Source organism: Schistocerca nitens, chromosome 5 (assembly GCF_023898315.1).
Source record: "Schistocerca nitens isolate TAMUIC-IGC-003100 chromosome 5, iqSchNite1.1, whole genome shotgun sequence".
Classification (NCBI taxonomy): Eukaryota; Metazoa; Arthropoda; class Insecta; order Orthoptera; family Acrididae; genus Schistocerca; species Schistocerca nitens.
In genome coordinates, this window is record NC_064618.1 from 278963157 (window position 1) to 279251514 (window position 288358).

A 288358-nucleotide genomic window follows, 5' to 3' on the forward strand; every position below is an offset into this window, starting at 1 on the left:
TTTCTTTGGCTTAGGACTTTCAGGGCTCCATCACAATTATTTCACAGTATCATATCCCCCACCTCACATTTGTATTCTCTGCATCTACATTTACATCAGTTCTCTTCAAACCACTGTGAGTGCATGGTGGATGCTATTTTCTAATGAGCCAATTTATACAGCTTCTTCCTGTTCCATCTGAGTGTGGAGCATGGAAAGAATGTTTGCTTCAATGCATCTGAGCAAGATTTAATTAATCTAATTTTGACTTCTTCATCCCTATGCAAGCAATATGTATGAATTTGTAGTATATTCTAGATTTATCACTTAACAGTACTTCTTGAAACAATGTAAAAAGGCTCATGGAACAGGTCGCATCTGTCTTCAAACATCTGCCAGTTCCGTTTTTTCAGTGTTTCTGTGTTGCTCTACCATAGGCCAAACAAACGTGAGACCATTTGTGCTGCCTTCATAGTCCTATCTGGTACAGGTCCCACACTCAGAAGCATAGGTGTAGGATGAATTATACAATTGTTTTGAGAGCAATTTCCATAGTAGACTGATTGCATTTTCTTAGTATCCTACCAATGAAACTGAAGTCTGTAGCCGACTTTCTATCTATGACTGAGCCTATGTGATTGTTCCATTACAGAGTCCTACAAATTGTTACACCAAGGTATTTGTATTATTTGACCAATTCCGATTGTGATTCATTGATGCTGTAATACAAATTTTATATTTTACCTGTTCATGAAGCGGTGGCAGAACACACACACACAAAAGAAGGTTGTAGTTGGGCAAGCTTTTGGAGCCAGTGGCTATTTATTCAGGCAAAAGGGTTGAAGGGGAAGGAAGAGGAGTGAACAAAAAGGACTGGAAAGGTCTAAAAAAAGGGTAAATTTTGGGCAAGTCACCCAGAACCGAGAGTCAGGGGTCTCCTCTGACCCATGGTTGTGGGTGACGTCCCCAAAATCTATCCCTTTTCCTAGACCTCTCCAATCCTTTTCCTTCAACCCTCTTCCTTCCCCTTCAACCCTTCTGCCTGAAAAAGGAGCCACTGGCTCCGAAAGCTTGCATTATTACAACCTTCATTTATGTGTGTGTTCTGCTGCCACTTGGTGAGTAGATTTTTTATCTATCCAATAAAATCATTTTGTCAAAAATTGATTGTTTCCTTTGTTAAATTTTATATTTTGGAGCTTAATGCAGCAAGTTGTCCATATCTGCACCATGTTGAAATGGCTTTGACACATGGCCATTTTTAGACTGTTATTCATAATAGATAACTGCTTCATTGATGAAAAGTCAGAAGTTACTACACTCCTGGAAATGGAAAAAAGAACACATTGACACCGGTGTGTCAGACCCACCATACTTGCTCCGGACACTGCGAGAGGGCTGTACAAGCAATGATCACACGCACGGCACAGCGGACACACCAGGAACCGCGGTGTTGGCCGTCGAATGGCGCTAGCTGCGCAGCATTTGTGCACCGCCGCTGTCAGTGTCAGCCAGTTTGCCGTGGCATACGGAGCTCCATCGCAGTCTTTAACACTGGTAGCATGCCGCGACAGCGTAGATGTGAACCGTATGTGCAGTTGACGGACTTTGAGCGAGGGCGTATAGTGGGCATGCGGGAGGCCGGGTGGACGTACCGCCGAATTGCTCAACACGTGGGGCGTGAGGTCTCCACAGTACATCGATGTTGTCGCCAGTGGTCGGCGGAAGGTGCACGTGCCCGTCGACCTGGGACCGGACCGCAGCGACGCACGGATGCACGCCAAGACCGTAGGATCCTACGCAGTGCCGTAGGGGACCGCACCGCCACTTCCCAGCAAATTAGGGACACTGTTGCTCCTGGGGTATCGGCGAGGACCATTCGCAACCGTCTCCATGAATCTGGGCTACGGTCCCGCACACCGTTAGGCCGTCTTCCGCTCACGCCCCAACATCGTGCAGCCCGCCTCCAGTGGTGTCGCGACAGGCATGAATGGAGGGACGAATGGAGACGTGTCGTCTTCAGCGATGAGAGTCGCTTCTGCCTTGGTGCCAATGATGGTCGTATGCGTGTTTGGCGCCGTGCAGGTGAGCGCCACAATCAGGACTGCATACGACCGAGGCACACAGGGCCAACACTCGGCATCATGGTGTGGGGAGCGATCTCCTACACTGGCCGTACACCACTGGTGATCATCGAGGGGACACTGAATAGTGCACGGTACATCCAAACCATCATCGAACCCATCGTTCTACCATTCCTAGACCGGCAAGGGAACTTGCTGTTCCAACAGGACAATGCACGTCCGCATGTATCCCGTGCCACCCAACGTGCTCTAGAAGGAGTAAGTCAACTACCCTGGCCAGCAAGATCTCCAGATCTGTCCCCCATTGAGCATGTTTGGGACTGGATGAAGCGTCGTCTCACGCGGTCTGCACGTCCAGCACGAACGCTGGTCCAACTGAGGTGCCAGGTGGAAATGGCATGGCAAGCCGTTCCACAGGACTACATCCAGCATCTCTACGATCATCTCCATGGGAGAATAGCAGCCTGCATTGCTGCGAAAGGTGGATATACACTGTACTAGTGCCGACATTGTGCATGCTCTGTTGCCTGTGTCTATGTGCCTGTGGTTCTGTCAGTGTGATCATGTGATGTATCTGACCCCAGGAATGTATCAATAAAGTTTCCCCTTCCTGGGACAATGAATTCACGGTGTTCTTATTTCAATTTCCAGGAGTGTATTAATATTTCCTGCAAAGTCATTAACATACAACTTGACCAGCAAGGGTGCAACACACATCCCTGGGGACTCTGGAAGTTACTTCTACACCTGTCTATGACTCTCCATCCAAGATAATATGTTGCATCCTTCATACCAAGAAGACAATCCAGTCACAAGTTTTGTTTGATACCCATATAGAAACATACTTCTGATAAAGGTATTGGTGTGGTAATGAGAAAGAAGCTTTTGAGAAGTTAAGAAATAATGCATATTTCTGACTACCTTGATCCACGTCTTTCAGGATGGCCTGCAAAAAAAAGCATGAGTTGGGTATCACATGATTGATGTTGGTGTGGGGGATGCTATTTTGTTGCAGATGTCTCATTATGTTTGGTTCAGAATACATTCTAAGATTCTATTACAAATGGATGTAAATGATATTCAGGTATAGTTTTGTGGGTCACTTATGCTGCTTTCCTTGCAGGCATGTGAGACCGGTGCTTTCTTCCAACTACCGGACACAATATTATTAGAAGCATCTCTGGTATATCATGGTTAAAAAAGTGGCTAACACAGCTATAAGGGCTCAATAGGATCTGCTAGGAATCTATTGGGCCCTTGAACTTTGTTGAGATGTTTCTTAACATCACTGCCAATAATATCTTTATGAGTCATTTCTGCAGTGAGGTGAGAATGAAACTGTGTCAATCCTAATAGATTTTCCTTTGTGAAGGAAGATTTGAAAACAGAGTTCAGTATTTCGCCTTTTCCATTGATACCCTTAATCTGAGTTCCCTTGTCATCAATGAGTGTCTGGCCACTATTTGTATTTTCACTAACAGCCATTACATATGACCAGAATTCCTTTGGATTTTTTGAGAGCTCTTTCAATAATATTGTGCTGTGGTGGTCACTGAAGGGTTCATGTATTGTCCTCTTGACAGCCAAATGCATTTTATTTATCATATCTCTAGCTATAGCCTTATGGTTTGTTTTATAACTATTATGCAGTAGTCTCTGCATAGTGAGATGTTTATTTACTGTGAATTTTTACCAAGGAGGGTCCCTCCCATCATGAACTGTTCTTCCAGGTACATATCTATCCAGTGCATGGTCAATTATTCATTTAAACTTGAACTACAGTTATTCTACATGCTCCTGTCCAAGTTTCAAGTTCTTCAATGAGATATGACTCAACAGCCTCTATTTTTAGGTTTTGGAACATATAAACATTTCTACTTATTTTAGTTGGCATTTGTACTTTGATAATTGTTGTTGCTGCAACTGCCTCATTGTCACCGATACCAATTTTAATGCCTTGTCATGTTCACCACTTACAAAGGTGTAAATTTTCCAATTGATTGTTAAATGACTGAAGTCTCCTCTGACAATAACAGTATGATTGAGGAACATAAGCACCAGTGAACTGTATATCTGGTGAGCCTCCACACCTGATAGTGAGTCTTGACGAAACAACCTACAGGTGGGATGGAGCTTCAATTTCTATTTCAATAGATGTGAGTTTCTTGACTACTTTGAGAAAAAGATCTCTTATGCTTCCGACTGATCTGTCCTTTTACTATACACAAAATTACCAGTGGTGTAAATAATCTATGGCAACTGCTGACATACCTATGCAAACCCTGTTTTCGTGGTTGAATGTCAACCCTTGAGACATCTTTCGCAGTACACAATAATCTCTGATCGTCTGATGCCTGCCTCACTGGGCTAGGACGCCCTTCCCACGGCAACTATCGATGCACTTTAGTAACTGATATTACAGAAATGTTGGTGTGGTTCCACCATAGTACAGTTATTTTCCATGGCGCTGACATCAGAAGAGAGCAAAATTAACTGTATTTCTACAGCATCACATAACCGTAACATACGACATATCTCCACCTAGTACAATCTTTGACAGCACCACTAACGTCCACAGTGGAACAGGACGTCATGTCCATGGCAACCCTTGATTATCCATGTAAATGCTGAGGCAATGACAATCTTTGGTGCAGATTTTGTAGTTCTGAGTTTAGAGCGCAGCATACTCTAAGCCTTATTTCATACCAATGAACCATTTTAATAGATAATTTACATTCATTGACAAATAATGATCAGTAATTGACATTATGGTGTATTCTAACTGTAACTGTTCCTTCGTAGTTATGTATTAAGTTATCTAATCATCAACATGTTTTCTGATTGGCTACTTATGATGTCATACTCAGAACGGTGGGTGTGACCAGCCCCATTCCCTCCATGCACAGTCAGCAGTTACACAAGCATTGAGGGTCAATGGAACTCATGTAGCAGTGTCCATCCACTGCTCTGGCTATAATTTATTACCGTTTATCTTATTTTTATATTTTTATATGCTTATTATAATGTCTATACTACTTTGGCAATATATCTTTACAGAGTCTGAAGATGACTCTTTCATAGATCCGAAACCGGTCACTCGCTCCAATAACAAAATATTTTAACAAGATTGTGATCAAGACTGTTTTAAATTTTAATTTTAACCCAGGTAGCTGACTGTGTGTGGAGTGCACACAGGGGTTTTTATATTAGGCAACTTTCCATCCAGTCCAGTAACGATTGCTATTGGAAACCCATAAGTAGCAGTGTAAGAGAACAAGAAATGCCTCCCACATATGAAAGTATTAAAATCCTAGAGGTTAACTGCCAAAGCGTTCACACCAGAGTTTAAAGTGCTCCTGAAAAGCAGTGAAGCTCACATAATATTAGGCACAGAAATTTGGTTGAAACTTGACTTTGGTAAGAGTTAGATTTTTGTGGAAAATGTAAGTGCATATCAAAAGGGTAGACTAACAGGAAATGGAGGAGGTGTATTTGTCACAGTGGACAAGAAACTCAAATCCACCAAGATAGAAATTGAAGCCATTGTTAGTGCAGCTCTGTTTCCTGAGTGTTACCTGCAGCACCAGTGCAATGTGTGCTCCAAAGTGACTCACCATACAAGATTGCCAAGATGAGGTGGATATGTCACCAGAACAGCTCAACTATGTTCACATTTGTATTACCAGTTAGATAAGCTATCTTGCTCAGGTCACTACCTATGTTGTCCAACCTGACTCTATACAATCAGTTCCCTTCCACACTCACTATCACTATTTGATCATTTTTCATGAAATCATTACACAAAGGTCCTAAATGCTCTGTCATCTGATTCAGCTGAGCACTTGGCTTGAAAATGCTAGTGACCTGATACTCTTCCTTTAACTTCTCCTTCAATTGTGGTCCTACATCTCTGCTATGACTGCTAGCAGCAATACTCACTTCTTCCTAACATTTGTATTATTCCTAGCCTGTCAATTCACGGTTAGTGTCTGCTGCACATTTTCTACTCCTACACTATCTCAAGACTCCTCTCCCCTCAACTCTGGAAGCTCTAACCTGTTACAGATATGACACAATAATGTTATCAGACTGCAGTCTCCTCCTCTAGCCTTCTTACCAGCTGGCAGTTCCCAACCACCACCTCACCTGTCACACTTAATCAAGGACCTTTTCAGGGACCTAGGCATTCTTACCATTGTATGACAATGCATATATTCCCTAATGGTACTTTTGGTTAATAATAACTAGAATAACTGCACAACTCTCAACCAAAATCATAAAAATGTCCATACAACATTTTAATGTCTATAAATGGGTAAAAATGGAGTTTTATATTCTGGTGCAAAATGTCTTAAGAGATTACTGGCAGATGTCAGGCATATATACAAAATTAGGATAAAAGAATATCTCATTTGTAAGTCCCCCAACTTATAACAATATTTGGACTCAGAGATACAAAATTCTGCATAACTTCACTAGTCGCTGTCCTCATCCATCCAGCCCCTTCCTTGTTCCCATTCCAGCACTACATAGCTGTCATTCCACCACCTCCCCCAGTCTTTATTTCTCTCCTTTTCTGCTACTTCCCCTCCCCCCTTCCCACCTCTCCACTCCTCTGTCTAACCTGCAGCACTTCATTGTCTGCCACCCCCAACATACTATCCCTCCCCCTCTCTCCCCACCATAGCTCCTCCTTACCCCCACCCAGCTGCCACTCCCATCATGCAGTGGTGCTGCCACTCACAGTGTGGTTTGTTTCAGTTGCCTGAGACTGTAGTTGCAAGTGCGTGCGCATGTGCGCGCTCTCTCTCTCTCTCTCTCTCTCTCTCTCTCTCTCTCTCTCTCTCTCTCTCTCTCTCTCTCTCTCTCTCTTTCTCGTGTGTGTGTGTGTGTGTAATCAAATGCTTTGTTTGAAATGTAAGATAACAACAGCTGCTGAATAGTATAAGAGAGATAATGGCTCTTCTCAAAGTAGCTGCTTTTATTCCATTATAAAGTAATACCTATTATTATCAGCTTGAATAGATTATCACTGGTCATAATTTGTCATACATATACTTTAATTTACTTGTAGAAGCAGAAACAGTGGCTGCTTGTCCCTGTTAATGTACAACTTGACTATTTCCACATCTTTAAATATTCTTCTGGGGTTTATGGAACACGATACACAAATGAATGAATGTGATAGGAGATATTGGAAATCAAGTAATACTGCTGAATTTAATGCAGATGTTGCAGTGGTTGCTGTTAAAGAAGCTTCTTATGCATGTTTTGCTACTATAACTGTTTTTATTCATGTTCTTTGAGTATCAGAATGCACTGTTCAATAATGAACATGAATGTGAGATACCCTCAGTTTGAGGCAAATAAATTTCCAGGTAGATTTTAAAATTCTCATTCCCAAACATAAAATGGACAACAGGTTTATTCCTTGACATTAAAAGGTAAGGGAAGATGGTACAGTATGTAGAATACGACATATTTCAATTTGATGGTTGAATTAAAACACAGGACTCAAAAATAAGTTACACAATTTATATACAAAACTAGAAAATTGCATAATTTAGTTTGTACCTTCATTCAGACACACACTATCTAGAAAGTCATGTACTTTAATCCATATCCATTCAGACACACACTGTGTTCTGTGTATATCACAAAGATGAAATAAAATATCATGGATCCATAAACAAAGACCAATTGACTATCTTAAATTTCATATTTTGGGTAACATTATGCTGTATTTCACTCTTTCAGAAAATGCATAATTATTACTGAAATGGCAGCTCATGGGCAGGATAAAACTGTCTTTTTATATTCTTTGGAACTCAGTGCAGATTTCTTAGCAAATCTGAATATATAATTTTTGACTAGGTGGGCCTCGTTTGCTCTGAAGATGAATGCAAGTTTGAAAGCCTAACTATAATTTCAGTCATATTGTTTTTACATTGTACATAGTTAATCCATTGGTGGCAGGCTAAGGGAACAATAGTGGGTGTTCATGTGTGAGTTCTATGTGTTTGTTTGCTCTGACAAAAGGTTATGACTGAAACCTAAGCATTTTAGTTTTGTTTGTGGGTTCCACATTAAACAATAGCCTTCAAAAGAAATAAAATCACATAAACAACTTGTTAAATAGTTATGCTGAAAATTATACTGACAGTTAACTTAAAGTACAGTGGTATAAAATGTCCACTTACACTAGCTGTAAATTAAAGTACTAAAATTGGCAAGAAAGTTAGCAATTTGAAATAGGATACAGATTACAAAATATTTACATGACTCCACTTATGACTGCAGAAAGTTATTTTCATTCTGTAGGAAGAGAAGTACATTTTCTGTGGATATTGTTACTTTCAATGTTGCTATCAGAAGTTTTCAGTCTTTGGTCTGAATAATCAGATAACTGGTAGGAAGTAGGAAAGAACATCCGGGTTTAACATCCTGTCATCAGTGAGATCATTAAAGATGGAACAAAACTTCAAATTGGGATAAGAATGGGGAGGGAAATAAACATGTTCTTTTCTAAGGGATGACACAGGATGTGCCTTCAGCAATTCAGGAAAACTACTGAAATATCTAAATCTGATTGGTCAGATAGGTATTTGGATCACTGTCTTCCCAAATGCAAGTCCATTGGGTTAACAAGTCTTGAACTCATTTGGTAACTGGTGAAAGGGATTTCTGACCAGCCAAGGAAGGGAAAAGGATTTCTAATAAGACAAGGAGGCAGAGCCTAAAAGAAAACCTTGTGTTTGTGGGCAATGCTCTCACTGAATGAACTATCACACAACCCATGATCTGATTTCACAGCCTGAGTTCTAGTAATACCTCTGTCCCACTTTACAAACTTCGCCAAAGCTGAACTGAAGAGCATCAAGTGAGGTGGCATTGTGTTTAGTACACTGGTCTCACATTTGGGAGGATGATGTATCAAATCCCCATCTAGCCATCCATATTTACATTTTCCGTGATTTCCCTAAATAGCTAAATGCAAATGGCAGGATGGCTCCTTTGAAAAAGGCTACAGGGTACATTCTGAGTTGTGCTTGGATAACTTTGTCAGTAAAAGTCCAGCCTATGAAAGGCAAGGGTCTCAGTTCAAAATCACGACTATTGTGCATTTTTAAACTGTTAGGGAGTTTAAAAACAGCACACACTCCACTCCAAAGTGTAAGATTTATACAATTTAAGAATATTATTATTGAACTGATCACTTTGGATAAATAAATACTACATCAATATAAGCTGCATTGCCTTGATTGATAATCACATAGGATTACTAATATGTAATAGTTAAGGCTGATGAGCTGTAATTCAGATCAGTGAACATTTTCATTGTGGTATTATTTATCTTATCAGTCCATTAATTGTAATGTTAATTGATTTTGGTAGACAACTATGAAATGCTACCATTCACTATTTTCTAATGCCTTATATCTAATTAATGCTATAATCAAACTTCAAATCATATCTTCTGCTTATTTTCCCTTACATTGTCACTATTGCCAGGGCTCTCTGGCATTGGAATAGCACCCCAGCACTATGGTACAGAACTCTCCCGTTACATCCAGTGCTGGGGTGATATTCCAATGCTGGAGAGCCCTGGCAATAGTGACAATGTAAGGGAAAATAAGCAGAAGATATGATTTGAAGTTTGTGTTGGGGAAGGTACTCAACTTGGGTAGTTTGTGCAGCAGTGTTATAATCAATACACATAAATGATCTACAAGGCAACCAAAAATGAATGACAGCTGGAAGTAACCAGATATCCAACACTTTGCTCTTTCTCATAAATTTCACTACACAAACATGCTATGGGGGGGCACCCATGAAAGTGAAGCAACTACTATCATACAATGAAATTATGCACTGCATACCTCCACACATTACTGGTCAATCCAAGATTGTATATTTACCAATAAAAATATTGTGCTACGCAGTACTACATATTCTAAATCACTGAAAAATTATGGGGGAGAGCAAGTTGAATTTTTGCACCTACTAACTTAGGCTTATCTAAAAAGGACCATTTGAAATCTCAGATGAAACATGAAAAGAACATTTTCTGAAAGATTGGCTATGGTTAAAGACAGACAAAGTCACTCTCTAATAAACGAAAAGACAGATGTTCAACCATCTTGAGATGATCTGTTTACTGCACTTCTTTTCTGTGCGACTATATCCAGAAAATATGCAGGGTTCATGGCAGAAAAGTCATTCAACCTACTATTCAACCACCAATGAAGCTGAATATTATTTACACCTGTTAAAAGATACTATTCTTAGTCTCTGGGATGTACTTCACAACAAGATCATTGGCTCTAACAGCATTCCTCAATGACAAACATAATTTATGGTATCAAATTTAAATTTCTTGGGCTTTTGCTCAACACGACCGCAACATAATTAAGCAGTTTTTTGTCTAAAATATTACCATTGCCTCAGTTAAACGACCAGTAAAACTTCTAAGGTAGGAGGAAGGGCAGCATTGATCATAAATTTTTAGCTTGGTTTTTGTGGAACAATTTCAGCTACTGTGTATCTATCTTCAGTGCATTCTTATTCCAGTTGCAATGACTCATCATAAATAAATTTACACATGGTAACACACTGGTGTTACAGATAAACACTGTTTGTTCTATGGAAGTGTCAAACTATGCAACCATGATGTAAAGATAGCTCTCATAAAATCAATTGTTATGTGCTCTGTGCCTTCTATAACAGTCACTTTGTATTACATTACCATGTTGTAGATCGATGTTGTAGAGTGTCTGTATTTGTTGTCCATTTTCACTATTTTTGAGTTTGTTGGTGATCATAACTTTGAGAAAAAAGCAGAAAACACATTGAAACTCAAACTCCTGATTACCTTCTGGGACTCTGTAAATTTTATTCATGGTTTTTCTCTTTGCTCAGTGTTAATGAATGCACTTCTTAAGGGAACCTGTAACCCTTGTAGCATAAGAAATTAAAAGAGAATCATGAAGATAAAAATAATTACAATAATTAAAATAATTTGTTTGCTGTTCAGTAAAACATTGCAGTGCCACTGCAGATATTGTTCTCAGGGACAAAATGAGTTAGATTCTATCTGCATGGAACTGAAAATTGTCCTGACTGCTGTCAAGTGATTGGAAGCTACTACATATCAATTTGTTGGGAGTACTTCCAAGAGATGTGTACCACTGGTACAAAAGGTATTTCACCCATGGATACTGTCTCCTCTACAGGAAATAAAAGATCTATCACAACTTGTCCACTTGACTGACCAGCGCACTGTATAGGAGACACAGGGACCACAGAGAACTCAGGATATTTCATGCACTCCTTGAACAAGTGAGACACACTTCATTTGTTGGGAAGCCTGATAAATTTCATGTCATGACGAATTGAATGCAAAAGGTAAGGGTCTGATAATCATCAGCATGCATGATGAATAATAATACCCCTTCACAAAATGGAATTGAGGATCATCCTACAAACTCATTGTGTATGCGTGGAAGCCCCATTCAACTTGACTGAGGGAAAAGGGTAAAACCAACTGCAGGCAGCGGTAGAAACTGGATCAAGTAACACCTGTTCTGACTTGAGAGCAAAATTTGCTCTAGTTATTTCAGAAGTTCTGTGACAAACTAGGCTGCTATTTCTTAAGATTTGAGCAAGAGGGTTGATAATTGCAGTATCCCTTTAAATGGTTCAGGGCTGCTGTTCAGATCTGAGGCTGTCACACAGATCATGCTATTAGCATCACTCCCAAAAACCACTGAAGCATGTATGATATTAAGTACAGAAAGCTGGTTAAATTCAAAATTGACAGCAGTGAGAGTTTTTGGGTAAGTCTGAGTGTATAGTGAAAGTCTGCACTAATCTGAAAAGGAAGAGGTGTTCTTTTTTCCACAGACAAGAAATGTAAATATATTGAAACAGACATTGGGGCTGCATGGGAGATCACATGGACAAAATACAGTATCAAGTGTGGGCTTTCTGTTGAGCACCAGACTCAGTCCCAGATATAAACAAAAACTTTAGAAAAAACCTCTGCTCACAAGTGTATATGTTCCTCAATTATACTGTCATTTTTAGAGGAGACTATCATCCAAAAGTCAAGGGTGATAATTACAAATTTGTAAATAGTGCATTTGACAGGAAATCCTACTGATCAATACAAAATACATAGCACAGATCACTCAGAAGAATATATTTAATATAACAGTAATAAACAGATCTAACCTCTTTGAGAATGTCCACATTGAAACTGGTATCAGTGGCAAATGAGGCAGTTGTAGCAACTATGATTACTAAAGTAGACATAGCAGTGAAAATAGGTAGAAAGAATTAAATTTGAAGAAAGACATTACTCCATTGAGCTGTATTCTACACTACTTTATTCCATATAACTAGTTTCAGGCATGGTCCATTTTCAAGCGGAAGCACAGTGCGCTGGAATAATGCCATTCTTCAGAATTATTGAGGCTATTATGCTCACCCAGAAGAAAATGAGTAGACTGAAAGTTCAGTAACCTAGCTGAAGAGGCAGTAGTCTCATATTTCAATGGGGAACTCAATATTTTTAACTCTAGACAGGTGCATGTACACAAACTGTGACTGCAGGTAAGAAGAACAGTTAACCTAGGACCAGGTAGAAATGTGCCTAATAGAACAGTTCATGTTGGGATATAATATTATACATGCTAGCAGTGGCTTGGAGAACAGAGCCCATCATTCATCTCTTGGCACTTTTGGGCCATGGTCAGCAAGTTGCTGAAGGTGGATGGAAGCCGGACTGCTGGAATTGCTGCAATCTCATCCAAAATGTTCTGCTGCAGTTCTTGAAGAGTATGAGGGTTTTTGTGATACACCTTAGACTTGAGGGCTTCATACACAAAGTACTCACACACTGACAGATCAGGAGAACTGGGTGGCTAATTAGGGCAGCAACCAGACTCATCTCAGCAACTGCATCAGGTATGAAACGTGTGTAAATGTGCTTCAAGGTTTGGCCAGCTGTATGGGCAGTTATATGTGGTTATATGCATATGAGGTTATATGTGGCTGCATGCATATATTCACAATCAATTGTATCCACTTGTCCAGGCCACTTTTATTTTCCCCTATCTTGTATTAATGTGTCCCTCTACGAAACTATGTAAATGTATAAAGAATAACATACAGGTATATCAACAAAACCATATTACTACTGTACTGTTACATTGATTTCTGTTTTGTTTTTCTTTGTGAAATACTGTCTTAAAAGACAGTCCCACAGAGCATGACTGTACATCTTTTTTAGAGAAAACGACATTACAGACGAAGGACAGTTAGAAACCACATTAAGTGGAAACTGCAGCAGTCTAATTCATTCAGATAATTGTGCAACCCTAGATCATGTAGCGAAAATAAATGAATACAGAAGGTTCTGTGAAAGTAGAATACCATTATGTATCAGTGACAGTTTCCTCCTCCTTCATATAAATGTACAATCTCTTAGGTGTAAAATCAATGAATTACAATACTGGCTCAATAAAATCAACTGCAGTGTTCTATGCATCAATGAACAAGGGATGAAAGACACTGAAATAGACTTGTGTGTTCCTCTTGGATATTCGTTAGTTACAAGCTACTGCAGAAAAAGTATTGCACATGGTGGGGTCTCAATATATGTCAAAAGTAACCTTGAATTGCGTTACTCAGTTATAGACCTTAGTAGAATATGCCTTGAAGCTACAATAGAAGTGGCAGGTGTGGTAATGCACGAACAGAAAACTGTAATTGTCTCAATCTATCGAATACCAGGCTCTGATGAGATAGTATTTATAGAAAAAATTAATACTTTAATATTGTTGTTGTCAAAAGATAAACAGCATAGAATTGTTATTGTAGGTGATATTAACATAGATATAAGGGCAAAGAGAAAAAATGTAATTCATATGATTAACACTCTGAAGTCATTAAACTATTACTGTCTCAATGAAAAACCCACTAGACTGAACGCATGCTGTGATAACATAATTAGCAATGTACAAAGATACTCCATACAATATGATGTAATAGAATTAGGAATATCAGATCATGCAAGGCTATGGCTTCAAATAGAAAAGTCAGCCTTCAGTTCTACAGAGAGAAAAGTGACATATAGAATTCTAGGTGAATCCAACGTAAACAAAATGATAAACCAGTTAAAAGAAATGGATTGGACTCATGTAATGGATAACAAGAAAAAGGTTAATAAATGTTTTTCCATTTTCCTGACAGATCAAGCATATAGTAGAAATGACATGCCCCTTGGTAACCAAAAGGCACCAGAGTAATATTACTCATAAGCAACAAAATACTAACAAGTGGTACACCCCACAACATAAACTCAGAATACTACTGATAATTATTAAGACAAATCTCATAACAGTGATGTTAGAACTTCAAGTTTAACACATATTTCGGAACGACACAACAACACATATAAGTCACACAGTAAGTTGACAAGCAAGACATGTGTACACGTTAGCATTCGAATGAGCACTGAGTCCCAGTCTAGTGGCCGCTGCTCGCTGGCCGCTTAGGTGCCGCAGCTGCTGCATGGCTGGCAGACAGCGCCACACGTAGAGGACGCACGTAATTGCGCAGCGGCACTTTGAATGATCGGCGAGTCACAACACTTTTCACCCCTTTGAAATTGTTGCACTGGTCTTGATGGAGGTGTTCTGGAGATGTCTAACGTCCATAGGCGTTGGTTGACTCACTGTAAAGTCTCAAGGAGGAGGCTTCCCGTACGGACGGAAGTGTCCCCGATGATAACGGGTCGAGATGACAGGAGACATAGGGGTCGAATCTGCTGGGGCCCCATGCACCAATCGGCCCATTGCGACAAGTCGAGTTGATATGACAGGAGACACGGGCGATGTGTCGGCGTCCGTTGGAGGAGGAGGCGAGTAGATTTGCTCTGACAGAGGATGGTCCTCCAGTTCCTGCATGGGCACGTCTACTGGTGGCGTCCGTTCTGGTGCTGGCATCGCAATGACAGTGAGAGGGCTGCGTTGTGAGTATTGAGAGATGCCAAGATCCCGAGCGTCAGGTAGAGCCAAAGGTGGTGTGGCGGCATTCGGAACAGGCGTTGCTGGCACCCGAGGCCGAAGCTGGTCCGAATGACGCACTGCAACACCCGTGTCCATCTGGATTTCATACAGGTGTCTGCCACGGTGTCATAAAATGCGGCCCAGGCTCCATTTTGGCCGCCTGCCATATCCCCGTACACAGACAAGGTCGTCGGCGGTGAACCGGCCAAGTGAAGGCACCCGCGGCCGTGAGGTGGGAGGCCGCAGAAGATGAAGTAGCGTGCAGGGCTGTCGGCCATGTAAGAGCTCAGCCGGGCTGTGGTTGCCCATGGGGGTGAAATGGTAAGACGCCAGAAACTGGAGAAGCGCATCATCAGCAGCAGAAGAAGTCAGAAATTTCCGCATCTGAGCCTTAAATGCGGGCGAGAGCACTGGTGGTTGCCGCGGTGGTAGGTGACGTGCAACGGACAATGAAAGGAAAGTTAGAGTAGGCGTCAATTACGAGGAGCCAATAAGTACCTAAAAAGGGTCCCGCAAAGTCAGCATGAATGCGCTCCCAGGGCTTCTTAGGAGAAGGACACAGTGACAAAGATGACTTCGGGGCAGCGGCCTGTGACGCACAAGGGCCGCAGGCAGCGACCATGTGTGCTATTTCAGAGTCGATGCCAGGCCAGTACACATGACGGCGCACCAGAGATTTTGTGCGAGACACACCCCAGTGCCAATGGTGAAGGAGGTGCAAGACCTAAGCACGCAAAGACGCAGGTACCACAACACGCGGCGAAGCATTGTCAGTGGAGAGGAGGATAACACCATCCCTAGCCGTGAGGCGGTAGCGCAAAGTGTAGTAGTTCTGCAACGGATCAGAAGTCTTAGCGGATGGGCGATCTGGCCAACCCTTCTGAATACAGCGTAAAACCCGGGAGAGGGTAGGGTCAGAACCCGTAGTAGCCGTCAGCTTGTCCCCAGTGATGGGGAACCCGTCCACAACCCGCTGCTCGGCAACATCCAGGTGGAAACACAAAAGTTCGTCCCTATTGAATGCCTGATCAGGACCCATGGGAAGGCGAGACAGAGCATCAGCATTCGCATGTTGAGCCATTAGCCGGAAATGAATCTCATAATTGAAACGGGACAAGTAAAGAGCCCAACGCTGGAGGCGGTGTGCAGCCTTGTTGGGAAGTGACGTCGATGGATGAAACAAGGAAACAAGTGGTTTGTGATCCGTAACAAGATGAAATTTTGAGCCATAGAGAAAAACACCAAACTTATGACGAGCATAAATGATGGCCAAAGCTTCTTTCTCAGTTTGAGAATACTTTTGTTGGGCATCCGTGAGCGTTTTGGAGGCATAAGCAATGGGTTGTTCCGAACCATCAGAAAAACGGTGCACAAGGACTGCACCAACCTCGTATTGAGAGGCGTCTGTGGCAAGAACAAGATGTTGGCCAGGTCGATAAGTAGCCAGGCACGGGCTTGTTTCAGCATAGTCTTCAATTTCTGGAAAGCCGCATCGCATGACGCGGACCAGTGAAAAGGCACGTTTTTATGCAACAGGCGATGCAATGGCTGAGCCACCGAAGCTGCAGACGGTAAAAACTTGTGATAGTATGCTATTTTCCCCAAGAAGGCCTGCAGTTCCTTAACAGATGTAGGGCGAGGAAGGGCATTGATCGCAGCAACAGTTTGTTGAAGCGGACGAATACCATCCCGAGAGAGTTGAAACCTCAAGTACGTGATAGATGCTTGAAAAAATTGTGATTTCTGAAGATTACACTTAAGACCGGCAGTCTGTAAGACATGAAAAAGTGTGCGGAGATTTTGAAGATGTTCTTCAGTGGTGGAGCCAGTGACAACAATGTCGTCCATGTAATTGATACACCCAGGGACAGGGAGCAATAATTGTTCCAAGAATCGCTGAAAGAGAGCAGGGGCGCTAGCAACCCCGAATGGCAAGCGTTGGTATTGATAGAGACCGAAAGGCGTGTTACGGACCAGAAACTGCCGGGAAGCAGCGTCGAGAGGAAGTTGATGATAAGCTTCTGACAGATCAATTTTAGAAAAATACTGGCCTCCAGCAAGTTTAGTGAACAGTTCTTCAGGACGGGGCATAGGGTAAGTGTCTATGAGGCATTGAGCATTTACAGTGGCTTTGAAATCGCCACAGAGACGAATATCACCATTTGGCTTAGCAAATACAACGACAGGAGAGGACCACTCACTGGAAGTGACAGGAACCAAGACCCCTGAAGCAGTGAGACGATCCAACTCCCGTTTTACCCGATCACGAAGGGCCACAGGAATGGGCCGAGCCCGAAAAAACTTAGGCCGAGCAGTGGGTTTGAGCGTGATATGAGCTTCAATGCCGTTTGCACGGTCTCACCCAGGAGAAAAAAAGGACGAAAATGTCGACAAGGAATCCAGTTGAGCATAAGGAATAGCATCAGAGACAATATTGACAGAGTCATCTATGGAGAACCCAAAAACGCGAAAGGCATCGAAACCAAAAAGATTTTCTGCGTTGCTCTGGTCGACCACAAATATGGGAACAGTGCGAACGACGGATTTGTAAGATACCTCAGCATTAAACTGTCCCAAGAGAGAAATCTTGGGTTTATTGTACGTCCGTAATTGCCGAGTGACAGGGGACAGGAGTGGAGAACCCAGCTGAAGATACGTCTGAGAATTAATTATAGTGGCAGCAGAACCGGTATCCACTTGCATGCTAACATCTCGACCAAGGATTTGGACAGTGAGGAATAACTTCCCTGAAAGGGAAGAAGTGCAATTGACAGACAACACAGAATCAGAATCAGCGTATGTTCATGAACATCATGTATGCGGTCGGATTTGCAAATGGAAGACACATGACCTTTCTTTTTGCAGTTGTGACACACAGCCCAACGTTGGGGACAATCCTCGCGTGAATGTTTCGTAAAACACCGCGGACATGAAGGAAGTTGCCGGGGATTTTGCTGCAGTTTCTTAGCGCGTTGTTTACGGCTAGGCCGAGGCTGCGCGTGGGAGCGCACTGCGGCCACGTCGGCCGGCGGGCACGCGCCGCGCGCGTCGTCAACAGCGCACAGAGGTTGTATTTCCCCGACATCACCCCACGCTTCTATTTGTGCCCCAAGCGGCGCGAGAAATTTCAAAAGACTGCGCAATGGAAAGAACTTCATCTAGAGTCGGATTCGCCAACTGAAGGGCACGTTGCCGAACTTCTTTGTCGGGCGCCGACCGGATAATAGCATCCCGTACCATGGAATCGGCATAGGATTCTTTGTGAACGTCAGTAACAAATTGACACTTTCGACTGAGGCCGTGAAGTTCAGCAGCCCAAGCGCGATAGGATTGATGCGGTTGTTTTTGATAACGATAAAAGGCAACACGAGAGGCTACCACATGCGTTTGCTTTTGAAAATAGAAGTGAGCACATTTCAGCAAAGGATAAAGACGCAGGATCCTTCAAAGGGGCCAATTGCGACAACAACCGATACATTTGAGGTGAAATCCAGGAAAGGAACAGAGACTTACATGGTTGTTCGTCCGTGACATGAAATGCCAAGAAGTGCTGTCAAAGACGCTTTTCATAATCAGACCAGTCTACCGCCGTCTCGTCGTAAGGAGGAAAAGGAGGTATAGCCAACGACGAGAAACACCCCGCATATGATGCCGCGACGAAATCGCGAATCGCCGCTGTGAGAAGCTTTTGCTGTTCAAGGAGATTTTGCAATAGTTGCTCGACAGTAGCCATGGAACCCTGTGAGTCAACGGTGAAAAGGAAAAATCCACTACCTCGTCGCCAATTGTTATAACGTCAAGTTTAACACATATATTTTGGAACGACACAACAACACATATAAGTCACAGAGTAAGTTGACAAGCAAGACATGTGTACACGTTAGCATTCGAATGAGCACTGAGTCCCAGTCTAGCGGCCGCTGCTCGGCTGGCCGCTTAGGTGGCGCAGCTGCTGCATGGCTGGCAGACAGCGCCGCACGTAGAGGACGCGCGTAATTGCGCGGCGGCACTTTGAATGGGGAGCAAGGAAGATGCCTCCACGTGTGCATTTTACTTACATGCTACATAGAAGAAAGTAAAATGCCGGCGCTCCCCGGAAACGTTGCCCAATGGGACAACAGCCAAACCTTCCACCACCGGAAACCAATGCAATCAAAAGCCAAAAACAAAAACAGGTCCTCTTCAGGGCCAACCCTGACGATCGTCAGCCTGAACGTCGAGGGAATCACCAAGAATAAGGAGGATGTAATATCGCAACTATGCCGATCAGAAAAGTGGGACGTACTGTGCCTGCAGGAAACGCATAGAGGTGAAACAGCAAACAGACCCAATATCAAAGGAATGCGCTTGGCAGTAGAAGTACCTCACAGAAGGTATGGGAGCGCAATATTTACTAGACCCGAGATGCTGCTCTCTTCACGAGTAAGACAACCACCAACAACATTGAAGTGTTAGCGATAGAGAGTGGATCATTTACAATATGCTCCGTATATAAACCCCCTGGCCAGAACTTACACACTTCAACGCCAGAAAGCTTCAACAGCCAAAGGACACACTTCGTTGTGGGCGACTTTAACAGCCACAGCACCACCAGGGGCTACGACGAGACAGACGCCAATGGTCAGCTGCTAGAACAATGGGCTGAGGCAAATAACCTCTCACTTCTCCACGACCCCAAGCTCCCCTGCTCCTTCAACAGCAAAATTTGGAAGCGAGGTTACAATCCCGATATTTGCTTCATCAGCCGGAACATCTATGACACCTGCTGCAAAAGAGTATATGATGCAATCCCAAAGACACAACATCGACCTATTGGAATCCAAGTCTACTCAACAATCAAAACAACCAAAATACCTTTCCGTAGGAGATTCAACTTGAAAAAGGCTAGGTGGTCAGAATATTCCCAAGCGCTGGATGAGGAACTAGCCAGTCTGACCCCAACACCAAATAATTACCTTACCTTTGTTGAGACTTTGCGAAAGGTCTCTAGACAATATATTCCTAGGGGTTGCAGACAACACTATATCCCAGGGTTCTCAAATGCCTCAAAGGACATTCTGGAGAAGTATCAAGTATTGTTCGCGGAAGACCCATTCAGCGACGAAACCATCACCTGTGGCACACCTTTAGTGTCAGCCCTCAGCGAGGCACGCGAGAAGAAGCGGATAGCAACCCTAGAAAGAATGGATATGTCCCACAGTAGCAAAATAGCCTGGAACATGATTAAGAAACTGGATGGTGACCCAAGACTAAGCAAGGCCCCGGCCAAAGTAACTCCAAACCAGGTGGCCAACCAACTCCTTCTAAACGGCAAGTTCAACTCCAAACGTCAGAAAACTAAAATCACACGCCTACTGCCAACGGAAAACACCAACTTCCAGAAACCAAGTAGCATGAGAGAGTTGAACAATGGCATAAATACCATGAAGAATGGGAAAGCCGCTGGGTTTGATGATATTTGCGTGGAACAGATTAAAAACTTCGGCCTTGGTGCCAAGGACTGGATACTTGGACTTTTTAACGTGTGCCGTGAAACCTTTCAAATCCCGAAACTGTGGAGGAAGTCAAAAGTGGTGGCTCTCCTTAAACCCGGGAAGGACCCAGAGTCTCCAAAGAGCTATCGACCCATAACCCTTCTCTGCCATCTGTTTAAGCTCTATGAAAGATTGATCCTCAACAGAAAAGAGAAGATCGTTGACTCGAAGCTAATTCCACACCAAGCAGGTTTTAGACCTGGAAAGTCCTGTACCAGTCAAATTCTAGCATTGACGGAACATATCGAGGATGGGTTTGAGAATAAACTAATCACCGGGCTGGCACTAGTCGACCTAAGTTCCGCCTATGATACAGTACATCACCGGACACAATTGCATAAAATCTACGAGACCCTGAAAGACTACCTCCTAGTCAAGATAATCGAATCCCTGCTCCAAAATAGACAGTTCTTCGTAATGCTTGAGGGGAAAAAGAGTCGATGGCGGAATCAGAAAAATGGGCTCGCCCAAGGGAGCGTGTTGGCGCCAATCCTATTCAACATATATACAAATGACCAACCAACTCCAGATAAAACCAAAACTTTTGTATATGCAGACGACCTGGCAATAACAGTTCAAGGCAACAGGTTTGAAGCCATCGAGGAGAAACTAGAAACCGCCCTTTCTATAATGTCAACCTACTACAAAAAGAATTCTCTAAAACCCAACCCCTCTAAAACTCATGTGAGTGCATTCCATCTGAACTCGAGGCAGGCAAAGTACAGGCTCAATGTTACCTGGGATGGGACATTACTAGAACACACAGATACTCCCACCTACCTTGGCGTCGTGCTGGACAGAACATTGACATACAAATATCATTGCGAAAAAACACGCAAAAAAGTAGAAGCACGAAATTCCCTAATAAGAAAGCTGTCCAACAGTAAATGGGGTGCCAAACCTACCGTGGTCAGAACTTCAGCCCAAGCTTTGTGCTTCTCAACTGCCGAATATGCCGGCCCAGTATGGTGCAGATCCGCCCACGCAAAAAAGGTAGATATTAGCTTGAATGAAACATTCAGGATAGCATGAAACCTACCCCCATAGAAAATCTTTACATGGCCGCAGGTTTCACAAACCCTGACTCACGTAGGAAAGCCCATGAACATACCGAGAAGCTAAAACAAACCTTTGATGTTCGTCACCCAATATTTGGCCTAGAGTGTGGCCCCAGCAGACTCAAATCCAGACGCCGTTTCCTAAGTTGCGCCTTAGATGAGCCCCCCATCTACTATCCACTAAGGGAGGACCCACCAAGTGGCGTTTCTGGTGATTGGAAAACCTGGAGAATGCTTAATCGCATCAGAACTGGGGTGGCTCCTGTGAAATCTAATCTGATCAAATGGGGTTTGTTGGACGAAAATGATGACAAATGCGACTGCAGCACTCGACAGGACATGGAACATCTCCTACAATGCCCAGCCTGCCCGCACAGATGCACCCTCGACGATCTATGGCTGGCTAAACAAGAAGCATTGGACATTGCACAATATTGGGCAAACAAATTGTAGTTTCCGGACACGAAAAAGTAAAGTAAAGTAAGGCACTTTGAATGATCGGCGAGTCACAACAAGTGATAGGGACAAGGAAAATTACACTAAAATGAGAAACCTTTACAGATTAGAAATAAAAAATGCTAAGTGCTGTGCAAATGATGAATATATTTTAAATTCTAAAAATAAATGTAAAGCTGCCAGGACTGCCATTAAAAGGGCAATTAATTACTGTTAAGCCAAATTTTGGTAATGATGCAATGTGTACTGGACCACATGAGTCAAAACAGGCAGTCAGTGCAAGCTGGACAACACAACGTGACACACTCCTCTGATCATCTTGGCGCCCCATGTGGGTCAAGTGAATGTGACTCCCCAAAAACACGTATGCGAAGTTTTGCTCATTTGTTTGTTTCACAGTGTATATCAGCCATCTGAGAAAGACATGCTGCTCCATGTGTCATGCCAGAAAATGACCATTCAGAGACATGACTTTAGTTTCATGTGGTTCACATGGTCACGCAGCATGCTTATCACTGGGGTGTGTATCCTCCAGGATCAGTGATTGAGCTGTACCATAAGTGCAACAGACCAGTATGGACATTAAAAATAAAAGTTTGTTTGTAAAATCTTGCAAGATATGGCAGGATAAATGTATGTCACTAACAGAACAACTCTCATCAATTCCCATCATGTTCCTATCACCAAGCCTCTTACTTTGACATAGTGCACGGCTGCATTAAGAAAGCCAGATCACTGCACATCTAGGGCCATAAGCAGTGATAACACAAGTCCACACTTCACTGATGACCCCAACATGATCTGATGCTTCTTGGCCCTGCAACCCAGTCATGTGGTTCAGCCAAGTGGAGGCGGTCTTCATGAGTAACAACACAACCAATGACCTTGCAAAATTTGGGCACAATGTGAGCCAGCTCAACCAAACCTACATGGCCAAAGTGGGGGCCTTAACCACCATCCTGGTGATGCAGTCCTCTTACAAATGACTGAAGGAAAAACTGATTCATCAGATCTCATTGTCTGAAGAACAACGAGTGCAACAATTGCTGTACCAAGAGGAATGCAGCGACTGGAGACCTTCTCAGTTCCTGCACGACTTGTGGGCCTCATGCAGTCTGACATGGTACTGGACTTGCTGTTACACATCATCTGGATGCACAGCCTCCCTGCTCAGATGCAGGTGGTAATAGCAGTGCAGACAGAGGTGCAGCTGGATATTGTTGCATACCTGGCTGACAAGGTGCACAACATGCTGGCAGTGATGCCTGGCACTACAGCTACGGCAGCTTCGAACACCATTCCGCCACCTCTGCGGTGGCACCCGCCCTCTGCAGATTCCACCACGGATGCCAACCTGCACCAGCTAGTTCACAACTTGGCCGCACAAGTAGCAGCTCTCACGATGCAGGTCAACTGGTAGGTGCATTCATATGCAGAGGGCAGTGCTGACCGATCCAACCACCAGAAAACTGGCTCATGGAACTGGCAGTGCAGCTCCAGCCATTCTAACAGTACTCCACTGACAGCAGACCAGCCACTGAGTGGCTTCTGCTAGTACCATGCATGCTTTGGCAATGAAGTGACAAAGTGTCATCCTTCCTGCGCGCACGCAAACACCAGCTGCAACCAGGCCTAAATGCAACTCCTTTTCACTGCGGTGAACAATTCAGCCATTAAAATGTACAGCACACACAACCGCAATTTAGATCTCAGACTACACTGCACATTCTCATGGACATTTATTGTGACTAACGTTTATGAGTCAATCATGAGGGTGGACTATCTTGGTCACTGCAGACTGTTAGCAGACATCGCAAATGCCAAGCTCATTGACGTGACAACAATTTTAAAGGTAGCAAGACAGTGCTGGAAGGCCGCATTCTAAGCATAAAACCTGTCAACTGCCATGGACCTTATGATGACACTCTGGAAAAATTTCCTGAACTCACTCACCTGGCTGCTGCACGGAAGGACATCAAGCATTCAATGGTGCACCACATAATAACTACACCTAACTCACCCACACTGTGCCACCCAACTTGCCTGGCAGGCTCATGGTAGCAAAGGCCAAGTTTGAGGTCATGCTGAGGTAAGGCATTGTTTGGCCATCAAGCAGCCCACAGTCATCTGCACTGCATTTAGTTCCATAAAAAAGGCAATCTGTAGTGCCAGTGTGGGCACTATCATGCCCTTAATTCATGAACAGTGCCAGATAGATATCCAGTACTGCAGCTTCAAGATTTTAGCCATGCTCTGGCAGGCTGTGTCATATTTAGTAAGATTGATTGTGCAAAGGCATACAGACAAATTTCAGTGGTACCTAAAGACTTTCAGAAAATGGCTATTGTCATGCCCTTTGGGATTGCAGAAAGTCTGTTTATGACGGTCGGTCTTCAGAATGCTGCCCAGACCTGACAGCGGTTCCTGGATGGCATTTTGCGAGGCTTGCCTTGTTGTTTTGCATATCTTTACAACACCCTGGAGTTCTTGAAATCACTATCTAATGATCATTTTTCAGCGCCTGAGTGAAGCCAGAGCCATTATCAACCCAGTGAAGTGTGCATTTGGTGTGGCAGAAATCGAGTTTGTTGTCCATTAAATCACTCCCACCAGATAGACACCACTGCTGGAGAAAGTATAAGCAATTCTGAACATGCCGTGTCCCCAGACACACAAAGAATTACACCATTACCTCAGAATGTTGAACTTTATCTTCTGCCATCTCCCCAATACCGCTGCCATGCAAGAACCTATGACTAAGGATTTACACAGTCCCAGCTCGAAAGAGAAAAATCCTGAGAAACTTGACGTATGCACTGGAGCAGAGGTTCGCAGAGTCAACATGAAACTTTGTACAAGTGATGCTGCTCACGCACCAGCTACACGACATGGACTTAGCCATAGTGGTGGACACCAGCCAGACCATCATCAGGGCCGCATTACAACAGCACTTTGGTGGCAGCTGGCTCCCATTTGGTTTTTTCTTGAAGAAGCTATTGAAATCACAACATGCTTGACTGGGAGTTGCTTATGGTATACACTGTGGTGAAATATTTTTGCCTGTTAGTAGAAGCCCAACAATTTTTCATTTTCATTGACCATAAACCGATAACTCATGCATTTTGAAACAATCACTTCAAATGTTCACTGCACCAGCTCTAGCAAATTAGAATATGTGTCACAATTTATGACAGATATCTGCCTTATTTCCAGAGTCAATATAACGCCCGATTACTTGTCCTCAGTGTGTACCATTGTGTCGCCCCTTTGATCTTTGAGGAGAGTGACGAAGTACAGCACAGTTTCCATCATGACACCTGCAGTGGCCTACAACTGGTGTTTGTGCCTGTCCCCAGCTCTACATGGAGGAACTGGTGCAACATTTCCACTGGCACACACCAACTGTTCCTTCCAGAGAAACCCTTGGACTGAGTCCACAGACTGTCACACCCTGACACCAACACCACTGTAACACTTGTGGCTGTGTGTTTCATCTGGCCAGGATTTCAGAAGGACTGCTGTGAATGGCCACCCACTTGCACTATACATCAGTGTGCCCAAGTCAGGAGGCACATCCATGCAACCTGACATGACAGACCAATTTGTTCAAATACATGTGGGCATTATCAGCCTCCTGCCTCTCTCTCAAGACAAGTCATATCTACTAACTATGTTGGACCGCTTCACTCACTGGCCAGAGGCAATGCCCATCATGGACACCAACGCCAAGACCACTGCACCTTCCTCGAAACCTGGGTGGCATGCTTTGGATGCCCCAGTCATGTGGCAACAGACCACAGTTGCCAGTTTGACTGTGCATTATTCACACACATTGCCACACTCTGTGGCATCCAAATACACAGAACCAAAAGCTGCCATCCGGCATCAACTGGCATGCTCGAATGGCTCCTAGGACTTGGAAAACCACCCTCAAGTGCCATGACACTGCCTAGATGGAGGCACTCCCACTAGTGCCACTGGGCCTGCAAGTAATACCAAAGGAGGAGATCAACACGTTATCTGCCGACCTTGTTTATGGTCAAACCCCACCACAGCTGCCAGCTGACTATGTCTTGCATGCCAGCCACCATGTCCACTTCAAATGCCCTTGCTCCTTTGTAAAAATGTTGGGCGTAAAGACTGGATTGGTATCCATGCCAGTTTTTGTACTCATATCCCCATCGAACTCTGAACATCACCCTTGTACTGCTGGGCTTCTCTGTCACAGCCACCATACATCATTAGAATCGGTGCCGCCCCATCTGCTGTCTTCTTAGAGACTCTGTCTCCAGCTGACCCCTCCTGCAGCCAATATGTCTGGTTGAGCTCTGGACATCGCCTCCTGTGTCAATCGCTGCTTGTCTGTCATAGCTCCTGGACTCACTTCCACGTCCCTGTGGCCTCTGCCATGTTGGGCATAAAGGCTGGATTAGCGTCAATACCAGTTTTTGTATTCGTGTCCGCATCAAACTCTGGACATCAGCCTCTGTGCTGCTAGGCTTGTCTGTCACAGCTCTGGGACCTGCATTTGAGTCACAGTGACACCATGCTCACACAAGTTCATATTTAGCGTGCAGTCTCCGTACCTCTGCTACCTTGAGTGTTGAGGCCAGGTAGAGTGCCGTGCTGTGCTTCTGTGACTGAGTCCGTCAGTGAACATGTGGGACAGTGCAACTCATGAATCTTGGATTTGTCATTCTGGATGTCATTCTGAACAATACAAATAGTGAACTTCATTCTACTGTAGTGTATTAATTTTAGTACTAGTGAACACTCTGTATCATTATTAAGCTATCAGTGCATCAGCCTTCAAAATGTCTTTTCACGTGACTCAAAGCTGCAGGGCTATGTCGTACATTGCTATGGACAATTCATAGATAGTGATAACTGCCACTGCTGTCAGTAGTTGACCACATGAGGGCACACCAACTGCATGCTTGCCAGCCCTGTCTGCTGACTTCATGGGCAGCTGTCCTTCCACCGCTGCCTGATCCGCCACCACTGCGCTTGCACTCATATCACCATTCAGTGCACGAATTCAAACACAGCTGTGCCACAGAGTGATTGCTGTCCTTTCTCACAGCTATAGAGCTCTGCTCTCCAAGGTGGGGTCTGTGTGAATGGTGGAACTGCAGTCACAGGCGACACAATCAAATAGTGCCTGTCATTTGCTGGCCCACACATGCAGGTTTACCATTACACCAAATTTTGGCAATGGTGCAATGCACACTGCCCCACATGAGACAAAGCATGCAGTCAGTGTGAGCTGGACAAAACAATGCAACACACACCTCCGATCTTCTCACCGCAGACCATGTGGGTCGAGTGAAAGCAACTCCCCACATACGCGTACATGAAGTTTTGTTCATTTGTTCACTTTGTGGTGGCTATCATCTACCTATGAAAGAATAATGCTCTGCAGGTCACACCGGAAACCAACCATTCACAGACATGACTTTTGTTTTGCATGGTTCACATGGTCGTGCAATGTGTGGAATCACCAGGATCAGTAATTGAGCTGTACCACCAGTGAACCATGCCAGTATGGACATTAACAATAAGAGTTTGTTTGTAACATCTAGGTGTATGTCACTGACAAAACACCTCTCATCAGTTCCTGTCATGTTCCCATCACCAAGCCCCTTCTGTGGACATAGCGCATAAACGTTGCAGCAAAGCCAGTTTACTGCACATCTAGGACTGTAAGTGGCGATAACACACATCTGTGCTAAAATGGTATTATGTTATGTTATGTTATGTTATGTTAACTGGGGATCTAGAAACGATGGAGAGGCTCCGTCCCCGCTGCAGCAGCAGTGGTCCACAACCCCACGATGACTATCGCAGTCCACTTTACCCGTCCGCCGCCCCACGCCGAACCCAGAGTTATTGTGCGGTTCGGCCCCCGGTGGACCCCCCTGGGAACGTTGCGTGGTCGAGTAATGGTGGTGTACGCATACGTGGAGAACTTGTTTGCACAGCAATCACCGACATAGTGTAGCTGAGGCGGAATAAAGGAATCCAGCCTGCATTTGCCGAGGCAGATGGAAAACCACCTAAAAACCATCCCACAGACTGGCTGATCACTGGACCTCAACACAAATCCACCAGGTACATTTGTGCCGGGGACCAGCACTCCTTTCCACCCAGAAAGCAGTGCGTTAGACCCCACAGCCAACCGGGCGGGCCAAAATGGTATTACATTATAATCAGAACTTTAATAATGATATTGCATTCTTGCCATGACATACTGGGAAAAATTTCATTTAAAATATCTCAGGCTTTTTCTTGTAGTAAATTCAAGAGGGCATTGCTTCAGGAAGGAATCCTGCATGGTATATAATCTCTCTGAGTGAACTTCTAAAGAAACAGTAACTCCTCGACAACAGGTGTGAAACAAAGCATAGGAGTATGAATAGATATGTACAATATGAAAGAAGTGTGTGAAGTCTTCAGTGACTACCACAGGAGAGACTTATCGAAAGACCTCTCACAAAAGATAAGAAAATTTGGATCATCGTATTAATATCCAGACACTTGTATATGACACAAGAAATAAAATGAAGGCAGCAAAGCAAAAGCAGAAGTGCTGAACTTTATTTTAAAATGCTCCTTTACAAAGTTTAATTCTCACATCAATGCAAATGCAAAGGTGAAGATAAGGATATTAGTGTGAATGGGATTGAGAATCCACTGAAATCGCTAAAATTGAAAAAGATCCAGGCCCCAATGGAATTTCTATCAGATTCTGTACAGAATTTGTGGCCAAGATATCTCTTGCTTTAAGTATAATATACTGTGGATCACTTAAACAAAAAACTGTTCCCAATAGTTGGAAGAAGCCACAGGTTATACCCATTTACAATAAGGGTAGCAGAAGTTTTTAACATTGCAATTCACTCAACGGAATCATTATTGTTATTATTTTGCAGTATGTTCCTTTTTCCTTTTTGATGGCAACTCTGTGCTATTATCTTTTATTCTGTTTTTAATATGTGGCTGCTAAGTGTTATAGTTTCTCGTGATTACTGAGAAGTAAATAAAAGTTATTTGAAGTTCATTAAATAAATCATTATTATTGCAAGTAAACTGATAATTCGTGAGCCAGAGGAATCTCACGAGTCTCTAAATTTATCAGGTTATGGGCTCAGAGCTGTGATGATTTACAGGACACACAATTTGATTGTATAATACCAGGAATGTGATCTCACTATAGATCATGGTTGATAAGGCAATGTAAAATCTTGCTATTGATGGAAGCAAACTGAGTAATTGGAAATTCTGAATTGAGCTACTGTTAAATGAGACTGATCTGCTGGAAATTATTCATATGAAATATTCTGCATTGGTCATATATGAAGAGAAAAATACCGTATTTACTCGAATCTAAGCCGTTCTCGAATCTAAGCCGCACTCGAATCTAAGCTGCACCTGAAAAATGAGGCTCGAAATAAAGGAAAAAAAAATTCCCGAATCTAAGCCGCACCTGAAATTTGAGACTCGAAATTCAAGGAGAGAGAAGAGTTTTACGCAGCACCTCCAAATCGAAACAAAGTTGATCCATTGTAATATGAGACACAATTTAGGTTGAATGAATGATGATACACTTACAGTAGTTCGATTTATACGGGTACCCTTCCTTTTTCACGTGCTTCGTCTGGTTTGAATCGATTGCTTATTTTGCTTTGATCTGATACGTGCCGTTTTGTTTGTTATAGGTGTTTACGTCACTCTAAGCTGAAAATGCATTACTGTAATGTGTCATGCATTGTTTGTCGCATTCTGATAGTGCGTGTTTACGGCTTGTCGCCGCTCGCGGCATGGCTTGCTTTTGTGTGCGCTACCGCCGCTTACAATTAAAAAAAAAAGAGAGGAATCGTCTCATTAGCGAAACAATGGCAAGAGACTGCTATTTGTTGTTATTTACACTGCTGCTTTCTTTGATAATGATCATCAAGAACCAAATAATAGACTGCGTATGATAGAACATGTTCTGAACGAGAGTTAGGCGAAAATTTTTCTCAGTTTGAAAATCTTTGCGGCCGCTTCTTTAGTACATCAAATTCTGCACAGAAATTAGAGTCATCTTAGATTTAAAAATCTAGTCAGTTGCCGTGCTTCATTTCTGACTGTATCACTATTAGGCATAAGAATAATACGAATATAAACATGACACGATACGTATATTCTTCCGCGTTTGCTGTTGTCTCACTCTAGTTTCGTAGTTTATTAGGCAGACAGGATTTAAATGAGATAGCAGCAAACACGAAAGAATACTTGGAAAAATGTTTATATTCGTATTATTCTTATGGTGAAGAGAATACTGTATGTGATTCACATTTCATCAGGTTCCTATTAGCAACCATCTCTTCTCACAGGTACGAAAAAATTCATAACGTAGAGTTGGCCATATTGACGAACATCCCAAACAGTCTTGCCAGTCGGATTTTCATAGTACATTGAAATTCTGCTACATTCGAAGATGAACAATACGGAATTTGTATTTACTTCGTTGGATAATGTCTGAAAATGCAGTGGTCGAAACTCGGGGCGGAGAAAAAAAAAGCTCATTTTCTACTTTTTTTTAAATTTATTTACTGACGCAAAGGTTTTGGTGCCAGTATTTATCTTTGTGCCTACAAAGCATGCCTGTGTAGCACTACATATATTCGACAGCAGAAGTTAGTTGTGGCGGCACCTACCAACATTTTTCAGAACTTCCGCTTGCTTTGCACTTGATTTTAAGCCGCAGGCGGTTTTTTGGATTACAAAAACCGTAAAAAAAGTGCGGCTTAGATTCGAGTAAATACGGTACCATAGAAGCACGTGTAAAGAAACACACACAATTATGTAACAGCAATCATAAGTCACAAATTACACAGAGAATTGCAGATAATTATCTGGAGTATTTCAAAGACATAATACCTCATTTGATCTGTGGTTGTCACTGTGCAATGTTTCCGAGCAAAGAGGAATGGCAAGTCAGTTGTTAATTTGAAAAACTAATAACGAAATTTGATTAAAAAAAAACCTTGCTTACTGATCATTTTCTGTGGTTCGACAAATTAATTCAAGAGTTATGATCATCTGGAGCAATACTAGAAGAAACCATCTATTGTTGACAATGGTGCTAGATTTTGGTAATCTAACTCTATATTTCATGAAGAACCATCTTTTGAATGAAGATATGGAGAGAAAAGTAGTCAAGAAAGGCCAAATTAAATCATCAATGTATTTTTATCACTGTCAGGTCAGAAATTGAGGTTTTGTAACAGTATTAAATCAGATGTCAGACCTACTAATTGTTTTATTTTTTGGGTTAGGTTAGGTTAGTGTTGTTTAACGTCCCGTCGACAGCGAGGTCATTAGAGACGGAGTGCAAGCTCGGGTTAGGGAAGGATGGGGAAGGAAATCGGCCGTGCCCTTTCAAAGGAACCATCCCGGCATTTACCTGAAACGATTTAGGGAAATCACGGAAAACCTAAATCATGATGGCTGGAGACGGGATTGAACCATCGTCCTCCCGAATGCGAGTCCAGTGTGCTAACCACTGCGCCACCTCGCTCGTTTTATATATATATATATATATATATATATATATATATATATTATATATATATATATATATATATATATATATATATATATATATATATAAGAGTTGAAAGAACGAAAATATCAGATTGTTGAAAATCAAAGAAAAATGATGAACAGAAACCGAAACAAAACTCTGTAGTGGCCACCTCTGATGATTAAGATGGAAAAGAGAATAATTACTGCTTCACTACAGCTAGTTATAAAAATTTGTCCACATTAACTGAAAGAAGGTTGTATACATGGAGGAATCCTGGAGATACTAAAAGGTTTCAGATAGGTTATATAATGGTAAGACAGAGATTTAGGAACCAGGTTTTAAATTGTAAGACATTTCCAGGGGCAGATGTGGACTCTGACCACAATCTATTGGTTATGAACTGCAGATTTAAACTGAAGAAACTGCAAAAAAAATGGGAATTTAAGGAGATGGGACCTGGATAAACTGACTAAACCATAGGTTGTACAGAGTTTCAGGGAGAGCATAAGCCAACAATTGACAGGAATTGGGGAAAGAAGTACAGTAGAAGAAGAATGGGTAGCTCTGAGGGATGAAGTAGTGAAGGCAGCAGAGGATCAAGTAGGTAAAAAGACGAGGGCTAGTAGAAATCCTTGGGTAACAGAAGGAATATTGAGTTTAATTGATGAAAGGAGAAAATATAAAAATGCAGTAAATGAAGCAGGCAAAAAGGAATACAAACGTCTCAAAAATGAGATTGACAGGAAGTGCAAAATGGGTAAGCAGGGATGGCTAGAGGACAAATGTAAGGATGTAGAGGCTTATCTCACTAGGGATAAGATAGATATTGCCTACAGGAAAATTAAAGAGACCTTTGGAGAAAAGAGAACCACTTGTATGAATATCAAGAGCCCAGATGGAAACCCTGTTCTAAGCAAAGAAGGGAAAGCAGAGGTGGAAGGAGTATATAGAGAGTCTATGCAAGAGCAATGCACTTCAGGACAATATTATGGAAATGGAAGAGGATGTAGATGAAGATGAAATGGGAGATACGATACTGCGTGAAGAGTTTGACAGAGCACTGAAAGACCTGAGTCGAAACAAGGCCCCGGGAGTAGACAACATTCCATTAGAACTACTGATGGCCTTGGGAGAGCCAGTCCTGACAAAACTCTACCATCTGGTGAGCAAGATGTATGAGACATTCGAAATACCCTCAGACTTCAAGAAGAATGTAATAATTCCAGTCCCAAAGAAAGCAGGTGTTGACAGATGTGAAAATTACCGAACTATCAGTTTAATAAGTCACAGCTGCTAAATACTGACACGATTTCTTTTCAGACGAATGGAAAAACTGGTAGAAGCCGACCTCGAGGAAGATCACTTTGGATTCCGTAGAAATATTGGAACACGTGAGGCAATACTGACCTTATGACTTATTTTGGAAGAAAGATTAAGGAAAGACAAACCTACATTTCTAGCATTTGTCGACTTAGAGAAAGCTTTTGACAATGTTGACTGGAATACTCTCTTTCAAATTCTAAAGGTGGCAGGGGTAAAATACAGGAAGCGAAAGGCTATTTACAATTTGTACAGAAACCTAATGGCAGTTATAAGAGTCGAGGGACATGAAAGGGAAGCAGTGGTTGGGATGGGAGTGAGACAGGGTTGTAGCCTACGCCCGATGTTATTCAATCTGTATATTGAGCAAGTAGTATAGGAAAAAAAAGAAAAGTTCGGACTAGGTATTAAAATCCATGGAGAAGAAATAAAAACTTTGAGGTTTGCTGATGACATTGTAATTCTATCAGAGACAGCAAAGGAGTTGGAAGAGAAGTTGAACGGAATGGACAGTGTCTTGAAAGGAGGATATAAGATGAACATCAACAAAACCAAAATAAGGATAATGGAATGTAGTCGAATTAAGTTGGGCAATACTGAGGGAATTAGATTAGGAAATGAGACACTTAAAGTAGTAAAGGAGTTTTGCTATTTGGGAAGCAAAATAACTGATCATGGTCGAAGTAGAGAAGATATAAAATGTAGACTGGCAATGGCAAGGAAAGCATTTCTGAAGAAGAGAAATTTGTTAAAATCGAGTATAGATTTAAGTGTCAGGAAGTCGTTTATGAAAGTATTTGTATGGAGTGTAGCGATGTACGGAAGTGAAACATGGACGATAAATAATTTGGACAAGAAGAGAATAGAAGCTTTCGAAATGTGGTGCTACAGAAAAATGCTGAAGATTAGATGGGTAGATCACATAACTAATGATGAAGTATTGAATAGAATTGGGGAGAAGAGGAGTTTGTGGCACAACTTGACAAAAAGAAGGGATTGGTTAGTAGGACATGTTCTGAGGTATCAAGGGATCACAAATTTAGCATTGGAGGGCAGTGTGGAGGGTAAAAATCGTAGAGGGAGACCAAGAGATGAATACACCAAGCAGATTCAGAAGGATGTAGGTTGCAGTAAGTACTGGGAGTTGAAGAAGCTTGCACAGGATAGAGTAGCATGGAGAGCTGCATCAAACCAGTCTCATGACTGAAGACCACAACAACAACAACTGAAATTAAATGGCATTTAGATTCTCGAGTTACAGATCATTTAATAAATACACTCCTGGAAATGGAAAAAAGAACACATTGACACCGGTGTGTCAGACCCACCATACTTGCTCCGGACACTGCGAGAGGGCTGTACAAGCAATGATCACACGCATGGCACAGCGGACACACCAGGAACTGCGGTGTTGGCCGTCGAATGGCGCTAGCTGCGCAGCATTTGTGCACCGCCGCCGTCAGTGTCAGCCAGTTTGCCGTGGCATACGGAGCTCCATCGCAGTCTTTAACACTGGTAGCATGCCGCGACAGCGTGGACGTGAACCGTATGTGCAGTTGACGGACTTTGAGCGAGGGCGTATAGTGGGCATGCGAGAGGCCGGGTGGACGTACCGCCGAATTGCTCAACACGTGGGGCGTGAGGTCTCCACAGTACATGGATGTTGTCGCCAGTGGTCGGCGGAAGGTGCACGTGCCCGTCGACCTGGGACCGGACCGCAGCGACGCACGGATGCACGCCAAGACCGTAGGATCCTACGCAGTGCCGTAGGGGACCGCACCGCCACTTCCCAGCAAATTAGGGACACTGTTGCTCCTGGGGTATCGGCGAGGACCATTCATACCGTCTCCATGAAGCTGCGCTACGGTCCCGCACACCGTTAGGCCGTCTTCCGCTCACGCCCCAACATCGTGCAGCCCGCCTCCAGTGGTGTCGCGCCAGGCGTGAATGGAGGGACGAATGGAGACATGTCGTCTTCAGCGATGAGAGTCGCTTCTGCCTTGGTGCCAATGATGGTCGTATGCGTGTTTGGCGCCGTGCAGGTGAGTGCCACAATCAGGACTGCATACGACCGAGGCACACAGGGCCAACACCCGGCATCATGGTGTGGGGAGCGATCTCCTACACTGGCCGTACACCACTGGTGATCGTCGAGGGGACACTGAATAGTGCACGGTACATCCAAACCGTCATCGAACCCATCGTTCTACCATTCCTAGACCGGCAAGGGAACTTGCTGTTCCAACAGGACAATGCACGTCCGCATGTATCCCGTGCCACCCAACGTGCTCTAGAAGGTGTAAGTCAACTACCCTGGCCAGCAAGATCTCCGGATCTGTCCCCCATTGAGCATGTTTGGGACTGGATGAAGCGTCGTCTCACGCGGTCTGCACGTCCAGCACGAACGCTGGTCCAACTGAGGTGCCAGGTGGAAATGGCATGGCAAGCCATTCCACAGGACTACATCCAGCATCTCTACGATCGTCTCCATAGGAGAATAGCAGCCTGCATTGCTGCGAAAGGTGGATATAGACTGTACTAGTGCCGACATTGTGCATGCTCTGTTGCCTGTGTCTATGTGCCTGTGGTTCTGTCAGTGTGATCATGTGATGTATCTGACCCCAGGAATGTGTCAATAAAGTTTCCCCTTCCTGGGACAATGAATTCACGGTGTTCTTATTTCAATTTCCAGGAGTGTAGTAACATAAAATTGAAAAATGTGAAAATGTTGCCAGGGCCAATTAAAATCAATGTTGCAAGGTCTGGAACATTTCTATATGCTAAGTGTGTTAGTGAAATTGTAGGTATAAGTTGCGTAAATGGCAAGGGAACTCCAATTTTGATTACAAATATTTTGTCAGTTTCACCTCAGCTATAACCTGCTACCGGTACCAGTGTATAAACTAGAATCACCAGGTCTGCAAGTAGTTTTTGAGACCTGTAAAGGTATTATTCAAAGAAACAATGTGAGTCTTTCCATTGCACAAAGGAATGAGAAAAGACATGTACACACTAAATTTTATTTAGTGTCATGTAGCTTCACCAACAGAGATGACTGAACTATCGCACAAAAGATTGGCTCATCTGAATTAGGATTGCAAGTTAACAGAATGAACTTCAGATCTAACAAGTCAGGTTAGGATTTTGGTAATACATGTATTGCAGGGAAACAGACATCGCATCCCCACAAAACAAGAAGACAAAACAACCAGACAATTAGAACTTATTTATAGTGATCTAATTGGACCAATTACTCCAAACTAATATGATAATAAAAGATATGTTTTAACATCTATTGACGATTTTGCTCATTTTCCTTGTGTATATTCTCTAGATGCAAAGCCACAAGTGCCAAAATTTTTCAAAAATTTTGAAGCAATGTCTACAGCTCATTTTAATTAGAAAAATACATCTTCTTCATTGTGATAACGGGCAATAGAATATATGTAATGAGCTGAAGATTTTCTGTGAAGACTTGGACTTTCAGTTTGAATTCACAGTGTGATATGCCTGCAGTAGAATGGAGTTTCTGAATGCCTAAATATGACTAATTTGGATAAAGCATGTTGCATACTTATCAAATCAAAACTTGACAAGAGTTTCTGTACAGAAGCAATGATGGCTGCTGTTTATATTAAAAATAGAAGTCCAACTATAGTGCTGGAGGGAAAAGTACCAGCAGATCTGTGATATGGGAGAAAACCCAACTTGGAGAAGAAGAAGCTTTTTGCTTGTATTGCCTTTTTAAAAATTTCAAAGGAATTTGTAGTTCAAAAATTTGATTCTCATTCACTTAGATGTATTTTTATAGGTTATTGTCCACATGGATACCAATGTTGGTGGTCAGAGTTGAAGAAGGTAATTTCAAGAAAGGATGAAGCGGGATCGTGTTGTATCTCCGCTTACAGTCGCTCATGTGCAGTGAACCGGCATTTATCGCCACGCCCACGCACTATGCTCATGGGAGAGGCTTTGTGGCAATAAACGACTAAAGCGGTTTCTGGACAGGACACATTTATTTTTCCTACCGTTACAAAATGACAAATAATATACTTCACTAATGTCCGTCTATACAGGCGCGTTGCACTGGCGGCACGGCTCGGTCACCGATCCCGGAGGGTATACACTCCGGTGACGAGCCGTGGCGCGACCGCGTGGACCGAGCGAGACAAAAGGCCACGTCACTGAATGTTCTGCTCTTGGCGCGACCGGAGGCGCCGTAACGTCCGCGAAGAAGCGAAAGACAATTTAACGGCGACTGCGTTTACGACCGCGCGTACACATTTACGGCGGAGTCACGTTGACTCGACGCATGTGGTCCGCGGCAGAAGAACTGGGAGACATGTGTCGCGTCGCGTCGACTAGCTCGCACTGGTCCCTGCTTTGTTCCCGTGCGGTCCGGTGTGCCACGCACCGTTGCCGAAATTCTGCGTAACGGTACAGCTGCCCCTACTTGTGTCGGCAGTGCCGTAGTGCAGCCCTTCGTGCGTTGGACGGTGCTGCCGCCACTAGGACACAATTTTTGCTGAAACAAAATTCACTTTCGATGGGGCAACTAGTGAACAGTAGCTTTCGGGAGAATGGCAAAAAAAGAACAGAAGAATACAAAACAGTTAAAAATGGAACAAAAGAATACAAGACAGATGAAAACAAGAAAGAAGAAAATAAGATGGGAGATTTGAGAGGACTAGTCAAGACTCCTGAAAAGGTACAAACACTTCGATGAAGTAACAAGGAATGAAGGATGCCTGCATGATTTGATGATTATGCAGTACTGGCCTCGCATGCTGAATCATTTGTTGATGGTGTTCCTGAATGCTATGAAGACATATAAGGGAGACATGATGAACATTAATCAAGGAAAGCGATCAATGAAGAAATAAAATCATTGAGATACGGGAGTTGACTGAGTGCTACCCAGAGAAGATACCAATTGATAGCAAATGGGTCTTAAAAATTAGGTATATGAAATCAAGATGGAGATTTTAAAAGATATAAGACATGGCTTGTAGTCAAGGTCTGTGGTCAGAGGAAGAGTTATGATTATGATGGAACATATGTTCCTCTTGCACATTTGGCTGTATTGAGAACCCTAGTGTCCATCATCATTGAAGAGAACCTATTTACATGACAAATGGATGTCAAAAAACCTTTCTGCATAGGAGGCTATAAGAAGATATCTTAATGTGTCACAGGTCAAAAGAATCAAATCTTCAAATTAAAACAGGCCTTGTTTAGACTGAAACAGGCTCCTTGTACATGGAAGGCAACATTTGACACTTTTGTCAAAAGTATTGAAATTAAACAGGCAAACATTGACAGGTGTTTATATGTCATTAATTTTGGAGACAGTAGAGAGTATCTTTTAATATACATAGATGATATTATAATTGCTGCAAGTAATTGTGATGAGATTAAAAGAGCCTTGGAAAAAATATTTTTAATGTGAGATATGGAGAAACGTAAATCATTTCTTGGTACTGATTTAAAAAAGTCAGATTACAGAATGATTAGAAGACAACCTACATACTTCTGAAAAGAATTGGAACATTTTGACATGAATAAGTGTAGCCCAGTTAAGACAGCAACAGCGAACAAAACCACAACAGAAACCAGATCACAGGTGAATAATGATCAAGGTTACATATGTGAATCTAAACCATTCTGTTGGTTGATAGTTTGTTTGATGTATGCCATGCTTACAAGACCAGACCTGAGCATAGCAGTAAAGTAATCAAAGGACAGCCATTGGAAGGGGCTTAAAAGAGTACTAAGATACATTTAAGGAACACTGAATCTTGGTTTGCACTTTGGAAGAGCAGGAGGTGAGTTGGTTGTATGTTAAGCAGATGAAGATTTTGGCAATGCAGAAGATAAGAAGTCTACGCCAGGATTCCTTTTGCAATTACATGGAAATACTGTTTCTTGGACAGTAAAACATCAAAGCTGTGTGTCCTTTTCTTCAACAGAAGCTGAATATGTAGCGTTCACCATGGTAGTAGCTGCACTTATGTGGCTAATTCAACTGGTGACTGATGTGGGCCTCAAGGTCAACTATCCTGTATGAATTCTTGAAGACAACCAATCTTGTATTCATTTGCTTGAGAAATGGGATCATCGAAGGATGAAACACAAAATATTGAATATAATTTTGTCAAGAGACTATGTGACCAAAGGAATTATTGATGTAAGTTATATAAATGTGAAGGAACAACTGGCTGACTTGTTGACGAAGACATTACCCAATGAACAATTTGAGATGTTGCAAGGGCATTTAAATGTTGTCAGCATGGATTCAGAGTTGTTCGAATTGAGGAGGAATGTTGAGGGTTTCAATTCACATGTCTCAACATATTTCTTTTTACTTTTTTTTCAGTATGTTGCTCTTTCCTTTTTGATGGCCAGTCTGCACTAATATCTTTTATTTTTTTGTTGATATGTAGTTGCTACGTGTGACATTTTCTTGTGATTATTGAGAAGTAAATACAAGTTATCTGCAGTTCATCAAATAAATCATTATTATTACAAGTAAACTGATTATTTGGCGCCTTAGGAATTCCCACAGTTCTCTAAATTTATCAAGCAGTGATCCACAATCCATCAGTTGTAGACCCTTATAACTTATTCTGATCTCGTGTGAAATGAGGTACAGAATGTTGATAGCACCTGGCAGCAACCAGCCACAATTTAAATGTCCTGTTGTATAGCATCAACATACTGTATAACTAAGAGCACCGGTTCTCTAATAATGTCATTATTTGAGAAAACAGCAATAACAAAGTATCTCAAACTGAATGAAAAAAAAATAAAAAAAAAAACAGTCATGACTATCCCAACTTCCAGTTTTTTTTTTTTTTTTTTTTTACATGATATTCTAACAGCTATATACTAAGGCAGATGAGTAGAAAGATCATTCTGAGAGTTAGTTCTATCTTTCTTATGTTTGAAGATTTGTTACAGAGCACATTCTGTTGTGTCTGTTTTATTTATTTGCCTGGGGTATTCCTTATGGACTCTGTGTGGTCAGGAGAACTTTAGCAATGTGCCTGATGGGATTACAGGTGTAGCAAAGAGACCGCTGCACCATATGAGGCTCCAAGGAATAGCAACAATGAGAACATAATGTACTACAATAATGCCAGTCTACATGGAATCCGACACATGCCAATGACTAATCTCTAGTCTGATGTACATTCAACATCTAATATAAAGTCCAATTTTAACTCTTAGTTGCCGGAATACTGATTTAGTAGACATTGGGTGAATCAAGATTTAAGATTTCGTCTAGTTTGCTGTTTGATGACTACAATAAGGCAGATGTGTAGGTTATTTGGAACACACACATTGTCTGAATTCTCACATGGCCTATGATGCAGTTACACCATGTAGATAAAATTATAACATGAATTCCATGCAAATTTTTGAATACGGATAAACAAATAGACATAAATTAAAGGTCTTGGAATTGTAACACTGACATGTGCATCCTAACAGTATTTTTTACTAATAATAAAAAACAGTTCCAGATGAATTGTGATTCACACAACCAAAATACAAGACACAAAAATAATTTTCATGTGGATTTTACCTCTTTTTATCCCATGTTCTGACTTGGGTTCTATATTCTTGGGCAAAGGTCATCAATAAGCTCTCATATGACAAAGCAAGAGCATGAGAATTCCTACAAATTAAAACAAAAATTAAAAGCATATCTTATTAGCCACTATGTCTACAGATTATGTTATTATTTAGATTTAAAAAAAGGAAGCTTCCTATAAGCTATGTAACAAGAAGCAATTATGACTGTAAACATGCCCTTTTTGTTATTATACAAAGGTATTCAATGTACTGTGATATAGATCTGTGTGACCATGTAGATTTTCAGTCTACTAATTGAATGTAACAAACAGCTATTTAATCTATATCAGAGTAGACCCTGTTCTAGTGATTTAATCATGTTAAACACAAGTGGTATTCTCTTTTGCTAAGAAACTTAAATTATTTGACTGTTAACATCTAAAGAATCCAAATGAAATAAAAAAAATCCATATGACATCAAATGACGCTTAAATTACAAAATATGGAAGAGCTGAACACTTAAATTTCTAAGGGTGAATTCAAGTAAGAAGTTTAACTGTAATACTGCTCATCTTCAGTAGCTAGTAGTGAAATTATGCAACCTTCCATTTGAAATGCAAACATCACATAGTAACAATGGCACATACATGTGTAAAGCAGCATACAACAGCTGTTTTATATGAGTAATATAGGAGGGCATAGATTTTGGGATAGCTTGTTAATGTATTGTGCATACAGAACCTCCAGAAGAAATCATCAAATCATCCAAATCCTGGAACTTTAATCAGTCTCCTTCATACACATCCAAGAAATCTTTATATTTAAATAATTATTCAAATAAGATTAATTTTCTTGTTCACACTATAGACAAAATGGAGCTTTGTTTCTACTTCCTGTTTACCAATTAAAATTATATTCCCAGATTCCTTCACCCCACCCCCCACCTCCCCAATATATGGGTTTGAAAATTTACAAAATTGAAGAAACCAGAACTACAATCCTTTGACATCTCGAAACGTGGCCCAAATGTGTTGATATACAGTGTCTTGCTGGCTCTCATGTACTCCAGCATTGTTAAAATTCATGTGTACATTGGACACGTTTAGCATACAGAGCCATAGTTGTAGACTGAATACCTTTTCTGAGTTAAGCCTGCTGAGTTGGATTCCTTGAATGCATTAACTGCTGTGGTCTTGTGATGCTTATCTTTATGTTTAGATACTGGCAATTGTGTTAAACACCATTTTGTTAAGAAAATATCATGCTGCTGTGATTATACAGAGAAACAAGTCTTGCAAATTCCCACTCCTTTTGGTACAGTCCCCGACAATCAGTCTTTCTTTCTCATCCCGTCCAGTAAATCTCCCCTAACCCAGGGTGACTTATCTGAACTGTTCCCCATTCCCTAAACCTCTCCTGTCCTTTTCCTTCACCCATCTTCCTTCCCCTTCAACTATTCTGCCAGAAGAAGGAGTCACTGGCTCCAAAAACTTGTAAACGTTAAATCCTTTTGTGACTGTGTGTTCCCCTGCTGCCACTTGGTGAGTAGATTTTTTATCTATCCATTTACATTATATCATCAAGAATTGATTATTTTCATTGTTACACTTTGAAAATGAGCTGTTCTATTGCAATGATGGTGATGACTCTTCAACAGAGCATCAGAACAACAGAAATGGGCTGCGCGCATCACCCCTCCAACACATCCATTTGTTTCTACATGACAAGAAAATACTTCAGAATCTAAAGTTTCTGCTCTGTCTCTAATGACTTCATCATTGACTGGACACTAAACACTAATCTTCCTCCCTTAAGTGTCTGAAAGTGACAGTGAAATATTTGGGAAAATAATACACTTTGACAACATGTTTGACAAACGAAAAGATATTTTCAACAATTTGGGCATGTTTTTAATGATTCAGCTACACAACAGGAGTGTGGATCTACCAAGATTCAAGAATGCCTTCATTTTTACAAATACTCGTGACATAAGATCTGATGAAATATGTCACAGTGAAAGCTAATGTATTTTGTTATATACCAAGAACCAGGAACAGTTCATTCTCAGTTGTCAACATAGAAAGAAATGCTATTTGAGGAACTATATTTCTTTATTGCTATTTGTCTGCTTTTAACTTACATTAAAAAGATGAAAATTAGTGATGACCAGTCCAGAGATATAGCCTTTAACACTTTAGTTTTCAGTGAAATTACATCCAAACACTGTTTTCTCAGAATGCTTCACTTTAGTGACAAATTTTATACAGGGTGTTACAAAAAGGTATGGCCAAACTTTCAGGAAACATTCCTCACACACAAAGAAAGAAAATATGTTATGTGGACATGTGTCCGGAAACGTTTACTTTCCATGTTAGAGCTCATTTTATTACTTCTCTTCAAATCACATTAATCATGGAATGGAAACACACAGCAACAGAATATACCAGCGTGACTTCAAACACTTTGTTACAGGAAATGTACAAAATGTCCTCTGTTAGTGAGGATACATGCATCCACCCTCCGTCGCATAGAATCCCTGATGCGCTGATGCAGCCCTGGAGAATGGCGTATTGTATCACAGCTGTTCACAATACGAGCACGAAGAGTCTCTACATTTGGTACCGGGGTTGCGTAGACAAGAGCTTTCAAATGCCCCCATAAATGAAAGACAAGAGGGTTGAGGTCAGGAGAGCGTGGAGGCCATGGAATTGGTCCGCCTCTACCAATGCATCAGTCACTGAATCTGTTGTTGAGAAGCATATGAACACTTCGACTGAAATGTGCAGGAGCTCCATCATGCATGAACCACATGTTGTGTCGTACTTGTAAAGGCACATGCTCTAGCAGCACAGGTAGAGTATCCCGTATGAAATCATGATAATGTGCTCCATTGAGCGTAGGTGGAAGAACATGGGGCCCAATCAAGACATCACCAACAATGCCTGCCCAAACATTCACAGAAAATCTGTGTTGATGACGTGATTGCACAATTGTGTGTGGATTCTTGTCAGCCCACACATGTTGATTGTGAAAATTTATAATTTGATCACGTTGGAATGAAGCCTCATCCGTAAAGAGAACATTTGCACTGAAATGAGGATTGACACATTGTTGGATGAACTATTCGCAGAAGTGTACCCGTGGAGGCCAATCAGCTGCTGATAGTGCCTGCACACGCTGTACATGGTACGGAAACAACTGGTTCTCCCGTAGCACTCTCCATACAGTGACGTGGTCAACATTACCTTGTACAGCAGCAACTTCTCTGACGCTGACATTAGGGTTATCGTCAACTGCACGTAGAATTGCCTCATCCATTGCAGGTGTCCTCGTCGTTCTAGGTCTTCTCCAGTTGCGAGTAATAGGCTGGAATGTTCTGTGCTCCCTAAGACGCCAATCAATTGCTTCGAACGTCTTCCTGTTGGGACACCTTCATTCTGGAAATCTGTCTCGATACAAACGTACCGTGCCACGGCTATTGCCCCATGTTAATCCATACATCAAATGGGCATCTGCCAACTCCGCATTTGTAAACACTGCACTGACTGCAAAACCACGTTCGTGATGAACACTAACCTGTTGATGCTACATACTGATGTGCTTGATGCTAGTACTGTAGAGCAATGAGTCGCATGTCAACACAAGCACCAAAGTCAACATTACCTTCCTTCAATGGGGCCAACTGGTGGTGAATCAAGGAAGTACAGTACATACTGACGAAACTAAAATGAGCTCTAACATGGAAATTAAGTGTTTCCAGACACATGTCCACATAACATCTTTTCTTTATTTGTGTGTGAGGAATGTTTCCTGAAAGTTTGGCCGTACCTTTTTGTAACACCCTGTAGTACCGAAGGAGAGGTGTTACTCAAAATCAGAAATATTCTTGACTAAGTTCATATAACATTCCATATCCCATTTCATGAATATCAAAAGCTTAGTACTGACAAATGCCTATTGTAGTTGAAAGATACAATTATCTTTCATCAGTGTATTCAGTCCTAATACAGTGGGTTTGGAATATAAATATTTGTGCTGCATGACAGTCAAAATTAATATGCTCTGGGTTCCATTGTAGAGGCACAACAATAGGGAAAAGGCAACAAACTGGCGACAACTGTGCAGTCATCTCTGTGATGGGGACACACTTTTTATACTAATGATTCATATTTTGACCCAGACCTGTTCCTCTCCCTTTATAACCATGGGAACACCACACTGATACTTCTAGTAGGGGTACGGGCAACAGACCACAACTGTAGGACTAGCAGAGGAATATAATCTGATGATGAGAATGAACTGTGATTTACTGGGAGGCATTTTTCAAACATTTCTGGGGGAAAACACTAAAAAAAAAGGTGCACCAGTGCATAGACATGCAGTCTGCTTGAAACAGAATGTGTGCCAAGAAAGCAGATATGAATACAGAACATGCAGTGTAACACTGTGAGCTGCACAATATTTCTATGCATATGATGTACAAAATTAGGGCCACTAATAACTGCACAGCAAAAATTAAATTACACTGTTACTTCTCTAAAACTAAATGAAAATTTAAAAAAAAATATTTAAAATCTACATAGTCAAGAAAACAATTTTAGCAACTCTGAGTTTGTGTAGTAATTCATCTGAGAGAAGCTTCAAAGCCAGAAACTGTAGATATCCAAATAATTCACATATTGAAACTTCATGGCAGATTAAAACTGTTTGCCAGACCAAGACTCAAACTCGGGACCTTTGCCTTTCACAGTCAAGTGCTCTACCATCTGAGCTACCCAAGCACGACTCATGCCCCATCATCACAGCTTTAATTATGTCAGTACCTTGTCTCCTACCTTACAAACTTTACAGAAGCTCTTTTGCGAACCTTGCAGGTGTGCTAGTTATGCAAGGTTCGCAGGAGAGCTTCTGTAAAGTTTGGAAGGTAGAAGACGAGGTACTGGCAGAAGTAAAGCTGTAAGGATGGGATGTGAGTTGTGCTTGGGTAGCTCAGGTGGTAGAGCACTTGCCTGCGAAAGGTAAAGGTCCTGAATTCAAGTCTCGATCTGGCAAACCGTTTTAATATGCCAGGAAGTTTCATATCAGCGCACACTCCATTGCAGAGTGAGAGTCTCATTCTGGAAAGTCGCATATTCATTGTATTACATATCTACAGCTTCACACACACTTTGCAAAACACTGAAGTGCACAGCACAGAGTACTTATAATAATACAGTGATTCAAACAAACCTGTAACCATTTGTACAATCCTTCTTTGTATATGTTCAGTATCCACTATTAGTTCTATTCGACAAAAGTTCTCACACACACTTGGAAAATACTCTGGGATAGGTTACACAAGTTATTTGCAAGCCATCTCCTTTGTTGACTGACTGAATTTCCCTAGTTTTCTATCAATGAACTGAAGTCTACCATCTGCTTTACTTATGACTCAACCTTATGTGATCACTCCATTTCATATCCCTGGAAGTGTTATGCTCAGATGTGTGTTCAAATTGACCAATTCCATTTGAGACTGACACTGTAGTCAGAGGATACTATGTTGTTTTCATTTTGTGAAGTGCACTAGCCTTCTTTGAAAGCTACTTAGAACAGATAGTTCAGGTGATGAGTTATGACAGCAATATGTTAGATCTAGTGGCAATAAATAGACCTGACCTGTTTCAAGACATTTTCATAGAAACTGGTACCAGCATCATTAAATGCTTGTAGTAACAATGTTTACAAAAACACAAAGGGGACACTGAAACCAGTTGAAAGAGTTACATCTTCAGTAAACTAGATAAAGAGACAGTAGTGTCATGCCTCAAGGAGGAACATTTTTCTTTGAGCAGGAGCATATAAAGCACCTGTATGTCAGGTTTAAAAGTATTCTTGGCCAAGCATGGACAGATGTGTAACTAACAGAACAGTTTGCAGGCCACCGCCACTCAGGGGCTATTGGGAATATTTTATTATTATTATTATTATTAATGCTTGATTATTATTCACTCAAATTTTTTTCCATTTCAACTCTCACTGCCAGTACTCAACCTGAAGCACCACTTCAGCAACAGGCAGATGCTGACAGGCAGAATTTTTCTGCATCACATATAACTACCCAATGGGATGTGTGGGACAGAAATCACATGCCAGTCAGAGACATGGCCAGAAGCAGCTGTTGAGAAGCACCTCTCTATCTCTACTCTCAGCTCTAAGGTTTCTCATTCCTTGACCTTTTCTACTGGCTTTTTGATTCTTGTCCATCCCCAACAGAAGTCACTATGACTCTTCTGAGTGACTGGTAGCTGGTACGCTGACCCTAGTGTGTGCCAATAATAATAATAATAATAATTGGTTTATTTGTCCATAATAACTTATCTGTCATGGACATAGTCAGTTTACATACACAAGAACATTAAAAAACGTTTAAAAGTAAAGATAAATTATACACAATAACATTAGAAATTTTTGATGGAGTACAAACATTTATCAATAAACAGTTGCTTTAATTTTGTCTTAAATATGTTTCCTTTTAACAATTTTATATTATTTGGCAATCTGTTATAAAAATGTCTTCCAGCAGAAAATGAACTATGGTCTGTTGCTCTTTTATTATTAAATTTTATGTGGTAATCCTCTCTTTTTCTTGTATTATAATTATGGATTTCACTATTGATTTTCCTATACTCCATATTTTCTTTTACAAGCACTCTAGTATGAGAACATACAATGAATACACTGTTAGTATGCTATACTTAATGAAATATTCTCTACAGGACTGACACTTACTAATATTAGCTATTATTCTAATTGCTCTTTTCTGTGCTCTAAAAGCCCTATCCATCTATACCGTTGGTGCTCCACCCCAATCTCAATACCATATTGCAGGGAGGAGTGTATAATTCCAAAATAGATTTGTCTTATAACAGATTGCACTATTATGCTAGAAGGCATTTTAGCAGGTAGGTGTTACAGCAGATTTTTTTTACATGTGTAGCTGATGTGCTCCTTCCATGTAAGATGTTTGTCTACTATAGTACCCAGGAATTTATGTTTATCAATTGTTTCATCTGATAGCTCCGGTTCTGTATCCACTTGTCTAATTTATAACTTAGCAGAATCTCCATCAGAATTATCTTGTCCATATTTAGTGCCAATTTGTTTTTAGTGATATTGATGAGGCTAATGTTCTCTGCATTATTTTGCACTGCTAACTGTTTCGTAGAGCCCCAACTTATGAAGGGTGCATCATTAGCATAATTTACTAGGTTTGAATGTTGTGGAATTATTATATCATTGTTGTACACAATAAACAAAAAAAGGGCTGATAGTGCTTCCCTGAGCGATTCCACAGTTAATAATTCTATAAAATGGTTTTACTGTTTGTGTATGTCTCACAGTTGTATAACACAACTTAACAAGTTGTCACCTGTCAGCATGGTGGGATCTTAACAGATCTACTGTTAGTCCCCTGACTCCATAAGTTTCTAATTTATGTAGAAGAACAGAATGATTTACAGAGTCCAAAACCCTGGATAGGTCTAAAAAGGTGCCAATAAGTTTGTTTCCATCATCCAGTTTATTCAATACCACTTGCAAAAATGTAGCTACAGCTGTTATTGTAGACTGACCCTTCCTAAAACCATGCTGACAGTTTTTTAATAGATTGTACTTACAGAAAAAATGATTCAAGTTGATCAAGAAGTAGCCTTTCCAATAGCTCACTAAGTATTAATGTCAATGAAATAGGCCTATAATTTTGTATATCTGTAGTTATTCTCTTTTTATGCTCCAGTCTTATTTCAATGACTTAACAGGTTACAAAATGACACCTATCTGACAGAGCTGTTTATTAAATGTTGCAGTGGCTTTATTAATTCATTACTACATTCTTTCAGAAATTTCACTGAGATGTCATCCCAGCCACTGGATGTATTTGCTTTTAACTTTAAATGGCTTTCAGGATTTCCAATTCTGCAAAAAACCTCAGGAAGAATGAATTACTGCCATTACTGGGATTTAGCACCTGTGGCGGGTCAATCACATCCTCCGTATTCATCTTACTAAACTGGTCTTTGAATCTCTCACTTCCTTTTGGTCACTCAGAAATTTTTCATTGTCACTTATTATGTTATTCTACACCGCATTGTCACTCCCTCCTCTTTCCTTACTGTACTCTACACTGTTTTGGTAACATTACTAGATTGCCTCATCTGTTCAGCATACATCTGTGCTTTTAATGTCTTAAGTGCTTCCCTGTATGTTTTTCTATAGGCTTTGTATTTAGATTGGAAATACTGCAGTTTGGTGTCTCTAAAAAGAATATATAACTCCTTCATATCTTCCTTTAATTTTATGATTCTAACCCGTGATTTCAGAATACATACTGACTATACCTCTTAAACCCATTTTTCCTCTTATGAACATGTCTTGGTGCCCACAAATACTGACCCACACACATGACATCAGTTACAGTCTGGTGTCAGAAGTTGGGCTCTCCCAACTTTCAGTCCATAAGGGAGTCCACATGGCAAAATGTTGTGATTTGAATACAAATGTGGCTTAAGAGTGAAGCAGGCCAGAGCACTGTCCAACTGGTGGCAGTTCTTTGTCAGCTGCCAGTGTGGAGATCCATACCTACCTGTCTGGCACAGTCCACTGTTGGCACCTGCTGATAAGTGAGAAAGCCTGGCACCTGCCAGACACCTGTAGCTAGCATGCATGAGGCCAATGAGTTTGCACGCCACTGTTAGTATGCAGCCTTTGCTGAAGTGCAACCATCTCATTCTGGACATGTCACTCAGCACATGGGTGTGAGTTTTGCTGTCACCATACTGAGGATCCTGGATTCACTGCTGGGCTGCTTTTGCCCCACTGCTGTCACTGCTGTGCCATCATCACAACCATGAGGGCTTGGATTCTTTGCCATCACTGTCAAGTCATGCCACTGTCTCTACCTTTTGCATCCAGTGTAAGTGTCACCACAGCAATGCATTGCAGCCTACAATATGCCAGTGGAGGATATTGAGAACACCATGGCCACCAAAGAAGAGAGCTATCTTCCTTCTCAACTGCGGTATTCCAGAACAGTGCAGATCTTTGTTTTGTTTTGAAACACTTTATTTAGTCATAAGTCTGGTGTCTATTTTTATTGAAAAAATGCCTACCATGTGCTTGCAGTTGGAGGGTGGAGTAGAAGCTTATAGTGTGGATCCTTGCAGAGCCTTAAAGGATCAGATAATGGCACTTTCCCTTATGAATTTTCAGCTCCAGGAACAGTTGGAAGAAGCATAAGCATTGGTTTCTGATGTGGCTGTGGGTCATGAGAATGGATCTCTTGGTACGCCACAGCATAGTGTAGTGAGCAATTTTCCTGCAGTCATTTTTTCCCTCTTTTTTGGGAAAACCTTTAAGAAAGTGTCAACCTTTTTCCAGAACGTGTATTATGTTGATCATATTTGTTTGTGGCTTGTGGAGTAGCAGAATTGAATGACTCTTGAAGAAAACTGCAATTCTGACTATACTGAAGTACCTAAAACTACCTTGTAATGATTATAAGGAGTAGTACAAACACTTGAGCATGCTTATTAGAAATAATAGTGAGCTACATTGCTCTGTAAATTGTTTTTATTTTATATCATTCTTGATGAGCCCATTTCGGCATACTGCCACCTTCAAGAGATCTGTAAATACATAAGTAGACGATGGTCTTAATATAATGGCCTGTAACTACAATAAAAAAAGCTGTGATACATCATTGGGTGTTTTTACCTTGCTGTCATGTCCTGTCTTTTTTAAAACCATTACTTTCTACTAAGTGTACACTGGAGATGTATATCTGATTTTAGTTGGTTTCCACGTATGGCACTTTCCTGATAGTTTGGATGACAGAGGACCAGCGATATTACGAGGGCCGTTCAGAAAGTAACCTCCGGTTGATTTAAAAAAATACACCAAGTTAAATAAAAATATTTTAATATATACATCTTACAACTACATCTTTGCACTATTTTTCTACATAGTCTCCATAGCAATTGAGGCACTTATCGTATCTCTTCACAAGCTTTGAAATTCCTTCTGCATAAAAATCACCCGCTTGTGCCTGGAGCCAGCCTGTGACCGCATCTTTGAGCTCTTCGTCGTCATCAAACCGCTGTGACCCGAGCCATTTCTTCAAATGCATGAAGAGGTGATAATCACTTGGCGCCAGGTCTGGGCTGTAAGGTGGATGGTTGATAACATCCCACTTGAAGGACTCAAGAAGGGCCGTTGCTCTGCGAGCAGAGTGAGGACGGGCGTTATCGTGCAAAAAAACGATACCGGAAGTCAGCATACCACGGCGTTTGTTCTGTATAGCCCGTCGTAACTTTTTTATTGTTTCACAGTACACGTCTTGATTAATAGTTGTACCACGTTCCATGAATTCAACCAACAACACCCCTTTGGCATCCCAAAACACCGTTGCCATCAGTTTTCTGGCAGAAAAATCTTGCGAGGCTTTTCTTGGTTTGGTAGGCGAATTTGAATGTGCCCACATCTTTGATTGTTCTTTTGTCTCAGGGTTCACGTACTTAATCCAGGTTTCGTCACCGGTCACGATTCTGTTTAACAATGGTTCTCCTTCGTCCTCATAACGTGACAGAAAGTCTAATGCAGAGGCCATTCTTTGAGTTTTGTGGTGGTCGGTAAGAATTCTGGGCACCCATCGTGCACAGAACTTACGGTAACCCATCTTGCTGTCACTATCTTGTACAAGAGGGTCTTAGAAATCTGTGGAAAACCAGTAGACAACTCCGACATTGAGAAACATCGATTTTCATGAACTTTTGCATCAACTGTCTGAACGAGTTCGTCAGTCACCAATGATGGTCTACCACTCCTCTCTTCATCATGAACGTTTTCTCGTCCACTTTTAAATAAACGTACCCATTCACGGACAACTCCTTCACTCATAACTCTTGGTCCGTACACGGCACAAAGCTCATGATGAATAGCTGCTGCAGAATATCCTTTGGCTGTAAAAAACCTTATGACAGCACGCACTTCACATTTGGCGGGCTTTTCTATTGCAGCACACATTTCAAACTGCCACAAAAACTAAACTAGCGCAGGTACGACGTTCACTCAACCACGGCTTGATGCCAACTGACCTGTTGAGTGCGTGAACGCACAGATGGCGTCGCTACTCCCCCCACAACCCGCACTGTGACCAATCGGAGGTTACTTTCTGAACCGCCCTCGTACATGTTTACATAGTTATCATTAAAATAAGTGATGTGTGAAATTCAGTTTTTTTAAAATTATTTTTACAAGGTTGGTTGTAATTATATTTTTGCCTGAAGTATGTTTTAATTTTACTTGAGATTTTTATTTTACATTTTTAATTTTTTTGTAATAATTTTATTATTGTCTATGATCTATGTTGATGTTACATGTTTCTTTTATGCTGTTCATGTTGTTATCACTGCTACTATGGATACGTGTTACTTAGTATACATGGAAACCAACTAAAATCAGATATACATCTCCAGTGTACACTTAGGAGAAAGTAATGGTTCTAAGAAAGACAGGACATGACAGTAATGATGTTACATGTAAGGTAAAAACACCTGACACTGTATTATAGCTTTTCTGATAATAGTTAAAGACCTTCATATTAAGATCATCAATTGCGTGTGTATTTACAGAGCACCTGACAATGGCAATATGCCAAAATGGGCTCACTGTGAATTATATAAAATAAAAACAATTTACAGAGCAGTGCAGCTGACTATTATTCACAATAATCATGTCATTAAAAGACATATTTTGTACTGTGGGCCCCAAAGAACATAAGACATGAGCATGCATAGTAATACCATAAATTAAATATTAATATTAATGTAATTAGAGCACATGGAACACAATTCTGATGAAACATAATAAAAATGTGATGAAGCATAGCTGATATTCGAAAATATGTGCAACAAATGCAAACAAATCTTAAATCTAGCATTAATAAAATTTGTACACAGAAACCTGATTGTAAGTATTGTTCAGCTAAGCGTAAAGATGCAGGATTCCTTTTAGTATCAAAACCAAACCTGTTTTTAAAAGGTTATTAAGAATTATAAATCAAACATTACTGTGAAAAGGTTTTTATGTTATCTGGTGATGTTAATTGTAATATTTTGGCATGTTAATTATTCTGGGAAGATTGTAACAAATATGGCCAGAATTCTGTAACTTGTTTTAGAAACCAAACATCTTTCAATACTTAAAATTTCAAATATTATTCTGAAGCAATGAATGCCTTCATACACTCCTGGAAATTGAAATAAGAACACCGTGAATTCATTGTCCCAGGAAGGGGAAACTTTATTGATACATTCCTGGGGTCAGATACATCACATGATCACACTGACAGAACCACAGGCACATAGACACAGGCAACAGAGCATGCACAATGTCGGCACTAGTACAGTCTATATCCACCTTTCGCAGCAATGCAGGCTGCTATTCTCCCATGGAGACGATCGTAGAGATGCTGGATGTAGTCCTGTGGAACGGCTTGCCATGCCATTTCCACCTGGCGCCTCAGTTGGACCAGCGTTCGTGCTGGACGTGCAGACCGCGTGAGACGACGCTTCATCCAGTCCCAAACATGCTCAATGGGGGACAGATCCGGAGATCTTGCTGGCCAGGGTAGTTGACTTACACCCTCTAGAGCACGTTGGGTGGCACGGGATACATGCGGACGTGCATTGTCCTGTTGGAACAGCAAGTTCCCTTGCCGGTCTAGGAATGGTAGAACGATGGGTTCGATGACGGTTTGGATGTACCGTGCACTATTCAGTGTCCCCTCGACGATCACCAGTGGTGTACGGCCAGTGTAGGAGATCGCTCCCCACACCATGATGCCGGGTGTTGGCCCTGTGTGCCTCGGTCATATGCAGTCCTGATTGTGGCGCTCACCTGCACGGCGCCAAACACGCATACGACCATCATTGGCACCAAGGCAGAAGCGACTCTCATCGCTGAAGACGACACGTCTCCATTCGTCCCTCCATTCACGCCTGTCGCGACACCACTGGAGGCGGGCTGCACGATGTTGGGGCGTGAGCGGAAGACGGCCTAACGGTGTGCGGGACCGTAGCCCAGCTTCATGGAGACGGTTGCGAATGGTCCTCGCCGATACCCCAGGAGCAACAGTGTCCCTAATTTGCTGGGAAGTGGCGGTGCGGTCCCCTACGCCACTGCGTAGGATCCTACGGTCTTGGCGTGCATCCGTGCGTCGCTGCGGTCCGGTCCCAGGTCGACGGGCACGTGCAACTTCCGCCGACCACTGGCGATAACATCGATGTACTGTGGAGACCTCACGCCCCACGTGTTGAGCAATTCGGCGGTAAATCCACCCGGCCTCCCGCATGCCCACTATACGCCCTCGCTCAAAGTCCGTCAACTGCACATACGGTTCACGTCCACGTTGTCGCGGCATGCTACGAGTGTTAAAGACTGCGATGGAGCTCCGTATGCCACGGCAAACTGGCTGACACTGACGGTGCACAAATGCTGCGCAGCTAGCGCCATTCGACGGCCAACACCGCGGTTCCTGGTGTGTCCGCTGTGCCGTGTGTGTGATCATTGCTTGTACAGCCCTCTCGCAGTGTCCAGAGCAAGTATGGTGGGTCTGACACACCGGTGTGAATGTGTTCTTTTTTCCATTTCCAGGAGTGTATTTTGATTTTTTAAAACATATGTAAGGACCAGCGGCAACACCTGTGATATGGCCATTATTGTCTCAGTTTTTGTTGGGTCAATGTTATGTCATGTTTGTGATTAGAATAAACACATTATTCAGTACACTTCCATTTCAGCCACACGATTTTGATTTGATCAACCAGATGTGTCGGTGCTGACATTACAAGTAGCCCAAACATTCATTACAGTTGGAGAATATGCAAAGAGATACAAAGTAGTGACAGTACAGCAAAACAAACATTGAGAGTGGTATGTGTAAGTTAGTTCAAAGCCAAGTAGAAAATGCTGAGAAATCTTATGAGAGGCAGAAAGAGGATTTAAGAAAAATTTATGAGAATATTGTGACATTTTAATGAGGAACCAAAAAGAGTGGAGAGTTAACAGTGTAAACTTCAGCTAACAGCACATGAACCATCCTCACTAAATCTTATGGAATACCAATGTGTAGAAGAGACACTGTAGAAAAGGAATTACGAAAGATGGAAAGTTGGGGGCTTATAGAGAGAAGTTGCAGTCAATGTAATAACACACTTGCAGGTGCAAACAAGATGGAGGGATAAGACTTGTATTAGATTCCAGACACTTAAATTAGATATGAGAGGGAGAAACTGGCTACCCTAAAAATATCGATGAACTATTGTACAAATTTAAAGATATAACCTATTTGACTAATCTTGTTCTCAATCAAGTTTTCACCAGGTATTAGTGGAACCCAAGTTTAGAAAGCACCATGCTTTTCCATACAGTGGCTGATCTTATATGTACTATGTTAAATGTTTGTTTCAGAGTAGGAATTACTTGCTAGTTTGATAACATATATACAAGATATTTTAGTTACTGGTAATAGTTGGGAAGAGAACCTAGAACTATTAAGAGAAGCAGGCAAAAATTTAAGAGGAGGCGTGTCATTAAAGTTGGAAAAGTGCAAATTCACAGTCAAAAACTTGAAATTTATTGGTCACAGCATTATAGTTGCAGGATGCATGTATTCCTGCTCATTATAACCTTGTGAGTTGGGCATATGCTGACCACCCCGTTCTGACATTCCTTTGGAGTTAACCTGTGCTCACCTGCACATGTCAATCCCTGTTTTCTGCTAGTAGTAACACACCTTCTTTTCTTACTTGGATACATTTCCCAACTGCCACTAGTTTCACTGGGTAAGTGTGAACTATGTAACATCTAAATACTGCATGTTTCCCAGCTACTGATACTTATAGTGATATGCACAATCACATTCTATCTGTTACTACATGCACTGCTGCACTTATGGTAGTAAAATGGTAAGTTCTGACGTCTCAGTTCCTCTACTAGTTGTAATTCTGATAGCAACTTTCCTTGCATCTTCCTCAACCCATTCAGAAATTGCTCAGGTGATAGCAAGACAGGATTTAATTGACTCTGTAGCACCTGATGAACTGCCTCCTGCAAATTTGTTAGCTTGATCCTTGTGTCCCAGAAGTTAACCCTGCATCTAATACCTGCATACATGCTTGCACTGCCTCTAAATCCCAGTTCAGGGCACTAGCTGAGGTCCTGGCATAGTCCATGACTTCCTTAGTCAGTTGGCAGAGCATGCATGCGTTGTTCAGCACACCGCTCTCCAAGTTTGTTATTTATGTGAAATGCAACTCTACAGTCACCTTATTCACTTTGGCTAAACCTCCTGCAGCTCCTGCCTTTTCATTAAATTTGCTCACATCATTTGCACCTGCTGTCCCAAAGATTGTCTTCAATCTTCTACCCCAACATCTATCCATCCCCTTTTAACTCTCGAGTGCCCACGTGGAACTGCTTCAATCACCTCTTGCACATGCTCCTTTAACCATGCACATAACCCAAGCATGTTTCTGTATTCCTTTAAGACCTCTCTCTGCTTCCCACAACTAATTGCCAATTCTTGCACCCCTGAAAATACTTCTTCCAGCCTACTGATTTCATTTTGTAACTCCCATACATTAAATATTATGCTTCAAGACCATTTATGGTTAGAAAATATCACACCTGACTGTCTGGGAAACAGTATTCCACTGTCCAGATGATGCACTTGTAGTCCCTGTAGCCCCATTACTCTAACTCCAGTGAAGAGGTGCAGTAATGCCAAGGCTAATATTCTTCTTCTCCTAAACCTGGCAACCTGAGGACAGGGATCCATATCACCTCCCCTCCCTCAAGATGCATGCTGTCTCAAAACATCAGTCAGCTTATTGTTCTATTGATTATACTAGCACAATTATACAAATAAATGTATAGGTCTACCCCTACTAGTATCAACATTATATCTTACATTACACATACAAATAAACTACACAAAATTTATATACACAACAACTCTCTTGACCAAAATGTATAACGAGTTTGATGTATACGGACTTCCCTCTCCTGTTGCTCATAATTTTGCTTTTTCCTCTTAATAACCTTCCTTGCCTTTTCTAGCACTTCTTGTGAAATCACCTCTGGCACACCTTAGAATGGTTGCACACATCTGGTATGGGCCCTGGTACTGAGTTAAAAACTGCCCTCATTGGCCCACCTTATACTGTGGTAACATACCCATATGCCTCACTACCTCTTTCTGTTCCCCCAAAGACTTCATATTTGCTCTCTGTACCCTGTTCCACACTTCCTTTCTTTTCTTGTAAAATCGCTGACTGCTTCTTCCTTTATGCCACTCTTCTCATCAGTCACGTCAAAAGGTGACATCTTTTTGCCATACACTACCTCAAATGCTGAGAACGCGAAGCTAGTATGTACTTTAGAGTTATATGCATTTTTGACAAAAGCTAGGTATGTGTCTCAGGTTGAATGATTTGAATCCATGTAGTAACTAAGCATTTTCCCAACTGTTCTATGAACTTTCTCTGTCTTTCCATTAGCCTACAGATGTAGCACGCTAGTAATCAACTACTTCACTCTCAGCAACTAACACAATTCCTTCATCAGGTCTCACATGAAGTCCGTCACCTGTCCATTATCATCATCTGTGGCACTCTGAATTTCAGTATCCCCTATTAACTAATGCCTGACTGACTGTGATTGCCTGTTGACCGGGCATTGGCATCATCTCGACATAACAAGAAAAATGATCTGTTGTCGTCAGCACAAAATGATACCCCACTGGTGTTCAGCTGAATGGTCTTACCATGTCAACCCCAAAGAAACTTAAAGGTTCTGTTGCTTCTGGCAATCTTTGTAAAAATACCTGCTTCTGACTAAAATTGGCCCTCTGTGCACAATCCTCACAATTCTTGACATAGTGATCCACTTCACCTTCCCTTCCTTTCCACCAATACCTTTCTGCCACCCTTCTATTTGCAGTCCTGCATCCACCATGGCTTCAGAAAATATCATGCATCCCAAGTAATGCTTCCAGTTTTAGCTTGGCCAGCACCACCACTCTTGCTCCTAATTTTGTCACTCTGCACAATACCCTGCCATACATTCCAAATTTCTGCCGTTTCTTATACTGCATACATTACTCAACAGTGTTATGTGCTGCTCACCTTTGTACAAGATCATGAGCCAATGCTTGTATTACAGCTGTAGCTGTCTTTCTGCTTAGCCTGTCTGCATTTCTGTGTCTACTTCCCAGCTTGTGGATTACTTCATAGTTAAATTCACAGAGTTTCAATGCCCATTTCATTAATCTACTAGATAGGTCCTTCATACCTAGTAACAACTTTAAATTTGCATGGTCTGTTATCACCTTAAACTTTCTCCCATACCAATAACATCAAAAGTATGTTACTCTGAATACCAGATTAAGCATCTCTCTCTCTCTCTCTCTCTCTCTCTCTCTCTCTCTCTCGTAGAGTAATTTCTTTCTGTGGCACTCAATTGTCCTGATGCAAAGGCAACAGAATTTTCTTGTCCATCAACCTCCCAGCTGAAAAGGGCATAGTTTTATGCTTCACATGACAATATAAATTCTGTCTGGAAGTCTGGAAACACCAAACTGGACTGGATGTCAACATATTCTTTAATTTGCCAAATGCTCCCTGACATACCGACAACCACACAAACTTAACCCTTTTCTTCATCAATTGTGTAAGCAATCTTGTAACGTGCAAATAGCTTCATGAACCTCCTACAATAATTTGCGAGACTGAGGAAAGATTGTAACTCCCTAGTAGTTTGTGATACTGGAAAATCTTGCACTGCTTGCAGCAACCTTGGATCAGTCATTACACCACCCTTACTTATGATGTGGCCCAAATAGTTAAATTCCTCCAGCACAAAGTGACATTTTTCAGTGTTGAGTGTGAGACGTGCTACCTGTAGTCTGCTGAATACTTCTTTTAGATGTTATCTATTGAATGGATGATTATCTCATCAAGACATACTAAGCACTGATGTGATTTCAATTCTCTCATTACTCCATTCAGCAACTGTTGAAAATGTCGTTGGCACATTTTTGAACCCAATAGGCATCCTCCTATATTGGTAATGACACCCATTTGCTGAAAAAGCTGTTTTTGGTTTATCTTCAGGAGCCGCTTCTCACTTATGGTATCTGCTCTTTCCGTCCAATGTCGAGAAACACTTGCTTTTGCCTAGATTATCTATGGTCTCCATGATATTCAGAATAGGGTATGCATCTGTTGTAGTCTTGTTATTCAAATAGAAATAATTGAAACAAAACTGATACTTCTGCAAACTGTCCATAGACTTCTTAGGTACAATTACAATTCCTGCCTGCCAGGCACTATTACTTTTTCTATTATTCTGTCTGATAATTATTGATCTATTAATTCTTCTAGAACTGGTTGCAATGACCTTGGCATTCTATATGATTTTTGGTATACCAGTGCTTCATTTCCTGTTGGAATCCTGTGTTGTGTTACTGGCATGACAAGCAACAGCCCTCTCAGAAAAAACAGATCCTGGAATTCTAGCAACAGGTCCTCCAACTGTGCTCTTTCTGCTCCTTTCAGATGCTTCAACTTGTCATGAAATGCTGTCCTAGCAGCATCCTGTGCTCCCTTATAACTCACACCTCCTGTGTGGCAATCTTTCTCATCTGGAATCTTTAGTGTAAGTAATAAAGTTCCCTTCAACAACTTTCCATCTTTGGAACCAAAATTATCCACACTGACGGGTACCAGTTTTCCTCCATTCCTTGCCTGTATGTGTACAATACTAAGTTTCACCAAACAACATGCTGTGTCTAGTACTTCAAAACCTCCCCCCCCCCCCTCCCAACCCCCACCCCCCTGTTCTCCCAATGGTTCTATTACACATACCACACATACTGTTAAGCTTGGTTCCACATTCACCCTTAGTGATTTTCCGATGCCTTTCGACACAAGGTCATGTAAATCAAGCCTTATTGCTATTGCTCACAGTTTAACTGGACTGTCCTGTATACTAGACACTCCTTGCAGCAGATTAACATTGGCAACAGTTTCCCTCACTTGGAATGTATTCCCACTCACTTCCACTATACATCATTGAAGGTCAGTTATGGCATGACGTTGATGCAGAAAATCTAACCCTATAATCACACCATACTCCTAGCTTGCATGACACACCACTTCCACACATTGCCTTAACTTGACTGTCCCAACTGAAATATTCACCACTACTTACCACAATGGTTGTATATTATTATCCTGTACCTCACATAAATCATATTGTGGTAGGTTCCAGTGGCTCATACCTACTAATCCTCTCAAGGGTACTGATACATATGCTCCTGTGTCCAGCAATACTCTACTCTCTCTTCCATCCACAACATCCATTATGGCACATTCTGCCTCTGCACTCATTCTAACTGAACTTATTCCTACCGGGCACTCCTGTCAGTGGCCCTGCAGCTCCCTTCTTAGTTTAACAGGCCCTTCCTATTCCCTGGACAACCTCTACCATTATCCCTGTGACCTTGCCGTACACCAAAACCTCCTCTACTGCCATTTCTACCAAATAGTTGGTGACTCCTGTCACCCCAGTTGGGCTGTGGGTTCCATAATTGGCAACACTGTCTTTGTACATGTTCCATTTGACCACAGTTAAGACACTTGAATTTCGATGTAAATGTGCAGTTCGACTCTGATACCCCTGATGACCTGTTGATGCTACTTTCAGTCCCTGTTACTTTCAGTCACTTACACTAGAGATTTAAAACTTTTAACTAAAATACAGGGTAGTGCCACAGCAATAGAAAAATATTTACTAACATGTATCTAATTCGGTATCATTTATGTTTCACAAACATATGTTCCTTCCATGAAATACGTATCATAACTCAGTCATTTTTGATTAAATAAAGCAGTACTCACATTATCACAAGTTTTCATTGACGAACGAGTCTTTGGCACTGTAATAGTTGTGCAATCAGTCCATGATTATGAAGAAAGAGCAGCTGTTCTTAAAACTTGAAGATGGTATGGTAGTATCACAAGCAGAATTAGAACAGTTGAGAGCTGCAGTTGGCAGCAGTACCGTTAGGAATGCAGTAGATCACTATGGGAGTGCTTACACACACAAAGAGTGGAATGTCACCAGCAACAGATCTTAATGAGTACCCTGCGACCGTAGCGGTCACGCGATCCCAGACTGAAGTGCCTAGAACCGCTCGGCCTCGGCCTCGGCCACGCAGGCCAGCTAGAAGATAGCAGTTCTTACAGTCTTATACAGGTAACCATCAATTACTGATGATAAGGATAAGACTTAGAAGAAATAGCAAGAGATGTAACTGCATGAAGGGATTTCAATTCTGATTTGACCTCAGACAGTTCTGATTGAGGTCACCTAGAGTTACAGATGTCCAACTTTGGTTTGATCCCTACAATAACATTCCCAATGAAAACAGACAAACAAACTGCAACAGTGATTCCTCATTTATTTCTAAATTGAACTGTCATTCATAATATAATTGCAAACTCTATAAGAAATGGTTTATCTGACCATAATGATCAAATGGCAGCAGCAGAATTTCCCATCAACCAGGTTTATCTACGAAAAGAAATATAAAAATTCACATAATTGTACATGTTACCTCAGTTACACTATTCATGGAGAATTTACAGGATGAAAAATAGGAATAAGTTTACCAAGGATATAAAGAAATTTAATTCTTTTCTAAAAATCTGCTTACAGTGTATAGCCATAATGGAATTTCCTGGATGGAATAATAGACAAAACAAAGTACAGACAGCCACTTGCCTATAGAGGATTGGTGAGTGGCGTACAGAAACACATACTAGAATACAGTTAACGTTAGCTTTTGAGCTCTTGCTCTTTTTCTAGCAAGAGTATACACACAAACATACACACACACACACACACACACACACACACACTCACACACACACACACACACACACACACAACACATTCATTTACATGCTCAGTGCAATGAGACTGATTATGGATATCAGTCATCAAAAGTAGTTGTCTGGGTAGATGGAGATGGGGAGGGTGTGGAGAAGGACGCATGAGGCAAGGAGGAGTAGCAGGGTAGTGTGAGGGTGTGTGAATATGTGTATTCGTACTAGAAAAAGAGCAAGAGCTCTAAAGCTAGTGATAACTGTTTTCTATTATGTGTTTCTGTGCACCCTGGACCAGTCCTCTATAGGTAAGTGATCGCCTTTCCCTTATTTTATATAATACGCTTACACCACTATACCTAATTTTGCTTTGCAATGTGTTGTCTCGAATCAAAGCGTCTAGTGCTAGGAAGAGAGAGAGAGCCTGTTTTAATCAGAAGAATAGCTCTAATCAAGACTTAAAGATGCACTACATGTAGTGTTGGAAAATTCTTCATTCTGTCACCAAAATGGCAATAATCACGTATTTTGCTGGGAAATTTAAAATTTCTGAGAAGAAAGATAGACAATCTGGAGCATTATAAGGTACAAAATGAATAAACCCAAAAAGTCACATGATGCTCAACTCCCTGACTACAGTGACAGTGATACAGATGAAACAAACTTCAACTCACTGGCCATCAAATTCAATTAAGTCTCCCTAATATTACCTGAAAACAAACTGTAAGCAGGCTGTTTCAGTTTTTATGTTGGTAATGCCACGTAGCGCTCTGTATGAAAATCACTGAATGTGCTGTGTGCAGTCTGTGGCTGGTTTGCATTGTTGGAATATTTGCTATTGTAGTGTTGGGCAGTTGGACGTGAACAGCGCGCAGCATTGTGCAGGTGGAGGTGAGCCGCCAGCAGTGGTGGATGTGGGGAGAGAGATGGCAGAATTTTGAGAGCGGATGATCTGGACGTGTGTCCATCAGTAGGTTCTTATGTTGGTAACGCCACGTAGCGCTCTATATGAAAATCACTGACTGTGCTGTGTGAAGTCTGTGGCTATCAGTAGTTAGTGCCTTCAGTAGTTAGAATCCTTTATTTAGCTGGCAATATTGGCACTTCCTGTATTGCAGTAGTTCGAGTAACGAAGATTTTTGTGAGGTAAGTGACTCATGAAAGGTATATGTTGTTGTTAGTCAGAGCTATTCTTTTGTAGGGATTATTGAAAATCAGATTGCGTTGTGCTAAAAATATTGTGTGTCAGTTTAGTGTTGATCAGAATAAGTAAAGAGAGAAATGTCTGAGTACGTTGAGTTCTGCTCAGCTGTTTGAAAATCAAATAACGTAAGGGGTTTACCAGCACAGTAATTCATTAATTTTTCTAAGGGGATGTTGCATATGTCGACCCTTAGCCGAGGATACCTCACTGGAATCTTCTGATTTTTTTCTTGTAGTTTCAGTAATTAGTGTAGTTATTGTTTATTGCTAGCGCATAATTGTAGAGAGAATTTTCTTTGTAGGTGTAGTTTTTCATTGTTGTAGTGTAAAACAGTTGTGGCATGCATCTATATTTGCACCAAGTATTTCGCCGCCACGCTTCCAATTAATTGGATATTTTTTTCAATGCTATTTTAATGTGTTTTCTCTTTTTGCTTTTCAAATTGTGCTTTTATGTGTTATCGTGTGAAATATTGTGATAATTATGGCATGTGAAAAACATAATACTAGGCTCCAAAGTAAACTGAGAAAGGACAATGAAGACGAGAGTAGTGTGTTAGTGCCACAGTGTAATGAATTAACTAATGTTCAACATAGTAATTTGGTAATTATTCATAGGGAAATGAACCAGGCGGCAAATAATGGTGTAGACAGTGAAACAGCTAGTGAACAGGGTAGTACTGTCGATCGATCGGTGAGCAACAGCTCACCCCAGGAACTCGAAATGACAGGACAGAATTTTGTAAATACCATTGATTCAGGTTTTACATCCTCACCTTTTTCTCAATTAAGTCAAGACACATTTTCTGATTTTCAAAATGCGAATGTTGCCAGTGCAAATGCACTGCTGAAAAGCATAAAGGAACAGATTCCAGACACTAATACATTATTATTGCAATTAATGCAATAAATGAAACAAAATCAGAGACAAACGCAGGAACAGTTAGGCACAATGGAACAAAATCAAAAACAGTCACAGCAACAAATGGAACAAAATCAGAAACAAATTAAAGGAACACTTCAACAAACATGTGAAGATTTAACTACTGAGTTACATAATATCGAATCGAAATGTCTAAAAGTCTGTAATGATGTAAAAACACAAATTTGTGAGCATTTTCAACCTATTTTTTCACAGCATGAAAATGCATTACAGAATCACAAAGCAGCCATAAAAGAACTACAAACTATTGTTCATGAAAATCACGAGACCTTGCGGGCTAAAATTGCCTCAGTTGCATCTACGAATTCGGTTACGCAACTTGCAAAAACTCATGAAAACTTAAAGGACACAGTAGATACTCTGAAAATTGGTTCAGAAAGGCACATGGAGGAAATTAGTTCATTATCAGAGAAAGTAGTCGAACCTTCAGATCAGCTAAACAATTTATCCATGAAGGTAGATGATAATCTGAATGACACAAAACCAATAGCCTTTAATGACACAGAAGAGTACGAACAAATTAGGAAATTCAAACAAAACCAGAATCAAATTAATACGCAACACAAAAGAGAAATCCAGGAAGTGCAAGATCAGTTGGCACAAGTAATACAAGAATTACATAATTCAGAGGAGACTCGCACTCCAACACAGGAAGAGGGACTTAGAAATACGGAAAAGCCACAAAATAATAACACAGGGCATTTTGGAAATTATGAAAGAAATTGGCAAGGTGCACCAAATTTTGAGATGGAACCGCCGACACGACAACAATGACCGATATGCGACTCGCCGACACGATGACTTTGACTATAAGCTGTTCATTACTACACGTAAATTCAAAACATTTAAGAACTCTGGCAACGACATTGATCCGCAAGTGTGGCTTCATCAGTTCTCTCATTGTTTTCCTCCCAACTGGTCATTGGAGCACAGATTAGAATTTATGTGTGGCTACTTACAAGGGAACCTCCCCATTGCACCCCCCTCAGATTTAGTTATAAGTTGGCACAGTGGATAGGCCTTGAAAAACTGAACACAGATCAGTCAAGAAAACAGGAAGAAGTTGTGTGGAACTATGAAAAAATAAGCAAAATATACAAACTGAGTAGTCCATGTGTAATATAGGCAACATCAAGGATAGTATATGATCAGAAGCGCCGTGGGCTTGTGGTTAGCATGAGCAGCTGCGGAACGAGAGGTCCTTGGTTCAAGTCTTCCCTCGAGTGAAAAGTTTATTTCCTTTATTTTTGCAAAGTTATGATCTGTCCGTTCGTTCATTGATGTCTCTGTTCACTGTAAGAAGTTTAGTGTCTGTGTTTTGCGACTGCACCGCAAAACCGTGCGATTAGTAGACGAAAGGACATGCCTCTCCAATGGGAACCAAAAACATTTGATCGCAAAGTCTTAGGTCAACCGATTCCTCCACAGGAAAACACGGCTGATATATTCTATACGACACTGGTGATGGCATGTGCATCACATGACAGGAATATGTTGTCAACCCACCTAACTTGTACACTTCTTGAATGGGTAAAAAGATTCTTCTACCTTGCCCAATTTTGGTTTTCTTGTGGATGTGATAATCACTCCCAAAAAAGTGATGAAAACATAAGGGTTTGTCACATAAACTGCAACAAATGAATGCAACAGTTTCACAGTCGCACAGTTTTCCCTGTGCTCTGTCAAAACATATTGTCAAAACATATGTTTTTAACGTTTTCAGATTTTTCCTTGTGTAGACCGTCAAATCCTGCATATGTCCAAGCAAATCTGAACATGTCCTGGAATTTTGGAGAGCGAAGTTGATTGTATAAAAAATTAAAGTTTTCACTCAAGGGAAGACTTGAACCAAGGACCTCTCATTTTGCAGCTGCTCATGATAACCACGGGACCATGGCACTCCGAAGCTCACGTTGTCCTAGATGTTGCCTATGTTGCACATGAACTACTCAGATTGTATATTTTGCTTATTTTTTTCATAGTTCCACACAACTTCTTCCTGTTTTCTCGATTGATCTGTGTTCAGTTTTTCAAGGCGTATCCACTGTGCCAACTTATAACTAAATCTGAGGGGGGTGCGATGGGGAGGTTCCCTTGTCAGAGAATGAACCAGCTGTAAGAATGCAATCGGTCATTAACGATTGTCACAGTCAAGGAGAATTTTATCATGCCTTCCTCTCAGCATATTGGTGACAAGCTACTCAAGATCACGTAAAACATAGCATCATGATGATGAAACACTTTGAACAATCTGAATTTTCCAGTCTTGTCAAATATTTTGAAGACATGTTTCACAAGAATCAGTACCTGTCAAATCCATACAACCCCTCAGAACTCATCCACATTTGCTTACTCAAATTGCCTGAACATTTAAGACATATTATTTTGGCAGGACGTTGCAAAGATGACATTGAAGCTTTTCAGGGACTGTTACAAGAATTGGAAATTGACACTGACAATCACGGGACACAAAAACAGGAACACAACAATTACAGGTCACATCCGTCACAATTCCGCAATGAAAGAAAATATAACTGGACATGGCAAGGCTATTCTTACAATGCAAATCGTGGCCAAAACAGACACCACCCGTATGACAACCGTTGGCAGAATAATATTTACAGAGAAAGATCGCATTTCCGTAGTAATGAATATGACAGAGATAACCATAGACAATATGAGAACCAAAACAATTATTATCAAGGGAGACAGAATAACTTCAGATGCAACAGTCCACCACACAGTTATGATTCAGGGAGAAATTCTCCACCATGTGACCGACAAGAAAGAAACTATGGAATCTACCGACATGACGACAGACGACATAATCGTAACGACAGACCTGAATTTCATCAGAACTGGCGGGATTCAAACAGGGTTGGGCCCTCTTAACAAGGTGAACTGGGAGAAGTTAGACCTCCAAATCCCAATAATGAGGTGCGCCAACAAAGTGACAGTAGGCAATGACTCACACCGCTGGCAGCCACAAAATGTACTTTTGAAGCTGAAGACATAGCTGCCATGGCTAGTAATTACGTAAAAATGGGAAACATTAGGGACATCTTACTCCAGCAACACAATGTAAAACAGAAAAACATTGCATAACCCGTAATTCACATTACAGTAAATGACGTAAAATTTAGGGCAGTACTTGACTCTGGCAGTCCCATTTCAGTAATTAGTGAAACAGCCTTCAGCAAATGCAACCAATTGAACAATTGCTCCACACTTCCGTTACGTAAGATTAAATTACAAGCTGCAATCTTTGGAAAAATTGTAGATTTATGTCAACAAACCAACTTAGAATTCTTTTAACAAAGCCACAGTTTCTCTATGAACTTTCTTATCGTTCCATTACTGTCGATGGAAATTATATTGGGAGTAGACTTTTTGAATGAATCCCAAGCAATCTTAAACTTTCACGATGCTGAAATAAGTTTAGAGAAAGAAGGTAAGTCAATAGCTTTGAAATTTGAAGATTGGCTCTCAAACCATGACAAGGAAATTAATTGGCTTTACCTTATGCTAGAAAACAGTTCGGAATTTTCGATGGAACTTGACACTAACAATCACTCTGCAAATGTTGACAGGGATGATATTGATGGCGTATTTGATACTAATTAGTTACTTCATAATAAAATTCAAACAATTGAGAATTGTAATGACACTGATAGGCAGGACCTTATTGGGATTTTACAAGCACATTCCACAGTTTTTACTCACAAAACAGGAACAATCAAGGGATTTCAATACCAATTTCGTGTTTGTGAGCATACTAAATTTTGTGTTAGACCATACGTAATTCCGGCACATTATAGGGACCTTGTTAGAACAGAAATACAATCTGTGCTTGACGAGGGAATTATTGAGCCTGCAGTAAGCTCATAAAACAATCCATTACATGTTGTTGAGAAGAAAAAAGGATTGATCAGGCTTGTCTTAGATTCGAGACAAATCAGTACTATCATCATTCCTGAAATAGACAGGCCGCAAATGTTGGAAGAACTTCTTCAAAATTTTAATGGTGTAAAAGGTTTGTCTTCTATTGATCTCAGATCCAGCTTTTATCAGATCGAACTTCATCCAGAATGTAGAAAATACACAGCTTTTCTTTGTTTCGGCATTAGTTAACAATTTCGGAAACTTCCTTTGGTTTGAACATTTCTTCAGCAGCATTCATTCATGGGTTAAATTCCATATTACCTGAGTTCTTAAAACATCACATCACCTTATATGTGGATGATATTCTGATAGCAGAAGCCTCATGGGAACAACATAATCACATCCTCAACAGTGTGTTACTTGAAACTTCCTGGCAGATTAAAACTGTGTGCCCGACTGAGACTCGAACTCGGGACCTTTGCCTTTCGCGGGCAAGTGCTCTACAAGTGTGTTACATATTTCTGCAGAATCTCGAGTTACAGTTAACTTGGAAAAGTCTGAATTCGGTAGGACAAAGGTGAAGTTTTTGGGACACATTATTTCTTCTGAAGGCATTCAGCTGGATCCTGAAAAGTTAGAAGCAATCAGAACTATTCCAGTTCCATCCACAAAAAAAACAAGTCCACAGTTTTCTAGGTCTCGTAAATTTTTACCGTCATTTTCTGAATATGCAAATTCTAGTTACACCAAAACTTTGTTCTCTCACTGGAAAAAATACTATTTGGAACTGGGATGAACAGGCACAGTTGGAATTCAATTCTTTGAAAGAAGTGCTACTTAACGCGCCAATACTAGCTCATCCAGATCTGTCACAAGATTTCTGCCTTAGCATGGATTCTTCTAAATTCGGTCTTGGTGCCCATTTATTTCAAGAAGCCATAGAAAATGACACTACTGTTCAGAAAACCATTGCTTTTGCTAGCCAAGTGCTAACAAGATCTGAAAAAAATTATTCCATTACTGAATTAGAAGCTTTAGCTATCGTTTGGGCATTTAACAAGTTCTGTTTCTTTCTTTCTGGTGCCAGCCGGAGTGGCCGAGTGGTTCTAGGCGCTACACTCTGGAGCCGCACGACCGCTACGGTCACAGGTTCGAATCCTACCTCGAGCATGGATGTGTGTGATGTCCTTAGGTTAGTTAGGTTTAAGTAGTTCTAAGTTCTGGGGGACTGATGACCTCAGAAGTTAAGTCCCATAGGGCTCAGAGCCATTTTTCTTTCTGGTAAGCACGTAAAAGTATACAGTGATCATCGTGCATTACAATTTCTTATGTCTTCAAAATTAAATCATGACAGGTTAAAACGTTGGGCATTGTTTCTGCAAGAATTCCACTTCACAATAGTCTACATTCCCGGCAAGGAGAACATTGTTGTGGATGCACTGTCACGTGCACTGGCTAGGCTTGAGAAAAGCAACACAGAAGGCGGCAACCTCAAAAATATTTCAGTATTCTTTACATTCAGAAAGTCGCCTTTGAAAACTTCATCACCAAATCTTTAAAGGACATTGCTCATGAACAAGATAAAGATCCGATTTGGAAAGACATCAAAAGTAAATGGCATGAAAACACACACACAGATTTGGCATTATTATCTGGTTAGAAACAACATACTCTTCAAATGCTGCACTGTTGATGACAAGCTTTGGGTACTTTGCATTCCTGACAATTTTGTTAATAAGCCCATTTGGTACATTCATTTCAGCTACGCACATTTTGGTCCATGAAAATGTTATCATATTCTTCAGATGGCTTGTTATTTTAACAATATGGAAAAGAGAATTCGAAGAGTCCTGTCTATTTGTAAACTTTGTCAAAAGGCTAAACCATCTACTATCTCACATCGTGCTCCATTGTTTCCTATCATTCCTTCTAAATTAAAAGAATTTGCTGCTGTTGGTCTCTTGGGACCCCTTGTCAGAACATCGAATGGATTTTCGTATGTTTTAGTTGCTATTGAATTTACTTCTAAATTTGTTTCTTTCACACCATTACGTAAAGCCACTGGATGGTCTGTATCCAAAGCCTTTGTTAAAAATTTCTTATGTGATGTTGGACATGTTAGTAAAGTAATTTCAGATAACAGACCACAATTCAGATCTGCTGTTTGGTCATGCATGCTTCAGAATCATAAAATCAAACCTGTTTTTACTTCATTGTGCTCACCACATTGTAACCCGTCTGAACGGATTATGAAAGAAATCAATAAGCTTTGCAGACTTTATTGTCACAGAAAGCATCAGCATTGGGACAGATATTTACACTTATTTCAAAATGTGCTGAATTAAATGCCTCATGACTCCACTGCTTTACCACCTATTCTTGTACTGAAGAATGAAGAACCACCGAACAGAATCAGAGAGCTTGTACCTTTTCCGAATACACATAAACTTCGACACAAAGACATAATTGATTTGGCTATTAAAAATATAAATTCTGCTGCAGACAAAAGGAGAAAACTACATGGTAAAGCAAATGCAAAGAAACTATATATTGGTCAGAAAGTTCTCGTTAAAGCTCATTCGTTGTCACATAAGAAGAAACACTTGAGTCACAAATTCTTTCTGGTTTACAATGGAACTTACAGAATCCGACGTATACCACATGATAATTGGGTTGAAGTTGAAACTCTGCTTAGTAGGAAGAGTAAAGGTTTACACCACATTTCACATGTAAAACTGTTTATTGAAAGATAATCTGCTTTTCAACTTAGTCTTTGACATTTTTCACTTCATGTTACTAGTACGCTTTGTCACACTTAGAAACTGTTAACATTTAACAATGTTTGAAGTTAACTATCCACTCAAGAACCAAGAGAACTTATTTTAACAGTAATTATGAATGCATTGTTCTAGTGAACAGACGACACAATGTTGTTGTTTGTACCTTCTTGTTTGTTAGTTGCACGATTACATAATGACTATAAGGCTTACATACTTAGAACATATACTGCTAATGAGACTTTAATGCAACATTTTGGTTTACTTGAAAAGACATTCTTTATTTGAAGTACTTTCTGTGGGATTAAAGATGACTTAGTATTTGGTTTCTTTGACAGCTACACGATTATATCACAACGCTACTAATGTGTGACATAATTTACATTGTTGCTTTCACGGTGTATCTGTTTTATATCTGCACAGTTTTTCTGTATTATTCTGGAAAGTAAAACATGTTTTAGTAGTAACTTTTGGGGTATAGCTACAATGAGACAGCCCTTTTCGTAGCACAACAATACATTACAGTATAGTACTTTCTTGATCATGGTAATGTACGTAATAACTACGATATCTATACGCAAAGCATTTCACTTTTGTTTATGATGAGGGAAGTACATTGACTTCTGCAGAGCTTAGCTTACGGAGGAAGATAACTAGCGCAAACTGCTGTCGTAAATATTTCGGTAAGAAAGCGAAGTGACCTTATGTATTGTGAGCGCCCAGCTGCACCAGTCGCCTGGAGAAAAAGCCATTAGGTGGAGAAAAAAGTGGCCATTAACCTCGCTATTGACATTCCTTTGTAGAAAGAACCGCAAATACGACACGCTCATTACTTGGAAACATATGATTACACTTTGGAGCTCGTGTTTTGTGCTACTTAATGAAATGCTTATGAATTGATGGGAAATATTCTTACATCTGCACACCTGATTATGACAAGTGTCTTTCTACGAGAGTTGAGAGAATTTCTACTGACTTATGAAATGCCACATGGCTATTGAATGATGTTTTTATGCTTTGCTTTGTACATAGTTGCTTATTTCATTTGATATCTGGTTTCCAGCTGTGTTGCAGCATTGGTTTTATAAAATAAAATTAAATGCATTTGCTAATGTGAACACTTTCTTTCAACAGATCTGTTAAATAACAATTTTATGATCCACATTCTTCAAAAAAGGAGCACTTGGAAAGGAAAGAACAATAAGAAGGGACTAATAACGGTAACTGCATACATAATTTTCTTTTCAAGTACTTGGTAATTTTTTTTGTAGAATAAGTTGTTGTGGTGCACCACTTTAATGACATAGACATTAAGATTTGAATAGACATTTCCCTTATCTGCATTGTTGTCTTTAGTGTACTATTTTTTCTGCTTGTGGGTTTGTCATGTTTAGATATAAGTTATTGCATTTGCTACTGCTGTTTGCCAGGCATAGTGCTACTGAAATTCATTTTGTATTACTCTGTTAAGCCAGTTTTACTACTGATTTATTTTTCTTGTTTGCTGCACATTGCCTCATATTAGTTGTAATGTTGCATTTGCTTAGCTAATTTAGATATACTTCTGCTTGCTTTGCCAATTTGCATTTTTTTTTTTTTTTCATTGCTGTTTGTGTTATTTTTTTTTGCTGCTGCATTGCGTCGTCCTTTAGTATATATATCTGAGCTCAGTAGATTTAAGGTAACTTAAGAGGGGGTAGGCTATATAAGAGAATGAGTTATGATGAATAGGAAAAGAATGCATTGAGAAGTTATATGAAAAAGATTTGGGCCTAAATGAGTATTGTACAATGAGAAATAATTATTTTGAAAGAAGATAGGAACAAAACGTTAGGCTTTAGGGACAACAGGTTTGGACAGGATTTTTTTGTGGGAACAGATGTTGAAATAAGAGGAAAGATCTATGAAGTGAAGTTTTGGGTTGGACTGCAGTACCAAATGTTACACTGAAAACAAACCCTGTCTTTTCCTTTTGTGTTATTCCACTATGTGTTTGTGTACTCTTGTGTATTTGTGTTTTTTCCTGTCTTTATGTCTTTAGCTAATAACATTTATGTTGTAGAATTGTTCTAATACTAAGCTACATTCACTATGATGAGGAGTACTGTTATCCTCAAATATAATTTGCATTAATAATATGTTATTTACTTTGTAAAGATGTTTAGACACTATTTTCGAAAGCTATTCTGATCTTTTATGTATTTACTTATGTCATAATTCCTGTAACACTATGTATATGTTTATTTCTATTCTTTTGTAAAGCCCGTATTACTACAAATGTTATCTGTACTATTATGTATTTTGTACCTTTGTAATTGTATTGTTACGTTGTAAATTTATAATTGTATAGATACCAGTTCTTCAAATTAAGTTTCATTTCACTGCACATGTTTCTGTTGGTCATAGTATATGCACAATATGTGAGAAGTTGGGACTGTTAGTTTTTGCACATGTGTTAATAATTCAGCAAGGGACTGGTTAACAGCATTGCTGGTTCTAAGGACAATTCCAAAAACTTTGTGAGTGCACAAGTGGTGGTTTATGGACTTGCTATATTGTCCGCAAGACTCTTTGATGGTGATTGTGCACCTGCACAGTCACAACAGATGGCTGCTGGCCATCTCTACAAGGACTGCAGTGGGTCTGCACCTTTGATGGCCCACCAATACCATACTCTCTACCAGGACTGCAGTGGGTCTGCTCTGTGATGACCTACCTACCAATATTCTTCAAAACTTAAACTGACTCTGTTGTGGCCCATTACCTGTCTGCATGTCAAGAGTCAGCACTGTCTTTCCGTTGGAAGGACACCACTACTTCTTCAAGACTGCAGGGAAATCCATTACTATTGTGATGAATGATCAGGACTGTCTTTATGAGAACAATTAATGCTTTTGACCAACATTGCATCAATAAGTATGTGCATTTGATACCTTTGTTATTGTAATTATGAAAAATTTTATCAAATCATTATTGGCCACTGCCCAAAACAATTTGTAAAATATTTTGTGGGGAGCATGGGGGCTATGTAAGTAGGCTGCTTAGGTTTCTATGTTGGTAACGCCATGTAGTGCTCTGTATGGAAATCACTGACTGTGCTGTGTGCAGTCTGTGGCTGGTTTGCATTGTTGGAATATTTGCTATTGTAGTGTTGGGTAGTTGGATGTGAACAGCGCGTAGGGTTGCACAGGTGGTGGTAAGCCACGAGCAGTGGTGGATGTGGGAAGAGAGATGGCAGAATTCTGAGAGCAGATGATCTGGACGTGTGTCCATCAGTAGGTTTTTATGTTGGCAATGTCATGTAGTGCTCTATATGAAAATCACTGACTGTGCTGTGTGAAGTCTGTGGCTGGTTTGCATTGTTGGAATATTTGCTATTTTAGTGTTGGGCAGTTGGATGTGAACAGTGTGTAGCATTGCGCAGTTGGAGGTGAACCGCCAGCAGTGGTGGATGTGGGGAGAGAGATGGCAGAATTTTGAGAGCGGACGATCTGGACATGTGTCCATCAGAAAGAGTAAATTTGTAATACTGGATATCATGAACTGACATATATATGATCACCTTTGAACATTATTAAGGTAAATACATGGTTTGTTCTCTATCAAAATCTTTCATTTGCTAACTATTAGTTAGTGCCTTCAGTAGTTAGAATCCTTTATTTAGCTGGCAGTATTGGCGCTCACTGTATTGCAGTAGTTCGAGTAATGAAGATTTTTGTGAGGTAAGTGATTCATGAAAGGTATACATTATTGTTAGTCAGGGCCATTCTTTTGTAGGGATTATTGAAAGTCAGCTTGCGTTGGGCTAAAAATATTATGTGTCAGTTTAGTGTTGATCGGAATAAGTAAAGAGAGAAATGTCTGAGTACGTTGAGTTCTGCTCAGCTGTTTGAAAATCAAATAACGTAAGAGGTTTTACAGCACTGTCATTTTAAAATTTTTGTAAGTGGATGATAAAACAAGATCCAAACATGTGTGATTATGAGTTTGACTGGATTTGTGCTAATCATGATTTGTTCTTAAAATACTTTACTAGAGCAGCCTGCAATGGTCACTTCTGCCAATTATTTATAACATGACTCATTCCACACCTCTGTGCACACCCTTGCAAGATAGGGTTTAATGAACATGATGCATGATGCATGATGAACTGAATGCTACGACTTAAAAGATCAATTTGCCTTGTAAGTTTAGTGGCTATTCACAGAAAAATCAAAATAATAAAATGAATGTAAAACTTTCAATAATGTCCATGCACTGCCTTTTAAATAGTGTAATTACTTTACCAATGTACCTAAATATGCTGTTGAAAAGACAGTATATGGATGGCATTATTAAATTTTCTATTAAAAAAATCAGCATTAAAATTTCCACAGAGTACCAATGATTTCCCAATGGTGTTGGGTTGTCCTACAGCTGAGGTCTGAAAAGATAGTTATGTATACTCTGAGATCTGTAAAACTGAAAGGTCACAGTATTTTTCAGATATCATACTGATTCAACTGGTGAGACTGTGGACACTCTTTCACTACTTAACTAGCAAACACATGTCAATACCTCATACTGTAAATTTTCTTTCACATAAATACTGCTTTCATCCTGGCTTTAATCTACTCAGCAAAACAACTTAGAACATTGATATCCAATACTTTCAATGGTATTTCATGTTTAACTAATGTGTACACAAACATAAAACTAAAATATCCTTCCATTCAGAACTAAGAGGTATGACTGTGAGGCCTGAGGCTGGATAAATAAATAAAAGAATTGCATTTACTCTCTGCACTTCGTTAAAAACTGCAAGGTGTGGTGAACTTCCATTAACATCCATTTAAAGTTTTGTTCCAGCTCGCATTTTTTGGAAGGGGGTTGGGGGAGGGGTGGAGAGACATTGTCTTCCAACATAAAAAATCAATTATTGATATAAAGAAACTGCTTGTTTTTATATGTAATTCTATAGAGAAACATTTGTAATTTAGAGGAATGACTTTGCTTATTATTTAACTTCATACATATTATATATGAAATGGAAAAAATACCAATGTGTACCATGTTGTATCAGCAGTATGAATATGTCAAAGAGCCTTCTACCCCCATGACACCCCTTGAACACTGCTTCATTGTGTCTAAAATTTTGCATATAAGTGCCATATATCTGTTTCTGTATTACTCATTTAATGTATGAGCAGTTACAAATTTTTCATATCAAGTTTTACAATATTTATTGTTCTGTATGTTTAAGCAGCATGTACCGGGTGATCAAAAAGTCAGTATAAATTAGAAAACTGAATAAATCATGGAATAATGTAGATAGAGAGGTACAAATTGACACACATGCTTTGAATGAAATGGGGTTTTATTAGAACCAAAAAAATACAAAAGTTCAAAAAATGTCCGACAGATGGCGCTTCATCTGATCAGAGTAGCAATAATTAGCATAACAAAGTAAGACAAAGCAAAGATGATGTTCTTTACAGGAAATGCTCAATATGTCCACCATCATTCCTCAACAATAGCTGTAGTCAAGGAATAATGTTGTGAACAGCAGTGTAAAGCTTGTCCGGAGTTATGGTGAGGCATTGGCGTCGGATGTTGTCTTTCAGCATCCCTAGAAATGTCGGTCGATCACGATACACTTGCGACTTCAGGTAACCCCAAAGCCAATAATTGCACGGACTGAGGTCTGGGGACCTGGGAGGCCAAGCATGACGAAAGTGGCGGCTGAGCACACGATCATCACCAAACGACACGTGCAAGAGATCTTTTACGCGTCTAGCAATATGGAGTGGAGCGCCATCCTGCATAAACATCGTACGTTCCAGAAGGTGTTTATCAGCCAGACTGGGGATGATGTGATTCTGTAACGTATCGGCATACCTCTCACCCATCACGGTAGCAGTTACTGACGTTTTGCTTTCCAGCGCCACCTGTCGGACATTTTGTGAGCTTTGTTTTTTTTTTTTTTTTTTTTTTTTTTTTTTTTTTTTTTTTTTTTTTTTTTTTTTTTGTTCTAATAAAACCCCATGTCATTCGAAGCATGTGTGTCAATTTTTACGTCTCTATCTACATTATTCCTTGGTTTATTAAGTTTTCAAATTTATACTGACTTTTTGATCACCCGGTATATTATAGTGTGGGTCTTCACACTCATATAGGCCTAGAACTGACAAATATATTACCCATTGGCACTCTCACTAGTACCTGCTACTCTTGTTATTTACTACTAAAAAGCTAACTGCCCATGACTGGTACTAAAATATGTAATATATTATATTAAATCAGTGTTATAATGATACAGATATTGTTGTGGATTGGATATCAACAAGCTGTCTCTTACATTTACATCTCAGGATCATCTACTGAAGTTACAAGTGTGTAATACATTCTAAGTACTTGTTTTTTCAGTAGTTAAAAAGTTCAAATTTGTTTGAATTATGATGTAAAATTTACAGATTCATGCAATATGTACTGTCTGAAGCTACTGGTCAATTTATTATCTAATAAATATAAATCCAATATTCGTTTACCCAGGTACACAATATATGCAAATGCTGCACCTAAAAAGCAACCAAGGTACTGTGCTGGAAAATAATGTAGACAATCCTTCCATGGCTTTTTACCAATGACACAAAATGCTAGTGTCACTGCTGGATTCAGATGTGAACCTGAAAAATAATAAAAAAAAAAGTGTTATTCTTACTACACATTAATTGGACATTAACATATATCGGAATGAAATGAAATGAAATTTAATGAAATGATGTGTCTACTATAACCTTAAAACATAATTTTGAAGCTTTTAAAATTAATTAGAATTTGTTTGTGATTGATATTTGAAAATTATGGCAAATAAGTTTGTCATATAAGTTGTAAAACCCTGTACTGAAATTAAGAGTGTAGTTAATGAACAACACCAATTAACACCAAAAAATGACTTTATTAAATGAATACAACAAAACCACTTATGGAATTAAACTTAATCATGGATTGAATATCAAAGTTTCTTGAATAATGCAATATTTCATTAGGAAGGACTCCTCAAATTGTGAATTTTTCAGTAGTCACAAATATTTAGTTCAGGTACTGACAAGATGGAGAACTGGATCTCAGACCTACAAATTACTAGATAATGACACCTAATTGCTACATCAGACTGGATGACACCCATGGCAAAGGGACTGTCAGAAATTGATACAGAGCTCTGTGGGAAATGATTAACAACTAACTAGTGTTTTTATGTGAAATTCAGGGCTCAACAATGTCACCTGTGATTTAAGTTCTTTAGCAAATTATTTTGGAAAAGAAGATAGTGTAATAGTAGGGGTTAACTCTAATAGTTTTGACTGTAACCTTATTTATGCAGCTTAGGTGGACATCATTCACACTGCTGTAAATGCTACACACATTAGTGTTATATTAGTGGATAGAAAAAAAAAAAATACTCACCAAAAGATGGCAAGAGAAAACACACATAAAAGTTATGGAAATGTACAAGCTTTCAGAGCCAGAGGCTCCTACTTCTGGTGGAAGGGTTGAAAGTAAAGGAAGAGGGATGCAGGAAAAGGAGGTGAGGCTTAGGAAATGGGACGAGTTGTAGAAAAGTCACCCAGAACCCTGGGACAGGGCAGACTTACTGAATGATATGAGAAGGAAAAACACTAGTGTGAATACTGTGCCATTCTTTTAGTGGCATGATAAACTCTTGATGAAGTTTTCTATGGAATGTGTTAACACACAGGTTGAAAAAAAAGGAGAGGGGGGAGGAGGGGAGGGGGGTTGGTCAGACATAGATTTGAGATTTGATTGATACCTTCCCCATCATTTGGCTACATCTTGCACAGCATGATTTTAGTTAGAGGCTACTTGCATGCCTGATTGTCAGAGGCAATCTGACCCAAGTTAGATAGTTAGTTTCATATTCTGTGGATCATTTGTACAATCAATTGAAATGATGTGGGACAAGTCATTTTACATTTACATTACACATTCATAAGAAAATATGGCTAGATGGCGATCTACAAACTAAATTTATGTTTGTTTTAGCACTGTTGTGAGTTAATAATTCCCACCCATGACAATTTACACATTACAAAATTAGAAATTCTTCTATGGAATAGAAAGTATTGTCAAGGAGAAACTTCATCATTTTTTTAAGATTTAACTTTGTTGTCTGACAGACATTTTATATCACTGGACACATGATCAAAAATTGTGGTGGCAGCATTGTGCACCTTTTTGTGCTAAAGACAATGGAGTAATGAATGTCATTTTTTCTTTTGATGTTGTAATTATGTACAGTATTGTTCTTTTTGAAATGTAGTAGATTATTTACTACGAACTTCACCTGGGAATAAATATGCTGTGAAGCAGTAGTCACAATGCCTAACTCTTTAAACAGATACATACAAGATGATCATGGATGAGCACCACATATTATTCTTACAGCTCTTTTTTTGAGCAGTGAAGTAGTATCCTTTGTAGCATAGTGATTTCCTACCTCCCCTACACAGTTTTCAGAGTAAATTAATTGAAAAACAGAACTGCAGAATAATTATAGTAACAGTTGAAACATCTAGCAGAAAAACAAAATACTGCATCTATGAAAAAAACTACAAATTTTCAAGGAAATGCATTTAGTGTCTTCCATCTAAATATCAAAATCATCATACATAAGAAGGATGAATTTCGCATGTCTGTTCAGGAAAATGAGAAGATAGATGGAATTTTTGCAGAATTGTTGTGCATATCTGAACATCAGATGGAAATCACTGAAATTTAAGAGATTCACCTTGACTGTTATAAGCTAATATTGTATTACTATAGAGCCAATAAGAAGAAATGGGCTGTGGTTAAAAGTTAATGAATATTTTACTGAACAACTGTTGGAATGATCTTTACACCCAGGTATTTGTGTGAGATGAGTAATTAGCTAACTGAAATTGAAGTTATAATATATGACTTTTCTACAATTTTTCTCGAAATGCACAATTTTACATTCTGTTCACTTGATTGCTAATCTTTGTGTCATTTTGAAATATTATCATCGTAGATATTTGTGCAGTATTTTTCCAGACATTTCACTATAGATAACTGAATTATCTACAAAAATTCTGAAGTTACTGTTAATACTGCATATAACAACAGTATGAACAGAAAGGTTAATGAACTTTCAAGTGAAATAAAATCCTACAGCATTTGAAGGTTCACCTATTGTAACAGTCCTATTTATTTTAATATCCAACCACACAATCTAGTTCCCTGGAAATGCTGAATAAAAAGACTACTGAGAGAACAACAGCCATCCAGCTTGGGGCATTTTCTATGTATTAATGGAGTTAAAAAAATGTTGAAGAATGAATAATCTAACTAACTGGGCACTGCTGCCACTGACACAGCTGTGGACTGAGGAGGCAGCCACTGGTAGTGAGCAGCTGACAGTGTGACAATAATGCATCAGAATTCTAATAATAGCAGTGGCACAAGGTGCTGATAGATTAATTATATTCTGAGTTCTGTACTGTACTGCAAACTAATCAGAACCTAGCCAGTTTTCATTCATGTTGTCTTCAATGTACTTACATGACTTTATGACAGCTCAGACACAGATGACACTAGACATGTATAGAATTGGAAGAAAATATGTCACTGTGTTATATTTATAATTTGTGACTTGCGATTGGTACATTGCTTTTATTGGAGTGGCTTTATTATTGTGTATGATGTGTAGAAGTTTAGGGCTGAGTAGTCCTCATTCATTTGCTATTTAGAATCTTTACGAGGATAAGACAGTTTACTTACTCTTACAAGAGGCTAGATGCTCTGTGAAAGTTGCAAATTTTGTGATCATTATAGTTCCAACTTTTCTCCACACTGAGCATGAAGTCAGATAACTGCAAGGATGTCCAGCACTTGTTAACTGACATAGTTAGCAACTACTAAGGGATGTATTTTAGACCCCTTTGTGTGGAATCTCCTTGGACTGATGACTCTAGATAGATGTGTCCAAGTTTGCATGGGCTGTCAATGAACTATAGAGCTACTCGCTGAGAATAAGTTATAGCCTATGGATAGGAGATACGCCAAAATCCCAGTTCCCATTTAGAAAGTTATTTTTAATGTGTGATACTGTGTATATGCTCATATCTGTAAGGAATAACTGATTAATATGAATGTTTGAAAATACCTGAAGTCAAATCACTTCATAAGAAAAAAGGGTGGGATAACAGTAATCTGGAAAGCATAGGTTGCTACTCACCACACAGAAGAGATGTTGAGTCACAGACATATAACAGTTCTTTCTCATTGTGTCTATCTGTGACTCAATGCATCCTCCATGTGGTGAGAAGCAATCTATCCTTTTCATTTTGTTACATTGTATTGTATTGTATTGTACGTTAACCGGGGACCTAGAAACGACAGAGAGGCTCCGTCCCCAGTGCAGCCGCAGTGGTCCACAACCCCACAACGACTACCGCAGTCTACTTCACACCTCCGCCACCCCACACCGAACCCAGGGTTATTGTGTGGTTCAGCCCCCGGTGGACACCCCAGGAAACATCTCACACCAGACGAGTGTAACCTCTATGTTTGCATGGTAGAGTAATAGTGGTGTACGCATACGTGGAGAACTTGTTTGTGCAGCAATCGCCGACATAGTGTAACTGAGGCGGAATAAGGAGAACCAGCCCGCATTCGCCGAGGCAGATGGAAAACCGCCTAAAACCATCCACAGACTGGCCAGTTCACCGGACCTCGACACAAATCGGCCAGGCGGATTTGTGCCAGGGACCAGGCGCTCCTTACCGCCTGGAAAGCCATGCGTTAGACCGCACGGCCAACCGTGTGGGCTTTTTGTTACATTACTATACTACACTTTATCTATAATATAATAAAAACAGAATACTGCATACAAAAAAAGATAAGTTTATTTTGAATCTAATAATATACTTATCATTTAGAATAAAGGAGATGACTCATCTAAAGGCAGAAGCAATGATTCGTCAACAGATACACACACACAAAAGGTACAGAGCTTTGCTTTCGGAATGGAATTCCTTTCCCAACTGTAGGAGAAACATGCATGCACAGGCGCGCGCGCGCGCGCGCGCACACACACACACACACACACACACACACTCATAAGCACATGCCTGTCTCCCTAAATTCTACTCATTCGATTGCTAGCTCTTTCTTGGCCCACGATGACTGTACTGGGTTGAGGTGGGAGGTGCAGTGTGGGGTGGGGTGAGGTGAGGTGAGGGATGGAGAGAGGTGGGAGGCAGTGCCTAGTGGTTGTGGGAGAGTGGGGAGCTGTCAGTGGCATAGTTACGGGTGCAGGTAGAAGGGACACATGGAAGATGGCTGAGAACTTGATTACGAAGACTGGGGTGTGAGATGGCAGACCACAACTACCTGACACATACTGGGTGAGGGTTCTGGGAAAGGGGTGGTGTACACACACACACACACAAAAAAAGACGAGTTACCTTAGGTTTAGGCCAGGGAGGTTACCAGAGTGAAGACTGAGCTGTAATCTTGCATGTTGTGCTCTGCTGCATGTTGTGCCACTAGGTGGCCCACAGTGTTTTGGTAACAGTTTGCCAGTGGCCGTTCATTCTGGTTGACAGCTGGTTGGTTGCCATACCAATGTAAAATGCTGTGTAGTGGTTGCAGCAGAGATGGTATATAACATGACCGCTTTAACAGGTGCCTCAGCCTCTGATGAGGTAGTATAAGACTGTGATGGGACTGCAGTAGGAGGTGCTGGATGGGTAGATAGGGCTGGTCCTGCAACTGGGTCGTCCACAAGGGTATGATACCTGGGGCAGGGGATTGATGGTGAGAGTGGCATAGGGATGGACTAGGATGATGTGGAGGTTGGGCGGGTGGTGGAACACCACTTTGGGAGGGGATGGAAGTATCATGGGTAGGATGTCCCTCATTTCAGAGCATGATGATAGATAATCAAAGCCCTGATGAAGAACATGGTTCAGTCATTCCACTCCCGGGTGGAATTGGGCCACAAGAGGGATGCTTCTTTGTGGTTGGGTCTCTCAAACTATTGCCAAAACAAGGTAGACCACCCAGTGGCACGACATGCAGCAGAGCACAACATGCGAGGTTTTAATGGCTCCTTCATAACCCATGCCATCTGGATCTTCCCCACCATCACCAGCTTTTCTGAGCTGTGCGGATGAGAGCTATCCTTATAGCACATCCTTTGCTCCTGTAACCTCCCTGGCCTAAACCTAAGGTAACACTGGCCTTCCACCCCCCACCAATCCCCAGTCTGTGAAATCCAGTGCTCAGTCATCTGCCACGTGCTTCCTCTACCTGCACTTCTAGTTAGCCCACAGACGGCTCCCCACTCTGCCCTGAGCCCCTTCCCCCCCAAATCCCTCCCTGCCTCCTGCTTCTCTCCATCCCTCACCCCACCCCACACTGCAACCCCACCTCACCCCAGTACACTCACCATGGCCCAGGAAAGAGCTGGAGAGATGGCAGTCAAATGAGCACAAAGTAGAGAGACAGGCATGTGCACGTGAGTGAGTGAGTGAGTGTGCGTGCGTGCGTGCGTGCGTGCGTGCGTGTGTGTGTGTGTGTGTGTGTGTGTGTGCATGTCGCGACACAGTGCTTCTGCCTTTAGGTGAGTAATCTCCTTTGTCCCTAAATAATTCATTATTCTCCATCAGAACCTTCCATACATTATAATAATATACTTAGCTTCTCTCAGTATGAGTTTAGGTTTCAGAATTTCTACAGTCAAGTTGTACATGGCAAAAAGGTGTACAACTGTTTTGGAAATAAAGGGAAACATTTGTCCAGTATTGTTTTGTCTTGCAAATGCATTTGATATGATGTCCCACACCTTTTTTACAAGGAAAATCCACCTCTCCAGATATGATAGAATGCTCTGTGCCCAATGCAATCTCACTTAAACAACAGGAAACAATTAGTGAATACAAATACTCAAAAGTCAGACTTTCTTCAAGGTACAATGGGCATGCTTACGAAACCTATTCTTGGATCTTTTCTATTCATCATTTATATAAATGACTTATTCAGAATTATTTCACATGACACAGTGTTATACAAGGATGACACAACAATCATTGTAACTGGTATCAACGTTGAAAATGTGCAATATAATGTAGAGTGATGATGGAGAGGTGTACCACTTGGTTTCAGGCAAATGTACTACAGAAAAGTGAGATGTGCCCTCGGAATCTTTTGTGGTGGCATGACTGGATAAAATCATCTTGTCTTCAAGCCACATCAATTCTAATAAAATTCTCAAGTTTTCAATGGCTAGCTCTGCTGTCATCACCAGGAGTAAAACTATTGACTGCCTGGAGTGAGATTAAAAATGAAGATATTACATTCCATCTAAATGTTGCCAGTTACAATAATAGAATAGCAAAACTATAATGATTTTACATAGGTCAAACATTTGTGTGACATATATGGTCCAGTCACATTAATGTACAGCATCAACTTGCCATAACCATTCACAGATGGTAGATGGCAGCACTAATAATTGAGTATATATTAAGCATGTTGACAAAGGTGAAAAACATACATTGCTGTACTGCAGAAACGGAGTGATTTATCTAACATCCAAGAGGTTTTCAGAATAAGGGTGGAAGTATTTCCTAAATGGCTAAGGTTGTAAACTGTTTGTGTGCTGTCATGCTTAAAGCATGCCATGCATGGCAAAATGGTGCTGTCCAAAACTGGTACTGAGGCAACTGTGGTGCACCATGAGCCACAGATGACAGGAGTGAAAGATGGTTGCGAAGACGTGCATGGGCAAATAGACATGCAGCAATTGAGCAACTGACTGCCCAGATGAGCCAAGGGCTACCAACAGTGACCCCTCTATGACTGTTCAGTGAACACTGCTGCTTTTGGGCCTCCTCAGCAGCTGCCTAATTCATGCACTCATGCTGATTGTTGTTCATTGGTGATGAAGACTGGAATTTTCATGACAATACTGCAACTGGATGTTCACTGAGTGATGACACATGCATGGCCTTTTCAGATGAATTACATTTTACACTCCATTGGACTGAAAGAAATTACCCTAAAACAATAGTCAGGAGGTTCCAGGGAGAGAACACTATGGTCTGGGGATTGTTTCATGGCATTCCCTGAGTGATCTTGTCATTCCAGAAGGCATAATGGATCAATACGAGTATGCATCTATCCTTGGGGACCATGTCCACCCCTGTATACAGTATCTATCACAGGACAATGCAACATGTCGAACAGCTCACAGTGTACGTGTGTGGTTCAAAGACCACCAGGATGAGTTTACTGTACTCTCCTGACCACCAAACTCCCCAGATTTAAACCCAGTCATGAAGTTGTGGGACCACCTCAGTCAAGTTGTTCATGCTGTGGATCCTCTGCTGAGAAATCAGTGCAGCTGGCCATGGCACTGGATTTGGATGGCTCCACATCCCTGTTGGTGCCTTCCAGAACCTCACTGACTCTCTTCCTGCACATCTTGCGGTGGCCTGCACTGCGAAAGATGGTTATTCAAATTTTTGACGGAGGTCACAGTAACATGACTGGACAGTGTAGTACCATGTATCATCTGCCTGCTGTACAAGCTGAGAAGCTGCATCAGTAACAAATTCTTATTAAAAATCTTGAATGCTTGGCATTCTGTAGCTTGTAAATATTTGTTAAAGGGCAACCCACTGTCAGTGGCATCTGACACAGAGGACAACAAACTGTCGTATGCATATTGATATCTGCCCTATAACAATGTTGGGATTGGGGTTGGGTTGTTGGGGGAGGAGACCAGACAGCGAGGTCATCGATCTCATCGGTTTAGGGAAGGATGGAGAAGGAAGTCGGCCGTGCCCTTTCAAAGGAACCATCCTGGCATTTGCCTGGAGCAATTTAGGGAATTCCTGGAAAACCTAAATCATCAGGATGGCTGGATGCGGGATTGAACTGTCATCCTCCCAAATGTGAGTCCAGTGTGTATAACAATGTATTCATGAGAGCATAAACAAAAGTTTACTTGCATATTACGTATATCTCAATGACATGCATGTTAACTATAAATTCTTTGTGATGTTCAAATTGATGTTCAGCTAGAAAGCATACAAAAATAATGATGATTAAAATCTAATTATATGAATGTTTATGTTAATATGATGTAATATGAAATCTGGCATACATCACAGTAGACAGGTTGTCATGTATGTTACTGCTGTAAAATATTAAATGGTGACATTTCTTGCTCACACTGGACACATCTGTCTTACAATCTAAGTGTGGAATTGAGAGGTCAGCCAAAGAGTCTATATTACATGTCTGTTGTTATTCCTGTTATATATGTCTGTGACATGTATTCATGTATGTATAAATACTGTGTTTGGACAGTTATAATGTAAGGGTAGAATACGCACAGTATAAAAGTGAAAAATATCTATAAATAGACAAAAATTGTTGTTGGCTGTCACAAACAATATACTGCACAAGATGACCACAATGCAAAATCTGTGTCTACCACAAAATGAGGTTGTCAATTTGGACCTGGATCTAATATATCACAACAAATTAGTCAACTTTAAATGCAGGAGATGGAGATAACTCTGAATTGAACTTATTCAGTTAAAATGCTGGGAAAGTTCTGTATATACAACTTATTCTGTAACTCTGTCCCATATGGTGAGAGGTGGGAGCAAATAATGCACCCAGGAACACTGTCAAATGTGATCATTTTGATAGCCCAAGTGTTATTGTGTGGGGAGGCATAATGTTGTATGGGTGTAATGACCTCCAAATCATTGAACAAGATACACTCACCAGCCAACATTATTGTGACACTGTATTCCTTCCTCTTTCCAGTGGTGCATTCAGCCCTGACTTCATTTTTATGGATGACAATGCATGACTACATCGAACTAGGCAGGTGGAGTCCTCGGAACAAGAAGATATTCAGTGAATGGACTTGCCTGCCTGTTCCCCTCAATTAAACCCCATCAAGCACATGTGGGATGCATTGCGGAGATGTATTGAGGCGTGTCCACGTGCACCAATGACTGACAAGCAGTTGTCAATCATGCTGGTGGAGGAATGAAATGCCCTACCCGAAGAACTTACTAACCTGGTGCCCAGCATGGGAACACATTGCAGAGTATGCACTGCTGTCCTTGGTGATCACATACCCTATCACAAACCACTATCATAAATCATGGTGACTTCAGTGTAATTATTGTCTTTGAATAAAAGTGTCAGTTCCACTCATCTCATTGCACATTTCTTTAAGTTGCCTTCTGTGCCCTACTGTAGCAGTTCTTTCTATGTATGATCCAAGTTTGATTGACCTATCAGACAATGGAAAATCCAGGATGGAATGTAAGAATCTAATGAAAAGGATAGTTGCTACTCACCATATGATGGAGATGCCAAGTCGCATAAAGGCATAACAAAATGACTGTTGGAAAATTAGCCTTTGTCAAAACCAGATAACATACACGCATGCTCACATACGCACACACGCAAATGCAACTTACACACATATGACCCCAGTCTTTGGCAGCTGAAGACAGACTGTGAGCAGCAGCGCATTATAGTGCGGCAACCGGGTGGTGGTAAGGAGGAGGCTGGGGTGGGGAGATGGAGGGATATCAGGGTAGGGGTGGGGGATGGTTAAATGCTGCTGGCAGTTTGAAGGGACAAGCTGTGGAGTAGGGCGGCTATGTGACTTCTGAAATTTCAGAAGTCAAATCAAATACCTTTATGGGGAGGAGATGGTTCAGGATATCCACGTACTGGATAAATTATGTGAGAAAAGAGCCAGGTTGCTGTGTTCACTAAATTTTTTACTGAAATGTAGAGACAATAACCTGATTCCAACTTTCGCCAGAGTTGTTCATTTTATTAATAGTGTGGCCGCCAACAATATAAAACGCAAGGCAAGTCTGGCTTTAGTAAGGGAACGAATCCGTTTTACGTGTCGTGAGTTATACGCTGTTGCCAGGAATTTATATTATTTACATCTGAAGATTGTAGCAAGATGTTCTTCCCTTAGCTGGGACTGTATTGATGGTGTATCCTGAGCCAAGACAGACTGGGCTCACAGGAACAATACGAACAGGCAAAGTGCGAAGTTTAGCCAACTCGTAACACGAAAGCCGCAAGAAGCTATCTCTGGACGATCTGTGGTGAACCTCACGGAGAAATCTTTTGACGATGTCAGTGCTTGCGAAAGGTTTAAACTTTGCTCCTACACCTGCTTCACTGCCTTTAACGGATTTCATCAGTTCCATTGAGGAAGCCATTAGACGTCTCCCTGTGGATTCTGCAGACGAAATTCGACATGAATCTTGCCGAACGTTGTTGAAATGTGCGCCACAACGGAGTAACATCTCGCCAGCTGAAAGAGCTGCTCTCCACAGCCTCAGAGAAGATACTAGCACAGTTATACTGCCTGCGGATAAGGGTAACGCCACAGTTCTTCTGACAAGAGGAGCCTACAACGAGAAGATATATTGTCAGCTAAATGATTCTATGTACCGCAGAATTGAAAAGGACCCAACAAGCCGAATATCAACGAAAACTACTACCCTTTTGAACGACTGTTCTCTACCTGAACAAGTTATCAAGAGATTGAGACCACACATTGCAGTACCACCAAGACTCTACGGTCTTCCTAAGATACACAAGGATGGCGCCCCACTACAATTAATAGTGAGTAATATTGGTGCTGCGACCTACTCTACAGCAAAATATCTGGCCTCACTACTAAAGCCGAATGTGGGTAAGTGTTGCTACCATATACATAATTCCGAAGTTTTTGTCAGTCGCTTTAAGGGTTGTTAAGCTTAGCAGCTCGGATTTATTAGTCAGCTTTGATGTGGTCTCACTTTTTACCAAAGTGCCTTTAATGGAATCGTTACATCTTACTGGTAAATTATTCAGTGCAGAAATGATGGCCTTGTTTGAACATATACTCTCCTCAACATACATTTTATTCAATGACGAATACTTCGAACAAACAGACGGCATTGCCATGGGGAGCCCTTTGTCCCCTGTGGTAGCTAATCTCTTTATGGAGGACTTTGAGGAGAAAGCACTTGAGTCTGCTGTTTTAAAGCCTATGGTCTACTGGTGGTACGTAGATGATACTTTTGTTGTATGGCCTCATGGCAGACAGGAACTGGAAAAATTCCTTCATCACTTAAACTCATTACATGAGAACATCAAATTCACGATGGAGATTGAAAAAGATGGCACTTTACCATTCCTAGACGTGCTAGTACGCCATAAAAATGATGGGTCATTAGGACATTCTGTGTACAGGAAACTGACTCTCACAGATTTGTATCTCCAGGCGTCAAGCTGCCATCACCCAGCACAAACAGCCGCTGTTCTCAGTACCTTAATACATCGAGTGCATGTAATATCGGATGATGAGAACCTCCATGCAGAATTAGAACACTTGGAGAAGGTTTTTAAAGAGAATGGCTACACTTCACGCCAAATAAGGAAGGCCATGCGCAACTGTCATAACAAGAAGCAACGCACTGAGGACACTGATGGCGACTTTAAATCAACTGCGTTCCTTCCATACGCTGGGAATGTGTTGTCGAAACTAGGCCGATTACTGAAGAAAAATAAAATTAAGGTTATCTTCCGTCCACCAGCAAAGAACCGGGTCCTGGTTGGATCCATTAAAGATGATTTACAACTGAAGAAAGCAGGTGTCTACAAAATTCCCTGTGAATGTGGCTCTGCATATATTGGCCAGATGACAAGAACTGTCCATGAACGATGTACAGAACATGAAAGATACACCTGTCTGCGACAACCGTCAAAATCAGCAGTATCAGAGCACTGTATTTCATTGGGACATTCAATGGAATACAATGGAACAAAAATTTTAGCTCCGGTTTCCGGATTTTGGGATTCCGTAATCAAGGAATCAGTGGAAATATGTCTTGCCGATAATCTTATAAATCGTGACAACGGCTTTAGCTGGATAAAAATTGGAATCCTGTTATTAAAATTATACAATCACAGCGGAATCAACAGCGTCATTCGACACTCAATGACTAGATGATCTTTTATTTCCACCACTGAGGGCAGCACGTACAACTCAGCTATGCCACGCATGTCAACACCTGACGCATGCGCTGTAGGATGCCAGTACATTTCGCATGCGAGAGATTCGGCATAAATTCCGTGACTGAAACTGGGCTCTTCAGTAGTTGTGTACTCACCTGATGATGGCTGGACGTCTCTGGGCCGAAATATCGTGGCAAAATGTCGACGGGATAGTAGGGCAGCTATGTTCAGTCAGGAGGTTAGACAAAGGTCAGGGGAGAGAGAGGTAGGGAGAAGCACACAAAGAGAGAAGTAAAAAGACGGCATACATTGGTGAAATAGAGGGCTGTGTAGTGGTGGAATGAGAATAGGGAAAGGGCTGGGTGGGCGAGGACAATGACTATGAATGTTGAGGCCAGGAGGGTTACAGGAACATAGGATACATTGCAGGGAGAGTTCCAACCTGCGCAGTTCAGAAAAGCTGGTGTTGGTGTGAAGGATGCAGATGGAACAGGCTGTGAAGCACTCACTGAAATGAAGGACATCGTGTTGGGCGACGTGCTCAGCAACAGAGTGGTCCAGATGTTTCTTGGCCAGTGTTTGTCGGTGGTGATTCATGGAAACAGACAATTGTTGGTTCTCATGTCCACATAGAATGCAGCACAGTGGTTGCAGTTTATCTTGTATCCCTCTCCCTCCCCTTCTCAGCATCCTCCTTACCCCCACCCAGTTGTCTCTCTTATAATGTGCTGCCTGCTCGCAGTCTGGCTTCAGCTGCCAGAGACTATGGTCATGTGTGTGTGTGTGTGTGTGTGTGTGTGTGTGTGTTTATTATTGACAAAGGCCTTCCTGGCCAAACACTAACTTTCTGATTGTTGTGCCTTTCTGTGATTCATCATCTCTGCTGTATGGTGAGCAGCAACTAACCTTTTCATTATATTGTTTCAGTGACCTATGTTACTTGAGTGTGACACATCATGTGAACGTTACTTTTGTCCTTAAAGTTTGCACACCAGTATATTTTCGCAAATATTGTTGTAGTTATTGCTGTTTACCAAATTTTGTATTGGGTGAAACATCTTGCATGTAAAATGCACAAAGGTGAATAAATCAAAATGTTAGTCAATGAAAAATCTTCAGCATACAATTAAATGTTGCATATATTAACATAAATTACTTTTCAATAAAAAAAGGATTAATCTTCACTGATGACTAAATGTACTCTGGTGTCCAGGGCAACTATGTAAGTTATTGATGAAAGTATGTATGTACACACACATACATAGTCTCTTTCTCTCTGTCTGTCTCTAGCCAAAGCAAAGACTTCTTGTCCATTACTGTATTCCACAACCAGTGTAAACAGAAAACTAATTTTGACTACAATAAGTTGTTAAAAGTATCATTTTATGTGCCTAATTGATTGAGTAGCCTTAGTCTGACATAACACTGAGGCCAAGGATATTTTACTGATCCTGACAAGACCAGTATCACTGTCAGTGTCAGAGGCTGAGTACCATTACTGAGACTGTAAAGATATAAAGATAGCAAAGAATGGCACAATCCTTACTTAGTCATTACTGAAAGTATTAATTATTTTTAATGTTTCATAATTACTATCAAAAAACATCCTAACATGACAGAATAATTTGAGTTTGCTTTACGAGATGAACATAATATTATTCAACAACATGATAATGATAGAGATTCCTTCTCACCACAAAGAGGAGGCATTAAGTCACAGTCAGGCACAATGAAAAAGACTGCTTAACATGTAAGCTTTGAGACAAAAACATCCTTCTTCTGAAATAGAAAACACACACCAATTCACACAAGCGCAACTCACACAGACATGGCTACTGTCGCCAGGTACTGGGGCCCGACTGTGGATTGTGACTGCATCTGATGTGAGCAGCAATCTGCTGGGGAGGGTGGTGGAGATAAGGAGGAGGCATGGCATGGGGTGGGGAGAAGGTGAGATAGCAGGGAAAGGTAGGGGATGATACTGTTCTGCCTATGGGAGCATGCAGGGACATGATGGGAGAGGGGAGAGGAGAGAAGTAGAGAAGGGAAAATGACTAGTAGGGCATTGGTTGGATAGAAGGCATGTATAATGCTGGAGTGGAACCAGGAAAGGGGATAGGGACCAGCCTAGGTTGAGGCCATGGTGTTACAGGAACAAAAGATATGTTGTAGGGAGAGCTCCCACCTGTGCAGTTCAGAAAAGCTGTTGTTGATAAGAAGAATCTAGATTGCACAAGCTGTGAAACAGTCATTGAAATGAAGCACATGATGTTAGGCACCATGTTCAGCAACATATCAGCTGTCTTTTGGCCACAGTTTGGCAGTGACCATTCATACAGACTGTCATCTTATTAGTTGTCATGCCCATGTAGGAAATGGCAGAAAGTGGCACATTGGTTGCAGCTTACTTTGTAGATCACATGACCACTTTCACAAGTAGCCCCACCGTTGACAGATGACAAGATTGCAGTAGGTGGTAGTGGGAGGATATATGTGACACATCTTGTATTTAAATCTATTGCAGGAATATGAAACATGAGGCACAAGTATGGGAGTAGGGATGGAAAAGGATATTTTAGAGGTACAGTGGGTGACAGAATACCACTGTAGGAGGGGCAGGCAGGATAGTGTGGAGGGTATTCCTCATTTCAGGGCATCATGAGAGATAGTTAAAACCCAGGTTTCTCCAGCCCTGTGCGGTACTGAGTCACAACAGATGTGTTGCTTTGTGGCCAGACAGTGGGTATGAGGTAGGTGGTAAGTGACTGGATAGACAAAGCAAGTGAGATATGTTTTTGTTCTGCACAAGGTTGGGATGATAATATCGGTCTACAAAGGCCTCAGTGAGACCTTGGCATATTTGAAACAAACTACTCTTCACTACATATGTGACAACCACAGGTGTGTACATTGTATGGAAGGTTCTTCTTGGTATGGAACAGGTGACAGCTGTCGATGTTGATGTATTGTAGGTGGTTGGTAGGTTTGATATGGATGGAGGTACTAACGTAGCCATTCTTGAAGTAGAGGTCAACATCAAGGAAGTGGTTTGTTGTGGAGCAGTGCAAGGTATCAGGCTTCCACAGAAATGAGTTGTTTGTGTTTGTTAGCATGACATCATCATTATACAGCTCCAGGTCTTTTGAGTACAGTAGGAGTGACAGCAGAATATCCACCCAGGATAACTGACTGAACTAGTGCAAGGCAAACTGAAAGAACACATAAGATATTAGGGAATTATGGAATACTGTTGAGTGGTATTATGGGATGCAGGATGTAGCTGGGAAAGTGTCTGTGGTTAAATACATCAGTGGAATCATGAAACATGATACACTGACAGCTCTCGTGGCCTGAGAGGCAAAGTTTAGGGTTTAAGTGACAGCTCTCAGGTTCTCATAAGTAATATAACACAAATGTAATTTCTATCATACACTACTTCTTGTATTGTGGGTAAGGAGGAAGCACACAGAGAGGGGGTGGGGTGAGGGGGGATCGTGTGAGGGACAGCAGGGTAGAGAGTAGGGGTGGTAGGAGCTGTAGTGTTGCTTGTGGAAATGTGCAGGGGACACGACACGGCTGCTAGGTGCAGCATCAGGGGGTTGTGCTGGATGGGGGGGGGGGGGGGATTTGGGAAGAGAGATAGAGAAGAAGAAAGGACTTGGTAGGATATCACTGCTGGGATAGATGGTGTATGTCTCAGTAGTGGTAGCATGGAAGGGGATAATCAGGTGGAGGACACAGACTAGTGAAGGTTGGGGCCAGGGACATTGCAGGAATGCAGGGTATGTTGTAGAAAGAGTTCCCACCTGTGTGGTTGAGAAAATCTGGTGTCAGAGGGAAGAATCCAGATGACACAGACTGTGAAGAAGTCACTGAAGTGAAGCACGTTGTGTTGGCCAGCATGTTCAGTGACTGTTCAGCCAATCTGATTCTTGGTGAAAGTTTGGTGGTAGGCAATTACGTGGGCAAATAGCTTGTTAGTTGTCATGCCCACATAAAATGTGACAGTGGTTGAATGTAAGTTTGTAGATCACATGGCTGCTCTCATGGGTGCCCCTGTCTTTCATGGGGTAGAGGATGTTACAGTGCACACAGTGAGAGAAGAGCTCTGACAGTTGACGCCACCTCGGCGCACCTGCTTCGCGCATCTGCAACAGCCCATCAGATTGTGAGCTTTTGTTTACATTAACATGGCAACATCCTAGTATTGCCGTAGTGCTGGGTGACCACTGCTGGCTCACTGCCTGTTCATGTTGAATAATGGCAACTGTGCTGCCAGCTGTCAGATCTCTTCTCTCGACATATGAAGTATAGTGACACCTAAAAGGCATGGGAGATCTGTTTCTGGAGAAGGTTATGAGGATAATATCAGTATGCAAAGGCCTCAGAATGATGCTTGGCATCACGGCTAAGCTGAGAGACTCATCATTTGTGGTCACTTTAAATGTTGATCTTCTGTCAGGCAGTACTGGTCAGGCGTACCTATTGTTGTTGATGATCAGCTTCACATTTTTTCACAACAAAATGTTCTATGAGGATTGGAGAACATAGTGCTTAAATCAAACATCCTGCAGTGACTTAGCTTTAAAATCAATAGTTGATGATTTATCTGACCGCAATTGTCAAATGTTAACAATAAAATATACGGACCAGTTAGCAACAGATCATGGAAGAAAATTATTGAACCACAGTCATGAACCACAGGGTCAGTCACAGTGTTTTTAGAGACAAATGCCAGGGAGAAAACTGGGAAGAATTTAATAAAGCTGACAGTGTAGATGGAAAATTGAACTGCTTCTTAAACATACAATATTACTGTAGCCCTTTGGCCTGATGTGGCTGTATGTTGCTGAAGTGCAAGAGAAAACCTGTCATGTGGCATTGTCAGAGCTGCTAGAGATGGTGGACATGTGTGTGTGAGGTGTGCTTGCCTGTGTGAATGAATGTGTGTGTGTATTTCCTTTTCTGAAGAAGGTTTTGGATGAAAGCTAATGTGTAAGTATCTCTTCACTGTGCCTGTCTGCAACTCAATGTGTCATGTAATCTTTATGGTGAGCTGCAATCTGTCTTTTCTGACACTATGTCTATGACACTGTTCCTTACTTGTGATATCATATGTTCAGTAATGGCTGCTCGTTTGATTTGAATGTGTGAACCTACATGCTGTTATCATCCTTCATCAGGACTCCATGAATGTGTAGCTTCCTTGAATCAACTGCATGAGCAATAGTACATACCTGACATCACATGCTCAACTTGATGTGAAAAGACAAATAAGCCACCACAGGCCTATAACACATCTTTGTCTAAATGTGAAAACTGTACTCAGTGGCATATTTGTTACAACTTTTAGTAATTCAGTATGAAATTCAGATCATTTTTCAACAACCCAAATACAGTTACAGTATCAGTGATTTCATGCTGAGTATGTACTATTCCGACCGAAGTATGACAATTTGAATCCATTCCTTTACAACTCTCTATCAATGCTCCATAAAAGTATATTATTTCTGCATCTTTAGAGGCACTCATTTTTCATTTTCCTAATATTTATATAATGCTATAAAAAATACTATATCTAATGCACTTCATAGTCATTTATAGAATGTGGAATGAGACAGACTTTTACTCCATGCATCTTTCAGATGATTTAAGCTAATCATCAGATAAAATAACAAATACTGTGTTCTACATAATGAATGATCATTTAGTATTCTAAACACAGACAGCAATACAGACAGTATACACAAAGATTGATAAAATTAGAAGATGGAGATGTGGCTCTATGACCTAGTTTGATTGCTCATGTTTCTAGAACACCAGCGTTCATCCATAGAGTGTCATACCCTGGTCAAAATTCCGCAAGAGCGAGATTGTTCTTGGTTCCAAGATGACAGAGCAAGAAGAAGGGTGCAAAGCCTACACAGGCAGCAGGTGCTCACCAGATGGTCCTGAGATGAGCACAGCCAGCATGAGGCCAAAGCCGTAGCCCATGTTGGCAGTTATGAAATTGCCCACATCCCAGCGCAGGACCTTCTGTGCTACACAGCAACTGCCGACGAACTGTGAACACAATGACAGGTACATAGTAGCAGTTTCCTAAACAATGATGAAAAGTCTGAAGATGAACACTCACTCAGTTCCATGGATAACAAGTAACTTTTACAAGCGTTTGTATCATGGCATTACACACAAATGTAATATTAGTATCGAAATTCTAAATGATTGTAGCTTGGCAGCAACAAACAAAAGAGTAAGCATTGATCCATTCATATGTAGTGTGCCCAAAATGATGCTTTCACACAAGCTTCACATTATGTGCAATTTAAAAAGATCCATGAATTTAGTCCAAACAGAGATCCCAAATGGTTGAAATAATAGTTGACTGGAGGAACTTCTAGCAAGTGTATAGAACACATAAGTGTCTCATAAGTGAGGGTATTTAATGGACAAGTGGGTCTCCATTTAGTCCTAAACCCCATAAAAATTATGTTTCAGACACTGCTACTAGACATTCTACAAGCTATACAAATCGTTAAATTGTTATTTTTATACACATGATGATAAATGGATATAGGATTTTTTCCCCTTTATTTCCAGACTATGATCACAAAAATATTGTCCTGAGACTATCGATTTCAGTTGTAATGACCATCCTCAGATGTTAGTGGCTATAGAGAAAAACCAGTGCAGATCAGGACAGTGATATTAATGCTAATAGAGAAGAAACAAATGAAGATGAGGACAGCACTGTCTATCACAGAAATTCAAAAAATTAACTGAAATACAAAGTCTGTAAACAAAAAGGATGTGCTTGAATACAGAGATGTGGAATAATTTACAAGCAAAATTCTTAACTGGCCCAAAACCACAGCATCATAAAGAATGTACAAAGCTAAGTAGGCAGCATCTATTGTGTTTAGTCACTGAGACCGTATCATACTTAATTTTATACTGTAGGTTCGGCTCACCATATTTGTCAGGTTTTTCGTCGATTCATAGGTGGTCTGCATATATTTATGACAATGTTATTTTGGCCTCAGTTTTCATATTTATTAAAAATGTGGTAGGTATGTTAGTTAACCTTTTGCATTTTTGCAATGCACACTATGTCCAAATCTTCAGTTTTTCTCTTTTCTCTGATACATTCAAGGATGGTCATTACTGAATGAAGTCACTGGTTTGAAGGCAATATTTTGTGATTGTAGACTGAAAATAAAGAAAGAAAGTCCATCCTACTAGTACCTTTTGAAGTTCTAATTTAACACTGTACTGGATTCTTGTTAGTGTCATTTAGCATTCAGTTTTGAAATGGAACAATTCATCTCCAGTCATAATTGCTTTTCTGAACAAAAGTTTAGTTTTGGTGTCTGTGAAAAAAGAAAAATTTAACAGAAGATAACAGTGGAATACTCATTCTAAGAGGACCTATGATGTGGTGTTCAGTTAGCATACAGAATCCATTTTCTTAGATACCTAGATTTACTAAATTCTTTAATGCACAGGTAAAATACAAAGTAATCCATATATTGTCCCTAATTGCCAGATTGATAGCTTGCAAAGCATCACTATAAAATTTATTCATTTGTTGTGTTACGTAGGCCTAACTGTGAAGGCGGTTTGATGATTATTGTGAAGGTGGTTCAATGATCTCTCTGCCAGGGACTTAAATGTGATTTGCAAAGTATCCTTGTAGATGTAGATCCAAATGATTAACTAAAAATACTAACAGTATTTATTGCAGAAAGATTTCCAAAGTCAGGGATTCATAAATAAAAATTGAGGGCAATTTAAAATCAATATAGTGATTAAAATGGCTATAGCAGTTCAATACATAGCAATACATTGGTAATAATTACAGAGGATTTGAAAGAAAGTTCTAAATTTTGATTATTGAGCAAGTGACTTCTAATCAAATTGTATGCCCCTGGAGTATTGTCTCAGCTGTGTGACTACATCATGATTTTCTGTCATAAAGATCAGAGTTTCTAGTAACCGACAGAAAATGATCAAGAAAAACAGAAGGGACATCTGGTGTTCTCCAAGGAAGTGTTACATTCTCTCTGCTACTCCTAATCTATATAAATGATTTAGGAGACAATCTGAGCAGCCTTCTTACACTGTTTACAGATGATGCTGTCATTTACCATCTAATAACGCTATCAGAAGATCAAAAACATTGATTATGCAGTAAACACTAAAATTCAACAGCTGTCAGTTCAACTACATACTTAGGGATTACTACTACAAAGAATGTAAACTGGTACAATCACATACATGATGTTATGGGTTAGGCAAACCAATGACTGCAATGACTTAGCAGATGCAATAGTTCCACTAAAGAGGCTGCCTACACTACACTCGTCTGTCCTCTACTATAGTATTGCTGTGCAAAATCCTTACGAGATAGGATTGATGGAGGACACTAAACAAGTTCAAAGGAGGGCAGCTTGTTAGGTACTAATGCAAAACAGGGGAGATAGTGTCATGGATATAATATGCAAGTTGGCGTGGCAATTAAAAAAAAAAAAATAATAAAAATAAAAAAGGCATTTTATATTGCAGCGAGATCTTTTCACTGAACTTCAGTCATCAACTTTCTCCTCCAATTGTGAAAATATTTTGTTGATGCCCACCACTGTAATAAAATAAGAGTTCTCAAAGAAAGATTTAACTTTACATTTTTCCCACACACTTTTTGAAAGTGGAACGGTAGATAAATTGTGTGAAAATTGTTAGATGAACCCTCCGCCAGGTATTCAAGACTGGTCAGACAGACATATTTGTAGATGAAGCACAGTGTATCAGAAGCCAACAAGTATGCAGCTACGCATATTTGAAAAATTCAGTGCCACAAGCAAAACTGACTTGTACCATACAAAAGGCATTCTTCATGTCAGAATTTGACAGTTATCATTCTGCCACCACACTGCAGAGTTTCATCAGCAAGACAATCAATTAAATGGTCAAAACATGCGCAGGTGGCATTGGCTGTTTGAACAAATGGACATTTGCGCAAAGGAAAAAGTTCTGGCTGGCCATGTGGATTAGAAAAACACATTGTAAGAGTGTGTCTTTTGTTTGAATGTAGTCCACGAAAAGGAAAGTACAAACACATTTTTAATTAACATCTTCCAAGCAATTGGATAATACTGGAAAAAATTAGGTGTTCTGCTTTTGGGCATCTATATCTCTGCACATGACATCCATAGTTTTCATTTTATGGTGTTATGTAAAAAAACTTGTGAATGTGTCTCCTTTGCTGAAAATAATTCCAGACCTCAAAATCTACATTTATGATGTACCTGCATCAGTCACTCCATATATACTTCAGAATATATGGCGTAAATTGGATTTTTGTTTAGACATTGTCTGTTTGATGAGGGGGAGTCATATAGAACACACATAAAGTACTCTATATAAAAAAGTTTAACTTCCTTTTACATTCTCTGTAACTCTTGTCACTGTGCCATTACATACTAAACAGTTAAGCCATTTGTAATCACTACATTCACTTCGAATTGTCCTCTATAATATAACGTTTGAAAACAGAATACATAATTGCCACAAAGCTGGGATATGACCGTAGTTCGTTCAACAATTGCTTTCTACAATATTACAATCATCTAGTCACAAGTTATTGAGTCACATTGGCTAATTGTGGAACGCCATTGTCATCATGTGCCATGAAACTTTATAACTTTTGATATGTACCTGTATAACTGACATGCTCTATATAATCTGTGACCTTTGTAATGAACAGTTTCGCCTTTAAGAAATCAAAATTCATTTGCACACTGCAAAATCAAAATATATTTGTAAGCTGCAGTGCAGATATAGTGTATATGCTGCTTGGCAATCCTCCCCCCCCCCCTTCCCCCATGCTCCACCACCCTATCCATGAAATAAATCTTTGTCAGGAGGGGAGGGCACTTCCTCAATGGGCAGGGTAAAACATATCACATTGTAGCAGTTTAAATTTTCTGGTAAAGATTGATTCTCCACATCTGTTGCTAGGCTTGCAACTTCTCTTGAACAGAAACTGGAACATGGAGTGCCCCAAGGATCAGTCTCAGGACCTCTCCTATTCCTCATATATGTAAAGGATATGAGCTGTAATAGTCAAATGTTGCACTTTGCAGATGACACTACCCTGACTGCCAAAGGACATACAGCCACAGAAGCTCTTGGTGCATCAAATTTGATGTTTGAAGAAATAAAAGAATGGTTCATCATAAATAAAATGAAGATCAATGAAGAAAAAACCCAACATTTGATATGCAGTCCAACCAATATTGAAGAGCAAGAAAAAATGGAGACTGTCAGACTACTGGGCTTCAAGATTGACAGCAAACTTTCCATGAATTATCACACTGCATATGTATGCACCAAACTTTCTCGTGTGATATACCTCATGAGGAAGCTGAAGAGGGTAATAACTGACCAGTTTCTCACACTAGCCTACCATGCACTCTTCCACAGCTACATTAGCTATGGACTGTTGTTGTGGGGACACTCCTCAGGCTGCAAAGATGTGTTGCTATTACCAAAAAAAAGCCATCAGGATCATATCCTCAGGCAAGATGGCGCCGGGTAAAAGTGTACAAATTGCCGATCCCGCAGTTCCCACGAATTTCGACCGTAATAAGTGCAAAATATGTTCGAAAAGAGTTATACGAGGTATTCTGTGTATTAACTGTAATTACTGGTATCACGAAAAATGCGTCAAAGTTAACCTGAAATACTTTAACAGTGAAGAACAGTGGACTTGCCGTCAGTGCATCATACAAGCAGCTGAATCCAAAGTAAAAAATACTCTAAAAACGCAGGATCACATAATTACGTCGTTGAAACAAGACATAATGGACCTCAACCTGAAGCTTGAAAGCCTACTGGTGAAGTATCATGAACTATTAGTGAAGTGTAATGAACTTGAAGTGGCAGTAACCAATAAAACCACGAACAATGAACTCTTTATCCGCACACCGAACGTAAATATCGGTAACAAAAACTGGCGTTTGACGGGACAACGTACTACGAGAAATAGTCAAGGCGTAAATCGTGCTCAGAATGCAATGCTCAGAAATCGTGTGTTGTCTAGCGCCACGTGTGATCGTAGCCCGGTAAAATCTGAATGTAAACAAACTGCAACTGAAAACAAAGCTAATGTGGGGGTACGCCTACGTGAAATGGATCAAGAAAGTGATTTTAAAAGTGTAACTACTGATAACCGCCGGGTCCAAGATGCTAGCAAGGTCAATTTGCAGTCTAACTTTGCTCAATATCTTACGCAAAGATCAACCCAAAGTGAACTATCCCCCACAAAGTGTATGAATAATCCGGCGACGAACATAATCTCTCAAGCACCAATATATGTGCAGGACAAAAACGACAGAAATTCCAGAACGTTACATAGCAAGAAAATCTCGGAAAAAATGAAAGTACTAATATTAAGTGACAGTCATGGAAGAGACTGTGCTCAAATACTGCAAGACAAACTAGGGCCCTCATACCAGGTAAAAAGCATAGTAAAACCTGGCGCCCCACTAAAAGAAGTGATAAAAAACGCAGAATATTTGACAAGAAGCTTCGGTACACGTGATACTTTGATTGTAATAGGGGGTTCTAACGACATAGACAAACCTCTCGATCTAATGTTGAAGCATGTGGTAGAACCATTGGATCCAATAATCGCTCTAAGTCACAAAATGAATATCATTATCCATCCTATACCCAGGAGATATGATGTTCAAAATTTAAATAGTAAAATTAATACTGCAAACCTCCACCTGATTCAGGCTCTGAATTTAGCTAAACACGCGTACAAAAAAAGACTTGCTGTGAACTTTGAAATAGAGAGACTAGCCAGAAACCATTTCACAACACATGGCCTACACCTAAACAAATGTGGCAAGGAGATTATCTGCAGTAGACTGGCCTTCTTGACAACTATGAGTGACAATAAGAAACCAAAAGTCAGAAACCATAAACAGACGCTAATAAGCAATTGGATAAAGACAAACAGGATGAGAAATAAAAAGAGTAATAGTGGCCATACTGTGCAAACTACACTAGACAAATGGGTCAAGAAGTCACAGAGACGAAACACAAACCCCCTGACCCCTCAAAAAGGTCAGGAACCTGAAAGGATCAAAAATGGGATGGTGAACATTATCGAGACATCCCTCCAAAACGTCAATGTGATGCCTCAACAGTGTGAAGTGCATGTGGATACTTTTCAGGCCCACCTGGAAGATGAGATGGCACCCAAGGACGACCAACAGAACCAGCACAACTGCTCAGAAGTCTGCATACCTGGAATACAGCACAATTTAAACTAAAGGTCAGTGACACAGTAAATATGACTTCGAGCCCCCTGAGTAAACCACACTCAGACCTGAAAATCTATTATCACAATGTCCAATCCTTGAGCAACAAAACTGATGACTTAAGCATTTTGCTGACCAGTGAACTCAGTGATATCTCAGTAGTATGCCTAGCAGAGCATTGGCTCTGCACTGATGTGGTTAAGCTAATCTCACTACCCAACTTCAAATTGTGTGAACACTACTCCAGATCAAACGATGGACATGGTGGGGTTGCCGTCTTCATCAAACAACACATTGAATATAGCCCACTTCCTACCCTAAAGGAAATAGGAACAGATAAGATCTTTGAATGTGCAGCCATAAAGCTTACAGATCTAAATCTAATTGTAGCTACAATCTACCGTCCCCCCTCCAGTAGTATTAATGATTTTCTGTTAAAAATGGACTTGTTTTTATCCAAAATAAGTCAGTGGAAACAGGAGGTGATTATATGTGGTGACTTTAATATAGACTTTCTCACCCACAACAGAAACAGGGAAACATTGATTAACATTGCAAAAACTTATAATCTGCATGGCCTTGTAAATGAGCCCACTAGAATAACACCTACATCCAAGACAGCTCTAGATCAAATTTTTGCAAATAGAAATAAACTTAACCCAACTCTAGAAGTATACAATGCAGGATTCAGTGACCACCAAGCTGTCATTCTAAAGGTCGATGTTAGCAAAGATACCTCAAACCCAGCCCCACCTAAAACTTTACGAAGGTTTTTCACCCAAGAGAACTTTAACAAGCTAAATGCCCTCCTTAGTAAAGAAAAGTGGACAGAGATGTACACAGTCAAAGATGTCAACACGAAATTCAACATATTTCTTGACAAAATGATCCACCACTTTGAAGAGGCCTTTCCGCAAAAACCAGTAAGAATAAATAATAATAGAAACAAGAGTTGGATTACACCAGCTATAAAAATCTCTTGCAAACATAAAAGAATACTCCACATGTTATGTAAACAAAGTAGTGAGTCCCCCCAACTAACAGAATACTATAAAAACTACACATGTATCCTAAGAAGAGTGATAAGACAAGCAAAAAGGATGCAGAATGATGAGTACATTGACAAATCGAGCAATAAAGTAATAGCAATGTGGAATATCATAAAAAGGGAAAGAGGGGAAATGAAAGCTTCACATACGAACATAGAAATCAAACTCCACAATGAATATATACCTAATCCCGAAGTAGTGGTGAACTCATTCAACAATTTCTTTACAAGCATAGCTGAAAAACTGGTCCAAAATAATCCTAACACAAATTACCAACCAGCAAACAAAAAATATCACACATGTGCAGAGTCAATTTTCATTACCAAAGTCACTGAAAATGATGTTGCAAAAGCCCTCAGAGAGTTAAAAAATTCATATTCAGCTGGAATTGATGGTATCCCAGCAGTTGTAATCAAAAATTGTGAACACACAATTGCTGAACCATTAACTCACCTCTGTGACTGTTCTTTCCAGGCAGGTATCTTCCCTGAAGCTCTGAAACTTTCTAAAGTAATTCCTGTCTTCAAAAAAGGTGATAATAAAGATATGAATAACTACAGGCCTATCTCAATCTCATCCTGCTTTTCTAAAGTTTTTGAAAAAATAATGTCCAAAAAAATGATGGACTTCATTGAAAAAAAAGGTTTACTAAGTTTAGCTCAACATGGGTTCAGAAGCAACAAATCTACAGAAACTGCAGTATATGATTGCATAAATACGCTTTTAGAACTGTTAGATAGAAAACAACCCACAACAGGCATATTTCTGGATCTGTCAAAGGCTTTTGACACTGTTGACCACAAAATATTACTGGAAAAATTAGAACACTACGGTATCAGAGGAATTGCAAACAACTGGATTGCTACATTCCTAACCAATCGGACGCAGAGAGTCAGCATGAAATATACTAATAGACAAAGCAACTCAATAACCGAAATACTATCAAGTAATAAAACTGTAAAGCAAGGTGTTCCACAGGGCTCAGTATTGGGACCCCTACTTTTCCTCCTGTATATTAATGACTTGAGCCTGAATGTTGATGCACACAAAACAATAATTTTTGCTGATGACACAACTGTACTCCTCAAAGGGGAGAATACAGAGGCGGTGCAAAAAGCTGTGAACGTGGCTACTGATCAACTCAGCAATTGGGCAAAAATCAACAGATTAACCATCAACACCAAAAAGACAGCTTCCATGAATTTCCACACAACACAAAATGCAAATTACTCTCAGCCATCTGTCACTATAAATAACCAGTCAATAGATACCAACACTGTTTTCAAATTCCTAGGTCTGTGGGTTCAAGATAACTTGAAATGGAATACACATACAGGAAAGGTAAATGCCAGGATCTGTACTGGCTGTTATGCATTGAGTGTGCTGAAAACATGCACTAGCCTGAAAACATTAACCAGTGCATACTACGCTTATATACAAGCCCACCTAAAATATGGTGTAATATTCTGGGGAAATGCTCCAACTGCTCTGAGCACATTCAGAATCCAGAAGAGAGCATTAAGGATTATTAATGGGAGCAAACCCAGAGACTCCTGCAAACCCATCTTCAGAAAGTTAGAAATCCTAACACTGCCTTGCCTCTACATTCTTGAGACTCTAAAATTCTTCAGAAAACATATAGTGCCAACTGACCCCAGAGTCGTAAAAAATAATCAAATACATGAACACAACACCAGGAAAAACGCAAACCTGCATGTTATACGTACAAATACTCAACTGTGTCAAAAGGGAGTTTTCCACATGGGCCTTCAACTGTTCGACAATCTTCCCACTAATATTAAGTCCATTGAAGATAACATAGAATTTAGCAAAGCCGTGAAGTCATATTTGTTGTGTCACTGTTTTTACTCTGTAAATGAATACTTAGACAAGTAATCTTGCTGTTTGTGCTAAATTGAAAACATTGAGCAATATAATACATTAGAATACTATAGGCTTACATTAATACATGTTAACAATGTTAAATGACATTTTCCGACATCTGCAACACACTGTGTACCAACAGATCACATGGAATAAATAAATAAATAAATAGCAAAAGACTGGACCACTGTAAGCCTGTTTTCACCAGGCTAGGCATAATGACTGTTTTTAGCCAGTATGCGTTTTCCTGCCTCATTTATATAAAAGAAAATCAAAGGAATTTTAGCATAAGACAAGAAATACATAATCATGACACTCGCTGTAAGAGGAACATTGAAGTGCCAAGGTGTCGCGTATCAAGTACACAAGACAGCTTTCCAACAGTCGCCCTAAAATTGTACAATCAACTGCCTCCAGAAGTGAAATCCCTGCCACCTAAATTATTTCGGAAAAAATTCTTCAGGACTTGAAACAAAATCCACTATATTCCTTGGAAGAGTTTTTCAACAGTGGTTCTAGTGAATGGACAAAATAATAAATATTGTTATGTTTTATATATAATTTTGCCTAAATTTAATCTTCTTTTTATGTTCTCAGTTAACTGCACATTTATTTTTGTTTTTTACTTAAAGTACATATTTTGCCAAAACGAAACTTTATGTGTGTGTGATCTACATGGTTTAGTAAAAATTTTGCTTTATGGTATTTTCATTTGCTGCTATGAAGTCTTGCTTTCCTGTTTAGTTATATTTCATTTTCTCTATGTTCTATGTGTTTTTGTGCACTGCATAAATATTTTCTTTATTTGTAATATAAATTTTGTATATGGTGTAGTATAAATGTTAGTTGATAAACATTGTATTTGTGACGCAGTCTGTCCAGCCATGGCTGGTAAACGACGAAGATATAGTAATAAAGTAATGGTTTATAGGGTAGCAACAGGAAAATTTGTTTGCTTCATTAAGCAGTTATAGGGGGTACTAAAATTTGTGAAGTTTTTGTCTGTGGAGATTTCAATATATATCTCATCTCTCATAGATCTGATTGAGTGCGCGTAGCGTTACTGATGTCCATATACAATTTAACCCCCTGAGTGACATTCTCAAAAAAAAAAAAAAAAAAAAAAAAAAGAGATGTATGCACATCGTTCTTGTGCAACGCAGCGCTAGCTCTTTATTCGCACGAAGTAATGGCCGCTATCGACAGGGGATCTCAAGTTGATTCCGTATTTCTAGATTTCCGGAAAGCTTTTGACACCCCTCCTCACAAACGACTTCTAATCAAGCTGCGAACCTATAGGGTACTATCGTCTCAGTTGTGCGACTGGATTCGTGATTTCCTGTCAGGAAGGTCACAGTTCGTAGTAATAGACGGCAAATCATCGTGTAAAACTGAAGTGATATCAGATGTTCCACAGGGAAACGTCCTGGAACCTCTGCTGTTCCTGATCCATATAAATGATCTGGGTGACAATCTGAGCAGTTCTCTTAGGTTGTTCGCAGATGATGCTGTAATTTACCGTCTAGTAAGGTCATCCGAAGACCAGTATCAGTTGCAAAGCGATTTAGAAAAGATTGCTGTATGGTGTGGCAGGTGGCAGTTGACGCTAAATAACGAAAAATGTGAGGTGATCCACATGAGTTCCAAAAGAAATCCGTTGGAATTCGATTACTCGATAAATAGTACAATTCTCAAGGATGTCAATTCAACTAAGTACCTGGGTGTTAAAATTACGAACAACTTCAGTTGGAAAGACCACATAGATAATATTGTGGGGAAAGCGAGCCAAAGGTTGTGTTTCATTGGCAGGACACTTAGAAGATGCAATTAAGTCCACTAAAGAGACAGCTTACACTACACTCGTTTGTCCTCTGTTAGAATATTGCTGCGTGGTGTGGGATCCTTACCAGGTGGGATTGACGGAGGACATCGAAAGGGTGCAAAAAAGGGCAGCTCGTTTTGTATTATCACGTAATAGGGGAGAGAGTGTGGCAGATATGATACGCGAGTTGGGATGGAAGTCATTAAAGCAAAGACGTTTTTCGTCGCGGCGAGATCTATTTACGAAATTTCAGTCACCAACTTTCTCTTCCGAATGCGAAAATATTTTGTTGAGCCCAAGCTACATAGGTAGGAATGATCATCAAAATAATATAAGAGAAATCAGAGCTCGAACAGAAAGCTTTAGGTGTTCATTTTTCCCGCGCGCTGTTCGGGAGTGGAATGGTAGAGAGATAGTATGATGGTGGTTCGATGAACCCTCTGCCAAGCACTTAAATGTGAATTGCAGAGTAATCATGTAGATGTAGATGTAGTGCAATAGCAATTAATAATTTATTTCTAAACCCATCTGGCTTCAATGAAATAAATGTGAGCTCCACAATAAATGGTCTATCTAACCATGATAGCCAAATGACAACAATAGAGAATCCCCATCAATCACATTTAACTAATAACACAAAAGGGAAATTTTCACATAATTTTAAATACTGACTTGGTTACACTATTTGGCTTTAATTTACATGACGAAAAATGGAAAGTAGTTTGCCAAGGACACAAAGTAGCTGAGAAATTTAATGCTTTCCTAAAAATATTCTCATAACATTTGCTTCCCCATTTTATTTTACAATAGGACAGGGACATTTACAGTGAAGGCCAAGAAAAAGGATGGCCAGCATCTGGGATCATAATATCTTGTGTTGGGAAGATTGCTTTCTTTAATGCAAAGGACTAGCTCTAACCACAAATTAAAAATGTGCTATAAGCATATCTCAAAATTCTTCAGTGTGCCATCTAAAAGGGAAAAAATACATACTATGCACAAAAAATCCAAAATTCTATGAACAAGGCATGGACAATGTGGAGCATTATTAGTCATGGAATGAATAAACCCAGGAAGGTATGTGATACTCAACTCCCAGATGATAGTAAAAATCATTGGGTACTAAATGTAATAAAGTTTCCTTAACAGCAGCTGAAAACATGAAGATAAAAATTTCCAATCTAAAGAAGATCCAACAAACCTACTCATGTTTGCACACTCTCACCTTTTAGAGAGATCAGAAAAATCATTAGTTCACAAAGTAGTAGTAACTTTTCTGGTTCTGATGGTATCTCAGTCAATGTTTCTTTTGCTGTCTTGGTAGTGGAAGTTCCTCAACCAGTATTCTGCCTTTGGTAGCTTCACTGACACTTGATGATGATGATGATCTTCCTGTTGTGAAAGTTTGTTATGAACTTAAATCAAATAATGTACCAAACTGCACTAATTAATTTTCAGACTCTTCAATTGCATTTATAATCAGTGTTCCCTGTCTGATGATCTGCTTTAACACAATTAACAGTCTAAACACTCATGTCAAACTGCATTTGTAGCAAACATGTCGTGAAATTCTCTACAGCTACATCTACATTCATACTCTGCAAGCCATTGCATGGTTTGTACCACCATTAGTAATTTCCTTTCTTGTTCCACTCACAAACAGAGCGAGGGAAAAACCACTATCTCTATCCCTCCATATGAGCCCCAATTTCTCTAGTGACACACTTATGTCCACAACTTATTATAGGTTGTGGGAATTCACAATATATACCACTTGAAACAGGGGAAGCTGGAACCTTCCATCTGTCCATACTGCACCCCTATTAATAATTAATTTTTTTATTCTTACTTTTCGTTCAGCAATATACAACATACTTGTGTACTGTGCACCTGAACCTGAATTAAAACTTCTATCAGGCTTTGCCTCACTTAAATTCATTATTCGGGCTTAGATTTCCAATATGCTGATTTCATTAGTATAATTACTTTTAATGAAAGCCATGTTCATTACAAGTTACTGACAAAGGAAAACTTTACAACTGTATGAGTTAGGGGACTTGGACTTAGTTAATACGCCGAGTTGAGAAAGTGACGTCACTTATATAAAGAGTGGCTTTCCGATCTTAGAGTAACATATTTCAGTTTCAGTGAATTTAAGAAATAACCATAATCAAATTTCGAATTCTAGTGTACCTAAAACTACCTTCACCATTTGTACCATTATGCCTCTCACATTCCAGATTTTACCAAAAGACTTTTGTTATCCTGTTTTTTTTTTTTTTTTTTTTTTTTTTTTTTTTTTTTTTCCGGAGTCAGTTGGGTTATTCCCAACACAGTTGTATCAAATGGTGTCATCTTTTGTATTTTCCTAAACTACTAAATATTTTTTAAACCAAATTACTGTGGTGACATATAGTTAATTCAAATTAGTAATGTCTTACCTAACCGTTTTTCAAACCATTACGTAGTTTCCAAAATCACAAAATGCTCTTACGGCAGTCTTTATAAAGTACTCCCACCCAACCTAATCCATCTGCAGCAGTTACTATACTAATATTACTTTACTTTATTACCAAGTAACTCATTATACCAAGGGTGGGCAATTGTTGTAGCTCGAGAGCTACACCTTTTAAAATGTCTAGATTCCTTAGTTAACTTTATATTTCAGAAAAGGTCGGTTCTTCGTTAGACACATGAAAATCATCATTGATTTTAGGTTTTTTCGGAGGTTCGTGACTTCACTAGGTCGCACACGTGAAGGAAATCTCGGTTCAAGGCGGACTTTTCGGATTGCCCTGGCGGTCACACAAAAACCCTTAGTGGACCGCATGTGAGCAATGGGCCGCTATTTGCCACCTCTTGCACTATTCTTATCATCTCCACGTTACTGTCTTGAGTAGAGTCTGCGACTGGTAAGTAAATGAGCAACGACTACCGGTATGTGAAAGTCTGGGCTCAGATATCGTTACGGTAACATATGCGTAAAAGTCTGCTGCCAGCATTCACACACACAATACCCACACTTAAAAATCTTAGAATCATGTAATTTCGTCATCTTGCATCTGTGACTTATGAATGCGCCATGGTGACTGCCGTGAGTTATATGTTGTCGGAAAAGCACACAGCTTACAAAGCGCGCCCGTAATTGCTTTAATATAAGCCAAACATGGATATAACGACAGCCAATCCAATCGAAATGTTCTGTTTATACATTCTACGTTATTGCTGAAATTATAATTTCGTCACGGTTGTGATCGATTCAGTAAAATCTTTTACTTTTGGGAATATGCGTTCTCGTTTTTTCAAGGTAATTGGCGACACGGGAAACACTGACTCGTACTCGGCTATTCTTTTCATCCAAGTCTTTGAAGCCAGTAGCTAGGTCTGTGTTTTCCCCATCTGTACAATTACTGGGATTTGTAACTGAGATATTTGAGTTTGGCTCAACCTTTTCTTGGGATATGTCATAGCAGGTAGTATTTTTTCGAGCCCCTCACTTTCTATTTTCGGTTTTCATTCGTTGGAGGTAGAGAAAACCTACGAATGCCGGTTATTTTTTCATTCTATTCGCAATGTTTTTACACATCACAATACACAAACATCTAAGTGTATCATATACATGCACCACTGCCCCTTACAACTCGTTGTTGGCTATGGAAAAATTGAGAAATAACTTCATTCGCTGCTGACAACATTCTTGTGCTGTACTGTTCAGCTGAGTTTCGTGACATCGCGTTATAGAGACATTCTTGCTTAAATGCGGTGCTTATCTGCAATAGAGATTATGAAATTAATTAAATGAAGGCTACTGTACAACAATTATTCAATGAACACCAAGCACTGTTAGACAGCTTACAAGGAACCCCTTGAGTGTGAGGTCGCGAAAGGCCACTGATCTTTAAAACATTCGACGCCTCAGATATTCTCTACCCAACATTCGACACCTCACATATTGTCTACCATGGAACGTCAATGTTGGCTGTCAAAGGCACCAGGTGGTGGGGCTGAAGGTATCAAACGGTGGGCACAGCATGAGGCTGCAGAGCGTAGATTAACTGTTTAGTTCAAGAATAACTCACAACAGCGCTACAGTGCTAGTAATGTTGATACAAAGTACAGTAATGGCAACGAAAAATAAAGCAAACATTGCATTAACCTACAACAACAGTTGCCACAGTTGACATTTCATGAGAAAGGAACACAAGGTATTTAGCAGAGTGGGAAAGAAATGGCAGGTGATACATTAATGTTTCCGCAAGATAGGTCAGTGGAGTGTGTGGTGTCGTATACGCTCAACTTTGCAGGCAATGTACACGAGGAGTACAATGACGACGACACATGCTTAACAAGTGAAAGTGGTACTGAAACAGGTGTCGAGGTGTGTAGTTCATCATCCTTATCGGACAGGGAGCCATAAATCCTGTCTTCAATGAGACGTAGCAAAGGGCAATCGTTGTCCAAGGCGTGGATATTAAAGTAAAATACGGTAATAATAAGATTATCTGCAGCATAGTAAAAAAAGTTATGAACATATTTCGAATAAGTCCGCTGTTATATGACCATGCAGTACATAAGAAAAGCTACAAATATTCGAGGGAGGACAACGTGCACTTGTTACAAAAACTGGTGTTCATGCGTTTCAAGGATGCTCAATATAGTTTACAGGACGCGCGTGATTGTGACCTGCTATGTTATGGACATGAAATTGCTTGCTACACAGATTACAGTAATTTCAAGGGAAGCAGTTAGTGGTTGCATAACTTCAAACAGTTCTACAGCATTGGAAGACGTAAGATAACGAAATTTCAAACAAAGAGTCAATTTGACGATGCAGAGCAAAATGCGGAAGCAGTCCAAAAATCTGTAAATGAGACAGACAGACTTATCCCATTGTTTTGCAAGGAATTTGTTTTCAATTTCGACCAGTTGTGGTTTGAAGAGGAAATGTTTATGAAAGGAAGTCAGGAAATTAGAGGTACCGGTACATAGAGAGATGTATCTACATCAACTAACATCAGTGTCTTAACATATTTGTACACAATTATGCCACCTGTTAATCTGGGTCATGAATTGTCTGGAAAGTTATTTATCATGCTGCAAGAAGTTGGCGATGCTCTGTCCTCTAAGATTCATTCTCGTGTACGTGATGTTGCAAGGGTAGTAGAGAATACATACGTCACAGCAACCAAGAGTTGAAAATGGGCGTAAGAGAACTACAACTAAGGCATGAACACTGCTTTTGGCCAATAGCTGGTCAAAATAATTTACTTTTGCTTGATTCCTTATCTATGTACTCATATAAAAATCGTACTCCTTTAGAGCAAACTATACCCCCTGAAAAGTGTTATATTATAATTCATACTGCCTAGAATCATTGGACAATTTCTGCTTCTGGATGTTTGTTTTTTCCATGCCTACAAAACATCACACCGTCTACAGCTACGCCTTAAACAATAGGCAGTTCCAAGATAAGCTCTGTGACAAACTGTTTCGCTTTTGTTTGCATGCCATCACTTTCTATCAGTTTTCATCACCCTGTTACACTAACATGATGCTACACGCATTATTTAAGAGCGGATACCTAGATGAATGTCCTGCACAGTTTGTAACACTTGTAGTGTAATGAGGCTCCTACCGCAATTTGGATATCAAATTGATATGCAAATTAATTAAATTGATCAATTAATTACCCCCTCTCACCCCCCCCCCCAGATGATGTCATGTGTTTTTCTCAACCAGCACGTGGGTTTCACCCTTACCCCTCCCCCTTCTCCACCTACCCTATTTGCGGGAATAACGAATTTGGCGAGAATTCCGAATTTTGGTGGGAATTTCTTTATTCCAGAGCTGTACCAACAAACCCACCCCAACCCCCATCTAGAAATCGGAGGGAAATTAAAAATGGCGGTGCCCTTTGTGGAACTCTAACGTTGTCCTTCGGGACAGATAGCTCAAGTGTACCCCACAATACATGGAAACTGTCCAAATGCAGGAGACGAAGGTTGGTTAGTGTACTTTATTTATTTGGGTTGGGAAGCTGAAGTAGAGATAGGTCCTAATTACATACTTAATCACAAAGATCGGTCCTAATCACACAACTATAAGCACAGCGCTAAAATCACAATAAAGCTCAAAAATTGACGATGCCATACAACTGGTGTTACCCTAGTGGGAAAAAATTTCACAATACACCTCAAAACTAGTGGCAGACATAGCGCCTAGAACCGCACGACCACTCCAGCCGGCACTGTAATAAGCACTGCACTTGATACCGCAATCTTACCAGTTGTTCCGTAATTTCAGCGCCAGAAAACACACAGCAGAATGCTTTCCAGTTCCTGTATCACCGCCAAATCACCCCTTCACTACTTTCCAAGTACCGTATACTAGATATAAGAGATTGCGACTGCAGATAGACGACTATGCAGTATGTCCATTTGATCATATTCATCAAAGTATATCAGTTGTTCCATAATTTCAACGCCATCCAATGACAGTAGAATACTTCCCAATTTGTGCATCATCATTAAATTACCCTTCCACTACTTCGCAAGTACTATATACTAGATTGTGAATGCAGATAGATGACTGTGCATTACGTCCATTCTGCTATATACACCAAAGTATACCAGACAGCATCCTATATCGATGCAATTAGATTATCTACATATTTCCAGTGCATTGCTCATAGTGCAGAATTTATGATTACGACTGGCCATCTTTCCCTGTGTGGATGGGCATCATGGAGTATTCTCGCATTCATAGGATAAAGTCGGGGATTGACAGATCCCTCCCACATTGTCCTTGACATCCTCCTTGCAACACCAATCTTCCCTGTGGTGTCACCGCCAGACACCACACTTGCTAGGTGGTAGCCTTTAAATCGGCCGCTGTCCGGTAGTATACGTCGGACCCGCGTGTCGCCACTATCAGTGATTGCAGACCGAGCGCCGCCACACGGCAGGTCTAGAGAGGCGTCCTAGCACTCGCCAAGTTGTAAAGCCGACTTTGCTAGCGATGGTTCACTGACAAATTACGCTCTCAATTGCCGAGACGATAGTTAGCATAGCCTTCAGCTACGTCATTTGCTACGACCTAGCAGGGCGCCATTACCAGTCACTATTGATTGTAAAACATGTACCGTCAAGAGCGATGTTCACCAATTATGGATTAAAGTTAAGTATTCCAGAAGCTACGTACCTTTTTTGCTAGTCTCAAGACCTTGTCCTGTTCCAGACCTCACGCCAGCCTGCGTGAGCTTAAACGGGTGGCTTTTGGCTTCCTGTCATAGTGGATTGGCTGTCTTGCCAGTCCACAACAGTTGGCGACGAGCCCAAATCGCGTTCGTAACTATACTGCCCTGATTTACTTGTGTAATGGCTTCGCCACAATCTCCAGATGTACTGTCCGAATTTTATCGCTTACAGAATCAGCAGACGCAGGCCTTACTGGATGCCCTTGGACAGCTCGTCCAGGTTAAACGTGCAATGGAAAACGATGCGGCAGCCGCCGCTCCACCGCTACCGCAGCCACAACACGCTGTTGCACCAACTTTTCGTCCTTTTGATGCGGCACTGGAAAGCTGGACGGAGTGGTCACGCCAATTTGGATTCCATCTCGCCGCCTACAGAATTCAAGGTAATGAGCGGCAGCCTTTTCTCCTTTCCGCCGTAGGCGTCCAGACGTACCGTGTGATAGTGAAATTATTTCCCCAACGCGACGTAGCAACTCTGTCCTACGACGAAATTTTGTCTGCATTAGATGCACATTTCAAAGAATCAGTCAATGTAGTTGCAAAAAGGTATACCTTCTTTCGGACAAAACGTACGGCAGGTCAGACTAATAGGGAGTGGGTTGCAACCTTGCAAGGCCTTACTAGGGATTGTGCTTTTGAGTGTCAATGTGGACTCCCTTATTCAGATACTATGGTACGTGATGTAATTGCACAGAACGTTTCTGATGTTTGTATACGGGAACAGATTTTGAAACTAGTCAATCCCTCCCTTCAACAAGTGATGGACATATTGGATCGGCAGGACACACTTGACTTTGCTCAGGAATCATTTGAAACTTCACCAGCCGTGTGTCACGTTAACCGGCCCGCCGGGCGTGAACAGCCCTCGCGCCCGTCCGCACAGCTGACGCCTGGCTCTCAGCCACGTGTGCCGTGCAAGCAAGCAAATGCAGTGCTAAAATCATGCCCGCGGTGTGCTACTAGACATTCGCATGAGACTTGTCCATCACGCCAAGCTATTTGCTTTTTCTGTAATAAAAAAGGCCATGTTCAAAGTGTTTGCCAGAAAAAGCTCAGATCGAACACTCACAACCATTCCAGGCCCTTTGCTTCGCGCCGAAGTCGAACCAAGATACTCAGGCTCGTGAAACTTCGCCTATGGAAATTCATGTCATTCATTCCACTCCGCCCAGTGCCACTCTCTCTAACAGTGACTGTGTTCGTCCCACAAATAGTGTGCGTCGACATCGACAGAAATCCCGTCAAGTCGCAAGTGATTTTGTACCAGTGTCAGTTAACGTTGCACGAGACAGTCGCTCTTGTCGTCAACAGGACAATAAACTTTTTGTAGACTTGGACATTAATGGCAACGTGATACCATTCCAGCTCAATACCAGAGCTGCAGTTTCACTGCTCAATCACGACACGTACAAACAGCTGGGCACACCTCCGTTGCGTGCCGCAAATGTTAAGTAGTTATTCTGGACAGGCAATCCCTGTGTTAGGACAGTGCAGCCTTCTTGCAACATACAAGGGACAAACAAAACTAGTGTCACTGAACATCCTTCGTTCTTCTTCTGCAGTGAACTTGTTTGGTTTAGATTTATTTCAGTTGTTTAACTTGTCTATAGTAAATCAGGTCCTATCAGTGAACCAGACTGTGTCTTTAGACAGTGTTTCTCGTCTATGTGAAGAGTTTGCAGACATTTTTGCACCGGGCCTTGGTTGCGCAAAGAACTATAAAGCACATTTGGAACTGAAAGTCAACGCGCAACCGAAATCTTTCAGAGCGCACAATGTTCCCCACGCATTGCGTGATGAGGTCGCAAGAACATTAAACGATTTGGAATCACAAGGTGTGATTGAACGTGTGCAGGCTTCTCTCTGGGCATCACCGTTAGTAATTTTGCCAAAACCTTCTGGAAAATTGAGACTTTGTGTGGACTTCAAGGCAACAGTGAATCCACAACTAGTGATTGCAACTTTTCCTTTACCCCGCCCAGAAGATCTTTTTGACAAACTGTGCCCAGGTAAATATTTTTCGAAGTTGGACCTAGCAGATGCGTACTTACAAATACCGGTGGATGATGAATCCCAGCGCGTTTTGGTGGTTAACAGGCATCTTGGTTTGTATCGATTCAAAAGACTGCCGTTCAGGTGTGCTTACGCCCCTGCATTGTTTCAGCAATATCTGCAAACTGTTTGTGCGTCAGTCCCTACTGCAGCAAACTATCTGGACGATATTGTGATCGCCGGAAAGACGGAAGAAGAACATTTAGCCAATCTCCGAACTTTATTTCAGGTCTTGCGACAAAATGGTCTTCGCTTGCGGAAGGACAAATGTGTGTTTTTTGCTCGTGACTTACCCTACCTGGGACATGTACTCAATGCCCAAGGCATACATCCCAGTCCCGAGCACCTCCGTGCCATACAAGACTTGCCTTCGCCGCAGAATTTGAAGCAGCTACAGAGTGTGCTGGGAAAAATCAATTATTATCATCGCTATGTGCGCCACCACGCCTCTTCCATTTCAGCTCCGCTTCATCGCTTACGCCGTAAAGGTGTTCCGTTCGTCTGGACGACGGAATGCGAACGCGCCTTTCGCCAGTTGAAATCGGCGTTGCTTTCCAATACTAGCCTTACGCCATTCGATCCCCAGAAACCCCTTTTGTTTATGGTAGATGCATCGGATTTCGGGATCGGTGCTGTGCTTGCGCACAAAGATGGATCGCACGATCGCCCTATTGCCTTTGCGTCCAAATTGCTCTCGTCTGCGCAAAGAAATTATTCACAGATCGAGAAAGAAGCATTGGCTCTCGTATTTGGTGTTACAAAGTTTCATGATTTCTTATATGGTCGTCACTTTACCATCATCACAGACCACAAACCTTTGAAGTCGCTTTTTCATCCGAACAAGCCTGTACCTCCATGTACAGCGCAGAAATTCATTCGCTGGTCTATTTTCCTCTCGCAGTACCGCTACGATATCTCGTATCGGTCCACTGCTAAGCACGGATACGCCGATGCGTTGTCCCGTTTGCCTGTTGCTGAGGATAGAGCATTCGATTCTTCCGAACTTGCTTGCACGTTCGTTGATGCGGAAACCGATGACGTGGTCGAATCGTTTCCGATTGATTTTCGTCGTGTAGCTACAGCCACAGCTGCTGACCCTGTCCTTGCTACCGTTCTGCGTTTTGTTGCCACGCAATGGCCCTTGCCAAAGTCACGGATCGAGGATCCGTTGGTTCGCCGATTTTTTGCTCACAAGGAGAGACTTTTTGTTCGACGTGGTGTTTTGCTGTTGCGTTCTGATAATGATCAGTCCAGGGTCGTGGTCCCACGTTCGTTACAGTCCGCTGTCTTACGGCTTCTCCACCAAGGACATTGGGGTATAGTGAGAACGAAACAACTTGCTCGTCAGCACTGTACTTGGTTCGGAATCGATGCTGCGATTACGAATATGTGCTCTTCTTGCATGGCGTGTGCCGAACAACAATCCGCACCACCGCGGAAATTCTTTGCATGGCCAACAGCCACTTCCCCTTGGCAACGCTTACACATCGATTTTGCTGGTCCATTCTGGAATGCTCGATGGTTGGTTCTGGTCGATTCATTCAGTAATTTTCCTTTTGTTCTCCGGATGTCTTCCATGACGTCCTCTGCCACCATCCAAGCGTTATCTGCTATCTTTTGCATTGAAGGTCTTCCACAAACTATTGTTTCCGACAATGGCCCACAATTCATGTCCGCAGAATTTCAGTCATTCTGCAAGGCCAATGGTATTCAACATCTGACAACCGCGCCGTTTCCGCCACACTCAAACGGTGCTGCTGAACGATTGGTCCGGACTTTCAAATCACAGATGTTGAAGTTAAAAGAGTCGCATTCTCGGGAGGACGCGTTATTGCTCTTTTTGTCCTCGTATCGCTCTCAGCCTCGAGATGGTCGCTCGCCGGTTGAGTTGCTTCACGGTCGCTCTCATCGCACCTTGATGTCTTTGCTACATCTGCCGCGTCAGGTTCCTGTGCAGCGGCAGACGCCTGCTTTTGTTCCAGGCGACGTTGTCTCCTATCGTGACTATCGAGGTTCACGGCGTTGGCTCGAAGGGCGCATTGTTCGCTGCCTCGGCCGCGCTATGTATTTGGTTTTGGGGGCCTCTGGTGAGATGCGTCGGCATCTCAATCAGCTGCGCCTCTGTCGTCGCATGGGTTCTGCCGCTCCCCGTGTGCTTTCAGCGACGGTGCCGTCCGGTCAGCGCCCTGGGGACCCATCTACTGGCTCGCCTCAGCCCCAGGTGTTACCGAAGCTGCCTTCCATTTTACCCCATGGCGACGCGCCGCCGCCGCCGCCGCCTGTTCTCCCGCCGGTGACGCCCGAAGTGGACACGTCGCTGCAACCGCCGGGCGCCTCCCTGGCTCACGCGCCGCCGATCGCTTCCCATGACCCATTGTCCTCCGCCACGGACTTCTTGCCCGCTCCGGACCACATGGCGTCTTCGCCCGTCAGGTGCCCCGACCCGATGGAGGACGACCCTTCGGCCCCTCCTGTCTCTCTACGGGCGCATACACCGCATGTTGGCGTGCATCCTGGAGTAGGTTTTCAGGCGTTTCCTAGCTCCCCTCGGACCGAATGGCAGGGTGCTGGTGGCACAGACTCGCCTGTTGTTAGGCTCCCCACCTCGTTGCATACGTCAACATGGGGTCCTCCCCACGGCGGGCGGAAGACTTATAACACAACCATACGCCGATTTGCGGGGGAGGAATGTGGTGTCACCGCCAGACACCACACTTGCTAGGTGGTAGCCTTTAAATCGGCCGCGGTCCGGTAGTATACGTCGGACCCGCGTGTCGCCACTATCAGTGATTGCAGACCGAGCGCCGCCACACGGCAGGTCTAGAGAGGCGTCCTAGCACTCGCCCAGTTGTAAAGCCGACTTTGCTAGCGATGGTTCACTGACATATTACGCTCTCAATTGCCGAGACGATAGTTAGCATAGCCTTCAGCTACGTCATTTGCTACGACCTAGCAAGGCGCCATTACCAGTCACTATTGATTGTAAAACATGTACCGTCAAGAGCGATGTTCACCAATTATGGATTAAAGTTAAGTATTCCAGAAGCTACGTACCTTTTTTGCTAGTCTCAAGACCTTGTCCTGTTCCAGACCTCACGCCAGCCTGTGTGAGCTTAAACGCGTGCCTTTCGGCTTCCTGTCATAGTGGATTGGTTGTCTTGCCAGTCCACAACATTACCCACGCCACCCTTCCAAATGCACAAAATCTCTCCAGATGCATGCTTGTCGAGGAGGGTAGCACCTCTTATCGGTGTACAGTAGACATGAGAGTGTTGCGGTGATATGACAGAAGATTACAAAGAAACATGTGGTTTATACACGATGGAGCTCCATATGGATGGAGTTTGAAACATTTCATGTAAATCAACCATGGTATCAATTCTGAAGCATTATTTCACTGTCTAGACTCAGCACCAGGAAAGTACTGGCATATTTGAGAAATGATCGCAGAGCATAAACACGCACTCTTATTGTTACATGGTTCTGTGCCTAAAATGCAGTGGCGTAGCGTGGTTGTAAAGGTTCGGGAGACTCTGCAGTTATTATGGGGAGACAAAATAGTACAATAAACAATAATTTAAACAAATGAAACAAAATACTTCAAATAAAACAACAACTACTACTATTACTCCTACTACTACCACTACCACTACCACTACCACCGCCACTAATAATAATAACGATGACAAATTTGTAGAACTCAAGCAGCAAGAGAAGAAGCACTTATATTTTCTTGTACACAAGTGCAATTCTTTCCAGGAATAAGTCTACAACTCGGTCTACACAGATCTGATCACTGGATAGCTCTCCAAGTAGTGTCTTTTCTATTGCTAACGTGCTCAAACACGACAGCCGGATGTTGGACATTGAATTCCTTAAATAATTCTTCACTCGTTTAAGAGTACATATGCTTCGTTCACTGCTTGCTGTAGTTGCGGGTAGGGTCAAAACCAAACGCAGGAACTTCGTTATTTCGTCATAAACGGAGTCTAAATCATTGTTGACAATGTACTTTAAGAGGATTCTTGGAGATAAGTGTTTTTTCTCATCAGCGTATGTGTTACATGGTTCATTTTCAAGTTGTTCTTGTTTGAAAAAAGGGTAATGTTCTAATAATTGAAGCAGTTTCAACTTTGGGAATTCTTTTTGATAGTTCGGGAAACACTTTTCGTTCACAAGTTCAACAAACTGAATTTGGGGAAAGTCTTGAAACCTTCTTTCCATCTGAATAATTTGCAAATACAGTATCTCGTAAGTTAGTGCCCTGAGAGATGTCTTTTGACTGTCACAGAATGATAAGTTGCCATTCAAACACAAGCTGCATTTAATGCATTCATCAACGAATGTTTCCGTTCTTAATTGTCGTAAGTTTCTCAAAACAGTTCTTATTTCGTCGTGACAAGCAGTTACACTGACAGAGTTTGACTGAAGAACATTAAAGAGATGATCAACGTAAACAAAGCACCCTCGGCAGAAGCAAAGCAAGTAGACAAACGTAGGATCATCCATCCGTTGTTTCATTCCCACAGCACAGCTCAAAGATTCTGGGTCCAACTGAGAGTCCGTATAATCAAATATATAATTAAAAACACTATATAGCCCTGAGAGATGACTAGATGTTGTTGAAACTGCCCTGGAACGAATGTTCCAGCGAGTGTTGCCCGCATGTGGCAGTTTAAATCATTTCTCAGTTAGCAATACAGTTCGTTTTGATGATTTGCTGAAAAACGAATGGAATGCAGTAAGATCACTTACAAACACGTGTACTTGTATGATTTTTAAGGCATGTAACAGTACCAAATTCAGTTGGTGTACGTAACAATGAATAAGCGGCGCATAGGGACAGAACTGCTTCACCAATTGTTGTAGTCATTTTTCTCTGCCCGGCAGTACTGAAACGCCATCATATGTTTGACTAACTACTTTTCCTTTCACATTCCATTCTTTCAATACTGCATGAATAATGTTTGACAAACGTTCAGCAGCTTTATCTTCAGAAACGTAAAATCCAACGAATCTTTCCTCAATTTTGTCTGCAATACAGTAACTGAATATTATACTCATTTGACTCTTGAAATACACGTCTAATGTTTCATCAGCCTGAATCGAAATGAAATTGTAGTTCTGAATTTCAGATTTTATTTTCTCATTAACTGCCAGAGCTATCATTTCTATTACATCATTCTGTATATCTGGAGAATTCCCTTTAAAGGTTGAAGATGATGACATCTGGTCTCGGATTAACTGCTCTCCTTGAGCTAGTAAATCCAATTCCTTTGTTGTTGGAGGATTCGTCTTCTCGATGGCAGCGAAAGGCTAGTTCTTGTTTACAAAGAAATACAATTGCCTGAATAAGTCGAGCCAATACTCTCCTGCTGGATGCAACTTGTTTTTTATATTTTATTGTTGTCAGACGAGCGGCTTCAGAAATGGCGTGTTCAATTCTACTTTTGCCCAATAACTGAAATGATTCTTTGTTCTGCAGGTGACGTTATCATCTGATGCTTTTGTGCTTTCCTTTCAAAGTTCTTTATTGTACAAATGCCCTCATTGCATCATTCCTTTTCACCACCAAACAGAAGAGATATATAACAATATTATCTGTTATTAACTGCATTCGCAGCCAGCCAAGCATACTTTTCGTACCAGGCTGTCTGAAAAGTGCGTTTTTGTTTGGCTTCACTTAAAACTACACTGAGTATACGAGTAGGTCGTTTGTCCTTCAATTCGCACTTTTTTTCGTACGATAATGAAGAAAAGGTGTTCAGTTGCTGGCTCACTCATGTTGGCGACACAACGAAAATATGCACTAAAATCACACAAGAATGACTATGAACACAAACCGCGCGACTGTTCACCTCCGTGTTAAAAGCCAGCATAGAAGCGGCAGAGACTAGTCTCGATACCTGCTAGCAAGTGCAGCGCACCGGCCTTCGTGGAAGAGGGAAAGTGGAGGGGAACCGAGAATGCCACTAAGCGCAGGCGCACACAGCCAGGTAAGGGAAGAGAGGCAGAGACTGGGAGCAGTCGAGTCTCAAGCAGACAAATACACCAATACTCAGGGTGCGGCGGCGCAGGCTACAAAACTGAAGTCTTCGCACATTTAGTGCTCTTTGAAGAAAATTGTTTATATTTTTGTTATTGCATCTTTTTTAAGCACGAATACAGGGGAGACTAAGTCTCAAAGTCTCCCCTCACGCTACGCCACTGCTAAAATGTTATATTGTTAAAGCCAAATGGTTTCCGAAGTATTAGTCATGTAGAATGCAGCGCTCTTATTACTCTAAAGAAGGATCTATTAGTCCAACATCAGAAATACAACCACCCTGCAAGTTTCCTGCCCCAATCACTATGGTGAAAAACTTTAAAATGATAAAAATACTTCCTTCTACACTGTTTTGGTGTCATAGGAAGGAATCGTCAGTGAATATCAGCCGCTCGAGCTGTTTATAAACCAACTAGAACGAAGTCAGGAGACTGCTGTTCTCCCTCTTAGGAAATTCATGGAGTTTATAGATCTTTTTAGGTGAGACACGTACTTCTCCTCAATCACACTTCCTCTGTCAGTCATGCTTATCACTAATAGTAGTAGTAGTAGTGGTATTGGTTTTGATGGATGTCCCACTAGGAAATAGAGCGAGGAAAAACCGAAATGAGTATTTTCGGTAGCTGATACATTGAGGTACCATCCACGCTCTGTTGCACGAAAATGCACAAGAAGCAGCAACTTCTTAGGAGGGAGTAAGCACCACGACCAGTAGCCAATGGAGATGTAACAGTCTTACTGCTGTTTGCAGTAGCATCACTACAGCTCTGGTAGCATTCATGTTGCACAAAGAAGTCCTAGACTGATGTTAAGTAGTTTTGCTCTCGTGTAGGGTAACATAGTAATTTCGTCCTAACACCACATCTCTCAGGTACACCCCGATTACTCTATTAAAGGTGATATATGTGACATCGGCCCACTTTCCTACAGAACACTCTTGGGAATGGTTTAAATCTGATAAACGCATTGATTCTTCTCCTTAATACTTAAGGAATAGCATTGTTTGTAAGAAGCAACCGTAATTCGGTAATATCTATATTCGACTGCAAGTGAGAGAACACAGTTATTGACTGGGATACATATGTTTTGTCTGTTTTAATAAAGCGCTTCTTCATAGTACTTATACTTACATCGCCTTTGTTGAAGTATGTGTTATGTAAACCCATGCAGTTTACAGTGGCGGGGGAGGGGGGGGGAGAAAAGGAATTTAGCAGCATAATTTTAATTTTTAAGCTTTTCTCGATCTTCAGTGTCATGGTACCCCCAATCCACCTCTATTCCCCACATTTCGTGGTACCTTTTCTCCACAACAGTAACGCATCGTATATATAATGCTTGCAAGCATACTTGGAAGTTGCCAAGTGTTCTTTTTGGAATGAACCTTATAAATAACGTGGGAATTTTGCATGCACATGTCTAAGGACCGAGAAAAGAGTTTATTGTACCATTTCAGTGCTTTGTGAACACATTCCATTGAGTTAAGTAGAATGTTGCATTTGTCAACTGCATACATGTCACATAGATTTGTTGTAATCCAACACACATTTTGGTTTAAATTTTTCGATATTAGTTTGGCTGTCCATTTTTCCAGCCAATTTCAATTCAACTGTACGGCATTTGTCGACATATGTCTCTCTTGTCACGCCAATTTAATGCCATCATAGTGCCTGTTCACCAAATTCCACTCTCCTCTTTGTAATTTGGCATCGAATTTTGGCCTACTTTTCCTGTATCCAGAGCTTTTGTTCCTCTTCCATGCAAGTAGTAGAAGAGAGAGGGATCTGTGTACCAATTGTCCACATGTAGCATGTGCACTCTTCCCAAATAAGTTTCCAAAAGTATTGTCACAATATTGACACTAATTCCCAAATACATTAGTCTCACCTGACCACAATGTCACGCTTAGCATCAGTATGAACTAAGAAGTCAAGTACAAATCCCATTTTATAGTCACACAAAACAAATATTTTTATACAAAAACGACATGTTTTAAATGGAATATATTATTTGAAAGCCAAGCGCGCCTTGAACAGTAGGAGAATTCATCAATATAAACTTTCTGCGATGGAGTGAGTGGTGTTCTGAATTTGCAACGACTGATCTTACTTTGTACAGCCTATCACCACGGTCTAATATGCATTAGACTGTGCTATCGTCTTGAGCAGAACACTGTTATTGCAGAAATGCAGCTTTTGGAATAACAAATATCTGTTGCGGGCCATTATTTCACCCAAAATCGTAGTTTTGATGAGAGGATCATTTGACCAATATTTAGAATATTTCACATCTTTAGTTCTTGCCATAAGAAGAGTTACTGCCACGAAACAAAATATTTCTGCTACATATGTGTCTTTCCAGGTCTTCAAACGGATTTTCTCATTAACAGTAGTACTCTGAACGGTGTAGTACCTATTAATCTCGTCGATAGTAACTGTGATTAATTCCTCCACGTAAAAAGCCTGAAAAACTTTTAGGGCGCTAGGATTTCCGGGAGTGTAATATTCACACATGAATGTGTTATATGAAAATCACGAACGCTGAGATTCAGTTCCTTTCTGAACCACTGAAATATCTCCGCAAACTTGCCTTTCTTCACAGGAAGCAGTCATCTTCATCTTCATTATCGCTGTCAATCCTAGCCTACTTCTCGAAGGCATCAGTATTCAACGAGCAAAACTGCTTTCCGGCCCATGAAGCGTCGAAGGACGAGAATCAAGAAGTAAAGAGTTCCCAGTTTCGAAGAAACAGAAAGCTCGCTTTCACTACCATTTTCCATGTGAGGATCCATTTCCTCGTTATACAGCACGAGCTTACACAATTTAAAACATAATGAGACATTGCCAGTGTTTGCAACTCTCCTAAACGAAATAAGCAAAATGTGTCTAAAAGATATCCGGAAAAAGCTGAAATGAAACAAAGTGTATTATAGTGTAGTTTTATTTTCGCAATAATTATACTGTGCAACAGATTAGCATGAATTTATTTTTACTTTCTTAATTTGGAATCTGCTGACCATTACAGTAACACAAACAATTAAATGTAATGTTTAATCAGACCCGCATTTTTAAGAGATTAAAACGGATTATATGCAGCAATATACATGTTAATTCAAACATTAATTTGTATCCATGGAACTTACGTTTACTTCTGCTTCATCCAAACCAAATGTGCATTTTATATTTCGATGCAAAAATGTACGGAAATAAATGTATTCATGTCATTTGCTCATGTGCAACTTTCTTTTTTCCATAATAAAACTGTAAATAATGTTTCTGCAAGGTACTTACGGAGAAACTTCACTATATCATCACTGTAGGACTACGTTATTTCTTGTACTTAGGAAGTCATTTCACTGAACAGAAGTTAGCAAAGTCTGTTCTGTCTCACCACTGTGTTACCAGAGATGACGTGTTACAGATCCCATTTGTTCTGGGAATGCATTACATGCAAGGTGGCTAGTTGCTTTCACTGCCCGGAGTGAAATGCATAGATTTTTAATAATTTGACCAACCTGCAGTCTGCTAAATATGTCCCCCGCGCAGAGAGCAGCACTTAGATCTCAGATCAGTAGTCTTGAGGTTCTAATACCAACGGCTAGCGAGAAACTGAAGTTGCGTTATTAAGTAGTTCGTTCACTTCTTTTCCAGGGATGCATCTCGTATTTATTTTAGCATGACATGAGAAACTGTTTGTAAGAAGTCACATGTTATGAAGGTATTTAAAACGTTTATCTTGCAACACCAGTAGTTGATTACAGATTACGAATTCTTCCACTGGTGTGATTAACGTATGTACATGGAACTAGGACATAACCGACCGCATCAAGCAACACATATGTCCACATTACTGTCCCTTCCTAAGATTAACATTTTACTGAATTTTGTATGAAACTGATATATAACTGTTCTCGTATGGCAACACGTCTGTCCATCAGGACTGCTCTTTCCCAAGAGATAAGACAGTGCCACTACTTGGCTTGGGAGCCCACTCTAGACGGAGCTCAAAAGACATCCGAAGAACTTCATCTGCCTTTTCGTTTAGCATTTGTTTTTAGTTATGAATGTAAATCGAAGCAAAATATAGCTTGCTATTTCGAGATACTTATACCAGAATGTTAAGTAAGTTTAATGAACTATTATTAAATTATTAATGAAAGGAAGTTAGCATTTTGGCGCTGTGCTTCCGACTGTGTCAGCTAATCACACTGATAGCTACAACCCTGGCGGTCTTTCCCTCGAGAAAGGTTTCAGCTGCTACTGGTACCAAGTGTCCACATTTAGCATGTGCACTCTTCCCAAATAAGTTTCCAAAAGTATTGTCACTATATTGGCACTAATCCCCAAATACAGTAGTCTCACCTGACCACCATGTCACACTTTGCACGAGTATGAGCTGAGAAGTCAAGTATAAATCCCATTTTACAATCACACAGAACAAATATTTAATACAAAAACGACATGGCGTCATATACATAGTGCTATAGCCTCTACTACTCTGAGGAAAGAATCTTGTAACTACGTATGATGGCTATAAATCCAGAAACATCACAACCGTCATACGCTATAATAGCTCTACGATGGTTGTACTACAAAAAAAATGGCTCTGAGCACTATGGGACTCAACTGCTGAGGTCATTAGTCGGTTGTACTATAATTTTCGCACTTTTTCAGAGCATGAGATATCTTACAGAAAAACTTAACGATGTTAAATTCATTATCCTTTTTGTAATTTCGTTTCCAGCCTCTATTTTATAATAAACTTTGATTTCATTTTTACGTTTTTTTGTCGATTTTCAGGTCATGTTAATGACATTTTCCCACGTATTACAGGACATAAAAAATGGGGGCTCTGCAGTCAGAGATCTTTTTCCAAATCCGTAAACTAAATTAATTTTTGTTAAGGGCAGCCATCCCACTGTAGCACTATTCTGGCTACAACATATACAGCATCACCAACGGGGATGTAAAATACTCCGCAATAATGTTCACGCCGTATGCAACTGCCTTCGATTACTATCACAAGCCCCATGGAAATTCAGATAACACCATTATAGCATAATATTGCCCCGAATGGCCAGCGTCCGTGGGACCGCGGCAGCCGTTTGTCTGAATGACGGCATGTACGGACACGACCATCGACCTAATATAACAAGAAACGTGAGACACCCGACCGTGCGATCCTTTCCATTGATCCACGGTCCAATGTCGATGACCTCGTGCCCACTGTGATCGTAACTGACGATGTCGCTGAATCAATATGGAACATGTAGGCGTAGTCAGGTATGAAATCTCATGCTCAACAAATGCAAAGTGAAACTCTTGTGCTTGCACCAGTACTGGACTCTGTCGTCAGATCTACCACAGATCCTGCTTTACACGGCGGACAAGTCTCTAACCTCACGTGCTGTGACGAGGCGTGGACGCCTAGCAGTTGGTCGCCTACTCGTGGTTTCACCCTTTGTCAAAGTCCAATAAAAACAATACCAATCGCCGTTATATAGGTCTGTTTCTAAGCAACCAGTTTCAACGTTACACTACTTCATCTTCTGCCCAAAACTGCTGCAAATTTAAGTTAAAGGCACTGCTATATTTGTAACACGAAGGTTACTGGATTGGAGCAGTTTTGGCCTGAAGATGACGTAGTGTAACGTTGAAACTGGTTGCCCAGAAATAAACCTATGTAACGGCGATTGGTATTGTTTTTATTGAACATTGAACAGCCGTAGTCCCATACTCCACCAGAAGATGGAGTTACATTCTTTGTCAAAGTTACTTGTCTCAGTGCATTTCCCTGTTTGTGGTCCATATCGTCGCAAGAATGATTCCTTTTTCGTCTCTACTCTGATTACACACTTTCCTCACCACATCGCATACTCTCAGTGCCGCTAGCCGGCTTTCAATATCGCGGTGGGTTGTCGTCAGTGTATTTATAATTTTTCCAATTTTACTGAGTTCCGCGGCTGTGAACTATATAACTATATTATTTTAATAAATACAGAAACCAGCCTCTTTATAGTGTATTATTATTCAAGCTGATACACGTTTTAGGTTTTCATCCATCTTCAGTTAGCGTATTACATATTTGAGTCTTCAGTCAGTACATAGTCTCAACACTGACTGCAAACTGGATGGTGCAGCTGATCCGTGCAAAATAATTTTGTTTAGCTTCTATATTCGCGAGTTGTATATTTACGATCCCCCCCATGAACCATGGACCTTGCCGTTGGTGGGGAGGCTTGCGTGCCTCAGCGATACAGATAGCCGTACCGTAGGTACAACCACAACGGAGGGGTATCTGTTGAGAGGCCAGACAAACGTGTGGTTCCTGAAGAGGGGCAGCAGCCTTTTCAGTAGTTGCAAGGGCAACAGTCTGGATGATTGACTGATCTGGCCCTGCAACAATAACCAAACCGGTCTTGCTGTGCTGGTACTGCGAACGGCTGAAAGCAAGGGGAAACTACGGCCGTAATTTTTCCCGAGGGCATGCAGCTTTACTGTATGATTAAATGATGATGGCGTCCTCTTGGGTAAAATATTCCGGAGGTAAAATAATCTCCCATTCGGATCTCCGGGCGGGGACTACTCAAGAGGATTTCGTTATCAGGAGAAGGAAAACTGGCGTTCTACGGATCGGAGCGTGGAATGTCAGGTCCCTTAATCGGGCAGGTAGGTTAGAAAATTTGAAAAGGGAAATGGATAGGTTAAAGTTAGATATAGTGGGAATTAGTGAAGTTCGGTGGCAGGAGGAACAAGACTTCTGGTCAGGTGACTACAGGGTTATAAACACAAAATCAAATAGGAGTAATGCAGGAGTAGGTTTAATAATGAATAAAAAAAGAAGAGTGCGGGTAAGCTACTACAAACAGCATAGTGAACGCATTATTGTGGCCAAGATAGATACGAAGCCCACACCTACTACAATAGTACAAGTTTATATGCCAACTAGCTCTGCAGATGACAAAGAAATTGAAGAAATGTATGATGAAATAAAAGAAATTATTCAGATAGTGAAGGGAGACGAAAATTTAATAGTCATGGGTGACTGGAATTCGAGTGTAGGAAAAGGGAGAGAAGGAAACGTAGTAGGTGAATATGGATTGGGGCTAAGAAATGAAAGAGGAAGCCGCCTGGTAGAATTTTGCACAGAGCACAACTTAATCATAGCTAACACTTGTTTTAAGAATCATGATAGAAGGTTGTATACATGGAAGAACCCTGGAGATACTAAAAGGTATCAGATAGATTATATAATGGTAAGACAGAGATTTAGAAACCAGGTTTTAAATTGTAAGATATTTCCAGGGGCAGATGTGGACTCTAACCACAATCTATTGGTTATGAACTATAGATTAAAACTGAAGAAACTGCAAAAAGGTGGGAATTTAAGGAAATGGGACCTGGATAAACTGAAAGAACCAGAGGTTGTACAGAGTTTCAGGGAGAGCATAAGGGAACAATTGACAGGAATGGGGGAAAGAAATACAGTAGAAGAAGAATGGGTAGCTCTGAGGGATGAAGTAGTGAAGGCAGCAGAGGATCAAGTATGTAAAAAGACGAGGGCTAGTAGAAATCCTTGGGTAACAGAAGAAATATTGAATTTAATTGATGAAAGGAGAAAATATAAAAACGCAGTAAATGAAGCAGGCAAAAAGGAATACAAACGTCTCAAAAATGAGATCGACAGGAAGTGCAAAATGGTTAAGCAGGGATGGCTAGGGGACAAATGTAGGGATGTAGAGGCTTATCTCACTAGGAGTAATATAGATACTGCCTACAGGAAAATTGAAGAGACCTTTGGAGAAAAGAGATCCACTTGTATGAATATCAAGAGCTCAGTTGGAAAACCAGTTCTAAGCAAAGAAGGGAAAGCAGAAAGGTGGAAGGAGTATACAGAGGGTCTATACAAGGGCGATGTACTTGAGGACAATATTATGGAAATGGAGGAGGATGTAGATGAAGAAAGCAGGCGTTGACAGATGTGAAAATTACCGAACTATCAGTTTAATAATTCACAGCTGCAAAATACTAACGCGAATTCTTTACAGACGAATGGAAAAACTGGTAGAAGCCGACCTCGGCGAAGATCAGTTTGGATTCCGCAGAAATGTTGGAACACGTGAGCAATACTGACCCTACGACTTATCTTAGAAAATAGATTAAGGAAAGGCAAACCTACATTTCTAGCATTTGTAGACTTAGAGAAAACTTTTGACAATGTTGACTGGAATACTCTCTTTCAAATTCTAAAGGTGGCAGGGGTAAAATACAGGGAGCGAAAGGCTATTTACAATTTGTACAGAAACCAGATGGCAGTTATAAGAGTCGAGGGGCATGAAAGGGAAGCAGCGGTTGGCAAGGGAGTGAGACAGGGTTGTAGCCTGTCCCCGATGTTATTCAATCTCTATATTTAGCAAGCAGTAAAGGAAACAAAAGAAAAATTCGGAGTAGGTATTAAAGTCCATGGAGAAGAAATAAAAACTTTGAGGTTCGCCGATGACATTGTAATTCTGTCAGAGACAGCAAAGGACTTGGAAGAGCAGTTGAACGGAATGGACAGTGTCTTGAAAGGAGGATATAAGATGAATATCAACAAAAGCAAAACGAGGATAATGGAATGTAGTCGAATTAAGTCGGTTGATGCTGAGGGAATTAGATTAGGAAATGAGACACTTAAAGTAGTAAAGGAGTTTTGCTATTTGGGGAGTAAAATAACTGATGATTGTCGAAGTAGAGAGGATATAAAATGTAGACTGGCAATGGCAAGGAAGATGTTTCTGAAGAAGAGAAATTGTTAACATCGAGTATAGATTTAAGTGTCAGGAAGTCGTTTCTGAAAGTATTTGTATGGAGTGTAGCCATGTATGGAAGTGAAACATGGACGATAAATAGTTTGGACAAGAAGAGAATAGAAGCTTGCGAAATGTGGTGCTACAGAAGAATGCTGAAGATTAGATGGGTAGATCACATAACTAATTAGGAGGTATTGAATAGAATTGGGGAGAAGAGGAGTTTGTGGCACAACTTGACAACAAGAAGGGACCGGTTGGTAGGACATGTTCTGAGCCATCAAGGGATCACAAATTTAGCATTGGAGGGCAGCGTGGATGGTAAAAATCGTAGAGGGAGACCAAGAGATGAATACACTAAGCAGATTCAGAAGGATGTAGGTTGCAGTAAGTACTGGGAGATGAAGAAGCTTGCACAGGATAGAGTAGCATGGAGAGCTGCATCAAACCAGTCTCAGGACTGAAGACAACGACAACAACAACAAATAGATAATTTAGTTGCCCATTGTTATCTAGTTAAAGTTGTATCTCACAAATTAATCAAAGCTATATCTACCTGCAATTAATGTTTGGATAAAATTAAGACCCACTAATCATTTAAGGAACTGGGTTACGTTTCTATAATTATTATTATTATTGTAATAAAGAAATCTGTTTTTAAAAAGAACCTTTTCTACTTCTGTTTGGCACATAGCCCAGTATCCGCCTTGTTGTCGACTGACATCTTTGTTCTCTGTTCAAAGTCTATATTTTGCATAGAGGTTCTGCTATGGTCAGTTATTTTTGCTTACAGGTTCTATATGACTATAAAAGAACTGCAATTGTTTAGCAAGAATGTGATGAGTACTCTATATGGTTATTAACTAAGGGCGTTGGTGACTGTTTAATTATACAAATGTTATAAAATAATAGTAATCTAGTATATTTTATATAGAAGAATTAATATTGTAATATTATTTTCGTCACAGGTGGAATGCTGTCTGTAAACAATAAAGACAGAACAATAGATTTACATTGTGTAGAAATATTTTACGCACTAGATGGGCTCACATTGGATTATGATTTTTCTTGATACTATTTAGTGTATGGTTGTATGAGTAACTTATGGAAATTCCTTAGAAAAATTTTGTTTAGTACTCTGTTTGTTCATTTAGGATGTTATTTGGGGATGCACATTTGTGATAATAAATTTAAAGTTCTTCAAGTAAGTTCATTCTTTTTCTTTTTTTGTAAGTAATGGGCTATATCTGTCATCAATGTATGCTTAAATGGAAATGCATCTGAGGCTCCACTGCTGTGAGCCCCGTTTTTTTCTGTCCTTATTTGAGCCGCCTTATTTCGGACTATTGCATGAATCTGACTGAGAGGACCAGTTGCGCTTAGACACATCTGAAGATGGTACACCTGAAATCATGGATGTTAAAATGCATAAAGGTTGTTTACTGCACAGCCCTCGCCAACAGTTCGATGGTCGAACGTAACAAGCAGCAGTAACAGATCGAAATTTCGGTAAATTAGCCTCTTATTCCGGAATCAAGCTGAAGCAGATTAATTAGAGTTACTTTGTAGTCCATTGCTAGCACTTCCTCATCTGTGCCAAGAGCTACTCCCTTATATTGTGAATCTAGAAAGTTTGCTGCGCTGTGGTTCGTTTTACACGTCAACTGTTTCCTACTACCCACTTCGCTTTTATAGCAGATTAGTATCCTGCAAAAAAAAAAAAAAAAAAAAAAAAATTGCTTTCCTGCTTCACTGCCCCTACGTAAACTTGATATCTCAGTGATATCTCAGTTCTGTGGTGTTGTCTGCCTCTGATCTTGTTATAGTGTCATACACAGCTGTCAGTAACCGTCAAGTCTTTTGCAGTGTTCGTCATGTCTCGTCCAGTAGAATGGCAGTCTTTACGGCATTGTTGAACCGCACTTTCGGACAAACAATTATTTCCAACATAGATTCTTTGCTCTGCAACATGCTATGAAAACATAATGCTACAGCAGCCCACTGCTTGCGAGATAGGTATCCGAGGGTGCTAGAAGGGGTACATATATTTTTCTCTCCTTCTCGCTTCCAGTACTGCATTGGAAACATATGAATGCTTCAAAAATTTGTCTTTCTGGCTACAAGCAATTTCGTACCCACTACCTGATCTGGAGAGGAGGGCAACTTACGTTAGTTTCTCATAAAATGACGAAATAGTTTTGGGATTTCGCTATAAACTGTTCTATACAAGCCCTTCCACTAGTTAGTATTCATTAAATGTCCAGGCTTTCTTCAAACTGGCACTTAGCTGTTATGTCCGTTTATCTGTTCGAGGTTAAAACCTTCATCTGTGGCTGTTATGGATAAAACAGCAGACGACGTTGCAGGTCCTCTTGTTCTCTTCGACGCCGCCGCCGCCATTCTCATCTGCTGTCATTACATCTGATGTCGCTTCCATTATCCTCCACCATCCCAGCGAGACTCCGCCGCCAGTGATTTTCTCCGATTTTTTGCCCTTTGTTTTCTTGATCCATAATGGACTCTCCAGCCGCCTCTGTCATTTACCTCACCCCTTCCTCTCCTCCCACCATCACTACGTGGACCACTTCCTCTGGTCCATCACTCTATGTCCACCCTCCCTTTTCACAATCTCATCCCCATCTGCAGTCACTTCTAAAGCCTACACTACGCTCCCCACGACCTCTGCCTCACCTCCTACCTTTTTCGTTGCCTATCCCTCACTTTCAAGTCATCCTACACTGGTCACATCCCCTGCAATGCCTGCAAAAATAACGTCTTGTCACGCTACTGTGGCAACCCCAGAAGCCGCCACACAGTCCAAAAGGAGCTATACCAATTCCAGCCCAATTGAAGGACCTGCTCAGCGACATATCCCACCTTCTCCAATTCCCCTACCTCACGCCGCCCCGCAATCAGCAAAAAAACACAGAAGCGCCCTAATGCAGATACCCCCTACCAGCCATATAAACAAAAAACCAAAAACATGGACACTGCTCCATCCCATGCACATTCTCTCCCAGCTGTTCTCGCTTTCATTCTCTTCCACTCTGACCCCAAATTCATAAATGCCAGATCTCTCACTCCAGAAATCAGGAAATCCACCCCTCACATTCCCATCACTCAAATCATCCCCCACAAAAATTCCATCCTCATCAAATCCACGAATCCCATTTTCCTCTCCGACCTCCTCCTCAAAATTCGGCACATTACTTATGGTCCTCATGCCTCCCTCACTCCCTTCAGCACCGCCTCCACATTCAAACGACCCCAGCCTTCTCGCTGTCTACCCACCTTTACTCTCATTATAACAAAGACTGGTCCTGAGATCACAGCAGAGGAGGTGGTCTCCAGACTCCATTCCAGAGTTCCACTTTAGAAATTCTCAAAGCCTATCGTATCCACAATGATTTGGGTCCCACCTTACACATGCAGGTCTTCACAGAGTCTACCCCCATCGTGATCACTTCCTTAGGGAGGCAGCTCTGATATACAACTGGCAAGTTAAAGTCGAAACTTCCAAAAATGCCTGGTTTACAATCACCAACTCATTCCTGATCATAAAAATCTTCATACCTGTCCTAACTGTAAAGACTCCCACTTCCTCAAACAATGTCCCAACCTCATCTCCCCCTCCCACCTGCAACACCTGCAATGATGCCCCCTCTACCTACTATGCTGAGAGCAAAGCTAAACACCTACCCATCAAACCAGAATTAACTGTACCCATCCATCCTATTGATCATCATATTCAGCCAAATAATTCTCTCTGCCCAACTCCCACTGCCAAAGACATCATCAGATTCCTCACCTTTACCCTGCAAAATATCCACTCCTTCCAACAACTGCGTACCCTACAATAAATTTCCCTTACCGCTCACTCCATCTTCTATCTCAATACCAAAGCCATCTACTCCCGAAACCACCATTATCCATCTTGAACCCTCGCTTAAACCTCTCCACACCCACACAGCCCACTTCCCAGGCTCTCATCATGGCACAATAGCAATACAGCATCCTATACCACAATGTATGATCCCTACCAAGCAACAAGCCCCTTTTAAAGCATACCCTGTCCCAATACAATGTCAGTTCCTTCATTCTTAATAAAACTTTCCTCCAACCCTATTACACCATCTGAACCTCTCCCTATATCGTCCACAGATCAGAAAATCCTCTTCTCCTCACCAGAGGTTGAGCTGCACCACAAATACATCCCAGTTCCAGCCACAGCCTTTACCCAATAATTCCATCAAGCTTCTCGTCCTTAGAGTCTTCTTCAAAATCCTGATGGTCACCTATGCTATTATGTATATCTGACCTAATCATCCTCTCCCCTACGAGTTCCTTACCCACATTGATCTTACCATTTCCACCTACAGTAGAACCCCCTCAGAACTTCACTGGTGGTGTCAGTTTATAGACTCCCTCCAAGGTGCTGTTGTTCCATCCCACACCACATTTGTCCTGAAAACAATAACACCCCAGATATCCTAGCATCTCCCAACCTTCTTGGACGCCTTATTGTAGAAGTCCTCAATCCAACTGGAAATGACCACCTATCTGTCTTCCTCACCATCTCATACACACCAACTCATCCCCAAGCACGCCATCACAGTTAGCGACCAAACGTTGTCCATGACTGCACTAGCATGAACTGGAATGCCTACAGGGAATCAAGAGACATCCAAATTCGAAGCCATCTGACAATATTCCCCATACCGACCCTTCCTGCAGCAGACCTTGTTGGATGCCATATCTGCACACATCCCTATCAAAGCCAAATATCCTCATCATCCCACTCTACCCCTTCAAGACCTACTTCTCTGAGAATCCTGCTGTTAATAACACGCCTTCCTAAGGACTCATGACCAGGATACACTCACATGCCACTGGCACAGACAGAGGTACGTCAGAAACTTACTGGACACTAACAAACGCTGGGACTGGCGCCAGACATGCATCAGACTCAATGCTACACTCCCCATTAACTCTTCCAAGCACAGGAAAGAGTGCCACCAACTCACTGGCGACCATACCATCCCTCACTACTCACTCCTCCACAACAACTATCCCTCTCCTGACAACCAGAGCAAAGGTAACCACTTCACATCCTATCTCTCAGACATCTTCTCAAACCCTGACAACCTTCACTTTAATTACTCCCTCTTCCCTACCATCCATGAACGCACAAATCCCACTGTCCCACCCCTGACTCCCAGCTTCGAGTACTTGAACAGCATACCACAACAGGGTTAAACAACCTAATCAGAGGACATGATGTAAAACAAGTACTTCACAGAAAACGCAACACATTCCCTGGCCATGACTGCATCATCTATCGACATTTTAAAGAAAGCCCCCTCTTCTTTCCAGCCACCATTGCAGCCCGTTATACCACTGTCCTCTCCATAGATTACTATCCTGAGCTGTGGAAAACGTCCAAGACCCAACTTTTCCTCAAACCGCACAAACCCCTTAATGATACCTCCTCCTATTGCCCCACCTGTCCCACCTCAGTATTTAGCAAGATCTTTGAATCCACCCTCTCCCAATGTATCCATCAACACCTGAACCAACACCACCACCTTCCTATTAACCAGGGTAGTTTCTGCCCCACCTATTCCTTTTACGACCAGCTCCTGCACATCACCCATCTCATATCTCATCAGCTTAACATCTGTAAATCTACTATCTTCGTCTTTCTCAGCCTGGAAAAAGCCTACAACCGTGTATGGCTTTCTATTCTTCTCTTCAAACTCCAAACCTCTGCACTTTCAGTTAATTATGTCTGCCTTATTGAATCCTTGGCGCTTCAGTGTATATTCACAACAGTATGAAAACATAACTGGACGACAGTTTTAATGTATTTTTGGGAGGCCAGTTCATCCTCTCATTTCCTTAATCAACCAGCCATCTTAATGAAGTCCTCTGCTTTATAAATACTATTAACGAATGACAACGGTGTGAATAGATATACTGGATACTATTTGTGAAGTTTTTTGTGACTGTCGCTCTGCTTATATGGCCTTTGCTTTAAGTTTTAATGGGCGTAAGTAATCATACAGCAGTACCACATTTCTCAAAAAGGATGCTGCTGACCACGTTATTTAGCACCCAACAACTTTAAATCCTTCCATCCATCTTACGCATTGAATTTCTTAGATTTATTGAGTTTTTAATGGATTTATTAGATTTATTGAGGTGTTTTTTGTTTTTTTCGGAGACTCGACGACAAGTTTGATTTACGAAGGAAGTTGACTTATCGAAGTTCGACCTAGCAAGAGTCGACTGTATTTCTTAATTCTCGTATGTAAGGAGAACTAACCGAGAGCATTAAAATGCACTCTACTGAGGCAATAACTTCTCGCAGTTATTGATGCTATATGCTGAATGTATAACTATTTCTTGTGTTTTATTGCAGTGCCGGCAGGATAGCGCTCGCTCCAAACGGTACGGCCTGGGAGCAGATGCTGGCGCGGACGGAAGGACACGGATGTCGCGTGCCGGCTAAGTGTGTCAGCGTTCCTGGCACGGGTCGCCCCTGCTCCCCGACCTTCCTCTCGACCGGCGCGCAGTCGATACAAAGGCAAAAGCGAGCACCACTTGTGCCATACCGTTAGCGCGCCCCTACGTCAGTTCGTCTATATGTGCAATAAACTGTGAGTAAAGGGCATAATAAGCAAATAACTTGGGTTTTGTTTCTAGGTTCTAATTCGGTTGCAGATGGATTGGATGGCCAATCACGAACTATGAGTTGTGTCCCAGGGAAGGATGTTCACTCTGTCAATGTTGTATATTTACGACCCTGCGGGCAATATTAACATTAAGCTCAGGCTTTTCGCAGTTGATACAGTTATCTATCCTGCCGGAAAAATGTAACACCCTAAAGGCAAGGTCATTTTATTGACTATGGACATGTGATGTGACAGGTAGGTCCTCATTCTAGGAGTATATGAGAAATTCAGACCAAATGAAAAACATGTATCAGTAGAACAAAAGTAAAGGATGGCCAAACAGTCGCATCAACACACAGTGTTCCCCCTTCTGCCAGCAATTCAGGTGTGTATGCTCGCAAGTAAATGACCATAAAGGTGCTGAAAGACATCCTGCAATCGATTGATCCAATCATATTGCACCTCTTGCTGCAATTCGGCAATGTTTCTTTCAGGCTCTGAAGAGCGAATAAGTTTCTGCTTCACCATGTCCAATACGTGTTCAACTGGCGAGAGATCTGGTGATCTTGCTGGCCAGGACTGTTGTACTGTACACCACGAAGAGTACATTGCGCCACAGTAGCCGCATTTGGTCATCTACACTGAAGAGCCAAAGAAACTGGTACACCTCACTAATATCGTGTAGGGCCCCCGCGAGCACGCAGAAGTGCCGCAACACGGCGTGGCACGGACTCGAGATGGGAATTGACACCTTGAATCCTGCAGGACTGTCCATAGGTCCGTAAGAGTAAGAGGGGGTGCAGATCTCTTCTGAATATCACGTTGCAAGACATCCCAGATATGCTCAATAATGTTCAAAGCTGGGGAAGTTTGTGGCCAGCGGAAGTTTTTAAACTCAGAACTGTGTTCCAGGAGCCACTCTTTAGCAATTCAGGACGTGTGGGGTGCTGCGTTGTCCTACTGGAATTTCCCAAGTCTCTCGGAATGCACAATGTACTTGAATGGTTTTCAGGTGATCAGACATTATGCTTACGTACATTTCACCTGTCAGAGTCGTATCTAGACGTATCAGGGGTTCCATATCACTCCACGTGCACACTCCCACACCATTAAAGAGTCTCCACGGCTTGAACAGCCCCTTGCTGACATGCATGGTCCATGGATTCATGAGGTTGTCTCCATACCCGTACACGTGCATCCGCTCGATACAGTTTGAAATTCTGGTCCCTTTAATCCCACCAACCAACCAACAATTTGAAACGAGACTCGTACGGCCAGGCAACGTCTTTCCAGTCATCAACAGTCTAGTCTCGGTGTTGACGGGCACAGGCGAGGCGTAAAGCTTTGTGTCGTGCAGTCATAAAGTGTGCACGAGTTGGTCTTCGGCGCCGAAAGCCCATATCAATGATGTTTCGTTGAATAGTTCGCAAGCTGGCACTTGTTCGCGGGCCAGCACTGAAATCTGCAGCGATTTGCAGAAGGGTTGCACTTCTGTCACGCTGAACGATTCTCTTCAGTCGTCGTTGGTCCCATTCTTACAGGATCTTTCTCCGGCCGCAGCGATGTCGGAGATTTGATGTTTTAGCGGATTCTTGATATTGACGGTACACTCGTGAAATAGTGGTACGGGGAAACCTCCACTTCATCGCTGCCGCGGAGATGCTGTGTCCCATCACTCGTGCGCCGACTACAATACCACGTTCAAACTCACTTAAATCTTGATAACCTGCCATTGAAGCAGCAGTAACCGATCTAAAAATGGCGCCAGACAGTTGTATTATATAGGCGTTGCCGACCGCAACGCCATTTTCTGCCTGTTTATATCTCTGTATTTGAATACGCATGCCTATACCAGTTTATTTTGCGCTTCATTGTATTGCCCCGCTGAAAGACAATATCGCTCTCCTATCGAAGAAATGGCAGTAACACAGGAATAACCGCCTGTGCTATTTAGCGGGCACTAGTTGCTTTACGCTGCAGAAACATCAGACGTGGCCGTGAGCTGTAACTGACTGCCCCAACATCATAAAGCATGGGGTGAGACCTGTGTGTCATGGGCGAATTCACTCAAGAACAGGCAGCTTGCCAGGTCTTCGCCGTACACATGTACGTCCAACACTCACATACAGACACTACCTACCTTCATCAATGAAGACAACAGAACGTCCTACCATTCTCCAGTCGACTCTTTCACAACATTAGATTATCCGTGCTTGTGTCGTAGTGTCAGTGGTAGTCCGGCCAGAGGCACACGGGATCTTAGTGCTGCTGCAAGTAGAAGGCTACCAGTTGTCGCTGGTGACACAGCAAGCGCAAAATATACCCGCATTTCTTCTCTGGATGATGTTCGGTAGTCCACCACCGCTCACACAATACGAGTATCCTGTCTGTACTACATGAACGTCCAGAGCCCGGTCTGCAGACGTCGGAATGTTCCACAGACCACTGTTGAAAGCAGTGACACACCACTGATGCAGTGTGCCTATTGATACGTCCATCCAGATTCCTACAGACCCCTGAAGCTGGTTAACACTACCACATATCTCTTGATCCAAGTGTTTGTCCTTTTGTGTTGAGTCTGGCCTTTGGCCTACCATTTTAGACTGGGGTTTTTAGTGCGTTTCTTGGTGGTTGGATTGTCCTTTTTTTTTTTTTCTATGGTCGGCCAACCGCTGTCACACTCGGTGTGATTTTAATTCCTTTTTTCTACTCTCTGTCTGTGTCTTTCTTGTCCTGTGTCGTCTCTTGTAATCTCCATTGTTTGTTTTTCTTCTTTGTGGGTGTTTCAAGTTCGTGGAAAAAGCGACCGATGGCCTAGTAGTCTGGTCCCTTCGGTCCCACAAACCAACCAACCAACTACCACATACTCATCGGTGGAACATGATTGTGTCCTAGAACGAATGCTGCAAGCATTGTTCATCGCTAAACTCAGCATAATTACTGCCTCTAGAGACAAAACAGAGGGTGCACAGATAGGCCTCCTGAGCGCTAAATGTCCGCCGATGATAATGACAAGTGAATCACTAACACTATGACCCACAATTTTCCTTGCTGCCATTGAATACGCTCCTTGACGAAGTTGCATTTTTTTTTCTTTCCGGCTGTGTATAATAATGTACTGCGTGGTAAAGAAACCACACAAATGTTCAGTCAGATCACGATAAAAGTTCGAAGTTGGGCAAAGATAGGTAGCTTGCTTTACATGTTCAAAAATGTAAAATACTGTACTTCAAAAAATGAGAAAACCAAGTATCCTATGGCTATAATATCAATTAGGCCACTGTTGAGATCAGCCGACTCATACGAATAGCTGGGAATGGGAATATGTCGGGATATGAAATGGAAAGCTAAGGCAGGTTCAGTCGCAGGTAAAGCAGGCGGCACTTTCGATTCATCGGTAGAATATTCGGGAAGTGCAATCACTCTACAAAGAAGATTGCTTACAAAATATTCGTGCGGCCCATGCTAGAATATTGCTTAAGTGTGTGTGACCCATACGAAATAAAACTAACAACAGCTGTTTGAAAGTACATAGATAAGGGCAGAACAAATGGTCACAGGTTCTGGTGCTATTTGTTTTAAGGGCATTACGCCTTGATCCAAGGCACATTTCTGTGCGTAACGTTTCGTCTTCCAATGTCGGAGACATCATCAGATGCTACAAAACTCAGAATGCAGTTACAATCTAAAACAGGCTCAGCAAACTTTCTTCGAATCTGTAAGTTCTTTCTGAATTATAGCCTTTGATGATGTTTCCAGCAATGGAGGACGAAACTTTAGACAGATGACTATCCATTGGACCACAACCTAATGACCATAAAACAAATACCGCCCAAAAATGCAGTCAACAGCCATGTAGAGGTGGATACTGCGATTACCATAAGTTAATTGAAGTTATGCGCCGTCGGGCGACGCCTGTACTTGGACGGGTAACCGGATACTGTACTGTTGACAATTTTCCCTTTCCATTTATGGCAGAAGGGACAGGAGTGGTGGGTGCGTTAAGCCCCTCACCACCAGTTGCAACTATGTCCTGGATTAAATTCCAAACCTCTCTGCAGTGTCCCGTGAAATACACTACTGGCCATTAAAATTTCTACACCAAGAAGAAATGCAGATGATAAACGGGTTTTCATTGGACAAATATATTATACTAGAACTGACATGTGATTACATTTTCACACAATTTGGGTGCATACATCCTGAGAAATCAGTACCCAGAACAACCACCTCTGGCCGTAATAACAGCCTTGATACGTCTGGGCAATTGAGTCAAACAGAGCTTGGAGGACGTGTACAGATACAGCTGCCCATGCAGCTTCAACACGATACCACAGTTCATCAAGAGTAGTGACTGGTGTATTGTGACGAGCCAGTTGCTCAGCCACCATTGACCAGATGTTTTCAATTGGTGAGAGATCTGGAGAATGTGCTGCCAGGGCAGCAGTCGAACATTTTCTGTATCCAGAAAGGCCCGTACAGGACCTGCAACATGCGGTCGTGCATTATCCTGCTGAAATGTAGGCTTTCGCATGGATCGAATGAAGGGTAGAGCCACGGGTTGTAACACATCTTAAATGTAACGTCCACTGTTCAACGTGCCGTCATTGCGAACAAGAGGTGACCGAGACGTGTAACCAGTGGCACCCCATACCATCACGCTGGTTGATACGCCAGTATGGCGATGACGAATACACGCTTAAAATGTGCGTTGACCGCGATGTCGCCAAACACGGATGCGACCATCATGATGCTGTAAACACAACCTGGATTCATCCGAAAAATGACGTTTTGGCATTCGTGCACCCAGGTTCGTCGTTGAGTATACCATCGCAGGCGCTCCTGGCTGTGACGCAGCGTCAAGAGTAACTGCAGCCATGGTATACGAGCTGATAGCCCATGCTGCTGCAAACGTCGTCGAACTGTTCGTGCAGATGGTTGTTGTCTAGCAAACGTCCCCATCTGTTGGCTCAGGGATCGAGACGTGGCTGCACGATCCGTTACAGCCATGCGGATAAGATGCCTGTGATCTCGGCTGCTAGTGATACGAGGCCATTGGGATCCAGCACGGCGTTCCGGTATCCCCTCTGAAGCCACTGATTCCATATTCTGGTAACAGGCATTGGATATCGACCAACGCGAGCAGCAATGTCGCGATACGATAAACCGCGATCGCGATATGCTACAATCCGACCTTTATCAAAGTCGGAAACGTGATGGTACGCATTTCTCCTCCTTACACAAGGCATCACAACAACGTTTGACCAGACAACGCCGGTCAACTGCCGTTTGTGTATGAGAAATCGGTTGGAAACTTTCCTCATGTCAGCACGTTGTAGGTGTCGCCACCGGCGCCAACCTTGTGTGAATGCTCTGGAAAGCTAATCATCTGCATATCACAGCATCTTCTTCCTGTCGGTTAAATTTCGCGTCTGTAGCACGTCATCTTCGTGGTGTACCAATTTTAATTGCCAGTAATGTAAGAGCGTGTGACTATGATAGTGATCTGGCCTTTGCACGGGGACGTTAAGCTAGGCGGCCGTCTTGATAGAGGGTTGTAGGCTATCTGCCAGCACCATGTTCCCGTTTCACCCTCTCCTTCTCTCACCACCTCGAACATAACACTGCATTACAAACACACCACTACAATCATTACTTACACTTAACTGCAGGTGTCAGCTACTTGCGGGCTAAAAACCCCTACTGTTTAGTCAGGAGAGAGGACGAGGAACCTGTGTGACGTCGTCAGACCAAATAAAAAAAGATTAAATATTATTTCTGCTATTCTTCAAAATGCATCTTATCACTCTGTCTTCCACGGCGGCTGGTGGCTTGGTAAAGTGGAGCGGAATTTGCTGTATCCAGAGGCAGACTCAGGGCGGCCAAAGACTGCTACATCACCCCGAATGCAGGTTGGTGACTCGGAGTGTGGCGGGTCGTCCAGCCGTTGGCACTTCTTGTCGACTGGACTGCTATGGATGAGGAAGTGACGCAGCGCATGCGTGTTAGCTCAAAAAATGTTCAAAAGTGTGTGAAATTTTATGGGACTTAACTGCTAAGGTCATCAGTCCCTAAGCTTACACACTACTTAACCTAAATTATCGTAAGGAAAAACACACACACCCATGCCCGAGGGAGGACTCGAACCTCCGCCGGGACCAGTCGCACAGTCTATGACTGCAGCGCCTTAGACCGCTCGGCTAATCCCCCGCGGCCGTGTTAGCTCATACGCCGTCCTGAAACGCTCTATTCCCCACAGGCCACTACCTGTGTTGTCCCATCAGATGAACTGCAATATCAGATACCGGTATGTCGTGTTGAATGCTGATGCTGGCCCGCTGGTTTGGTGGGCCGACTGTACCGAATGACGCTGAAGTTTCAGAGCCGTTGGTGCCATGAACTGGAACGGTGCTGGTAGACTCGTGGACTACCCACCAGTGATGGATTCATTAGTCATCCGTGTCTACGTATCAGTGGCCGTCGCATCGGGCTGCAATGAAAGGCTGTAGGGCCTTTTTCTGTCTCCCGTTCCCTTACTATTTTGATGTGTAAGATAGCAGATACACTCGCTCACACAGCTTTCAGTTTGAACTTTGAGCTTGGTTTGCAGATTATGGATGCAGATTTAGATATATGAGTTACACTGCGTAATATACCCTCAGCCCCTATCCATCAAAGGACAATGATCGGGGACTGGAACAGACTCGCACAAAATGTTCAGATGGTTCAGATGGCTCTGAGCACTATGGGACTTAACAATTGTCGTCATCAGTCCCCTAGAACTTAAAACTACTTAAACCTAACTAACCTAAAGACATCACACACATCCATGCCCGGGCCAGGAATCGAACCTGCGATCGTAGCAGTCGCGCGGTTCCCACAAGATGTTACGATACAATAATCAGAGAATCGAGTGCGAACGACATAAACGCCATCGATCCTACTGATCGACTGCCTCTAGTCTGGTGGAGTATTTATGGCGTCGAAGAGCGTTTACGATATCATTTGTAATGACAGAATCGGTTTCCCTCATTACGAGTCGCTGGTGGCCTTCAGTTTTGCTCTATTGGCTTAAGCAATTTGCTTCGCCAAACGTCTGATAGGTGGTGTTGCATCGTACCTGATACTTCACAAATACTGTTACGAGAGTAACAGAGGCAGATTGGTCAGCACTTTTCTTACACTTTTCCGCTGAACATGCGCGCACTCACACCCAGAAGTGTTGATGTCGCACTACTCTTGGTGACCGACTAACCGTGTAGAAATGTTTACGCCCGCCGGCTACCTTGTGTTGATATTTCCCTGTGCTTCAGCAATGCCGGACTGTAGGGACTTGGAAAACTCTCTCTTTCCCGCTCTCTTACTACTTGGTGCATAACGTAACAGACTTCCACACACGCCTCTCATACTTCGCAAAGGAAAGGCGCCTGCGAACGCGGAGGATAAGAAATACCTTTCCAGTTAGGTGGCTGAACCTGTCCTTCGGCGTCTCTCACCCATTCGTGCCATAAGAATTTACCAGAACCGCAAATACAGACCGTGAAAGCCTGCATTGTATGGTCAGAGAATAGTCTGACCCGTGGGAAGACTTCACGGAGATGCTAAAAAAATTGAAGTGGCAGACGCCTGAAGATAGACGCAAGTTATACCGCGAATAAGTACTTACAGGGGAACCTCCCCATCGCACGCCCCTCGGATTTAGTTATAAGTTGGCACAGTGGATAGGCCTTGAAGAACTAAACACAGATTAATCGAGAAAACAGGAAGAAGTTGTGTGGAACTATGAAAAAAATAAGCAAAATATACAAACTGAGTAGTGCATGTGCCAGATAGGCAACATCAAGAAGAGCATGAGCCCAGGAGCGCCTTGGTCACGTGGTTAGCGTGAGTAGCTACGGAACGAGAGGTCCTTGGTCCAAGTCTTACCTCGTGTGAAAAGTTTTACTTTCTTTATTTTCGCAAAGTTATGATATGTCCGTTCGTTCATTGACGTCTCTATTCACTGTAATAAGTTTAGTGACTGTGTTTTGCGACCGCACCGCAAAACCGTGCGATTAGTAGACGAAAGGACGTGCCTCTCCAATACGAACCAAAAACATTTGATCGCAAGGTCATAGGTCAACCGATTCCTCCACAGGAAAACACGTCTGATATATTCTATACGACACTGGTGACGGCATGTGCGTCACATGACAGGAATATGTTGTCGACCCACCTAACTTGTACACTTGGCAATGGGTAAAAAGATTCTTCTACCTTGCCCGATTTAGGTTTTCTTGTGGATGTGATAATCACTCCCAAAAAGTGATGAAAACTTAAGAGTTTGTCACATAAACTGCAACAAATGAATGCAACAGTTTCACAGTCGCACAGTTTTCCCGGTCTCTGTCAAAACATACGTTTTTAACGTTTTATAATTTTTCCGGTTGTAGACCGTCAAATCCTGCACATGTCCAAGCAAATCTGAACATGTCTTGGAATTTTGGAGAGCGAAGTTGATTATGTGTGAGTGCCTGAACTTTGATAATTGTCTGAAAATAAAAAATTAAACTTTTCACTCGAGGGAAGACTTGAACCAAGTATCTCTCGTCCCGCAGCTGCTCACGCTAACCACGGGACCACGGCGCTCCTGAGCTAACATTGCACTTAATGATGCGTATCTTGCACATGGACTATTCAGTTTGTATATTCTGCTTATTTTTTTCATAGTTCCACACAAATTCTTCCTATTTTCTCGATTGATCTGTGTTTAGTTTTTCAAGACCTATCCACTGTGCCATCTTATAACTAAATCTGAGGGGGTTGCGATGGGGAGGTTCCCTTGTTAGAAAGTTTTGCTTTGGCCGGCCGAAGTGGCCGTGCGGTTAAAGGCGCTGCAGTCTGGAGCCGCAAGACCGCTACGGTCGCAGGTTCGAATCCTGCCTCGGGCATGGCTGTTTGTGATGTCCTTAGGTTAGTTAGGTTTAACTAGTTCTAAGTTCTAGGGGACTAATAACCTCAGCAGTTGAGTCCCATAGTGCTCAGAGCCATTTGAACCATTTTTTTTAGAAAGTTTCAAGAGCCAACTTTAGGTGATGAACCTAGGAATTCATTACATTCCCTTACGTATCGCTCCCGCAGAGATAGTAAAGACAAGTTAACATTAATTACAGTGCATACAGAGTTTAAGAAATTATTGTTCCCATTCTCCATACGTGAAATGAACGGCAAAAAGCTCTATAACTGACGCAGCGCAAGTATCCTTCGCCTCAATGGTGTGCAGAGTATGGATGCCGATTTAGATATGTGAATTTCTCTGTGTGTGTAACATTCCCAAAAAAACCCTGTCAGTCAAAGCGCAATTATCGTGTTTTCGTATGCCCAACAGTTCAGAAAAACGGCAAATCGCTTCCGAAACACTGCTGAAACGAATGAGCAAAAGTACATCTTCCGCCAAAAATGAGTCTCCTGACCTACTCACACGTAAGTAGTATACTAATGCAGATTTTGACAAAATTACTACATCTGAAATTGTAGAAGTGTTCATTACTCACCGAAATAGAAAAAAGTCCTGATATACAATACGGTCGTAGGTCCACTATGAGCAAGTCTACTGCGTAACTAATTAGTTATACCAACAGTCGTCCTCGTAATTTAGAAACGTTTACTGCTACGTAAATGCATCACGTGTACCAGTCGAAAATTACCCTGTTCAATTAAAAACAATTCTTTTTATTCAGAGCGAAGCATTTCCTGTTGAAGTTTGAAAGAAAACCATTAATACACTCCTGGAAATGGAAAAAAGAACACATTGACACCGGTGTGTCAGACCCACCATACTTGCTCCGGACACTGCGAGAGGGCTGTACAAGCAATGATCACACGCACGGCACAGCGGACACACCAGGAACCGCGGTGTTGGCCGTCGAATGGCGCTAGCTGCGCAGCATTTGTGCACCGCCGCCGTCAGTGTCAGCCAGTTTGCCGTGGCATACGGAGCTCCATCGCAGTCTTTAACACTGGTAGCATGCCGCGACAGCGTGGACGTGAACCGTATGTGCAGTTGACGGACTTTGAGCGAGGGCGTATAGTGGGCATGCGGGAGGCCGGGTGGACGTACCGCCGAATTGCTCAACACGTGGGGCGTGAGGTCTCCACAGTACATCGATGTTGTCGCCAGTGGTCGGCGGAAGGTGCACGTGCCCGTCGACCTGGGACCGGACCGCAGCGACGCACGGATGCACGCCAAGACCGTAGGATCCTACGCAGTGCCGTAGGGGACCGCACCGCCACTTCCCAGCAAATTAGGGACACTGTTGCTTCTGGGGTATCGGCGAGGACCATTCGCAACCGTCTCCATGAAGCTGGGCTACGGTCCCGCACACCGTTAGGCCGTCTTCCGCTCACGCCCCAACATCGTGCAGCCCGCCTCCAGTGGTGTCGCGACAGGCGTGAATGGAGGGACGAATGGAGACGTGTCGTCTTCAGCGATGAGAGTCGCTTCTGCCTTGGTGCCAATGATGGTCGTATGCGTGTTTGGCGCCGTGCAGGTGAGCGCCACAATCAGGACTGCATACGACCGAGGCACACAGGGCCAACACCCGGCATCATGGTGTGGGAGCGATCTCCTACACTGGCCGTACACCACTGGTGATCGTCGAGGGGACACTGAATAGTGTACGGTACATCCAAACCGTCATCGAACCCATCGTTCTACCATTCCTAGACCGGCAAGGGAACTTGCTGTTCCAACAGGACAATGCACGTCCGCATGTATCCCGTGCCACCCAACGTGCTCTAGAAGGTGTAAGTCAACTACCCTGGCCAGCAAGATCTCCGGATCTGTCCCCCATTGAGCATGTTTGGGACTGGATGAAGCGTCGTCTCACGCGGTCTGCACGTCCAGCACGAACGCTGGTCCAACTGAGGCGCCAGGTGGAAATGGCATGGCAAGCCGTTCCACAGGACTACATCCAGCATCTCTACGATCGTCTCCATGGGAGAATAGCAGCCTGCATTGCTGCGAAAGGTGGATATACACTGTACTAGTGCCGACATTGTGCATGCTCTGTTGCCTGTGTCTATGTGCCTGTGGTTCTGTCAGTGTGATCATGTGATGTATCTGACCCCAGGAATGTGTCAATAAAGTTTCCCCTTCCTGGGACAATGAATTCACGGTGTTCTTATTTCAATTTCCAGGAGTGTATAATCTGTACTGTGATCACTTGGGCTCAGATAATACACATACGACAATTAAACTCGTCGCCACACAGTAACGCTTACTTGCACAGGTTTTAGCTGACTAATTTGACCAAAACCATTATAATAACTTTCTTAACGACAAAGGAAACAATACTGCACCCAAAAGTAAATGCCGGAATAATGCATACATATCCACGGAAAGATCGATTCTGTAAAATAACAGGAAACTAAAATATAGTTAAGGGTGCCAAAAAATCTGTTCCATCAGAATTATTAATAAACGAAAATATGCAAGTTACATTAATAGAACTGATTACTTTCTGATTTTAAGACTAAAGGTAGTAAATACCTTAATTACTGGGCCAGTTTTATGAGCAGGAAAGTTAATTTTTAATTACTGGTAGTGGCTCAATTTCATCATATTTTTGTGGGCTCTTTCATTAACCCAGTAACACACTGTTTTCAATGGGAAAATGTACAGCGCCTTATCCAGGTTGTAATGAGATGAGGATACAGACGGACTATAAATACAACTTTACAATTACAATAAGACAACTGTATGATTATAATTTAAACAATATACGCACTGGATTAGCCTTTTACACTCTGAATAGTCTAAACGATGTTCCCTACAAACTGTCGAAATCTTAATTACGGTGGCGTCGGATGATTATCGTATTCAATAATTACCGGGCTCTAGTGCGCATTTTTCTCGCTCAGCGCACGTGAAGTACGGTTATTCTGCCTGGAGCTTTTTCCAGGCGGCATCCGACTCGCTGCTGTCCATGAAGATGGCTTTTAGCGCAAATACTGACTGATCCACAGTTACTCCAGCTTGCCTCCCTTCCAGTAGCGAGTGCTTCGTGTCTCCAGTCTATTTCTTCCCAACCAACAACGAAAGAGCTTTGGACGAAATTTGGCGCAGCCTTTAGTTCTGTTTCCAATTAACTTTACACGTAAGATCACCAATCCTTTTACATTTTTGTGTCCTGACAAGTCCTACAATGTACATGATTTAGCCATTCGGAACAAAGTATTAATTAAATTTCATAATGGGTATTACAACATTTCTATAAAATTATTATTTGCATAATAATATAATTTACATACTACAAGAACACGGCAAAAAAATTTGATGGCTGTGGTTTCATTTGCACTGATTCGTCACAAATGGTTTAGGTGGTAGTTTGCTCCCTTTTTTCAGACTGCATATTCATTCCGTAGCGAATGTACGCTAATTTGAAACTTCCTGGCAGATTAAAATTGTGTGCTCAACCCGGCCTGGAATCTGGGACCTCCCAGCCGAACTATCCAGACCTCTCGCAAGGCTTCTGTGAAGTTTGGGAGGTAGAATATGAGGCATTGGAGGAAGTAAAGCTGTGAGGAAGAGTCGTGAGTCATGCTTGGGTAGCTCAGTCGAAAAGCATTTGCCCATGAAAGGCAAACGCAGTATGTGCGAGTCTCCGTGTGACACCGAGTTTTAATCTGCCACGACGTTTCACACCAGTGTTTATTAACCTTTTTAACATCATAGAATGTTTTTTACATTTTGAAATGTTAGGTCCTTTATGAAGAAAACTAACTTTTTTTTACCCGCGCGATGATAGAAGAGTGTATTCGAAAACTAAGGTCTGGGTTTGCTCATATTTAAAAGTTGGCAGCTCTGAACAGAATAACACGAAAATACGTATGCAGCATTATCTATTGGTTGTTTACGAAGCCAAAGAAGCCACGATTTGATGTAGAACTCATTTGACTAGGGGTGAAAATTACATACTACAAGAACACGGCAAAAAAATTAGATGGCTGTGGTTTCATTTGCACTGATTCGTCACAAATGGTTTAGGTGGTAGTTTGCTCCCTTTTTTCAGACTGCATATTCATTCCGTAGCGAATGTACGCTAATTTGAAACTTCCTGGCAGATTAAAATTGTGTGCTCAACCCGGCCTGGAATCTGGGACCTCCCAGCCGAACTATCCAGACCTCTCGCAAGGCTTCTGTGAAGTTTGGGAGGTAGAATATGAGGCATTGGAGGAAGTAAAGCTGTGAGGAAGAGTCGTGAGTCATGCTTGGGTAGCTCAGTCGAAAAGCATTTGCCCATGAAAGGCAAACGCAGTATGTGCGAGTCTCCGTGTGACACCGAGTTTTAATCTGCCACGACGTTTCACACCAGTGTTTATTAACCTTTTTAACATCATAGAATGTTTTTTACATTTTGAAATGTTAGGTCCTTTATGAAGAAAACTAACTTTTTTTTACCCGCGCGATGATAGAAGAGTGTATTCGAAAACTAAGGTCTGGGTTTGCTCATATTTAAAAGTTGGCAGCTCTGAACAGAATAACACGAAAATACGTATGCAGCATTATCTATTGGTTGTTTACGAAGCCAAAGAAGCCACGATTTGATGTAGAACTCATTTGACTAGGGGTGAAAAAGAACAGCACGTGCAGAACGATTTGTAGTTGCACACCATTATCAGCAGCTACTTCTAGTTTATGCCATCTGTATCAAGGATAGCATTCAGAGGGAAATTTTAAACTACGCACAGCCCTATAGACGCGTCCTCTCTCCCGCCCATTATTACCTCATCTTGTGTGATGGCTCTGCGGGCAGTGGTTGAAGGTGACGAGAAACAAAAGACCATCGTGCTCAACTGGTTCAGTTCGCGGGCGCAGAACTTCTAAACAAGCGGTTGAAGAAGCTACTGCAATATTACGGTAAGTTCTTTGACTTAAACGGCGTTACATAGTGAAGTGAAGTATGTTTGTAGGTAATTAAAACCTCCAACAAAAGCTTTTTCTGATACGTATTTTTTATGACAGAACGGCTCTTACTTTTAGGAAACGCCTTGCATATTATATATTCACTGGTGATCCGAAACATTATGACCACCTGCTTCATAGCATATTTGCCCACCTTTTTGAATGCAATACAACAGTGATTCCCGTAAACCACGAATCAATGGTTTGTGAGCGCCAAGCTGGTGCCCAATAGCGTTCCAGATGTATTCCGTCGGGTTCGGATCAGGCCAAGACACTAACGTTAGTTCACTATGATGCTCCTAAAACTAACGTAAAACAATTCTGGCCTTGAGAAAGATCAGCTATCCCGCTGGGACGCGCCATATCGAGAATAAAGGGGTGGAGGACGTCCGTAATTTTTTCTCATAGTTTACAGCTGTCACCATGGTGCCTTTGATTACTGCCGCATGTCCCATGGAAGCCCAGGTGACTGTCCTGCATTCCATAATACTGCCCCCACCTGCCTGTATCCATGACGCGGAGAATGTTTCGAGTAGCCGTCGCCTGACTGCGTATCAAGACACGACCATCGACCTGGTGTGGACAAAAAAAAAAAAATAATAATAATAATAAAATAAAAAAGGAAAAAAAAGAAAAAGAAAGAAAACGTGATTCATCCGACCGGGCGAAGATTTCCACAGTGCAACCTCGATGGTCTCGTGCCCTCTGCAGTCGTAACTAACGCTATGATTGGGTCAACATAGGAACACGCAGGGATCGTCTGCTACAGAGCCTCAGGTTCAAAGTTCGCCGGTCTGGTCTCGGAGGGTATCTCCCCCCCGTCCTAAGGGTACTTATGGTCTCCACACATCTGTACTTTCCATTTCCCCTGTTTTCTCTCTCTTTTGCTCTCACTGTTTCTGTCTCCATCCATATCTCTTTCTCTTTTACTACCACCTTCTCTCACTGAAGATCGCTATCTCCTCTCTCTTTGCCTCGCACTGCTATTGTCTTCATCCCTCACCTTTCTCTTTCTCTGCCACTTTTTTCGCCCACTGTCTCGTCTCTCTTTCTCTCCCACTGGCAATGTATCTGTCTCTACCGCCGTCATCTCTCTGCTGCTCTCTTTCAGCGCAAAAAGGGCGAATCTGTTAGCACCCCGAAAGTTTCGGTGTGGGAAGAGGAATAATGACTGAAGCAGCCGGTTTCCCACTGTTCTGTCAGAGTATTTTACAGAGGAACATATTCGCCCTTCTTGTGCTCCTCCTGGAGCATTTGTCCGCTTGTTCCTTTCATTTCCCTGCTACAGCAGGGCGTGCTGCTTATATAAACTGAACTGTATAGGTCAGTAAATTTTTGAGTTTACTTGTATAGCTCGACACATATATACTTTGACAAATATAAACAATAAATAAGTACGCATAACATAGGGTTAACACAAAATCGTTTGCTTTAAATTTTTTCTGGTTACTTTGTCCGTCGGCTACAGTTCATTGAAAACATCTAGTTGGAGTAAAAATGTTATTAGAAACTTTTCCCTGATTTTTCAGGGTTTTCAATTTTAGATAATTTTTGTCGGTCATTCTAAGTACCTTCCAGGCGTGTTAAGAAACATTTTAGTCCATTTTTGTTGCTGCACTACCGCTTTGGGCATATTTACACCATCCCGGGTTCGATTCCCGGCGGGGTCAGGGATTTTCTCTGCCTCGTGATGACTGGGTGTTGTGTGAAGTTCTTAGGTTTAATTAGTTCTAAGTTCTAGGGGACTGATGACCATAGATGTTAAGTCCCATAGTGCTCAGAGCCATTTGAACCATATTTACACAGGTGTGCTGTGCTCATTATATAGAGACAGTGTAAGGTGGCTATAATTTCGCACCTTACAAGCACTCATCCACATACTTTTCTGTGAACTACAACCACAATTAGATATCATTTGGTAGTTTGTACATCGTATATTTGAATATTTAAAGGAGTCACACATTGTCACGTACACCTTGTAAATAATTGTTAACGATTATTGCATGAAAGGTGACAGTGTCTTTATTATCATACTAGTAGAGGTTGGAATGACAGTGGAAATGAAATGCCAGGCGGAACTCAAGCCCTGGGTGGAAGACCCACACAGGTGTGTTGGTCCTGCTTAAACACCGGTAGTAGGAAGACGGACGTTGTGACGCCTGAGTGCTGGGGCACAATAGAGTCGCGACCGGCCAGTTATGTAGCCGGACGGGAAGGATTGTACTTCGGAAACTACGAAAATCTTGGTCGCAGCTGAGAGGAACGAGGAAGCGTCACCTCGGAAACCATGCAGGCTGGGTTATTTCCAAGGATTTTTACTCAGAAGCGTACCATTGTACGAGTATAGGTTTTTCCTCGCAAACTTTCCGCACTGGACGACAAAAACCTAAAATATGGGTGGTCGGCGTTCAGACGAATCTGTAGAGAGGGAGAATAGTCCGTGGTTTCGGGAATATGATTCGTTTTCGGAATTACGAGGGTGGGGAGCCAAGCCTTGCCTGGAGGCCAGCGGCGGAGAGACGAGGCCTTCCGTTGTAAGCGCCCGTGTGTGACGGTCGCTCGGTATCAGCTTTGTTGGTATTAACGGACTTGTCTTTGCTCTCAAGAAAGAGGACGGACAAGCGTAGCGTAGGCAGTCTCCTTAGAAGATCTGTTACATTTTCTAAGTGTCCTGACAATAAAACGCAGTCTTTGGTTAGCTTTCCCCATAGCATTTTCTATGAGCTCCTTCCAATTTAAGTTGTTCGTAATTGTAATTCCTACGTATTTAGTTGAATTTACAGCCTTTATATTTGACTGATTCATCGTGTAACCGAAGCTTAACGGATTCCTTTTAGCAATTATGTGGATGACCTCACAATTTTCATTATTTAGGGTCAACTGTCAATTTTCGCACCATTCAGATATCTTTTCTAAATCGTTTTGCAGTTTGTTTCGATCTTCTGATGAATTTATTAGTCGATAAACGACAGCGTCAACTGCAAAAAAACCTAAGACGGCTGCTCAGATTGTCTTCCAAATCGTTTATATACATAAGGAACAGCAAAGGGCTTATAACACTACCTTGGGGAACTTCTGTTTTACTCGATGACTTTTCGTCAATTACTACGAACTGTGACCGCTCTGACAGGAAGTCACAAATTCAGTCATATAACTAGACGATATTCCATAAGCACGCAATTTCACTATAAGCAGCTTGTGTGGTACAGTGTCAAAAGCAATCTGGAAATTCAGAAATACGGAATCGATCTGAAATTCCTCGTCAATAGCACTCAACACTTCAGGCGAATAAAGAGCTAGTTGTGTTTCACAAGAACGATGTTTTCTAAACCCATGTTGACTGTGTGTCAATAGACCGTTTTCTTCAAGGTAATTCATAATAACGCAATATATGTTCCAGAATCCTGCTGAATATCGGCATTAATGATATGGGCCTGTAATTAAGTGAATTACTCCTACTTCCTTTCTTGAATATTTGTGTGACCTAGGCAACTTTCCAGTCTTTGGGTACGGATCTTTCGTCTGACGAACGGTTGTATATGATTGTCAAGTATGGAGCTAATGCATCAATATACGCCGAAAGGAACCTAATTGGTATACAGTCTGGGCCAAAAGACTTGCTTTTATTAAGTGATTTAAGTTGCTTCACTACTCCGAGGATATTTACTGTACGTTACTCCTGTTGGCAGCTGTTCTCGATTCGAATTCTGGAATACTTACTTCATCTTATTTTGTAAAGGCATTTCGGAAGGCTGTGTTTAGTAACTCTGCTTTGGCAGCACTGTCTTCGATAGTATCTCCATTGCTATCGCGCAGAGAAGGCATTGATTGTTCTTTGCCGCTAACATATCTCACATACGACCATAAGCTCTTTCGATTTTCTGCCAGGTTTCGAGACAAAGTTTCGTTGTGGAAACTGTTATAAGTACCTCGCATTGAGTCCGCGCTAAATTTCGAGCTTCTGCAGAAGATCGCCAATCTTGGGGATTTTGAGTCTGTTTAAATTTGTCATGTTTGTTTCGTTGTTTCTGCAACAGTGTTCTGACCCGTTTTGTGTACCAAGGAGGATCAGCTCCGTTGTTTGTAAATTTATTTGGTATAAATCTCTCAATTGCTGCCGATACTATTTCTCTGAATTCAAGCCACATCTGGTCTACACTTACATTATTAATTTGGAATGAGTGAAGATTGTCTCTCAGGAATGCGTCAAGTGAATTTTTATCTGCTTCTTTGAACAGGTATATTTTTCGTTTATTTTTGGAGGATTTGGGGATTATAATATTCAATCTCGCTACGACAACCCTGTGTTCACTAATCCCTGTATCCGTTTTGATGCTCGTTATTAACTCAGGATTATTTGTTGCTATTCGCGTGGGCTCATGAACTAACTGCTCGAAATAATTTTCAGAAAATGCGTTTAGCACAATTTCGGATGATGTTTTATGCGTACTTCCGGAATTAAACATGTTCAAAATGGTTCAAATGGCTCTGAGCACTATGGGACTCAACTGCTGAGGTCATTAGTCCCCTAGAACTTAGAACTAGTTAAACCTAACTAACCTAAGGACATCACACACATCCATGCCCGAGGCAGGATTCGAACCTGCGACCGTAGCGGTCTCGCGGCTCCAGACTGCAGCGCCAGAACCGCGCGGCCACTTCGGCCGGCAATTAAACATGTATTTTCGGCAACATGTCGAGGGTAAGTTAAAGTCACCACCAACTATAATCGTATGAGTCGGGTCCGTGTTTGAAATCAAACTCAAGTTTTCTTTGAACCTTTCAGCAACTGTATCATCTGAATTGGGAGGTCGTTAAAATGAACCAATTATTATTTTCTTCCGGTTGCCAACAATGACCTCTGCCCAAACTAACTCACAGGAACTATCTACTTCAATTTCGCGACAAGATAAACTACTACTAACAGCAACAAACACGCCACCGCCAACCGCGATTAGCCTATCCTTTCGGAACACCATTAGGTTCTTCGCAGAAATTCCGGCTGGCTTTAGCCAGCTTTCAGTGCCTATAACGATTTGAGCATCAGTGCTTTCTATTATTAGCGCTTGGAGCTCTGATACTTTCCCAACACACCTACGAAAATTTACAACTGTTATTCTGATGGTTCCTTTATCTACGTTCTTCCTGTGTTCGGCCTGTACCCTTTGTGACTGAAGCCCTTCTTGTGTTTTCCCGAGACCCTTAACCTAAAAAACAGCTAGTCCACGCCACACAGCCCCTGCTATCCCTGTGGCCGCCTCCTGCGCACAGTGGACACCTGATCTATTTAGCGGTTCCCGAAACCCAACCACCCTTTGGCGCAAGTCGATGAATATGCAGCTTGCACAGTCGCAGAACCGTCTGAGCCTCTGATTCAGACCCTCCACTCGGCTCTGTAGCAGAGGTCCGCAATTGGTCCTGTCGACTATGCTGCAAATGGTCAGCTCTGCTTTCATCTCGCAAGACTTGCGGCCTTTACCACTTCTGTTAGCCGCTTGAAACCAGAGAGAATCTCTTCTGATCCAAAGTGACACACATCACTGGTGCCGACGTGAGCAACCACGTGCAGTTGGCTGCACCCTGTGCTCTTCACGACATCCTGGAGGACCCTTTCCACATCTGGAATGACTCCACCCGGTATGCACACGGAGTGCACATTGGTTTTCTTACCCTTCTTGTCAGCCAAGTTCCTAAGGGACCCCATTGCGTGTAACGTTGGAGCTCCAACTACCATCAATCCCACCCTCTGTGATTGTCCGGATCTCGCACGCTGAGAGGTTTCCTCTGAAACAGGACAGGCGACAGCATCTGGCTCAGCGACAGCATCAGCCACAGACAGCACCTGGAACCTGTTTGTCAGACAAACCGGGGAGGCCTCACGTGCGGCTGCCTGGGAAGTCTTTCGCCGCCTGCTATGCCCCGGGGCGACCTCCCACTCGACCACAGGTGAGGGGTCAACCTAAGCGCGAGCAGTAACTGGGCTGTCCACCGGTGAGGACCGATCGGAGAACTCGGCCGTGCTGAACGTCCGTTGGACCCCCACGGCCGGCCCACAACATTGATACCCATCCATTGCAGCCTCAAGCTGTGTAACCGAAGCCATCACAGCCTGAAGCTGAGAGCGAAGTGTCACCAATTCGGGTCGCATCTGCACACAACAATCGCAGTCCCTGACCATACTAAGGACCGTGGAAAACTAAACTATGCAGATAAACGGACTATTGGCACGTGCTGCGCAACTCTAGTGTAGACCCTGAAGAAAACGCAGGAAACGTGTCTAATAGATTAACACGCAGAAATTCAGAAACCTAACTACCGAAGCACATAGGTGAAACTAAATAATTCGCCCCTGATTAGGAACTTGTAATATGTCACAAAATCGGTTTACTTCCCGACGCAAACGAAAACGCGAGAACTGTGGCTATTAGATATTAAATAAACACGCAGAAATACAAGAAACTAAACTATTAAAGCACACAGATGATATTACAAAATTCGCTCCTGGCTAGGAACTCGTAAAAGTCACAAAATGAGTTACTTCCTTATTGCTGCTTATGTCTCGGCCGGCTGGTACTGCCTGACTGGTAGTATATAAGGTCTGTAGCAGAAGTACAACGACTCAATGCTTGATCGGCCTATGTTTATTCATTCTAGATTGTAAGGGGATAATAACCCTTTTCTTTTTTAAAAAATATTTGGCGAATAGTTTTTGCTGTAACCCTTTTTAAAGTGTGCGTGTAGTTCGCCTTTCTGTTCAGCTCAATTATCCGGAATTCCGTGGCGTCACAAAACTCGTTATTTTCTACAATTTAACATCAATGTAAATTCTTCTGAAGTTGTTTCAGGTTTCTAAGGCATTGTCCCTTCAGTAAGTAAGAAACAGTTGAGTATATCTGGGATGCCTTGCAACGCGCTGTTCAGAAGAGATTTCCACCCCCTCTTACGGATTTATGGACAGCCCTGCCGGACTTCTGGTGTCAATATCCTCCAACACTACTTCAGACATTAGTCGAGTCCACGCCACATCGCATTGCGGCACTTCTGCGTGCTCGCGTGGGTCCTACACGATATTAGGTATGAGTACAAGTTTCTTTGGCTTTTAGTGTGTTTCTGTAGTCTATGGGAAGCGACGCTTGAGATGCTGTTTTCAGCATTGTCACTGGAGAGTAGATGACTAGGATTTGGAGTGATAAATCATACTACACTCTGTGACAACTCGATGGAACTGCTAAGTTTAACGAATGTCTGGAGAGGATATTACCTGCTACCATGTGTAGTGTAATTTTGTGAAGTACACTATGGCCACTTATTTACATGTGACACAACATATGCTAAACGAAATCCGAATTTCGGTAATAGATTTTCACTGTCGAGCTTACATGTTAGGGCTGGATAGGTATGTAAACAATATAATGCAACCTTCTTCCATAGAACGCACTCCTAACGGGGTCTACATTCTACTGTTATTCCATGCAGGTCAATGGAAGATGGCTCGGTGGTAAAATATTAGCCCAGTAATTCGTGGTGCATTCATTTCAAACCACCCTCCTCTTTTACCATCATGCAGAGCCACTTGATGAAACAGATGAGGATTCTCAGAACGTACGAGCCATCTCCTTTTTTCATCCTGGTTACATTGTGATGACAATCCTTTATTACAAACCATCAGCTGATTTCGGCAAGCGCAACTTTCAGTTGCTTATATACTGGTAATTTTATACAGTCACCGTTTGTGGGTGTGTACATTGTACGTCTGTTACTTAAATACACAAATGTTGGCGCGGTAACACAAACAAGCTCGTCAGCTATTTAAATAACATTACTGCTGTTTGGCACACTTTCGTAAACTACGAGGGCGTGCTGAAAAGTAATCTCTCCGAATTTTTTATATTCTGTTTTCAATATCGGTTGAGGTATTACGCGCCATGCACATTGCTAGGTCGATTTTCCCGCTTTCCTGATGCAAGTTGCAACCATCTGCCGCTAGAGGGCTTCGAACTGTAGCGTGTAAAATGACGGTGAGTAGTGAAACTATCTCTGTGCGTGAGAAACAGCGTGCCACTGTATATGCACGATGTCGCTTCGAATGCTCACTCTTGACATGAGACGGAGCAGACTGGACATCTACCAACAATTTCTTTTTGTTTTGAGCGTGAGAGTGATGGGCTCCTTAACAACATTGTGATAGGCGACGAAAGCTGGGTGCCATTTAGAGCCCCAAAAACAAGGGATCATCAATGGAGTTATGCCACAGAGGATCACAGTCGCCAAAAAAATTCATGATCATGCCATCAGCAGGCAAAGTCATGCTCGAAATGACCTGAAATTTTCGCGGTGTAGTGCATTTGGAATTCATGCCTATACTCTGCAAGGCTCTGCGCGACCATCAGAAAACTGCAAGCACGAATTCGAAGAGTTCCTCCACCTATGAAGCATCTCTCCTTCAGTATGACAATGCCGGACCACAGACGAGCGGTTCTAGGCGCTTCAGTCCGGAACCGCGCGACCGCTACGATCGCAGGTTCGAATCCTGCCTCGGGCATGGATGTGTGTGATGTCCTTAGGTTAGTTAGGTTTAGGTAGTTCTAAGTTCTAGGGGACTGATGACCTCAGATGTTAAGTCCCATAGTGCTCAGAGCCATTTGAACCACAGACGAGCGCTGCAACCTCTGCAACAATCCGATGCCTAGGGTTCTCTGTCATCGATAATCCTCCATAAAGTCCCGACTTATCCCCATCCGATCTTCATCCGTCTCCAAAACTTAAAGAAGTCCTTCTTAACTTTGATATTGATGGAAAAAATGAAATGATCGTATGGCATTGTTAGCCGGGAGGCCCCATTCGGGGGAGTTCGGCCTCCGTATTGCAAGTCCTTTTTAGGTGACGCCACATCGACGACTTGCGGGTCAATAATAATACAAAATAAGGATGAAGGACACACAACAGCCAGTCTCCTGCCGGGAATCGAATCCAGGCCCCCTGCGTGGTAGACGGTAACGCTATCGCTACGCTAGTGATGAAGTAGTGCAAGTATAGGTGGGTTGTGGCTCAGTCAACAAAGTCAAGACAGTGACGGTACAACAAACTGGTCTCTTATTGGAAGAAATGTGTTCGTTGTCAGATTGTCAATGTTGAAAAATAAATATGTACACATAAAGAATAAAGACGTAGAATGTTAAAAAAGTTTGTTTTACATAAAAAGCTTTAAGAGTTTTCACATAAAAAATCGTAGGCATTACTTTTTTGTATGCCCTCGTAAATAGTCATGATATATCGCACAGACTATTGCTCTCCACGGACTGGTTTGTCACTGTCTGGTCTACAATAAAAAGCAGTTTAAAGAAATACCGAGAAAAATCACTACTGCCCAGCTGATCGAATTGATCGATATACACCGGGAACGTGGTGTCTAATTACTGTACCGGTATATGTTTTGCGGCGAGTTAAACGATGTCGTATACGTCTTTTACCTTCCATACACTACAACATAAAAACATTGCAAACACGAAATTTAAAAACTGTCACAAGCTTATCGGACTTGTAAGCTGTAACTCTGTAAAAATCTTAGGCTACGAGTATATGAGACTGTCGGTCCGTTCAACGTATTGTCCTGATGTCTTTTAGCATGCTTATAGATATCCATTTCCTCTAGTACATCTATAACTATTCTGTTCTTGCTTGTACGTGGTATTTGTAGGACTTTGCCGGCTTCTCATACGAAAAAAAAAAAACTTGCTTTCAGATCTCCAACGTCGACTTTTTATGAGTTCATGTAGAACTATAAAAGCAGCCACACTTCATCAAAAAAAAAAAAAAGGGCAAGTCAGGATAAACCAATCTATCATACACAGACTGCAACAGCCAGTTACAGTACTGCCGTCGAAGAACAGTACCTGATGGCGGAAACAATGTTTACGTTGTACATGAAATAACTTTGTACTTTAAAAAAAAGTATGTACATAAACTGAGTTTATTTTGACTCATAGACGGATTAGATACCTTTCGCTACCTAATATAAGTTGGGGATAGAGAAGTGACCGTGCATCGCCGGGTAATCAGGTAGTGTTGAACTACAAAGGCGGTGTGGCTTCCTCATGGACGGTGGGCGTATGCTCACGCCCTAGTTCACACGGCCAATTGTGACCACGGACAAAGATCTTCCTGCTCATTCTCCTCTCTCCGCTAAGGTCACACACACTATCTGCATCAGCCTTTCTCACGACGGTCTTCTGACCAACAGCTTGATCGTTTGTGTATTTATACAGTTACGCAAGGCTAACTCCGCATTATTGAGTTTTAAAAGGTTTAGAAATACTCTGAACAGCGGGTGCGTAGATGTTTCAAGCAAATAAGGTGCTGATAAGTGCACCGCGATAACTTTTAGCACTTTTCTGAGCTTATTCTCGTTTTAATAAGCGTTTCATGGAACGACTGTATTAAAGTTTACCGAAGTGTGAGGAAAGCACATAAATGTTCGGGTACACACGAACGCTCCAATGCGTGACACGTTGTCCATTCTAATATGTTGATAAGCAATCGTTATATGTGTTGCCATTACCAGAGAGTCTTTCAGGTCTCTAATAAATGTGCATAGGCCACTGACCCAGACGTACTGGTTACGAGGAAGGATTTTGTTCCTCTCACTAAGCATTTAGTTGACTTTCTAGAAGGTCGTTGAAAACCATGGCATTAAAAACCCTTAAAATATATCATCAGCGGGTTAGATATTGTTCTCGTTTACATTACTGGCTTACGGTGCCATTCGATCAGTTAGCGAATACGCTATAGACTTAAAAAATATTGAATCAAACATCAGATCGAAGACATTGCATCAGGTAAAAACGGGATTGTAATTCCGGATGGAGGAGAGCTAACCTCACTCTTTTCTTACGTTTGTTCCGTTTTCCATGATTTTGCGAAACTATGCTATTTTAACATTGTGGGCGAGCTCATTGTCTGTCGCCATAGTCGTAGTTAAATCTAAGGAAGGGTAATCGTGTGCAGCATACGTCTGTGAATGGCGTAAACTTTGTTCCGCCTGTGCATCGTACACCCTGCGATCAAAAGTGTCCAGACACCTGTTAGTGGATATTAATATGGGGTGATGTGGAGTCCGAGCACCCTTTGCCTTTATGACGGCTTGAAATCTGCCGGGGAAAGTGTCAATGATGTGTCTGAATGTCCTTGGAATGGCAGTGTACCCTTCCTCAACAGCCGAAACCAGTAAAAGCAGTTAGGTTGGAGGCTGGGGACTGGAGCGAAGTCGACATCCTAACTCATCACAAAGGTGTTCCATTCTGTTCAGGTTGGGACGCTGAGCAGGCCAGTCCATTTCAGGAATGTTACTGTCCACGAACCATTGCCTCAACATGCTGCTTTATGACAGGGCCAATTGTCATGCTGATAGGCCTACAAACAATCATCGTCTTCGAAGTGGTGCTCTACTGTACATGGTACACACTGCTGTAAAATATGTTCATATCTTTCCGAATGATAAGGAAACCTCACCCTAACCATGAGAAACACCGTCTTACTGTACTTCACAGAATTACACAATGCATGATAGCAGGTAATACTCTTCAGGCGTTCGTCAAATCTAAACACTTCCATGTGGTTGCCACAGAGTGTAGTGTGATTTATCACTCCAAAACCCAGTCATTTACTGTGCAGTGGCGACGCTGAAATCAACATCTAAAGCAATGCTTCCCATAAACTACACAAATATGTAGCCGACGACGAGCTGCTCGACCACTGAAATCAATTTTTTTTTTTTAAGTTCCTACGCACAGCCAACGTGCTAGGTGGGCTTCTTGTGGACTTCCGTTGATATCGTGATTTTTTTACAGCCACCTTCCGCTATGCTCGACAGTCCCTAGCCGTCACTACACGAAGTCTGTTTGGTTTGTTTTAGCCCTAGTTATTCCTTCGCGTTTCCACTTCACAATCACATCACCAACTGTCGACTTGAGCAGTTTTAGAAACATTGGAATATCCCTGAAGGATTTGCTACACAGGTGATATTCAGCTCCACGTTCGAAGCTCTCCTGGCCGACCCATCCTGTTGTTACTGTTTCTCTGCCGACAACACAGCCAGCCTGCCATTGCGGATGACAGGGATAAGGAATCCCCAACTGTCTGGGGAGTCCAAACTTCACAATTATGCCTGCAAACTCAGTGTACGACGTTCTCGGTTATCCTTGCCTTGGTGATTGTCCTTGCGTGTCCAGTTGTCTTCCTTTTTCTCGTCTGCGGCCTGCCCATGCGTCACGCAGCAAGTGTGGCCATGTCAAAGTGTTTAACCACTCCACTCTGATTTCCACAGCTTGGATGTATCTGTTATTTGACCAAACTCCCCGTGTGTAAAACAAATGCACGGTCTGGTGAAACCTCTCTCAGAGTGGAGGCACCTTTGTGACCCTGGGGAGGTCGGCTGATTGAAAGTCTCGTGCGAGGTGCGTTATGAGACCTGTTTTGGGAGCACTGCAGATGTCCTAAATGGGTCTCCGCCTGACAACCCAACACTCCCTACCTTTTATACTGGCGGTGTCGCCTCTAGTGACATCTGGTGGTCAGTTCCGCATTACGCACGGGTATCTTGATACTTTTGATCAGAGATTGTGTATTCTGAGGCGCAGAATGGGAACCAGCCCAGGCTTTGCATAAACGAGAGTTGAAAACAGCCTAAATCACACTCAGGCTGATCGATGTAACAGATCAACGGTCGTTTCCACCACGCGCATTCCCTCCGGGCTAGGCCCACTTTACTGTCTCGCAGCGCGTTAAAATGTAGGTCGGAGGCAAGCTAAGGTAATACTAAATGTGCGGCAGTGGGCCACTGCTGTATGCAATTAATTGTACAGGTGATAGGCAAAATAATGTGAACACCTGCACTTACTTGGGAATGGTTTATTAATAAGGCGTTGGACCCCCATTTGCCCGTAATATCATGCCACTCTTCAATCAGAACCTCTTCTAACTCCTGTAGTGAAGAGGTAGGCGGAAATCTACTGGGGAGTTCAAAATGGTTCAAATGGCTCTGAGCACTATGCGAATTAACTTCTGAGGTCATCAGTCACCTAAAACTTAGAACTAATTAAACCTAGCTAACCTAAGGACATCACACACATCCATGCCCGAGGCAGGATTCGAACCTGCGACTGTAGCGGTCTCTCGGTTCCAGATTGTAGCGCCTAGAACCGCACGGCCACTCTGGCCGGCTTGCTGGGGAGTATGTGCACCAACACCGCCCACAAAGGTTAGATAATGTACAAGTCCAGGGGCGGTGCTGGCCAGAGAAGACGCTGCAGTTATGTTGCGTGCTCCTTATACCACGATTGTACTGTCCTGGCTGTGTGAATGGTGCTTTATTGTCTTTAAATATAGCGTAATTGTTGGGGAACAACATCTGAATCATGGCCTGCACCTGATCACCTAAAATGTGCACATAATTGTTGGCTGTAACACAGGCATTCAGAGTCATGATAGAACCAGCAGAATACCTTGATATGGGTGCCCATACCACCACACTTCCATCTCCATTCTTAACCGCTGGGATCAAGGAATCAGGATTGTAGGCTTCTTTTGGCATTATCCAGACGTAAACCCATTCCGATGTTGGAAATAACGAAAACGTTGACTCGTCGGACCATACGACGTGTTTCCACTGATCAGCCGTCCAGGATTTATGCTCCTGACACCATGTTTTACACTTCTTTGCTTTCATTGTCGTCACAAAAGGTTTCGGTATAGCAGCTCGTCCATGAACATTCGCTTTATGGAGTTCTCGGCGGACAGTGTCGATAGATAGAAAGTGGCTATTGAGCTCTGCAGTTACTTTAGCCGCCGTAGTCTTGTTTTGACACAATTCGTGTTAGGGTACAACGATCTTGTTAATGTCCGACGATCTCTGTCATTTAGTTTTGATTTGCGCCCACTATTACGTTTACACGATGATGTCTTTCCATGTTTTGTGTAGGCTGTCATGACTGTTGAAACAGTTGCTCTTGAAACATTCAGTAAGTTGTCTGTCTTGGTTACTGATGTTCCAGCTAATTGGGCCCCCAGAATCTACCCTCTTTGGAACTCTGTTAGGTCTCTCACTGCACGTCGACCTCGGCCTCTGAATGCAAATACGAAGTGTGCACTACTCGTAAACAACCTGCACTGACGCCTAGTCCGTTCTGAATACGCACCGTTCAGCGCGACACGTGCTTTTCCTGCGTTGTTGAACGTCAAACACAGCCATCCCATTACTACCTCTGTTCACATTATTTTGCCTATCCCCTGTGCGTGTATAACTTAGTAAATATTGTCGACAGTTGTCTAAGACTGTTCCCAGATGATACTCCTTACAAATGAGAGATAGCTCACGAGAACTATTATGATATTAAGGTTGATTTTCGAGCAAATAGCACTTCGTAAATCGACTGACAACGTTCTCTAATACCATGGAATGCAAATTAACGCGTATAAGAAGACGAAATTCTCCTGCTTTGGTTGAGAATAGCATCAGCATGGAATTACTGGAGTGTGTTAGCAACGTTTGAATGCCACGGTACGACGATACGGAAGTGTATAAAATACAGGCAATTACCTAATCTCTTTCCAGAAAATGTAAACCCCAGAATGAAAATCATTGTGGAGGTACGCAGATGTATCACATTACGTTGGACTCATTTCCATGTTACGATAACATACAGAGATGCTTGGTAAACGTCGGCTGGGGCGGGAGGGGGGGGGGGAGGAAGGTGGGGAGGGAGTGTTCTACCAGACTGCTGGTTAGAAAATATTTGCAAATTTCATGAAACCTCCTTCAGAGAAGATCATACAAGTCATCCGACTGTTATTTTCGCACTTATCATTCAGAGTGCGTAGTGGCAAAGCTACAGAAATTGACGCATGCACAGTACATAACATGAAGGAAAATAATGACTTCCAGGCAGCATGAAATGGACTCAGATATCGCTGTCTGTGTTTCAGTGGAAAGCCTGAACTGCACTGTCTCGTCACTTTAACGTGATCACCTTGAAAAGCCTAAATAACCACCTTTTGCAGCGCGGACCGCTGCGGGACATGCAGAAAGAGAGTCAGGGAGGTTCTAGAAGGTGCCGTCAGGGATGTGGAGCCATGCGGTAGCCAGCTGCGCTAGGTTTCTCGGTTGAGGAGCAATGACGCAAACAGCCCGATCCAGGTGATCCCACAGATTCTGGATTGGGTGGGGAGTTTATGGCCAAGGAGTATGGCAAACTCTTCCTGGTGCTCTCCGAACCATGCACATACACTGCGAGCTGTGTGACACGTCGCAATGTTCTGCTGGTAGATGCCATCATGACGACAAGAAACAAACTGTCTTTAGGGATGTACATGGCCCCAAAGATAGATTCATACTTGCGTTGATCCACTGTGCCTTCCAGAATGACTAGTTTATCCAGGGAATGCAACGAAAATATTCGAATGCTCCCTCCTCTGGCCTGGACATTTCCAACGATAGTAGCAGGGTGTTTGGTTTCGGATGTTGCAGGTCGAGCGTGAAGCATAAAACACGAGTCATCTGCAAAGGCCACGTCCCGTCACTCGGTGGACGTCCAGTTGCGACACTAGTGCGCAAATTTCACCTTTCGCCGCCAATAAACAGTAGTCAGCACGGGTACATGAACCTGGCACCTGCTGCTGAGGTCCATAAGCAGCAACTTGCGGTGAACAGTCGTTGAGGAAAATCCCCGCAGCCGTTATTAACCCCTGTCATCTATGGCCCTTGGTACATCACAGCTGACTCGGAGCCGGGTTTTGGATAGTCCCATTTTGCCTTGCACGATATACTTGCCATGCCAGGTCGCAAACAGTTTACAAACTCAGCCGTTTCGGAACCGCTTCCACCACTGGCCCGAAAGCAAATGTTTACAAATTGAGCCGTTTTGGAATCGCTTCTATCACTGGCCCGAAAGCCAATGATCATGTTCTTTTGGACACTGAACAAAATGCTCGCCCTCTAGTGCGCCACCTTCCGTCTTTGAGTGGTTGTTGCACGCTGACGTAGAAACATAGGCGGTAGTCACAATGTGACTGGACCGTATAACAGCGGCTTAGCCTTTCCAAAAAGATATGTAGTGCCTGTATATCTCTGGGTGCAGTCTCGTGCAGGACATACCTCATTTTTCCCACGCTTTGGTTTTTCTCCGTTTTCTTTAAAACTCATCAGAGAAGCAGTAGCTGATGAAATTATGCAACGATACAGAACAATCCGCTGAGCTCGTTAAAATATCTGACAAATGATGATTATCTTATAAAGATGCTACTATAATCAGACTCTGCAATAGAATTTGCCTAGTGCAAAGCAAAATATCGGAACAAAAACGAGGATAACGTCACAAAGCATCATCTCAGGCTTCTGTAGTAAGTGCCCTCTTCCCACATTTACCGAGATTTGTATTTTCGATAGAAAGCACAATTCGATGGGTTCGTCAATAGAAAAGGATCAGAAACGTATTACAGTGAGTTACGAATTAGACAGTATTGGATATATAGCTGCTCTTGTTGCTGGGTTCTTAACATCTGAGCTCAAACTATACGAGGTAAATTACTCTGAAATTCGTCAAAATAATAAGTGCACAATAAGATGCGTAACAGCCTTAAGGAAACCAAAATAAGATTGGGCAGTTACTTGAAATTAGGATGGTCCATCAAGCTATGTCTACTGTGGTTCACATAAAAGCTAGGAATAAGAACAACAATTTGTAAGCGTCTGACACTCTGTGTGTCACCCTAAACAGAGGTCAAGTCCTCAGACAGAAGGAGCTGCGCTATAGAACAGTAGTTTGCTCATCCAGTTGCAGCTCTTACCCTTCATCCTCCAACTGAAATGTGCACTTATATCTGAATCCTTAGACCACTACAAGTCGTACCTGCAAGCCTTTTACCTGCGTACCATGGTCACTACATTAATTTCAGTGCCCAGAATTTGTGAGACCGTTGACCCTATTAGACTATCAGCTCTTTTCCTAGATGTTATAGGCGAAGGTTTCTACCATGGATGGACTGAACTGGTTTCTCTGCTGGGTGCATGCGACGGGCGGAAGTGCGCTCAGTGTGTCCTAGTAAATGAGAAATTTCCTAAGTTGAGTATGTCTTGTATGATCCAGTGCCCTCAAGATCATTTGCATGCATAGACCCATAACTGTAGGTAGTATATAATTAGGATGATAATATAAGATCTGTAAATATACTTTTGAAGACAGTACAGTTTCTCTCATACAGCAGTAGTTCGATAACTCTGTGTAGCTATCTTTTGGAACCAATGCGTTACTCATTTCCACCACTGCGATATAGTCATACCAAGTGAATGTTACTTCCATGAGTGAACGTTCAGCCAAATGAAACAGAGCATACTGTGTATCAGACAAGAATATATATGCTAACACACAATGAACAGTACACTCCAGATGGATGGTCGGCTCACTAGCTCAGCATAGGTGCTGCTTTGTTGAGCTAGTCTTGAAATCACTCGTCGTTAGCCTTAGCTTCTCTTCGTAATCCAACTACAGTTCCACAACAGTCACACAATTCAAGCAGTCGTTTACTACGTCATTTCCTCCGAATTCTTAATCTTCAGCTGCAACTGACATCACTGTTGCATTGATGAAGGAGGATCAAAATACAGCAAATCGTCCATATATAACATATACTGTACTGCTCTCCTAACGGTCAACATAGTATTAATGGCAAGAGAAAAGAGGAAGGGTAAAGACTCTCGCAATGAGGATAGGTCCATAGAGAGCGCTTATTGTACTCTTCCAGCTCGTTCAACAAGACTTCCTCGACAGCAGTACATGACATAACGATCCGTTACGAAGGACCATATGAAGCTCATAAGTGTCTGAGGATATTATGCACATTACTGGTATCATAAGCCTTATTAATATCGAAAAACAAACCTATGAGATGATGCATATATACACTTCGCAAAAAAGTATAATTTTTTTGAAATCCCCTAAATGCCTCCCGTTGAGACGCCTAAGTTTGAAATTTGACTCAAATGTGCGTACAACCTTTCTCTGTATTGGTGAACAGCGTCGTGCCCTGTGACGTCACTCTCGGGTTCAGCGACGTTTCTGACAGCAAGGTGTCGACACATGCGAAAAAAACACAGCTGAGAAGTTCACGTGAGTTTTGAGGTGGGTTAATGTAACGAGGAAGCGTTCAAAATCGTTCAATGAAATTTGAACACGATCCGAAGCAGTAATTGGTGTTTACTGTGTATGTGCCTCCTGATTCGCGCCCTCCTGTGACGTGATCACGGAGAGGTTCAACATTGACAAGTAAGTGAAAAAGACGATAAAGGGTCCCTCTAAGACCCCGCAGTTCGGAAACACCTTCGGTGCCACCCACGCACCTTTGTTGAGAAAATTCAAAATGTAACCCTCTGATACTTCGACAACCATTCAGCTGAGTGATGTTCCAGTGCTGCTCTAGCGGCTCAGGGTAAGAAACCCCACCTAAGGAGCGTCGAAGGGGTTGCCCCACGATGTCCTTATGATAGGGCTGAATGGTAGGGGGAGGGGGGGGGGAGGGATTTTAGCAATATCGAACTTTGTCAATAACATCGTCCTGTTACTCATCACTCTGCGAACTGTCGTTTTCGCCCACAAAATATATGGCATTCAACGCCCCAAGCGAAGGGGTGGTTTCATAGACGCCCTTTATGCTTTTCGTATCGATTAGAATCGGTTGTGTGTGTAAAATGGTTTCCTCGGCCACGTGTAACTAAGTCGCGTGATTTCAACACTGAGTGTCGCGTTTCTGACCTCAATAGCACAGGCATCAAACCAAGGGGTGAAATGTGGGAAAGACGGGATGTGACTACCTTCCTGTCGACTGACACATCCACGATGGCATAGGGTAGAATTGTAATGAAATTTAGTGCCAAACTGACATAATTAGCCCACCCAACGGCTCACATGTGTTGACACCATGCTGTCTGCAGCGCCGCCGAACCCAAGGGTGACGTCACAGGACATCACGTTTTTGCACCATTGCAGTGGAAGGTTGTGGGCACTTTTGAACCAAATTTCATACTTATAGGAGACAATTACGGGGTTTTGAAAAAGTGATATTTTTCTTTCGCAGTGTAGAAAAGGCTACTGTTAAGTCACCTTTAAGATGAATCAAGTTCTTAAAGGAGACAATGTTTCCTGAAGCGAAATTTAAAGTGACTAAGTTGCTACTTGGATTCCCAGAGAAAGTGACATTTACTGACCGTCCATCTTTCCCACGCAGCTTATGGAGGCACCACTACAATAACCATCTCTCTAAAAATTGGCAATATACGGTATCCCTCAAGTTTTACTGAACGGAAAGGGGAAGACGTCCTTAGACATTCCTGAGGGTAGCTGCAACATGGTGTATCGAACTTTACTATAGCCAGACAACATGCACTCAGCTGCAGAAAATGCCGATTTTAGCTCCCAAATCGAGAAGGGCCAGTAGTGAAGTCTCTCGTTGTTTCAACAAGTGTCCCAACTGCCGTGCTCAGCATCACATCTGGTGATGGTTCAAATTGGTTCAAATGGCTCTGAGCACTATGGGACAACATCGGAGGTCATCAGTTCCCTAGAACTTAGAACTACTTAAACCTAACTAACCTAAAGACATCACACACATCCATACCCGAGGCAGGATTCGAACCTGCGACCGTAGCAGTCACGCGGTTCCGCACCGAAGCGCCTAGAACCGCTCGGCCACCGTGGCCGGCTATCTGGTGATGAAAGGTAGGTGTACCGGTTGGAAGTAGCAGTATGACCAGGGAATAATTCCATCACTGTGTATTCTGTGTCTCTGGAGTAGTTCTGGACATTAGCTTTTTGGACTGTAAAAGTAACTGAGCACTTACCATCTCCCCAAGGATCTTCCTTATGACCTCCCATATCATCATGGGCTTAGAGGAATGGTTGATAATGATCTGTTGTTACTCTCATTAATAATTTGGTGGCATCTATATATGAATCTACTCCGCAATCCATCCTGTGATTATCGTTCTCCAGCTTCTTTTGTCCATTCCTCTAGCGATTGGTTCATAGGAAGAAAGACAGTAAGCAGCCACACAACCTCGAATTTCTTTTATTTTACAGTCAGTCTTTTTAAGCATCGTTATTATTTTAAAATACCATATGATATGCTGCTCCGCGGAATATTTTCCTTCCCTATACATTGTAGGCATAGAATGGTGTCCTGGATTGTATGGAGTGATTTCTCCGCTGCGTCTGTCCATTAAATGTCTTGGAGTGCACTAAAGGAGTCTGAACGTATGTGAAATGACTCGGATGCATCTCATCTGCTTCAGTCTTCTCAAAATCGCATGGCCATCTGTATCAAAGAAAGTAAAATTGTTTGGTAGGTGGAATTTTAGGACACAAACAAGGTGAACGGCAGGCATTGTTGTCCTAGAGCTCACACTCCTCAAAGTAAATTGGTTGATCATTGTCATGCTGTCGTAATATCGTATATCAGTTCATTTGATAGATATCTCTTGTCCCTTGAGAGTGCATGTTGTCAGCTGCCCTCGTTCCTAGGCGAGGACTGTACTTTGGTCCACACCAGAGTGCAATTAAGTCCATGTTTCCTGAATGACTTTCTCAATCGTGAGAGATTTGTGAATCCTGTTTTCATGGCTGACCGCTCAGTCAGGGAAGAATGTGTACAGGACATGAGCTTACATGCTTTATGTACCATGTAGTCACTAGACGAATAGGGCAGCGCACCCTGCCTCAGTGCAAACGCCCGTGGCCAGCGCTATCCCATCATTGTGGAATGATGGATAGTGTCTATAGAGATCCAGTGCGAAGGCCTTGCTGATCCACACGATTGCCACGCATCATTCGACTGTGGTTGCATGAAAAACCCTTGAAATTGGAGAACATGTAGCCTGTCTGCCACCCGGGACCGGTGACACTTCAACACGTTTTGAAGGCTTCAGAAATTAATTTTAAATTCCTCTGGGTGTGGTAACCGTGTCCTTTTATATACACATAAAAGGTCAAAGACTTTGATTGGATATTTAATTCTCGTAATGGTGTCTCTCCGTCAAAAAACAGATACATTAATAACGCGTCGATACTCGTTGAAAGTGATACATACTTCTTTCGTTGTTGAGAACGGAAAGCCAGTGCAATGCGTACATTGTTCTCAGTCGTCATCGGCGACTGGTACACCACTCTCACAGCGTACGAGACGAAACAAAATACAATGAAATCATCCACATATAACTGTCACTACACTGCTCTACTAACAGTGGACGTAATGCTACTGAGTCGAAAAATAAAAATAAAGCGGTAATGTTGAGGGTACTACCGTGAGGCACACAATACTTCTTTTGCCTGCGTAGGAAAGCGTGTTGCGTAGGAAAGTGTGTTGGACAGCAGCCCCTAACACGGTCAGGTTATTAGTTGTGGAGTATTTCTAGAACCTATACTGGAAGTGACCAAGGAGGTATCGATGTTGGAAACCCAGTCAATTAGTTGGTTTAGTGTTTCATTGTTGCATGAAATACAGATCAGGGTGGCTGAAATCTGTTAAAAAGAATCGTACATATTACTAAATTAATGACCATTACAGCTTTTATCTGCCTATATGTGAAGGCTAATCTCAGTAACTACAGTAGGGATTTTGCTATGGTTTGTGCATACAATTTACTACCGAACCGCCAGACAAGTCGACCACCTGTAGATACTACACTGCTCGAAAGAATTACGGGAACTTGACTGTGTGTCTCCCATACCTCACTGAGCAATAAAGGTCCCGGTATGTTACCAAATTATAATTTTATCTTTCAGAAATTAAGTACATCATTACATCCTCGAACATTTACTTAAAAAGAACTGCGATGTCCTAAAGGTGTCGAAAACAAAATGGAAACAATCATTCATCCCGTCATCTCGGATGCTTTTCATTGGACTTCAAGAGCTTCAATAACGTGTGTGGCCTCTGTGAGCGTTTATCACTGCCTGACACCTACGTGGCATGCTCCATACAAGTCTGCGACGGTCACCCTATCGTACCCATTCCCATTAGTTTGTGGTGGAATGATATGACCACAGACACATTTGTTGAGCATGTCCCACATATGTACGATGAGATTTAGGTCTGGACACACTGCCTGCAACTTCATTACTTCAACGTCCAGACTTCGCAAGACAGCTCTACTAACCCCCTCCCCCCATCCCCCCACCCCACCCCACATCCCCTCCCGCCGCAACGCAGGCCCTGGCATTAGAAGGAATTCAGGGCCACCAGCTTATGCAGAAGCTACGACAAGGTCCAACAGTATCTGTTCACTGTACCGTCTGGCGGCAAGGGGAATATGGAAAACGACAAGCCACGCGGTTTGAAGCGCAATGTCACGGATTGCGTGGTCCCTCCCGCCGGAGGTGCGAGTCCACATTCGGGCATGGGTGTGCGTGTTGTTCTTAACATAGGTTAGTTTAAGTTAGTTTATGTAGTTTGTAAGTCTAAGGACTAATGACCTCAGTAGTCTGGTCCCTTAGGAATTCACACATTTGAAAACGACAAGATCTGTTTGGCTGTCAACATTGAAGCCTGCCAACATCACAGAACCTTGGAAATCTGTCGATTTTCTGGACAACTTTTGGCAGTTACTGCTCACCACGGGTCCCCACACACAAACATAGCCATCACCTTGCTTCAGAGGACATCTGAAATCGTCTGTGAATAACATTTTTCGCCTGTGGCAAAGTTGCCAGTTGACCTGCGAACAGCAGAACTGAAGGTGAGCTGCAAAATGTTGTCGTCTCAAGAGAGGACTTGAACAGGATGTCTGGGTCGTAAGGTCCTTTCTGGCAGCCTGTTCATTACGGTCTAATTGGACACAGCAGCTCCAATGGCCCTTCTGAGATCGTCTTGCAGTTGGTGGCGTCTATAAGACGCCACAAGGCGAATATGGACAGATATCAGTCTTCATGTGAGTGGTACAGTTAAGTTCGTTCTGAGGCATTTTGTTAGTGCAGGTTGCATACATTCAAGGGCAAGCATACATTCAAGGGCAAACATGATTAATTTGTGACCTCTCTCCCTCCCCTTAACCTATTTTTCTGTTAACTGATTTATGACCCGCTGGGGATAATCCATCCTTCTTAGAAAGCCCCCACCCCTCCCCCTCCGCTCACACCCCTGTGGGAAATCACCTCGCCAATACAAGCACACCTTTGATATCAAATTAATTGACTAATTAATAAAATTGATAAATTAATTTAAAATGGTTCAAATGGCTCTGAGCACTATGGGACTTAACATCTTAGGTCATCAGTCACCTAGAACTTAGAACTACTTAAACCTAACTAACCTAAGGACATGACCACATCCATGCCCAAAGCAGGATTCGAACCTGCGATCGTAGCAGTCCTGCGGTTCCGGACTGCAGCGCCTAGAAACGCACGGCCACCACGGCCGGCCGATAAATTAATTACTCCCTCCCCCTCTTGGATAATCCCCTAGCACTACTCTCCCCCACTCCTCACCTCTTCCAGAAAAAAATTTGCGAGAAAATCGCTCAGTCTGTGCAGAGCTGTTGGTGTGCAAGACGCAGGTATTGCCCTGCCCAGAAATTGCATGTCCTAATTACGTAATAACACTGCTGCAGATTGGAGGTGTTGTGTTGTTGGAAAATTTTCGTGTTTATGCTCTCCTTGAGATGCAGGGATCGAGTGAGCTAGTGCACAATGCCACCAGCAGAGGTTGTCCCCACGCATCGCTCCCCCTCCCTGCCCACCACGCAGAAAAAATTGGTGGGAAAAATGACTGAGCTCGTGGATCGGTAGGAAATACAACTACATTGCAGGGTTCGGATCTCTTTTTTATTTGCTGGGAGAATTTCATCATTCTCTGCTATTTTGGAAAAAGCAGGTCTTGTAAAATATATCGAAAAGAAGTAATTAAATGGATCGCTTTTTTTACGATCGTGCAAGGAATACCGTTACGATATCGACGTCAACATAACTCACCGCACGTAATTACACTGTTAAAAATATTCTGATTGCGTTTCCGCACCGACCCAAAGGGCAGCTGCCTCAGTCGCCTCGCGCATTCCTGCACGCGCAGGGCGGGTAAGAGGCCCGCAACAGGGGCAGCTCACGCAGCGCACAGCCGGAAGACATGCGAATCCCCGAACAAAGCGGTGGCGGCAGCTCTTTGATTCTGGTACCTGAGAAATTCCTGTAGAAACACATGGTCTCTCTCTCTCTCTCTCTCTCTCTCTCTCTCTCTCTCTCAAGTGGCTACTTCCTGTACAGCGAGTGTCTGTCGTGTGCCACATTAACCCCACTTTTGTCTTGAACAAAGCAGTGGATGCCTTAGAAATAGTGCCTCCCTCTATTAGATTGGCTGACTAATTAATTAAATGGATACCCTCTGTGTGGCACAGTTTTTCCTTGCATCCTGTTAGTGGATACTAGGACTGGTATTTTCAGCGGGATTAGATCCCGAAACTGCCCAATTTCCGAAGCCTTCTGAATTTTTTTCGCTTGCCTCTTATTGGTGGACACTGCCACAGTTACATTTTGTGGTAGGGGATTCATTACGTCAGACGCAGCTGCGAATTTAGGCTCAAATGTCCTTAAACAATCTGTGGAGGGTTTGGATTGATGTGTGTGCTCGCAGTAACATTATTGGAATTAATAAATTGACCAATCCGCAATTTGACGTCTCGATTGGAAGCAGTGCTGTATAAAATGATAGTTGGAATTTCAGATTTCGGCGTGAATGTATACCGTCACGGTTGTGCAATTCCCGACAACTACAGGTCTGCAAACTGTGTTTTATAAACACTACAGAATTCGTAAGTTTATTCTCTCAGCTACACCAGGACGAAGAAGGAGGGGGAAAGGCTCTACTGCGTGGCAGGATAGTAACAACAAAAATATCTTTGGAAGACAGAGTGCACTGCAATGTATTGAGAAGCACTAAACCACGATCCTAGGAGCTGTCATAGCTAGACGCCTGAGATTGATGAAAACACTCGTACGTGTAGCCCTCTCACCTCACAGATGTCACACACACAGCGCGCCCATCCCTTCGTACACCACAAGCGCCAACGCTCAAAGGCCAGAGAAAACTGCTGCTATGACCGCAGCCTCTGTCATGGATGTGCATATCTACCAAAGTGCACCACCCCGGCCATGGAGGGCACCCAAGGATGATTGGAGTGGTAGGAATTCGAATCTTATCAATACCTCCAGTGCCAACACTTGCCGATGATCAATATTGTATCTTCTCAAATATCCACGTAAAAATAGGAGAATACTCACAACACACGTGATCACGAAGGCTGCTCAACACATGCTGAGTATTAGTTCACTGTTTACCCGCCTAGAGGGCGTCACGGCTGTTCCCAACCTGACCAGTTCGTGGGGCTTAGCGGCAGCTCGCACCTTAAGCCGGAAATCTCCATTTGTTTCGGTCACTGGCTACCTCCACCACTCACCCGGGTGGCAGGTAGAGTCGTCCTAGGAAACCAGCCACATATGTATCACTGTAATTACAATTAAATATTACGATTGCCAATCTGGTGACATTCGACAATGAGCGAAGCATCGGAAATGTGTCCTCCTGACGATTGCGACAAAGGGACGAATCTCACGTTGAAATGACAATATCTATATCTTACGACTGGCCGTAATTTTCCACACAAAATCTGCCATACCCCTTACGTCTATCGATGCGCTGAAATACACATGTCCCACATCAAATCCGTACCTCACTTACGACAGGTCATAGTCATTTTCTTTGCACATGTCGGAACATAAGCCACAGTAACTTCAGCATAACATTTCCCATTATCATTTATAGACATATAGCGTCCGAAAAAATATTATGGTATATCCACACTCACACCAGCTGAGTATCGTTTCACACTACCCAAACGCGAAACCCTCAGCCACATCGTCGTTATTACATATTTGTCGAAGACTAAAGGGTGCAATTGCAATTAAAAAGCCATAGCGGTTTTTTTTTCTCGATTTCGCCTCTTCCAGGTAAGCTTTTCGTATTTTTTATGCTTGTAAATCCAGCCAACAAAGCAGCGTCTTATGTATTCGGGCCGCCAAGTTGGAATTTGTGTTAGTACATTTGACCCTTAAGACCATGTTTACACAAATAGCTACCGTAGACATAACACCTAGATCACACAAATTTCTCGACTAAGATAACATTGCGATTGCAGTATAATAGAACACGTCCATTTGGGATTAATTTTCAGGGGCCAAGGAAACGGGTAGAGAAACGTATCGAATCTAAGCACATTTTAATTTCCTCTTGCTAAGCACCTAATGCCAGTTAGAATGTCATACAAATATTTTATTTGTTATATGTGCGAGAAACGGTGACTTAATGATACGTATTAAACATGTGTCTGCTTAGATCCTATAATATTTGTGTCGAAGTTGAATTTTCAAAAGGAATACCATGTTACGCAGAAATCTCTTATAGTCATGAATGCAAAGCATGTTTTATTCCCAGCGTACAGTAGACTTCTGTTTGTCACTTCATTGCACCAGCTGTATATAATTGCAACTCTGAACTGAAACAGCTGAAAGGAATGCAAAGACGGCGAATAAGTAGCTTTAAAAGATGAAATAGTGAATGCAGCAGAGGATAATATACGTAATAAGACAAGGCCTAATAGAAATCGTTGGAAAACACTGGAGATATTGAATTTAATCGACGTAGGGAAAGGGAAAACAGACGTCTAAAAAATGAGATTGTCAGAAGGTGTAAAATATCTAAGCATGAATGGTTAGAGGTCAGTTACAACACTGAAGAACACGAAAAAATATTTCGTGTTAAATGTTTTACCACCCTATTTGTCGATTTTGTTCCATTTTTTGTAGATCTAAAGATGGCCGATAACAGACAAGCCGGTGATCGCCTGGATTAAATCGCAACTGTGACTGAAACAAGCAACGAATTTTAGAACAAGATGTAATAATACTCTCTACCGTAGAACGTATGTAGTCACAATTTCCTTGCGCGCTCTTTATTACTGCATTGTCATCTGGGTCTTCAAACCAAATGTTGATTGATAAAATAAATAAACAATAAAATTCTATACCACAATCCTCGAAAGATACTGTAATCACACGAAGGAAATGTTCGTTAACATCAGCAACAGCAGCTTATAAGGAAAACTGTCTGGTACAAGAGAATCTCTTCTACTCGAAAGCACAGATTTGTGCGATACTCGAAGCGTCTCTGCTGCTTGCCACGCGATGTTTCGCTATTTATGTTACCGGCATACATTACCAACACGAACAGCCGCTTCTTCGAATTTCAGATTTTTCCGTATACCGACAGCCAACGGTGAAATGGTAATCTGAATTCATCAAAGCGCCGTAAATGTTATATCGGGCATGGTTTTCAGGACAAGGTTACGTACGCGTTGTAAAGCACTGCATTGTCAGTTGCACTGATTCCGTAGTTTCTCAATACAGTCGGCCAAGAATTCAAATATTTTTTATGTGGATAACCTTGTCCTTCCAGACAGTATTATAAGTTGGACACGGTTTGCTGTCGATGTTAGCAGCACATCACCTAAAGTGCGCAGATTTTTAGTTGTCTACTCTTTCTTCAGCGCCACAACGTTCGTTCGTTAGTTGCATCTGCGATTACGTTGGAAAGGATGGGCATCTTTCACAGTCTCCAGTCACACCATTAGACAGGGAATGCCAGCTCTGTCGAACATGACTGGGAACGTAGTGGACCATGTATCATAGTGTACTCTTCCGAAGGCAGTGAAGAAAGCCATGGAAAATCTAAACCTGTACCTGAGCAGGATACGAAGTAGTTAAAGAGACTATTTTCTAAAAGGTGGAACATTAATAACAGCGAAAACAGAGACGGGTGAAAGTTTACGGTAATGAAGGAAAAACGAAGAAAAAAAAAGGTCTGCCAACGAGCCGTTTGCGAATGCACGAGCCACCACTGACCTCATTCGTTGTAAACATCATTACGAGTTACTCGTTGCACACAAAAAGCGATCTGCGGTGCGATGTTTACAGAACTGAACAATGCCGAGAGATGGAGGTGTAATGAAATCTTACGTACGGGACGGACAGGATGAATAAGTCCACAGTCGTTGGAACCGCGTCACTTGTCTGAGGAATGACATTTCTGGTCGCAGTGGAGCCTTACAGCAACAAAAAGTATGCAGACACACATTTTATGTACCTATCGGAAGCTGCATGTTTGTACCGACAAAAAACCTTCGATCGAAGACATCACGAAAGTTGAACATTTATAAATATCCTTAGGAGTTTCCGACAACGGGAAGCTTCGTAAGTGATAAGAGACCAAGGAAGCCCGCACGTTTTACTACCGAATTTGCTATAGTTGTGGAGGCAGTGCATCTCTCTCCTGGAACTTAGAGAATAGCTGCTTCCATACCGTCTCTAACGAGTTCAAAGTTTCAGTGAACAGGAAGGACTTTTGTCCTAAAGCAATGTTTTGCCGGTTCATGCAACAGCGGTCTGGAGTGAACCTTCGGATTACATGTTATGTTCTATTTATAGACAAAGGGAGGAGGGGGGTTTCACATGTGAAGGTATTTTTAATGCCCTTTTTTGGGGTGACGTAAACTTCCTTGCTGCTCGTGGTTCACCATATCCGCCACGTCTCTCACTGAATGTATGATCAGTGGTACAATGTGATCGTGTAATTGGACCAAACATTCTGATGACTTTCGATTTATGAAGCGCGTTGTTCCAGGATTGTGTGAGGATGGTCTGATTGAGCAACGCTGGGAAACGTGATACATGCATGAGGGACACCGGCGTATTCTGAAGCTGATGTACTCGTAAGATAGCATCTAGTGCCACAGTATCGCCCACGATGGAAAGACCCAGCAGTGCGTACACCTTGGCCTCCAAGATCATCTGACCTCAACCATCTGGAGTATTCTGTTTAGGTTCATTTCAGAATTTAAGCATAGAATACGCCTATTGCTTAGATTGAAGACCTGTAGCAGTGAACTGTTTTACTCTTGTCAAGTTCTGCCAGGTGATTAGGAAGCGTTTGAAAGAATTCGTGACTTGCTACAGAGACGAGGACAGTATGGCATCTAAATGCGAGGACGGCACATGGATCGCCTCATTTAACAGCTACGAGTGTGCACGAGATTGTAACATGCAACGTGCTAAACAAGTATTGTGTTTCTTGTTAAGGTAGGCTATGATGAAATTTGACGACAATTAGGTGGGGTGTTTACTTTACTAATATCTGCCCTCGTAGATGAGTGGTCCTTCCCGTCTTTAACAAGTAGTCTCTTGGATATCCTCTGACCAGCTAGTCACCAACCACCTATCGATATGGCCCGCATCTCCCCGTTATGGTACAATAATGAACGAACTCAGCTAGGTTCGGAACGATCTCCCGGTCACCCACCCGCTCCGTCCGACGGACTCTTATCCTTTGTTTACACTGCCATCCCTCACAACTCCAAACAGGTACAGCACCCAGACTTAAACTGGCGGACGGTTTGCGGATGCACGAATTCATCCTTTTTAGCATCGGACGTGTCTGCACTCTGGTAAGTCATTATCAACGGTAAATTCCCCACCAATAGTCGACTTCATCATATAGGACTGGCTACTTCGCCACTTTGCTCTGACTGCCAATTCGATGACACCGACAAGCGTTGTATTCCGTGCCCCCTGAAAAGGACGTTTGGCTCCTCATCCAACACATCATGGGCTGTTACCTTCGCACCCCGCAAAAGACCGTTACCCATGAATTCCTGCTGTTGGCCCGTACTTCTAACTACACTCTCGCGAAACACCAAGCACTCATCTGGCTTCGAGAACAGGTTTAACAGCACCTTTTTCACAACAGTCCACATACGGTCCTCGACTTCTGGAGTCGAGTTGCAATCGCCCACAGTACACTCACATGGTCACCCCATTACCAACAGAATTTCGCAGGGTATCTCTGCAAGGTCATTGTGGCCCCCCGCCCCCCACAGGTAGGGTATGCTTCGCCTCTCCATTTCATGGCGCATCTGTGATCATCTTCTATGGTACGGTGCACCGACACCTACACGCAAAGGAACGGATATGAAACAAAAAAATCATTATTTCATAATTGTTGGGATCTCCTATCATTCATTCTCATTGCCCCTAAGGACAGGCGCTCGAACGATAGTCCCTTTTAGTTATCTTAGTTTCCGTATGTGGGGGTGGGGCGGGGGGTGAGGGGGGTTAGGAGGTAGGGGGTGGGGGGGGGGGAGGAATGTTTAGGTGTAGTTAGGATGGCAACGCCTGAAGAGGGATCAGTTTATTTTGTTTGGTAGGGTCACAAACGCCGATGCCCCTTGAGGTTAGTCCTGTTTTGTTTCTTTGTTAGGTATCCGTAACGCGACAATCTTACTATGTATATAAGGAAAAAAGTGATCAGCGCGGCTGAATGGCACACGGGCGCCCGGGTTCGATTCCCGACCATATCGGAGATTTTTCTCCGCTTGGAACTAGGTGTCATCATCATCGACAAGCAAGCGGCTGAAGTGGCGTCAAATAAAAAGACTTGCACCAGGCGACCGAATCCCTTGAAACTGGACTCCCGATCAAATAAGACATACGCACATTCCATACATTTAAAATTAATTTTTATTAACTAGAGCAATATGCCCTTCGGAAGTTAGTGGCGGCCCGTAACCACACAACTGAAATTTTCTCACGGAAGGCCTTTTTTCAGACTTTTGTTTACTCGAACGTTTTTGTTTTCTTATGGTATACCCTTACTCGTATAATCCCTTGCTATTAATTTTGCTACGCGCTTTATAAAGAAAACAGTTTTATTACTTCGCTTCGTTTTCACTGTGCTTTAAATTTGTCTCAAATACGGCTGAAGAGAATTTTTTTTTTATTCTGGAGGAGATTTGTGTTCAGAGTGCTTCCTTGAACGCTTGACCGACACTTATGGAGAACATGACGGGCTATAGGAAGCTGCAAGTATGGCAACAGTTCGAAATATGAGTGGTTTTTATTCTCAGGTTTTCAAAATATAGGAAAAATAACGACAACAGCAGTAACAAAAAATTAAACATTTGATAAGAAAGTGTGTTGCTACCTTTGTAGTTCTCCGCAAGGCTACCATATGTGCGTGCTAATCGGCGACCCCTGAGTTTCCTCGAGTCATCTGTACATAACACTCACCGACCATGTCTGAGTGTGTGACGTCAAATGGTTCAAATGGCTCTGAGCACTATGGGACTCAACTGCTGAGGTCATTAGTCCCCTAGAACTTAGAACTAGTTAAACCTAACTAACCTAAGGACATCACAAACATCCATGCCCGAGGCAGGATTCGAACCTGCGACCGTAGCGGTCTTGCGGTTCCAGACTGCAGCGCCTTTAACCGCACGGTGTGTGACGTCAATTGGTTTTGTGTGAGTGAGACAAGACAGTGGAAATATTGCTAGTGTAGTGGTGGCATCGTTTCTCGGACAGAGGTCAGGTGGGAAGGTGATTAAATACTCTACCTTCCGTTGTTCCTTGACTGTGGTAACACGTTTGGACCATGACTGGATGGTAAACATTTTCTGTAAAGAATATTGTTACTTCTGTGTCTAGAAATTAAGAAGTTCCTGCATTTTTTGCTAATATGAGGAAATATTAAATCGGTATTCTAAAGTAATGTGTTGATTGTAAGATGAACATCAACAGGAGAAAAACAAGGATAATGGGTATACTCGAATGAAATCGGGCAATGCTGAGGGAATTATATTAGTAAATGAGACACTAAAAGTAGTAGATAAGTTTTACTGTCTGGACAGCGAAATAATTCATGGTAACCGAAGTAGAGAGGATATAAAATGTAGACAGGCAATGGCAAGAGAAGTGTTTCTGGAGAAGAGAAACTTGTTAACATCGGATATAGATTTAACTGTTAGGAAATCTTTTCTGAAAGTATTTGTAAGGAGTGTAGTCATGGATGGAAGTGAAACTTGAACGATTAACAATTTAGACAAAAGGAGAACAGAAGCTTTGGAAATATGGTGCTACAAAAGAATGCTTAGAGTGGATGGGTGGATCATGTAACAGATGAGGAGGTGCGGAATAGAACTGGGGAGAAAAGAAATTTGTGGCGCAACCTGGCTAGAAGAAGGGATCAGTTGATAGGACACATTCTGAGACATCAAGGGACCACCAATTTAGTATTGGAGGAAAGTGGGGGGGGGGGGGGCGGGGGTAGATGTGTTATAGAGATACCAAGAAATGAATACAGTAAGCAGATTCAGAAGGATGTAAGTTGCTGTACTTATTCGGAGATAAAGAGGCTCGCACAGGATAGAGAAGCGTGGAGAGCTGTACAAACCAGTCCTCGAACTGAAGATCACAACAACAACACATGTTTTTAAAAGTCAGTTATCTCTAATTGATGAAGGCTAAATGTGTAACTGTTAATGGCCAAATAGTGTACTCAAACTTTGGGTCAAATAAAAAAAATCAGAAATGATTTCTCGCCACGGGATCAGCATTATAACAACGGCTACTGGCGGAAGAAATATTATCTTTACTTTTAGAATAACTCTCTTTCTTCTATCAACAAAAAGGTGAAATCATTAAACATAGTAGTAAATAACGTAATTATTTTGAAATTTACCTTTTACTGAGCAGATCTTTTACAAAAACGTGGGCACATCTCTCTCTGCACCTGCTCATTTCAATATTCGCCAAGGGAAGAAATCACATCTCCGTCTGCATTTTGTATTTCATTTAAGTAGTGGCGGTTTGTGCAGAAGTTTACCAATGTACTTTAATGTGAGGCCTATAGCCTTTTGTCTTCAAGAGCAGTAAGCGGAACTAAATTGTATTTATCAATTTTACGTACATAAATTGAACTGTTTAAGTTGCTATAAGCTGCCGTTCTGATGATTTCTGTTCTGATAGCACATGACAAACTCAAAACTGCAGAATGGACAGCTATCCCCTCAATCAAATTCCACAAAGTTATCTTTGATTCATCAGGTGTACTTCATGCACTGACCTTGCCTTATCGATTAACTTTTAATGAATGTCCAAAAACCAAAACTCTGTACGTGGAGAGAAAAAAAAAACTCACCCGATTCCACTTTTTTCAAATATAATCGTTAGCATCTTTGCGAAATTCTTTTTGAGTTTCGGGAACCGCATCATTCGCCAATTGGTTTCTTCCATGTAAACTTGAAATGTGACGATGTTGTCTTCACCGTTTACATAGTTTACAAGTATGTACACCACAGTACTGGTTTTCGGTCGGTGGGTAGAACTCGTGAGTCAGGCCAGAGGAGTACGTCAGTGTCGTAATTGGTTTCTGAGCTTCTTGCGAGGAACGCTATTCCTTCCTGGCGCATTTCCGGCTCATTAAATGTCTGCAGCAAGTGCGTCTATGTCGCAGCGTACCTACTAGACCACATTTGAGGTATTTGTCTGTGTAGCTTCATCCAATCAGACAGAATTTATCATTATTGCAGCTGTATGGTTCACAATGTTTTACCACGTTCAAGCCACATCGATGAATGAGTTTGAAAGCTAATGTCGTCCCAAACAGTTTTTCGCTTTATGCTTGGGTGCTTCAACACAATTTGGTTTAGGCTGTCTGTCCTCCTCCAGCATCGGCCAATGCTTTATTCTTTAAAACTGTCTTTCGTAAAACGTTTTCGCCTAAGTAATATACTTCAAGATAAAACTCTCTGACATCTTTCAGTTTAAATTCAGCTTGCTTACATTTATTAGTGGTTCATACTTGCAGGTCGTACAATGTTGAATAGTTTCGAAGTGACAATATCTGGCTTCTTGATAATGATCATGATGGTTCTCCTTATGAATAATGCGTTCACCTTCCTGCTCATTGCTGTTAATTCTAAACCTCCCTGCTGTCTTGTGAACATAATCGGTTTTAATTTGAAAATGTCGCCTTTCCACTCATACCTGCTGGACAGTTACATTACCCTTTTAGCATTCATTTTTGGAATCGGGAATATCTGAGCCATGTAATATGCTTTAGAGGTGTAGGTGTCTAAAGTCGCGATTTTTTGTGTGAGATTACTGGACCGCCGAGATTTTTGCATTATGATATCTTATTTGTCTTTCCTTTCGATGCATACGATTGGTAGCGTCACCCATTGGCCAACCTTATACTGTGGCATTCTTGCTGTACGTCCCACTGCTTCTTCCTGTTCCTCCAACGCTTGAGTATTTGGTCTCTGTACTCTATTCCAAATTTTCCTAATCACCCTGGCCAATTCCTTAACACACTCTCCAGTCATCCTTTTCTTCGTTTTCAATACGTCGAAACCAAGCGAGTTGGCCCAGTAGTTAGCACAATGGATTCGCATTCTGGAGGACGACGGTTCAAACCCGTGTCCGGCCATCCTGATTTAGGTTTTCCGTGATTTCCCTAAATCGCTTCAGGCAAATGCCAGGATGGTTCCTTTGAAAGGGCACAGCGGACTTCCTTCCCCATCCTTCCCTTATCCGATGGGCCCAATGACCTCGCTGTTTGGGCTCCTCCTCCAAATCAACCAACCAACCAATATTTCGAACGGTGATGGCATTTTACGATTATATACTACTTCATATGGCGATAATTCTGTATTCGTCTGCTGTTTTCAGTTGTAGACAGAGACGACGTACTTCAAACAGACATCCCAGTTGGTGTGATGTCAACGTAGTGTCGAAGCATCTTCCCGATTACCCTACGCACTCCTTCAGTTCTTCCACTGGCTTGTGGAGAGCACTCGTCCTTTAACCTCTTCACATTCAATAACTTACACAATGACTTGAAAAGATCTGACATGAAGTTCATTCCCTTGTTTGTTGATATTGTTTCAGGCGCTCTAAATTTCAGTATCCAATTATTGACAAGTGCTCGTGCCACTGTTACTGCCTGCAAGTTTGGCATCGCGAACCATTTCTATGTATGTTGAAAAATGATCTATATTGTGAGTACATACTTATTCCCTGCAGGTGTTTTACTGAATTGACCTAAACCATCAATCCCCAGAAAATCGAATGCTGGTAACGTTTCAGGTAACCTCTGCAATGGTATTCTTGTTCGACACAAACCCACCCTCTGTGCACACTGCATGCAATTCCCCACATACTGGTTTACGTCTGTCTATCTATTCCCCCAACAATATTCTGCTATCTTCTGCTGAAAAGATCTGCAACCTCCTCTATTCGCAAAAAATCTACTTTAACAAAATGCACGATGGTCAAACCTTTTCTCCAAGATCAAAATACAACCAAAAAATTTTGGGGCTCGCTGTACCAGAGGCTGTAGGTTCAGAGGTTGCTCTAAGAAGGCTACGTCAGTGTTAGATGACCCACGGACAGTCACCCGTGGAGATTTAAATGAGATGTCAGGATGACAATATATTTGTTTAATTAACTTCTTTCTGGACCTCAGCTGCAGTAAATCAGGAACAGCTTGGTGGAGGCGTCCAGTTGCCTCTCATGCATAACGTCTACATCTACATCTACATCTATACTCTGCAAGCCACCTGACGGTGTGTGGTGGAGGATACCTTGAGTACCTCTATCGGTTCTCCCTTCTGTTCCATTCTCGTATTGTTCGTGGAAAGAAAGATTGTCGGTATGCCTCTGTGTAGGCTCTAATCTCTCTGATTTTATCCTCATGGTCTCTTCGCGAGATATACGTAGGAGGGAGCAATATACTGCTTGACTCCTCTGTGGAGGTATGTTCTCGAAACATCAACAAAAGCCCGTACCGAGCTACTGAGCGTCTCTCTTGCAGAGTCTTCCACTGGAGTCTATTTATCATCTCCGTAACGCTTTCGCGATTACTAAATGATACTGTAACGAAGCGAGCTGCTCTCCGTTGGTTCTCTATTTCTTCTATCAACCCTATCTGGTACGGATCCCACACAGGTGAGCATTATTAAAGCAGTGGGCGAACAAGTGTACTGTAACTTACTTCCTTTGGTTTCGGACTGCATTTCCTTAGGATTCTTCCAATGAATCTCAGTCTGGCATCTGCTTTACCGACGATTAATTTTATATGGTCATTCCATTTTAGATCACTCGTAGTGCCTACTCCCAGGTAATTTATGGAATTAACTGCTTCCAGTTGCTGACCTGCTATATTGTAGGTAAATGATAAAGGATCTTTCTTTCTATGTATTCGCAGCACATTACACTTGTCTACATTGAGATTCAGTTGCCATTCCCTGCACCATGCGTCAATTCGTTGCACATCCTCCTGCATTTCAGTACAATTTTCAATTGTTACAACCTCTCGATATACTACAGCATCATCCGCAAAAAGACGTCTGGCATTGCTGACAGTGCAAAGAGCAGGGCCGAGCGTAGTGTCACTCGAATGCTGCTGTCTGCAATTTCTTTGGCTGTGAAGGTGATGGAAGAGTAGCAGCGCAACTGACAATGCCATGGAGGCGGCCGTGACCTCCCTCTAGCAAACGAGCGGCTCTCTGCTCCAGCGGCGGCTGCTCTCTTGACTCAAGGCAGGATGCTCTGGCTACAGTCTCGAACAGCGCGACCGCTACGGTCGCAGGTTCGAATCCTGCCTCGGGCATGGATGTGTGTGATGTCCTTAGGTTAGTTAGGTTTAAGTAGTTCTAAGTTCTAGGGGACTGATGACCTCAGAAGTTAAGTCCCATAGTGCTCAGAGCCATTTGAACCAGGATGCTCTGTCCCATGGTCGAACAGTGGATCCCATTACTGCATTCTGGGATGTCACTCAGGGTGTCACAGGCTCGTGGTGTATTGATACTGAATTCGTTTATCAAATTTATCAGTGCCATTTCCCCTAAACGAGGATCTAGGAAAAAGGTCAACTCGGACCGGGTACAGCGTTCCTGACCTATCTTAATAAAACTGGGATACGACAGGTTTCCAAAAAACTGCTCATTTACGACTGTTATGCTCGAGGATCATCAACCCCCTTAACAAGCAGTTCACCTTACGACAGATTTGATTTAATAGTGTGAACTGTACATAGTTTATGTTCACTGACGCAAATGGAGAGTGTCCAAACGCTACCAAATTATTACTCCAGTATTTTCACACCTGCGGAGTATGCTGATTAAAATTTCAATCTCATCCAACATTATTTTCATTTCAGAAACAGAGAACAGTTCCTACTGAAGAAGAACGATGTGAGTATATGATGGCTATTGGGTGTGTCTAACGTTACTGGAACTTTTCACATGGAGATCACAACACAGCATACCCAGAAGATTTATACGTGCAGCTTATCACCGTCTTTTGGAGTTTGAGAAACATTGGATCATTGACATGACGGATATGATAGCACATACTTGCAGATCTCACAGATAGCTGGTTACAGTGCAATGACAGAAGAGTGGAGTCATTACTACAGTGTGGCGAAAAGACTGTAAGATTTTTCGAATGGCTCTGGCGAATAAACAGATGACAACAGCTGAAATTTGAGCAGAGTGTCACTATGAACAGATTACTGGAATCTGACACCATACCACAGACAATAATCACTTACATGGTGTAGAGTAGTGGTCGTCAAAATTCGGCCCGAATGAAGTATTCGGAGCCGTATTTTATAATACACACATCAAAAATCGTTTCGCATCACCCTGTTTCCCAGAACTCCTGAAGATAGACGAGACTGTGGATATTGTATCACAAACACAGTCCCTTTGACTGTTTAGAGATGTTACTAAACGTGATAGAATCATACTGGCAGATCTCACAGATAGCTGGTTACAGTGCAATGACAGAAGAACGAATTCTGATGGGGTGGAGTGGGGTGGAGTGCGGTACCATGCATGAACAACGCCTATTAGACGGAGGAGGTCCGACAGCCGATCAGTATTCCACCAGGAAGGAGGTACACGGCTCGTGTTGTCTGTAGTTCAACCATGCGCAGACGGTCGGTCAATACCCCGTTCGATCGCGACCGCATTGTTACTTTGTGTCAGGACGGCTCTCAACAACGGAAGTGTCCAGGCGTCTCGGAGTGAACCAAAGCGATGTTGTTCGGACATGGAGGAGATACAGATAGACAGAAACTGTCGATGACATGCCTCACTGCCTCGGGCATGGATGTTTGTGTTGTCCTTAGGTTAGTTAGGTTTAACTAGTTCTAAGTTCTAGGGGACTAATGACCTCAGCAGTTGAGTCCCATAGTGCTCAGAGCCATTTGAACATGCCTCACTCAGGCCGCCCAAGGGTTACTACTGCAGTGGATGACTGCTACGTACGAATTATGACTCGGAGGAACCCTGACAGCAACGCCACCATGTTGAATAATGCTTTTCGTGCAGCCACAGGACGTCGTGTTACGACTCAAACTGTGCGCAATAGGCTGCATGAAGCGCAACTTCACTCCCGACATCTATGGCGAGGTCCGTCTTTACAACCACGACACCATGCAGCGCAGTACAGATGGGCCCAACAACATGTCGAATGAACTGCTCAGGATTGGCATCACGTTCTCTTCACCGATGAGTGTTGCACATGCCTTCAACCAGACAATCGTCGGAGAGGTGTTTGGAGGTAACCCTTTCAGGCTGAACGCCTTAGGCACACTGTCCAGCGAGTGCAACAAGGTGGAGGTTCCCTGCTGTTTTGGGGAGGCATTATGTGGGGCCGACGTACGCCGCTGGTGGTCATGAAATGCGCCGTAAAGGCTGTACGATACGTGAATGCCATCATCCGACCGACAGTGCAACCATATCGGCAGCATATTGGCGAGGCATTCGTCTTCATGGACGACAATTCGCGCCCCCATCGTGCACATCTTATGGATGACTTCCTTCAGGATAACAACATCGCTCGACTAGAATGGCCAGCATGTTCTCCAGGCATGAAAGTTATCGAACATGCCTGGGATAGACCGAAAAGGGCTGGTTATGGACGACGTGGCCCATCAACCACTCTGAGGGATCTACGCCGAATCGCCGTTGAGGAGTGGGACAATCTGGACCAACACTGCCTTGATGAACTTGTGGATAGTATGCCACGACGAATACAGGCATGCATCAATGCAAGAGGACGTGCTACCGGATATTAGAGGTACCGGTGTGTACAGCAATCTGGACCACCACCTCTGAAGGTCTCGCTGTATGGTGGAACAACAAGCAATGTGTGGTTTTCATGAACAATAAAAAGGGCGGAAATGATGTTTATGTTGATCTCTATTCCAGTTTTTTATACAGGTTCCAGAACTCTCGGAACCGAGGTGATGAGAATTTTTTTTTTTTTTTTTATGGGTGTAATATGCATTTAGAAACTAACAGCTTCTGTGAACTTTGGAAGGTAGGAGATGAGTTCTGGCAGAACTGAAGCGATGAGGGCGGGGCCTGAGTCGTGCTTGGGTAACTCAGTCGGTAGAACACTTGCCCGCGAAAGGCAAAGGTCCCAAGTTCGAGTCTCACTTCGTCGGCCAATTACAATGACAGCTTTGCAACAGTCTGAAACAGGGAACGGTCGACACAAAGTGTCCTGAATGGTGACGACTTTTAACATTAAGTACTTGGGGCGGGTGGCCAAATTATCACGCCCTCACTGTAGGCCGGCCGGAGTGGCCGAGCGGTTCTAGGCGCTACAGTCTGGAACCGCGCGGCCACTACGGTCGCAGGTTCGAATCCTGCCTCGGGCATGGACGTGTGTGGTGTCCTTAGGTTAGTTGGATTTAAGTAGTTCTAAGTTCTAGAGGACTAATGACCTCAGAAGTTAAGTCCCATAGTGCTCAGAGCCATTTGAACCAGTCTCACTGTAGTCTATTGGGACCACATAACGTACTAATTTATGTAGGTTACCAATATGTAATAAGATCGGCTCATATGCTCCCCGACATGCCATCCCATAGTGTCAGTGTTGGCCTACTGCAAAAAAGTTTGACGACAACTCTTGTAGAGCGAGAGTGAACTGGGACAGAGAGTGGCGTCCTCTGGTGTTCACTGATGAGTCTCGCTTCTGTTCATGGTAGTCAGACCGACGCCGTCATGGTGAAAAGTCACAGGAGTCGCGATGCTCGAGATCAGTACCTCTCCAACTCCTAGGGAGCTGTTAAATATGACAATAGGACAGCTGAATGTTCGCCAGTACGTGGCAACAATGGTAAACCATAGTCTCATAGCCTTCTTACTAGGGCTGTTCACAAAAAATCTCGATTATTGACGTTTTTCCAAAAGATATCGATACATATAGGCGGTATTTTGACAAGATATGTTGATAACGAAATGGCAATATCGAGTGCCGTTATTTCTGTTTTAAAGCATATTTTTTCGCAGTTTTTAGTAAATATTTGAATTTGTAGTAGAAAATAATTTTACTTTCACTGTGTGAAAGAGCTTTACTACTTTCTGAACTTTCATCACGTCCAGTCTTTTTCTTTGACACTGTGAAGCAAGTACAGGAGGCACAAACAAGAAGTCTGATTGCACTTGAGGGTGGGGAGGTGGGGGGTGACTGGAATAACAAGATTTCCGGTGTGAAGAAATAGAATTTTCAACGCAGCCAGCGTACTATTTCTCCTCATCGGCATGCTTCAAAAACCGTTGCTGTAAATGATGAACAAAAATATAAATAACAAGGTTGGTCTTTGCGGTGGGCGGACACGTATGAGGGGAAATGCTAACGTAATCGGCGCCCAACGCTACCAACAGAAACTGTGTCGTTTAATTTCACAATGTAGTTTTATCACTGCAACTGCTAAGGCGCTGGCGTTGGCAGAAATGAAAGAACGGGGAAGTTGGCATGTTAGTGTTCTGGACAAATCCAATATGTGACGAAACCCAATGATGAACCCGTCAGACAACTTTTTCTATGCCACTCACATCCAGTTACCATTGTTAGCAAAGTGGTCATCGCCAAGCGTGAAGTGCATCGTTTTCCTTTCATTTCTTGCTCATGGGGGATTGGCAGGCTGCTAGGTTGTTGATGTACAGGATATCTAATAATCAGTACTTAAATATACAGCTCTAAAACTGACAGTACATTTACAATGTGCAGCCGATATTTTTATAGGCCAGTACATCGATATTTTTTCGTCGATACAGCTATACTTTTTTTATATATCGTGTGCAGATAATTATATTTTTAAATATTGATGTATTGGATTTTCGATATTCTTAAAAATACAACAGTCCTAATTCTTACCAGGATGTGAAATACCATATCCTAGCAGGGTATGCCTTGAGGAATATACGTGTCCTTGAATGGCCTACACAATCCCCTAATTTGTCACCCATGTGGCATGTCTTAGGATACGGCGAGAAACGGTGTATTTCCTTATCAGCCTCCAGCCAGCAATCTTCATGGACTGTCAACAGCAGGTGCTTCAGGCATTGCAAGAAAGTCCTCAAGATGACATTCGGAGGCGGTTTGCTTCTATGCCAGAATGAGTACAAGAGTGTAGAGAAAGCTTCAGGTATAAAGTTTTTATTGCCTTGATTGCAGGCGGGTACACTAGATTACTCGTTTCAGCAGGGCTAAGCCGTCATCTTCATATCCGCAAGGTTACAAAAATATTGTACTGTTGCAGCTGTAGTCGTAAATTAACGATTTTACTTAACTTCTTCTTGCCACACCCTCAGTGAAGAGGTTGTGATATTATGCTGTGCAATAAACTGCACTTTGTTTTTGTACCATCATAACGGACTGTGAATTTGAAATTAAAAATAAAATTACCTTTATACAGAGTGACAATTACTGAACTATGAGGGTTGGAACTTTAATAGTGGCAACTATTTATTTACAGCTTCTACAAAACAGACACGTGTTTCAACGTTTTACTGACCTTCAAACTAGTCATGTGTATAACTCGTTGCCAGCGATGTGGAAGTCGTAGGATACTCTTAGCAGTACCAGTTGTGTTGACAGTTCGAGCGGCGCGGTCTATTGCCCGACGAATTTGTAGCAGTTCTGAAGCGAATGCAGTGAAGTGTTTCCTTCAGTTTGGAAATCGAGTTTAACTCACGAGGGCTTAAGTCAGGGGAATGCAGTAAGTGGTATAGCACTTAGCAGCCCTATCAGTCAAACAAATCAGTAACAACTTGCACTGTACGTACTTGAGCATTGTCCTACAAAATAATGGTCAGGTCCTACAAAAAGTGTCATCCCTTCTGTCCCTAGGCTGAACGTAGGTTGTGTTCCAAAAATGAACAGCATAGAGACAGACTTCCGTCTCTATGCTGTTCATTTTTCTCAAAATACTTCTAGGCGACTCCAGAGTACAAGTTGAGAAGGAAAAGAATTTTACGAATATTGTAGGTAAATATCCACCGAACTTGAGAATAAACAGGAATGGTGAAAGGTTGAATAGTATGCGTTGAACATATACTTAAAACTGATGGCCCACTTTTTCGAAGATTATCATGAAAAGCCAAAACATCTAAATCCATATGTAGAAAGAATTTCAGCTGGATCACATAACTATGTCCAAAATGAATATCAAGGACAATATGGATGTTAAAGTGATCAGAAGTGGTGGATGTCATTCAGATCATTATCTCTTTAAGGTTAAAATCCAATTTCTCCCATTTGAAAGAGAAAGGAAGTCTCAAAAAATAGATACCTTCTACAGAACCAATATTTTAAAAAAAATTAGAAAAATTTAGAGGAGGACTTGAGACAACCAAAAGAGGTGTTTTATATGGACTCCATGCACAAATTACCAAAGCAGCAGAGAAGACATTACTACTCTGTAGGAATAAAATGTAGTTCTGGAGGAATGGAAAATGTGAAGAAACACTCGAATAAAGATCTCAAAAATATTGAAAATGGAGTTGTTCGAAAATAGAAGAATACCTAGAACAATCCATACAAAAGAAACATCAAAAGTAATGTGAAAAAAGAAAAAATTTTGAAAAATCCCAGCTTACAGAAATAAAAACAAATTCCACCAAAAATAATACAAGAAATTTTTACCAAGCTTTTAAATACCTAATTAAGGATATCAAACAGGAAGTGTTTGTTTATAGGATGAAACAGGACCAATAAAAAAAGAAAATGAGGACTAGTAAAATTTTATAAGAGCCTCTTAAACTGTCCAGTTCCAACAGTTACATCAGAATTTTCAACAATATTAAAAAATCTTGAGCAACTTTTCCAGCCAACGGATCTGGAAATTCATGGAGCCATCACAATACTCAACAAATAACTAAGTAAGTGGCTGGGACTCCATTACAGCAGAACTGATGAAATGGTCAGAACAAAAGAGTAGATCTGCACCTACTTTTGAGAACAATTGGAAAAGAGATAACATTTCAGAACACTAAACTTAACTGCCCCACAACGTAAAAGAGAGACAATCAAAACGACAATAATTACAGAGGTATATCTCTTCTGACTGTGGCATACAAAATATTAGCAAAGCACTCATGAACAGAGTTAAAATAAACTTCATACAAACAAATGAGAGAATATCAGGGAGGGTTTCAAAAGATAATATTTTGCACAGAACAGATTTTTAACGCAAAAACCATAGCGTGCCACAGAATGATAACCATCAAACCTATAATACACTCCTGGAAATTGAAATAAGAACACCGTGAATTCATTGTCCCAGGAAGGGGTAACTTTATTGACACATTCCTGGGGTCAGATACATCACATGATCACACTGACAGAACCACAGGCACATAGACACAGGCAACAGAGCATGCACAATGTCGGCACTAGTACAGTGTATATCCACCTTTCGCAGCAATGCAGGCTGCTATTCTCCCATGGAGACGATCGTAGAGATGCTGGATGTAGTCCTGTGGAACGGCTTGCCATGCCATTTCCACCTGGCGCCTCAGTTGGACCAGCGTTCGTGCTGGACGTGCAGACCGCGTGAGACGACGCTTCATCCAGTCCCAAACATGCTCAATGGGGGACAGATCCGGAGATCTTGCTGGCCAGGGTAGTTGACTTACACCTTCTAGAGCACGTTGGGTGGCACGGGATACATGCGGACGTGCATTGTCCTGTTGGAACAGCAAGTTCCCTTGCCGGTCTAGGAATGGTAGAACGATGGGTTCGATGACGGTTTGGATGTACCGTGCACTATTCAGTGTCCCCTCGACGATCACCAGTGGTGTACGGCCAGTGTAGGAGATCGCTCCCCACACCATGATGCCGGGTGTTGGCCCTGTGTGCCTCGGTCGTATGCAGTCCTGATTGTGGCGCTCACCTGCACGGCGCCAAACACGCATACGACCATCATTGGCACCAAGGCAGAAGCGACTCTCATCGCTGAAGACGACACGTCTCCATTCGTCCCTCCATTCACGCCTGTCGCGACACCACTGGCTGCACGATGTTGGGGCGTGAGCGGAAGACGACCTAACGGTGTGCGGGACCGTAGCCCAGCTTCATGGAGACGGTTGCGAATGGTCCTCGCCGATACCCCAGGAGCAACAGTGTCCCTAATTTGCTGGGAAGTGGCGGTGCGGTCCCCTACGGCACTGCGTAGGATCCTACGGTCTTGGCGTGCATCCGTGCGTCGCTGCGGTCCGGTCCCAGGTCGACGGGCACGTGCACCTTCCGCCGACCACTGGCGACAACATCGATGTACTGTGGAGACCTCACGCCCCACGTGTTGAGCAATTCGGCGGTACGTCCACCCGGCCTCCCGCATGCCCACTATACGCCCTCGCTCAAAGTCCGTCAACTGCACATACGGTTCACGTCCACGCTGTCGCGGCATGCTACCAGTGTTAAAGACTGCGATGGAGCTCCGTATGCCACGGCAAACTGGCTGACACTAACGGCGGCGGTGCACAAATGCTGCGCAGCTAGCGCCATTCGACGGCCAACACCGCGATTCCTGGTGTGTCCGCTGTGCCGTGCGTGTGATCATTGCTTGTACAGCCCTCGCGCAGTGTCCGGAGCAAGTATGGTGGGTCTGACACACCGGTGTCAATGTGTTCTTTTTTCCATTTCCAGGAGTGTAGTATCACTTATTGATTTTGTGAAAGGTTTTGATTTTATAGACAGAGAAAATAAATATAATCATTAGAGAATTTTAACAAATAAGACATGTAAAGAGAAATTTGTGGGAGAAATAGCTCATCCATTTGAAATAAAAACTGATGTTCCACAAGGGGACTGTTTACCATCTTTATTTTCATGGTTTGAGAAAATTTGTAAGGCTCTAGAATTTAGAGCTAAAAAAATCACAAATTCAACCAATAATCCTGGGAAGGAAATCAAATGGGATTAAAGTACATTGCCTGTCTTTTGCAGATGATTTTGCAATACTTTTAGAAAATCGTACGTTACCAGTTACTCATTTAAATCTGCTGGAAAGAACAGCTAATAGAAATGGTCTGAACATTTCAGCTAATAAACAAAATGCGTGACAAATATAATAAATACACCAAAATAAACAGAAACAGAAATAGGTAAAACAGAATGGGTTAGCAACTAAAAATACCATACAGAAACCACACAGTTGGACTAGAAGAAATTTTAATAGATGTAAGTGTTAATAAAGTGGAAAGAGCTAATTGTTTGGCAAAAAATATCTACAATAAGAAACGCATATCTATAAATACAAAAGTGAAACACTATACCACAATGATAAGATGAGAATATATGTGCACGTGTTAATACCTAACGATGAGCTATAGGCTGTACAGAATAAAGATACTGGAAAGATGGATTATTAGCAAAATAGTGGAAGCAGCACCAACTACAGATGGCTGGAAAATGAGAAATAATGAGGAGGTGTACCAGACATACAGAATATAAGGAAGTAATGGCAATGCGAAGGTTAATCATCTTTGGACACCTCTACTGAATACATGAGAACAGACTAATGAAGCAAATATCCCTGTATTTTTGAAAAAGAAATCAACTGTAGCATGGATCAAGCGCACACATACAGTAGTCTGTGAGGAGGGGAACCGAAACTTGAGGGTATGGGGTAATTTTAATGTTTTGGAAGACAAGTGGAGGCTTTTAAGTAGCCATAAAAAAGTTCTAGTTCCTACCTTGATAAAAACCTGCGTAATACCGACTTTTAAATAAACGCATGACTACACTATATTTTAGCTCTCGCAGAGAGGGGGGAGGGGGGGGGATGCCCCATTGTCGGCGGGTATGGGCACCCATCACACAACACGGATTACAGAAATAAGAAAATAACCAGAAATAAATAACACCGAAGATTCGAATATGACAGAAAGAAACCCTCTTAAGAATAAAATACTAAGTTTAGAAGGCTTTCAAAACAGAAGAAATAAGAAATCAGGTACAACATGGACAGAACAAAGGAAAAGACAACATGGGGAGACGATGAAAGAGTAGTGGAAAAATAAGAGACAATAAATAGATAAGATAAATTGTAGTTAAGTGATTCTGTTTGGTCAGTACGAAGATAAAAAATAATAATAACGCAGTATTGAATTTATGGTATTTCAGAAATGTCAGTCTGATTGTCATTGTGTTGAGTAATTTCCCTTTTGATGTTTTTGTCGAATGTGTGTGAGAACAACTAACAGAAAAGTATAGTAACAATAGAGAAGGAAACAAATGGGAGAAGTTGCCCTAGGGGATCGATGAGGAAAGCAGAGGTAGCGTTGACAATGTGACTGAATACCTTTTCGCTGTTCGAGAGAAAGAAGGAAGCTGGGAGACGCCGAGAGGGAGGCTGCGACGATGGTGACGCTAGGCTTTAATCTCATCTTAAATGCAGAGAGGTTGGGGTAAGGCACAGGTTACTAGGTACTTTGTTCCTCAGTCGAACGGATGAAATGGATAAGAAGAAAGTGTTGATGATATGCCTATAGGTACAGCGAAGTGGAGTTCTTCAGATACCGAAAACATCGAGAGCTGCAACGTGTTGACACTTAAGTTTAGCAATATCGCTGCTTAGCGCTAGTGTCAACATCCGTGTTTCTCGAATTGCAGAAAGGTAACGGTTATAATAAATGTAGACTCGTGGGGTACTGTTTGAGTGAATGGTACTTACTTCGGGCGATTTTATCAGCTTATGTCGAAAACTTATGTACGAAAGCGACGTCGTCCATGACAAATCTTTTAGGTCAAGTGATTACATCACGTCTAAATGTTACATGGTTATGCCACAGCAAAAACAATTGTTTGAAACACGAAATTTAAAAGGAGCGACATCGAGTGATTAACGAAAATCTTATTATACATTAAGACTCATTAATATTTAGCGAAAGACTTACAAAACTTTGAAGCCGTTCGACCATAGATTAAGCAGTTGTCTTACGAAGTCTTACGCTCCAAAACTCCGCAATTGATTTTAAGGGTCCCACAAGCGAGCGCTTGATTGCAGTGATTCGTCTCATGCGAATCGCTGCAATCTGTTGATCGCTTCTACTTCGCCCAGGAGAGCGAATTGCCATGCAATTTCAACCAGTATTACGAACACCACTGTTTCTAGAAGTTCTGCTATGGAAAACGAACTGCCATGTTTAGCAGCAGTGGCAGTTAATCGCCGTATCTCCACGAATACTTGCAACAAAAAAAAGGGTGTATTGTATACACCGCGTTACACTTGTTTTGAAAGTTTTTCCTCAGAAATGTAGGTTACTATACAGAATATACGTATTACATTTTTCAGTAACGCCACATGTGCTGTGTACGTCTTTCTAGTGTGCTAACACAATTCGTTTTTCATTTATTAGTCCCAAATTACTTTTTCTTTATTAGTCTTAGAGTTTACCTGCAAATGTTTACAGAATTTATTTTACAATCTTGGTGTAACTATATCAATAGGAGCAATGCTAAATACCGTACCTCGTGTCAGAAATGTTGTGGGCAAGAGAGATAATATGAAATGACAAGGGATTTGAGTGTAACTGTATAACAGATTTGCCCTGACCATTTAAACTAAAATGTCCAATTAATAATAAGGTATGCCATTTTGCTAATAAGTTAAAAATTCTAATAAAAAGTGCAGTTGCTTCAAATAACTAAGAATCACCACATGGAGCCTGGTGTACCGTGAGTTTTGCTATGAACTTCTCATCAATTCTATTTCTACAGCACATGCTTCAAAGCGTTAATCACGGTAAAAACGGAGGGTGTGTTTTGTATTACTTCTTAATGTAAACGGCAACTGTGGCCTCAATTTCACATCTCTGAGTGGTTCATGACCCATGAATAACTATAAATTGTTGCTCGACCTGTGCAAAGTGAAACGAAACCAAACTGCACAACCACGCTCGATAATTAAACGAAAGAGTCACAGCCAGGGGGCCATATAACCACACATCACATACGAGACATCAATTTACCCGTGATTTCCATGCAGTCAGCGACCGATTGCTGCGATTTGCCCACACACGTACGATCTACAAAACGATCGCCTGTCCTTGCGATGGATCGCTGCGATTCGTCGCTCATGTAGGGATTTCTTTAGAATTCATATTCTCTCACATTCTGCAAATCTAGGATTCCTACTGATACGAGGAACAGCAAAAACACTCATCAGAATAAGATAAAGACGTTAAAGTGGGCTGGGTTGACATTTGTTGCGGTGACGAGAAAAACTGATACCTAAAACTAAGAACTCTATTGCAAATCTATATAAATAACAATCAGTTGCCCCGTGTATGAAAGATCATCACCTGATAATGGGCTGTGGGATTTGGTTGATCTTTTCTCTTTTTTTTTTTTTTTTTGTACGAAGATACTTTTTGGAAAATTCAATGGAAGAGTCGGAAATGTAAGAAATATCATCAATTAAGAACGGCTCGACAGATTTGGTTGATTGTTGACTTTATTGCGTTCATAATGTCAGGATAAGGTTTGTGTGAAAGAAAATTAAAATTGATTTTGAAACATCATCGTTCGACAACGGCTCGACCGATTTGGTTGCTTTTTGTGTGTTCGTAATTATGGGTGGTAATGGTATTTTTGATACGAAAAAGAGAATTAAAAAATTGCATTCAATTTGATAGTTCGGCTGTCACATGGTTTCATAACAAAAAATCAGTTTGATAGTTATATATAATATATAAAGGGAAAACTTTGTTACCGAAAATCTCGAAAGTTCTTGACCGGTTTACTTCAAATTTTTACACGATACTTTAACCAACACTCGGACGGACATAAGCAGATAGGCTACATATTTTTGTAAAATATGTAATATAGATATATATTTAATATATAAAGGGGGAAGAGTTGTTACCACAAATCTCGAAAAGTTCCTGACCGATTTACTTTAAAGTATTACACGATAATTTAACCAACATTCGGACGGACATAAGCAGATGGGCTACATATTTTTGTAAAATGTCTAATATAGTTATATATTTAATATAAAAAGGGGGAAGAGTTGTTACCACAAATGTCGAAAAATTCTTTATCGATTTTGTATCAATTTTTACACGATACTCTAATGAACATTCGGACTGACATAAGCTATATACTTTTGTATTACATTACACATATAAATATTATGTATATAATATATAAATGAGTACATTGTTACCAAAAATCTCGAACAGATCATGATGGGCTTACTTCAAATTTTTACAGAAGGTCTACTGTTATGGACGTAGAGAGTGGGCAGGGGGAGATGGACAGAGAGAGCAAGGAGGAGGTTATGCACAGAGAAACGGGAAAGGAGGAGGTGTATGGAGAGAGAAGGGGGATGAGAAGATGGGAAGAAAGGGGGGGAGCAAGGAATTTAGAATGTATATGCAATTCCCACAAATGTTTAGCAATTGCGTAACATTGCTGGATTCGCTAGTACTAAAACAGAAGGGCTGTTCCAGGCAATATTTTCGTACATTATTAGAAAATTAATCATAGGAGTAATCTCTATTATGTCAAATGAGCTATACTCTAACCAGATGAGAACAGATCACTACCATGCTGAATTCAATTTAGCGAGAACAAATTATGTCGAAAATGAATAAAATTAAGCGTATTAACTGATAGATATGTGTTTGAAAGAGAGATTACTATCACATTTACTGAGTAAAAGAACATATACAGTTTAAAATTTATAGCCCTGTAGAACGATAAATTTAATGTTATATCGTGAGACTGAGTAATTGGATGAGATAGGTAGTTTTCGTATGTGCAACAACAGAACTGTCTTTAGATCATATCATCTGTTGTGTTATATTGTCTGTGACTTGGCGGGAAAGATTCTACATGCTGCCCTGGCCGCTGTAGGCAGAAAATCAACAGTACAAAGAAAAATTAAATACATAAATAAATTAATTAATTAAACAAGTAAAATCAAGTATCCTCTGATTAAGTTCAGTTAGAGTTTGCAGTCATAAATGAAGTAGGGGCTTGTAATTATACAGGCACAGATTTCGATGTTACGTATGCAGGCCGCTCATTTCACTGTAGCACATAATTAATCGACAAACGAACGTTAAAATAAAGGAATGCAGTACCTTATATATAAATTTGAGGTTTGAAAATGGAAACAAAATATTATTTCATTTATACTGTGTTCGGTGCAAGCTGCTTTGTGCAATATTTTTAAGTAAATTGTTGCGTAATACGTCTGAAGGACAGACGACTAAATTTTTAAACTATTTACAGTTGATATAAATGGGCAACAGCGAAAATAAAATCCTCTGTACTTTGCGAAGACATCGTGCAAATTCAAAATCATAGAATCTTGTTGAATGTTGCTGAATAAAAAAAATATATACATATATATAGGCAAAATATTAAAGCTGTCATATGAAAGAACAAATTTATGAAACTCTTACCACTAGTAGAAATGATCCCGCCAATTCTGACAGGAACTCCTTTAACCATCGTCTTTTAGTGCCAAGTTTCTCGCCCACTTTCTCGATATCCATTGCGACTGAAAACAGAATCGTGACGGCTGAAGCAGAATTGTTGCCAACACCGGTGTAATGTGCGAAATCGGGCGTGAAACGTAATACGCGGCAGGCTTACGTAGGTCACAAAGTTAGTACAGTGCAAAAGTTCCCGCGCCTCTGATCCAACCGCAGACACCGGCTATTGGTGAGTTACTGTGACGAAATGTCTCAGACAGCAGAACACCTGCATGGGCAGTGCTGGCCTCTGAGGTTTCCGAGAGCAACTAGATTCACTGCGACGCATGCGCCGATCTGTTTCCGCTAACGCAGAGCGCGTTTTTACAATTCCGTAACTCTTTATCGACTTTCTGTTGCAGATAGTGGAAACTAACGTGTGCTATCGTCTGTTCAGAGATCTTGTTTTGTGAAGGCACGTATCACACCGAATCGTACACGGAGTAGCTAAATAATATTGACAATATTTTCCAGATGTGTGAAGTCGCGTACACCATTAACTTGAAACATATTTTCGAAATATGTTTCCGCCTACTTGATGTGGTCGACAGAGTAACATCTATCCGGAGCAGTGTCGGTACAAATCAAAGGAAACAATGTTTCTGGCCAGCTACCACATGTCACCGCTGCACGGCTCTAGTATATGTTTATTTAGCAGGCAGCAAACTATGTATTATAGTTGTTATCGTCGCTGCTGCGGGGAATATATGAAGCAAGCAGTACGAGAATAGCAACGAGAATAGCAATAAGGTACGAGACACTCAGCAAAGAACTATTGCTACATTTGGTGGAATACTGACAAAGACTGCTTAGAAAAGAAAATAAGTCGTTTGTCGCAGCTTGCCTCGAAATGTGAAATAAATACTGAAGGCTCTGAAATGAGCCTCCCGTTGTCAAAAAGCTAAGATTAACAGCATGAATGGTTGTAGTTGCTTTCCTAAAATGTATGTCTAAAAAAAAAAAATAAAAAGGATGAGGCTATCATGTTTGCTAAAAATGCAGAATCGGTAGATGTTTTCCGAGTGAAATTACGGAAACTACAGCTGTCTCCCATATTCATTTCTCGTAACAAGTTCTTCTATAGTATGTTTTCGTTCACCAATGACGATGATTCTGTGCAAACTAGCATATCGATTTCAAACTAATCCGATGTCATCAGCCATTACCAACTACACCAACTCTCTCCTTCATCAAAATAATTTCGTAGTTTTCAGACTAATTATGAAATTCTTTGATAAATACCACCTTCTTCTGTAAAGCTCCAAACACTGAGAGTGGCTGTATTGCCTTCAGGCCAAAAGTCACGATGAAAAAATAAAAAATGAAAAAAACATCGACGACGAAGCCTTTTATTTTGTTTGCGTGAACCTTTGAGTATTAATAAGGCAGCAGCACACATTGCAGTTTCCTCATCTGTAGACGTGAAGTAGAAGACAATTCGAAAACAATACGGCAAGCAGCGATGCAGACGCTGCGAGTTCACTAAGAAAATGTTTCCTGCCAGTGTAGAAACAAACAAAACTGAAATATCTTTCGTGTGACAGTATGGATGATGCTTCAAATTGAGAGATTGTGCAGTAATACAGAGAACATCACAAACTTCGGACATATACTGCGCTGTCTGGAAATATTGCGCCGGTTGTGAACAGTATTGACGATATCCTTGACTGTCTCTCGCGTGCTACACAGTCCAGGCAGGTTAGTTTCTTTTGTTGCGTGACAAATCAGTTAGAAACCAGACAAAAGAGTATTATTATTAGAGTGAATCGAATTGCACAAAACATTGCTGGTATTGTGGGATGTTAGGACAGTTGGGTACAAAAACAATTGCTGAGAATGATGAATCGCATGATTTGTTGCTCAGAAAATATAGGGGACGTACAGGAAGAATATTTTTTAAAAAAAATAATTAGTACAAAGTTATGAATAAGAATATATACACATACTGATCTCCGTGTAAACCTTATTTACCCGAATATAATTCTTTAGGGCACGTGTTATGGCAGGATACGTTTTCATACGTAATGTGTCTCAAATCCGATACCTTGAAACTGCACTTGTAAATTTAAAGTCTTCAAAAGAATTGCCAGTAGCAAGGTATACTAGCGTAATACATAAGCGCTGACTAGAGATGTTGATTAAAAATCGGTAATCGATACTTACTCCAAAAACTACCGATTTACCCTCATGCTCATAAATTAAGGATAATGCTGATACATGGTGAAACAACGCTCTCTGGTGGGCGGTTTGCGGGTTTAAATCACCTCGGCGTATGACCATGCGGTGCATTTGACCTGCGGTCGTCGCACGGTGGCGCTGGCAGCAGTCCACATACGCAGAGGTGCGTTGATGCATGTCAGAGTACGGTGCAGCAAGTAAGTGTGCAGACGTTTTCAGGCGTGCTAATGGTGACTGTGAGTTGAAAATGGCTCAAAGAAATATTGATCACGTTATGAGGCGTAGAATACTAGGGCGACTGGATGCTGGTCAGACACAGCAGGTCGTAGCACGGGCCCTCCGTGTGCCACAATGTGTGATCTCAAAATTATGGCAACGATTCCGACAGACAGGAAACGTGTCCAGGCACTACAATACGGGACGTCCACAGTGTACAACACCACAATAAGACAGATATCTCACCATCAGTGCCCGCAGACGGCCACGAAGTACTACAGGTAGCCTTGCTCGGACCTTACCGCAGCCACTGCAACAGTTGTCTCCAGACACACAGCCTACAGATATGGTTTATTCGCCCGGAGACCTGCAAGGTGAATTCCACTGACCCCTGGTCACAGGAGAGCCCGTAAAGCCTGGTGTCAAGAACACAGTACATAGTCATTGGGCCGGCTGGGGTGGCCGAGTGGTTCTAGCCCTACAGTCGGGTACCGCGCGACCGCAACGGTCGCAGGTTCGAATCCTGCGTCGGGCATGGATGTGTGTGATGTCCTTAGGTTAGTTAGGTTTAAGTAGTTCTAAGTTCTAGGGGACTGATGACCTTAGAAGTTAAGTCCCATAGTGCTCAGAGCCATTTGAACCATGGTCATTGGAACAGTGGTCCCAGGTTACGTTCACGGACGAGTCCAGGTATAGTCTGAACAGTGATTCTCGCCAGGTTTCCATCTGGCGTGAACCAGGAATCAGATACCAACCCCTTAATGTCCTTGAAAGGGACCTGTATGGAGATCGTGGTTTGATGGTGTGGTGTGGGATTATGGTTGGTGCACGTACATCCCTGCATGTCTTTAGCTGAGGAACTGTAACAGGTCAGGTGTATTGGGACGTCACTTTGCACCAGTATGTCCGCCTTTTCAGGGGTGCAGTGGGTCCTACCTTCCTCCTGACGGATGAAAACGCACGGCCCCACCGAGCTGCCATCGTGGAGGAGTACCTTGAAACAGAAGATATCAGGCGAATGGAGTGGCCTGCCTGTTCTCCAGACCTAAACCCCATCGAGCACGTCTGGGATGCTCTCGGTCGACGTATCGCTTCACGTCTTCAAACCCCTACGACACTTCAGGAGCTCCGACAGGCACTGGTACAAGAACAGGAGGCTATACCCCACCAGATGCTCGGCCACCTGATCCAGTGTATGCCAACCCGTTGTGCGGCCTGTGTACGCGTGTATGGTGATCATATCCCATACTGATGTCGGGGTGCCTGCGCAGAAAACAGTGGCGCTTTGTAGCAAATGTGTTTCGGAACGGTTTTCTCAACTTATCACCAATACCGTGGACTTCCAGATCTGTGTGATGTGTGTTCCCTATGTGCCTATGCTTTTAGCGCCAGTTTGGTGTCGTGCCACGTTGTGTGGCACCACATTCTGCAATTATCCTTAATTTATGAGCATGAGTGTATATATCGAAATTTAATTCGCCACAGATCGATGTACCGATATCGAAATGGCAATATCGAGTGCCGATATTTTTATTTTATATTATATTTTTTCGCCATTTCCGGTAAATATTTGACATCCCTCTTTAGAAACTGCAGTAGAAAACAATTTTGCTTTCACTGTGTGAAAGAGACTTACTAATTTTTTAGTTTTCATCACGTCTTTCTCTTTGTGTGAAGCTAGTATAGGTGGTATAAACGAGAAGCCCGATTGTGCTGGGGGATGTGTGAATGTAATAACAAGATTTGCGATGTGTAGAAATAGCATAACAGCTGAGTTAAAAAAAAAAAGTTTTTGAGACAAATAGTGTGTTATTTCTTCACATTGGCTTCCTCCAAAACCAGCTGCTGAAAATTATGAACAAAACCCTAAATGACAAGACTGGTGAAACTTCCTGGCAGATTAAAACTGTCTGCCGGACCGAGACTCGGACTTGGGACCTTTGCCTTCCGCGGGCAAGTGCTCTACCATCTGAGGTACCCAAGCACGACTCACGACCCGTCCTCACAGCTTCAATTCTGCCGAGTTCAAGTCTCGGTCTGGCAGACAGTTTTAATCTGCCAGGAAGTTTCATATCAGCGCACACTCCGCTGCAGAGTGAAAATCTCATTCTGGACTAGACTGGTCTTTGCGGTGGGGCAGAGATGTGTGAGGGAAACGCTGATGTAATCGGCGCTACCAGCAGAAACTGCATTGTTTAAGCCAACACTACAACTGCTAGTTCGCTGGCGTTTCAGAAATGAACAAACGGAGAAGTCAGCATGAAGTGTTCCAGACAAATGCGATATCTGACCAAACCGAACGGCTGACCCATCAGACACCTTTTAATGTGGCACTTACATGCAGTTACCATTGTTAGCAAAGTAATTATCGCCAAGCGTGAACGTGCATCGATTTCCTTTCAGTTTTTGCTACACGGTGAATAAGCAGGTTGCTAGCTTGTTAACCTACAGAATATCTGATAATAAATCTATAATTAAATACACAGCTCTAAAACCGGTAGTATATTTACAATGTGCAGTTGATATTTTTGTAGCCCAGTGAGTCGTAATTTTCCGCGTCGATATATAGATGTATTTTTTCGATATATCGAGGGCCGGTAATGACATTTTTCTCAATAACGATACATCAGTTTCCCGATATTTTTAAAAATGTCAACAGTCCTAGCACTGACGCGGGCGGACGAGGGACGGTGTTTATGTTCGGGGACGCCAACGGCAATGTATATGGAGGATCGTTTTTCAGCAATGTATCGAATGTTGGACCGTCAACACACAAAGAGTTATGATAATCTTTTGTTTTCACTAACCTTATCTCTCTCAACAAGTTTTTGTATGAGATCGTCACTAGGGCTGCCATATCCAGCTGGGACCTCGTCAAGACACTTTGAGATTGAGGTGCAGAAATTAAGTAAAAAATTTATTTAATATTATTACTTTTTGTAATTCTTAAAGCTTTCCCGGCGAGGCGTTGTCATGTTGTTAAATCGGGTTTCTGCAGGTTATTCGCGGCTTTCCTGCACGATATTTCGACAGCGTGGCTCGCAGTCTTTTTCAGGTGCTGTCCAGTATCAGACAGCACCTGAAGACGACTGCGAGCCACGCAGTTGAAATATCGTGCGGGAAAGCCGCGAATAACCGGCATTACTTACTTTTTATTTAGAACACAATTACACGAAACTTGATGGGGCAGAGCTAGTCGGTACGCCACATTTTTCGAAGGATTTCACCTTTTTCAGCAAGTCTATTTTCGCTTTTACTTATTTATGAAACTCCATGTAAATCAGCTTGTAGTTAAACTGGCACTGTAAGATTGATTCCACAGTCCCTGGCAGCAGTCGATTTCTTTCATCAGCCCACTGAGCCGACATCAGCGAAAGTACTCATTCCACAATGGCGCCGTGTGCGGGAATAGTAAAAAAATACTCGCATAATTTTAGCAGTTGGTATTTGCGTTCAGGATTTTAGGTTTCCTTCACAACGTAAATCCATCTTTCTTCCACAGAGAGTTTAGACTTCCGGTCTTCTGAGACACGCGCAGTTTCTAAAAAGCTCTTCGGCTACAAATTATATTCCTGAAAACAATTCTCGCCTGAAATCTTCAGACCATTTTCAGTCAGGTATATAATAGTCTTTTCTATCATCGCCCAGTCTGGGGTTACAGATAGAGTCATCTAATCAAATACTTGACATTTATTAAAAGCGATAGCCCGTTTCTCTAATCAAATGGTATGGTATAGAGAGCCATTGTCTCTTCCCCAGATTTTGAAATCATATTATTTCTTGGTTAGGGTTCTCAGTCTTTAATATGTTCACATTCATCCTGGTTTGCAAGCCAATAAAATTGGCAATCTTCCTTTCATTCAGACATCTAATTATCGAGACTTTATTCTTCTCCATGCTTTTTATACTTTTTACAAACAGAGCCAAGTTTGGCTGCAGAAACATGAGATAAATTTCACTGATCGGACTAATGAAAAAAACTGAAATTATTTTAGGTGCCGCCTTCGGCTCAAAAAATTGTCTTAATGGAATCCAAAGCTTAAGAATTCTCTCAACTGCGGACAGAAGAATCTGATGATTGACATCAAAGTAGAACTGTTTCTGCTTCTCTGTCCTTACCGTGTATGATGAAAAATAAATAAATATTTTCATGACTATTATTTCAATGTAGACATATAAGACTCTAGCAGCGTCTGATATAGCATTGTGGAGAATATGGGTAGGGCATTTAATTCCTTCTACATTTTTTCCTATTTCTTCTTTAATTTGCTGAGAAACATTCCGCTGGCCGCGTCGATGAACCCCCCGAAGTTGGAATTGGTGTTGTCCCCACGAAAAGCGATTAATTTATCTAAATGAATTTGTTGTTGTCTCAAAGTGTCTAGACGAAAATTCGATGTTTCGTTATTCAGATAATCAAACTTCAGCAGCTTCTGATGGATTCCGTCTGTTTTAGTGAAGTATTAAACAACTAAAGGATACATCTTTTCAGTCTTGTGGATTGATGCGTCAACGCCCATGTCGTAAAATGAAACTTCTTGCAATTGTTTTATGGATTCTGAGACGGAGTGTGCTGTGAGAATACTCTTAACAATCACTGTAGCTTCGGTCCTGGCTGTAGACTACTTTACGGTGACTTTGGAGTCAGGTTACATTGCAGCATTCGGTTTTACGGTACAGCCAAGAGAACGGAAGGTCTGATGATGATTGGCAACTTTAGAAGCTGTTGTTATTTTTGCAGCAGCAACGAGCAGTTCTTCTTCGGTATCTTCTTTAATCATGAATGTAGAAATAGGTTTTGATGTCGACGCTACCATGAATCTGTTTGTGATGCCTCATATCTGCTTACCTCCGTGAGTTACTGGGATGAAACAGCTACAAATCTCACACAGCGTTTCCTGGTCCGTACGTCCTTTCTTGCAAAAGACCCCTCTTATGTGTAATCACCCGAAAAGTGACACTTTCTGTTTCCATCCTCAAGCGTCTTCGTAAGCTTTGATAAGATAAGTTTAATAGACAATAAACAATCGACAATAACACTTTAGTCATCGAAGTATACGTCACTATACACTTCACGCTCCACATACCCGCAGTAAACACTTCAGACGATGCTACCTTGCACTCGTTGTTCTTATTACGATTAGAAAGAAACGTCTTATCAGATCGCTATTCAAATGAGAACTGCCCGATTCTTCCGCGTGTCGTTCCTGAAATAGTTGCAGCCCCATGCTATCGGAGAAGTCTAGTACTTTCTCGAATGATGGCGCTAGATGTAGAAGTTGCTTGCATCGTCGATACAGGATACGCAATGTGCAACGCCGTCTGTGAGATTACCTTGTCAATATGAACTTGTTGGCATAAATAAAACAAACTGAGGCTGCATTTACATGTTGCGCTAACAGATGACGTTACTTCAATACTTGAGCCAAGCTCGTAAGATAATTTTGCAAAATGTGGACAAAAATGTGTCTTCTCGGAATCTCGGAACAAGAAGGTCCATAATGGTGTCGCTCCCGATATACCGGGACAGATGGAATCCCTATCTTTGGCTCTACTAGAACAAATTTTTCATCCACATTTCTATTCTGCTTGCAACAAAGTAAACATGTCACTATAGCAGCAGCATCTTTATCGTCCATCATTCCGAACAACAGTATTATTGCACAAAATTATTGAGCAGTCTAGGGAGAACATCGGTAATATTGCACAATGTCATTGTACGGTATTGTTGACCGTCTAGGGGCCACTTTACACATGAAATACGACGGAACTTTAAATCACATCAAGGAACCCACAATGTTGTCTGTGATATTTCTAGCACGTGGGTAATGATTTTACTACTACATCACTATCGTGAACCATGACATATCAATAACACGAACGTGAAGGGCATTGGACTGTATTTTGTCAGTAAAGATGAAAGAAGGATTATTGTTAATGAAGTAAAGATCCACGCAGTGGACACCAAATGGAAAAGCTACTCCTTATGTTTCTGATCTAAACTGCCATAAAAATGCGAAGTAACTGTTAATCAGAACTCAGGGAGAAGTTGTAGTCTAATTGTTAATCAGAACTCAGGGAGAAGTTGTAGTCTAATTCATAATCGAATTGTTAAACAAGACAAGACAACAAAATTATTAAAGAAACATCATACAAAAATATTTATTTAGCAAAAGCTTTACTAAAATGGGATCTGTGGTGGACAAAGTGACCTGCTGGGGATCAACACACGACACTAACCAGAACACTACTCGCTCTATCTCACTTCATATATGTGTTACGCCAGATGGCGAGTTGTTACGACTTCTACAGCAGTTGTTATGGCCGTTTGCTACTTGTTATGACTTCTGCAGTACTTGTTAGCAGCATACACAGTGGCTGCGCCAAAGACTGAGACGGCGTGGAGTTTTACAATTATTTATTGAACTTTCTTTACAATTTCTCCCTCGTCGTCGCTGCCCAGCCCTGCGGTTCCCTCCACCTGGCTGCTGCTGCGTAGATTCTCCGACAATGTGCGCAACGCGCGCCGCCCATCGCACTCGGAGCCCCAGGCCACCGGTGCTCCGCTGAAGTCAGGATGCCCTGTGGTTGAGATGAACTCGTCGCCGCTCGGCGCCCCCAGTACGGGCACGCCCACGGAGCCGCGTCACAGTGAGGTCAGCTGCCGATGCCTGCTGCACCGGCGGCTGGGAAGCCATTAGTCGCAATGTCTGCGAGGTTCCGTCATGGTTGGACCACGCGCCGTGGCTCCGGGTTGCCGTGAAGTCCGGGCATCACTCTCCGGTGACGCCTGTGACCAAGACCACGCTGTGGCCGGTCCTGCTGGAAGTTCTCGCTGTAGTTGTCAGCCATGGTGCCGACCGAACTCGGGCCGACCCCCAGAGCTGAAGTTGACATCTGGCGGCGAACGGATAACTCCTGCGAGCTGGAACAGGCTTCCGGAATCGTCACCTACGAAGACTGAACATTCGGACACGGACCACGTCCGTCCTCAGATCCGAACTGCTTCCTAATGCCTTCTGTCCGTTGCTGCCTGCACTCCGCTATTTATATCTGGCAGGAGGACGTTTTTTACCCACGGTGGTAGCTTCTTGTTATTACTCCCGCAGTATATTGCAGTGTAACTTAGTGTGCTGGCCTCACTTCCCCTTACTCAGCATTCTCCAGGCTTCACTCGGCGCTCGGTCTGCGTGCATCCTTGCGTCAGCCGGTTGGTAGACTGCGACTGTCAGCAAGGCTATCTGTGCCGCGCTTACTTCGCAACGCCTTGATTGCTGGCTGCCTCCGTTTTGCCATTCTCCACTGCGTGAAGTAATGCATACTAAATGTGGCCTCAACACTGCCTCCTCCTAAAAATTAAATTCGTCCCCGAATTTACCCCGTACGTTGACTCTAGTTCTATCCTATATTCTACTTCTTCCCTAAATACATCCAGGTTGCCCTGACTCATGCCCTACTGGTAATCCATTCTACAGGAATCTCATGGAGCAGTCTTGCATTAACATGATGAATCCTCCGTTTTAATAGGACATATACCACACCGATAAATACAATCAACATGGTAATAGTACTGGTTGAAATACCAATGGTCACTATGCTATGTTTCTGCCTGGTCTAGTACTCCTCCACATGCCTCAATAATTGCTGTATTGAAATTTGACCTTTCTCCGAATCTACTAGTTTATCTATCGTTTGCAATAGTGTAGCATCCAAGGTTTTTTTAATATACGTCCAATTTTCTCCTCGAGCGATGCTGAATGACGCATCTGGCCAGTACAAAGTCAGATGAGTATCTGTAACCTTGGTGACTCCCGTGACTGTCGCTGGTAAGCTGAAACGATCACCTACTACTTCACAATTTGTCCCGTTGGTTAGCAAACCACTGTCCCGTAATTCCATCTCCGTGGTTGCTGTCCAATTCCCATTGTCATAACACTTGGCTGATATCCTCTCCATAGCGAATACAGAATACAACCAATGCTTCCCAACTTGCTTAAAATGTGGCGTAGGCTTTACTATTATTCTCTGACACTCCGAAGCTTCTGCTTCTGCCCTAAATAATTGGACCTCACACGACCCCTTGCCTGTGAAAACAATCCGTGATGGACAAATGGAAACTGACTCCATTAGACATCTACTCAACTCTAAACTCGACGTAGTAGCATGAGTATCCCCCTCCTTAGAAATTAATAAAACCTCCTGTGTCCTGATCTGTACGCCCTTCCCCATGCGCTCCCATCTGACCGGATAAGGATGCACTGTGCAACAGTGATAATTTCTCCCCACACTAGTTACTGGAAATCTAATCTCTATATACATCTTAACTAGATCCGTTGTTACCTTAATCCTAGACATATGATAAAAAAGTGACATACTCGCTTCAATTATCAGCACTACTTGCTCTACCCCCTCTGGAAACTCTCCCTCTGACTGCTTTAGACTCTGTCTGAATTTTTCTGGTGACATCAACGTCACACTCACCTGCCTGCGCACAAAAATAATACACACATGATAATTACTGCTAACTGCACATCCCTCGAACGCAACTTATACTTAATACCCGGTTTACTGTCTGCTTCTGGCGCTTCTTTTCGCTTTCTGCCAGAAGGAGAAGTACATATACACGGATCTACTGCCCCCTGGAACGGCTTAACTCTACTAACGTGAACCACCATTGTCTTCGTAGGCAATTGTAATTTTACATTGACAGGTGATGTCATTTCCACTACCTGGTACGGTCCCTGGAACTTGTTTGTGAACTTCTTCGTTCTCCCTTTTGGAACATACGGATTAGCTAGTAGCACCCATTGGCCTACTCTGTACTGTGGCAACTTCCTCGTTGTACCTCCCATCCGTTCTTGTCGTTCCAACGCTTTCGTGTTTGCTCGTCTAACTCTCTGCCATACTTCCTTAATGGTTTTCGCAAATTGCCTTACATGCTCGCCCTCCGCTCCCAGCCTTGGACGAAGCATGCCAAAAGGTGATGGCATCTTCCGCCCATACACCACTTCATACGGCGACGATCCCGTCGATGTACGTACCTTACTATTATATGCACTGGTTAAGAATTGCAAGTACACATCCCAGTCGGTGTGTTGACTATTTACATAGTGACTCAACATCTTAGCGATTGTGCGATGCACTCTCTCCGTACGTCCGTTTGCTTGCGGATGGAATGGACTAGTCCGTAGTTTCTTTACCTTCAGTAACTTACGCAGTTGCTTCATCAGATCAGACGTGAAATTAGTACGTTGATCCGAGATTAAGGACTGAGGTATCCCATACCTGAGTAACCAATTATTAACTAAAGCTTGTGCCACCGTACTTGCTTTCTGATCTGGTAATGCAACCATGAATAAATACCTAGAAAAGTGGTCAATCACTGTTAACACATACTTGTTCCCTGATGCACTCCTATTAAGTGGACCTAATACATCGATTCCGATTTGTTGGAAAGGTCTGTCTACCTCTGGTAATCTTTGAAGCTGAACCTTTTGATGGCTCAAGTCCGCACGCTGTGCGCATGGCACACAATTCCTGACGTACCCGTCCACGTCTTGACGTCGTGTCCTCCACCAAAATTTCTCCGCTATCCGCCTCTCCGTAGCTCTTCTCTAGCCATGTCCTGGAAGAAAATGGTCATGCGCCTGTTGCAAAACTTCAGATCTTAACGCTGCTGGTACGACGACGCGCGGGCCGCATTTCGTCGACCTGCAAAGTAACCCGTCCTGTACTAGGAAATGCGGTTGCTTTCGGAACAATTGGCAATCACTATCCACGGCTTGTGACCTTCTCCACTCATCTTCAGTCACCCCAGTTACTTGTAATACTGCCACTTTCCTGCTCAGTGCGTCAGCATTGGCATGTTTCACACCTGGCTTGTGTATTGCCCCATAATCGAACTGACTGAGTTTCAGCGCCCATCTCACTAGCCTACTCGCTGGGTCTTTCAGACCTAATAACCATTTCAGAGCTGAATGATCCGTCACAACCTTAAACCTTCTACCGCACAGATAACATCGAAAGTATGAAACCCCTTATATTACCGCTAACAATTCCTTCTCCGTCGTGGAGTAATTTTGTTCCGCCTTGTTAAGTTGAAGAGACGCGAACGCAATCGGATGTTCTTTGCCAACAATTTCTTGCCCAAGTACAACCTCAAGAGCGTGATTAGACACGTCACATTGTAGTATAAACTCTTTCGAAAAGCTTGGAAACTTCAAAACTGGATCCGTTTCAACTCTTTAAATGCTTTCTCGCACTCTGACGTCCACTGGAAGCTATTTCTGCGAACCCCTGTACGATTTTTCGATAATAGCTCTCAAGCCTAATATACGATTGCAGTTGTTTAACCGTTTGCGGAACCTGAAAATCTCGTACAGCAGAAGTGAGACGAGGATCTGTCCGTTCCCCGTCCTGACTGGTACCCTGCCTGAGATAATTTACTTGTGCTTGCACAAAATGGCATTTGTCCAAACTTAATGTTAGCCGTGCTGCCTCTATCTTTTAAACACCTCCTCTAACCGTTCCACATGCTGCTCTATATCTCTTGAAAAAACTATAATGTCATCCTGATACACTATGCATTTTTTCGGTTTCAACCCGCGAAGGACTCCATCCAACAACCTTTGAAATGTTGCAGGAGCGTTTTTTAGTCCAAACGGCATTCTTTTATACTTGAAGTGACCACAATGCTTCGTAAATACTGTTTTTCGCCTGTCCTCCGGACATACTTCAATCTGGTGATAACCGCTTCGCAAATCCATAGTGGAGAAAAATTTACACTGCCCTAGGTTGTCTAACGTTTCTGTGATATTGGGAATCGGATATACGTCCACCACTGCCCGTTCATTCAAATGTCTGTATCGCAACAAAAGCGAAATGTTTTCAACCCGTCCGGTGTCTTCTTCGGAACTAGGACCACGCTAGTAGACCAAGGGCTATTACTGTGCTGGATTATCCCATCTTCCAGTTGTTGCTCTATTAATTGCTCTACCATTGGTTTTAATTGTTTCGGTAGTCTGTTGTTGTTGTTGTGGTCTTCAGTCCTGAGACTGGTTTGATGCAGCTCTCCATGCTACTCTATCCTGTGCAAGCCTCTTCATCTCCCAGTACCTACTGCAGCCTACATCCTCCTGAATCTGCTTAGTGTATTCATCTCTTGGTCTCCCTCTACGATTTTTACCATCCATGCTGCCCTCGAGTACTAAATTGGTGATCCCTTCATGCCTCAGAACATGTCCTACCAACCGATCCCTCATTCTAGACATGTTGTGCCACAAGCTCCTCTTCTCCCCAATTCTATTCAATACCTCCTCATTAGTTATGTGATCTACCCATCTAATCTTCAGCATTCTCCTGTCGCACCACATTTCGAAAGCTTCTATTCTCTTCTTGTCCAAACTATTTATCGTCTATGTTTCACTTCCATACATGGATACACTCAAATCAAATACTTTCAGAAACGACTTCCTGACACTTAAATCTATACTCGATGTTAACAAATTTCTCTTCTTCAGAAACGCTTTCCTTGCCATTGCCAGTCTACATTTTATATCCTCTCTACTTCGACCATTATCAGTTATTTTGCTCCCCAAATAGCAAAACTCCATTACTACTTTAAGTGTCTCATTTCCTAATCTAATACCCGCAGCATCACCCGACTTAATTCGACTACATTCCATTATCATCGTTTTGTTTGTCTTGATGTTCATCTTATACCCTCCTTTCAAGACACTGTCCATTCCGTTCAACTGCTCTTCCAGGTCCTTTGCTTTCTCTGACAGAATTACAATGTCATCAGCGAACCTCAAAGTTTTTATTTCTTCTCCATGGATTTTAATACCTACTCCGAACTTTTCTTTCGTTTCCTTTACTGCTTGCTCAATATACAGGTTGAATAGCATCGGGGAGAGGCTACAACCCTGTCTCACTCCCTTCCCAACCACTGCTTCCCTTTCATGTCCCTCGACTCATATAACTGCCATCTGGTTTCTGTACGAATTGTAAATAGCCTTTCGCTACCTGTATTTTACCCCTGCCACCTTTAGAATTTGAAAGAGAGTATTCCAGCCAACATTGTCAAAAGCTTTCTCTAAGTCTACAAATGCTAGAAACGTATATTTGCCATTCCTGAATCTTTCTTCTAAGATAAGTCGTAGGGTCAGTATTGCCTCACGTGTTCCAACATTTCTACGGAATCCAACCTTATCTTCCCCGAAGTTGGCTTCTACCAGTTTTTTCCATTTGTCCGTAAAGAATTCGCGTTAGTATTTTGCAGCTTGACTTTTTAAACTGATAGTTCGGTAATTTTCACATTTGTCAACACCTGCTTTCTTTGGGATTGCAATTATTATATTCTTCTTGAAGTCTGAGGGTATTTCGCCTGTCTCATACATCTTGCTCACCAGATGGTAGAGTTTTGTCAGGACTGGCTCTCCCAAGGCTGTCAGTAGTTCTAATGGAATGTTGTCTACTCCCGGGGCCTTGTTTCGACTTAGGTCTTTCAGCGCTCTGTCAAACTCTTCACGCAGTATCATATCTCCCATTTCATCTTCATCTACCTCCTCCTCCATTTCCATAATATTGTCCTCAAGTACATCGCCCCTGTATAGGCCCTCTATATACTCCTTCCACCTTTCTGCTTTCCCTTCTTTGCTTAGAACTGGGTTTCCATCTGAGCTCTTGATATTCATGCAAGTGGTTCTCTTTTCTCCAAAGGTCTCTTTAATTTTCCTGTAGGCAGTATCTATCTTACCCCTCATGAGATAAGCCTCTACATCCTTACATTTGTCCTCTAACCAACCCTGCGTAGCCATTTTGCACTTCCTGCGATCTCATTTTTGAGATGTTTCTATTCCTTTTTGCCCGCTTCACTTGATACATTTTTGTAGTTTCTCCTTCCATCAATTAAATTCAGTATCTCTTCTGTTACCCAAGGATTTCTACTAGCCCTCGCCTTTTTACCTACTTAATCCTCTGCTGCCTTCACTATTTCATTCCTCAAAGCTACCCATTCTTCTTCTACTGTATTTCTTTCTCCCAATCCTGTCAATTGTTCCCTTATGCTCTCCCTGAAACTCTGTACAACCTCTGGTTTAGTCAGTTTATCCAGGTCCAATCTCCTTAAATTCCCACCTTTTTGGAGTTTCTTCAGTTTTAATCTACAGTTCATAACCAATAGATTGTGGTCAGAGTCCCCATCTGCCCCTGGAAATGTCTTACAATTTAAAATCTGGTTCCTAAATCTCTGTCTTACCATTATACAGGGTGTTACAAAAAGGTACGGCCAAACTTTCTGGAAGCATTCCTCACACGCAAAGAAAGAAAATGTGTTATGTGGACATGTGTCTGGAAACGCTTACTTTCCATGTTAGAGCTCATTTTATTACTTCTCTTCAAATCACATTAATCATGGAATGGAAACACACAGCAACAGAACGTACCAGCGTGACTTCAAACACTTTGTTACAGGAAATGTTCAAAATGTCCTCCGTTAGCGAGGATACATGCATCCACCCTCCGTCGCACGGAATCCCTGATGCGCTGATGCAGCCCTGGAGAATAGCGTATTGTATCACAGCCGTCCACAATACGAGCACGAGCACATTTGGTACCGGGGTTGCGTAGACAAGAGCTTTCAAATGCCCCCATAAATGAAAGTCAAGAGGGTTGAGGTGAGGAGAGCGTGGAGGCCATGGAATTGGTCCGCCTTTACCAATCCATCGGTCACCGAATCTGTTGTTGAGAAGCGTACGAACACTTCGACTGAAATGTGCAGGAGCTCCATCGCGCATGAACCACATGTTGTGTCGTACTTGTAAAGGCACATGTTCTAGCAGCACAGGTAGAGTATCCCTTATGAAATCATGATAACGTGCTCCATTGAGCGTAGGTGGACGAAACTAAAATGAGCTCTAACATGGAAATTAAGCGTTTCCGGACACATGTCCACATAACATCTTTTCTTTAATTGTGTGTGAGGTATGTTTCCTGAAAGTTTGGCCGTACCTTTTTGTAACACACTGTATAATCTATCTGAAACCTTTTAGTATCTCCAGGGTTCTTCCATGTATGGAACCTTCTTTCATGATTCTTGAACCAAGTGTTAGCTATTATTAAGTTATGCTCTGTGCAAAATTCTACCAGGCGGCTTTCTCTTTCATTTCTTAATCCTAATCCATATTCACCTACTACGTTTCCTTCTCTTCCTTTTCCTACTGTCGAATTCCAGTCACCCATGACTATTAAATTTTCAACTCCCTTCACTACCTGAATAATTTCTTCTATCTCATCACACATTTCATCAATTTCTGCATCATCTGCAGAGCTAGTTGGCATATAAACTTGTACTACTGTAGTAGGCGTGGGCTTCGTGTCTATCTTGGCGCCGGCCAGAGTGGCCGTGCGGTTCTGGGCGCTACAGTCTGGAACCGAGCGATCGCTACGGTCGCAGGTTCGAATCCTGCCTCGGGCATGGGTGTGTGTGATGTTCTTAGGTTAGTTAGGTTTAATTAGTTCTAAGTTCTAGGCGACTCATGACCTCAGAAGTTGAGTCGCATAGTGCTCAGAGCCATTTCTATCTTGGCCACAATGATGCGTTCACTATGCTGTTTATAGTAGCTTACCCGCACTCCTATTTTTTTATTCATTATTAAACCTACTCCTGCATTACCCCTATTTGATTTTGTATTTATAACCCTGTATTCACCTGACCAGAAGTCTTGTTCCTCCTGCCACCGAACGTCACTAATTCCCACTATATCTAACTTTAATCTATCCATTTCCCTTTTTAAATTTTCTAACCTACCTGCCCTATTAAGGGATCTGACATTCCACACTCCGATCCATAGAACGCCAGTTTTCTTTCTGCTGATGACGATGTCCTGTTGAGTAGTCCCTGCCCGGAGATCTGAATGGGGTACTATTTTACCTCCGGAATATTTTACCCAAGAGGACGCCACCATCATTTAATCATACAGTTAAGCTGCATGCCCTCTGGAAAAATGACGGTTGTAGTTTCCCCTTGCTTTCAGCCGTTCGCAGTACCAGAACAGCAAGGCCGTTTTGGTTAGTGTTACAGGGCCAGATCAGTCAATCATTAAGACTGTTGCCCCTGCAACTACTGAAAAGGCTGCTGCACCTCTTCAGGAACCACACGTTTGTCTGGCCTCTCAACAGATACCCCTCCTTTGTGGTTGCACCTATGGTACGGCTATCTGTATCGTTGAGGCACGCAAGCCTCCCCACCAACGGCAAGGTCCATGGTTCATGGGGGTAGTCTGTATGGCTTACGATACACCGGAGCATTATTCCCTGTCGGAATACGATTCTGTGTTATCTGTGTAGCAGGTAATGTACCCTGTGCTTCAAACAATGCTTTATACTTTAGTAATAATGCTTCCATACCCGAACGATCATTTCCTCTCAAATGATTTGCCTTGTCATGAAGTGTAGACGTGCTGACGGTTTGCTTTACATCATAGTCTAGCCTCGAAATATCAATATCCTCTTCATCCATTAACTCTACTGTGGCAGATCGACATCATCCCGCCCGAAGTTATCTAAACTCACCGGAACCATAAACTGCCCATTTATGTCCATTACCCATAATACACTCCTACGAATAAAGCAATGCTTTTCGTCTAAAACCTCATTACTCGGTAGTGGCTCTACCAAGAATAACCCCTGCTGTGGCACATCGACATCCACCGGTACCCAGATCAACTTCCCTGTACCTGTTCGTACTTTGTCACACAAAATCACGCAGTTTAGTTGGTATCACCTTAGCTATTGGTGCATCTTGCGACTCTGAAACATTTGCAACGGCTACACCCAATGAGAACAAGTTCCCATAGAGTTCCAGCGTATGTTGCAAAAGGTCAATTTTGGCGTGATGTTTAATCAGAAAGTCCAACCAAAGTATCCCTGAAAATCCCTGTCCCACAGTTGACAACACCTCCATTTGCTCCCGGAACCACACGTTCCCTACCTTAAACTTGAGCTGTGCTGTCCCTAGTGCATCTAATTTTTTATCACCTACTGCGCGCAATCTGTATCTCGGAGCTTCCAATCCTTCCTTGCCCACGAGGTCCACACCGACAACTGATACATGCGCTCCAGTATCCACTAAAACTCTTCACCACTTATCTTTTATCCAAACCATCAAACTACAATCCGCCTCTTCGTGCACTCTCTGAGTACCTCTTTTTACTGGGAATGTCTCCCGACAGCAGGAACACTCCCTTTTTCGTTTAACAGTTTTTTACCTGCTGTATCATTAACCAGTTTCTTGGCTTTACACTGCCGTGCCTTATGCCCTATTTTCTGACAATTGAAACATTGCGGTTCCCGACATTGTCCCTTAAAATGACCTTGCTTCCCACAACGGTAACACTCTTTGGAAGACGAAAAAATTTTCTTGTCATTGCGACTTCTAGTGGAGCTATCCACTTCCTGTAAAAATGTAGCTACACGCAATGCTGCTGCTAAGTCACTTGGATTTTCCATCCGTATCCTGCCTTGAAAATCCTGCGACACCCCTCGCAAAAAATGCGTCTAAAGCTCTATTCTATGCTTCTCTCAACAGAACTCCATTTGCACTCGCATCTTGCGTTAACTCATACGTGTGCACATTCGTTCTCCTAATTCTGTCTGAAAATTCTTCTACTATTTCACCCGTTTTTTGCATCATCCTCCCCAATTTTTCCCTAAAACATCTGGCGCTGTTTTGTTTCCTAAACGTTTGCAGTAATCCCTCAGCCAACTCTGTGAACATAGTAGCATCCTTTAACCCTTCGTGGTATGCCACGTAAGTCTTTGTGTCACTTACTATCCGTAACCTCGCCATTTGCAAACACATTTCATCTGACCAGCCACACAGTCTAGCTGTACTATGTACGTCACCAATGATAACATTCACATTCTCTGATTTTTTTACCCGAGAAGGAAGGTATCAAATTAGCCGCTGAACAATCTGCCACACCAGAAAAGACAGTACCCTTGCATTCTACAATTTAGCTTCCTGAGCCTGACTGGGTATTTTGCAACAATTGTTGCTCCATCCTCTGCATGTGCTGCTTTTGCAACTTATTTTCTGCAATCAGTTTCTTAACTTGCTCTGTCAATGCGACTGTGGCGTCACTTGTCCCGGTTGCACATGTCTCTGGCATTTTCCGTGTGGTATACCTCACCTCACAAAAATAATATTGTATTACCCAGAAGCAAGTTAATTCCTAGCATGTCTAATGGCAAGCCATCTAGACTTACCACATTTCCCCATTACATGACCATAGAAGCCACACATATCACAAGCGCTTGGTACAAATTTCTCGCAAGGAGCGACATGACACTACACTACATATTTAGATGGTACTAAGTTAACGTGACTATCATTCCCACGAAACTGCGATAAGTCTGCAGGGCTGCTAGGCCTTTCAAATGACACTCTCACATCCCTTAACGTTACCCTCGACATGTCTAGCTACACAGAAGACATAGAGGGAAGGCAGTTGCTGGACTCACCCTATTCGGTGTTTCTCGGTTGCTCCGCACGGTGCTAGTGAAAGCCGTGGCGTGGGTGCGCCTGACGTCACTTGTTACAGCTTCTCTCTACTTGTTACAACTTCTGCAGTACTTGTTAGCAGCATACACAGTGGCTGCGCCAAAGACTGAGACGGCGTGGAGTTTTACAATTATTTATTGAACTTTCTTTACAATTTCTCCCTCGTCGTCGCTGCCCAGCCCTGCGGTTCCCTCCAACCTGGCTGCTGCTGCGTAGATTCTCCGACAATGTGCGCAACGCGCGCCGCCGATCGCACTCGGAGCCCCAGGCCACCGGTGCTCCGCTGAAGTCAGGATGCCCTGTGGTTGAGATGAACTCGTCGCCGCTCGGCGCCCCCAGTACGGGCACGCCCATGGAGCCGCGTCACAGTGAGGTCAGCTGCCGATGCCTGCTGCACCGGCGGCTGGGAAGCCATCAGTCGCAATGTCTGCGAGGTCCCGTCATGGTTGGACCACGCGCCGTGGCTCCGGGTTGCCGTGAAGTCCGGGCATCACTCCCCGGCGACGCCTGTGACCAATACCACGCTGTGGCCGGTCCTGCTGGAAGTTCTCACTGTAGTTAGTCAGCCATGGTGCCGACCGAACTCGAGCCGATCCCCAGAGCTGAAGTTGACATCTGGCGGCGAACGGATGACTCCTGCGAGCTGGAACAGACTTCCGGAATCGACACCTATGAAGATTGAACATTCGGACACGGACCACGTCCGTCCTCAGATCCGAACTGCTTCCTAATGCCTTCTGTCCATTGCTGCCTGCACTCCACTATTTATATCCGGCAGGAGGACGTTTTTTACCCTCTGTGGTAGCTTCTTGTTATTACTCCCGCAGTATATTGCAGTATAACTTAGCATGCTGGCCTCACTTCCCCTTACTCAGCACTCTCCAGGCTTCGCTCAGCGCTCGGTCTGTGTGCGTCTAGTGTCAGCCGGTTTGTAGACTGCGACTGTCAGCAAGGCTATCTTTGCAACGCTTTGATAGCTGACTGCCACTGTTTTGCCATTATCCACTGCATGAAGCAATGCTTACTACATGTGGCCGCAACACACGTGAATCCAGGTTATGGCATCAAATTATGCCACCACCAAGCATCTTTATTCTACCATACAAACTAAAGGAAAAATTTGGTTCGAAAGAACAGGGTGCTGAGAAATAGATACTACAGCCCTACTTCGCAGCAGCGAATACTTCACCATCCTAGTGGTCAAGGCGGCACACTACGATGCGTTCGGCGACTGAAGTCATGGACGACGGCAATCTGTTATTAAATGCGCGTTCCCGAAAAATGCAAGTTCGCAGTCTCGCGTTCGGTTAATTCAGAATGCAGGTACTTCCCTAAGAGCCTCTGAAACCACGACAGATCCCAGTGAGCAGGTGGACACGTATGCTGGTCTGCCAAACCAATTTGATTCCGTGCCATGACTGTGCGTGTCAGAATACGTCAAATGTCTAGACAGCCGACTCAAGACAAATAAGTACACTCATGCATCACTTGTTGTGACCGTGATGATATAAGCAGTACCTCTGACAGTTCAGAAGGTGACTGGCACAGGTTTTAAGTCGTGCCCTAGCAAAGGACACAAGTCTCACCTGCAGTTCTTTACTAGCAAAGTGCCAGGACGAGAGACTTGTACGAGAGAGTGACGATCTCCCTTTCCCCGTGTTGCCTCCTCAGCTCGGTTCCAAACGCACATTTCTCTTTTTTGACTTCCCCCAATTTCGCACAAGCCAATCATGAGCTGGAGCCCGGCATTCTAAGCTCGGTGAATGGTCTTTGCACTGCAAACCGATTTGGCCAATCAGAGACTTAAAGTTAATTGGCAGAAAACAGAAAAAAATTCAGCTTCGCAGCGTCTTTCCCACACGTTTGCCGTGTCTTTTGCTAACACAATACAGGGTGGAAGCACAGCTCTCCATAAACAGCTTGTTATCTCGCCTGTTGCGTCCATTTCAAAGTTTGCAGGGAACGGGCATAAACTCGCATTGACAAAAGATGTTGTGAAACAGAGTCTTTATGCCTGGGCGCCAGTTTTCCTTTTCCATGGACATTTGCAGAACGTTTACATTTCTTTTGGTAGCTTGCTCGCTAACAAGGCATACAATGTGCTGTCGGCGACTTTTCGGCGCTAGGCCATATACCTGGACGTCTGGCGCCAAAGGTAATGTGTTTTGCACAATGCGCCCGCTGCACGTGGCCATCTGGAAATGTATCTTCATCGTTCCCCAGAAAAAAACGCGCTTTGTCGCCCCACCAGCGCCGTGCATTTACTGCAGTCGTTTAAGTCGGCACCCTGTTCCTTTGAACGCAGGTAAAGCTTACCATATTTCTTTCCCTAGAGCACGCAAACAAGGCCATAAACTGCTGCCCACCATTTCATCACAATGTATGAAGTCAAATCGCTGTAGATCGTATTCCCTACACCGAGTCAGAAGTGAGAGTGCCCTGCAATCTCTCAAAGACATTCAGCATAGCAAAGTGTAGCTTATGGGAAAACGCAGCGAAATTAAAGCTGATTGCTGCACAATATTGAGGAACTATATAAAGTTAGAACCACCGGCGATATTTCATGTCAGTCACAGAAAATTCGCGAGGGCGACGATGCTGCAACACGCAGTCTCCCGTCCCAGCATGAACGCAAAAATACGTAAGGATGGCCATCTTCCAAAATTGTCAATAGAAATTCAGACCCGCTGACTAAGCAAACAATAGCTGTTTATAATGGCCAAATGTAGTTCGGCACCTTTGTGCCAACATCGGTGGTTACTCTTATTCGGTTAGTTCCTACATTGGGTTTTAGTGTGTACCGACAGCTTCTCATGTGCAAAGTTATTTTCGAAGTATCTGTTTTCAACGGCATGCTGCTCTCTTGTGGGAATACACACAGAAACACGAGACAAGTTTCTGAGGAACTCCACTCGCAAGTTATACTCTTTCCACTTCTCAAAACACTTGGCTCGTGTTTTTGTGTGCACTTCCACATCAGAGACAACAGCGGAGCACGCAGATGAGAACGGATACTCCGAATATAATTTCGTAGATGACAAGATGCAAGGATGTTGGAGGGGTTCGGCAGTGATGACAGCTGCAGAGGGAGGGGGGGGGGGGGGGCGAGGGCGGCAACGTGTCTACGTATATGATAAACGAACTGCAACTGCAGGGCTCGGATTTTTATTGCTTGGAAAATTATTACTATAATGACCTGAAAATACGAATAAAATCATATCAACATGATACAAAAGATATGGAAAGATAATTATAAAATGAACTAGAGTAATGAAGAACTTATACTTAAGCTAAAGCTTTAACACAGTAAGAAAAGTACTACAGTTAGGAAATGTTTACATGTCTTGAGGCAACATAAGACACCGCGCTCAAATACACAGTTTATATCCATCCTAATGAGAGCATTCAGTGACTACCAACAAATTCCTCACATACTTCAAAACATACGATACTTTTTCTCGCTGATACTGCCACAAAATAATGAAACAACTTTATGGCTTACTACGTTTTCGTTGTTCATGCAGCAAAACTGCTGCATCACGTATGACGTTTTAATTTATAGTTTCTTTATTACCAACTTTATTTGCAACACATATCCACATATACCACTGAATGTGACTGCAAAATTATACAGTGTGGTCCACTGATCGTGACCGGGGGAAATATCTTACGAAATAAGCGTCAAACGAAAAAACTACAAGGAACGAAACTCGTCTAGCTTGAAGGGGGAAACCAGATGGCGCTATGGTTGCTCCGCTGGATGGCGCTGCCATAGGTCAAACGAATATCAACTGAGTTTTTTAAAATAGGAACCCCATTTTTTATTACATATTCGTGTATTACGTACAGAAATATGAATGTTTTAGTTGGACCACTTTTTTCGCTTTGTCATAGATGGCGCTGTAATAGTCACAAATGTATAAGTATGTAGTATCACGTTACATTCCCCAGTGCGGACGGTATTTGCTTCGTGATACATTACCCGTGTTAAAATGGACCGTTTACCAATTGCGGAAAAGGTCGATATCGTGTTGATGTATGGCTATTGTGATCAAAATGCCCAACGGGCGTGTGCTATGTATGCTGCTCGGTATCCTGGACGACATCATCCAAATGTCCGGACCGTTCGCCGGATAGTTACGTTACTTAAGGAAACAGGAAGTGTTCAGCCACATGTGAAACGTCAACCACGACCTGCAACAAATGATGATCCCCAAGTAGGTGTTTAAGCTGCTGTCGCGGCTAATCCGCACATCAGTAGCAGACAAATTGCGCGAGAATCGGGAATCTCAAAAACATCGGTGTTGAGAATGCTACATCAACATCGATTGCACCCGTACCATATTTCTATACACCAGGAATTGAATGGCGACGACTTGGAATGTCATGTACAGCTCTGCAACTGGGCTCAAGAGAAATTACGGGACGATGACAGATTTTTTGCACGCGTTCTATTTAGCGCCGAAGCGTCATTCACCAACAGCGGTAACGTAAACCGGCATAATATGCACTACTGGGCAACGGAAAATCCACGAAGGCTGCGACAAGTGGAACATCAGCGACCTTGGCGGGTTAATGTATGGTGCGGCATTATGGTAGGAAGGATAATTGGCCCCCATTTTATCGATGGCAATCTAAATGGTGCAATGTATGCTGTTTCCTACGTAATGTTCTACCGATGTTACTACAAGATGTTTCACTGCATGACAGAATGGCGATGTACTTCCAACATGATGGATGTCCGGCACATAGCTCGCGTACGGTTGAAGCGGTATTGAATAGCATATTTCGTGACAGGTGGAGTTGGTCGTCAAAGCACCATAGCATGGCCCGCACGTTCACCGAATCTGATGTCCCCGGATTTCTTTCTGTGGGGAAAGTTGAAGGATATTTGCTATCGTGATCCACATACAACGCCTGACAACATGCGTCAGCGCATTGTCAATGCATGTGCGAACATTACGGAAGGCGAACTACTCGCTGTTGAGAGGAATGTCGTTACACGTATTGCCAAATGCATTGAGGTTGACGGACATCATTTTAAGCATTTATTGCATTAATATGGTATTTATAGGTAATCACGCTGTAACAGCATGCGTTCTCAGAAATGATAAGTTCACAAAGGTACATGTATCACATTGGAACAACCGAAATAAAATGATCAAACGTACCTACGTTCTGTATTTTAATTTAAAAAACCTACCTGTTACCAACTGTTCGTCTAAAATTGTGAGCCATTGTTTGTGACTATTACAGCGCCATCTATCATAAAGCCAAAAAAGTGGTCCAACTAAAACATTCATATTTCTTTACGTACTACACGAATATGTATTAAAAATGGGCGTTCCTATTTTAAAAAAACGCAATTGATATTCGTTTGACCTATGGCAGCGCCATCCAGCGGGGCAACCATAGCGCCATCTGGTTTCCCCCATCAAGCAAGACGAGTTTCGTTCCTTGTAGTTTTTTCGTTTGATGCTTATTTCGTAAAATATTTGGCCCGGTCACTATCAGTGGACCACCCTGTATAATTGGCCGACTCATATTTCAGGAGATATAACGACATAACCATTGAGATGCTAGCTTTTCCTTAAGAAAGGAACACAAATTACCCACACTGTAGTCATATTGGGACAGATAATGAGAGCAATTAGTGACTTCCAACAAAATTTAAACATACTTTCAAAACTTTTGTAAACTTTTTCTCACTTATGTGCTTAATTTAACACATTAACTCATTGGCTGGTTGGCTCATTTGGGGGAAGTGACCAAATAGCCAGGTCATCGGTCCCATCGGATTAAGGAAGGATGGGGAAGAAAGTCGACCGTACCCTTTCGAAGGAACCCTCCCGGCATTAGCCTGAAGCGATTTAGGGATGTCACGGAAAACATAAATCAGGGTGACCAGACCCGTGTTCGAAACGTCGCCCTCCCTACCATATACTCATCTGTGAAATGATCAAGATTTTGAAACTGGTTTATACACGGGAGTTTCAACAATCGGAGGTTTTCTGTTTGTCCTATAACCTCTTACAGCTATTGCCTTATATGACTGTCACCCGTGCAGAGGTTCTCGAAAGTGGGGGGACTCTTTGCTATCAAAACAACGTGTGCTTTGTTCAACATTTGCCAAAACAACCGCAGCCTGCACGTGTACATTTTCCTTTAGTTTCACAAACGATTCTAAAAATTTGGCACACGGACGTCGATATTTCACATATAGACATTACGTTGCTGCAATATCGGTTCAAAATATCGATATTTTTGTTTCAATCCTCATACCTGGTACGGTATAAGCTGACAATAGTAAGTGACGTGACACGACAAAAGTGACGTGACATGACAAAAAGCAGATGAACCATCAGTTTATTTTCAACATCCACGAATACATTCCTGTGCAACACTGTTGCGTTTTACCTTGTGTAGGGCAGTGGCGGATACAGAAAACCTCGAGGGGGCGCTAAACATATCTTGAGCTACCTTTACTTTTACCATTATAAAAATTAATCAAGTCACAGGCAAAGCTTAACAAAGTTTTTTATTTAAACTGATTATACACATTTATAAGACAATGTCATCTTATGATATAAAAAAGTTACAGTTGCGGTTCTCTTCCTTAACTGATGAATTCTATGCCCATGTTCTTCCTGGCAAATTGGTTAATTACACCGTCAACAGGACAATCAACGTCAGGGTGAGTGTTCAAGAGGGCTGAGCCGTTAAGTCGATCCTCCTTCATTATCGACCTCAGCCGTGTCTTTGTACACCGCAGTATTAAGAAAGTTCTTTCTACTGAAGCAATAGATGCAGGTAGACAAGCAAATACACTCCTGGAAATGGAAAAAAGAACACATTGACACCGGTGTGTCAGACCCACCATACTTGCTCCGGACACTGCGAGAGGGCCGTACAAGCAATGATCACACGCACGGCACAGCGGACACACCAGGAACCGCGGTGTTGGCCGTCGAATGGCGCTAGCTGCGCAGCATTTGTGCACCGCCGCCGTCAGTGTCAGCCAGTTTGCCGTGGCATACGGAGCTCCATCGCAGTCTTTAACACTGGTAGCATGCCGCGACAGCGTGGACGTGAACCGTATGTGCAGTTGACGGACTTTGAGCGAGGGCGTATAGTGGGCATGCGGGAGGCCGGGTGGACGTACCGCCGAATTGCTCAACACGTGGGGCGTGAGGTCTCCACAGTACATCGATGTTGTCGCCAGTGGTCGGCGGAAGGTGCACGTGCCCGTCGACCTGGGACCGGACCGCAGCGACGCACGGATGCACGCCAAGACCGTAGGATCCTACGCAGTGCCGTAGGGGACCGCACCGCCACTTCCCAGCAAATTAGGGACACTGTTGCTCCTGGGGTATCGGCGAGGACAATTCGCAACCGTCTCCATGAAGCTGGGCTACGGTCCCGCACACCGTTAGGCCGTCTTCCGCTCACGCCCCAACATCGTGCAGCCCGCCTCCAGTGGTGTCGCGACAGGCGTGAATGGAGGGACGAATGGAGACGTGTCGTCTTCAGCGATGAGAGTCGCTTCTGCCTTGGTGCCAATGATGGTCGTATGCGTGTTTGGCGCCGTGCAGGTGAGCGCCACAATCAGGACTGCATACGACCGAGGCACACAGGGCCAAAACCCGGCATCATGGTGTGGGGAGCGATCTCCTACACTGGCCGTACACCACTGGTGATCGTCGAGGGGACACTGAATAGTGCACGGTACATCCAAACCGTCATCGAACCCATCGTTCTACCATTCCTAGACCGGCAAGGGAACTTGCTGTTCCAACAGGACAATGCACGTCCGCATGTATCCCGTGCCACCCAACGTGCTCTAGAAGGTGTAAGTCAACTACCCTGGCCAGCAAGATCTCCGGATCTGTCCCCCATTGAGCATGTTTGGGACTGGATGAAGCGTCGTCTCACGCGGTCTGCACGTCCAGCACGAACGCTGGTCCAACTGAGGCGCCAGGTGGAAATGGCATGGCAAGCCGTTCCACAGGACTACATCCAGCATCTCTACGATCGTCTCCATGGGAGAATAGCAGCCTGCATTGCTGCGAAACGTGGATATACACTGTACTAGTGCCGACATTGTGCATGCTCTGTTGCCTGTGTCTATGTGCCTGTGGTTCTGTCAGTGTGATCATGTGATGTATCTGACCCCAGGAATGTGTCAATAAAGTTTCCCCTTCCTGGGACAATGAATTCACGGTGTTCTTATTTCAATTTCCAAGAGTGTATTTTGTACAGCATGTGCAAGGTAGGATAGTCAGATCTCGGACAAACAGACAACGCTTGCATAACAGAATCACGATCATTAAGGGCGTTTATGCTCGTTTGCTTGTATTGAAGAATCTCTTCCATTAGTCTCTTTTTAATCACAAAGAGTGATTCTTCTTCAAAGAACGAATAGCCTTAGGGCTGACGCGCGGGCGGCGCGGGTGGCAATGCAGGAAGCCTCGCAAGGGGAGGGGTTCGCGCGCCCCTCGTGCCTTCCCTCCTATGTATCCGACACTGGTGTAGGGTGACCAAATCATCTTCGGAGAAAACCGGGACCCAACAAGCGGACTCCATTGACACCCCCCGCCCCCAATTTACCCCAGTGCACTGTACCCCAGTGCACTAAAATTTAATGTTAATACTATTGTTAACCCATTGATAGCCCATTTACTATTAGCAAAAAGAATACAAACAAATTTAGCCTTATTTATTTCTACAATATCTTTTTAATTAATGATATTTAATATACACAATAAAGAAAAAAATTATTATGATTTTTTCAAAATTTTACAGCCATGACATTTTTGTTGTTGTTCTTGTTGTGGTCTTCAGTCATGAGACTGGTTTGATGCAGCTCTCCATGCTAATCTATCCTGTGCAAGCTACTTCATCTCCCAGTAACTACTGCAACCTACATCCTTCTGAATCTTAGTGTATTCATCTCTTGGTCTCCCTCTACGATTTTTACCCTCCACGCTGCCCTCCAGTGCTAAATTTGTGATCCCTTGATGCCTCAGGACATGTCCTACCAACCGATCCCTTCTTCTAGTCGAGTTGAGCCACAAACTTCTCTTCTCCCCAATCCTATTTAATACCTCCTCATTAGTAACGTGATCTACCCACCTAATCTTCTGTAAAGCTTCTATTCTCTTCTTCTCCAAACTATTTATTGTCCATGTTTCACTTCCATACATGGCTACACTCCATACAAATACTTTCAGAAACGACTTCCTGACACTTAAATCTATACTCGATGTTAACGAATTTCTCTTCTTCAGAAACGCTTTCCTTGCCCTTGCCAGTCTACATTTGATATCCTCTCTACTTCGACCATCATCACTTATTTTGCTCCCCAAATAACAAAACTCCTTTACTACTTTAAGTGTGTCATTTCCTAATCTAATTCCCGCAGCATCACCCGACTTAATTCGACTACATTCCATTATCCTCGTTTTGCTTTTGTTGATGTTCATCTTATATCCTCCATTCAAGACACTGTTCATTCCGTCCAACTGCTCTTCCAAGTCCTTTGCTGTCTCTGACAGAATTACAATGTCATCGGCGAACCTCAAAGTTTTTATTTCTTCTCCATGGATTTTAATACCTACTCCGAACTTTTCTTTCGTTTCCTTTACTGCTTGCACAACATACAGGTTGAATAGCATCGGGGAGAGGCTACAACCCTGTCTCACTCCCTTCCCAACCACTGCTTCCCTTTCATGTCCCTCGACTCTTATAACTGCCATCTGGTTTCTGTACGAATTGTAAATAGCCTTTCCTACCTGTATTTTACCCCTACCACCTTCAGAATTTGAAAGAGAGATTCCAGTCAACATTGTTAAAAGCTTTCTCTAAGTCTACAAATGCTAGAAACGTAGGTTTGCCTTTCCTTAATCTTCCTTCTAAGATGAGTCGTAAGGTCAGTATTGCCTCACGTGTTCCAACATTTCTACGGAATCCAAACTGATCTTCCCCGAGGTCGGCTTCTATCAGTTTTTCCATTCGTCTGTAAATAATTCGCGTTAGTATATTGCAGCTGTGACTTATTAAACTGATAGTTCGGTAATTTTCACATCTGTCAACACCTGCTTTCTTTGGGATTGCAATTATTATATTCTTCTTGAAGTCTGAGGGTATTTCGCCTGTCTCATACATCTTGCTCACCAGATGGTAGAGTTTTGTCAGGACTGGCTCTCCCAAGGCTGTCAGTAGTTCTAATGGAATGTTGTCTACTCAGGTCTTTCAGTGCTCTGTCAAACTCCTCACGCAGTATCGTATCTCCCATTTCATCTTCATCTACATCCTCTTCCATTTCCATAATATTGTCCTCAAGTACATCGCTCTTATATAAACCCTCTATATACACCCACCTTTCTGCTTTCCCCTCTTTGCTTAGAACTGGGTTTACATCTGAGCTCTTGATATTCATAGAAGTGGTTCTCTTTTCTCCAAAGGTCTCTTTAATTTTCCTGTAGGCTGTATCTATCTTACCCCTAGTGAGATAAGCCTCTACATCCTTACATTTGTCCTCTATCCATCCCTGCTTAGCCATTTTGCACTTCCTGTCGATCTCATTTTTGAGACGTTTGTATTCCTTTTTGCCTGCTTCATTTACTGCATTTTTATATTTTCTCCTTTCATCAATTAAATTCGATATTTCTTCTGTTACCCAAGGATTTCTACTAGCCCTCGTCTTTTTACCTACTTGATCCTCTGCTGCCTTCAATACTTCATCCCTCAGTGCTACCCATTCGTCTTCTACTGTATTTCTTTTCCCCATTCCTGTCAATTGTTCCCTTATGCTCTCCCTGAAACTCTGCACAACCTCTGGTTTAGTCAGTTTATCCAGGTCCCATCTCCTTAAATTCCCACCTTTTTGCAATTTCTTCAGTTTTAATCTACAGTTCATAACCAATAGATTGTGGACAGAGTCCACATCTGCACCTGGAAATGTCCTACAATTTAAAACCTGGTTCCTAAATCTCTGTCTTACCATTATATAATCTATCTGATACCTTTTAGTACCTCCAGGATTCTTCCATGTATACAACCTTCTTTTATGATTCTTGAACCAAGTGCTAGCTATGATTACGTTATGGTCAGTGCAAAATTCTACCAGGCGGCTTCCTCTTTCATTTCTTAGCCCTAATCCATATTCACCTACTATGTTTCCTTCTCTCCCTTTTCCTACTCTCGAATTCCAGTTACCCATGACTATTAAATTTTCGTCTCCCTTCACTACCTGAATAATTTCTTTTATCTCATCATACATTTCTTCAATTTATTCGTCATCTGCAGGGCCAGTTGGCATATAAACTTGAACTACTGTAGTAGGCGTGGGATTCGTGTCTATCTTGGCCACAATAATACGTTCACTATGCTGTTTGTAGTAGCTTACTCGCACTCCTATTTTTTTTTTATTCATTATTAAACCTACTCCTGCGTTACCCCTATTTGATTTTGTATTTATAACCCTGTATTCACCTGACCAGAAGTCTTGTTCCTCCTGCCACCGAACTTCACTAATCCCCACTATATCTAACTTTAACCTATCCATTTCCCTTTTTAAATTTTCTAACCTACCTGCCCGATTAAGGGATCTGACATTCCACGCTCCGATCCGTAGAACGCCAGTTTTCTTTCTCCTGATAATGACGTCCCCTTGAGTAGTCCCCGCCCGGAGATCCGAATGGGGGACTATTTTACCTCCGGAATATTTTACCCAAGAGGACGCCGTCGTCATTTAACCATACAGTAAAGCTGCATGCCCTCGGGAAAAATTACGGCTGTAGTTTCCCCTTGCTTTCAGCCGTTCGCAGTACCAGAACAGCAAGGCCGTTTTGGTTAGTGTTACAGGGCCAGATCAGTCAATCATCCAGACTGTTGCCCCTGCAACTACTGGAAAGGCTGCTGCCCCTCTTCAGGAACCACACGTTTGTCTGGCCTCTCAACAGATACCCCTCCGTTGTGGTTGCACCTACGGTACGGCCATCTATATCGCTGAGGCACGCAAGCCTCCCCACCAACGGCAAGGTCCATGGTTCATAAATTCAAATCAACTTAAGCTTTAAACATTACTGAGCGTCTGTATATGGAGTTGATTGCCCTTGGAGAAAAGGGTTTTTTTTACCGCTTCCAGCCTTCTTGATAATAAATGATACTTGATTGAAACCCTCAGCTGCCGACAGGGGTTGTTGATATACCTCAATGGGGACAGCTGAAAATGTGTGCCCCGGCCGGGACTCGAACCCGGGATTCCTGCTTACATGGCAGACGCTCTACCCATCTGAGCCACCGAGAACACAGATGAACAGCGCGACTGCAGGGACTTATCCCTTGCACGCTTACCGTGAGACCCACATTCCCAACTGTCCACAATCTACATACGTATTCATCTGTGTCCTCGGTGGCGCAGATGGGTAGAGCGTCTGCCATGTAAGCAGGAGTTCCTGGGTTCGAGTCGCAGTCGGGGCACGCATATTTAGCTGTCCCCATTGAGGTATATCAACAACACCTGTCAGCAGCTGAGGGTTTCAAATAATTATCATTTGTTCTAGAGAAGCTGTACGGTCATCAGTGGTATCTGTTCTTTCGAGGACAGTTACTATCTTCATAGATAGTTAAATGGCTACCCGGCCATTGACCTTCGTCGGTGCGAATGCGCACAGGTTGTCCGAACTCTTACGGGAATCGTCACCTTAGTTGGCGCGAGTAATGAGTGGGTGGTCAAATAACTACTAGGCACATTACTATGTAGATTGTGGACAGTTGGGAATGTGGGTCTCACGGCAAGCGTGCAAGGGATAAGTCCCTGCAGTCGCGCTATTCATCTGTGTCCTCGGTGGCTCAGATGGATAGAGCGTCTGCCACGTAAGCTGGAGATCCCGGGTTCGAGTCCCGTTCGGGGCACGCATATTCAGATGTCCCCATTGAGGTATATCAACAATACCTATCAACAGCTGAGGGTTTCAAATAATTATCATTTGTTCTAGAGAAGGTGTACGGTCGTCAATGGTATTTTTTCTTTCGAGAATAGTTACTATCTTCATATACTCTTGATAATACCTTTGTTCTTTGAGACGTAGTGGTAAAATTCAACACAATCGATTTTGTAGTTGTACAGGATCTGTAGGATTGCTTCAAGAAAGTCCAGATCGATCCAGTTCTTTTCATCAGTTCACTGGATTTCATGACCGAAAATATTCTTCCTATATTGACGTTGTGGGCTGGCATTGCAAACAAACAGCTTGCTATTATTACCTTGTCAGAGTACTGTTGAAGATCGTCACAGCTTTTTAAAAAAGCTCAACCACTTCTCATGACACTATAATGGTGCTTAGTTTTCGTCATTTTATTTGTTAAGTTTTGCTTCAGCGAAATTTGTCAATATCCCGAAATGATCAAAGCCAATGGATTCATTGATTTTTTCCACATTCAAATAAGAAACTGTCTCTACGACACTTTCCCGCTTTTGTACTCTCTTCAATAACATCCATTCAAATACCAACAATAATAGTGAATATGAGGTGCTCCACTTGCTCAGATACACAATACAAGTATCATAAAATTTGTCACCTCATTCTTTAAAGTCCTTTTCTTTTCTACTGATTCTGTTACTACTGCTCTTTTAAGAACAGATTTAACATTAAAAGAACTGAATTGTTGCTCTTTTCTCTTAGTGACAGTGTCAAGAGCATTTTTCAGGGCATCCATTACCTTTATTACACTTTTTGTGCTTCCCTCAATTTCCTTTATTCCATGCTGCAAATTGCTAAAATGGCTGTTAATGAATCATAAGCAGGCTTCCCCTTAAAGGACTGCTGAAATCTTGAACTAGTATTTTGGTGGCTTTGTCTTCAGTTAGGAAAAATCTTTTAAGGCCTCAAGCAGCAGACGATTCTTTCAACTGCTGGAAATAGTAATAACCTGCGTTTTCGAGCGACACATTCACATATTCAGTCTCTAGATAATCGCAAAATTCCTTAAGCCTCTTGTTCTAACTGTATATATGAAGAAGTACGAGAATACCTTAACAATGACAGTTTCAACATCACAGCTCAAACTGTCAGGAGATATCTGCACGCAGTTGTGTAAAACATGTACAGGGCCTCCTCATTCTTCCATGTTTTCATACAATAGTTGTCTTGGTTTGGTAAATACATTACATTCACCTTATCTTTGTAAACACCAAAGTTTATCTCCACAAAATGCCACATTTTTTTTTTTTTTCGAGATCAAGCATTTCGATAGTATTCATACAAAATGTCGAAATTTTGTCAGATATTTCATTAGGTAGTGAGCGCACCTTTGAAGTTTGGGCTGAGTTCTATCATTACTATTGAAAAACTGAAGAACAAACGAAAATATTTTAACAGCTTTATCATTGGTGTCTTTAGTGGATATCCCGTAGATAGAAATTTTTTTGATATTCTCGAGGCTTTTCTTTAAAATCAGGAGAGCAATAACTCCTTTTTCTAAGGCTGGTACTTTAGTCCTTACTGAACTAAATTTTTTTGCAGTGGAAGAATCATCAAACATAACGCTATTAAGATTATTAGTACAGTCACTAGATCTAAAGGTTTGACGATGTTTTACCGTGTAGTAAGCTATTGTAAGCTGGATAGCTCGAACTTTTGTTTCTCCACTTGACTGAGGGTTTACAAAATAATTTTGCAGTGTTTCACCACGGCTAGAAGCACTAAGTCAGTTAATATGTTCCTCTGGCTTGATGTGATTAACTATGTCAGAGCGCCCACCATGATTGGGACTAATAAAACAGTTACATACCGAACACTTCGTTTCGTAATGAAATAGACCTTTCTTGATAAAATTCCACTCTTTACAAACAATGTTACTGAATTTGCAAGCACATTTCAGACTGGATTTTGCAACTCAGTGGCAACAATACGACTGTTACGAGAAGGCACCGGCACAACTTGTCTGACATAGTATTAACAACTACTCTACTCTGACAAGACTACGATAAGTGGCGTGACAATCGGACGGTTTTCATAACGCTTTTCAAGTTGTAGTACCTGGAACTGATACAACGCCGGCCGCGGTGGTCTAGCGGTTCTGGCGCTGCAGTCCGGAACCGCGGGACTGCTACGGTCGCAGGTTCGAATCCTGCCTCGGGCATGGGTGTGTGTGATGTCCTTAGGTTAGTTAGGTTTAAGTAGTTCTAAGTTCTAGGGGACTTATGACCTAAGATGTTGAGTCCCATAGTGCTCAGAGCCATTTGAACTATTTTTTTTTTTGAACTGATACAACAATATAATTGCACTTCAGCCACAGTACCTCTCAAATATTGTTTCAGTGTATCAGTATTATACTGTGGTTACTATGGGACTATGGAGGCTAGAGAAAGAAGCTAAAATATATTAATTTATCGTGTCGTATTCCGTTTAATCGATGGGAATCTCTAAACGCTTATAGAACTTCATGAAACATATTTAAAAACTGACTTCCGAGACTTTGAGCGTTCCGAAATAATTTTTCGGTACACCGTACGTTATGATGCAAAAGCGGGACACTTCCTGTTTTCCGGGACGTTTAGTCATTCTCACCTAGAGGCACGTGCGTTGTTCGTTCTTGCCAACACTCAAAGAATTAATCGTTCTGTTATAAATGAAGAAATACGCTGTATTACATTTACAGGGTGTCCATGATTAAAGTTACAGTTTCAAAACACAGTAGAAAGAGAACCACTGCTTAGAATGACGTCATATTTGTTCTGCGTGTTGTTGATGCAGGGGGAAGGTCATGGAAAAAAATTAACGACAATTTGACTAATAGGTGGCGCAGTAAGCGTGTTAACGTAAATGGGGTCGGCTAAAAATGACAGGTGAATCGCAATACGACGGCTATCGTTTGAGTTGCACTTTGCGACATCTCCATCGTACTGTTCAGTGGTGCACGACAGCACAATTTCGGCAGTCAATAGTTGTAGCACTGTTTGTTAGGTAAGCCCATCCACCACGGCAAGGACGTACAACATGGGATGGGAAAAATCGGGTATTATTTTTCCTGGGGCCAGAAAACGCATAAAAAGCAAAATCACATCGGTCTGTAATTGTCGTGAGAATGGCGCAAGACGTTCAGTATCATGTCCACCGTTTTCTGCCACAATCTGAAATCGAGAAACAGCATGTTCCACAGCAGATCGGAGTGTCTCGAGGGTCACGTTCAGAATGTGTTGCACCATGTTTGCCTTCAATTGGGCTACTTTCGGATTTGCAGCACTGAACACAATTATTTCTGAGATAACGTCACAGCCACCAAGTCACACGAATTAAGATAAGTTCATTTGGACAGCCAGGCTGCAGGAAAATGACAGATGATAATTCTAGCATTTCCGAAAGGACCCTGCAGCAGCCGCTTCCCTGGCTGTGTAATATGAGGAGCTGCGCTATCTTGCATTAAATTATCATACCCACACATCCACGCTTTTGGAAGGTTGGAATGACGTTGGTGATCTAAAGGCCCTCATAGTGTTTACCAGTGACGTACAGGTAACAGGACCCGCAGGACTCACCTCCTAGAAAACGTACGGCCCTACGATGAACGATGCCGTGAGCAGAAGGAAGCGGTACCGTTGATGTGCGTGGTGGATTTTCCGTTTCCCATATTCTACAATTCTGCATTTTGACGTGTAGCTGGAGATGGAAATGTTCCGTGGCAATTCATTGCCCACTTCCATGCGAGCACGAAATTCCAGAGTGAACGTTTGTATTGCTGGTAGGTCAGTAGGAAGCAACTTCTAAATGTGGATGATTTTGTATGGATAGCAATACAGAATGCTTCGTAGGATTTTATACACTATGCTCGCAGATATGTCCAATGTTCGGGAGTCTCCGAGAACTACGTGTTTGCGCACCACCGTTCGACCCCTCCTGCAATGCTGTGGCCAAGTCTTCGACACACTCCAGATCAACTGCTTTCCTCCCTCTGCCGCATTGTTTTTTAAAAGAACCCGTCTTTTGGAATTTTATGATCATTTTCTCCAGATCCTTATCAGAAATTGGACCAATGTCTTTTTTCATAGTTTTGAGAGTCCGGAACTTCCGCAGGGCTAATGGTTAAATTATCATACCCACACATCCATGCTTTTGGAGGGTTGGAATGACGTTGGTGATGTAAAGGCCCTCATAGCGTTTACCAGTGACGTATAGGTAACAGGACCCGCAGCGGGGGGCCCCCATTTTGACACATTGTTGGTTGTCTCGGACGCAAACTAACGAACGACGTGTGCCCCGCGTCCGTTGATGTGCATATTCTGACGCTTACCGTGCCATTTATTGGTCAAATTTTCGTTAAATTTTTTGCACCATGACGTTTCCCCCTGTGTCAATAATATGCTGTTCAAATTCGACGTCATTCTGAGCAGTGGTTCTCTTTCTATAACGTTTTGAAACTGGAACTTTAATTATGGACACGGTGCATATAACAGATTATAAGAAACCCATGTCCCTTGATAAGATTGAGCCAATCTGTTAGGATATGTATAAATATGTGGCAACGGCATTGCCGCAGTGGATACACCGGTTCTCATGAGATCACCGAAGTTAAGCACTGTCGGGCGTGGCTGGCACTTGGATGGGTGACCATGGAGGCCGTGCGCTGTTGCCATTTTTCGTTGTGCACTCACCCTCGTGATACCAACTGAGGAGCTACTCGACCGAATAGTAGGGGCTCTGGTCAACGAAAACCATCATAACGACCGGGAGAGCAATGTGCTGACCACACGTCCCTCCTATCCGCATCCTCAAATGAGGATGGCACGGCGGTCGGATGGTCCCGATGAGCCACTTGTGGCCTGAAGACAGAGTGCTTATTTTCATGTTGTTCTAGACTGAAAATTTTGTACTTTTGGACGTAAATCTTTTATTTCAGCACAGAGTTGTGCAAAAGCATTTCTGATTCTGCTGTATAGTGGTTTTTTTATTCCGGCCTTTGTGGAAGACTTGACGACTACCTGGATAACTCCGTGGTTGAGACGAGATCCACAGTAACGGTATGAACAAGAAACTCATCTCTTGGAACCTATCCTCCTATGTGGAACTGTCCGTCAACCTCTGTCGTTTTCTTCAACTGACATCCTTGGGCATATGCTTTACTTTTAAAAGGATGGTGTTAAAAGAGATTTCATCAGTTGTTCTATATACAGGGTGTTACAAAAAGGTACGGCCAAACTTGCAGGAAACATTCCTCACACACAAAGAAAGAAAATATGTTATGTGGACATGTGTCCGGAAAAGCTTACTTTCCATGTTAGAGCTCATTTTATTACTTCTCTTCAAATCACATTAATCATGGAATGGAAACACACAGCAACAGAACGTACCAGCGTGACTTCAAACACTTTGTTACAGGAGATGTTCAAAATGTCCTCCGTTAGCGAGGATACATGCATCCACCCTCCGTCGCACGGAATCCCTGATGCGCTGATGCAGCCCTGGAGAATAGCGTATTGTATCACAGCCGTCCACAATACGAGCACGAAGAGTCTCTACATTTGGTACCGGAGTTGCGTAGACAAGAGCTTTCAAATGCCCCCATAAATGAAAGTCAAGAGGGTTGAGGTCAGGAGAGCGTGGAGGCCATGGAATTGGTCCGCCTCTACCAATCCATCGGTCACCGAATCTGTTGTTGAGAAGCGTACGAACACTTCGACTGAAATGTGCAGGAGCTCCATCGCGCATGAACCACATGTTGTGTCGTACTTGTAAAGGCACATGTTCTAGCAGCACAGGTAGAGTATCCCGTATGAAATCATGATAACGTGCTCCATTGAGCGTAGGTGGAAGAACATGGGGCCCAATCAAGACATCACCAACAATGTCTGCCCAAACGTTCACAGAAAATCTCTGTTGATGACGTGATTGCACAATTTCGTGCGGATTCTCGTCAGCCCACACATGTTGATTGTGAAAATTTACAATCTGATCACGTTGGAATGAAGCCTCATCCATAAAGAGAACATTTGCACTGAAATGAGGATTGACACATTGTTGGATGAACCATTCGCAGAAGTGTACCCGTGGAGGCCAATCAGCTGCTGATAGTGCCTGCAAACGTTGTACATGGTACGGTTCTCCCGTAGCATTCTTCATACAGTGACGTGGTCAACGTTACCTCGTACAACAGCAACTTCTCTGACGCTGACATTAGGGTTATCGTCAACTGCACGAAGAATTGCCTCGTCCATTGCAGGTGTCCTCGTCGTTCTAGGTCTTCCCCAGTCGCGAGTCATAGGATGGAATGTTCCGTGCTCCCTAAGACGCCGACCAATTGCTTCGAACGTCTTCCTGTCGGGACACCTTCGTCCTGGAAATCTGTCTCGATACAAACGTACCGCGCCACGGCTATTGCCCCGTGCTAATCCATACATCAAATGGGCATCTGCCAACTCCGCATTTGTAAACATTGCACTGACTGCAAAACCACGTTCATGATGAATACTAACCTGTTGATGCAACGTACTGATGTGCTTGACGCTAGTACTGTAGAGCAATAAGTCGCATGCCAACACAAGCACCGAAGTCAACATGACCCACCTTCAATTTGGCCAACTGGCGGCGAATCGAGGAAGTACAGTACATACTGACGAAACTAAAATGAGCTTTAACATGGAAATTAAGCGTTTCCGGACACATGTCCACATAACATCTTTTCTTTATTTGTGTATGAGGAATGTTTCCTGAAAGTTTGGCCGTACCTTTTTGTAACACCCAGTATAAGAATAATAAGCTTCTATGAGAAATATCGAAACGACAGTCCACTTAAACTAAAAAGAAAGAAAACATTTTCGTATGTATTGTTACAACACCCCGAGCTCAGGAGTTGTAATATTTCAGAACGACCGAGAGGTAAGGTTTGGAAGAGAGGGATGACTCGCGTGCAGAGAAACACAGGTTCAAGTGTGTCACTGACTTTTTTACATCGAAGATGTCGCTGAACTCGGCGGCGGCGCTGTGCAGCGTGCGTGGGTCAGCGCCAACGCGAAATGCCGGAATCTGTAGCGGTTGCTCAGCTTTGCGGAGGTAGCGCTCGCAGTCTCGCTACGATGAAGTGGCCGCCGCGTGTGCTACCTGCACTCCGTGGCCCGGAAGACGGCTGACTGCTCCCTCGAGCGCGGACCCCACGTAGAGCGCTGAAGATAAACAGGAGACCACCGTCGTTGCAGAGAGGCTTAGCAGGCCCGGGCGTCCGCCCAGGGCAGCACGTTCAGTGTCTGCAGACAGCTGTGCACCCGGGAGGCCGCGAGTTCGCACCCCGCCGCTGCTCCTGCGGACGGCAGTTTGCAGTCTGCCGGACGATGCCAACCAGAGAGAGGAGGCTAGCAGCCCTCTCGCTGACCGCGCCGGTGTAGCTCCAAGGTGCGACGCACCCCGCCACAGCAATGACGCGTCTATGCAGAGGAGGTAGCTTCAGCTGGCCGGATGGCGGCCGATATCCATCACCAAAACGTCGTCGTGGTGGGTCTGCTACCTAAATAATCGTTATCCTTTGGTTCTGGACGTAGAGAGAATAGCGACACGACTATCCGATTTGAAGCTCAGTTCTCGCGTATTTATATGTCTTTTTATTACGCCTCTGACGTAGTTCCTCTGGAGGGAATACGTGGAGTGCTCTTTGTAATTACAAAGTCAGCTTTCCTCAGCCCCTACGCGCAGCTCACGAGGCGCTGTTGTAACTGCAACGTGTGGGTTCCTCACAACGCGTCGATGCCTTCTGCTGCCCTGATTAATTCGTCGTAAATCTGCCTCGCAGACTCGTTTGCAAAATATCAACACCGCCTGCGCCTGCCATCCGATGTGCCAATCGGTCGCTTACCTACTGCCTTCCAACCATATCTGCACAAAATCTACAAGAATTCCCCAAATCCACTCCCGTACTAATTCGTGGCGCTGCAGTATACAACCATCCTTGTAAATAAGTATATTTGTTAAATCACGTCTGTGATACAATGTAACGTGTACCATGTGAATTCAAAGACTAAACAAGTTAAACATCACATTATTTGTGACAGACTGTATGATGGAATGAACATATGTTAAATAGTGATTTGTTAGATGGCGTCGTCAAGTTAGTTGTGAAAAACTGTGCCAACGTCATTCAGCAGAGCTGTGTAATCCCACATTTAACTATCATCCTCACATCTTCCCCATCTCAAAGGTAACATGAATTTTATACTAGTGTTTCTTCTGACTATTTCATCAGTTCCTCGTTTTAAAGACAAATGCTGGTGCTTGAGCATCATGTTCTACTCTCTTGCTTGGTACCGTTCCTCCTGGACGGATGGGTTATAAAAGGTTGTGTCATTTTATGGTGTAATACTTGATTTAAATTAAAATGTTACGAATGTTTACTTTAATCGTTTGTCATTTGGTTCTCGAAGCAATTGTTGCCTTATTACGATCATGAAATTTATCGGCTCGATTGTCACGGCTTTAAGTGCATATTGCACGATCAATGTTAGAACCCATCTTCACTCAGAAGTTCCATTACGAAGTCTGATTCCTTTTTAGAGGATTATTTCGTTACAAACTCAAAAAAATGGTTCAGATGGCTCTGAGCACTATGGGACTTAACTTCTGAGGTCATCAGTCCCCTAGAACTTGGAACTACTTAAACCTAATTAACCTAAGTACATCACACACATCCAAGCCCGAGGCAGGATTCGAACCTGCGACCGTAGCGGTCTCGCGGTTCCAGACTAACGCGCCTAGAACCGCACGGCCACACCGGCCCGCGTTACAAGTTCAATACGGTACAAAACTTTTAATTATCTTTTCACCGTCACGCATCATCGTGTTAAAAATGGGCCATCAATATAGGCTTCCCCGATTTTGACTGCTCCCATTAAAATTATAATCACCTTTCTGAGTTTTACTTATTTTATTTTTTACAAATAATATTTAAAAAAACTTGCATGAAGAGGACGAGCGATTATAAATGTAATCTCGGTTCTTAACAAGTGTGCACTTGTTGTTAAATAAAGACTGTGGAAAATGTTAACTAAAGGTGTATGAATTCGTGTTAAAAAATATCATGAAGTCATGGGAAACCAGTATAAAGACAGGGTTGCCACTAAAGTAATAGTACAATATCTGAAGCATACACGTATCGAATTTATTATGATAGTAGTAGATGCATGTAAGACGGAGAATGACATAGTTTCTTTCGTAATACGAGTAACAAAGTTTAGCGTTCGCATTTCGTGGATGGAATTTAATATAAAGGCACTCACTATCCTGTTGTCTTATTGCATTATTAGTACTTTTTCCAACCTCTGTTCGTCCTAATTACCTCAAAGATTCTCTTTGGCATTGATTTTATTAGGGTTTGTAGTTATTGCCGTGAAATTGTCGCCCTCTCCTCTCGTATCGCTCTTTTCAGCTCACATACGGCCTTCCATTGTGATAAACACTCCTTGGAAGTATTCCCGAAAGATTTTCCGCGGGGTTCAAATCCGGGTTACGTGCAGGCCAGGGCAAGACATCGATATCTTTATCTTCAAACCACTTTTTGGTTGTAGCAGAAACATGCACAGACGCATCATCCTTTTGAAATTATCATCCCCTGGAATGTATGTATCATAATCAGTTCTGTCCCTAGCATCTCAGAGTACATGTTACAGTTCGTTCTAGTGTTCAACCAAGCAAAGCTTAATTTACTCTTAGCGCATAATGCTGCCCAAGTCCACCAACAAAATTTCTGCTCATTCTTGTCTGCTATTGTATTCTCAGACCACCCGCCAGGGTAGCCAAGAGCGCTAACGCGCTGCTTCCTCGACTCGGGTAGGCGCGCCGGCCCCGGATCGAATCCGCCTGGCGGAATAACGACGAGGGCCGATCTGCCGGCCAGCCTGGATGTGGTTTTTTGGCGGTTTTCCACATCCCGCTAGGTGAATACCGGGCTGGTCCCCATGTTCCGCCTCAGTTACACGGCTCGCAGACATCTTAACACATTCACATTATTCCATGGATTACACTCGACGCAGACAGTTGGGGTACACTAATTCCGTCCTGGGGGGTACGGGGTGGCAGAAGGAAGGGCATCCGCCCACCCCTTAACCATTAACATGCCAAATCCGATTAACAATGGCTGACCCTGTGTAACTGCGGGACAAGGCTCAAGTGATAGAAACTCTGTTCTCAGACCATGCCAATAATACTGAAATCCAACCAGCCCATCTGAATCAAACAGCTTCACATCACTGAAGTACATGACGTAAGTTTTTCATCAAACTCCAATATATCTTGTTTATGTTTGGCTGTTAAAAGCAGGTTTTTGCAGTAGGTCGTTTCTTGAATACTGGATGTTTGTCAAGTGACAAAATTTGTCGTACATGTTTTGTGATTACTAAGAACTACAGGGTGGTTATAATTAAACTTTTCTTATTTAACACGTTATAACACGGAAACTAATTATCGTATGAGGACCAAACTTGGTAGCATTAATGTCAAGGACATGGGGAAGAGAAATTATGCAAAATAAGTCCACCTGAAACACTTTTAATGTGCTGCTACGGTAATCATACCATTACATTACATACCGGAACAATTACTGCTACAAAGGGACTCAATAAGGCCCCCCTCTGCACAGCGGAACGAAGCATGTCTGTAGGTATGCTGGCTACCTCTCTTTATATGCTGCGTTTCAGATCAGCACATGCGTGAATGTTCCCCTGGTAAATCCTGTCCTTCAGGTAGCCCCACAACCAGAAATCACAGGGAGTGGTATTAGATGATCGTGCCGGCCAAGCATTTAGAAACGATCGGCTGATAATTCGATCGTTTCCAAATGTGTTTCGGGGAAGCAGGGGAACTTCACGGGCGATGTGCGGTGGGGCCCCATCCTGCGTGAAAACTGTTGAGTTCGATGCGTCTCTCTCCTGTAAGGCGGGTATAACATTTTGGCGAAGCATTTCGCAGTAACACTGGCCAGTCCACTGCACGTCTTTGGTACTTGAGCGCCAACCTGTTCAAAAAATAGTGAGCCGATGATGAACGTAGCCATGAAACCACACCATATGATGGCACATTCACCACACAGAGGAACTTCATGCACAGTGACTGGAGCTGAAAATCCCCACACTTAGCAATTCTGAGTGTTCACCTCACCCGTCAGAGAAAAATAAGCTCCTTCTGTCCGTGGGATGGGCCAGGGCCAGACCTCATCAACTTCAATTCTAGCGAGAAAGTAGAGATCGAAGTCAACACGTTGTTGTGCGTCCTGTGGTGTAAGCTGCTGTACAGTATGGATCTTGTACGGATACCGTTTGAGAATGGTTTGAAGCAAGTTTCGTACAGCGGACCGCGGGATGTTCAACTGTTGTGACACGGCACGCACACTGCCTGACGGTCGGGAATTGCGCGCAGCGTTGTCTGCCATAGCAACAGCGATTCCATCAACCACCTGTGGTGCAACCGAAAGTCGGCCTCTTCCCAGACCGACGCTCAGTTCTCCAGTTGATTCGAATTTCTTCATCATGCTCAGCACAGCAGGTGGAGAACGAGGACTTTTCCGTAATCTTTTCAGTCAGCGAGATTCTCGAAGTGCAGCTGCAGCGTTACCTTTGTTTTGATAACAGAGCTTCACCAATAATGCCCTGCTCCTTTTATCCAAGCCCATATTGACACGCCAACACTGCGACTGGTCAGATGTGTGACATTATGAATCACGACTGATCATGGCACCTGATGGCCACAGTTGGAATTGGAAGGTGGCGCTGTGACGCGTGGAAATCATGCAGCCCACACTTTGGACATCAATGCTACCAAGTATGGTACTCGTACGGTAATTTGCTTCCGTGTTATAACGTGTTAAATAGGGAAAACTTAATTATAACTACCGGCTATAAATCAGCAACAAGATGAGAAGAATAACGGTTTGTGGCCCTTGCTTTGCCCAAAAGTAGGCCGTCGGTGTGGCCGAGCGGTTCTAGGCGCTTCAGTCTGGAACCGCGCGACCGCTACGGTCGCAGGTTCGAATCCTGCCTCGGGCATGGATGTGTGTGATGTCCTTAGGTTAGTTAGGTTTAAGTAGTTCTAAGTTCTAGGGGACTGATGACCTCAGATGTTAAGTCCCATAGTGCTCAGAGCCATTTGAACCATTTGCCCAAAAGTAACCGTTTCCATGCCTCAAATAATTTTCTGCTTTGCCCACATTTTCCATTCTGTCCATACAACACTGTACTTGAATGGTTCAACTACTTGGCTTTTGACGATTTGAGTGTCCCATTTCCTTGTAAGCGACGATATTTGCTTTTTCTTCAAATGACAACTGTTTTCCGTGTGGTATTGTCAAAGTCGATGTTTTTTTGTGCACAACATGCATTGTAATTTATGGTGTCTGTTTCCTAGCTGCAGTAAAGATATGTACACACACACTAACACCACACAGAGCCAACTGCCTTTATATTCAGTTCCACCCTCTGCCACTTGAATCACTGATGTCTTCTTATATCTGTACTACTGCCATCAATAACGATACCATCTGGTTGCATCTATCGATGTACTGGATCTCATGCCAATGCATACACACTGTGCGCAAGTATTCCAACCAACAACGTTAATTTTTCTACAAGTACCCTTGACTTTATCTGATTTCCACTACCATAATTCCTTAATGCGGGACGTCGACGTAAATTGTTTGAATTTCACACCGATGTAAGTTGTCAGTGTCGTTTCTTTACGTGTGTGCCTTAAGAGATAATTGGCCAAACTTGTAAATACAATAGGACCTGTATCGCTAAAACCATTGTTTCTCAACAACCTTTGATGGCGTGCATTCTTATTAATATAGTACATGTTATTCATAGCAATTGTTTATTTGTTGTGCTTGCGTATGCTCTGGTTTTTGACACACTATGATGTGACCGATTTGTCATTGCAGACATCGAGCTGAAGGTGCTGTTTATATGCAAGGACTGGGCTCCACAGCTCTACAGAACAGTACCTCTGCTCTCAATGGTTGCAGACAAATGTTACGTGCCTGAGTTGAAAGCGCAATCGAACTGCAGATAGTCCAAAATCGGTCTGTGAAAGACGTTGTGTCGCGAGCACGGCTTGCATTGCGCGACTCCTACCCACGTTTGAAGAAAAATGCTAGGGGTTTCCTCTAGGCTAACCTTACGAAGGTGATGGGCATGGAAGGCTTGGCAGGGCAGTGCGAACTTTGGTGAGAGCGGTTAATACTAACTGTATTCTGGGGACTTGCTGGCTATTGAGGTTGGGTCTGTATTCTCCAGCGTAGGTTTTATGTTGTGATCGACATGGCTCTGCCAGCTACTATCACTGTGCATTAGGAGACTTCTTGACGGTCGGTGCCTAGTGTGAGAGATATTTTCCTTCCTACTCGCTCTCTCTCCAACGTGTGCATGTGATGCATTTAACATTTGCTGATGACCACAGTGTGCTGTGTCTCATGGTCCACAAATGCTGGCATCTGTGTCGACAGTTTCCCCAGCCTGGAGCTAGTGGCCTGGAACTGGAGGCTTAGGAAGGAGGCATGTGGCACCGGCCATCACAAGTGGATGTTGGTTCTGAGCACCCTAGCCAGAGAGGTGTACTGTGATGACATCAAGCACTGCAACTGTCAGCATGCCAAACTGTTTTTTTAGTACAGGTGATGTAATAATAAATGTGTCTACTTTAGTGGATAACTTTGCTAATATGGGTGTTATTAATACCACTTAATTTGACAATCTTGGAAAGTGGAAGGAAATCAGTAAAATTCTAATGGTTGGTCAGAGTGTTTACTGAATTTGTATTGTCAATGTATTGTCAAAGTGTCATACAACATATGTTTTGTTAATATTTACCGCCATTTTATAGATTATGCCATGACATCATTAAATTTCTTTATTTCTGCCTATAGGACAATGTACGCATTTTAATACGTACAATATGACACCACACACACAACTAGTAATGGATGGATGGTGTAAATTTGGTATCTAACGAGAGTTTGTTTATATATCATGCTGTGGAATTTGTCTAACACTTAAATTCCCTGCAAGACCATGTTTGTTCTTAAATAATGTATATCTTAAGATAGAGCTGTGGATATTTAGAAAATCGGTAAATATCAACAAATTAAGTCATAATTGTAAAATAGCTATTAATTATGAGATGAAGAGGTTAATTGTTCTTACATGGGTATTTATTCTGCTTTGGGGTGGTGCTTCATGACAATCCTTCCACTTCATTGCACAGGCCTCAAACGATGCAACCCAAATGTTTTCTCTAGTTATAAAAAGGATGGGGGAAGGGGGGGGGGAATCTTGAATCTTATTAGTCCAAGTGGGTAGGGCGCTGGGAAATGGGGCTGGGGTGAGTGGACAGGATGCGTAACCTGACACTGAAGGTCAAGGCTGTCAAGAACTGGCAGTGCCGCAGGTGCCTGGGCAGGCCTGAGGCCTGAGGGCGAAAGGTACCATGGGCAGGCTTGGGGAGGTGATCTTGAATATAACTCTCCCAATTGCCTCAGATGTAACCTGAAACCCACTCAACACTGACCTTGGGACAAGATCGTTATCTGGACCAGAACTGTCATTACTTATCTACTTTTTAACAGTTATAGCGTTATCTTGTCATTTGAAGTTATGTGTCACCCCAACACTTGCCTGACGCAGAGTGCCCACTGCTTATCTGCTCGTGTTTCTAGCTTATGAGTACAGTGGCACTATATGTGAATTAAAAATGGTGCACTTAATTGAAATATATACCTATTTCATGCCACTGAAGATCCAACAATAGAGCTGATACACATCTGGCATCATTAAATTTGCATTTGTTCGGTTGCACATGGTCAAACGTAACTCAAATGGCTCTGAGCACTATGGGACTTAACATCTGAGGTCATCAGTCCCCTAGAACTTAGAACTACCTAAACCTAATTAACCTAAACACATCACACAATTCCATGCCGAGGCAGGATTCGAACCTGCGACCATAGAGGTCGCGCGGATCCAGACTGAAGCGCCAAGAACCGCTCGGCCACAGCGGCCGGCTCGAACATAACTGAACCAATGTTAATATAATATTAATAGCAACTAAAGTAGACACATCAACAATATGCAAGATATTACTAGAGGCATAAACCTATGAGCCGTTCCCGTGCTGTCTCTGCCGTCTGATACTGTACGCAGTGAGACTGACAGAGGACGCCACATGCCACATCAGACCCATAATGGCGCCACATGTTCACGGCCAGTCGCCACATAGATTGCCCTTATAACAGGAGCCACATTGTTATAGATGACGCACCAAACAGATATCACACTATGTTTCCAATACTTGGTAATCAATCCATCTGCCTCTAGTTACGTCTGACGCCACGGAGGGCGCTGTTACCAGTAACTACTCCCTTCATCCGTAAAATAATACACAGATGAACATTCTTTCGACCGTTTCTACCAGTTTATGTCGTTTGTGGACTGAAGCGAGACGCTACAGTGGAGGTTGTTTGGTTGATTTAGGGGAGGGACCAAACTGCGAGGTCATTGGTCCCATCGGATTAGGGAAGGAAGTCGGCTGTGCCCTTTCAAAGGAACTATCCCTGCATTTGCCTGAAGGGATTTAGGAAAATCACAGAAAACCTAAATCGAGATGGTGGGACGTGGGTTTGAACCGTGGTCCTTCAGAAAGCGAGTCCAGTGTGCTAACCACTGCGCCACCTCGCTATACAGGGAAGGAGGTCAGTAGAAAATGTTGGAGGCGATATGTAATATACTTGCCCCTCGAGCCAGTCTTTTGCTACTCCCAAGCTTTGCTAGGTAATATTTGAAGTGATAAATAAAAAGGAATTCAAGAATAAATCTTCTGTGGCTCATTAATAGTATTGCTGAAGTTGTTAGCTGCTGTGCCTATGGAGAGTTATAGTCTGTTGACCAACATTGAACGTTTGTGTGAATAAAAGTAAAAGGGACAATTACTCAACTCCAAATTAATGTCCTTTTTCCCATTATTGCTAATTAACAATTTATGCACACTTAATGTTTTGTGGGCAGCAAATAGAATCTTTTGCTGATTATAGACCATACTAAATCCAATGTACAGTAACTGCCAGTTTTTAACAAGTTTACATATTTTGTAATTTACTTGCTATAACTATACATGTTATCAATATAGTTTATTTAAGTAATTTTTCAATAATTCTTTACTTTTATTAAACCTACATAAAAAACGAAAAAAATTAAATTTGCATGGGAAAAACCGCAAAAAGGCAGTTTAATGGGAAAGAGGGGGAGCGGACAGCTTAAACAATTCTACCATGGGAGCAGCATCATCCTCGTATGGTCTCAGTGCAACGAGTATTGTCAACCAAGAGTGCTGTTGAATGTCTAACAGTTGCGCTATGCAGATATTTGCATGTTGAAGTGCATCGTGTGACAGCACTCTGCCTGTCAGACTATTGAAATGTAAACCTTTACTCACCCTCCACCATCCTGTCTCTCAGGTGTACACAGCACACTGTTGTCTCCCATAGTGCTCTGCCTGTCAGACTATTGAAATGTAAACCTTTACTCACCCTCCACCATCCTGTCTCTCAGGTGTACACAGCACACTGTTGTCTCTCATAGTGCTCTGCCTGTCAGACTATTGAAATGTAAACCTTTACTCACCCTCCACCATCCTGTCTCTCAGGTGTACACAGCACACTGTTGTCTCCCATAGTGCTCTGCCTGTCAGACTATTGAACTGTAAACCTTTACTCACCCTCCACCATCCTGTCTCTCAGGTGTACACAGCACACTGTTGTCTCCCATAGTGCTCTGCCTGTCAGACTATTGAACTGTAAACCTTTACTCACCCTCCACCATCCTGTCTCTCAGGTGTACACAGCACACTGTTGTCTCCCATAGTGCTCTGCCTGTCAGACTATTGAACTGTAAACCTTTACTCACCCTCCACCATCCTGTCTCTCAGGTGTACACAGCACACTGTTGTCTCCCATAGTGCTCTGCCTGTCAGACTATTGAAATGTAAACCTTTACTCACCCTCCACCATCCTGTCTCTCAGGTGTACACAGCACACTGTTGTCTCTCATAGTACTCTGCCTGTCAGACTACTGAAATGTAAACCTCTACTCACCCTCACCACCCTATTTCTCAGGGGTAAACAATGCACTGTTGGCTGTCGCAGCACTCCACCTGTCAGACTACCAGAATGCAAACTTTTACTCACACTCCATCATCCTGTTTCCCAGGAGTAAACAACAAACTGCTGCCTATCAAAGCACCCCACCAGCCAGACTACTGAAGTTTAATTATTGATTCATGCTCCATCATCCTGTTTCCCAGGTGTGAACAATAAACTGCTGCCTGTCAAAGCACTCCACCAGCCAGACTACTGAAGTTTAATTATTGATTCATGCTCCACTATCCTGTTTCTCAGGTGTAAACAGTACACTGACTCCTGTCACAACAATCCGACTGTCAGATGGCTGTAATGTAAACCTTTAGTCACCCTCCACCACTCTGTTTCTCAGTACACAACTGCCTTTCACAGCACTCCATCTGTGAGACTACTGAAATGCAAACATCAACTAACCCCCTTCCCACTCTGTTTCTCAGGTGTAGATAATACCTTATTGCTGCCTGTCGCTGTACTCCACTTGTCAGACTTTTTGAAATTTAAATCTTTACTCTCCTCCCACCACCCTGTTTCTCAAGTGTAAGCAATAGACTGCTATCTGTCACAACCCTCCACCTGTCAAACTACTGAAATGTAAGCCTTTACTCACCACGCACCACCCTGTTTATCAGGCATAAGCAATACACCCTTTACTCACTCCCACCACCCTGTTTATCAGAGGTTAAACATACAGTGCTACCTGTCACAGCATATCAGTGACACTCTCTCCTCTGTTTCACGATTATACAAAACGTGCTGCTCTTCCTTGAACTTTCTCGATGTAATATGTTAATCCTATCTGGTAAGGACCCCTCACCGATCATTTTCTAATTGCTCTGACAATAAAACGCAGTCTTTGGTTTGCCTTCCCCACACAATTTTCGAATTGTTCTTTCTAATTTAAGTTGTTTGTAATTGTAATTCCTATGTATTTAATTGAATTTACGGCCTTTAGATTTGACTGATTTATCGTGTAACCAAAGTTTAACGTATTCCTTTCAGCACTTATGTGGATGACCCACACTTTTCATTATTTAGGGTCAATAGCCAATTTTCGCACCATACAGATATCTTCTCTACATCGTTTTGCTACTTGTTTTGACCTTTTGATGACTACTAGACGATGAACGGCAGCATCATCTGCAAAGAAACTAAGATGGCTGCTCAGATTGTCTCCTAAATCGTTTATATAGATAACGAACAGCAGAGGGCCTATAACATTATCTTGGGGAGCGCCAGAAATCATTTCTGTTGTACTCAGTGACTTTCCGTCAATTACTATGAACTGTGACCTCTCTGACAGGAAGTCACGAATCCAGTCACGTAACTGAGACGATATTAAATAAGCACACAATTTCACTACAAGCTGCTTGTGTGGTACAGTGTCAAAAGCCTTCTGAAAATCTAGAAATACGGAATCAATTTGAAATCCCTTGTCAATAGCGCTCAACGCATCGTATGTGTAAAGAGCTAGTTGTGTTTCTCAAGAACGATGTTTTCTAAATCCGTGTTGACTGTGTATCAATAAACTGCCCTCTTCCAGGTAATTCATAATGTTCGAACACAATATACAAGGCGTTTCAAAAAGAATGTAGATATTACAAAGTACTATTTTGTCCAAACTATCGATCGCTGCGCCTCGGCTTGGCTATTGGAGAAACGAATACATAGTCTTGTTCATACTAATAGCCGCTAGATGTCAGTTGTCTCCTGTTTTGCTTGGTAACAAATGGTTCAAATGGCTCTGAGCACTATGGGACTCAACATCTCAGGTCATAAGTCCCCTAGAACTTAGAACTACTTAAACCTAACTAACCTAAGGACATCACACACACCCATGCCCGAGGCAGGATTCGAACCTGCGACCGTAGCAGTCCCGCGGTTCCGGACTGCAGCGCCAGAACCGCTAGACCACCGCGGCCGGCGCTTGGTAACAGTCATATGTTTAAAATGGCTACTCCGCAGCAGAAATCATTTGTGTTCTCGATTTTGCGAAGAGCAATTCCGTGATTACAGTGCGAAGACGTTTCAGGTTGAGGTACCAAATTGATCCTCAAAATGGGTGGAACGTTCACAGATGGTATCGACAGTTTATAGATACAGAATGTGTATGTAAAGGAAAGAGTCCTGGCAGCCCTGGTGTTCCTGAAGAAAATGTTGCACGAATTCAAACTGCTTTCCATCGTAGTCCTTTAAAATCAGCTCGTCGTGCCAGTCGGGAGTTACAACTGCCTACAACAACAATTTGGCCTGTTTTGAGACATCGGTTGGTTATGAAGCAGTACAAGTTACAGCTGTTACAAGCTATGCGTCCTGATGACAAACGCAAACGTGTGGCATTTTGTAACGAGATTCTTGATGGTATTGACAATGACAACACTTTCGTACAATGAATCATATTCAGTGATGAAGCGACTTTCCATGTTAGTGGTCAGGTAAACAAACACTATGTTCGAATTTGGGGCCCACAGAATCCACGTGCAGCCATTGAACATGTACAAGATTCGCCCAAGTCTATGTATTTTGTGCGATATCCCGATCATCTGTTTACGGCCCATTCTTCTTTGATGGAAACATAGTTAACAGTCAGAGTATCTCGCTATGTTACAAAACTGGTTGTTTCCGAGGCTGCACGAAGACAACTTCATTTGGCAAGATGGGGCACCCCCTCACTGTAGCCGCCAAGTGCGTGAATATCTGAATGAGACTCCACCGGACCTTTGGTTTGGTCGTCAAGGAGCTGGCGACTTAGCATGTCTCAGCTGGGCTCCACAGCAACGGATTTGACAACCTCTGAATTCTTTCTGTGGGGTTTTGTTAAAGACAATGTTTATGTATCACCACTCTCACAGAACCTGGAAGGGCTGAAGAACCGGATCCGTACTGCCATAACATCAGTGGCGAAGGACATGCTTACCCGAGTACGGGAGGAATTTGAGTATCGGTGTGATGTTCGTGTCGCTGATGGAGGACATATTGAACATCTGTAATCTGAACTTGGAGAGGTTCGTAAATATGTGTGTAAAGTTTAATAAATATATGCATTCGAAATATGTATATTCTTTTTGAAACACCCTGTATGTTCCAAAAGCCCGCTGCATATCAACGTTAATGACATGGGCCTCTAATTCAGTGGATTACTCCTACTACCTTTGTTATATATTGGTGTGACCTGTTCAACTTTCCAGTCGTTGGGTACAGATCTTCCATCGAGCGAGCAGTTGTATATGGTAGTTAAGTATGGAGCTATTGCATCAGCATACTCTGAAAGGAACCTAATTGGTATACCATGTCGACAGGAAAACTTGCTTTTATTAAGTGATGTAAGTTGCTTCATACTCCGAGATTATCTAAGTTAGTCATTTTATCAATTGTTCTTGATTCGAATTCTGGAATATTTATTTCGTCTTCTTTGGTGAAGGAATTTTGGAAGGCTGTGTTTAGTAACTCTCCTTTGGCAGCACTGTCGTCGATAGTATTTCCATTGCTATTTCGCAGAGAAGGCATAGAATATGTCTTACTGCTAGCATACTTTACATACGAAAAGAATCTCTTTGGATTCTCTGCCAGATTTCGAAACAAAGTTTCGTTGTGGAAATTATTATAAGCACCTCGCATTGATGTTCGCACTAAATTTCGAGCTTCTGTAAGAGATCGCCAATCTTGGGGATTTTGCGATCGTTTATATTTGGCATGCTTTTTTTGTTGTTTCTGCAACAGTGTTCCGACCCGTTTTGTGTACCAAGGAGGATAAGCTCCGTTGTTTAATACATTTGATAAAAATTTCTCAATTGCTGTCGATACTATATCTTTGAATTCAAACCACATCTAGAATACACTTGCATTGTTAACTTGCAACGAGTGGAAATTGTCGCTGAGGAAGGCGTCAAGTGAATTTTTACGTGTTTTATTAAACAGGTACATTTTTCGTTTATTTCTGAAGGATTTCTGGATTACAATATTCAGTGTCACTACTACAACCCTGTGTTCACTAATCCCTGTATCCGTTTTGATGCTCGTTATTAGCTCAGGATTATTTGTTGCTAAGAAGTCAAGTGTGTTTTCAAAAGCGTTTACTATTGCATGGGCTCATGAACTAACTGCTCGAAATAATTTTCAGAGAATGCGTTTAGCACAATTTCGGATGATGTTTTATGCGTACACTCGGATATAAACATGTATTTTTTCAAACATATCGAGATTAAATTAAAGTCACCACCATCTATAATTGAATCAGTTATTTTGAAAAGGGCACGAGTCACATTTTTTGCCATACTGAGTTATGCTTGGATTCGGTATCTATAGAGATGGATACATCGTTTTGTTTGAAAACGGGATCAGTCCAATGCATAACATAGGCAGGGGAAGGCAATGAGTTTGTTGAATGTTTTGAAAAGAGCATTAGTCCTGGATTCATGCCCCTTTCAAAACAACTACGCTGCTGCTATCTGGTGACCATTTTAGTAAGCTCTTCAAGCAGCTGGTTGAGTGTAGCTCTATAGTTGATTTGCGTGCAAACATGGACAGTGATACTAATGAATCATCTCGAAAATGCAAAATGGCCAACGAAATCCAGAAGAATATAAACAGAATAAGATTAAAAGGTGTAAAGAAAAGGGAAATGAACATGTCAGCTATTCTCTGAATGTCATTGCAGCCATATCTACAGGACCCGACTGCAGGTATGTTTCTAACCTAACTTTTATGTAGGTTACATCTTATTAAAAATATAATCTAATATAAAATAAGCTTTCAACATAATGGTCAACAGAACAGTAAAAATCACATTTTCATGGGGTAAACATTCACTTCATCTTCACTAATTAAAACCTATAAAATAAATATATCAAAATTTTAATGTAGACTTATTCTGTTTACTGGGACCAATCAATGAATTTTACTGTAATTATTCATCTTCAACCACATAGCATAAATACAGTCTCACCTGTATTTAAGCTCAAATAAATTAAAAGTCTACAGTACTAAATTTATATTTCCATGGATTTATGCGGACTGCACAGTTTGCTTAAATACCCATTACAAAACACTAAAGACAAAAGTAGTAGCTTTTGTTTGATTTCAGATGCAGTTGGAAGTGTTCCACAAAATTCAGTGACCTAGACAATATACAATTATGAAAAAATTCCATGAATCTGAAACTAAAACAGGGCAAGATATTTTCCTTCAAGGTCAGCTGACTTCATCTTATGTTCTTCGCCGTAGACCACAGAAGGATACTCCAAAGGCCAGACTCCCCAATGTTTTGTACAGCATTACTCTTGCAGGTAACAAACATTATATTTGCAAAGAAAGCTTTCATCAGTTTGGATAGAGTATCCGAAAAGAGAGTGAGAATACTTGTTGGCTTGCTGGCTGCAGGGGAATCTCCAAAAGAAAATAGAGGAAAATCAGAAAACTCTAGAAACTAAGCTGTAGCAGGAGCAGTTTGTGAAAAAAATAAATAAACATATTTCCTCTTTCCCAGTAAAGGAAACACATTATGCAAATCGAAATATCAAGTATTTGAATGCTGAGCTAACAGTAAAAATCATGCATGCACTCTTTAGCAAAAAGTATCCAGACATTAAAGTTACTTATTCATTTTATTTGAAGTATTACGAGGAGAACTTCGGCTATGCATTTGAAAGGCCACAAAAATATGTGTGTGCTACTTGTAGTGTCGGCAGACTTGCCAACACTACGTACACTAATTGAAAGAGGCGGCCAAGATGCACGCGCTAACTCACGAAGGATGGAGTGAGGTCTGAAACAGGATACGTAATTAATGTTATAAAGAAAAGTACGTAGCTTCTTGAATACTTAACTTTTAATCCATCCTTGTATACATCGTTCTTGATGAGACATCTGGAGATTGTGGCGATACAAGTGTGACTCTTTAGATACAAGCTATCTAAGGCTAATGGCGCCTTGCTAGGTCGTAGACATGGACTTAGCTGAAGGCTATTCTAACTGTCTCTCGGCAAATGAGAGAAAGGCTTCGTCAGTGTAGTCGCTAGCAACGTCGTCGTACAACTGGGGCGAGTGCTAGTCAGTCTCTCGAGACCTGCCGTGTGGTGGCACTCGGTCTGCGATCCTGAGAGTGGCGACACGCGGGTCCGACATGTACTAATGGACCGCGGCCGATTTAAAGCTACCACCTAGCAAGTGTGGTGTCTGGCGGTGACACCACACTACTTGTGAGGAGCTAGGTCATAAACTTACAAGTAATTTTCTAAATGATAACGCTAAGCTTGTTGCAGCTGCAGAGCTGTTGGTACATAAGCCTAGATCACAAAAGTTCTACAACAAAATGAAGGAAATAACAGCAAATTGTGTTGAACAAGATGACAGTGTATGTATTTGTTTTGATTACATGCAGAATTTGCCCTTGCCGCACATTCCAGTGCAAGAGGTATTTTACATGAGACAATTATGGGTGTACTTGTTTTGCATCCATGATATGAAAAAGGGAACCTCAGCACATCATTTATATCATGACCGCTTGGGCAGAAAAGAACCCAATGAGGTGTGCTCACTTGTTAATCATTACATATGTAATAACATACCTGAGAGCACCAAGTAGCTTCATTTATTTTCAGATTCCTGATGTGGACAAAACCGAAACCACACAGTCACACGCCTTATATGAGACTGGTTGCAACAGGAAGATTCGACAAAAGTGTACGATATTATCCTACAAGGGGGTACTCTTTCTTCCCCTATAAGCGTGACTCTGGGGTAATTAAAAGATATATAAAGAGGAGTGATCGTGCGTACTTGACTATACGAGGTGTGGCTAGAAAAAAACCGGACTAGTACTGGTGAAACAATAAAACGAATGCAATAAGGCTGAAAGTCGCGTGGCCTGTCACGTGACTCTCGCTCCGCCTACTGCTCGAGTTTCATCTGCCTCCCGTGGCGTCTGTTTTAAGTAGTTGACGTTTTGTCTGTGCGACGGAAAATGTTGAGTGTACAGAAAGAACAGCGTGTTATCATCAAATTTTGTTTCAAACTAGGAAAATCTGCAAGTGAAACGTTTGTAATGTTACAACAAGTGTACGGCGATGATTGTTTATCGCGAACACAAGTGTTTGAGTGGTTTAAACGATTTAAAGATGGCCGCGAAGACACCAGTGATGACACTCGCACTAGCAGACCATTGTCAGCAAAAACTGATGCAAACATTGAAAAAATCGGTAAACCTGTTCGACAAGATCGCCGTTTAACAATCAGAGCAGTGTCTGAGTTAACAGGAGTTGACAAGGAAAGTGTTAGGCAGATTCTTCATGAAAGTTTCAACATGAACAAAGTGTGTTCAAAAATGGTTCCAAAGTGTCTCACAATTGAACAGAAGGAACGCCGAAGAATGATTTGTTCTGACATCCTGGAAAACATTGAAAGTGATCCCACCTTCTTACAAAATGTTATTACTTGCGATGAATCGTGGTTTTTTACTTACGATCCCGAAACTAAACGCCAATCGATGCATTGGAAAACTCCTGGTTCTCCACGACAAAAAAAAGCACGAATGTCAAAATCGAAATTCAAGGCAATGATGATTGTTTTTTTTGACATCAAAGGGATTGTGCACATTGATTGGGTACCAGAGGGACAAACAGTGAATCAGCATTACTACATTAGCGTCCTGGCTACCCTACGTGAGCGAGTACGGAGAAAACGGAACGATTTGTGGAGAAAAAAGTCATGGATCCTTCACCAAGACAATGCCCCAGCTCACAGTGCGTTGTCAGTGAAGACGTTTTTGGCAAAACACAACATTCCCATCTTAGATCATCCACCCTACTCACCTGATTTGGCCCCCTGTGACTTTTTTCTTTTCCCTAAAGTCAAGTCAGCTTTGAAAGGAACTAGATTTGAGACTGTTGAAGCAGTAAAAGAAAAAGCGACGGAAGTAATGTATGGACTTACCGAAAATGATCTGCAGCATTGCTATGAACAGTGGAAAATTCGTATGGAGCGGTGTAGAGACCGAGGAGGAGAGTACATTGAAGGAGATAACATGAAATTGTAAATAATTGTAAATAAATGATTTTCCAGCATCAGTCCGGTTTTTTTCTAGCCGCACCTCGTAAAGTAGGCAATGAAAGTAACTGAAACACGTTCAAAATGTAAATTTTCTACCCTACTTAAGAAAAATCGTTCAGTATAGATTATAAAGGTAGGTGGGCAAAATTTTACAAAAAGACAACTAAATCGACTGAATCATTGAGAAATAGGGTGCCAAGAAAGGAGAATACTAATTTTGATATATCAAAGTATTTCATGTTCCAGTGTGAAAAATATAATCCGGGTGTGTTAAAGCTTATGAACATATTGATGGGTCAAAAGTATACCACTTTACTCTGGCTAAGGTGGGAACACTTCCTTACCAACAGAAGAGGCTTACTGTAACAAGTGCCCAATGAACCATAAGAAAGTTGAAGATATTAAAAAGTTGGTAAAGTACATTCCACAGGAGCATCTACTCTTTTGTTGTTGTTGTTGTGGTCTTCAGTCCTGAGACTGGTTTGATGCAGCTCTCCATGCTACTCTATCCTGTGCAAGCTTCTTCATCTCCCAGTACCTACTGCAACCTACCTCCTTCTGAATCTGCTTAGTGTATTGATCTCTTGGTCTCCCTCTACGATTTTTACCCTCCACGCTGCCCTCCAATGCTAAATTTGTGATCCCTTGATGCCTCAAAACATGTCCTGCCAACCGATCCCTTCTTCTAGTCAAGTTGTGCCACAAACTTCTCTTCTCCCCAATCCTATTCAATACCTCCTCATTAGTTACGTGATCTACCCACCTTATCTTCAGCATTCTTCTGTAGCACCACATTTCGAAAGCTTCTATTCTCTTCTTGTCCAAACTGGTTATAGTCCATGTTTCACTTCCATACATGGCTACACTCCATACAAATACTTTCAGAAACGACTTCCTGACACTTAAATCTATACTCGATGTTAACAAATTTCTCTTCTTCAGAAACGACTTCCTTGCCATTGCCAGTCTACATTTTATATCCTCTCTACTTCGGCCATCATCAGTTATTTTACTCCCTAAATAGCAAAACTCCTTTACTACTTTAAGTGTCTCATTTCCTAATCAAATCCCCTCAGCATCACCCGATTTAATTTGACTACATTCCATTATCCTCGTTTTGCTTTTGTTGATGTTCATCTTATATCCTCCTTTCAAGACACTGTCCATTCCGTTCAACTGCTGTTCCAAGTCCTTTGCTGTCTCTGACAGAATTACAATGTCATCGGCGAACCTCAAAGTTTTTACTTCTTCTCCGTGAATTTTAATACCTACTCCGAATTTTTCTTTTGTTTCCTTTACTGCTTGCTCAATATACAGATTGAATAACATCGGGGAGAGGCTACAACCCTGTCTCACTCCTTTCCCAACCGCTGCTTCCCTTTCATGCCCCTCGACTCTTATGACTGCCATCTGGTTTCTGTACAAATTGTAAATAGCCTTTCGCTCTCTGTATTTTACCCCTGCCGCCTTCAGAATTTGAAAGAGAGTATTCCAGTTAATGTTGTCAAAAGCTTCCTCTAAGTCTACAAATGCTAGAAACGTAGGTTTGCCTTTCCTGAATCTTTCTTCTAAGATAAGTCGTAAGGTTAGTATTGCCTCACGTGTTCCAACATTTCTACGGAATCCAAACTGATCTTCCCCGAGGTCCGCTTCTACCAGTTTTTCCATTCGTCTGTAAGGAATTCGCGTTAGTATTTTGCAGCTGTGACTTATTAAACTGATAGTTCGGTAATTTTCACATCTGTCAACACCTGCTTTCTTTGGGATTGGAATTATTATATTCTTCTTGAAGTCTGGGGGTATTTCGCCTGTCTCATACATCTTGCTCACCAGATGGTAGAGTTTTGTCATGACTGGCTCTCCCAAGGCCATCAGTAGTTCTAATGGAATGTTGTCTACTGCCGGGGCCTTGTTTCGACTCAGGTCTTTCAGTGCTCTGTCAAACTCTTCACGCAGTATCTTATCTCCCATTTCATCTTCATCTACATCCTCTTCCATTTCCATAATACTGTCCTCAAGTACATCGCCCTTGTATAAACCCTCTATATACTCCTTCCACCTTTCTGCCTTCCCTTCTTTGCTTAGAACTGGGTTGCCATCTGAGCTCTTGATATTCATACAAGTGGTTCTCTTCTCTCCAAGGGTCTCTTTAATTTTCCTGTAGGCAGTATCTATCTTACCCCTAGTGAGACAAGCCTCTACATCCTTACATTTATCCTCTAGCCATCCCTGCTTAGCCATTTTGCACTTTCTGTCGATCTCATTTTTGAGACGTTTGTATTCCCTTTTGCCTGCTTCATTTACTGCATTTTTATATTTTCTCCTTTCATCAATTAAATTCAATATTTCTTCTGTTACCCAAGGATTTCTATTAGCCCTCGTATTTTTACCTACTTGATCCTCTGCTGCCTTCACTACTTCATCCCTCAGAGCTACCCATTCTTCTTCTACTGTATTTCTTTCCCTCATTCCTGTCAATTGTTCCCTTATGCTCTCCCTGAAACTCTCTACAACCTCTGGTTCTTTCAGTTTATCCAGGTCCCATCTCCTTAAATTCCCACCTTTTTGCAGTTTCTTCAGTTTCAATCTACAGTTCATAACCAATAGATTGTGGTCAGAATCCACATCTGCCCCTGGAAATGTCTTACAATTTAAAACCTGGTCCCTAAATCTCTGTCTTACCATTATGAAGAAATATGTGAATGGCTGACACAAGACGAAGAACTCAATGATGACTGAATATAAAATATGATCTCAAAATGCACATATTTTGTTATATTTTATTGATAATCGAAATAAGTAATGATTTTTTGATAAAATGTTAACATATTTAAACTCAACATTAAATGAAAACATATTTTGTTAGAAAGTGCTATTACTCAAATACCACTTTTTTTTTTTTGAAAAGAGCATAAGTCCACTTACTTGAAACTTCTTTTTTACGAAAACAAAAAAAGATAATCAATTGCAATTTAGGTACACAATAAATGTTAAATATGTACATTAATTAAAAATTCTTAACAAAACATAAATCAAAACTTTTTTGAAAAGAAAAGTTTTAATCGATTTCCCGAAAATTGCCTCTTGTGGACTCATGCCCTTTTCAAAACGACTGATTCAATTGTGGGGGTCGAGTATATATTTGAAATTAAATTCAAGTTATCTTGGAACCTTTCAGCAATTCTATCATCTGAGTTGGCACGGCAGTAAAATGATCCAACTCTTATTTTGTTCCAGTTGCCAAGACTGACCTCTGTCCATACTAACTCACAGAGACTATCTACAATTTTGCTACAAGGTAAATTACTTCTAAGAGCGAGAAGCAATTCATTGCCAAGTGTGTTTAGCCTATCTTGTTGTAACTCCGTTAGGTTCTATTGCAAAAATTCCGACTGAATTTATCTCCAGTTCTAGCCAGCTTTCATTGCCTATAACGATTTGAGCATCAGTGGAGCTCTGGTACTTTCCCAACACAGCTGCTACAATTTACAACTGTTATGCCAATGGTTCCTGTATCTTTCTTCTTCCTGTTTCCCAGGTGTAAACAGTACACTGCTGCCTGACAATACACTCCACCTGTCAGACTACTGAATTGTAAACTTTTATTCACTCTCCACCATCCTGTTTCTTAGGTGCAAACAATAGACTTTTGCCTGTCAATGCACAGCACCTGTCAGACTACTGAAATGTAAATTTCTACTCACCCTCCAGCACCCTATTTCTCAGGTATAAACAGGACATTGCTACCTGTCACAAGGCTCACTTGTCAGGCTACTGAAATGTAAACCTTTATTGTCCCCCCCCCTCCTCGCCCCCGCACTATCTTGTGTCCCAGGTGTAAACAATATACCAATACACTACTGCCTGTCACAGCATTCCACCTGTCGAACTACTGAAATGTAAACTGTTACTCAGCCTCCACCATCCTGTTTCCTAGGTGTAAACAAAATACTGCTACCCGTCAGAGCACTCCACCTGCAGACTACTGAAATGTAAACTTTGACTCATCCTCCACCACCCTGTTTCTCAGGTGTAAACAGTGCACTGCCGCCTGTCACAGCACTCCGCCTGTCAGACTACTGAAATGTACACCCTACTCAGTACTCACCCTCACCACCCTGTTTATAAGGTGTAAACAATACACTGCTGCCACCCTATGCACGTCTTCAGTTTGGTTTTCCAGGTAATCTAATTATTTAAATTACTGAACAGCTTAGCTAGTGCACAGTGCACAACCACATTTGCAGGTTGCCAATTTGATGGTTTCGAGGGGCAACAAAAAAATAATGTTCAATATTTAATATAATTATTGATCGAATTTAAAATTTTGAAAATTCTGTTATAGTCGATTCACGTAAAGACATAATTTTTCATTAAATGTTTAACGCAGTAGGAGAAGTATTACCGTTAGAAACTGTGTATCATCATTCAAACCGCGGAACTCGCAATGGGCAAATTACGCAGAATCTATTCATCCAGGATTTGAGAACGAGGGCACTTAGCGACTTTCAATAAAATTTATACATAATTTCAAAACTTTTCGAAACTTTTTCTAGCGGACACCCGCCCCCCTTCCCCCAAAATAATGAAAGGAAAAACTTAATTGGTTATAACATTTTTGCTGTTCATACAGTAAAACCTCACCATCAGGCATGACGTTTTAATTGACTACATCTTTACTACTAATCATATTTGCAATACGTCTTACAGACATTACGCACCTATACTACTGAGTGTACCTGCATATTTATCAGTGTACGACACGTAGTTCAGGAGATAATCTTTGAGATGCGCGGCAAACTAGCCTAAGCTTAAAACGGAGGGCAAATTATCCGGAATATACTCATCGAGTGTTTGATATTGCGTGCACTTAGCGACTTCCAACAAACTTTAAATATAATTTCAAACCTTTTCTAAGACTTTTCTCCCTTACGTGCTTAACGTGAAATATTTAACATATTAACTCATTTGTAAAGTAATAAGACGTTTGAAGTTGTTTTACGACGTGAGGTTATAAAATAACGAAACTGTGGCGGAAAAACATTTTATTTAAAAAATACTTGGTTAGTTATTGTCATTCACAATATACTTTCCTCCTCTATCCCTAAAACCCTCCACGCGAATTTTTCATTGACGGGAACAGTGTCGGAAGCCTTGCTCTCTTGAGCTCTTTTTCTTTCACTACTTCAGCGGACTGAAATCTTGTATCTTTTAATCTAATATGACCTAGGGGAGTATATAAAAGTCACATCGTGGTAGGTCAGGCGAATAAGGTACGTGGTCTAATATTGGGATGCTGTAATTCACTAGAAGCCTGTTAGCAGACAATGCAATATGAACCGGTGCATTGTCTTGATGCACAAACCATGACTTGTTCTTGCACAATTCGGGTTGTTTCTTTCTTATTTCTCGAGGAGCTGAGCGAGCACCTCAACGTAGTTCAAATGGCTCTGAGCACTATGGGACTCAACTGCTGAGGTCATTAGTCCCCTAGAACTTAGAACTAGTTAAACCTAACTAACCTAAGGACATCACAAACAACCATGCCCGAGGCAGGATTCGAACCTGCGACCGTAGCGGTCTTGCGGTTTCCGACTGCAGCGCCTTTAACCGCACGGCCACTTCGGCCGGCTCTCAACGTAGTAACGTTGGTTAATAGTATGACCTCCCGGAACCCAGTGAAAATACACATTCCATGAATATCGAAAATAAAACCATCATCGCTATGAATCTTGGTTTGCTCGTTCGAGCCTTTTTCGCTCTTGATGCAGTTGGGCCCTTCTAATGCATGGGTTGGTGCTTCGTTTCTGGATGATAAGTGAAAAATCAAGGTTCGTCACATATTATCACTGTTTGCATGAAATTAGGATCATTTTCAATAGTATTTAAAGTGCCATTCTAACATTTTCAGGAGCTTCTTTTTGTTCAATCGTGAGAACTTTTGCCACCAATTTCGCACACATCGTTTATGCAAAATTTGCCTTACGCATTCTTTGTCAATTCCTACAGTTTCAGCAGTCGATCGAATACTTGTCTGACGGTCAAATCAGATCAGATTACCTTCTCCTTCGATAATTTCATTCGTTTTTAATGTTGAGGGGCTCCGAGGTGTGAGTCATCTTCAACTTCTTCTTGAACATATTGGAAACGCTTGAACCATTCAGAAACTAGCATACGTGATAAAGTCTTCAGCATATACTACTTTCAGTAAAAGATAGGTTTCAGTAGCAGTTTTTCCAAGATCATGTGAAAAATCTCGACAATTCTTTGCTCTATTACTACACTTATCATTTTTCCGGCAAAACAATATAACAGCTCTTACACAAACTAAGGACATGGCTACACTAATTTTCTATAGACAGTAGAGAAGTCGCATTCGACCGAGAAGGCTTCAAACTTCACAGCTTTGGTGCGTGCGTACTTACTTTGTGACAGCAACAGTCCCGTTGTTTTACAGCCACACCTCGTATGCACGGGAGATTCTTTAAAGAATCGAGGTTGGGAGATTTGGTTGGTGGTTGGTTGATTCCGGGAAAGGGACCAAACAGCAATGTCATCGGTACCGTCGGATTAGGGAAGGATGGGAAAGGCTTTCACAGGAACCATCTTGGCATTTACATGAAGCGAAAAGGGAAATCACGGAAAACCTAAATAAGGATGGTCGAACGCTGGTTTGAACCGTAGTCACCTCGCTCGGTGTGCTGGATTTACTGGTTGTCACAATTACGCTACTGGCCATTAAAATTGCTACACCAAGAAGAAATGCAGATGATAAACGGGTATTCATTGGACAAATATATTATACTAGAACTGACATGTGATTATATTTTCGCGCTATTTGGGTGCATAGATCCTGAGAAATCAGTACCCAGAACAACCACCTCTGGCCGTAATAACGGCCTTGATACGTCTGGGCATTGAGTCAAACAGAGCTTGGATGGCGCGTACAGGTACAGCTGCCCATGCAGCTTCAACGCAATACCACAGTTCATCAAGAGTAGTGACCGGAGTATTGTGACGAGCCAGTTGCTCGGCCACCATTGACCAGACGTTTTCAATTGCTGAGAGATCTGGAGAATGTACTGGCCAGGCAGTCAAACATTTTCTGTATCCAGAAAGGCCCGTACAGGACCTGCAACATGCGGTCGTGCATTATCCTGCTGAAATGTAGGGTTTCGCAGGGATAGAATGAAAGGTAGAGCCACAGGTCGAAACACATCTGAAATGTAACGTCCACTGTTCAAAGTGCCGTCAATGCTAACAAGAGGTGACCGAGACGTGTAACGAATGGCACCCCATACGATCACGCCGGGTGATACGCCAGTATGGCGATGACGAGTACACGCTTCCAATGAGCGTTCACCGCGATGTCGCCAGACACGGATGCGACCATCACGATGCTGTGAACAGAGCCTGGATCCATCTGAAAAAATGACATTTTGCCATTCGTGCACCCAGGTTCGTCGTTGAGTACACCATCGCAGGCGCTCCTGTCTGTTATGCAACATAATGGGTAACCGCAGCCATGGTCTCCGAGCTGATAGTCCATGCTGCTGCAAACGTCGTCGAACTGTTCGTGCCGATAGTTGTTGTCTTCAAACGTCCCCATCTGCTGACTCAGAGATCTAGACGCGGCTGCACGATCCGTTACAGCCATGCGGATAAGATGCCTGTCATCTGGACTGCTAGTGATACGAGACCGTTGGGTTACAGCACGGTGTTCCGTATTACCCTCCTGAATCCACCGATTCCATATTCTTCTAACAGTCATTGTATCTCGACCAACGCGGGCAGCAATGTCGCGATACGATAAACCGCAATCGCGATAGGCTACAAGCCGACCTTTATCAAAGTCGGAAATGTGATGGTGCGCATTTCTCCTCCTTACACGAGGCATCACAACAACTTTTGACCAGACAACGCCGGTCAACTGCTGTTTGTGTATGAGAAATCAGTTGGAAACTTTCCTCATGGCAGCACGTTGTAGAGTGTCGCCACCGGCGCCAACCTTGTGTGAATGCTCTGAAAAGCAAATCATTTTGCATATCACAGTATCTTGTTGCTGTCAGTTAAATTTCGCGTCTGTTGCACGTCATCTTCGTGGTGTAGCAATTTTAATGGCCAGTAGTGTACATGCACGATGACAGGAACAGCACGCTGTGGCCGCTACAACAGCGGCTGAACGCAGGTCCGGCGGCGTTCGCTGTCTGCCGATGCAGCGGGAGGAAGTGTCTTCCTTTGTATCAGAGCTCGCACCCGCAGGCAGCAGGCGGCGCCAAGCGATAAAACCCGGCGGCTATCAGCGTGCTGCGTTGCTCGGGTCCTGTGCGGCCGTAGCTGCAGTACACTTGTACAACGAGCCTCAAAACACACCGTGTTTGTTGACCTTACCACGACGTATCGATGTATTATTGACAATTTTTTTTGCAGTTTTCCGATTGTAATGGAACTGTATCATTAGTAAAAGGTGAAAAAAGTGTTTAGCGCAGTATTCCAAGTAAGTAATACGTACAGAGTGGCTATAATTAAAAATTAGCTACTTGAGTAGAAGGAAACCTTGAGTAGAAGGAAAATTACTTACCGTATAGGCACCCAACTATTAGGAATCATGTCCAACCTGATACGGATTTGCGTTCGTATTGTACTGTCCTGACTTGCTTTTACAAAGAGTACCAGGATAGGTTTGAAATACGACCCAGCAACAAGTCCAGGACGCTGAAGGTTGCTGTGTTCTGAGAATACTTCATACTTGCATTGTAGCCGCTGTGCCAAGTCTGTGGATGCAGTTGTTCTCTAGCAGGGTGAGTTTGAATTGCTTGCTATGGCATCGTGATCACGAAGTGAGATTCGGCCAGTTTTGAGGTACAACTTTGCGTGTGGTTTAATCTTAGTCCTGTGCTCTGAAGAAATGATTCTTGCACTCGGTGATGTGTCCACATCGTTCAACTACGAGGGTTAGAACTTTAATAGGGGCAACTATTTATTTACAGCTCGTACAAAATAGATAACTGTTCTAAGTTATACTGACCTTCAAAGTAGTCACCAGCATGGTGTATAACCCGTTGCCAGAGTGTGGAAGTCGTAGACTCTTAGCAGTGCCAGTTCTGTTGACAGTTCGAGCGGCGCGATCTATTGCCCGACGAATTTTTAGCAGTTCTGAAGCGAATGCCTTGAAGTATTTCCTTCAGTTTAGAAGTCGAGTTGAACTCACGAGGGCTTAAGTCGGGGGAGTGCAGTAGGTTGTATAGCACTTAGCAGCTCCATCACTCAAACAAATCAGTAACAGCTTGCACTGCATGTGCTTGAGCATTGTCCTACAACATGATGTTCAGGTCCTGCAGAAAGTGTCATCTCTTCTGTCTCTAAGCTAGTCGTAGGTTGAGTTCCAAAAATGAACAGCATAGAAACAGAAGTAATGACACTTCCTGCAGGACCTGACCACCATTTTTCAGGACAATGCTCAAGCACGTGCAGTGCAAGCTGTGGTGGTTGTTGGGATGTTTAAGGGGGACTAAACAGCGAAGGTCATCAGTCCCCCTGCAAGCTGTTACTGATTTGTTTAACTGATGGGGCTGCTAAGTGCTATACCACTTACTGCACTCCCCCGACTTAAGCCCTTGTGAGTTCAACACGATTTCTAAACTGAAGGAAACACTTCACGTCACTCGCTTCAGAACTGCTACAGTTTCGTCGTGCAATAGACCACGGCGTCGAACTGTCACTGGCACTGCTAAGAGTATCCTACGACTTCCACATCGCTGGCAACGGGTTATACACAATGCTGATGACTACTTTGAAGGTCAGTATAACTTTGTAACACGTATCTATTTTGTATGAGCTGTAAATAAATAGTTGCGACTATTAAAGTTCCAACCATCGTATATTCAGATAGTACACAGAAGTTCAAAGAGGAAATTTCACTTTGGAGGATGCTGAGAGGATGGGAAGGCCACAGTCACCAGTTACCGAGGAAAACAATGATGCTGTGAGGAAAATGCTAGACGAAGGCAGGCGAGGGACCTACAAGCAGATGGAAGATACCTTAGGGTCAAGTGCCCCGGCAGTTCTTTCGATTCTGCATGATCATTTACAAGTAAAGAAATTTTGTTGTCTCTGGGTGCCGCATAGACTGACGGAAGAGTAAATGACACTACGTGTGACTTGGCGTAGGGAGATGTTAAAGAAGTTTTTCTGAGGATTAATCCCATAAGTGACTAACATAGTGACAGGTGACGAGACCTGGCTGCACTGTTATGACGTGCCGACTAAGGCTCGAAACAAAGTCTGGGTATTTGAAGGTGATGACACACCCGTAGCTGTCAGAAAATCCCGACCAGTAAAGAAGAAAATTATACGGGGGGGGGGGCAAAAGTAACCGGATTGTTGTCATAAAAAATTTATTGATGAACCTTTTTACAAAATTACTTCAGTCACCTTCAAAATACTCTCCATTACATGCGATGCACTTGTCAAGTCTCTTTTCCCACTTGTGGAAGCATGTTTGGAACTCTTCAAATTGGATATTGTCCAGTGCCCTTTGCGAAGCTGTTTTTACCGCCTCCACATCGTCATAACGCTCCCCTTTTAGCATTTTTTTCATTCGTGGAAATAGGAAAAAGTCACACGGGGCTAGGTCCGGCGAATACGGAGCGTGGGGAACGACAGACCACCTCTGAGACGCCAAATAGTGGGTCACTCGTAAGGCCGTGTGTGCTGGAGCGTTGTCGTGATGCAGAAACCAGTCACCTGATCGCCAAAGTTCCGGGCGTTTCCTCCTCCCAGCCTCTCGCAGACGGCTTAAAACATCCAAGTAAAAGTGCTGGTTAACAGTCTGGCCAGGGGGTACGAATTCCCGATGCACAGTTCCACGAACATCAAAAAAGACAATTATCATCGTCTTCACATTTGACCTCACTTGCCTTGCTTTTTTTGGTCTGAGAGAGTTGGGAGTCCTCCACTGGCTTGACGCTTGCTTGGCTGGCTGGCTCTGAGCACTATGGGACTCAACTGCTGAGGTCATTAGTCCCCTAGAACTTAGAACTAGTTAAACCTAACTAACCTAAGGACATCACAAACATCCATGCCCGAGGCAGGATTCGAACCTGCGACCGTAGCGGTCCTGCGGTTCCAGACTGCAGCGCCTTTAACCGCACGGCCACTTCGGCCGGCCGCTTGCTTGGTTTCTGGGTCATACCCATAACACCAACTCTCATTGTAGTGTCGGCAGACTTGCCAACACTACGCACACTAATTGAAAGAGGCGGCCAAGATGCACGCGCTAACTCACGAAGGATGGAGTGAGGTCTGAAACAGGAGACTTAATGAATGTGATAAAGAAAATACGTATCTTTGGAATATACTTAACTTTTAATACATCCTTGTATACATCGTTCTTGATGAGACATCTGGAGATTGTGGCGATACAAGTGACTCTTTATATACAAGCTATTTAAGGCTAATGGCGCCTTGCTAAGTCATAGCCATTAACTTAGCTGAAGGCTATTCTAACTGTCTCTCGGCAAATGAGAGAAATGGCTTCGTCCGTATAGTCGCTAGCAACGTCGTCGTACAACTGGGGCGAGTTCTCGTACGTCTCTCGAGACCTGCCGTGTGGTGGCGCTCGGTCTGCGATCACACAGTGGCGACACGCGGGTCCGACATGTACTAATGGACCGCGGCCGATTTAAGCTACCACCTAGCAAGTGTGGTGTCTGGCAGTGACACCACACTCATCCCCTGTAATGACTTTGTTCAACAAGTTTGGATCACGTGCAATCTCTGTTTTCAAGTCCTGACACACATTCATGCGGATGGTTTATGTTGAAGGGCGTCCAGAACGAGCTTGGTCTTCAACACACATCTCACCACGTTTAAAGCGCCCAACCCACTCGAAAACCTGTGTGCGGCTCATAGCGTCCTCCTGGAAAGCTTCCTGAAGCATTTGGTATGTCTCCGTTGCAGTTTTTTTAAGCAGGAAACAAAATTTCACACATACTCTTTGTTCTTTTAAAGGTGCCATAACGACTTCGCAGAGGTAACCCGCCAACAGTCAGAGAAACACAATACCACACTTGCACGTTCAGCTCTACACTGACGCCGTCTGCACAGCTGATTCATGAAGGTCTCTACTAACACCGTCTAGCGTGAGAACCCTGCATTACGTCTACGAGTGACAGCGCCCTCGGAGTCCGGTTTCTTTTGGGTTCCCCCTCGTAGCTGTTTTTTTTTTCTTTTTTCAAATCGAGAGGGATTGTGGAGTGTGTTGTTTTGGACACACAGAAGACAGTCACATCTGATTGATACACTGAGCAGTGCTTGCCTAAAGTCGTCCAGTCTTTGAAGAGCCAGTGACAGAAGTCAAGAATGCACACTTGGTTCCTCCATCACGACAATGCTCCAGCTCATCGAGTCAAGGCATGCACTTAATATTTGCAGGGCACAGGACTGAAACTTCTTGAGCACCCTCCTTACAGTCCAGACCTTGCTGCTTGTGACTTTTCACAGTTCCCGCGTGTGAAAAGGAAGCCGAAATGAGTGCAGTTTTCAAGTGATGAGGACCTCCTGAGGGCTTGGCTCAAGGAGTGTGGCTTACTCCCTACAGAAACTTGGAAGAACTTGTTTGGGGATTGGTTTCGGAGGATGGAGAGGTGTATTCAATGTGGCGGAAATTACTTCGAAAAAATTAAATAAATAAAGCGGTACGGCAAAATTTTCCTTGTACCCTTTGTACTTGTACGGCGACATACAGTTGAAATACAAGGTTCAGTGTCATGTGGGTCCGGACAAGGTGAGCAGGGCAATACTCTTAAAGCCGTTTTATTAAAAAAAAATGGTTCAAATGGTTCTGAGCACTATGGGACTTAACATCTGTGGTCATCAGTCCCCTAGAACTTAGAACTACTTAAACCTAACTAACCTAAGGACATCACACACATCCATGCCCGAGGCAGGATTCGAACCTGCGACCGTAGCAGTCGCGCGGTTCCGGACTGCGCGCCTAGAACCGCTAGACCACCGCGGCCGGCGTTTTATTAAAACAACAACAATAGTGCTGCTACTCTTCGCGAGTATTGACGCATTAAAGGAATACGGAGGGGTTCTCTTTCCACACCAGGATTGAATGACATAATTCGGAAGTTCGAATTAACTGGCGATTGGCGAACTGCTCCTGGGAGAGGGAAGTTACTGTTCTCACGGCTGATAATGCTAGACACGATGTACGATATTCAAGCAGCGCACAAGCTGTGTCACGACAACTGAACATTCCATGGTCCACTGTTCGAGAAGTGCTGCGAACAGTGGTGAAATGGTATCTCTAGTTTGTTTCGAGGCTGTAACGGATGCAACGGTCGTCACATTGAGCAACTTTTATAACCTGGAACGTTAAGACGGTACGCAGTTAACAAAGGTCAGCCTGTCATGTGGAAATTGGAATGTTTTTCTTTCAGTGCTTTATTCATTACTTGTCTTCCGCAAGTCCTTACAGAGGTATCCATAAAGCTTCAGAGTCCTACGATCACTCGTTTTTATGGGGGGTCCTCTCAAGTACTGAAAGTTTAATTTTAAACAACTTGCATCACTGGACAAATCCAAGTGCAGTCCTGACCGATGCAAGTTGCGTCATCGTCCATGTCCATCGCAATGTGTGAGACTACATATATGCACAGAAATCATAAAAAAATATCTATACAGATGAGTGGAAGGATTTATCGTTAACATTGACAAGTTAAGTGACCACCAGAAGCAGAAAAGAGAATTTATCGGTGGATAAAGCTTACGAAGATGCTTCCAGGAAGGAAAGTGATGAAGTTTCCTATTGATAATCCGCACAAGCTTATTATTAGTCAACTGTTTCTCCGGTAATGTGTGCGATACGAGCATCATGTCAGAACTAGAGAGGATATAATGTAGATTGCAATGGCAAGAAAAGCGTTTCTGAAGAAAAGAGATTTGTTAATATCGTACATAAGTTTAATGGTTACGAAGTATTTTTTTGAAAGTATTTGATGGAGTATATCCATGTATGGAAGTCAAATATGGACGATAAACAGTCATGACAAGAAGAGAATAGAAGCTTTTGAAATGTGCTGATACAAAAGAATGCTGAAGATTAGGTGTGCAGATCATGTAACTAATGAGGAAGTACTGAATGAAATTGTGGAGAAAAGAAATTTGTGGGACAACCTGACTAGAAGAAGGGATCGGTTGACTGAACACATTATGAGACATCAAGGAATCAAATGTAGCACTGGAGGGAAGCGTGGGCGGTAAAAATTGTACAAGGAGACCAAGACAAGAATATAGGAAGCAGATTCAGAAGGATGTAAGTTGTAGTAGTTATATGGAGATGAAGAGGCTTGCACAGGATGGAGTAGCATGGAGAGCTGCATCAAACCAGTCTTCGGACTGAAGATCATAACGACAACAACAAAACACCAGCCTGGAGGCTCGTGCCTTTTCTCGTATGGAGGTGGACTTTGAGAATATTTTAGAACACGCCATATGCGGAAAGATAACCGCACCAGTTCCTAATATGTTCCCTATTTTTGTTCACGAGCGGCTTCTGTTTTTATATTGACACTATTTTCCAGCGCAATTGAAAATTGTGCTGTGGTGAAACAACAGTGCAGCGATGGGCAAACTAGTATGCGGATACAACGTACACTCATGCTCATAAATTAAGGATAATGCTGATACATGGTTAAACAAGGCTCTGGTGGGCGGTTTGCGGGTTTAAATCACCTCGGTGTATGACCAAGCGGTGGCGCTGGCAGCAGTCCACATACGCAGAGGTGTGTTTGTACATGTCACAGTACAGTGCAGCGAGTAAGAGTGCAGACGTTTTCAGACGTGCTAATGGTGACTGTGTGTTGAAAATGGCCCAAAGAACACATATTGATGACGTTATGAGGGGTAGAATACCAGGGCGACTGGAGGCTGGTCAAACACAGCAGGTCGTAGCACGGGCCCTCCGTGTGCCACAAAGTGTGATCTCAAGATTATGGAAACGATTCCAGCAGACAGGAAACGTGTCCAGGCGCTACAGTACGGGACGTCCACGGTGTGCAACACCACAAGAAGACTGATATCTCACCATCAGTGCCCACAGACGGCCTTGCTCGGGACCTTACCGCAGCTACTGGAACAGTTTTCTCCAGACACACAGTCTACAGACGACTGAACAGACATGGTTTATTTGCCCGGATACCTGCAAGGTGCATTCCACTGACCCCTGGACACAGGAGAGCCCGTAAATCCTGTTGTCTAGAACACAGTAAACAGTCATTGGAACAGTGGTCCAAGTTTATGTTCACGGACAAGTCCAGGTATAGCCTGAACAGTGATTCTCGCCGGGTTTCCATCTGGCGTGAACCAGGAATCAGATACTAACCCCTTAATGTCCTTGAAAGGGACCTGTATGGAGATAGTGATTTGATGGTGTGGGGTGGGATTATGATTGGTGCACGTACACACCTGCATGTCTTTGAGAGAGGAACTGTAACAGGTCAGGTGTATCGGGACGTCATTTTGCACCCGTTTGTCCACCTTTCCAGAGATGCAGTGGGTCCCAGCTTCCTCCTGATGGATGATAACGCACGGCCCCACCGAGCTGCCATCGTGGAGGAATACCTTGAAACAGAAGATATCAGGCGAATGGAGTGGCCTGCCTGTTCTCCAGACCTAAACCCCATCAAGCACGTCTGGGATGCTTTCGGTCGACGTATCGCTGCACGTCTTCAAACTCCTGCGACACTTCAGGAGCTCCGATAGGCACTGGTGCAAGAACGGGAGGCTATACCCCGGCAGATGCTCGGCTACCTGATCCAGAGTATGTCAACCCGTTGTGTGGCACCACATTCTGCAATTATCCTTAATTTATGAGCATGAGTGTAGTTTCAGAAATGGATTTTATTACAAAAAACATATCACAGTTCAAACGGATTTAGTTTCATTGGTGGTTGCAGAATGATGGCATATAAAATTATTACTCTCCGATATAAACATACAAGTGTGTTTCTATTGTGACTGTTCCTGTACCGATCGGAAGGTTATCTCCGACAAAGTTTGTAAACATACACACAGTTACCACGATTGCTACCCAACTCCGCACTCGAATAGATCACAGCATTTCGCTTGAAACTAAAGCACCTGCAGGAGCACACTAGAGACGTCGGTGGAACAGAAGAGTGAATATGCATCATGCCATGAAGGACAGTCGCTACCATTGATCGGGTCATCATCATAATACTCCGCAGAAGGATTGTCAATCAGTTGCGCGACGTGTACACCGGAGTCAAAGTGATGGAGTGCGGAAATGGAATCGGCTCCTATCGACGGGTAGTGTTGCGGACTTTCACCTCACAGGCCGTCCACGCTCGGCAGATGCACACGATGATCGATATCTACAAGTTTTACATCAAAGGAACCGTGGGCCGTGTGCTCCAGAACTAAATTCGGCGTTCGAAAAGACTACAGGATGTCATGTATCGCATCAAACTCTGAGGAGAAGATTGCATCATGCAAATATCCATTCTCGAAGACCGCAGCGAGAGCCAAGTCGTGCACCACAACACCATGAGTCCGTTACAGATAAGCAAGATATCGTGCAGAATCAACGCCCCAGGATTGGTGTCTGTCGTTGTTTACGGACGAAAGTCGGATCTGTTTGTAACCTGATAATAGCATATAAAGTATTTTGACGACGGTTCAATCCCGTCTCCAGCCATCCTGATTTAGGTTTTCCGTGATTTCCCTAAATCGCTTCAGGTAAATGCCGGGATGGTTCCTTTGAAAGGGCACGGCCGATTTCCTTCCCAATCCTTCCCTAACCCGAGCATGAGCTCCGTCTCTAATGACCTCGTTGTTGACGGGTCGTTAAACACTAACCACCACCACCAGTATTTTGAGACAACGTCTCCAGCACTCTGTCGCACAAGCGCAACAAGGTAGTGGTGGGGTGATGTTCTGCGGTGGCATTACGTACACCTCTCGTTGTTATTGAGGGCAATCTCACTGCAGTACGCTGCAGGGACGAGATTCTGCAGCCAACAGTGGGGCTGTGTCACCAATATTTTGGTGACAATTTCATCTTCATGGATAACTCACGTGGTCCTCGTACTGTTCTCGTGAACACGTTCCTACAGCTTGCTAAGATCACAAGAAGGGAGCAGCCAGCCTGTTCCGCGGAAATGAACCCAATCGAACAAGTGTGGGATTGATTGAAACGAGCTCTTTTTGGACGCCGAAAACGACTACGCACTCAGTGCGACTTATGCAGAATCGCCGTTGAAGAAAGGGGCAGTTTGGTGCAGTGCTGGCTTGATGATCTTATTGGCAGCATGCCACGACAGATTCAAGTATGCATCCGAGCAAGGGGCGTTCTACCACGTACAGCCATTGCTCAGTAGTGCCGTAAAAAACATCCCACGAGAAACAGGATACCGTATTTTACGTACTATAAGACGCTGTGCACTATAAGACGCATCTTAATTTTTAACCATTTTTTTAAATAATATTTTTATGATTGTTATTGTTAAATTGCAAAGCCAGACTTAAAAAATTCTTTGTTTATAAAATTTAACTTAACTTTAAAATCCCGGAAAATCGTCATTGAATATTCTTTTTGTTCTTCTTCTTCCTCCTCCTCTTCGTCGTCATCGTCGTTCTGTTCATATATAATATGTCTTCACTGCCTTACTCATGCCGCACTTTTTGAAAAATTTAACAATAATGTCATATCTCCCTCTAGATCACGACAGTTTTATCTACTGACACACTTGTTTGATTGTAGGTAGTTTTAAAGCTCCCTTCGGCGTGAATTCATGTTGAGTTTCATCCATCGTCCATTTGTTCCATCCCACTCTCATATACACTTTAGACGCTTTATTTACCGAGACATCAAGAGATTGCAATTGTGAAGTAAGTCCTCCCGGAGTAACAGCTAGCTCCGTATTTCCATGTCCCAATTTCTCTTTCACAGCATTTTTCAAATAACTGCTAAACTTATCTAGCGCCTGAAAATAATCATTGGGTTAAGTTTAGTACCGTCAGCATAACATGAAAGGAGAATAATGTAAAGCATTTTTTCATGTCCGCTTTTTTTTATAGTTACAGTTTTAACATCTTTCATGCCGACAGTTATGTTACTCGACATATCAAACGTCAGAGGAATATTCACTATTTGGCTTTGTTCCACACTGGTTTTCTTTCGATGCTGAATAATAAAGTGCTGGAAAGATAATATTTTCTCTTCATACTCTTGTGGCTTTTTCTGAGATATTTTGGTTTTCGTTCGAATGCTAAGTTCGTGACATTTCGTAGACCTATAGCACCAAACATCTCCACCCTTAAGTTCCACTGTAGCGCTGGCTTAGGACCGTATATTTGAATCATTTTTGTATTAACTCCAGTGCCATTTTGACGGTGTCCTTGAACCCATTTCAATACGCCATCTTCTAGTTCTGGCTATTTTGCATTCAGTCCTCTATTTGCACGTTTAGTCTTCCTCATTTCTTGTTTTTTTTCCATTTCTTCTATCCTAGCTCGCCAAACGCGAATGGCTTTTTTTCTATTGCTGGAGGGCCGAAATGCAGCTCAGCTGCCCTATTTCCACGTTCATCTGCGTATGCTACTATTTTCAATTTATAGTCCGCATCATATGAATACCTTTTATTTTTTGCCAATACGAAACTAACTACTGACAAAAATTTTGTGCTGCTACCGATAACACAAGTCACTTTCAATTCAAGTTCACAGGCAAAGACGCATCATAGGCTAGACAGTGTTCTGGTCTGTGATGGCAGAGCGGGAGGGAAACAGTGTTAGCAAGGTTATGAATCCCCACAACTCTTTGTTTGTCGCATCGGTACACCGCTGCTGGCATTTGAATCCAGCGTTGATAGACAGGTAGGTTTGCCGCGGCATCGAATGCTTAGCCACTTTTAAGACTGGCGGAAATTTTAAAACAAACACTGGACATTTTTACATCAATTTCGAGTATAAGACGCACCTGAAGTTTGGAGGCAATTTTTCAAAGAAAAAAGTGCGTCTTATAGTCCGTACACGAATGTCTGCCTTTTGAATTGGTGATCTGGTCACACTGCAAATTAATATCAATGTCCCAGAGCCAGTTTTTCTTCTGTGGCATGGATTTCTAAATAAATGGGTGATGCAAAACTGTTGTTGATGTGTGTATGATAGTCCGTAGAAGCAACACGTGTGACTGTCCTGTGCAGAATGAACTGAGGGGTTATAGAGGAGGACAAACACTCCGTTGGATATCTTCCCGTGTGACTTCGTCTTGACAGCCTCCCTAACATAGTCGGGAAATTTGGGTAGCATGTGTCTGTAACTGGTTTATTCCTTGCAAACATAATATATTCGGACCTCAGCGTGCCACTCTACTACGAAACTTGCATTACGACTCCTTCCCGTTTCATTCATGTAGGAGCGCAGGAAGGATGAGTGATTGAACGCCACTGTTCGATCCGTTCCTCACTTAAAGCTGATTCCTGCAAGTTTGTGAGCAGACTTTCGCAGGAATTTTAGTATCTGTTTTCAAACTTCTGCCAGTTGACTCACCTCTGTGACGTTTTCCATATGGGAGACTATGATGATTCAAACAAACTTGTCACCATTCACGCTGCTATTCTTTGCTCAGTATCCCTTTCTTAGTGCTATTTCGCACACGTCCCACACTTCGGACTGACGTTCTGGAATGGGTAGCACGAGTGTCCTGTAAGCGATCTCCTTTATAGGTGGATTGTAATTTCCTGATATCTTACAGATAAAACAAACTCTGCCACCAGTTTCACCTACAACTGAACAAATGTGATTGATCCCTACAAACTACTACACAGAGGCATTTGCATGAGTTGCCAGTTGTGACTGACTGATATTATAGTCATTCAACAGTATATTTCTTCGTTCTGTGAGATGCACAACTTCTCATTTCCAAACATTTAAAGCTAGTGGCCAATCTTTGCACCACTTTGAAATTTAATCAAGATCTAAAAGACTATTTGGTTTAGCTTTTCTCAGTATCTGTGAAAAGTCTGAGGTTATTAATATCGTCTGCTAGGTCATTAATTTCCAACAGTCCCAAAAAACACTCGGTGTCATCTCGCTCGACGACGTTCGAGTCTTCGCCTTTTTCGGTGGTCGTGAATCCACATGTTTCCACTACTTGCTCTGCTCCTTTTCCTCGGGTTCATAGTGATAAACCCAGCACATGTCCTTGTTAAAGAAGCTTGACACACATACATTATTTCCACTGCTTCCTCGCATCGGTGGGTGTTTTGAACTGGTGTGGGCCGTCACGGAACACAACCGCAGCGACGTTTCTCTTCATATCTACATGTTTATCAACATAATCACCACTGGCGACGAACACGTTTCCCTCAGCGAGAGACCAGTTTGTTGATACCACCACTGCAGAAAGTTGGGCTTTGTTGTTTGCACCGCTTCATCACTATCAAAGTGAAATCGTCGAATGTCTTCTCTAAGTTTTGAAAACAGATGAAAATCAGATGGGGCCAAGTCGGGACTGTATGGAGGATAATCGATGACAGTGAACCCAAGGCGTAGGATTATTGCAGACGTCACAGAGCTCGTGTCTAGTCTGGTATTGTCATACCGAAGGACAGGGTGCTCCGTGTGTAGACGAACTCTTCGAATACACGCATTAACTTTTTTGAGGGTCTCGCAGTACCTTTCAATTTATGGTGGTTTCTTTAGGCACAAATATCAAATGCAACATACGTTGCACGTTCCAGAACACTATGAGCATGACTTTGCGCACTGATGACACGGTTTTGAGCCTGTTTTGGTGTCGGTGATCCTTTGCGGCAGAACTCCATTGATGCTCTCTTCTTTACGGGATCAAAGTAGTGAACCCAGATTCCATTGGTTCAAATGGCTCTGAGCACTATCGGACTTAACATCTGTGGTCATCAGTCCCCTATAACTTAGAACTACTTAAACCTAACTAACCTAAGGACATCACACACATCCATGCCCGAGGCAGGATTCGAACCTGCGACCGCAGCAGTCGCGCGGTCCCGGACTGAGCGCCTAGGACCACTAGACCACCACGGCCGGCCCAGATTCCATTACATGTCACAATGTTGTTGATGAACCCATCACCCTCACATCATCGTACACAGCTTTCATTCTTCTATTGATATCACTGCAGGCACGTTTTCTGCGCTTAGAAACTCGAATACAGCATGCTGTTTATCGCGCATCGGCATAGTCACATTAGGTACTACAATTCGAAGCCCTCTAGCGACAGAAGTTTGCAACTTACGTCAGCTAAGCGGGAAGGTCAACCAAGTAATATGCGTAACATTTAATACCTCAATCTATATGGAGAACAGAATAAAAAATTCGGGAAGTTACTTTTCAGCACGCCTTCGTACGATATACGATGTGTTATCAAGATCGCACAGTTGAATCGATGATATTTATATTTTTAACAATAGCCTCGATTGTAATTTTCTGATTTTCTTGTTACAGGATGGGCTGCCACTTTATTCTTCGTCATACAGACTTTTCTGACTACACTTGAAGTATGTGCATCACCTAACTACCAGGGCCCCTCGATAACGTAACGAACACATGTAACGAAGGAGTCACCCAGTGCAAGAAATTGGAAAGCTTGTGAAGACCTTTGGCCATCTGTTCGATTAATATTGAAGTGCACATAAAGGCTGAGGGCACACTGGCGAGTCGAATCAAAAGGAAGTACTTCTGAAGAACAATGTTCAGTGATCAGTTTTATACTTTCAGACAGGATACAACAGTCAGAAATATTCTCTCGGATGAACAAACATTAAGACAGTAGTTGCGTGAACCATGCGAATTTTTATGCCTGGATGGAAAACTTCAAAAATAGCCACAAAAGTTGACTAAATGAGCACCGCAATAATATTGCCCTTGGTGTTGCAAGTTCGTATTGATCCACTTATCGAAGAAGACCGACGACTTACAATTGAACAAGCTGCAGAAAAATGTCGAGTTAAGTGATCCTACAACTCATTCCACGTTTCAGAAGAAACTGAGCTACTGTAAGACTTTTTCAAAGTGGTTTCGCAAAGAGACTACCATTCTCCACGAAGAACAGAGATTTTGCATTTGCACCGAGCTCAGAAACAGTTTCAGTAGCGAGGACGATGCATTCTTCGACTGGAATTTAACATGTTGCAAAAACTGGATACATCATTTTAAGCTGGAGTTCAAACGTCGAGGCAAGCAGTGAAATGTTTCTAATTCGCTTGTCCGTGAGATATTCAAAACACTACCATCGGCTGATAAGGTCATATCAGTCGTCTTTTGGAATGCCCATGGTCCCATTTTCAACGATTTTTTGGAGAAGCAAAGCATTATCAACAAACGTTATTACTCAGGCATTTTTGAGAGCAGTCAAGCCAGCACTGAAGAGAAAATGTCTGGGATGGCGGAGGAATGGCGTCCCCATCTTCCAGGCAACGCTCAACCTCACGCGGTACAACTGACGCTGGAAACTATTGTCAAAGTGGATTGTGATCTTCTATGTAATCTTTCTAACTACTCTTACCGCGACCGTTAGGATTTTTGTCTGTATGATTCGATGAAAGAAGCTCTGAGTAGCATCAAGTTCAGAGACAACGAAGAGGTAAACAAAAAAGTACAAAATCAGCTTGTAACATTCCCTAGGCCGATGTACCACTTTATAACATCCCCTTTGCGGAATGACGAACCCTAACTTATAACGTTCTGGACCCCTTGGACTGTCTAGTACGGTAAGCAGTAGATTTACAGGGGTGGGTGGCAGGTCCTCTTTGTGGCTTACCTGTGCGGTGGCAGCGTAGTCAGGCTCCGCACTTTCTCAACGTGTAATCTTACCTGCCCTTACCTGCAGTTCAGCCGCTCGTACGTTATTCGGCACCTTGTGGATTCTGGACTTAGCACCTTGTGGATTCTGGACTTAGCAAATACACAGAACTAAGGATTTGGAGATGAATTCCGATGCTACTAAATAATGCAACGCAGCTTTGATAAAAGCAATTATATTCTAGAGACACGTTGGCCTCAAAATACTCTGATACAATTTATTACAAAAAGTTGCAAAATCGTAGTTTGCACACCAGAGTCCAGCCAGATAGCGGTCAGACGGATATGCCCCTCTAAGTGAGTTTAAGACAACTGTCGGGTACCGGTTGCATTTTGTTGTTGTCTCAGTCAGGCTATTCCCAATTGTCATCGTATTAATATAAATGACTCAGCTGCCACACGGGTCTTTAAGCGCACAAGGCAAGGATCTTGTATTACCGGATGCCACGGAACTCAGTCCTTACTTTCGCTTGATACCCCACATAAAAATAATCATGACCATAGCCAATTGGCCATAATGATCATTGGCAGTAAACAAAAACAGAATTGCAACAGCAGGAGGGAGCACAGCAGCTGACCTACCGTGTTCAATGACTGTCGTGTTGTTGCCAGCACTAAGCTTTGCCCCATTAACTATTTGTGACTATACCTCAGTAATTGTCACATATTGAGATAAACATTTATTCACAGTCAAAATAACTTCACCACCTACACGAACGTTACTTTGTCACGGCCTCATGCAGATTTAGCCAAAAAGCAAAGCTCAGTTGGTAATCTTGCGAGAGCGCAACTACAGAACACCAATATACTGGAAGTGCAAAGACCACGTTATTATACGGAAACACAGAACGCACCAGCGCTACTTGTGGCCTGGCTGTGAACTTCAATACGAAAAAATATGGCGCGAGAATCTCTTATGTTTATTTCTAAATACGTGAATTAGATGACAATATTTTTCATTTAATCTTTGAATGTGGGCAGCATAGTGCAGTAATAAAGGTTTTTGAGATCTTGCAAAGTAATATATAAAAGAAATCTCAATCAAAAACAAACATTAACTACTCGTAGCTGCAGTTTACATTGTGAAAATTTTCGTAAATTACGACGTCACCTTTTGACTGTGAAATTTTTTTTGTAAAACTCAATATTGCGATTTTGGCCGTGTGGCCATTATCATGTGGAAATAAACGAGCTTTAGCACATGTCGGACTAAAAAATCATCTGACATTGCATGCATATGTAAATGATTTTTACGTTTCCATATATCCTAAAGCACATTATGTTCACTCGCATGATCGAAAGTGGAATAGTAGGTTACACAAATAAATAACTACACAGCTAATGGATAACCAAGAGGTCATTTACAAAAAAATCTGTGCTACAAACCAAGGATGTACTGTAAAGTCTACAAAATCCGATTTATTATTTTTTCTGTTGATTGTTATTTATGGATTTTCAGTCATCTGAAGTTGAACTTCTGCACAGTTCAAATAAATTTATGAAACACACAAAATACTACTTTACATCAACTGAAAAACAAATTGGGAGCAGAGCAGGTAGACACTCCATGAATGTAGCCAAAATGTTTTTGCTAATGAGACATACAAAGAAAATGAACTGCAACACATAACATTTTTTTTCTTTTTTCCCCAACTTGGCTGTTATTTTGGCAACACCCATCATGTTTAAATAATGAAAGAAGACGCTGGTACAACATTTCTTTTTAACATTTTTATTTATTTACTTCCTCTTTGAAAACTTTGTTTGGTACACTACTGAAAATTAACACAAATTCCCCTTGACAGCACTTTATTCATTATACTTTTAGAATCAAATCGTCACATCTAGAAAGTGTTATGTTCCTGCTGAATTACCAGATTTTGTCATAACAAATCAAAGGCATGATTTTGATACAAGAACATGTAATTCTCTGCTTTTAACACAACATTTGTATATGTATAGGGAGCTTACTCTCATTGTACACATAATAAACAAAATACAAAGTCTTTTAACATGATTTGAACTTCTTTTTAAGTTGTTGCATACACAATTTCCTCTTGTTTGTAAATTTCTTTTCTTTCACATACTTGTATATTATAAATGGAATACTTGTCTTCAGAAGTCTCTCTTCAATGTCATGTTTGTTACAAATTGTTGTATGAGACAGAACAAATGTTTTTTTTTAAATTATCATGTAGTCTTATTGTGTGACCATGACTATTTAGATACTCATACCGCTGATCATGGAGTGCCCTTAGGAAAATCATGACTCTTTCACTTGCATATTTCAAATGAGAATGCTCCTCACTATTCTCTTTAAATGAGGTAAACAAATGATTTTCAGTCACAACAGAGGAGTAGAGACTGGTATTACATGTTTCACAATCATGTGGTACATCTATGGCGTTTAGTACGTAGCCTGCTACATAGGCTAAGGATTGTTGATCTTCTACAGACTCGATGTTACCATCTGAGTAAGAATAAATTTGCTCAGGTGTATCAGTGTCATTCATCTCACATTCACTTAAATGTTCACTTCTACCACTAGCTGCCAAAAAGTGACACAAACTGCTCAAGGGAGTGTAATCATCATTTTCACAGTTACTTACATTCATTGCTTTGAAAGGCAAAGTCATATGATTGACAACACAAGTCTTCAGAGCTTGTACAAACTGAAAACAAGTTGGGTTTGTATTAGCAATACCATGTTGTCTTATACAACAAAAGAAATTTTCTATAGCATCTTGATTGAACGCCTTTAAATTTAAGTACATAAAGCCAACCACTTTCAAGGTCTTCCACAAGAAAATAATAGACTGTAATGTAATCTGCCAACCTTTTATGAAGCTAAACATATTAGTCTTGTTTCTTCCCGTTTTTAAATCTATTATTTGCCAGCTGCCTATTTCCCTCAACATGCTATGCCATATTTCTAAATGTGGCGAATTTCCTGATAAAGCACACCTAAATTGTTTTCCATCTCTGGGATATTGCTCATTACTGTTGAGCGAATCAAAGAGATTATCTACCTTTTCTACAAACTCAGCTGTGTGTATAGTTTCAGATGGTAATGTGTGAGTAGAAACATATGTTTCAATTGCAGCTGTAACAGTATGGCTCATTTGTGCAGCAGCAACTTTTACCTTCATTTTGAGATGGGAATCAGAAAAGTTAAAAGGTTGTGCTTTTAATTTGGGTAGAGTTTTGAACTGTTTTTTTTTTATCCAAAAAGAACACTGTACTGATGTACTCAAACTTTGCTGCTTTGTGAGGTTCAAATTGAATTTTATTGTCTATCAAAGCATTTCTAGTGTTTTTGAGCAGATGTGGTACATCATAAATGGTAATAATTGGTTGATTATTAACGACAAAATGAAATATACTGGGCTTCAACAAATTTGCTTCACACAGTTGCTTAAGGGCCTTTTGGTTTGTTGCATTCTGGTCACATACAGTACAAACCACTTTGAACCCAATATTCTGTAGTTCACTTATGATGTGAACAATGAGTGATTTCAAATGGGTGTAGTGGAAAGTGGTTGCGGTAAAGTAATATGCTAGAACTTGTTTCCAAGTTCTCTGAATGCCTTTCAGCATAAAAACCAATGCTTGACTAGCAGCTACAGGTGAACGTCCTAAATGACCCAAGTCCTGATACCCATAGATTAGCTGTTTGTGTGCATCATAGTACATACCATCATCCAGAGACATTTCATCAAAAAGTAGAGCACAATACTTGTCATTTTCATGCATATTACTTACTTCCATTGCTAAAAAGTTTAATAAAGCTGGATTAAGTCCTGTATCAAATGGTATGTGGGAAAGCACTCCCTTGAGCAGCCTGACAGATGGAAGGGAGAAGTATATGGCCAAATATCTGTACAACCGGGGACTACGCTTATAAATAGATAAAGCAAATGCCTTATCTTGTATAGACCACGTACTGCTGTGGGCTGCATATTGGCATTTCTTAACTGACTATTAATAAAAGTTTTAGTCACATCATTCAACTCTTCTTCAATTAACTGAAATTTCCTGTCATCAAACAACTCTTTTAGAATTTTCAATTTATTCCTCTCACTTTGTAGTTGTTTTTTCAATTTACACACTCTGGAAACTGTAAATCTATGCAGTTTATACATTTTGTGTTTACTTGGAGTTAAATCACGTTTAGAAACGCCAGATCCCATTACACCTGGACTACTTTCAACATCATAAACAGGTGAGGATAAAAAGCTGTACTCACCATCATCTGTGCTCTGTAAAGGGGGACTGCTTCGTTGTATTACTGTAGATTTTGCATTGTGACCTGTCTCGTGCACACTTATATTTGCACCTGATGTGGTGAAACCGCCACCACCACCACCAGTGTAACACAGATGGGTGGGGGGAGGGTGATACAACACCAATTCCATGTGCTTTGGTATAACACCAGGATTTAGCCTGTGTCTAGTAAAGTTCACAAAATCTGCATCATAAAAATGATCCTCACACACATAATAATAACTACAGTTGACAACTTCATCTATATTACAGATAAATTTCCACTTCTTTAAAGTCTCACTTTTTGATGCAGCTGGAAATTTATAGAAATGTTTATTCTTGTGTTTGGAATTTGTTTTTACATAATAACTACTCCTGCATCCGGGAAACTTGTACGAGTATTTCAATTTCAATCTCAAACTGGATTCTTCTCTTCCTGTATGATCCATCCTCATGTGTCTGAAATGTTATTCAAACCAAAAATTAGGAACGAGAAAAAAGATCAGGTATGGTTTACATTGATTAATGTTAAAGAAAACTCAATGTGAAATTAATTTCACTATCAAAAATCATATTAGCTTATGTCTAAATGCAGCTATCCTGTACTGAAGTATTGATAACTGTTATCATGGCTTGTAATCTGATGTGGTATTGCTACAAAATAGTGAAAAAACGAAACAAATTCTCATTTCTACTACGGATATGCACATCACTCTATATGTAACTGCGTGAGCGTAGTTGCACTATATTCTATATTCAACACTACTTCGTTAAACAGTGCTATCAGGCAGTCATTTCAGTATATTTCAGCATCTAGATACCATGGTAGATACCAAATTCAACTGTACATTATCAGTAACAGTTACAGCTGTAAATCTGTATTACATTGTGTTGAGCATTAAAGTGCGAGAAG

At 42.3% G+C, this 288358-nt stretch overlaps 1 protein-coding gene and 1 pseudogene across 1 annotated transcript; one reads left to right on the top strand and one right to left on the bottom strand.

The window, feature by feature from the left end:
- Positions 1-40678: 40678 nt before the first annotated feature.
- Positions 40679-202320, bottom strand: LOC126259714 (aquaporin-3-like). The gene is made up of 4 exons (XM_049956689.1): positions 202080-202320; positions 95483-95603; positions 76979-77116; positions 40679-40759 (listed from the first exon to the last, which is right to left on the bottom strand). Exons 1-4 carry the CDS (start codon positions 202170-202172, stop codon positions 40719-40721), a joined length of 393 nt encoding a protein of 130 aa, XP_049812646.1. The 5' UTR covers positions 202173-202320; the 3' UTR covers positions 40679-40718.
- A 37310-nt stretch (positions 202321-239630) lies between these two features.
- Positions 239631-239745, top strand: LOC126261006 (5S ribosomal RNA; annotated as a pseudogene).
- Positions 239746-288358: the final 48613 nt, after the last annotated feature.

Coding starts and splice junctions, on each gene's coding strand:
- LOC126259714 (XM_049956689.1), bottom strand. CDS start 202,172: ATGGATATCGAGAAAGTGGGCGAGAAACTTGGCACTAAAAGACGATGG. Junction 95,604..202,079: donor CGGGATCATTTCTACTAGTG/GTAAGAGTTTCA, acceptor TTGTGTTCACAG/TTCGTCGGCAGTTGCTGTGT. Junction 40,760..76,978: donor TGCATATATTGTGTACCTGG/GTAAACGAATAT, acceptor TTTAATTTGTAG/GAATTCTCATGCTCTTGCTT.